The sequence below is a fragment of the Schistocerca cancellata genome, chromosome 5 (genome assembly GCF_023864275.1).
Source record: "Schistocerca cancellata isolate TAMUIC-IGC-003103 chromosome 5, iqSchCanc2.1, whole genome shotgun sequence".
Taxonomy (NCBI): domain Eukaryota; kingdom Metazoa; phylum Arthropoda; class Insecta; order Orthoptera; family Acrididae; genus Schistocerca; species Schistocerca cancellata.
Genome location: NC_064630.1, coordinates 491,987,166 through 492,259,480, shown reverse-complemented (window position 1 = coordinate 492,259,480; position 272,315 = coordinate 491,987,166). Strand labels below are relative to the sequence as shown.

At 40.8% G+C, this 272,315-nt stretch overlaps 2 protein-coding genes across 4 annotated transcripts in view; one reads left to right on the top strand and one right to left on the bottom strand.

The window, feature by feature from the left end:
* The window catches only part of LOC126188310 (glutamyl-tRNA(Gln) amidotransferase subunit A, mitochondrial), a 175,454-nt gene extending 160,887 nt beyond the window's left edge, over positions 1-14,567 (bottom strand). For both annotated transcript variants that reach the window (XR_007537850.1, XM_049929904.1), the window contains exons 1-2: positions 14,397-14,567; positions 14,145-14,304 (exon numbers count right to left, since the gene is read on the bottom strand). Coding sequence is in view for 1 of the 2 variants with exons in the window: in XM_049929904.1 (XP_049785861.1) it covers positions 14,145-14,304; positions 14,397-14,420 (184 nt within the window). In the remaining variant the exon portion in view is untranslated. The remainder of the gene's footprint in view (positions 1-14,144; positions 14,305-14,396) is intronic.
* A 63,321-nt stretch (positions 14,568-77,888) lies between these two features.
* On the top strand, positions 77,889-242,336 carry LOC126187765 (zeta-crystallin-like). Of its 2 annotated transcripts, none has more exons than XM_049929030.1 (8): positions 77,889-78,493; positions 78,569-78,913; positions 160,413-160,576; positions 179,729-179,817; positions 191,272-191,356; positions 194,230-194,359; positions 211,908-212,003; positions 240,796-242,336. In XM_049929030.1, exons 2-8 carry the CDS (start codon positions 78,674-78,676, stop codon positions 240,955-240,957), a joined length of 966 nt encoding a protein of 321 aa, XP_049784987.1. In that variant the 5' UTR covers positions 77,889-78,493; positions 78,569-78,673; the 3' UTR covers positions 240,958-242,336. The 2 variants fall into 2 exon arrangements, with proteins under 2 accessions (XP_049784987.1, XP_049784988.1); XM_049929031.1 differs by having other exon boundaries at positions 77,890-78,493; positions 78,656-78,913.
* Positions 242,337-272,315: the final 29,979 nt, after the last annotated feature.

Here is a 272,315-nt window from a genome sequence, read left to right as displayed (position 1 = left end):
TTTGCTAACATGGCACTCTTTATGCAGAAGATGGTGGTGTTCTTGTGTTGGATGCATCCCCATGGCCTCTCAGCATGTCTGCCATCGTCTCACTCCAGTGAACAATACAGGCACTTATTGTTTGAATGTGTGCAACTATCTGTTCACCCACAGCACCCAGCAGTGGAACAGTACCCTCAGCAAGATGTGCACTATCCCATCATACCCAAAACATGACTGAACAGCTAGGAGAAAATTGCACAGCCTTGAGAGTGGTAGCCGAGTCCACTGAATCATCCAACTGCGGTCCTACTGATGTCTTGTGGACTTACCTACAAAATATGTGGAGGAATATTCTCTGGAAATGTATTCAAGCCATCCTCAGTTCTATGCTACAGGTTTAGAAGTCTTGATTGCAGTGTGCAGCATTTTCACATCCTACTGAGTTGCTGAAGTCAAAGAACAAGTACACCTCTGGATTCATCATCATGTGCGCGCACATGATGATGAATCCAGAGGTGTACTTGTTCTTTGACTTCAGCAACTCAGTAGGATGTGAAAATGCTGCACACTGCAATCAAGACTTCTAAACCTGTAGCATAGAACTGAGGATGGCTTGAATACATTTCCAGAGAATATTCCTCCTGCACGCGCCGCACCGCCCCCCCCCCCCCCCCCCCCCCCGCCATCGCCATTTGGATTCTTCGCACCCAGCAACCGCTTTTCTAAATTGTGCAGCAGGGAACACTTCCTCTAACATATTCTTTGTTCCTTTAAGCCCCTCTGTTCATGTAACAACCTTCACTAGCCCCTGTGTTCTATCTGACTATCCCCTTGCATGCCCCCACTCCACCCTCATCCAGAGCTTCTATATCCTCATCACACATGCATAGCACTTTCTCCTTCTCTATTTACTGCTCTCCCCCCTCCCCCCCCCTTCACCACTTCCAAAATCCCACCACAGCACAGCCTGCCAATGTTGCACCTAGGTGCATACTAAATACATGCACACTCCCAAATGCAACACTACAGCTTCTACCTCTCCCATCCCACGAGTCTTCTGTATCCCCATTACCCACCCCAGCTAAGATCACTACTCATCCCACTGAGGCAATAATGCTCGGAGAGGACGTGTGTGTGTGTGTGTGTGTGTGTGTGTCACACATTACTTTATCTTATACAAGGGACTACCACCAATAGGAAAAAAAAAAAAAAAAAAAAAAAAAAAAAAAAACACCAACAGTGTGTGAAGTTACATCTCGAATGGCCACTATTCCCACTAACGAATGAAGCTCAACGAAGGTGATGCCATATTATGTGGACTTGGAAGCATCTGACTCAATCTTACTTGCAAGTGTGAATCAGGCACTAAACAAAGCAACAGAAAAATAATACTGACTACTGAAATCTGGAGGAAACAGCTTTATAGTGTTGAATATCAAGCTAAAATTAAAAGTTACAAAAATTTAACCAATGAAGTCCCTATGAGGTTGTGACGAGCAAGAGAGAGGAATGCAAGCAATAAGGAGCAACGGAGGAACAGACTGCTACGTTACCTAGTCTGTATGTCATATAAATTCAAAGATGTCCTCTGTGAGGTGTCTGGACGCTGTGTGTTGACTGCTCCAGGACACTGACAAAAGTGAGACTGATTGACCCTTTTGGGTCCTATTTAGAAACTTAGTCCCAGCAAGGAAATAACAGATTGTCTGTGTAGGCAATAATTTCTATTGCCATTCTAAACAGCCATTCCTACAAAACGAAATGTTTGTCTCACCCGATTTCTGAGGGAACTCTCCATATCTATTAGGACGTCATTATCTCACTGTTCCCAACAGCTGACTATGTCCCAACTCTGTGTGTTATAACCAGCAACTCCCACCCAAGAATGTATCCCTAAGCTCCTGGTGCCCTTCTTCAAACCAAGAAGCTTCTGTAACAGCCATCACCATCTTGGTGATCACCAATAATTACAGTTTTAAAGATCTTGCCTTAAAATTAACCTACTCCTATAGAGAGGGAATAATGTTAAGTAATTTCCCTCTTAGTCTTATGTCAGGTCCACACAGAAAATCAGGAGGCAGAGTTTTTTAAATTTTATATTATAGTTTAACTCCCTGATAAAATAAATGTAGTGCCACAAGTCTATTTTTAAATATGGCTAGCCAGGGCTCAGCGCCATCTTTATGTGGTGAGTAGCAGTCTATCCTGATTCATATAAAGATTTGACTATCTAATTTTAATCTCTATAACTGCTGCCGTTGCTATGACAAGAGATAGGAAGATCTGATAGAATTAATTGTGAGCTTTCAGGTATTCATTCAGTCAGATTGCAGATTCCACTTTTCTGCACAATGTTTTGATGACCGACCAACCTGTCTTCTTCATGTGCTGCAAGTTGTATTATTACACACAATTAATCAACTGTACCAAGAAAACCCAAGAGATCACATCTAGCATAACATTTCAATGTCACTGCTATGCAGACAGACCTCATTTCTGAGACTTCTTGTTCACTGATCACCAAAAGCATTACGAACACTGCCCACCGTGACATTGGATGCCACCTGGTGGCATTGCAGGCATGTGACACAGTAACAAAAGGATGTAAGTGGAGCAGACATGGATGGGGGATTACCCTAGCGAAGACGTGGGCTGCAAATGGGGACATCCATTGAGATAAGTGACTTTGACAAAGGGCAGATTATTACTATTATGCAGAGTCTGTGAACAAGTACCTTGTAAATGAAAAGGCTGGTTGAATGTTTACGTGCTACTGTTGTGAGCATCAATGGGCAGAGGTAGAAGAACAGTGAATCTACCACTAGGTCGTAAATGATTGGATGTCCACGACTCTTCACAGAATGTGGAGTTCAGAGGCTTGTTTGCTCAGTAAAGTAGGATAGATGGTGGTCTGTGGCATGCCTGCCAAAAGAACACAATCCTGGCGCATGCACAAATGTTTTGGAGTACACCATTCATCATACATTTTTGGACATGGAGCTCCGTAGCAGACCACCCCCTACATTTTCACATGTTGACCCTTAATGACATTGCCAATTGGGCTTGCAATGGGTATGGGACCATCGGGATTCAACTGTCGATCAATGGAAATGTGTTGGCTCTTTGGGTGAATCACACATGATTGTATCCACAAACACCGTCGTCGAGCTGAACAGCCACTCGAAACGTGCAACGCATCATAGACGCAGACTGGTGGGAACACTATTATGTTATGGGAGGCATTCTCCTCCACTTGCAAGGGACATGTGATAGTAATCAAAGACACGCTGACAGCTGCGAACCACCTGCATTCCTTCATGTGATGTCTTCCCTGACGATGATGCCGTCTTTCAGCAGTATAACTGTCCATGTCTCGGAGCCAGAACAATGCTACAGTCATTTGAGGAGCATTATAGTGAGCTCACGTTGATGTCTTGGTGAACAAATTCGCCTGATGTAAATCCCATCTGAGTCACTATCGGGTGCCATCACCACGTACACAAATCAGCAGCCCATTATTTAAGCGAATTATGTGATCTAGGCATAGATATCTAATGCCACATACCTCCAGAAACATACCAACAAACTGTGGGATCCTGATACAGAATTGATAACTGCTGATTTTCTGGTGACAATGTTCAGTATTTTACCAGTAACACCCCCCCCCCCCACCCCCACTCCCAATTCTTTAAAGAATTGAACTCCTACACATAAATGAAGTTGTATCTACTGAACTATGTGTAGTACAAAGATATAATTTTGTGAGGGCTGTTTAAAAAGTATATCACCTTATTTTTGATTCTTGAAACCAACAACGGAATCGGGGTGCATGCACTCTGTAGGTATACATGGTGAACATGCCAGATATTTTTCACAACTGTGGAAACAACCAATCACTGGCTAGCCATTGACAAGTGAACACATGTAAGTGGTCGTCATCAGATTTTGGGCTGTGGGCAAAATGATAGAAAAAAGTGGAATGTTATTGCATCAAATTTTGTTTCAACCTTGGCGATTCTCAAGTTGAAACAATCCGCAAGATTCAAAAAGTGTTTGGGGTTGAAGCAATGGGTACCACACAGATAAAGGAGTGCCACAACTGCTTCAAGGTTGGCTGCTCATCAGTGAAGAGAAATACATTCAGGTAGGCCCTCATCTTTCACATATGAAGTGGTTATTGATCACGGAAAAACCACAGTGATGTAGGATAGACAAATCACAATCACAGAACTTGCAGACTAGGATAAAACTAGTACTGGATCCATTGATTCCATTTTAACAGAACAACTGGACCTGATGAGGACCTCAGCAAAACTTGTGCCGAAATTGCCAACAACTGAGCAGATGCACACAGGACATACTGGGTACTATGAACAGTAAACCCCAACTTTCATAACATAGAGATCACTGCTGATGAGTTCTGGGTTTATGGATATGATCCAGGCTCAAAGTTCCAGTCATCACAGTTCCAGTCAGTCATCACAGTTCCAGTCAGTCATCACAGTTCCAGTCAGTCATCACAGTTCCAGTCAGTCATCACAGTTCCAGTCAGTCATCACAGTTCCAGTCAGTCATCACAGTTCCAGTCAGTCATCACAGTTCCAGTTAGTCATCACAGTTCCAGTCAGTCATCACAGTTCCAGTCAGTCATCACAGTTCCAGTCAGTCATCACAGTTCCAGTCAGTCATCACAGTTCCAGTCATCACAGTTCCAGTCATCACAATGGAAGCAGCCATCATACCCTAGACCCAAAGAAAAATGAGGCTGGTCCACAGCAATGTGAAAGCATGACTCCAATGGCATGGTCAATCATGCTTATGCCTCAGATGGTACTAATGTCTGTAAGGAGTACTACCAAAAGCTCCTGCGTTGCCTTCATGAAGCAGATCCATACAGTCGGGCTTGGGGCCAGTGGGCAGCTAGCACTTCCACCAAGACAACACACCTGTTCATTGTCCTCAATTAGTTCAGAGTTATTTGGCCAAATGACATGGCTGCTGTTTGTTAGCCTCCCCATTCCCCTGACCTAGCATTGAATGACTTCTGGCTTTTCCCTAAACTGAGAAAGATCAGATTTCAGAACAGGGAAGACATACAAAATTCTACGGTACTGATGTGCACCATATCAAACAATTTCATTTGAATGAAAACTGATTTCATAAACAAAAGTAGGATACTTTTTGAACAGCCCTCGTATTTGTGGACTCTGTCTGTAATGTGTTTTCAGCATGCGTATGTGGACAAAAATAAATTCCCAGATTTCTGGGTTAAAAATACACTTTTTCCTGGGTGGAAATACACTATACTCTAGGTAAAATGTTATTTCTTCTGTGTTAAGTGACAATATACTTTCCCTCAGAGTTGTGAAACTTATTAACCCTTTGAATGGTGAAAGCTGTATTCACTGATGTAGAACTTCTTGGCACTTTAGGAAATGAAATGCAGCAAAAAACAATGTTTTGGAAAGATGCGCAGCAACATGTACAACACATATTTATGAAAGTATATAAAAGAATTCCACCAAATACAGTATGGTAGCTTCCGAGGCACTAAAATTGAGATTCTGCTGTGCAATGTGCTTTTGTCAACAAATCATAGCACGTTAAGTAATCTCGCTGCCCAGTAACAGCAGATATTCAGAGCTTAGGACACATGATGTAGTCAGCCAATAGCAACATCACATCAAGTACCACTAACACACAAATAAAAAAGTTAATGTTTAAATAAATATTTGTACAGTATAGCTACAAGATACGCTAAGCTTTCACATACAATATTGGTGACAAAAATTTTTTGCTCTGGACGCCGCACAAAATCTTAAAACAAGGACACCGCTCGCACACACTGTTAAAATAGATTTTATTGACATACTGGGCACTCCTCCCGACATAACAGGAAGCCATGTGTCAATGGACAATGTCCCACTCTAAGCCGTGTAAGGGCTACTTCTTCAGAATGTTGTGGGTGGAAAGAGGTAAACCATGGGCACACTGAAGTTTTTATGGAACGTAGGTTATTATTCCTCACTTCCAGTCACTGACGCTCCCACCAACACATAGCCTTCCTGGTCAGAAATGAAGTAACAGCCTGCAGGGGGACTGAATATCAAGTAGGAGGAGGAAGGCAGCAAGCCTCCTTGGCACCCGCATCAGCAAGTTCATTTTCCTGAATCCCTATGTACCCTGGAACCCAGCAGAAATTGATTTCCTTGTCTTGCCTTGCAAGAGAAGAAGAGTGTCCTGCACTTGTTCCATCTGCTGGGTACACCTGTCCAATAGCGAGAAGAGCATTTGAGAATCTGAGCAGATGAGGAAATTCTTGTCATGACATCGTCTCATCTGCTCCACTGCCCTCAGGAAAACAAACATCTCCACATAATACACTGAAAACTGCTCTGGGAGCCCTATACAGAGGGTAATGTTGGGGAACATGACAGAACAACTGAGAAAGTATTTCTGCTTAGAAACATCTGTGTAAAAAGTATTAAAATCTGTGTGGCTATGTAAAATCTCATTAAATTCAATTTAAATAGTATTAAAATCTGTGTGGCTATATAAAATCTCGTTAAATTAAATTTTAAAAATATAGTATTGAGTACAATGCTTCCTGTAAGCAGTCAGTTCTAAAAGCAACATGGGCCTCAGTAGTAACCATGGGGATTCCCTACTCCACCCTTGCCTTTGGACATTAATGCTGCACCCCCCCCCCCCCCACCTGTAATAACTCAAAGCTCTCCCTTTCACAGATCCCAAATGACATAGTTGCTTGCGGCCAATGATTGAACAGCCATCTGAGTGGCAGATGTACAACATATCTGGATGCTGGCAATGTAGGAATCCACACTGTCATATACGCTTAGCATACCATGAGAAGAAGACATCAAATAGACATTGGAGGCTAACAAAAGGGTCGAGGTGAACCACATCCAGCATTTTGACGTATGAAAGCCTTGCTGATCCATATTCAAGCCATGGTTGCACAAAGGCCTTATGAAGTATGAGCTAATGTGCCCTGTCAGTTCCCCAAGACCTATGACTGACAAATGTTTAAGGCCTGGAGACATCTCGGTTTCAGTTCTTTAAGATGTGGCAGCCATGTTAACTTCCTTGAATATGAGAATGATGTCCCCCAGTATTAAAATGTGCAAGTTCAATTAACAGCAGGAACAATTAAAATCAACAAAAACTGTTTCCCTCAAAAAGAATTTAAAACTTGTGGTGTAAGGCTGCCCCCTCCAACCACCTGATGATCAACTGCAATTGCCGAGTAGCCATTGCAAGGCTGGAGGATGCACATAAGATGGAGAAGTTGTCCACAAACAAGGAACACAGTACAGAATGTCACACTGTGGACATAACACTGTTTATAGCAATGGCGAATGCTGTGATGCTTAAGACACTCCCTTGAGGGACACCTGCTTAAAATGGTCAGACAAGACATTCCCAACCTTGTGTCTAAAATATCTGTCAGAGAAAGAACCGTATGAACACAGGTAGACGTCCACAGAATCCCCACTGATAGAGCTGCGACAAAATATTATGCCTCTAAGTAGTAATGTAGGCCTTTTCTAAATCAAAGAAAACACCAATAAGGTGTTGCTTATGAAGGAAAGCTTGTGAATTGCTGCTTTTAGTAGGGTAAGGTTATCGAGAGTGGAGTGATACCTCCTGAACCCACACTGGGAGCAAGTGAGTAGGGACCTGGTTTCGAGAACCCAGACTAGGCACCAACTGACCACATGCTCCAGCATCTTTCCTATGCAGCTTGTCACGCTAATACTACGATAACTACTGTGTGTGTCCGATCCTTCCCTGGTTTTAAAACTGGAATTAAAATAGGTTCTTTCCACGAGTTGGGAAAATCTCCCAACATCCAAATTTCATTAAAGAGCTGAAGGAGGACCTCCTTGAACCGTTGGTCCAACTGGGAGTTTAGACATGCTGTAGGTTATCAGGTAATTTCCAGTGGTTATATCACAAGCTACTGACAATGCACAATCTAACTCCCACAGAGAGAAAGGCTTGTATTCCTCCAGGCTGGTGGAACGGAAATCAAAATCAGCTGCTCCTGTGTCTCCTGATATCAGTGGAGAATAGGCTCCTGGATAAACTTGGCCATAAGGTAATTATATGATTCAGCCATTGTCTGAGCTATGTCTCTCAGTGATGTTAAGAGAGACCGTTGTATTCGTACAGCTGCTATTGGTAGTCAAGAGCTGTATCTTGAGATCCTCCTGATAGCTTCCCATACTTTACTTGTGGATGTGGACCTACTGATGGAGTTCAGGAACTATTGACCTCTGCTTACTCTCCCGAGTTATTCACCTCAGCTTTGCAAGTGCCATTCGAAAGTTTGCAAGGTTTTCATCTGTAGGGCATGACTGAATCTGCACATAGCCACCCTTCTGTGCCTGATTGCAGAACAACAGTCATCATTCCACAAAGAGACAGGTCGCCTCCTAGGTGTTCCCATTGACTTTGGGACAGTTGCGTTAGTGGCATGGTGGATCACAGCTGTAATATGATCCACCCAGTTCTGTATGCAATCACACTGCCCAAAAAAAGCTAATTGCCTGTAAAGCATCCAGTAAGCCTTTTTGAACAACCATCTCCGTGAATTTCTTTTGGGATTTGCTCCATTAGGCAGATGGATCCAGATAGGGTAGTTGCTACAATGAAGGTCATCATCCACTCCCCACTCTGCAGTGTCTGCAACAGCAGGTGAACAGAAGGAGAGGTCTATGGGTGTAGACAAACCTGCAGTGGTGCCAAAATTGTTTAGCTTGACCCATGTCCTCAAGTATCAGACCTTTGGGACAAGTGGTGTCAGAACCCCCATAGTGCATTGTGTGCATTCAAGTACAGGTAGTTCACCAAGAAGATGATTGAGGATCCCACTGTCAAGATGCTCATGGGGTAGTAGGTACACAGAGCATACCCTGATGACAACATGGGCCAATATCCGAACAGCAACCATATGTAGTATTGTGGTTAAGAGAACAATTGAAGTGTGAGAAGTGTCTTTGATGAACACTGAAACCCCACCTTCCACCCTGTTACCTTAAGGTTGTCTTTTCTGTAGTGATAGCCTCCCAGTACAGGTGTAACCGTCTCTTTAAAATTCTCTTGAAGACAGAGGCAAAGGGGTCTGCCCTGCACAAGGAGTCTCAGTTCCTCCAGACGAGCCCTGTATCCATTCACATATTCACATTCCACTGCAATGTGGGAGCGCTTGTAAAGCGAGGTGGGGTTGAGGGACTGCCTGGGTCTGATGTCCTCACTTCAGTCAGACATACCAGGACAGCTTTCCATCCAAATGCTGACACTGAGATCCTTTCCCTGCTCTCTTTCCCAGCAAGGATAAAGGGGAAATGGGGGGGGGGGTGATAGCCATTTTTCTTTGGGGGGGGGGGGGGGCGTGACAGCCATTTCTCTTTGAAGAAAGTGGAAGTTGAGAGCACTATGCTTTCAGGATGCTCACTGCAAAACCATTACTGATCTCTTCCTTCATAGCCGTCTGGATCGCTATGTCTTTAACTTTGCTTTGGCACATACAGGTGCTGGTGGTGGATAATGGTATGTTAGACGTCTGTGTCAACCTTAGGAAGAGCTTTCTGCACCACAAAAGCATAAGTGGCAAAGAGAGGGTTTCATTGCCTTATATTCCTCTTGGGCTTCTGCTTGGTCACTTTTATTTCCTGAATTGTGCATTCCTCCAAAAACAGGGCAGTCTCAGCTCCAGACTGGGTGGCTCCCAGAGCACTTAATGCAGTGTAAGGCCAAAACGATGGCATTTGAAACAGCACATAGGGTTAGGTAAATAAGGGCTAACCCTAAGTTGTAGGAAATCTGCCATGTGTTCAGGTAGCAACGGCGAGCTGAAGGTCATAATGAGGGTGGTAGTCTTGTCAATTTATCTATTATTCTTAGATGTCCTTTGCTACACATTCGCTATCCCCTGCAATGCCAATTCTTGTTTGAGTTTGGCATCATTCATGTCTATAATAACACGGCAGGTTTGTTTTGTTTTGTTTTAGGGTGCAAACACGACTAGGGTCACATGCACCCACTTCAGAAATTTCGAGCAAAACGACAAAGAGAGGAAGTAAAACTGTCTACACGTTAATCCCAATCGATGGGAGAGAAGCCAACTAAAGACAGCGACTCGAGAAACGTCAATAAAATAGGCCATAGAGAAATGGAGGTTCTGAATTAAAGATTAGATATATGGCTATGACAGATAAAAAGTTCACTAAAACAGCCGATGACCCAGATGGCAAACACAAATGAGAACATAAGCGATTCAAAAGAGGGCATTCCATCACAGGAAATGGCGGACCGTCACAGGTTGAGGGTAATGAGTACAAGTGGTGGGGGAGCACCACTAAACAAATGTCGATGGCTAAAAAGACAATGCCTGATATGCAACCTAGCTAAAATCATCTCCTCACAGCAAGAGGGCCAAGAGGTGGTCATCCAAGCTGCAGGGAGAAGCTTAATAACCCAGAGCTTGTTCCCAATAAGGGAGGACCAGTGGTGATGTCAAAGTGACACCACATGCTGACAGATGGCAACACAGAGATCATCGGAGGGAATGTAAGAACTAGTGGGCTGGGGTATGAGGACTGCAGCCTTGGCAGCAGTGTCAGCAGCCTCATTTACTGTCAGACCCGCGCGACTCGGAACCCACAAAAACATCACAGTGGCCCCATCAAGAGTGAGTGACAGCTTTCCTGGACCCTTTGCACTAAGGGGTGGATGGTTACAGTGAACAGAATCTTTGAAGAGCACCGAGAAAGTCAGAGCAGATGACACAATTGAAAAATCTCTGTGGCCAGATGTACCATGTGGCGTGATACAGGGCTAAGAGCTCTGCTGTAAATACTGAACAATGTTCTGGAAGCAGATACCGAAAAATATCAGTGCCAATAACAAAGGCTCACCCAACACCATGGTCAGACCAAGAACCATCACTGTACATGAAAGTGCTATCACGAAGTTGCGTGCAAAAGTCGTGAAACTGAAGGCGATAGAGCGAGGCTGGAACAGCGTCCTTAGAAAGCGAATGAAGGACAAGGTGAACAAGGGCCGCCACACAAAGCCAAGGTGGTGCACGGTTCACTCTCATTGGGAAAATGACAGATAGTGTGAAGTTAAGCTGCTGAAGCACTAGCCGAAGGCGAACTCCAAAAGGTAACAGAAAAGAGGGATGTGCCCCATCAAAGGAATCGGCACAGGATAGGTGGCCAAGCTTGGCAGAGAAAGTCACGGCGGTATAACAGTGGTAGTCAGCAGCTTTGGCATACAGACTCAACTAGGCTAGTGTAAAAGGCGCCAGTGGCCAATCCAATGCTACGATGGTGGATAGTATTGAGACGGCAAAAGAAGAACATGCAGATGCATAAAAAAAACATCCATAGTCGTGTTTCGAATGGGCAAGGGACTGATACAAACGGAGGAGGGTGGGAGGGTGGTCCGATCTGCTCCCCAGGAAGTAATACTGAGGACATGTAGGACACTGAAGGATCGCATACAGCAGGCTGGCAGGAAAGACACGTGGGAGGACCACTGAGCATTAGCCCCAGGAATTTCGTAGTTTCAACGAATGGAAGAGCAACAGGCCCCAGATGTAAAGAGGTGGAAGAAACCAACTGTGCCATGAAAAATCCATACAAACGGTTTTACCAGTGGAAAAACGAGAGCCATTGTTGATGGTCCGTGAGTTAAGATGATCAAGGCATCGCTGAAGACACCGCTCAATGTCATCCATGGAAGCGATCTGACAGGCAACCTGCAACTAGGATTGGGTGACAACTTTAACTGTTTACATTATAGATGATACTATTTATAGCACAATTTAACGAGTTTAATTAAGTTGAAACAAGGCACCTAGAGCAGATAACATACCCTCAGAATTATTGAGCTTCTTAGGAAAACATTGCTCAAATATCAAACTTCAAGAACAAGGTAATGTTTACAGTTAAAAACAAAAGTGTGTTGGCAGGTATACATATTACTGGACCATCAGTTTTAGTAAGTAATGAATGTAAAATACATATATGAATTATTTACGTACATGAATTATTTATTTGAACTGCAAATACTGGTATATGCCAACCTTGGGGAAGATCAATCTGAGTTTTGGAGAAATGTAGATACTTGCGAAGCATTACTCACTCTATGATTTACCTTGGAAGGTAAACAAAATAAAGAAACTTAAAATCTATAGCTTTTGTAGATTCAAAGAAGGCTTTTAACAATGTTAACTAGTACATACTCTTTGAAATTCTTTAGATAGCAGGGATAAAATCATGGGAGATGAAGGCAATATTGTGAAAAGGATAGATCGCTACTCATTGCCTCAGCAGCCAGGCCTCTCTGGCCGAAAGCTTACTTGTTTGACTGTATTTCTGTAGTACCTATCTGCGACTCAACATCTTCACTACCAGGTGAATAATGATCTATCCTTTTCATAAAGTGTCATTATTCCATCCTGGATTTTCCTGTGAGCTAAAGGTGTGGTTTTTTTTTTTTTTTTTTTTTTTTTTTACAACATGTACAGAAACCTGGTTGCTGCTCCAAGAGTGAAAGGACATGAAAGGGAGGCAGTGGTTGATAAAGAAGTGAGACAGGGTTGTAATGTAGCCCTTCAGCAAACTGAAATGCACCAAGAAGAAATCTTGAAAGGAAGTTAAATGTTCAGGGTGAAGAAATAAAAATTTGGTGGTTTGCCAATGACATTGTAATTATGCCAGAGATAGCAAAGGACTTGGGAGATCAATAGAGAAATGAAAAAAGATTGTAAGATGGATAAGAACAGCTTTGTATTAATGTGAAATGTGGGTGGTAAATAGTTCGCACAAGAAGAGACTTTAAGCTTTTGAAATTGGATGCTACAGAAGAATGTTGAAGATCAGCTGGATCAGTAGAATAACTCGTGTGCAGGTAATGAATGGAACTGGGGAGAGAGAAAAAAAAAGTATGGTATGACTTGACTAAAATAAGGAATTGGTAGATAGGGCACATCCAGAGGCATCAAACTACGACAAACCTGAATCAAATTCAAGTAAATTTTAGTAGTTACGCAGTGATGAAGTTGCTTGCACAGGACAGACTAGCATCGAGAGATTCCCCAAACTTAGGACTACAATAACTGTTGAAGACAATCTAAAGTAGGAACTTCATATATATTCCTTTTTGAAAGAGCTGTCTGAATGCATGTTAGCAATGACATATTAAACAAATAAAGTCAAGGTAATGTTATAATACAGACTGTTGTGTATGTTCACTTTCCTCAAACAAATCACAAAACAGAATTGAACTCAACCACTGGGGTAACTGAAGTGGACTCTTGGTCATTTTCAATCTGCAGAATGCATAGAATGTGTGCTCCACCCCTCTTAGAAAACATAATTTAATTAATGAAAGGCCACTCTATACATTCTTTAAATCCATTACCAGTTCTGGCCTTAACAAGCATTCCATTTTCAAGTGGATTTGAATATGGCCTAGATGGGAAGGGTGAAAGCAGTATTAACTCAAAAAAAACATTTCAACAACTGGAGCAGCCCATCATTGAATATACATTTGTGAAACAACACCACACACTAAGCAAGGAAAAGCTAATAATGTTATCATTATTCTGGAGCTCTACTGACTTTCTCAAAGCAAGCTTCCACCAGCAAACTTACTGTATAAGAGTCTGCAGTTAATATTTCCAATTGAAAAAGTAGACATCTATAAGATATTGTCTCTGGTTGTGAACTAGAAACATTATTACTTTCTTGTGGATAATGAATAATTTTTAAATAAGTTCCCTAAACATACTATCCAACACGACACAAAGAACTGCAGTAACTAACCGATTTCTCCGTGTTTACAGTTGGATTTAGCGTTGTTGCAAAAGCAGCTGAACATGAACTATATTATTTATAATGCACCACTCACAAATAAAAGTTTTATGTAGGGGAAAAAAAGGGGAGAATGGGTACAGTAATTACAGCACATCTAAGTGCGTAATTTATAATACAACAAATATTATAAGAACATGGCAACAAATGTATTACCAAAATATTGCACAGAAGGTTGTACATCCTGCAGGATCCCTCACCAATTTTAACCGGTACTACATCTAATCTAACAATGCCACAGGACATGCTTACCATCTTTATATCGAATATTCGATTCTGATGCCTGTGCGCGTGCCAACTTTTCTTCAATGCGTATGAATGCGTTAAGCTCTTCAATGCGTCGAGATCTTGCCAAGCACTCCTCACACAAACTGCTCGGCAACAATAAACCATCACGTAAAAACTGAGAGACCTGTGGATAAATATTGGTTCAATCGCTATTTTGTAAAACAAATAAATAAGTATAAGGTTATGTTGTATTTGCCAACTGCATTCAAAACTTACCTGACGAATTGACAGAGAGAGCATTATTGGTAAATCTCAAGATACTAGAAGAACAAAATCAACTACGCCCCTGATACGACGGTAAGTCTCTTTAGCCAGTCATAACATTTCAAAATAACTGTTTACACTTTTTCATGAATCTCAAATGCCCGCCATTAGATACCGTGCGAGTTTATGATCTAAGAGTGTATCGATTCACCTTTAGAAGGCTATGACTGGACGTTGCTTGAGCGTAGTTTCTCCCGCCTAATTGAGGACTGCAAAATCTACGCAACTTCCCATTTTATTTACATACAAAGTGTATTTTCTAATTTTTTGGCTGGGAATAAAGGGATATTTTCCGGGAAATAAAATGAGTAGAAAATATTTCACTGCACAGTCTAACAACAGTCGCGACACACTGTCTCGTTTTTGTTACCCCCAGCGCTAGCAGCAACCCAAGCAGCCAGCAACTGACACTTGCGAATAGGATATAGAATGAGTGCGAATACTAACGTTTATACTGATTTGTATCATAGTTTTTACAATAAGGAGTGTATGTAGCACCATAAAAATCTACAGTAACTAAAAAATTACACGTCATTTCTTATTATTTAGTTTCCCAAGAACCCCGGGAGTTACGAAACGATGAACTATAGGACAGTTTATTTACTTTTCTCTTCTAACGAACAGACATTTACTGAATAATATAGTTTCCTTTAATAACTAAAGCCTGCTTATAAACACCCAGAAAACCTGACCTTTTACAGAGAGACGTTGTGTATCTATCCAACAAAGAGCTTTGTTCGCTACATTTTCAGCCAAATCAGTGAATGTGGAACGTAGGAAAACTATGTGGAATGTAATTCCTACACTATTTAACGTATCAAATAAGCCATCTGAAATGTAGCCTAAGGGAAAACCACGCAGACCTGATAATAAGTCGTTAAAAGCAATAAAATTGTTTCCCAACGCAGGAGAAACGAAATTCCCCAATTTCTGCTAAATGTGAGGCATAAACGGAAGAATCATCACATTCGCTTTTGAAGCAAAAGTAATCACATTTACAACATTATTCACCTATTAGAAAGTCGAGTGAGGTGTAAGAAGGGTCGAATCATTGGACTCCACAATTTTGTTTTAAATGTCAAAGAAGTGCATATGATAACAGAAAAAAACAGAAATATATGCTTCTCACGAGCGGAATGAGTTTATATTCTCTTGCTTTCAACGGAATAAGCTGGAAATATAGTAATATACGAAAGATTTTTTTCATGAAAGAGTTGTAGCTTAAGTCGTTCAGTCAGAGCGATTCGCGTGTTTTAACATGTATTTCACGACAATTTAGATCTCTTGGTGTCTTACCAACGCATGGCACGCAAAAATATAACAACTATTCCGTTAATCAAGTAGAAAATAATTAAACACGAACACTATCCTTGCGACAGCTATGACTGTCTGCTTTATCACCACTTGGAGCGCTAGTGTCACTCCAGCTTTCAAAAGGTAACTGTCGCACCAGAGACTGTATTTATTGGGTTGTGCATCACTAAGTCTTAAGCCCGGTCCACACGCAACGATCTGTCTGCGCAGACATTGGCGCAGATGTCTGTACATGCAAAAGATCGCTGCAAATGAAAGAAAAATCCGTGGCTAGCGACTACGCTCCCCGTAAACGTCAAAAATTTAATTCAGTTATTTTGAAATATGGAAATGGAGGAAGTTCTGTTGTGGTCTGTGTTCGCAGCTTGTCTTGCAAAAAACATTCAGACCAACCGCAGGAAACAGAGAAGGCGGTCAAAATGGTGTAGACAATGGTTGCTAAACCTAAAGCAGTTTTCTCACGTACATTTACTGCGAGAGTTGCAGGGCGAACCTGTTTTGTTTTACATTAACTCGTGTTCCATTTCCTGGCACATTGACACTTCAATTTCATCTTCAATTGTACTCCTGCTTGGTCTTGGCATTTCTTGATCACTAAGAAAGCCAAGCAGATCAAAATACCATAACGTTGGCTGGTATACTTGATCTACTCTTACACCAGATCTTCTAGATTTCTGAACTTTGGATAACTCTTTTCGGTAAACAGTTCGCTGACAGACTTAATTTACTTAGCTTGCCTTCATGAACTCATCCTTCAGGACAGCGTAAATAGCTTCACATGTGTTGGGTAATATTTTACTCAACGCTTGTTTCGATATTGTAGTTGAAAATTCCAAATCCTTGTAGCTCCTTCCTGTTGCTAGGAATCTTAATGTTACCGCCAGCCGTTCATGAGGAGACATTGCCCTTCTCATACAAATATTTTTTCTCATAATATGAGGGGTTACAAGCTTTAAGAGATAATTATAAGTTTCGACATCCATCCGCAAATAATTTCGCCAGTTCGCAACGAATTTTTTTTTAATTTTTATTACCGTTCCTCTGTTTGCCGAGGCGTCAACTGCCCGCAATTTTTCAATTAGAGCATTGTATGCTGCTGTCTTTTTGTCTCGGTCACTATATTCTTTACTTTTAATCTTCCACAAACATGGGTGGTTTCTATATATATCAATGAATTCACTTACAAACTCTCGAGAACACTGACGAGTATCAGCCATTTTAATGCCCTATGCGCACAAATGCAAACACTAGACTGAGCAAACAGCTGTTTCGTGCCAGGTTTGCGGCGAACTCCTGTCCACACGCTCCAACTTGTCTGCGCAGATGTGGTTTGAACCCACAGATTTGAGAGGTTTCGCTCAAACCTCCAACTCCAACTTCCAGGTTTGCACACACCTCAGGTTGGTGCAAATCTTCTGTTCACACGCAACGATCTGTCTGCGCAGATGTGTTGTGCGCAGACATTTGCGCAGACAGATCGTTGCGTGTGGACGGGCCTTTAAGCATGGAGGTCTTAAGTATTTCAATATATCTCTGCAAACCAATGCGAAGTACATATCACAGGATGCTTCTCATTGTATCAGTTATTAGGGCTTTTTCCCCTTGGTTCGTTTATGCAGTTGCCAGAGAGCGCCATAAAATAGGCTGTACTGTGCATGTGCAGCTACGATGACGTAGGCAGCCTGTGCTTGATGTTTGTTCTCCTCATACGCTTTTCGTCGCATTTCTGTTTGGAATTTCGTGCGCGGTGGGGCTTCATGTGGCCATGTACAGCCCTGCTACATGTTGTTGAGAGGACATAAGGAGTCGCACCTGGAGCAATTGTTTTATCATTTCCTACCCAGTTAAAGAATCCAAATAAGAAAGCAGTTCTTGGCGTAATACTCATTTCAAAAGTAGACTCTACAGCACAAAGTACCCTAACCTTTTGCTGTGTGGTGACTTTTAACAGATTTTTTTTTATTTGTATCTGCAATATTGTTACGTAGTATTTCCAATCAGGTTTACATCCACACACCACTCCAAAAAGCTAGTAGGAAGAAAATATAAATAAATAGTTCCCTATGTAGCTTACACCAGAATAAAGGACAATAAATTATTTTATGACTATTTCAAAATGTTTAAAAAATTAACAAGGTTGCCTGTGAGGTAAAGAAACTGAACAAGTGACAGTTTATATTGTACACTAGGAATAAATATAAAGCTATTTGGGGAGTTAAAACGATAAAACACGCTATGCTACCAGCCTACAATTTAGCGTGGAATGGCATTCCATAAATTTAAGATGTAAACAACAGAAATTAAGAAATAACGAAAGCCTAAAGGAAGTACTACACAAGTGTCTTGTGACAGAAACACATTGTGTTTCACGGAAAGCAGATCTGTAAATTTCTGCTAAAGCCGTCAATATATTTGAAACAAAGTATTTAATTCGAAACTACTGCCCAAATTTGCCTCCTTAGTCAGCTTCAAGTAAATATTTACGTATGTTCGTATTAATACAGCGTTAAGAGATCATACAGTGTCAAAAAAGAAACAGGGCATCAGAGACTACTCCAAGAGCATTGCAGATTCGTAAACCATACTGAAATGCTTAATATGGCTTAAAGTGCACACTGAAGTACCTGATATTCAGCTTTTCTATGTGGTTTACTGGATACCAATTTTCTTGGGGCACCAGTATTGTATCATCTCATGTTTGGTTCTTTATTATGGTTTAATACCATTAGTACCAGAAAAAGAAAATGTGCACCTGAAACTGAACGAAGTCGAAAGTAGCCAATTGTGTCGAACGAAACACTTCGTTTCAAATGAATTGACTGCCTCGGCGGAACAGATTAATAGAAGTAAAATTCTCCAGGAAACCGACAAAAATAACTTCATTAAGACAATTATTGGTGGAAAAATAAAGTGGAAACAATACAAATCAGAAAACTGAAACCACTACCTTATTTTAGTCTTCCATGATTATGAGAATGCATATTAGTCACTTGATGTCTCCCAGGCACAGAAATCTGTTTTGTTTTCATTTGACGTGGGAGCTGTAAACAGCAATATCACGAAACATATGCACGGGACACGTGGAAAATGATCTTCCACTACAACTCAGATCGCTCTGCATATGCGCGAATTTGGCGTCTTGGGCGCGCCAGAAAAATTTTTCCGGGTTGCATCTGGCTACTTGCTGCTACTGCTCGTACGGCAAACAGCCACACGTCAAGTAGCTAGAAGAGGGAGGCGGCACTGCTCATACGCGAAATCAGCTCTGCGCATGCGCATCAGACCACTGGCAACTGCTCAAACAAACCTCCTTTCATTCGAGCATGGAGAGGAAGACTAGCTTCTTAAATGCCTCTGTGGTGCGCACTGTAATTAGTCTACTATTGTCTTTGCGATCCCTAATAAGCCGTAGGCACAAGGACGGTGCTGTGGAACGTCGACATTGAGCGTGTTCAGTTCAATGAAGTTCAATGTGCTGATGAACGCTCAGAAATGATGCGACTTGTGCATACAGTACATAGGCTCCAAAGTGCTATATGCGATCACAACGCACTCTAGCGGCAGTTGCGGGATGTTTCTAGTTCGTAGATCACACTGTTTGCTAAACGGGTGCGCGAAAAATTCCCACGTTATCTCTATAAAAAGGCACATTTCCTACATCGTCCACGAAAAGGAAAGTACCATGTCCAATCAATAAGGACACAGGCTTATAAAAGTTCCATTACAAACAGTGCGGTAAAATTTGGAATACTTCTCCACATAAGATAAACATTATTTCATCATTCCCACATTTTAGTAAAACCCGAAGGTCAGTCTTACTTGATCATTGTTCCCACCCAGTAGAAGAATCTTTGCAACATGTGAATTGCGAAGTGTAAAAGAAAAAGGAGCAAAATATCTTTATACAAGTAGCGCAAGCTGTCCTGTAGATTAAGCCAATCGAACAAAGTCACCCCTCAAAAGAAGGTGAACTTATATTTACAAACATCAAATATTATAGTCTATACTTATATTAAACTAATAATAAAGTATCAGAAATAAAAACTCGAATGTTAGGGAAAAAAATTTGGAAGTGTTGAGACACAAACCACCGCCCTAACAAGTAACACAATACAGAACAGTGACGCTACTGTTAGGAAAAAAAATTGGAGTTGTCAAGACGTGAATCACCGCCCCAAAAAGCAACACGATACAGATCAGTGACACTACTCATTACGCTTTTTTTTTCTTTTTGTTCCGGTTCTAGGCGCTTCAGTACGGAACCGCGCTGCTGCAACAGTCGCAGGTTCGAATCCTGCCTCGGGTATGGATGTGTGTGATGTCCTTAGGTTAGTTAGGTTTAAGTAGTTCTAAGTTCTAGGGGACTGATGACCTCAGATGTTAAGTCCCATAGTGCTCTGAGCCATTTGAACCATTTTCTTTCTGTTCGCTTTCGTTCGTTGCATCCGCTCGGGGCGAACGTCGCAAGACACCCGTTTCAGTCCCTAGTGGAACCATTAACTCAGTTTTTTCATTGCAGTGAGCAGCTAACCCTCTGCCAAACACGCTGAGCTACCGTGCTGGCGATTACTAATTGAAATTTAATTATAACAAATTGTACCAAGAACAATGCGTTTCGGGTGGATCTTCAATGTGTCACTGCCTTCAAATAGCATACTCTGATAATACACAAGTTACAGTAATTCATTTGCCACGAATATGACGTTTCTCGTTATTTTATTGGAACGAATCACACAGTTAACAACGGGTTTTTCAGTGATCTCAACTTGCTGGTGCTCAAAAACGGCATATATATATTTTATTGGAACGAATCACACAGTTAACAACGGGTTTTTCAGTGATTCTCAATTTGCTGGTGCTCAGAAACGAAATGAGTGCCAATATGGCGCCTCCCAACTCTGTACTGAAGGGAGAAGGCGTGCGTGTGACGTAGGTGGCGTTGTGCCATCTCATTGGTCAACGCTCTGACGCACGATCAGAATCTCTGACATGCTAGATATTGCTCTGCACGTTTGGAAAGACTCCCAAAAGTGCTATTGCACACGATGATGTCATAAACTCGGCACGTTCAACGCTCAACGTTCGGATGCATGGTCCGTGTGTCGACAGCTTAAGGGTGCGATCCTCAGGGGGCTGTAATACACTGGTGCAAAGCTTAAGAACGAAAGTAACTTCCGCATGATGTGTCACTGCCATAGAACACTGCTCGATGAAACTTGCACCATAGATAGAAACAACTGCTACAGTGTAGTATAGAAGGTAACTGAAATAAATAAGCAATGAGACGAAAAGAAATGACACTTTCGTCCAAAGACAATGATTACACTCCACCCACCCATCCTCATCAACATACATACTCCGCAATCCACCACACGGTGCGTGGCGGAGGGTACCTCATACCACAACTAACAACATCTCTCCCCGGTCCACTCCCAAACAGAACGAGGGAAAAATGACTGCCTATATGTCTCTGTACGAGCCCTAATCTCTCTTATCTAATCTTTGTGGTCTTTCCACGAAATATAAGTTGGCGGCAGGAAAATTGTACTGCAGTCAGCCTCAAATGCTGGTTCTCTAAATTTCCTCAGTAGCGATTCACAAAAAGAACGCCTCCTTTCCTCTAGAGACTCCCACCCCCAAGTTCCTGAAGCATTTCCGTAACACCCGCGTGATGATCAACCAAACCAGTAACAAATCTAGCAGCCCACCTCTGAATTGCTTTTATGTCCTCCCTCAATCCGACCTGATAGGGATCCCAAACACCCGAGCAGTACTCAAGAATAGGTCGTATTAGTGTTTTATAAGCTGTCTCCTTTACAGATGAAACACATCTTCCCAAAACTCTACCAATGGACCAAAGACGACTATCCGCCTTCCCCACAACTGCCATTACATGCTTGTCCCACTTCATATCACTCTGCAATGTTATGCCCAAATATTTAATCGGCGTGACTGTGTCAAGCGCTACACTACTAATGGAGTATTCAAACATTACGGGATTCTGTTTCCTATTCACATGCATTAATTTACATTTATCTATATTTAGAGTTAGCTGCCATTCTTTACACCAATCGCAAATCCTGTCCAAGTCATCTTGTATCCTCCTACAGTTACTCAACGACGACACCTTCCCGTACACCACAGCATCATCAGCAAACAGCCGCACATTGCTATCCAACCTATCCAAAAGATCATTTATGTAGATAGAAAACAACAGCGGACCTACCACTCTTCCCTGGGGCACTCCAGATGATATCCTCACCTCTGATGAACACTCACCATTGAGGACAACGTACTGGGTTCTATTACTTAAGAAGTCTTCGAGCCACTCACACATTTGGGAACCAATCCCATATGCTCATACCTTAGTTAGGAGTCTGCAGTGGGGCATCGAGTCAAACGCTCTCCAGAAGTCAAGGAATATGGCATCCATCTGATACCCATCACCCATGGTTCGCAAGATATCATGTGAAAAAAGGGCGAGTTGCGTTTCGCAGGAGTGACGCTTTTTAAGCCGTACTGATGCATGGACAGCAACTTCTCTGTCTCAAGGAAATTCATTATATTCGAACTGAGAAAATGTTCAAGAATCCTGCAACAAACCGATGTTAAGGATATTGGTCTATAATTTTGAGGATCCGTCCTTCTACCCTTCTTATATACAGGCGTCACCTGCGCTTTTTTCCAGTCGCTCGGGACTTTAGGATGGGCGATAGCCAGCCGAAGTGGCTGTGCGGTTCTAGGCGCTGCAGTCTGGAACTGCGAGACTGCTACGGTCGCAGGTTCGAATCCTGCCTTGGGCATAGATGTGTGTGATGTCCTTAGGTTGATCATCAATAAACACTTCCGGGCTAAGTTGCTGTGGTCGATCTATAGAACTTCTTCTATAGATCGACCACGGCAACTTAGCCCGGAAGTGTTTATTGATGAAGACGCTGGCCGTGAAAGCCTACATGGAATGGTCCTTAGGTTGGTTGGGTTTAACTAGTTCTAAGTTCTAGAGGACTAATGACCTCAGAAGTTGAGTCCCATAGTGCTCAGAGCCATTAGATTCGCGATAAATGCAAGCTACGTAAGGAGCCAGTGCAGTAGAGTACTCTCTGTAAAACCGAATTGGAATCCCATCAGGACCTGGCAATTTATTTATTTTCAACCCATTCAGCAGCTTCACCACCCCAGGGATGTCAATCACTATGTCCTCCATAGGGGAATCTGTATGAGACTCAAACGGCGGTATGTTTGTATGATCCTCCTGCATGAAAGATTTCTCAAATGCTAAATTTAAAGTTGCAGCTTTCGTTTTGCTGTCTTTCGTTGCCAGGCCAGACTGATCAGTAAGTGACTGGATGGAAGCCTTCGACCCACTTACCGATTTTACGTAAGACCAGAATTTCCTTGGGTTTTCAGCAAGATCTGAAGTCTCCTCGATTTAGAGTTGTTTTCTGGACCATAAAAGGCGAGATGTGGTTCTTAATAGGGTGTGTGTTCACCACAGACGGCAATGGATGCATTGCAACAGCTGAATGGTCGTTGGTACTTGTCGATGTGCTGCAATATGTCACTGCAAAGAATCCCGCTCAGGTCCAATGGAATCTGAGTTGTGGGAATGGGCAGGCCAGTCCATATACCTCCTCTCATTTCAAGAATTCCTCCACCTGTGCTGTTAAATGCAGTCACACATTGTTATCCATAAAAGTTGAGCATCGAACATTGTCAAGGAGTCCCAGTGTGACAAAGCTGACAGGTGAGTGTAATGATAGATTAATAGAAGATAGTCGATGCATTCATGCGGTCACTTGGTGTCACGGATGGTCAGTTCTTTTAGTCACGCACTAGGTTCCCTAAATTTTAGTTATGACAGCTTCCCTTACAAACGTGGGCACACTAATACAATACACATGCTTTTTTCTTTCATTTAACGCCTTATAATGAGTGATTCTTGTACATGTTCACAGTATTCTCACTTCTTACAAGATCCAATATTTCTAATATGGTCCAAATAGCCATTCCCATTTAGTTATAATTATCCAAGTTGAATATGGTGATGCAAGGATGTTTTTGGTCATATTCATTCCAAGTCCGAGCTCTGGCTTAAAATTAGGAAATAAATCCTGAACTCTATAAGTAATGTTGAAGTGACATCGTACATCTCTTCATGCATATACAAATAACTTTGCATACCATTCTGGTAACACCTGATAGCTCTAATCACTTGACCTCTGTCAGTCAGTAGATAATAAGGGCGATGAAAGCTACGTTGTACGTCCTTTCACACATGTGTATTAAGCCCGTTACGTTATTTGACCTTTCACATCAACAGCTATTAGAATATAAAGGTAGTCTGTCTGTTCCATGCTATAAGCGTTCACAGACCTCACTTGATTAAGCTTAATGGTTCAGTAACTCAAGTACCTGAGTTTAAGAAACTTGTTTAGCTTTAGGTTGTTTTTATACTACACTCCTGGAAATTGAAATAAGAACACCGTGAATTCATTGTCGCAGGAAGGGGAAACTTTATTGACACATTCCTGGGGTCAGATACATCACATGATCACACTGACAGAACCACAGGCACATAGACACAGGCAACAGAGCATGCACAATGTCGGCACTAGTACAGTGTACATCCACCTTTCGCAGCAATGCAGGCTGCTATTCTCCCATGGAGACGATCGTAGAGATGCTGGGTGTAGTCCTGTGGAACGGCTTGCCATGCCATTTCCACCTGGCGCCTCAGTTGGACCAGCGTTCGTGCTGGACGTGCAGACCGCGTGAGACGACGCTTCATCCAGTCCCAAACATGCTCAATGGGGGACAGATCCGGAGATCTTGCTGGCCAGGGTAGTTGACTTACACCTTCTAGAGCACGTTGGGTGGCACGGGATACATGCGGACGTGCAATGTCCTGTTGGAACAGCAAGTTCCCTTGCCGGTCTAGGAATGGTAGAACGATGGGTTCGATGACGGTTTGGATGTACCGTGCACTATTCAGTGTCCCCTCGACGATCACCAGTGGTGTAAGGCCAGTGTAGGAGATCGCTCCCCACACCATGATGCCGGGTGTTGGCCCTGTGTGCCTCGGTCGTATGCAGTCCTGATTGTGGCGCTCACCTGCACGGCGCCAAACACGCATACGACCATTATTGGCACCAAGGCAGAAGCGACTCTCATCGCTGAAGACGACACATCTCCATTCGTCCCTCCATTCACGCCTGTCGCGACACCACTGGAGGCGGGCTGCACGATGTTGGGGCGTGAGCGGAAGACGGCCTAACGGTGTGCGGGACCGTAAGCCAGCTTCATGGAGACAGTTGCGAATGGTCCTCGCCGATACCCCAGGAGCAACAGTGTCCCTAATTTGCTGGGAAGTGGCGGTGCGGTCCCCTACGGCACTGCGTAGGATCCTACGGTCTTGGCGTGCATCCGTGCGTCGCTGCGGTCCGGTCCCAGGTCGACGGGCACGTGCACCTTCCGCCGACCACTGGTGACAACATCGATGTACTGTGGAGACCTCACGCCCCACGTGTTGAGCAATTCGGCGGTACGTCCACCCGGCCTCCCGCATGCCCACTATACGTCCTCGCTCAGAGTCCGTCAACTGCACATACGGTTCACGTCCACGCTGTCGCGGCATGCTACCAGTGTTAAAGACTGCGATGGAGCTCCGTATGCCACGGCAAACTGGCTGACACTGACGGCGGCGGTGCACAAATGATGCGCAGCTAGCGCCATTCGACGGCCAACACCGCGGTTCCTGGTGTGTCCACTGTGCCGTGCGTGTGATCATTGCTTGTACAGCCCTCTCGCAGTGTCCGGAGCAAGTATGGTGGGTCTGACACACCGGTGTCAATGTGTTCTTTTTTCCATTTCCAGGAGTGTATTTTGGTACATATCTGATAGCACTATTCAAAATGACCTCTGTCGGTCATTAGATATTAAGGGCGATGAAGGCGACGTTGTACGTCCTTTCACGCAATTACATTAAGCCTGTCATACTAATTTGACCCGTTTCTGGTCAATAGCGCTTAGAATTTAATATAGTAACTTTACACGCTTATCCAAGCATAGCCATGAAATACTATCACCGACCCCAAGTAATTGAAAAATGGGTTATTCATCCCCCATATTTTTAGCCTGCTTCTAGCCGATGGTATTTTGTCTGTCCTGTGTGCAAGCGTTTTGACCATCCATGGAATTTGCTATCCCACATATATAGTTTCAGCCTATCCACGTTCTATAGTTGTAAAAAATTGTCCTCGAGCTAGGACATTACACATAAACATGCATTAGCTTCCTGCGCCTCTGACCTGGTCATTGGATCACTTTCGTAACACATTTTATGCCAATCACATGGAAGAAGACGTTTTTTCAATTTACACATGCGCGTTCCCTTCTGACATCCTCACAGCCTAACTGCCGGCACCACCTCAGTTTACCTGAGAGCCCACGGCCCATCGAACGTTGGCTGGTGTGAGGAAGCATGCTTCTGATGTTTGAACTAAGGACAGCTATTGACATGGTACACATGTACCGTTTATTTTACACTTTATGCGAGTCTTTTGGCCCTTTGGGCGTTCTGTATTAATGTTACACCATGCCGCTTTCGGCAGTTTGTAGTTTCAGTGTGTTCTGAAGAAGGCGTGGTCATCCGCGCCGAAACCTAGGTCAATATCCGGTTTCTATTTGCAATCGAGGCAGATTCTGTGTAATCATTAAACAGGGAAATATTTGTGCCACTGAAGAAAGCATATGTCATTGCTGTTCATTTCACTCCTAGCAGTTCTAGCTGTTTCTTATATTTCTGGCTAACCACACCTTCGAAAATAGCGACATATTCGGAAAAAACGGTTTAAATTTCCAGCAAGGGGGAATACAAATGTCATTACCTGTTGCTTCACCCACAGCAATTTCGTCTTTCGTTTTTTAATCAGACTGAATTCACAAAATGGGAGTAACTCATTACTGAGGGAACACACTCTTATATGCAAATAACACTGAATATTGTAGAAAGTACTAAAGCACAACCCAGGACATGAACTCTCTTTCTACAGTGTCTCATAAGTGGCGAACAAAGGGCATCAGGTGATCCAAATGGCAGTCTGTGTTACTGACACTATTAAGCAGGCCCTAAAATCAAAAACTTTGGGCAGTATTGACAATATCCTTGACAGTCTCTCATGTGCTACTGTTACTTGAAAAATGAGTTCAAAACAAAATGAAAGATTTCATTGAAATGTATTAATGATTTCCTGCATTGTGGGATGTCAGGGCAGATGAGTACAAAAGCATAAGTGTTATGAATGATGAACTGTAAGATTTGTTACCTAGAAAATACGAGGATGACCACGAAGATAAATGTTCTTAAAAAGTGTAAATAATGCAAAGTAATGAATAACAGTATATACTGATATTTGTCTTTGAGTATACAGCACTTACATATAATCCTTTAGTAGATGTATTATTACATAATACATTTGCATAACTACATCTGAGATATTGTAAGGTGAAACTGCAATCACAAATTTCAAGTCTTTGGAAGCATTGTCAGTAGCAAAGAATTGTAGCCTAATAGGTAACAACTAACTTGATGGAACTGCATCTCTCATTGTATTATTTTGTTTTTTGATGATGGGGATCTGGGCAAGCCCAAAATTCATCCGGGGGGGGGGGAGGGGAGGGCAAGTGCTTGTGTATTGGAGTGCCCTTTCAGAGGAACCATTCCGGCATTTGCCTGGAGTGATTTAGGGAAATCACGGAAAACCTAAATCAGGATTGCCGGGCGCGGGATTGAACCGTCGTCCTCCCGAATGCTAGTCCAGTGTGAGTCCAGGAACAACTTTACTAATATTGCACAATATTATTGCTCATTTAGGGGGCAGAGTGGTTTGACTGTGCAGTCCATTCCCTTCCATACTGTCAAGTACAAATCAACCTTCAACTGATGAAAGTCGGAATTTTTTTTTTAAATGTTGGTAGTTACCCTTTACAAAGTTTATTGCTCGACTTATCTATGTAAATGTATTGTTGAACTTTGTATCATGACATTAGTGTCAGACTGAATTCATAAAATGGGAGACTCTCTCTCTTTCTCTGTCAGTATCCTTCATGCTGATTTTATGGTTATGTCGAACTGTATGTTATAAGACCGTTTTCGGAATGGACCCAAAGCATATCAATTTTACAATATTCAAATTGGAGTCCCACCTTTGATCTATGTAATTAAACTGGTCTTAGATCTATGAGTTACCGTTACTTGCAGTAATATGAAAATGGATTTGCATGCCATTGGGGAATTTGGAAGGAAACTGGACGACATAGCCAGTGGACTGAATGCCAGGACGCTGGGCGCCCCACTCCACTTCTTTGGGGAAGGGACCACGCTGTGTAGCAGTCACACAATGGCTAGGAGTCAGCCTGGTCTTCTGTGATGTCAAGCAGCGCCATCAGATGAGTTCCATAGCAGGGAACGATACTTATCACGAGCACCTGTGAAAAACAGTTTAAGAGATGGAGTGAGTAGAAACCTTAGCAGAAAGCGCTATTTTTTGCTGAACATAGAGACGACTTTTTGAACAGCCACTGGAAAGTAAACTGGACAGGTGAAAAGAAAGCTCTGAGCCTTTGAAAACCATGGGACACTGCTGAATGCACCGCTCTTACACAGAACTTTGCCTAAGGATGTACATTTGTTCATACAGAACTTTTTCCCAGAGTAACTGAGAGCACAGAAATGCCAGAAGGATGCTCCCTTATCAGTTGAACAAAGAGACACATAAAGAGATGGACGACTTTTTTCCTTGGAAACTTTTAGGAAGAATTTCACTGGTTAATCAAGATAAACATAATCCAGGGAAGGGGATCTGCACTCTTTGAGACGCCTTTTTAGTTGTTGGAGCTCGCAAGAAACAGAATCCAGCCAATCAGGACTATCTCATAATGGAAACCGTGTTTAAAGAGACACTTCCTTGATGGGTCCCATGGCACAATACATACAGACAAGTCATCTGACACTTCTCCCCTCCTGGTCACCTCACAGAGTGTCTCTGTATATCTTCAACTTATGATGCCAGTTTAGAAGGAAGGTCGCTGGATTTACAGCACAGTGAGGTCGCAGAATTTCTGACACCAACAACTACAATATAGTGAGACTGCCCTGCATCTGCGTGAGCTGTAGAGAGAGAGCCATATCCGATCACAACTTTAAAATTTTAGAGCTTCAATTTAACTATTTGTTTTGCAAGTCATTAAACGTTTGCTTCCAAATTCCACATGATGTGTGAGGTACTGTCTTCCTAATTCTACATGTTACCTTCAGCAATCCATCCTTCACTAACTTTTTTACGGCGAACATTCAGCACTTACACTATTTACTCTCAGTTTCCCCCTCCCTGTTACTGACAACTAAAAATAAACTAAATGATTATTAATACTATTTCATCCATTCAAAAACCACCTACATCTTGGTGACTCCTGCCTAGGAGTCCTACACTTAGTACTCCTGTTAATCAAATGTCACAAAGAGATAACCTAATGGATGATTATGCCCCACCACCCTAAAAATAATTTAACTCAAAATTAGAAATTAAATTTAAGAGCAGGTGCATAACCATGTACGTCATTTCTCTAGAAAGGAGCTGAAGAGGTTGGCTGGTACATGTTAGTCGTTGTGGAAAAGAAGACCCATCATAATTTTGGAGGGGAAATATTACTTTTTTGTATGTTAAAGTGCTGGCAGTATTTAGGGTTTTCAATTGCTGGGGTATGCCAAGAATTGTTAGGGCGAGGACATGAGGTTCAGCTCGAATAAGTGAAACTACGGATAATTCATATAAGTATAACGCAAATTTACAAACGGAAATACCATCAAAAAATATTCAGGGAGTAGAGAACAGCAAAATGACGGAAGAGATGATTCGGTATAAATGGAAATGTCGTGTGGCTAGGGCCTCCCGTCGGATAGACCGTTCGCCTGGTGCAGGTCTTTCGATTTGACGCCACTTCGGTGACCTGTGCGTCGATGGGTATGAAATTATGATGATTAGGACAACACAACACCCAGTCCCTGAACGGAGAAAATTTCCCACCCAGCCGGGAATCGAACCCGGGCCCCTAGGATTGACAGTCTGTCACGCTGACCACTCAGCTACCGGGGCGGACAGATGATTCAGTGAGAGCCTAATTTTTTTGAGGAATGCGATCAGGGAAAAAGAGACAATTCATTATCGGGAGTAGGAACAAGAGAAATGGAGAAGCGTGGATTTTCGTGTGATATAGGAAATTTAGAATTTACATAACACTAAAGAGCAGAACAGAAAGTTACCAGACTTGAACCAACTCAACTCCACCACAACTTGCCGCATTTGGTTGATGAACGTTCTTACTTGAACAGTTCAGTAAATGTTAAGAGAATAATGATGCATGTCTTAAACAGAATGAAGAGTTACTTAAACAGATCAAAAACCGAGCGAGGTGGCGCAGTGGGTAGCACACTGGAGGACGACAGTTCAAACCCATGTCCAGCCATACTGATTTAGGCTTTTTGTGATTTCCCTAGATCACTTCAGGCAAATGCTGTGATGGTTCCTTTGGAAAGGCACAGCCGACTTCCTTTCCTATCCTTTCCTAATCCAATGGGACCAATGGCTTCGCTATTTGGTCCCCTCCCCCAAATTAACCAACCAAACAACCAAGAACGAAGATTTTCTTAAGGGAAGTCAGGAAAAGAGTCGTGCACAATTTGAGTGTATTGAAGAAATGAATGAGAGGCAGTTCAAAAACTTAAGGGAAGAATGCAAAGCACAATTTTATCACTTAAACAAACAGATCGAGATCAGATGGGAATCGTAAGCGAGTGAATTAATGAACACACTACAGAATGCAAAGAGGCAAGTAAAGTTGCCAACAGTAAAATACAAGAAGTAAATTCGAAAGGGACGCTAATACCAAAGACGTGACAAAGACTAATTTCTGGAAAAAATAACATGATTCTGAAAGAAAGTTAGATATAGTGTCAAAGACGGTGGACAAGATAGTAGATCAAGTAGGAACATTGACCACCACTATGCAACAATTAGCAAATAATCACAAGGCCACATCTGACCAGACAGTGCCAACTGGCACTGGCGACCATGCAGAGATTCAAGACCTCATACAATTAGCAAACAGATAAGAAACCATCAGTCATAGGAACAGAGAAATGTTGGACATATCCTAGTATGACAAAAGGAGAAAAGCTGAAATTCTACAGATGATAACAGGTAAGTACAGAGAACAGGTTACAATGATAAAGAAGGGCAAGAACTTCTTGAACATACGAAAAGATTGTATCGGGTTCAAGGAGATACGCCACATTCAGGCCCTCCGGAAATTACCACTGTGCCAACAGATGACAAGCGATGCAGACGACAAAGACCTGCGAAGGCAGTTTATGATGATTCAGCAATTTCCATTGTTCTCAGATATAGAAAACCATTTACATCCCGAATCTTCTGCGAAACGATGCCAAAATCTTGACTACACATGATAAAAATCAGTTTTGTATACAACCATTTCCGTGGAGAAGCTGCCTCAAACATGAGAATGTGTAGAACGTCTGACGACTCTATGTGTGCCTTTCTGGAAGAATACTGGTCAAGGGGAAAACAAAAAGAAGTGAAAATAGGCATAATGGTGACCGAAAACTATACTGGATCGCGACAGCCAGACCTGTTACAATATTTCAAACACATGGCAGAGAGAAATAGCTTCTTGGATGTGCTGTATCTGCCATTCGAACTAATACAGATCTGCACAAGCAAGTTACCGAAATCCTTTTAAAAAAAGGGTTACAGACCGCTGGTATCGTTGACTTCCCGTGTCAAAGGCGAGCGTTTTCAAGATTCTTCAGCGTTTGACGTTCAACAGTAATGATAGAGGAGCTCGTTGGAGATGTATGTTTGAGTAAAGGTGTAAGAAATAAGTCTGGAATGCGGGTTGCGAATATTGAAGGAGCGAAAAAATGGAGTGTAGTCACACAACTGAAGTAAGAAGAATTTTAGAAATGAACCCAGAGAGTAATAATCAGATTTGTCTTAAAAAGAGTCACTATTTGAATAAAACGAACATAAATATACAGAATGAGTCACTAACTATTGCCACCTAGAATAGCTCTGGAAGTATGACAGTAGATGTGAGAAGGGAGGTATGATGCTTATGAGGATTAATGAGCACAAAGAATGCTGATATTTACATAGGGCAATTTGCTAATTTATGTGAGTAATTCATGTTTTAATGAAAATAAAATGTTATACTTTTATGTAACTCCAGGTGCTTTTACGATGTTGTGATCTGTATAAGTGATTATCCATGTGATAGAACTGGAAACAGGATGAATAATAAAAGGAAAAAACTTGGATTGATGCATTCTAAGAGAGACTAAAATAAAGGTGGAACACAGTGAGAGGGAAAAAGAGGAAGAGAAAGAGAGAACATAAACAGTAGTAAAGTTAAAAAAGTTTTGTAGATAGTAAAAGATAGTGATGCAGGATAAATTTTGCCAGTGTTGTGAACAAATCATGTGTGTGCTTTTCGTTACTGCATTACGTTTCTACTCTTGTCGGATCTGCAATGAACTAAGATCAGGGAGAACTCTGACTTTCCTAAATAAATAAAATGGACAATGGACAAAAAAAGAAAAAATGACTAAGAGGGGTAAGGACAAGTAGTATAGGTCCCACAATAGACTAGGGGTGATGGACGTGCTGCTGGCACATATAACAGAGTGAGAACCACCCAGAATCAGTGGATTTCTTAGGTCAATGTCAAATGAAAGAAAATTTAAGAATGTAAAGTAAAAGACGGAATGTGAGACCTGTACATACGAAATTTAAATGATTTAATGTAACTTCACGATTTTGAATTTATGAGATGGGTTTTTGGTTTTTCAAAAGGTGATTTTGAAACAAAATACGTAAATATAATCCATTAAATTTTATGAAACAAATCACTTTATTTCGTTAAACAGTTGCTGAAACGCAAAAAAATTTGAATTTCTTTGAGTAAATTTTACTGAACTGTGTACTTTCACTTTGTTAAATAGTAATCTTATCAGATAGAAACATAAAATACAATTGAATAATTATAAGTTCTATAATGAATTTGAAAGACAGGAGCTATTTTGCAAATTGTAATGAGGGTAATAATTTGTAATTGTTCTGTCTAAGCCATGTAACTAATTACTGTTGTAAATTTTCGAGGTGCGCCAGCTACAGGAGTGCTAGAAAAGACGAGAGAAATTGCAGATGAGATGTAATACAATTCACTGAAGGGACCTTGGAGAACACAGAACTAGAGGATGCACCACTTGGAACTTGGTCAGACAAGGTCAAATGGCACAGGTTCACTGTCTTTCGCCTGCTGTTGATGACATCAGCTCTAGGGAAGGCAACAGTAACTTACCGACTCAGTGGGGGGCACAAAAAGCCACTGTCACGCCACAGGTGTCCCCTAACCACTTTTGCAGCCACAGGAGGTCCGAGGATGCTGACACAAGTAGTGCAGGCTGTGTCACTCACTGTTGTGCTATTCACTTTGACAAGACACGCTGCATCAAGCTTGTTAATAACATCTAAAGACTATTTGCTATATCAGACCATATGTCTTGTTGGGAGATCGTTTTTCATTGTATTTCACTATCATGAAGTAAGAAACTTACCTCAGTAATAAGTGTTATGCATATAGCCAATCATGTTTTACTTCAACACTGGTCAGTAATTCGCCAGCTACATTGAACACTCAAGGACGTTAAACAGTCACTAATTAAACGCTGTTCTGTGATGTGTTGAGCACTTACGAATATACAGATTATACACCCAGTCATTACCTGTAAAGAGACATGAACTTGTAGAATAATTAAGGTCTCTTGTGTTTCCGCAAATATGAACTATAAACAATGAGAATATGTTTGATAAACTTTAAGGTGCATACACTATGAATGATATCACATCGAAATTAGGTTACCTTCATCCAAAAAAAATCCCATCCATGATGTTATGATGATCAGACTGTGAATGAACAGTGATAATTGATCTAGTGACACCATCACGTATTCAAACAGTTTTTATACTTCATATGATAAACTAATTGCCTCAAAACAAGATAAAATTTTATTTGCATTTTAGTCGCGGTATTTTCAGGGACAGCTCCTAATAATAATGTTTTAAATGAATTATGCTTATAATCAAGGACCGAATTTGTGAATGACCTCCACTGGACACCAAACAAAATGCAAAAGTAGTTAAGTTATTGATTTCAGGAAATGATACATAAAGAATAGCTTACTATAAAAACTTAATGAGTCGCATAACTAGTTGCACTGATAAATTTTCTATAATTATATATTTGGTATTAGTCATTCTGTTTTGTAACATATATATTTTGATGACCTGTAATTATATACTACGTTTGATTTCCTGGAAATATGTTGTGTTGATTGATAATGATTTAAATGATAGTGTTTGTAAGTGTTTTATAATGATGACTCAAACTGTGATAGTGTTTTGTATGTATTTGTGTAAAGTCACGTTTTGAGATTAATAATTTTGACTTCTACTAGTGTTTCATAATTGTTGTTGTGGTCTTCAGTCCTGAGACTGGTTTGATGCAGCTCTCCATGCTACTCTATCCTGTGCAAGCTTCTTCATCTCCCAGTACCTACTGCAACCTACATCCTTCAGAATCTGCTTAGTGTATTCATCTCTTGGTCTCCCCCTACGATTTTTACCCTCCATGCTGCCTTCCAATACTAAATTGGTGATCCCTCGATGCCTCAGAACATGTCCTACCAACCGATCCCTTCTTCTGGTCAAGTTGTGCCACAAACTTCTCTTCTCCCCAATCCTATTCAATACTTCTTCATTAGTTATGTGATCTACCCATCTAATCTTCAGCATTCTTCTGTAGCACCACATTTCGAAAGCTTCTATTCTCTTCTTGTCCAAACTATTTACCGTCCATGTTTCACTTCCATACATGGCTACACTCCATACAAATACTTTCAGAACTGACTTCCTGACACTTAAGGCTCTTCTTCAGAAACGCTTTCCTTGCCATTGCCAGTCTACATTTTATATCCTCTCTACTTCGACCATCAGTTATTTTGCCCTCCAAATAGCAAAACTCCTTTACTACTTTAAGTGTCTCATTTCCTAATCTAATTCCCTCAGCATCACCCGATTTAATTCGACTACATTCCATTATCCTCGTTTTGGTTTTGTTGATGTTCATCTTATACCCTCCTTTCAGGTCACTGTCCATTCCGTTCAACTGCTCTTCCAAGTCCTTTGCTGTCTCTGACAGAATTACAATGTCATCGGAAAACCTCAAAGTTTTTATTTCTTCTCCATGGATTTTAATACCTACTCTGAATTTTTCTTTTGTTTCCTTTACTGCTTGCTCAATATACAGATTGAATAACATCAGAGAGAGGCTACAACCCTGTCTTACTCCCTTCCCCACCGCTGCTTCCCTTTCATGTCCCTCGACTCTTATAACAGCCATCTGATTTCTGTACAAACTGTAAATAGCCTTTCGCTCCCTGTATTTTACCCCTGCCACCTTTAGAATTTGAAAGAGAGTATTCCAGTCAACGTTGTCAAAAGCTTTCTCTAAGTCTACAAATGCTAGAAACGTAGGTTTGCCTTTCCTTAATCTTTCTTCTAAGGTAAGTCGTAAGGTCAGTATTGCCTCACGTGTTCCAGTATTTGTACGGAACCCAAACTGATCTTCCCCGAGCTGTGGCTTATTAAACTGATTGTTCGGTAATTTTCACATCTGTCAACACCTGCTTTCTTTGGGATTGGAATTATTACATTCTTCTTGAAGTCTGAGGGTATTTCACCTGTCTCATACATCTTGCTCACCAGATGGTAGAGTTTTGTCAGGACTGGCTTTCCCAAGGCCGTCAGTAGTTCCAATGGAATGTTGTCTACTCCGGGGGCCTTGTTTCGACTCAGGTCTTTCAGTGCTCTGTCAAACTCTTCACGCAGTATCGTATCTCCCATTTCATCTTCATCTACATCCTCTTCCATTTCCATAATATTGTCCTCAAGTACATCGCCCTTGTATAGGCCCTCTATATACTCCTTCCACCTTTCTGCTTTCCCTTCTTTGCTTAGAACTGGGTTTCCATCTGAGCTCTTGATGTTCATACAAGTGGTTCTCTTATCTCCAAAGGTCTCTTTAATTTTCCTGTAGGCAGTATCTATCTTACCCCTAGTGAGATAAGCCTCTACATCCTTACATTTGTCCTCTAGCCATCCCTGCTTAGCCATTTTGCACTTCCTGTCGATCTCATTTTTGAGACGTTAGTATTCCTTTTTGCCTGCTTCATTTACTGCATTTTTATATTTTCTCCTTTCATCAATTAAATTCAATATTTCTTCTGTTACCCAAGGATTTCTACTAGCCCTCGTCTTTTTACCTACTTGATCCTCTGCTGCCTTCACTACTTCATCCCTCAAAGCTACCCATTCCTCTTCTATTGTATTTCTTTCCCCCATTCCTGTCAATTGTTCCCTTATGCTCTCCCTGAAACTCTGTACAACCTCTGGTTCTTTCAGTTTATCCAGGTCCCATCTCCTTAAATTCCCACCTTTTTGCAGTTTCTTCAGTTTTAATCTACAGGTCATAACCAATAGATTGTGGTCAGAGTCCACATCTGCCCCTGGAAATGTCTTACAATTTAAAACCTGGTTCCTAAATCTCTGTCTTACTATTATATAATCTATCTGATACCTTTTAGTATCTCCAGGGTTCTTCCATGTATACAACCTTCTATCATGATTCTTAAACCAAGTGTTAGCTATGATTAAGTTGTGCTCTGTGCAGAATTCTACCAGGTGGCTTCCTCTTTCATTTCTTAGCCCCAATGCATATTCACCTACTACGTTTCCTTCTCTCCCTTTTCCTACACTCGCATTCCAGTCACCCATGACTGATTAATCAAGATAGTTATGATAAAGATAGTCTTTGAGAGCTTAACATGACAGAGGCAAATCCTGTGTTAACTCCAATCGAGCAACATCTATAGACACATCTGTTGCCCAATAATAAATCAACTAAGGCAATTGGCTGTCTTATGTATGTAGCTGTTCTTGAAAGATCTGATATAAGATTTGTACTGAGCTATACGTCAAAATTTTTAGAGCATTCTAGAGAAAAATCACAGGTCTTTAGTAAAAACGATTCTAAAGCATATAAAGGGATCAGCGTCATTGGGTATAAAACATGCAAACTGAAAACTGAGATGTATACTGATGCTGATTATGCCAGTGATCCTGCAGCTCGATATTCAGTGAACTGATTGCAAGATTTTGTGGAGGAGCTGTTTCCTGGGCTAGTAAGTGACAAAAGTGTATATCATTGAACAAAGTCAGAATATGTGGTTGCCAGTGAAGAGGAAAGAGAAGAAATATGTTTATCCAAGTTCTACGAAGAAATTTCAGCATTGGAGAGTGTTCCTGCTCTTCTAATAGATGTTGCAAGTGCCATTAAACTGAGAAAAATCATGAGTTTCACAAGAGAACAAAGCCTACTGATATTCACATGCACTATACCTGCGAGAAAATTCAAGAAGGCTGTAAAGGGAGGCCCTACTTTAGCATTACTTTTCCTCAACGGAAGTAGTCGATACCAGAACTAATTTCCGAATTTTGGACATGTCAACCTTATCTCAACTGTTTATCTGAAAAATTTCATATAATGTTACCCACAATATTTTATATTTCAAGCTAAAAACTATGATATAGAATTACTTTATTTTCGTTATTACTATCGATATGTATTCGCTCTGTATGTACAATTGAATTTATTTTTTTAGAAACATTTGAAATAACGAAATATTTGGCACACTTAAAGTTTCAGTTATTAGTTACACAATCTGGTACTATTATGCTTATTTCTGGATTCGTTTCTAAATTAATAGAAATCAATTTGTCAAGAAAATTTGTTCACCCTTTGGAAAATTGTTATTACCACAGAGTGAGGAGGGCATGCCTCTGATGTGTTCAGATTTGTTTTTGTATTTTGGAAGAACAATGTAACTTCGGCTTTGTTGGTGTGAAAATTCAAAAGACAATGTGCTAATGTAAAATGTGAAGGAAAATAAACATAAAAACTAAAAATCTGCACAGACATTCATCAAATTTATTTACATGAATTAGAACATGAGAACCTAAAATGTGGAGAAAAGTTGAGCTTCAAGAATCAGACCTTTAGAATGAAGAATTGGAGCCAACTATGAGAAAAAAAAGATAAGTGAAAAGTTTATTGTGAATCTAACTACTCTCGTATTTTTTGAAAAGACTTGACCATCGACAATAGTAGTGACAACAACAAAGGAGAGAGGGGGCGATTACAAGGCCAGCTAGCCATCATACATGTACTGGGCAGTAAGCAACCTGTAGATATTGTCACGAAATCAATGCCAAGTCTATGGCCTGAATTTTTATAATCTTTAATTGGTATGTGTTAAATACTGCATTTTGCAGTATAAATATTTAGGGGTAGCGTTGAAGTGATATGTTTACATTAATCTCTATGCAATGCAAGTTCTAGAGAAAGAGAGTTGAGCAACAGACAACAACTGAAGAAACCAGAGCCTCTTACTGAAATTATGGTGGCTGGAATAAAAAACACTAAGAAATATACAGAGGTTATTAATTCTGTAGACCATTAAATCTGTCTTTTGTTGCTGTCCTACAACATATGTGACTTGTTGTAGTAACCACATTATGTGTGTTCCTCATATTGTGCCCTCTTCTTTCCTTGACGTTTATGCTATACTATGGCATCACTGTCAAATGGTGGAGGTTTCACATTAGACAGAATGTCAGCAGGACATCTATGCTTAGCCCGGTAACAAAAGGTGAATGTAGGTTTACAACATGCCAGCTGGTATTCGAACAGTTGTAGTGTACTTCCGGACTGAGGGACCAATAATGATAAAATTTATTGATGGCCATAGCAATCTTCATAATGGATATTCTTGATCAATTTTGTATGGTACCTTGCTAATAAGCAAAACAACATTTTATTTCATTGACATTTATTTACTAATGAAATAAATACATAAAAGCACAAGAAACAATATTTATAAGGGTAAACGTAGGGGCTGTCTGCATTATGAATATTTTTTTCTTTCATAGCAAATAACGTCATAAACAACTGCATCAATCAAGGAAAAATTTATTTAGAGAACTGCTCCTTCCATTTATGTTCTTGCTTATAGACATTGTAGTTGTCATCTCTATTCCGTTGTAGTAAAAACCTTGAAAGTCTTTTGCTTTCAGATTTCTGGCCTTACTTATGTAAGAATACTCAACAGAAAAAATATGCATATCATCATCGAACATTTGAAATATGTCACAAAACAATTTAAAATAATGAAATAAAGATTAGGAAGAAACAAAAGTGCAAAATCCGTTACTGAAACAAGAGTGAGCATGGCGAAAATAGGTTAACTCCTGAGGTTATTGTCTGTTATAGTCTGCAACATTTATGAAGGTGTCCAATTTTCAGTAGTTCTGTGCTTTGCTCTACATTAATTGCTGGCAGCCAATTACATTCATTCTCTTTACGGCGGCTAGGCGTGAATTGCTGCTATGTGTTTAGAATCTCTCTCCTGCAGGCTTGTACATTTGCCATATTTCTTAAGAATATATTTCTGAATTTATATCTGTGACTATGTTAGTGCGATTCCCTGATAATTATGTCAGGTGATGGCAATAAACGTTAAGTGCTTCACAAGCAGACAAAGAGAGTTGTTTACCACATTTATAACATTTTCAGAAGTGAATCTGAAAGCTGGACTCCTACTGTTGACATTTTGAAGATAGAACAACAGAATGCAGAAGCATGTCATATTGGAAAGAGAAATGTACAGCTAATTGTTAGGGAAAGTTTTAGAGCTACAGAAATGTCACGAAGAGCTGGTTTAGTGTCACTTTAAAGCATCGAAATAGCAAGAAATCTGTATCACAAATGGATGGTTTTCACAAGGATGTTTTAAGATGTCGATGTTTGAAATATATATAAATGGTGAATATCCAATATCCCAAAAACGTGTTGAATTATACATGTGAAAACTGGCTTCCTAAGTGCACAGAATTTTAAATTACGTTGGTTTCAAACACATTAAAAGTAATAATGGAAGAAAATTTTTAATGGAAAGCTGCAGCATGATTCAAAATGATGCACGAAATATGAGAAGACTGCAGTTCAACAGTGTAACCTTGATTAAACATGGGTGAATCAGAACCATCCCAGTAAAACCTGCTAGAAGATGAGTGATGGTAGTGACAGTTTGAATGTTCTCTTAGGAAAGATTCTCAGATAATTATTCTGCATGGTGGTTCTTTTTCTGGTTTTCTTTCAGAGAGCAAACTAGTATTTAGGTGCAATGAAAACAGCAGTTGCTACCATGAAGAAATGAAGACTGCCACTTTAGAAGTGCTTCACTGAACTATTCTTACCACATACTGATCTAGAGTCCATCATTGTAATGTACTATGGTAGTTATCACTCAGCTGTCACCGAAAAAGCTCGAAGTACAAACGCGAGGAAAGCGATAATTGTGAACTGGCTTAAAAATAAAAATATTCTGCATAATATAAATCAGACTCCTCCCAAAACCCTGCACTTCGTTAATTTATACAAGTCACGCAACAAAACATATTAACTACACTTACGGAACCTAAATGCGGTCATATAGTTTTGCATTTATCACCTTACCACTGTCAGTACAATCCAACTGAATTAAGCTGGTCCCAGGTTAAAGGCTATGTGGTAGTAAAGAACAAAACATTCAAGATTGTAAACACTGAACTGCTTGTGCATCAAGCAGTAGACAACATTTCCCATTTATCAAGGTCAGACTGTGTGTGACAAACTGAAAAGCTCCAGGAAAAATACCTTGTTAGCAATGTGAAAACGGATGTAAGCCTTGGACCTTTAATCATAAATTTACAGTCAGATGGTCTGGATACAGTCTCAGATAGAAGATACGATGGAATTACGATGTAGACTTTGGAACAAAGTAAGGTATTAATAGTTCTTGGTTTGAAAGAACTGTGGTTCAAAAAATGTTTTTGTTTGTCAAGATACCAACTGTATAAACAGTATATGAGAACTTCCTAGTCTTTATTGAATGCGAATTTGTATCCTAAGAAGTATGCAGCCATTCACTTATTATGAGTGATATAACTATGATTTTCAACACATTACCCAAGGAGAAGTAATTAAATAGTAGTGTAGTAGTGCAATTTAAGCTTTTCCGATCATACACTATGATCTAAAACCTCACAATATGGAGCCGGATAAATTCGTCAAAAGCTTCTATGTTTCGACAGGTAACCCCCTGTCATTTTCAAGGAACGAATTGGAAAATGTCTTAAGATGACAGTGAGGGTTTCCTGTCGAGATATCAGCGGTTTTCGACGCTACTGGGCAGCATTTCCTAATGGTACTCAAAGAAGATGGTTAGTTGTTTGCTTTTTGCATGTATTGTACAAGCCATTTGTCACTGTAATGTCAAACGAGTTAGTTTACAGCCGTAACGGTCTTTGACAGCGAACAATAAAAAAGCATGTACTAAGGAAATGTGGTTCTGCCTTGAAAAAAAGTCAGTTATTCTTGTTTTAGTTCCAAAACAGGATTCGGAGAAGTTTCTCCATCGTCAGGGGGTTCATTTATTCTCTTATGCAGTACTAAGGGAACCCCAATGCTGACAGAGCAAATGAACCCACTGCAGATGGAGAAACTTCTCTTAGTACTTGGTTACTAAAACAACGAAAACTGCGTTTGCTGAAGGCAGAACCACATTTCCTAATTACGTATTAGGAAGCAAGTGTGGACAAGAAAGTGCCCAAGCCAGAAGATGAATGTAAGGACATAGGCGTAGACAGGATTTGATTTTTCTTGGGGGGGGGGGGGGAGTTTCAATGTACGACACTGTAAAAAAATGGATATACAATTTAAGTTATTGTGGGTCATTTGGCTAATCTACTGTAACGTCCTCATCAAGTATGAAACAGTCAGTGAAACTATTTTGTTGATGGTATCTCCACCGAGATGTGTTCTTGTATTGCAGTAAACATTGTTTAGAGGTGTCAGTGAAACCTTGCACATACATGTTGGCAATCCACATCTTTCCAACAAGAGGTACAGTTTCAAACAATAAGGAGTTAGTGAGAGGAGGAAGCAGCACAATGGCCATCAGGGAGAGAGGAGAAGTACATGGGAAAGAGTTTCCATCTTGCTCATTGCTGACAACACAAGCATAATTCCCACTTTATAGGCCAATCGAATATTTTTTGTCATATGAGTAATGAAGTGAGTTTAGTGTTCCATGTCTCGACGACACTTAAGTCCATAAGAGACGGCTATTTTATTAGTGGAGGGGAAGGAAACAGCCTTGAGCTTTTCATGGAACCATCCTGAATGTCGTCTAGAGTGAACTGGGAAGCAATGGAAAACTCAACTCTGTATTGCTGGGTCTAGGTTTGAATCTGGATCTCCACATTGTGAGTCTACTGTGTTGGGCATTACACCAGTACTATGGTACAAATGACAGACGGAAAGCCGCGCCAAGTGGCCAGTGGTTTGAGGAGCCATGTCACGAATTGCGCGGCCCCTCCTGCCGGAGGTTCGAGTCCTCCCTCGGGCATGGGTGTGTGTGTTGCTTCTAGGATAAGTTAGTTTAAGTAGTGTGTAAGTCTAGGGACCGATGATCTCTGCAGTTTGGTCATTTAGGAATTCTCACACAGTTGAGCAGACAGAAAATGGCAGATTTGTAACGTTTATGTACAAATGTCCTACTTATTAACAATAATGAACATGAAATTAAATTATGCATGTTGTAATAGTGTTAGATGGTTGCCTTCTGCCAATAAAATTTCTGCAGTATTATATGTACTTTTCGAATAGTTTATGAACGATGTTTGGTTAATGAATGCTAAACTGTATAATCTTGCATAAGTATTAATAAGTGTGAATAAAATTTAGAGTTTCCTACATTACTACATTACACGAACTTAATATATCTCATTGGACTTTCTGCATTTAAGAAATGTAGTCTACATTCACTCATACAAAAAAAAAGAAAAAAATGCGAAAACTTTGATAGCAACAGAACTTTCATTAAGACTTATTGGGAGAATGGATATTTTTATAGTGGAACTCACATAAGACATATTGCACAATAACCGTCCCTGCTAGCAGCAGAGTTGACTGAGATGCCATATTAGAAGCAGCGCAGCAAAGTTGCAGACAAACTTTTAGGTTTTTTAGTCACAAATAACCATCTGCTTCATGCAATGCTGTAGCTACTAAATAATACACTGTATATTGTGTATGCCTACACCAGAACAGAAATAACAATATTACAGACACACACATACAGGGTGTACATAAAGTCCGGGAACGCTTTCAATTATTTATTGCGCAAGACCAAAACATTGTACAGATGTCGTACATATTGCATTTTGAAGGGAAAGTCTGAAAGTTTTTTTTACAAACATTCAATATGCAAACGATGAATGGCCGGGCAGACGTCAGTCGAATTCTTGCCGTACCTGTCCCAGCATAGCATCGTCGACTGTGGCAGTCGCTTCCCGTATTCTCTCCTGGAGCTGTGCTACATCACGTGGTAGAAGGGGTACATGCACCAGATCTTAAATGTGTCCGCACAGAAGAAAGTTACATGGAGTGAAATCTGTGAGATCTGGTGATCGGGGAGGCCATTTCATGAAACAGCTATCCCAACACCTGAGCTCGCCATGTTTGCAACTAGTGCTGACTATCAGAAAATTAGCAAACTAAGCTGTGGCGGTATACATGAAAAAAAAAAACTTTCAAGGTTTCTCTTCAAAATGACATATGTATGATGTCTGTACCACGTTTGGTTCTTGTGTAATAAATAATTGAAAGCGTTTCCAGACTTTATGTGCAACCTGTATACACGACTTCTGATTCATCAAGGTGTATGCTGTAGTGGATGTTCATTAGAGTCAAACTATTGAGCTTATTTTCGAAAATTCTGTTTCAAAGATAATTTTTTAATCTCCTTAAGCTGGAAAAAGCTCTTTCTAGAGCAGTTGTTGAAACACATATTGTGACCAAAATCAGAAAGAGTATGTAAATGTTTAGATAAAGCTTTGAATCACTCTGGCCCAAATACTCCAGAGCGGATTTCTGACTAACGTTCTTTGAAGCCATCTGTGCCTTCCTAATTTAAAATTCTATTTTTATCACTGATGCATTTTTTTTCCAGGAGAAGTGACAAGTACATTGATATTGCGTCAACAACGCCAGTGATTCTTTCGAAATTTTCAGGTGATAGACCATGTAGAGCACATATTAATTTTCAATGCTTTGCAAACGTTCGGTTAACAGTTGATTGCGTACGCAAGGAATTAAATAAATAAATTCACACTTTAGTGTGTAATTGCGTCCGCTGCAGTCGTGTTAGAGCGGTTCAGATACTTCCCAGTAAGATGAGGCACCATCAGCAAACCACCATTTTACTCCGACATGATCTTTGCTACTACGAAAAGCTTCGTAATTCATAGTCTGAATTAACTCTCAACAGCTGCAAGAGTTAAGAACAGTGTCAACATTATGAATGTTGCAATAAGATCTGTATCGATTCCTTGCAGCTGTTATGCTAGCGATAGTGTGGATAGCTCATCAAATTTTGAAGGACCACTAAACTCATCACAAAATTTGAGCAGTGAAGTGTGTTTTCTTTTTACGGATAGATTGCAGTTTTTCGAGGGCAGCGACAATTACTTTGTAAATTTTCTTCAAACGGATATGCTTCACGCTTGTGGAACTATTCACATAATGCATGTAAACTTTTATGATTTTCAGTTGGTAACAGTCCGCGAATTGCGTCTTTTAATACGGCAATGCGCTGAGCAGAATGACTGAAGTAACACCCAACAAGGAGCACAATCCCCAAACAATTTCTAATTTATGTTCATGAGCATGCATCAGCAATTACAAGGTTAAGGGAGTGTGCACTACAATGGACATAAAGAGAATAAGCGCATTCTTTACAGACATCTGGGCCGTAAAGTGAATGGTCAAACAGTTCTCATCCAAAAGTCTGAAGGAGACCTCTGGTACGATTAACTGTGTGTGTGAACAAATCTTTTGCACTAAGTTTTCCCCGACGCTTGGTTTGTATTGCCCGCCTTAGCTCTGTCAGCGTTTGACAAAACTTCTGTGAGTTAATTGTGGTGCCACGTTCAATCACCGTGAATCACTTAATTAGAGTCAAAGAACACAGTAGGCACGATCTTTCTTGATGACAGAGTTTACAAATACTTCCCTGGTTTCTTGGGGAAATTTATGTCTCCATTCCATCGACTGCCTTTTTGTTTCACAACTGATATGTTTCAACCATGTCTCGTTCCTAGTTACGATACGACCGATAACTTTGTAAGCATTTTTCTCGCAGTTCTCGAGGACGGTCAGTGCCGCGGCCAGTCTCTGTTTTTTGTGGTCTTGCTTTGGGATCTTGGGTACTCACCTAACACAAAATTTGTGGTAACCAAGGTTCTCCATCATAATTGAATGCACCAAATTCCGCGAAATTTGGGGGCAAAAGTTCCGTGATCGTGAAATGATAATTTTCACGAATTTTGTCGTTGATCTTCATCATCAGTTCATCAGTCACGAGGCTAGGCCTACCGCTGTGGTCCTCATCGTGAACATTGGTACGGCCACCTTAAAATCCATGCATCATTGCCTCACTCGGCTATAATTTATTATTCCTTTTCTGTACGCATCACAAAGGTCGTGATAAATTTCATTTGGTTTGTAGTTTTTTTGCCTACAAAAACCTAATCACAGAACACACCTCACAAATGGCGGAATTTTCTACAGTAGCACACATTTTAACATGTCACAGAAATAAAGGTAGCAGAGACGCAGCCACTCGCTGTCGTCGTTGGATGTGTTTGAGTGTAGGAACTTCATTCTACCATGGCGGCAGCTGTAGCCCAGCCCAACACCGCGATAGACCAAAACGTTAGATACTTCCTGGATAGTCCTCGTAGTTTTCGCACAAATGGTACCACGAAACAATGTTTAAGAAATTTTGGAAATTGCTAAAAGGAAAGAAAGCAAGGACCTATTGCTGTTGAAAATAGCAACAGAGCACTTCTTGGATTTTGTTTTTATTTTTTATTTTGTTATTCTCATTTTCTTTACAATCTCGTATCATGCAACGAAGAAAATGTTCATCATTATTATGTGGACAGTCAAATTCTTTTCATTAGTTGAACAAATTGTACTTACAAAATCCGGTAAGTGTAGTCCATGTAAGGTCGCCACTTACAGTGCTAAAGTTGCACTATTTACCAATCAGTTAAGTGTTTTGGACGTCCTTCGAGAAACTGAAAGAACAATGAAAAATTTCATACAAAGATTTTATACAACGCTTACATTTGTATGTGTTGTCCTCTCTGAGTAATTGTAGGTGCTGATTTTGCCGGATATAGTTAACCTCGTCGTTTTACCTCTTCATTGTACAGTCTTGCAGTATCTGTAAATTAATCGTTGTCCTTCAAAAACGAATCTTGCGTTGTTCCCATGCAGCTTGGATTCGGCAATCGGAATACTCTTTTGCCTCGCCGTTCTGCTACTTCCGTACATACTAGCAATACCTTCCTCGTATCGGATTGATAAACAAACAAGTTGAACAACTTTTGTGTTCAGAAACAGTCGTACGTATTCCTTTTCTATGGAGTTTTTATTAGAGAGCGTTAATATGGCTGATTTTCTCAATATGCTCCAAGAATGAAATGTACAGGAAGAAACTGCTAAAATAGTTGAATGTAGCCCAGTCATCGAATGGTTCAATGGCTCTGGACACTATGGGGCACTATGGGACTTAACATCTGAGGTCATCAGTCCCCTAGAACAGAACTACTTAAACCTAACTAACCTAAGGACATCACACACATCCATGCCTGAGGCAGGATTCGAACCTGCGACCGTAGCGGTTCCAGACTGAAGGGCCTAGAACCGCTCGGTCACAGCGGCTAGCCCCTGTCTTCAGCTTTCGTTATGACTTCCAAGATATTATGTTTCCTTAGGTCCTATTGCTACGTACAATTTACTGTAAGTGCTTACAAAATTGTTAGCTGCAACAATTATGCAACAAGCAGAAGATGTACTTTGTTGGTACTGCACATTTTCGCGATGTTCACTGAGACAGACGTGAGATGTATGGAAGTGACACATGGATGATAAATAGTTTGGTCAACTACAGCTTATCTCCTTCTGCTAAAGAGATACAACGTAGTAGTGAGGCAATAACATTTTATTTCCTAAAGCTCGAACACCAATTGTAAGATGGCAAGAACTATGACCCTTACATGAAGTCATTAAAGGTTACCGAACTCATGCTGAGCGAACAGTAGGGTTGAACAAAAATGACTGACAAGGCACAATGCATCTTGTAGAGGGTATAGTATGGACGTATTGGAATAATCAATGTTGGATGATGGTTATAAAGTAATTCACGCGACATGAAAACTTTGTGGAAATGCGTCGATTTACTGGAAGCTGGTTTATTCCAGGGAAGTATTCAGAGTTGACCGCAGACGGGGGCGCACGCGGCTGGGGAGCGGTGAAGGGAAGCGACAATAGGCTCCTTAGGGCGGCTCAAACTCTGAGAAAGTGGTAACGGGGCGCGGCCTCCGGCTGTCTTAAGATGAGTGACTGTGAGGGGGTGGTTGACCCCATGCGGGTGCACTGGGAAGCAGACGGAGAACTTGTACGTCTGTTGATAAATGTCCGTCATCCCGTTTTCAGTGAAACATGCGAGAAAACCGCACAAAGCTACAGTGGAGCGGTCAACAGAGGCCAAAATATGCATGTTCATGACTATAGCAAATTCACGCTGAATTCACGGTCTGCAGAGTCTGAAGTAAATCAGGTGAAGAGCAACAATGAAATACGCCGGCCTCCGATGGGAGTGTAGGACCAAGGAATTTGTAGTACTCCCCTGGGACTCAGAATTCCGGAAAAATTGGTGTTTTGTGCAGACGCTAACCTTGATGGGTGGCCTGGGAATAGCTAAATAGCAGAAGTTGAGAGGAAGGGAAATTTTGGGGGAATTTGTTCACTTCCCAGAGCAGGCATTGATCGGTGCTGGGAAGCGACGCATAATTAATGCGTCTTGCGCTGCAATTGGCGTAAGAGATTTTGCTGGAGGGGAAACCGAGGCGAAGAGTGGACTGGCAGAAGTCTCCATAGAGGTTCTCTCCGTTCCCAGCTTGCCTAGAGTGCGGACGTGGCGCTCTTTACTCAGCTTGCCTGAGAGAGAGTGAGCATCTCTGCAGTTTAGGACTTAGCAAACGGAACGATTGAGCTTGGAGATAGAAAGTTTTCGTTCAGCTATGTACTGAGCAAGATAGCTAGGAGTGAATAGACGAGTGCAGCCTTGCAGCACCACGAGGCCGGCCTACATCCGCACAACGACGACGCCCCGCCACACTGAATTTGGTGATATTGCACCCGCTCCAGCTTGAGTTAGGCCACTTACTAATTTGTTGGATCATGTCGGCAAAGTTTCCACGAGGGTTTCATGGGCTGTGTATTGTAGAATTCTTCTCGCACTTCGCATTATGCCTGGGTCAGTCGACAGGAATTAATTTTGATTTATCGTGCTTTACTCCATGTAAGCACAATTTATTCCCACTGCCTGTTAGGAGAGTCATGTAATGTGATGATTGAAGGTTGGGAGTTAAAATAAATTTGTGCTAATCGACTGCATCTGTTTTCAATCAAGTAGTTGAAATCCCAAGTCACTTTCTTAATTAATTTTATGTTCGACATTTGCATCTGGTGTTCAATAGCTGAATATAACATCAATGTGCACCCTTTTTTTAATTAAAATTGATCAGTTCTGAATCAATTAATGTCAACACTGTCACTGCAGTTCAATCGGGAATCACAGGGCCTTATTACTTTATTTGCGTTATCCGATATTGCGGCAATTTTGCACTCTCTGTTGGCCTGTTAGTAAATTAGCTAGGGTAAACACACGCCAAAACCAGATAAGTGACGGGTGGGGTGTTACACAATCAACTGAAAAATCTAAGTCAATAAAAAGAATACTAATACAAATCAAAGAGTAAAGCAGATTGTCCGTGCGCTCGTCGGTGCAGAATAATGCTGCGTTTCATTGTGCACTCACAGATGTTCTTCTGGCGATTCTCACACAGCTCCCCCCACGGTAGAGCGGACCTCCGGGAATGTAGCGGTGTTAAAACGGTGTGTTCAAAAACTCCGCAGTGCCTTATGATTGTTATCCGTGTATGATTGTTCGTCTGTCTAGGTTACTTCCCTTCAAGTGGACTCTCCCAACATTCCAGTGTTACGTTTATCTCAACCAGCGTCAGCAGTATCGTTGGTGTGTGTCGTTACTTGTTGACTTGAACGTATAAGTTTAGTTCCTTTGTTCGTTTGTTTCGTTTTTGTTAAAATGCTAACCATTGAAGAACGTGTGTTTTTAGTCGAACAAGTGTTCAAAGCTGGCGGTAAATACACAGTTTCAAAAATGGCTCTGAGCACTATGGGACTTAAGATCTGAGGTCATCAGTCCCCTAGAACTAAGAACTACTTAAACCTAACTAAACTAAGGACATCACACACATCCATGACCATGACAAGTTTTGAACCTGCGACCGTAGCGGTCGCGCGTTTCCAGACAAGCGCCTAGAACCGCTAGACCACAGCGGCCGGCCAGTTTCAGTACGTCAAACATTTAATTCATTTTTCCCGGAGGCAACTCTCGCACATCGCGATACTATGCGAGATTTGATTAACAAATTTCGAAGTACGGGTTCAGTGACAGATGCACCGAGAAGTGGTCGTCCTAGCGTTTTGTCTGAGGATAAACTACTTGATATTTTCGATTAAATGTCCACAAGTCCGAACGAGTCAGTAAGAAAACTCGCCCAGGAAATCGATGATAGCTGGCCGAGGTGGCCTAGCGGTTCTAGACGCTACAGTCTGGAACTGCGCGACCACTACAGTGGCAGGTTCGAATCCTGCCTCGGGCATGGATGTGTGTGATGTCCGTATGTTAGTTAGGTTTAAGTAGTTCTAAGTTCTAGGGGACTGATGACCTCAGAAGTTAAATCCCATAGTGCTCAGAGCCAAATCGATGTTAGTGTCGGAACGGTCAACACAGCTGTAAGGAAAAAAATCAGAATTTTTCCCATACTAAGTGAAAGTCGTGCAGGAACTGAAAAATACTGATCATGGCAAGAGACTGCATTATTGTCAATGGTTCAAAAATTTCGTTCAACATAATGAAGGGATATTCTTAATGAAACGTTTTTCACTGACGAGGCGTGGTTTCATTTATTCAGGTACATGAACTCGCAAAATTCTCGTATGTGGAACATTGCACATCCACTGTGTATTCACGAATTGAATTGTGTATTCAACAACTGGAGGGACACTTTCAACATTTAATGTGAAAATTTGTAAGTAAAAATGAATATTCCGTAAATTAATAGTTTATATTTCACTGAGTTTCATTTCGGTATACTCACTGCGGCATACGGCACGCGCGGCTAACAATCATACGGCACTGCGGAGAGACTTTTTGAACACACCGTATTTCACGCAATGTTCAGCTCTAGTGTGTATTGAAGGCATTGCTTGAGCTTCTTCAGCCTCTGGTACTGGCAGTGACGGTGCTACTTCCTCTTGTGGCGCCGAGACAGTGTCATCCGTGTCCAGTAGTGTGGAAGGTGACACGTCGTGTTCAGCGTGTACAGTCTCTTCGGTCGGTAACAAATGTGCAGCTCTGACGCGTTCCAACGATACCATTTGGGTCTTCACATTTTGATCTACAGGGCGTTACAAAAAGGTACGGCCAAACTTTCAGGAAACATTCCTCACACACAAATAAAGAAAAGATGTTATGTGGACATGTGTCCGGAAACGCTTAATTTCCATCTTAGAGCTCATTTTAGTTTTGTCAGTATGTACTATACTTCCTCGATTCACCGCCAGTTGGCCCAATTGAAAGAAGGTAATGTTGACTTCGGTGCTTGTGTTGACATGCGACTCATTGCTCTACAGTACTAGCATCAAGCACAACAGTACGTAGCATCAACAGGTTAGTGTTCATCACGAACGTGGTTTTGCAGTCAGTGCAATGTTTACAAATGCGGAGTTGGCAGATGCCCATTTGATGTATGGATTAGCACGGGGCAACAACCGTGGCGCGGTACGTTGTCTCGAGACAGATTTCCAGAACGAAGGTGTCCCGACAGGAAGACGTTCGAAGCAATTGATCGGCGTTTTAGGGAACGCGGAACATTCTAGCCTATGACTCGCGACTGGGGAAGACCTATAACGACGAGGACACATGCAGTGGACGAGGCAATTCTTCGTGCAGTTGATGATAACCCTAATGTCAGCGTCAGAGAAGTTGCTGCTGTACAAGGTAACGTTGACCACGTCACTGTATGGAGAGTGCTACGGGAGAACCAGTTGTTTCCGTACCATGTACAGCGTGTGCAGGCACTGTCAGCAGCTGATTAGCCTCCACAGGTACACTTCTGCGAATGGTTCATCCAACAATGTGTCAATCCTCATTTTAGTGCAAATGTTCTGTTTACGGATGAGGTTTCATTCCAACGTGATCAAATTGTAAATTTTCACAATCTACATGTGTGGGCTGACGAGAATCCGCACGCAATTGTGTAATCTCGTCATCAACACAGATTTTGTGTGAACGTTTGGGCAGGCATTGTTGGTGATGTCTTGATTGGGTCCCATGCTCTTCCACCTACACTCAAAGGAGCACGTTATCATGATTTCATACGGGATACTCTACCTGTGCTGCTAGAACATGTGCCTTTACACGTACGACACAACATGTGGTTCATGCACGATGGAGCTCCTGTACATTTCAGTCGAAGTGTTCATACGCTTCTCAACAACAGATTCGGTGATCGATGGATTGGTAGAGGCGGACCAGTTCCATGGCCTGCACGCTCTCCTGACCTCGACCCTCTTGACTTTCATTTATGGGGGCATTTGAGAGCTCTTGTCTACGCAACCCCGGTACCAAATGCAGAGACTCTTCGTGCTCGTATTGTGGACGGCTGTGATACAATACGCCATTCTCCAGGACTGCATCAGCGCATCAGGGATTCCATGCGACGCAGGGTGGATGCATGTATCCTCGCTAACGGAGGAAATTTTGAACATTTCCTGTAACAAAGTGTTTGAAGTCACGCTGGTACATTCTGTTGCTGTGTGTTTCCATTCCAAGATTAATGTGATTTGAAGAGAAGTAATAAAATGAGCTCTAACATGGAAAGTAAGCGTTTCCGGACACATGTCCACATAACATATTTTCTTTCTTTGTGTGTGAGGAATGTTTCTTGAAAGTTTGGCCGTACCTTTTTGTAACACCCTGTATATGCATGGTATGTTCATTCCAGGAGAGAGCTCTGTAGGGCCCAGAATATGGGTGCTGCAGCGGTGACTTGACAGCGTCTGTCCGTAGCATCACATGTGTACATGACCGTAGATCTTTGTGCACGAACGTAGCTACCGTCCCACGTCTCGAGACAGCGGATAGACGAAGTCTGGCCATATGCTGACGTACCGTTTGCAGTACATAAGGCAATTCGGTCTGTCGCATCCCAGTTTGATCGGTGAAGAATTCTGTGGACAGTCTTAAGGGCTCACCATAAATCAATTCTGCAGTGGATGCTCCTAAATATGCTTTTAAAGCTGTACGAAGGCCAAACAAAACAAGACTGCGCGTGGCACATTAAAGCAGCTTTTAACGTTCTATGCCAGCGTTCCACTATTCCATTCCTTGTTGGGTGGTAAGCCCTGGTATGATGATGATGGAAACCGCAGAGGTTGGCCAATTCTAAGAACAGCATCGATTCGAACTAACGCCCCTGCTCTGTGTTGAAATGTAACGGGCAGCCGAAACGTGCGATCCATGAGGAAAGAAATACCAATGCCACCGTTTCCGCAGAAATGTCCGATAATGTAACTGCCTCCGCCCATCTGGTGAAGCTGTCCACTGCAATGAGGAGGTAACGGTATCCCTCCGACGGCAATAGAGGCCCCACGTTGTCCAGGTGCACATGTGTGAAACGTTGCGTCGAAAGTGGGAAGTTTCCTAACGTTTTGTGCACATGTCGTCCGATCTTGGCCCTCTGACAATCTAAGCACGTTTTTGCCCAACTACGGCAGTCCTTCTTTATATTGGGCTGCACTGATCTGTCCGTCATCAGTTTGACGCTGGCGTTTATTCCCAGATGAGCCAGCCCATGGATGCTGTCAAGTAACTGCCGTCGCAATTTCTTAGGTACAAGGGTCTCGGTTTTCGCTGTGATACATCGCACTAAATTCGTAAAGGTTCACCAGCAGGTTGTATTTGCCGCAGACGTAACCCGTATGTACTGTCGCAACAGAATTCGACGAGTTGTTGGTCTATCTCTTGCGCAGCAGCTAGCTCCTTGTAGTCAATAGCCTGAGAGATTGAGTCCAACCGACACAGGAAATCCGCCACGACGTTCTCAGCTCCTTTTATATGCTGCAGGTCTGTCGTGAATTGGGCGATGAATTCAAGTTGTCTAAATTGTTGTGGTGAGGAGCCATCCTTGTTCCTACTGATCGCCTTGTGGTCTGTGAAACCGTGAATATGGCCGCCATATTAGGCAAATGCTGTCTGTAGAAACTGGCGTTGTTGTTGATAATCCACGGGGCGAGCCATCTCTTCGATAACGGCAAGTTTATCTTGCAGTGGGCTGATGCCGGCTGTTGTCACTGAGTATCCCAAGAATGGCACCTGATGTCGTCGAACCAAATACTTTGATTCATTGATCGAAATGCCATATGCATGAATGGGTTGGTAAACAGTCTTTAGATGCAGTTCGCGCAATTTCTAGGATGTCGAAAAGACCAGGGTATCATCGAGGTACGATAAACCTCACAGTACTTCGTCGACAAACCGTTGCCAAGTTTGTGCCGCATTTTTCAAACCAAACGGCATACGGATGTATTAGAACAAGCCGAATGGTGTCGTGACACCTGTCTTCGGTATGTCAGCCCGCGCTACCGGCATCTGGTGACATGCTTTCTGGCAATCAATGACACTAAAAACGGTCGCGAATGCTAGCGCGTGCGTAAAATCCTTAATATGTGGCATCGGATAGCGATCTGGAATAGTACGGGTATTGAGTGCTCGGTAGTCTCCACATGGTCTCCAGGCTTGTCTTTCTTCTCTACTAGATGAAGTGGCGATGACGACGGGCTGTCGGATCTTCGGACGACTCCCGAGCGCAAGAGTTCTTCGAATTCTGCCTTCGCTGTGGCGAAACGATCAGGAGTTAACCGGCGCGGGCGCTGAGATACAGGTTGACCTGGTGTAGTCCTGATGTGATGGACCGTGTTGTGCTTAATTGTCTGCACACAAGGCACAGGTTCGCAGTTTGCTACGTGTGGCGTCACTTACTGACTGTCTTCGAACGTAGGCAGAGAACCTCGTCCTAGGGTGCCTCTAATGCTCTGCTTAACCCGGCGGATGCTCGACGAGCCAATATCTACTTCAGCTGCATAATGAAACAAGAAATCGGCACCCATTATTGCCTCTGACACAACGGCAGTCACTAAAGTCCATGCTAATCGATCTTGGAAACCGAGGTCTGCATCTAACTGGCATTTTCCGTAAGTCACTATTGAAGACTGATTTGCTGCTGTGAGCTTTGATTGACATGGAGGAAGCTTCACACTGCAACTTCTAACAGGCAATGCACTGACGTCCGAGCCTAAGTCGATGAGGTAAACGCGGCCGGATTTAGCATCTGTGACAAAAAGTCGGTGGGACAGCGAGGGTAAAGAAGAGAGTTTACTCACAAGTAGTTTCCTATCAACGCTCTCACCTTGCAGCGGTAGGCCACCTATCGCTGGCCGCTGTCACCATTTGGGTGAGTGCAGGGTGAAGTGCGTCGCATCACCTTGTTTCCGAAACGAATGTGGTACCAGCAGATAAGTTCCTTAGACACTTCCTTGCTCTTCTTGTACGTGGCTGCTTTGCCTCCCAGCATCGTCGATATCTGTCGCCGCAAGTCGTCAGTGTGATTTCGTAGCTCGTCCAACTGTTGAGTAACGTTCGTTTGTTGGCGTCGTTGTATCGCTGCGGCTTCCTGAACGTCTGTACTGCTGCGCTCGAACGTCACAGACGACGTATGCCCTGCATCTAACGAGGCATAGACCTTGTCGGCTAGTGAGAGCAACAATGAAATGTCGCGTGCGTCGGATAGCACCACAGCCGTCCCAACTGCCTCTGGCAGCTGTACCCGCCATACATGTTGCAGTGTCGTATGTGGCAACTTGGTGTCGCCGACTAACTTTTGTAGGTGCCGCCAAAATTCCGAAGGCGACGTATCTCCTCCCTTTTCACCATGTAGTGCTTGTTGGATACGTTGTTCCACTGGCCGACGTAGTAGCTCAAGGACTAACTGTTTAAAATGCGAATACTTCCGCGTGGGAAGAGGGCGGAGTATTATATTTGCGCTGATCGATGCTGTTTACCGTCGAGCGCACTAACAGCGATAGCAAATTTAGTATCTTCGATTACAATGCCGGCCGGCCGAAGTGGCCGCGCGGTTCTGGGCGCTGCAGTCTGGAACCGCGAGACCGCTACGGTCGCAGGTTCGAATCCTGCCTCGGGCATGGATGTGTGTGATGTCCTTAGGTTAGTTAGGATTAACTAGTTCTAAGTTCTAGGGGACTAATGACCTCAGAAGTTGAGTCCCATAGTGCTCAGAGCCATTTGAACCATTTGATTACAATGCCGCGGTGCTGGAAAGTCAGAAGCCATAATTCTGATTTACCAGGAATGAACTTCAGTGGGCGTAGCTTCATCTTGCTAGAGTTATCCGCCAACGGCCGTTCCTTAATGCTATAGGAAATTTCAACGCAGCATTTTCTTGGTTTCAATGACGCGTCGTGAATCTTCGATGCCTTTCAACAAAGTGTCACGCTAATACGTAGCACTTTGTGTGTCGCGCCGACGCGCCGACTCTGCGGTAGATGCCCAATGGTGTTGCATTTGCTCTTCTAAAACGGTATTCAATTTACGGGGTCCCCACTTTGGTCAACTACAGCTTATCTCCGTCTGCTAAAGAGATACAAAGTAGTAGTCAGGCAACAACTTTTTATTTCCTAAAGCTCGAACACCAATCACCTGAAAAATCTAAGTCAATGCAAAGAATACTACTAAAAACCAGAGTAAAGCAGATTGTCCGTACGCTCGACGCCACAGGATAATGCTGCGTTTCGTTGTGCATTCACAGATGTTCTTCTGGCGACTTCCACAACAGGTTAGACAAGAAGAGAATAGAAGATTTAGAAATGTGGTGCTACGGAAGAATGCTGAGGATAAGATGGGTAGATCACGTAACTAATGGGGAAGTACTGAATAGAATTGATGACCAAATAAATTTGTGGCACAACTTGACTAAAATCGGTGTATTCGAAGAGGTCCCGAGAGTCGTGTAACTGTGATACCTGTACCAGAGGTACCTCTAGTACTATCATCTCCTGCGGATCCTGTCTTCTCTGCAGGAAGTAAGGGATGTATCAATACCCGTCAACTTGACAGCGAGTGACATTTCAGTGGTAGTCTAGGCGTCCTGTATAGGTTGGACGACGACCAAGGTGGACTAAGGGTGCTGTACCGATCTCCCTAACCAACAAGTCTGAGGTGATGTCTTCGACAGAAAATGAAACTGAGCCAGTGTGATTCGCTTCGTTTTGGGGAAACCTTTTTGTCAGGGGTCAGGAGAGGCAAGTGCAAAACGGTGGGAAGCTATTAATCGTCAGCACTTCAGACATATGCCCAATGAGGGTACCCCTTAGGAAAATGACAGCAAGAGACAGAAAAGGACAACAAATGCACTCAGTGTGTATGGATGGGGGCCTCATTCAACATGAAGCGATTATTCTGCGAGCCACTGGGTGAACAGGCTGCTACCAACTGCAGATGATGGTGGACATTGGAACATACCTGTTGTCTGGGCTCTGAGGTCTCTCTTGGGTCATTCCAGCATCTGGCAGAGAAGGTTGGGAAGGTCACACATGAATATGGAGTTTCAACGAAGCTCACAATTTGCAGCATTGTCCACAAAATAGTTGACCACGCACTGTATAGATATGCACCCAGTAAAACAGTTTTAATTGTGGGAGTGGTTCAAATGGCTCCGAGCACTATGGGACTCAACTGCTGCGGTCATAAGTCCCCTAGAACTTACAACTACTTAAACCTAACTAACCTAAGGACAGCACACAACACCCAGTCATCACGAGGCAGAGAAAATCCCTGACCCCGCCGGGAATCGAACCCGGGAACCCGGGCGTGGGAAGCGAGAACGCTACCGCACGACCACGAGATGCGGGCTACTTTAATTGTGGGGGAGACGCGCTAAATTTAGCACGGACTTCAATGCGAGATGCCTTTAATAGGTTCCACAACGAAACATTGTCTCGAAATTTGGTAGAAAACCCGAAGAAATTCTGGTCGTATGTAAATTACACAAGCGGCAAGACGCAGTCAATACCTTCGCTGTGCAGTGCCGATGGTACTGTTACCGACGACTGTGCCGCTAAAGCGGAGTTATTGAACGCAGTTTTCCGAAATTCCTTCACCAGGGAAGACGAATGGAATGTTCCAGAATTTGAAACACGAACAGCTGCTAACATGAGTTTCTTAGAAGTAGATGCCTTAGGGGTTGCGAAGCAACTCAAATCGCTTGATACGGGCAAGTCTTCAGGTCCAGATTGTATACCGATTAGGTTCCTTTCAGATTACGCTGATACAATAGCTCCCTACTTAGCAATCATATACAACCGCTCGCTCACCGATAGATCTGTACCTGCAGATTGGAAAATTGCGCAGGTCGCACCAGTGTTTAAGAAGGGTAGAAGGAGTAATCCATCGAACTACAGACCTATATCATTAAGGGTGCAAAAAAGGGCAGCTTGTTTTGTATTATCACGTAATAGGGGAGAGAGTGTGGCAGATATGATACGCGAATTGGGATGGAAGTCATTAAAGCAAAGACGTTTTTCGTCGCGGCGAGATCTGTTTACGAAATTTCAGTCACCAACTTTCACTTCCGAATGCGAAAATATTTTTTTGAGCCCAACCTTCATAGGTAGGAATGATCATCAAAATAAAATAAGCTCGAAAAGAAAGGTTTAGGTGTTCGTTTTTCCCGCGCGCTGTTCGGGAGTGGAATGGTAGGGAGATAGTATGATTGTGGTTCGATGAACCCTCTGCCAAGCACTTAAATGTGAATTGCAGAGTAATCATGTAGATGTAGATGTAGATGTAGATGTAGCAGAATGTCGTCAAATGATCTTTCACAAAATCGAAAGAAATTGTGATCACATGAAAATACTGTTAGTGACAGCAAAGTTAGTGTCCGTATCCTCACGAATGAGACAGAAACTGAAACTGAGGGTAGCAAAGCAGAAGATATAATGCTTAATTCCGTTTCCGAGTGTTCCTTTAGAAAGGAAAACCCAGGAAAAATTGCCCCAATATAATTCTCGTACCACTGAAAAGATGAGTGAAATAAGTGAGAAATAGCTGAAATCGTTAAAATCGAACAAAGTTACAGGGCCCGATGTAACTCCTATCAACTCGTACACTGAATTTGCTGCTGAGTTAGCCCCTGTTCTAACTATGACCCATTGTAGAACCCTAGAACAAAAAATGGAACCCAGTCCTTGGAAGGTCAGGTCAAAGCCATCTTTAAGAAGGGTAGTACAAGTGATCCACAAAATTAGCGTCCAATATCCTTGATATCGATTTTTTTATAGAACCATAGAACATATTCTGAGCTCAGACATAATGAGGTATCTCAGGCAGTATGACTTCCTCCATGTCAGCCACCATGGATTCCGAAAACACTGATCATGTGAAACCCAGCCCAAGGCATTTGACTCAGTACCACACCTACGCTTATTGACAAAAGTATGATCGTATGAGATATCGAGTGAAATTTGTGACTGGACAGAGGCCTTTTTGGCTCGGAGGACTCATTATACGAGGGCAGTTCAATAAGTAATGCAACACATTTTTTTTCTGAAACAGGGGTTGTTTTATTCAGCATTGAAATACACCAGGTTATTCCCCAATCTTTTAGCTACACAACACTATTTTTCAACGTAATCTCCATTCAATGCTACGGCCATACGCCACCTTGAAATGAGGGCCTGTATGCCTGCACGGTACCATTCCACTGGTCGATGTTGGAGCCAACGTCGTACTGCATCAATAACTTCTTCATCATCCGCGTAGTGCCTCCCACGGATTGCGTCCTTCATTGGGCCAAACATATGGAAATCCGACGGTGCGAGATCGGGGCTGTAGGGTGCATGAGGAAGAACAGTCCACTGAAGTTTTGTGAGCTCCTATCGGGTGCGAAGACTTGTGTGAGGTCTTGCGTTGTCATGAAGAAGGAGAAGTTCGTTCAGATTTTTGTGCCTACGAACACGCTGAAGTCGTTTCTTCAATTTCTGAAGAGTAGCACAATACACTTCAGAGTTGATCGTTTGACCATGGTGAAGGACATCGAACAGAATAACCCCTTCAGCGTCCCAGAAGACTGTAACCATGACTTAACCGGCTGAGGGTATGACTTTAAATTTTTTCTTGGTAGGGGAGTGGGTGTGGCGCCACTCTATTGATTGCCGTTTTGTTTCAGGTTCGAAGTGATGAACCCATGTTTCATCAACTGTAACATCTTTGACAAGAAATTGTCACCCTCAGCCACATGACGAGCAAGCAATTCCGCACAGATGGATCTCCTTTGCTCTTTATGGTGTTCGGTTAGACAACGAGGGACCCAGCGGGAACAAGCCTTTGAATATCCCAACTGGTGAACAATTGTGACAGCACTACCAACAGAGATGTCAAGTTGAGCACTGAGTTGTTTGATGGTGATCCGTCGATCATCTCGAACGAATGTGTTCGCACGCTCCGCCATTGCAGGAGTCACAGCTGTGCACGGCCGGCCCGCACGCGGGAGATCAGACAGTCTTGCTTGACCTTGTGGCGATGATGACACATGCTTTGCCCAACGACTCACCGTGCTTTTGTCCACTGCCAGATCACCGTAGACATTCTGCAAGCGCCTATGAATATCTGAGATGCCCTGGTTTTCCGCCAAAAGAAACTCGATCACTGCCCGTTGTTTGCAACGCACATCCATTACAGACGCCATTTTAACAGCTCCCTACAGCGCTGCCACCTGTCGGAAGTCAATGAAACTATACGAGACGAAGCGGAAATGTTTGAAAATATTCCACAAGAAATTTTCGGTTTTTCCAACCAAAATTGGCCGAGAAAAAAAAATGTGTTGCATTACTTATTGAACTGCCCTCGTATTACGTTGGATGGAGAGTAAACATCATATGTTGAAGTAATAGTACTGTTGGTTTCCATGGAGTATTCATTTCGATGTTTTTACCCACTGACTTTAAAAGTGCGTCCACACGATGCCTTTTTTCCGTTCAACTTCGTGCATGAGCTTAAATTTCCAACAGCGCAATTACGCTTGTATTTTGTGTGGTGTCACCGCCAGACACCACACTTGCTAGGTGGTAGCCTTTAAATCCAATGTTGTGAATTGGCAGGAGCCAATTCACGGAGTTTGGAGGAAGCCGAAAGGCACGCGTTTAAGCTCACGCAGGCTGGCGTGAGGTCTGGAAAATGACAAGGAATTATAGTAGCCAAAAATAGTACATAGCTTCTGGAATACTTAACTTTAATCCATAATTGGAGAACATCACTCTTGATGATACATAATTACAATCTCAATATAAACTGGTAATGGCGCCTTGCTAGGTCGTAGCAAATGACGTAGCTGAAGGCTATGCTAACTATCGTCTCGGCAAATGAGAGCGTATTTGTCAGTGAACCCTTCCTAGCAAAGTCGGCTGTACAACTGGGGCGAGTGCTAGGACGTCTCTCTAGACCTGCCGTGTGGCGGCGCTCGGTCTGCAATCACTGACAGTGGCGACACGCGGGTCCGACGTATACTAGCGGACCGCGGCCGATTTAAAGGCTACCACCTAGCAAGTGTGGTGTCTGGCAGTGACACCACATTTTGTTCGTGCGTAATTTCCTTAGTAGGCGACAGGCAGTTGGGGTCCTTGTGCGTTTCATTGTTTATGGCGTTGAGGTTATGCTGTGAAGCGAATTATGTGAAATAAGTATTTGAATAAAGATATCTGAAACCAACAATGTCGTTTATTCAAAACTTGCTACCAGTTTCGGCACCAAAAAAGTGTCGTCCTCAAGCCCCAACCATAATTAACTATGTGCAATAATGTCTGTTGACTCCAAAGAAAGCACACTTAAATTTATAGATGATTAAAGACAAAGAAAAATCGTATGGAATGCCGCTTCTGAGGATTATTTGAACAAAAATTGAAGCCCTGAGTATCATGTATTAGATAAAAAGTCTCTGATCATGTTACCTTAAAGAATAAGATATCGTAAGTTCCGCAGAAGGAAAACAGGGAAGAATAAGCCAGAAATTTATGAAGGTGTATATGAAAATTGTGGAAGAATATTCATGCTCTGGCGATTTAATAGTAGAACTGAGGAGCTTGGCATTTGAACATAAGAAACAATGGGATAGGTGTAGCACCTTAAGAGACTATCGGCACTGGAAATAGGAACTAAGAACATTGATCTTGTAAAAAATACAAAATTATAAAGCACAACTCCGTTCTAGTGGATTCTGACCTCTATGAAATTCCCAAATTTGTCGAGTCTGAAGACGTTAATCCTCTTATAATCTTCCATGACTAAAGTTTTGTAAATTACTTTTTCATAAAATAATGTACAAATGACGCATTGAAAGTTAATTAACCTTCACGTAACGACTAAGACCCTCCCTTAAGTTTTTGCAGATGTAGCAATAGTCACTGAAATGCTTTGTTTTGAAATGCGGAATAAATAGTTCGAACTGGTAAGTCGCTGGTTACTAGCCAACGAAATGTTATTTCCTTATCCCTGCAGTTGCGCATGCATAAAATCTAAAATCTCACAGCGACGCCTTGAAATCTGCAAACCAAACTTTGTCACTTCGTATTTCTCGTCCCTCTGTTATTTAGATACTTCTTTAACCACAGTAGATTTTGCGTTTTCTTCTTCTAACACTTTTCATCACAATAAACGGAGCACTATCTACCAAACAAAGAAGAGGATCTATAGCGGACTACTTGCGCAATGAGACAACGTACGGACACAAAAACGCGCAAGTGTACATGCATTCCTTATGTGCGTGCGCTTTTATTCCCGTGCATCTGTGATTGCGAACGAGAAAAGCGGCAGCGTGTGGACATACACTTACGTTTACAGTTTGTAGGTTCACAAAGAATAGTGCAATAAAGAGCGTGTGGATCAAGGGTTTGCGAAGAAATATAAAACATCAGCACAATAAGTTCAAAACGTTTTCACAGAGCCCAGACTGGCCGAACTTCAACGCCATGTGTCTTTCACAGAACCCACTCTGGCCGAATTTCAACGCCTCGTGTTCGCATCAGAGTCTTGCACTTTTTCCATCGTTTCTTTCATACAAGCAGAATGTAAGTTGCACCAGTTTTTTCGTACATGATTGTAATGTTTATATGGTACCTAAAGCAGCTGTCTGTGCATTGTATATTTTACTTAAATGCTTACACTTGAGATAATCCAAAAAGCGAAAGTTGTGACTAGGCAACAAATCATTCATTCAAAATTCATTTTAATCCTTTGTTGTGAATGTATGTATATATATGATTATTATGCTCTGTGCTAGCTCCTATGTTGGAAGATTTTTCATATTTTGAGAACTGCTCCTCCAGAAGGTAGTAATAATATACGTGCATGAATAGCATTGACATGTAATGTTACTTTTATGGATATGCTTGTTTTACAGTGTTGCCAAAAGACGTTCCCCTCAATCCAGATGCATCGCCTCATGACATTGTTGTTCACACCAAGAGAACGCTGTACACTGTGTGTGAAGTTAACATGCAAAACAGCTCCTTCAGCAGCCTAACTATTGCCCCAAGCAGCGAAATAGTGGTCTGAATCACATAATAAACGCCTTGCTGAAGAAGAACTACACAGATGAAGAATATTTCAGTGTTTGACAATGTATCCAGTGTAAACGAGGTCTTGGCACCTCACTTTGTCAAGGCAATATTTTCTGACATTCTTACAGAATGTGGCTCAGTTTTAAGATCTTTTGCACCAACGCCTGACTTTAATCTACAGCAGCATATGATTGTGTCAGAGTTGTAAATGGGATTTGCTTGCCACATCATAAAACAATAAGTGGTTGCAAATGGGGCCCCTTGTTTCAGAAGTGATGCAATATGTAGGGACCTATGTACCGAGAATTCCATTGATTTAATGGTTAGTGAAGTTATAAGTGTTGATGCAAGACTTTTCTTTGCATCACTGGTCACTTGATAATCATTAGGTGTTACAGTCTAGAATGCTTCATATAGTGATAATACTGAATTTCTTTTTCTCACAGAAACAAAAGTGAATGCACATACAGTGACCACATTATCTTTGAAGAATTGTGATCAGATTTGTGATAAAGCATGCTGGTTAATTAGCTGCAAGTTTATTTTGTTTGTGTAAGTGAAATAAAGATATAATTTCACAAAGCACTAGAGTATTGTTTTGTTACATATGAAGTGTCATTTAGATGTAAAACCCATTTGTCACTGAAATTCCTTTTTACAGACATAATAACTCAATATATGTGTGCATTTAGTGACTGTAATAGGAAGTTAAAAATCATGACTGAAATACATATTCCTGACAATTCAAAATTGTGAAACGAAACTGGTATGTGTAGAATGTCCTTAACATTCAGAGAAGGCGAAAAAATGCGTGTGAGTGAGAGATAAAGATAGGCTTTGCTTGGCATTAAATGTAAGGTTTTGATTTTAGTGCTAATGCTTAGTTGCACATACTCTCAGTCAATAATTTGCATACATATTGTCGTGTTCCTTGACTAAAAAGAGTCATTTCAAGGATTACATTGTGAATATCGTACATTTTGGTAGTGAAATGATAGGCAGGATCTTGTGCCAATTGTACTGTTAATTATTGAAGCTAATAGCTTGACTTAAATTAAAACAAACTGCTGTGTTGTCGCGTTGTAGTCAGTACTTACCGAATTAAACTTTCTATCAACAAATTAAGTTCTTAATTGTCTGATTATGAATATTTCTCCACGAAAGTTTGTGGTATCTAAATACATACCTATATGTGACCGCCATTTCAGTGGCTTTCGTAGATAAAGCAAGTTTCACACAGAGTATTAAGGGAGACACACTTGTTTTGGTCTAAAATAGCTGACGGACTGCCCTGCCCTCTGGTTTCAGCCAATGGCTGTTTTCAGCATATAAAACGCCATACCCTTTATTCTAACCTCCTTGGCAAAAACAGAACTGATCCAGGAAACTCTAGAAGGAGGAGGATATAGTCTCATCGACAAATATGCCCTGAAAACATCTATAGTGTCCAATGCAACCAGTGCAATATGAGTATCTCATATTATTCACAGGAGAAGGCATAAAGGCAGTTAGCCAGAAAGCTCTATAGACTAGCAGCCCACTAGTTAGAAAGCATATATACCAACCACAACAACTTTTGAATTCAGTCAGCCATTACCAACAACCAAACCAGTTTTACACAGAATATCAGGAAATTAGACACAGACAAGTTAAAAGAAAGCCCAGGAAAAATTGAGAAAGCAACATGTCTAAAGCAGCATCACCAGGCAATGGAAGCACGGGAACTATGCACAACGACTCTGCAGTCCTGTTACACATAAATAAAAGTGAGGAAATCACAGCCATGTTCCAACAAGTAGCGTATTGATATAGAGCAGAAGACGTTTTCTGCACTTCACTGTTTATTTTGTAGGAAAGATGGATCACAGGACTAATGGAAAACAAGGTGAAGAAACCGATAGTTTTTTTAAAGTTGTTCATGACGTTACAAAGACATTCCGAAAATCGATAATAGAAATGGTGATAAAACAGAATAATGACTTCGGAACTCAAGTAAAATTTTGAGGAGGGCACATTAGAGATGTTATTGGTTTTGCATAAACGAATTTTTAATGTCAAACATAAACAGTTCATGGCAAATTCTGTCACTTTGTTGTGTGATGAGGGAGTCAGAAACATTCGGTTCGTCGCTGAACACTTTTTTTCACTAGGGATAATAACACAATGATCAAGGGTCTAAAAATCTGTGTACAGAAGGGAAGCAAAGAACGCTAGTCAAACAGAATGTATTTCAAACTACAGAGTTAAAGGTCTTGTGGTCGATAGTCGCGACAGATCTGTCTCCCCCGTCCCCTCCCCTCTCCCCTCCCCCATGTAATGTAGATCACAGGGGGAGAATCAGAACAGGGATGACATGCACAATGTAATCTCGCATCCACCTACTGGGCTGGAGTAGGAATACCACATATGAGTGGGGTGGGGTTTGTCAATCAGAGCAGGATCCAAAAACTGGGATCAGCCAGGAATGGTCGCAGAGAGTGTTCCACTACCTGAGGCCTTGGTTACAATGAGGTCGAGGTAAGCATCTGCAAGGAGCTCAAAGGAACCCAACAGCTGCCTGTTGGTGTTTTTGAGGCATCTCTGTGTGTAGACGAAGAGACAGCGAAAATGAAGACTGTGTTTTCACAGACTTCGACAGAGAGGTCGTCCCAACTGAGGTCTCTGACATCGACACTGAACACTGGGTTTAGGAGTAGGCGACCTCGAGAAAGTGAAGTCACGTGGAGGGGCAAGATCATAGTATGCATGTGGCTTTGTGTTTCATAGAGATGTGGTGATGGAATTGTCAGAGGAGAAGGTGTCCTCACCCTTGGCAGATAACTCTGTAGGCACGATGGGGAAATAGGTGTCGACCCCATCCAGGGCCAGTTTCACTCTATTCAAAGAAACTGCTTGATGTTTTCCACTGAAAAAAAATGTCCAAGGTATTTTGCCCTCAACTGAGGACCTAGTGAGGGCCTGAGCATGGGGGTTGGAGAGGGGGACAGATGGAGTTGTCAAGCAACATGACAAAATCACAGTGTGTGATATCATTGTATATGAAGACTCGTGTCACAGAATGGGGTGGCCTTGGTGGAGGGGTCCAGATGTGCAAAATATAGTCCTGTACACGCTCAACTAGAACTGGGAGCTCGTCATCATTTGGGATGGGAGTGTGTTCAATGAACTCAGTTTGAAGGATTAGCGGCGCGCCATGGAATATGTTGGCAAATGAGGCTCTTCTCTATGGGCAGCATGTACTCCAAGGAGAACCGATGGAAGTGCCTCTGACCGTGAATCACAGTGGCACATGAGTACCTCTTTAAGGGTGCAGTGCCAATTCTCCACAAGGCCACTGTTCCGTGGGTGTTAGGCTGTGGTGCAGAATTGTCAACACCGTAAAATTTGGCAAACAGTGAGGAATAAAACTTACTGGCAGATTAAAACTGTGTGCCAGACCAAGACTCGAACTTGAGAACTTTAGCTTTCACAGGTAAGTGATCTACCAACTGAGCTACACAAGCACTACGCACGATCTGTCCTCACAGTTTTATTTCCGACAGTTACTTGTCTCCTAACTTCCAAACTTCGCAGGAGCTTTCCTGGAAACATTCCCCAGGCCGTGGTTAAGCCATGTCTCTGTATCATACTTTCTTCCAGGAGTGCTAGTTCCGCAAGTTTCGCAGGAGAGCTTCTGTGAAGTTTGGAAGGTAGCTGACAATGTACTGGTGGAAGTAAAGTTATAAGAATGGGTCATGAGTTATGCTTGGGTAGTTCAGTTGATAGAGCACCTTCCCATGAAAAGTAGAGATCCCGAGATTGAGTCTCGGTCCAGCACACAGCTTTAATATGCCAGGAAGTTTCATATCAGCAAACACTTCACTTCATACTGAAAATTTCATTCAATGAGGAATCAAATTGATGGCCCTGGTCTGAGGTAATAGATGATTCGACCCGTCTGGTAACTCTGTCGACTATGGAGTAGAAGCCATCAGACGGAGGAAGCCGGCTGGCAGTATTGAGTGGTGCAGGTGTCTTTTTGGGATGTCGCGTGTCCCTAGTGAAGGCTGTGAATGTCTGCCAACTTTACTTCGCTGGCATGGGATACAAGAACATATCCATTTGCAGCAGACACTCTTAACCCCCAGCCAGATGAATCGTTCGGTGACCAGTTTGGTAGTGGTTTTGATGCCACAGTGTGCTAGATTGTGTAGTGATGTGAACACTTTCCATCGAAGAGGTGGGGGTACTACTGAGCAAAGGGTACCTTTTCAAGGTGTCACACACCGTAGTGTGGGAGAGCCACGTAAAATACAAGGTTCGATAGTCAATGAGAAAATGCGTCTTCGAGCAAATCTGCTAAGTCAGTGTAATCGGTTTGTAGGTAAGCCAGGTTATCCATGTTAGTAGGGGATATGATAATGCTCACCTTGGACAAATAGTGGGCGATCACATTGTCAAAGCTACATATATAGCAAACATTTGTCGAATACTGACAGATTAGGGCCATGTGGCACAGACGTTGGGGGGAGATGGGGACGACGACGACTACACATCTTTGCCGGGATTACAATAGCATCTGCAAGTGGATGGTGATTGGTAAAGATGGTGAATTCATGCCCCTCCATATCATCATGGAAGTGTTTGACTGCCTCATAGGCCATGAGTAGTTCATGGGAACATTGACCATTTATGCTGGGCAGATTCTTTCGAAAAGAATCAGAGAGGTTTTGTGGTGTCATCAACACGCTATTGCAGCAATGCACCTATGGATGCATTACTCGAAACAGTGGCCATGTGGCTGTTGGATACTGGGAGAGCTAATGTGACAATATGAGCAAGGACGGAATTAAGGTTGTTGAAGGTTTGAAGTATCTTGTCTGTTCCTGGCACTTTCCTTGCATGCAAGGTGTTTTTCTTGTCTGTAGCCCCTGAATGCTGATAATGGAATTATTCATGGCCCATAACATCAGTCTGGTTGGGGTTGTGTGAGTGGGAACCAGTGCAGTAGTAATGCTGCTGGCCTCCGAGTGAGTATCAGTCAGATATTTAATGCCTGAGGTGCAGTCCTCCACATATAGAGGACCATGTCCCATGGATGTTGTATATGCTGATTGTCGCTTGGTGAGCCATGATGAGGAGGAGGCGGAACAGGCCAGTGCATCTAAACTGGACTGGGAACAAGCAGGGAGGTCAACAGAACAGTGCTGCATTGCCAGACATAGGCTACAACCAGCATAACAGATATAGAGGGTGAGGTTTATTCCATGCTGTCTATAAACCATCTGTTGGAATCTGAGTGGACTCTAATGTGTAGTCGAAAGAAACTTTGACAATGATTGGCAGGGGTAGGGTGCTCGGTGCAGGTAGTGTGGAGAACTTCTTGAAGTTCAGCACACATTCTTGCATTGTCTCTGTTGGCTGGCAGAAGTGGATGATGAGGGGGGGCGTCGGTGACGGGAGTAGTCACTGGTATGAATCCTATCGTCCTCTCTGGCGCCTATATTAGTGAGGAGATGGCGGTTCAGAAGAATGCTGTAAGGCTGGTCGACTAGATGCAGCTTAGACTCCAAAGGATCCGAAGTTAAAGATAGTATTTGCAGTTGTAGCTCTTACAGAGGTTTGACAAGCCATACGGGTCATAGCACAATATCCAGCATGAATTCTACCATCAACCGATGCATGTAACCATCACCAGAGATGGGATGGGGCCTGTGATCCCAAGTTGTCTCTATGTATGATGTGATGTAACACTTTGGATGGAGGGCGCAATAAACGCTCGTTGATGGTGGCTTTTGCAATAGAATACTTGTGGTGGGTGGACAAACATAGAACTAAATCATTGATCAAGTCCATATGTTCATATAAATGGCTGACGAGTGCGAGTCACAATCCATAATACCGTGAAGACTGAAGAGTTTGCCATCCAGGGCAAAGCAGATCCAAGGGTTTCCTTTCGACAGGGGAGGTAATTTTGGAAACCTGCCTGTAAGCACCTGTTGTGCCTGAGAAACATAGGCCTGAAGACCTGGAGGATGAGTACTTGAAGAACAGCAATGAGTGGCGATATCTTGATTGAGCACTGAGAGGTGTCCCATAATGCTGTTGCCTAAGGTCATCACAGGGGCGTCAGGTGGTGATCAGAACTGGAAAACGATGCAATAGATGCGGAAACGTGTTTGACTGGTGTGGCGGAGATGGCCAATGTCACTGGATGCAGCTGCAGTATGTGTATGAGCAAGTGAGCATACTGTGTGATGTGTCGCCCGAAGCCTCCACGGAGGAGGGTGGGATATCGCGACACAGGACTTACGGGGAGCGCGGTCAAATGTCGTAGATGGAACAACCGTGGCTGTGATTGTCGGTAATGGTAGTTGTGTAGAATACGTGATCAGAGGATGTACAGTCTCTTGTGTAGCATGTTGAGCAAAATAGTTCACTGTTCCAATGTCACTGAATGTCGACGGCGTTTGTCCCGCACTGAGTGGTGAAATCCAGTCCAAAACACATGTGAGCAGGAGATTGTGGAACTTGTGCAGTGACGACGTTTGTCTGATGTGGCGTAAGTATGGATGGAAGACAAAGCACTGGGTTCGCGCCATTGTGAGGTCGAAGAGCTTAGAGAGCTGAGTTGTGTCATACAAAGAGATGATCGTTCCTGTTCCATTTTAACAGTAGCTTGTAGACTTTAACACATTTGAGCTTCACAGTCCGAAGGAGAAATGTAGTGCAAGAACAGTGGATGCAATCAGTTGTATGGTGGTAGGCTCATTGTTCATAATACGCAGCGCTTCACAGTAAACAATCATCAAAGTAACTAATGGAGAGATGAAACGAGTCCAAAGTCACTGGTGTAAAAAATTCTGTCCCTTATCTGTGTGATGAGGGAGTCAGAGATATTAACACTCAGTTAATAATACAACACTTTTATTCACTAGAGACAATAACACCACGAACAAGTGTTGAAATCCATGAACAGAAAGGAAGCAAAGAATGTCATTCAAAGAGAATGTAGGTCAAACAACAGAGTTAATGTTCTTGTGATCAACAGCCGCCACAGGTTGAAGAAACAGTAAGAGTACTGAATATGAAGGAAGAAGTTCTGAATACAAATAAAATAACAATGATTAGGGAAATCAGGCGTAAAAGCACTCTTTCATTCTGCATACTGTCTGTGAATGGAGTCGCCAAGGAGCAGGTGATACTGACACTAAAGTACCCTGTCTCATGTATCTTTTTGTGGCTTTTAATGTACAAATACACAAATATGATGTAGGAAAATAAACGAAAAAAACAGAAATTGTCTTATACACGCTGTCTTCTCGGTTTGACGGCCTCTTTTTCTGCATTCCCAGTTATATTAGTCGTATAGATTAATACCATCTTTTGGGACTGTAATGAAGGTCTTACTTAGACAAAATGTGTCCACGCAAATAACAACAAAAAGGCATGTATTTAGTGTTAGTGAAAGTGCTGTGTGATAAATTCTACCACTTATATGTAGAAGAACGTGAAGAATCATGTAAGAAAAAAAGAAACTGGTCACTGAAAAGCTTTGAAATAAAGCAAAACATGTTTCCTCTTGATAAATCTTTTATTACAGTCACAAAAAAACGTCGTTAACCTACATATCTTGTGGAGATTATCATAGTGTACAACCTAGCCATTATTCTTTCCTACATAACAAACTTTAAAAAAAAATACCGACGCAGGTTCCAGGAAGCCCTACGCTAACGAAAATTGTAAGCTGCTGCCATGAGAAGGAATGTTTTCTTTCTGCTCCTGGCCACAGCAGCTGTGACGTTCAAAGCAGCCCTCATGCACAGACAACAATACCTGGACTTTCCAGGGCTCCAGCCAATACTATCACCACTGCTGGCTCTTCGCTGCCATATTCCCCTAGTGCACTAGGGCTTGTTGAAATAGCCATGGTTTGAAAACGCAGTAATTTTGAAATAAAGAGCCAGGCGCTGTGACCGTAACAGCCGCGTGGTTCCGGACTGAAGCGCCTAGAACCGCTCAACCGGAACCACGCGGCTGCTACGACACAGTTCGAATCCTGCCTTGGTAATGGATTTGTGTGATGTCCTTAAGTTAGTTAGGTTCAAGTAGTTCTAAGTCTAGGGGACTGATGACCTCAGATGTTAAGTCCCATAGTACTTAGGGCCATTTGAACCACTTTGAAATAAAGATTACATTACAATTGATTTTAAGATAACTTCTTTCCTTTTTCTGGCTTTGTCAGCGTTTTGTGGGAGGGGGAGAGGAAGTCTTTGAACCACCAGCACCCTCCCCCTTGGCTATCTAAATGATATATGATCAACTAAAACTAGGAGGGTAGAACACAGTATGTGTGTGTGTGTGTGTGTGTGTGTGTGTGTGTGCGAGGGGTGGTGGAGGGGGAGGAAGGACTGGGTCCATAATGCCATCGTTTACTGCAAGGTGCGATCTTTGTCTTGACTGCCGAATTTACGAAAGCATCTTTAATAATTTCATCACAACAAAATGTTTGTAACAAGCATTTGTTTCACTTGCAGCAATTTTATTTCTGCTATTAGGTTCCTGCCTAACCCCAGCCTCAGAAATCGCAACATATTCGGAAAAAACAGCAAATATTAGTGAGAAGCAATTTTATCTTCCTTTTTTAAAATCAGACTGAAGTTACAAATCGAAGAATCTCGTTCCTGAGAGAGCGCTCTCTTACTTGTAAATAACATTGGTTACTGCAGAACATGCTTTGTTACATGACTCACATGATGAAAACATATTTTCTTCGATTCCGTAACTGTGTGTCTCTAAACAAAAGACCAAGGTGAACACATGCTACTCTGAGCATTATTATAGTTTATCTTAGGATTTCCTCGAGGCTTTTATCGTCGATGTGTCATCAAATGACATTTAATAATAACAAATAGTACCAAGAGTAATGCGACTGTGATAAATCTTCAATGTACCATTGCCTTAAACGGCATAATATTCATGAACGGTATCTTGAGAGACAGTAATAATTATTGTGTCATCTGCATACTAGTTCATAGCATAAAGCTTTACGTAGGTCACAAAAAAAGGAGGCCTTATAATACATCTACACCTACACTCCACAAGGCAACCGGCAGTGTGTATCAGAAGGTACTTCTGATAGCACTGTCTCATGATTGTTGGAAACCTCTTTAGTAGCTGTAATTTTTCGAATTTTCTCAATGTGGTCTTATTGTGCATCATATGTGAAAGGAAGTAACAATTTTTCAGAAGTGGTGATTAACTGGCTTACAATGTCAAGGGCTGATGAAGTGGTATTTTTTCCTCGTTTTAACCAAACTGATTCTTTGAAAGGACATTCTGCTCCTCAAAATAATCAGTTAGTTGACTGTCAATAAATACTTTAAATGTTTTGGAAGTTCTTGGAACTGTTGAAATCGGTCAGTAATTTTGGAGGTGAGTTTTATCGCCATTGTTAAAAATTGGAATTTTGAAATTTTTAGTGATTCGTGGGAAATTCTATAATGAACATATTTTTGAAGTGAATGTAATACATTCATTGATCAAATTGAAAGTTTGCTTGATAATGTATAGACAGCTAACAATAATCTGTAGTTATAGAATTGGAGTGCTTTTTGACACCTTTAGTGTGGTCTCTGTATGTCAAGTATACAAAATGGTTGCAGGACCTCAGATGTTCAATATAAAATGTCAAATCAAAACACCTTCAGCTGTCTAAATCTACAGTTTTATTTTATTTGTGCAATCAATTTCAGTATTACATTATGCCATCTTCAGGAGCCCATTTCAGCAGCACAAGACATGGGATTCTTCCTACACATAGGTTAGTGGGCCAGCAGATGGTGTAAGGTAATGCTGACACTGGCTGTGCAAATACAATAAAACTAGAAATTTTGATGGCTGAAGGTGGGTGGTTTGACATTTTGTGTCTTCAGTTGATTTTACAGGATTCCATTGAAAAAGCTTTAGCTGGAAGCTATTTACCAACTAGTTCACTTTCAGAAGTACCATTTGCATTGATTTTGTTTCTAATTTCTTCCACTGAAGACATATAGAATTCATTCAACTTTTCTGGTTTATGTGACATCTTTTGTGCATAGGTAGGAGATTGTTTCTTGTGTGATAATTTTTCATGCTTTTTTGTGCTTATTTGGTGCAGCTTCTATACCCTGTCAATGACAACTTTTTAGAATAAAGAAGTTTAGCTTTGTAAAGAAAATTGTAATTCAGATCTGCCTTTTAATCTACATCAACCTGTTTGCTGCCACTTTTATAGATTTTATATCTGCTTCACAATAACAACATTTTATCCCTAGTGCTATCAAGGTCACTATAATACTAGGGCACCACACATCAGTTTATTTGCTAAAGATTCCGTCAAACATTGTGTGAGCATTAGTAGGTTCAAACTGAGTTTGAAATGTAAATTCTATTTCACATAATTTAGTCTATCAGCAGACAAGTTGCCATGCTGCTGCTGCTGATTTATCTTTGGGGTTTCATGCATAATATCTGGGTTATTGGTGGTTCTGCTGCTGAAAATTTTGCTGTGGATCTTTTTGACCTTAGGTTGCCTAATGCTGCTGTTGGCGGTGATAATACTGTGGGGATGGTGGATCTTGTATGCTGTTCTTAATTGATTGTTGTCTTCTTGTTTGGGAAGATACTGGAATTGGTGTTCTCTCTGCACACACTGTCTCAGTTGGAAAGTATGTTGTTTTTGACATTAGCTACCTGTTACATTTTGAAATAGTATTTTTTATTTTATTTCTTGTAGTTTGATCATAGAGCCACCAACTGATGACTTTTGCAAACACCATTGCCATTTTTACAAGTTTTGTAGAAATAAACAGTAAATACATTTTATATATCCATAAATTATTACGTGTATGTGGTACAAATATCAGTGTTCTTAATAAGGCCACAAAATTGAGTGTTACAACATAATTATCTTTAATATTCAGAATTTACAGAACGAAATGTTATAACAGACAAAACATCACTTGTGACCACAGTGATGGTTGTTAACTTTACTTCTGGAGTTGGCTGAGATGATACTACAACACATAAAATATTAGATCACTTTATTACAACTTTAATAAGACGGAATACCTAACTTTACAATAGCCCAAGTTCACAGGAAAGTCATGAATATTTATTACTGTCACCCAACATTAACATATTCGCTTGACACAGAACAAGATACTAGTCTTCTCATAAAGTACAGTGACCCTTCATCTGTCTTCACTTGAAAGATTCACCCAGGAAGGTAGCACCAAAGAGGACCCTGCGTGATGGTATCCTGTGCACAATGAGTTTGTACACAAGGCTGTCATGTGACATGAAGTCAAAGGTCTGGAGACGTCAAGGAACACTGCTCCAAGGTAATCCCTTGTTTCCGACACCTTCATAGTTCTGTCAGTTTCAACAGCTGGTGTGACGTGGAGTGGCCACTCTGAAACCAAAACTGTTTATCTAGTGTGACACTCTCTTGCATCATGTGTAACATCAGCCTGCTGACATATGAGAGTAGACTGATGGGCCGATAGCAGGATGTGTGGCAGGAGTCCTTATTGGTTTTCTTGATAGCCACCACTTCCATATGTCTCCATGCTGGTGGATGGACGCCCAACCAAGGCTAGTAGCTGATGGAACCATGATGTAAGGTTCTTCAACAGGTGACTGTTGGTACCATCACTGCTTCCTACTCTCCTGGCTTCAGATACCAGATTAGAACTGCAACTTCTTCCTCTGTTATTGGCTGCATGACTTCTTCATCTTCTACCCTGGCAGCCAGGAATGTGGGCAGTTGCTCTTCCACCTGGTGGGTGTCGTTCTCGTGGACGATGCCGGCGAATAATGTGAAGTTGTACACTAGTGCGTCAGCCAGCACGCTGGTCTTGGCATCTAGGCTCGCAAAAGAAGTTGCTGCCGACCTGCAGCGGCGGAATGCGCTGATGGCGGTCGGGTCAAGATATACCATGGTCGCGATGTGTGCTCAGTTCAAATCCTGTGCTCCTCTACAGCTACCTTAATCTCTTGCCTCTTGTGACTGACATGATGTTTCGTGTCTGGTCCACAGGTGAGCTGCCATTCTTGGAACAGCTGGTTCTTGGGGCAGCAGTCCTCTGTTGTCGGGAAGATGGTGGGATCCAAAGGATTCAGGGTGATGGCGCTGTTCCAGTGTGCAGTGTGGAACAGTCGATGCCAGCTAGTGCTGGTGAGGCAAAAATTCCATTCCATGCTCTTTGTGTTGAAATCGCCAGCAATGAAAAGTCGCCTCCAGCCCCCCGCAAAGACGGCAAGGCGTTGAAGTCTGCTTCTGGAGCAGTTCCTCTGACTGCCGATAGGCTACAACAAAGACAATCATCTTCACAAGTGCAGGCAGTATGACTTGGTGGTGCCATATACACAATTTGATGCTGATGGCTGTAACAGCTCCCACTGTCAACCTGTCGGTGTGGAAGCAACTACTTGGCTGTTCGCATATTGACCCTGGATTGATATCAGTTGGTGAAATTTGCCTTGCTGCAACTAAAGACATCTTGCATTAGAAGTGCAGATGGTTACACCATGTATGTGGCTGTTGTCCTTAGTGTGACTAGTTGTTTGCAGTGCTGGCATGAAGGGACACCACGACCACATCGATGACAGCTAGGAGTTGACACATGTGTTTTAATGCAAGGCGGTAGCAGCTGTAGTGGCGCGCTGCAACTGGGCGGCTGCTGCTGGCTGCTGAGCAACACGTGACCTCATGGTGTCGCCTGTGATATGCATCAAATGCAGTTGCAGTTGACATCTGTGGTTGCTGCTGCTCTGAAGTCTCCTGCTGCTGGAGGCGAGATGGTGCCTTCTCCCTGGCAATGTCAGTGGAGCTGGCACCTGGTTGGATCCTTCTTGCTCCTTTACACCTTTTGAATGCATTGCAGCCTCTCTAACTATTCATATGTGGCTCATTACAGTTGCAACATTGCGAGATATTTCTTCTTGGAGCACCATTTGTTCTGGTGTGCTCCAGCACATTTTGCGCACTGCACTGGCATGGAGCAGTCCATACTCTGGAAGAGTAGCACTGCACCCTCCTGTTTTGCACAGAGAGGTTCCACTATCACCCTGATGTTAGCTATCTTCTGTACATGGAAAACGTTTCGGTTTACAGTATTGTCCTCCAGGATGACCAGGAACATGGGCAAGTTCTGGGCGACTTCACGATACCCACAGATCAGGGAGTGAATTCCAGGGCAACAAGCTCCTACTCCAGATGTTGTGGATCCATCTCCAGTGGCAGGCAGCGGAAAACTACTTTCAGCTTAAATGCCAGTTGGCAGTCGTGAGCAATTTAGATTGCACCCATTCTAATACTTTGGCATAGGTTGTGTGCTTTTGCCTGGGGACAATAAAATCGTCATCCTGAGTCTTCTACTTCTGCTACAGCCTGTTTGTGCCAGTCTGGAGGGAGGTTTCCTCATAGGTAATGGCAAGCGCTTCTGAGAGGTTTGTGTGACCTCCATAGACTCATCTTATGGTGATGGCTTTGCTTTACCCCTGGCTGGTGTGTCCAGCATTGTTATGCATGGCATGCTAACCATGGTCTGAATCATGGCAGTGTTGTTCAGCGGGATGCAAACAGTCTGCCTCACAGTCGAGATGACGTCTTGTCACCTTCATGGTGGTAGATCTGCCCACTAGTTGCTAGGCGATGATAATCCCTTCGTCTAATGGTTTACTCCTCCTGTTGGAGTGCATACCATGACACCTGTACCGAACATTCATAGGCAAATCTATGTCCACTGTCCAGACCTGCAGTCTACTTGCTATTTCCGTCTCCAGGCGAACAGTGTTTAAATCTTCTGCTGAGATGTATTTCTTCCTCCTTCCTAAGGAGTCGAACCACTGTCAGTGAAACCACAACCTGAGAAGGGTGCATGTCTTATTGTCTGAATCTGAACTGCGTTATCATAGGTTGGGGCCAGGTAGGGCTGTAGGCAGAAAAACTCCCACCAGGTGGCAATCTGGTGCACCTTTTACCTTAGCACCATGAAAATTCCCAGTCAGCCACTCTGCCATGTCTTGAAGACACGATAGTTTGATTCGAAAAGTGAAGCCCTGCTAAACAGAGTTAGCTACTTACAGAATCCTAGCAAAGAACATTAGGTGTGAGCTGCACCACTGCTCAAGCTAGTTAGGGTGACAGGTAATGTGCTCAGGCGTTAAGCATGCTGATGCAATGTCATATGGAGACTCTTCTACGCATGTCTATGTCAACTCCACTCATTTGTTAGTGTGCCTGGCAGTGACTATGCTTACTTGCAGTTTTTTCGTGAAGTACCGACCTTGTCTCGATATCTTGCTCTTCGGACGGCATTTCACAAAATATATGTACAAAAATTTCAGTTTAGTTTAATATTAATATTCATTCAAAGAGTATAAGCACTTATCGATCAGGAATGATTTCGGCTTCACTTTGAATAAGGATCCTTTATTACACCCGGCAGTTTGTTTCACCATGTCTGGCCATCAATGCATTGACTGTGATCTGTTAATTTTAGTTTAGTTCTTTGTCTGTAGTATCAGTCTTTCTTTCCTGTATTGTAGTCATGCATGACAGAGTCCTTGGTTCCTTTGTTTTGATGTGTCACCAAAAACTGCAATAAATTCATAAGGTTACAATGAGTAAACTATTTGGTATTTAAGATATACAAACATTTCGTTGCAGGAGTCTCTGTACCCTAGTCCATGGATAATCGTGATTGCTCTTCTCTGCAGGGTTAATATTCTGTTCATATGTAGACATGTGTCAGCAGCAGAGCCCCATATTTCTATCCGATAATTAATCAGTACAGAAATTGCCACTTAGTAAATTATTTACATTATGTGATCGGAGATTACTGGTAGGTGCAGTACACAGCGAATTTATTTTCGTACCTGTTTTTGTCGCTCTTATTGGCTTTTTTTGTTAACCAGTTTGTAATCAGCATCTGTCAGGGCCTACTGAATATGCGTAGGAACTGTAAAATAGATCCACTCTTCTGAGTGTTCGTTCAACCACCGCCTTCTTGAGCTCCGATTCTTTCTAACATTGTTACTGACAACAAAAATCTTTGTTAACTGAAGACGCATAGCACTTTGTAGACGAAAAATGTGTGACTGCGGTTTGCTAAGTTCCTATGTCTAGCTGAGGCTGTAGCACTTCGAACTTACGAAGAGATACCATTTGTTAATTATACTTCAAGCAGCTCTACGTCACTTTGATTGAATTACTACAGCTTATATGCTACACAGAAGCCTAGCGCGATTTGTGAGTTTTTTAAGACAATATCTTCATGAAGGTTGTATAACAACGGAACGAGGATATCACCGTTTTCTTCGGACTTTGACAATGTGGATCGAAATATGACTGACGAAGGCTGTGGGTAGTTTGTTTTGGGTTTGGTTTGAAATGCGCGTGCGGCAAAGTGCGTGCTAGAGTATACGAAATAAAGAAGCGTAAAGCACAGTGACGCAGCTTTGCATCGTAAATGCGTTGTACGTGAATTCGGTCAACTTTTCTGACTGTAAGTATGAGAATCACCAAATGGTAGTTTTGAGTGCTTAAACATTGTAGTTAACAAAAATTTTAATGTATTCAGGATTTTCGTCGCAAGAAATAAATGTAGTGGTTTACTACGAATGGAAGTTAACAATTAGATGGTGTGACCAGCTTTACCAATTTTCAGACTCGATAGCGTTTGAATATGAAAGCTGTAAGAATTCATAAATTTGGAAGTAAAGATGCGCTTAAGCTGGAGACAGTGCCCATACCAGAAGTTGGCGAATCCGAAGTTCTCGTGCGTGTTAATGCTGCTGGTATTAACCCTGTCGACACTTACATCAGGGAAGGATCATTTGCTGTTCTGCCGACGCTTCCAGCTATACTGGGCAAAGAGGCAGCAGGCGTTGTTGAGAAAGTAGGAGATGGAGTCCAAGGTTTAAAGGTATGATAGTACAGTGTTAATTGATTAAAACAATAGACGAGATACACAATGAAAGTAAAGCTCTCCATCCCTGAAATTTTCATTGTTATCTTGCACTTCGTTTTTAAGGTACCGTATCTTAAATGAGTTGTCAGTATGTATAATTTCTTCACAATTTAACTTTTTCATGTGTCAATAAACATGCTTCAGGATGTTATATCTACCGACTGTTCCCTCGCCAGCCATATAGAGTAGTATAGAAGTAGCAAAAGAGGTTGTTAAAGAAGATATCCAAAACATGCGAGCTTGCTAGAGTCCATTCATATGCCACAAGGAATGGTTAAATTTCAGAATTCACTGAACATAATTATAGGCCAGTGTATGTGGTAGTGTCGCACTCCCCCCTCCCCCCTCTCGTCCCTACCATTCTGCCCTTCGATGACATTTTAGTCGTGGTGGCAAAGTGATCAGCAATGCAGTGTAATCTTTATTTTCATGCCATTTTTAATACACTTTTCATCACAAAACTAAAACTGCTAGGCAAATTCAGAAAACTTGTGTTAGATAATGGACAAGTCCCAGATGGGTATTTTAATGTGTAATATTGATATATTTTGGACATAAGCTACAAAAAATGCAAGGGAGCTCCGCTATATAGCTATTACCTGGTTACTGTATGTAACAGTTTAAATCGACTAACATAATTGGTTTTTAATTTACAGAGGTAGGCACTCTTCGGGTCCAGTTTCTGTATGTTAGCCTGTTGTTATTGGAAATCTACTCAAGTTGACATTCATTGGAGGTAGATTATTTTCTGTTAAATTTTTTTTTCCACTGCTTCAACATATACCTTGTTTTCTGCAGATATGGAACAAGGAACATCAGGCTATGGAAATTTTAATTTGTTCCATTTCAGATAATACTGTTGGAAAAGTAGCACCATATGATCAGTGCTTGATGTTTGGTATTTACCCTGTAGTTTGGAGAAGAAATGTTTGTGCTAGATGCATCTAAGCTGTGCTGTAGACATGTCACGAACTCTCATCAGTGCACTTATATGTTTTAGTGTAGCCATTAATAAAATGGTTAGGCCCCTACTCAATTTTGAACAGTACAAGAGCTGGAAGAAAACTGAGTTTGTAGTTGGGTAACGTCAGACAAGTACCAGTAGCACTATTAAAGCTTCAGTTTTTGGTGAATTGTGACTCTTTGTTGAATCTACCAGTTAATGAATTTTTTGTAGAGAGCATACAGCAAACATCAAGAAACAGTTATGTGTATCTGAGTGAAACATGGCAGCATTATGACTTAAGACCTGCTGACTTCCATACAATAAACAACACTCTAAACATCATAAGGATTAAGATTAGGTTCTTGACATAGTGTGCTGTTTTGCATGGGTCGTTTATGATTCGATTGAATCTACTGGTACTGGACTTCAGCTTTGATCTGCGAAGTAATAATCTTGTGCATGTTACATCATATGTGTGCAGACATTACAAGAACAGTACACTGAAAAAATTGTATTACATTATGAAATGTAGGTTATGGGGGCATACTGATCTGTAGCTTAGCCTAAGGGCTGCATTAAGTTGAAAGATGGCAATTTAGTTGTGAGTAGGTGTTGCCAGTGAATGGGAAAATAGAATCTTATTTGTGGTGACTTACTAATTTGCGGCATATCCTGAGGTTCATGTTAGGTTGATAGGTGACAGTTTTGTTTTGAGTATATCAAGTGGGGTCAGTAGGAATGTTGAATACAAGTTGTTGTCTTTGACCACTGTCATAATGGTAATTACTGGTGTCATAACACCTTTTCGTGCATCTATTCACAGTTCCATTGTCAGTTGATGAAGCCAATGAATATGGGGAGAAAAAAAGCTGGTTGTGGTGACAGATTGATCTGTAGCTTTGCTCAAGATCCAGGTTAGGTTGGGAGGTGACAGTTTGGTTGTGAATTGGTGAAGCCAACAAATGTGATATTAAAACAACCTGTTGTGGTGACAGATTGAACTGTAGCTTAGCCCATTTGGAAAAATCGCTAGTAACTTAATGATATAGTCACCATATTGTTTACAGCATTTGTCGCATGTTTCCTATGTCACTGGTCAAAGCCAGTGACTCATATCGAGTGTTTCTCTGTACCTGATGAAGTGGTGTCAGACTTGAGTTAATCCTTTTTTTCTATAGACAAGAACTCTTAATCACCACTTCACCAGTGAAGTTAGTGGGTCACAAGTTTGCTGTGAAAATAACACTTCTTTCATATGCCCACTTGTATAATTGATAGGTGTGTTTCAAGTGGGTCAGTTTCACGGACCACCATTCCAGAACTGAAGGTTCTTTTCAGAGTTCTGTATTTCTCGAATGACACATCCACATTTTTGTTGAATCATTGTAATAAGGTCATAAAATGATTTTGCAAGTTGTGATAGTGAAGCAGTGTGGTAGAGAAGAGTTGTGGCACTGGAGGCATGCTGACGCAGACCGTATGCTGTTGTGCATAGTATAAACCAGGATTACCGGTCTCTTGTGATTCATATGCCACTCCATTGAACCTGATTGTGTATTTTCTGTATGTGATGCAGGAGAAAAATAAAGACATTAATTAGGAATCGAAACATCAGTGCACTTGTTTTGTGCTTACAACTCTATTTTGTTATGTGGCCTATAAATAGAAATACTTTTAGTAGCCTATTTGGTGACTTAGAGAGTTATTTTCTGGTGTAATATAGCAAAAATCAATTGACATTTATCCTGCAAAACTAGGTAATAAAAATGATCTTTGATAAACTTGAAATTTGGTAAACTTGGAATTTTACACCCAACCTGCTGTTGTAGTGACTTTTTTATGAAACATTTGGCTTGCGGAGACATCTCTTCAATTAATGATGATGCAAGAGGCCATAAGAAAAAAGATAGAAGCTGTAAAGACTTAGGATTCTTGACTAAAATCCAGAACATATACAAATTCCTTTATGTGACAAGCAGGCTACCGGGAATCCCCAGAGATGAGAGAGAAAAAGTGTGAAACGCATCGTACTAGCTATTGCAACATATTATTTGAGTCGTGTGAATGTATTACTTGCAGAATTATATAAAGTTGTATTCTGTGGAAAATTTGTATCTCCTTTCTGATTAGCAGCACAGTCGTAAATAGGCTAGTGTTAATTTTTGCAGCATACAGTTTATTAAGTTGCCACGCCCCCGCCCCCCACTCCCCCCCCCCCCCCCCCAATAGGGAGCCAGTTTTGTAGTGAGCAATTTGTTTAGGGAAGCTGTTTCCACAATAATGGAATACAGATTAGTGTCATGCTGGAAAAGTTATATCTGTAAGTTAGTTATTGGTTGTAAAATAATTTATTTGAATATGGCATTTGCAAACAATAATAAGTAGAAGGATTACGAGGGACTATAAATACAATACATCATTTTCTCGCACAGAATGTTCTGTTTTGCCTTCAGCAAGTTATTTTTAAGTTACTGTGTAAGAAATCACTCTTATAAAACAATTCACAACTTTATATCATTGCAGTTAAAATAAGAAAACTATAGTACTCCTGGTGAAAATTTCAAAGTAATATCTCCTGAGGTCCAGTTATTACTCTGAGGTAATCAGAACATTGTCAGACAGAATTTTTGCTTGCACAACTTATTACTTGTCTTTACCAAGTAATGATAATTATTTTGTGTCAGTTGAAAGGCGATCTGGTCAGTTGTGGGAACATAGTGCCCTGTACATGTCTTGTAACTGTGGGCAGGTTTGGTTGTGGGTAGGTGCTTACCGGCTGTGACTTGCCGACAGTATTGTACTCAGAAAATAACAGTAATGAGCAACCTCTGAGCAGCAGTTGAAAAGCTTTCCATCAGGTGTATCATCGAAGTGTCGCTTCTGAAAAGTGGCACCTCCTCACTAGCAGCATCTCTGTTCAAGGTTCTGAAAATTTTTTGTGGGTGTGAGTATATGTCTGATTGGCAAGCTCGGTTATTCCATATTTAAAAAAAAAAAAAGAAAAAACACGCATACTCACCAAGAAAGTTCATCTCAGAAAGCATTCGTATGTTATCTTTAATTATGTTTAGTTTCTCCTATATATTTACGAGTTCTGCATCCTGTTGAGATTGCAATTCTGCAAAGTGTCTTTTGACAGTCTCAATTGCTCAAGGCAGAGCTTATTTCCTTCACATTACTCTTCTCTCAAAGGCATTCTAAGTGCATGGCAGTACATGCTTCCTTTACACCTCATCACCCAGTCTCTTAAATTGCTTTGGAAAAAGTGTTTGCATGTTGTAATTTTCAGTCTGTTGTCTTGGTTGTATAATTTAATATCTAACACACATTGGGTCGTAGAAGAAAAAAAGAGAACATTCTCTAGAGAAGATGTCAGAGCAAAAGGAGATCTCTGATAAAGTTCTTAGTTTCATATGAGTAAAAATTTTGATGCATATTCTCTCACCAGGGACCTCTTTCCCACCACCTCCTCTCCTTTTTGATAAATTTCTCACTGTGTTTTGTGCGCTACATCAGGCACAGAACTATCCATAATCGTACATTTCGTTTACCTTGTTAAACCAGGCAAACTTTTCAATGTGCAAATATGGACCTGGCATCAGTGTGTTCTGGAAGAGTTGAACTATGTTTTTATTTTAGTTTTATGTGCGGCAACAAATTATTAAGACGATAAGCAGGCAGTTTACAAAAATGAACTTCTGATGATGTTACTGAATTTTCAAGATGCAGAAATATTTTTTGTTATTGGATTTGAATGAACACAGTTTGCAAACAAAATCTTAAGAATATGTTGCATTTCCATGTACTCCAAACCTGAACTTTGTGAGAGTTTTCTAACATGAGATAATTTTGGTTAACTGTGAAGCACAGTGGTCCCCTTGCGCATCAAGTACTAAAAGGTCACCTGTGCAATTTCATTGCCAGAAACAGTTCACTAAGTTTCTAATCAACAGTCATTAATTTTTTGATCCACCGTATTTCTATCATAACATCAAATGATATTAATGCTGTGAGAAAACATGTCTTAAGAAGGCCAACTGGCACTGGGAGAAAGAACAAAAGCAATACAAAAAAGAGTACCTTGGTGTTTCAAAACTTAGAACAATATAATTTTGTTATGTAGCTACTTACCATTGTAAACTGCGCTATCAAACATGCAGCTAGATGCACATGTGCGTCATTTCTAAGGTGATAATAGAAAAACTCCACTGACATCAATCTTGTCAGTATGACAGGTGCTTGAAGTGTCACTGTTACTGTAGTTACTTAATGTAATAATCATCTCAGCCACTGAATTTTCTAAAACATCCTCATTCTGTCGTGCTGGAGTCTGTTGAAGGCCTTCTCATCAGTTGCTTGATATTCTGGAATGGTGTCATTAACCATGATGCAATGCTATACCCTTCCTCTCCTAAAATTAAAGCATTACACTGGTTCTTTCTTAGCATTTAGCATACATCAGAGTTTCTTGATATCCTAGCATTGTGTACATATACAGGAAATGAATGAAACATTGACACTAATAAACGTTTCACTGTTACCACATGTTGCCTGCACATTGATGCTAGGAAAGAGCTTCCATTTATTATTCATCTCCATGTACAGAAGGTTCCATGAGTGATATGTGCATGCAATCAAGCCCCCCACCATACGTGGAAACTGATACCTTGTTTGCCACTTAACTTTGGCCTACACTGTTTACAGTTCTTTCAAAGAAATCAGATCCACAAAGCTGCTTTTTGGGTAACAAGATGAACAATGTCTGAAGGCGAGCAAGATGGCACAGTTGTTAGCACACTGGACTCACATGTGGCAGGATGACTGTTCAAACCCACATCCAGCCCTCCTGAATTAGGTTTTTTGTGATTTTCCTAAATCGCATCAGGCAAATGCCGGGATGGTTCCTTTGAAAGGGCAAGGGCGACTTCCTTTCCCGTCCTTCCCTAATCAGATGGGACTGATGACCTCGCTGTTTGGTCCCCTTCCTCTGATCAACTAACCAACCAACATCTAAAAATGTCAGTGACGCAGTTGTCTGGGGTAAGCCTAAGTCTTCTACACCAAACTGAAAACTTAGGTCTGCTAAATAGCAAAAATATTTTCATTTTCACTTTGTTTGAAAGGATGCTTCCTCTTCTTTCATGATTTTTGGAAAGAAAGCGATTTACCAGCCAAATATGTTTTCATTGTTAAACCTGTATAAACTTCTACAGTTTGTCCTTTCAGTATTTCTCCAGGTTACATATATATTTTTTTACCTTCTGAAAAACATGAATTCTGTCAGTTCCACTAAAAGAATTTGCTAAAACTTAACCTCAACAGAACTTTTAGTTAGCTCGAAGTATGCTACAGACCTCATTTCAAAAAATGGAGAATGTTCTCCACTTTTGAGAAAATTCTGTAATTTTATTCATACGATATCTCAATTGGTTGGAAGCATGCTGCACCCATAACCCAGAGGTCCGTGGATCAAAACCACGCTCTGCTGCCAATTAAGATCCAGAACAAGGATCGGGATTAATTTAAGGAAAACACATGGAGGGATGGCCCAACTTGATGCATTATTTGTCATTTCCAAACAAACATTTTTGTTTAATAACAATTCAATCATGAGCCAACAAAGATTCTTGTGAAATCGTACAAATAGTTAAGATTTTAAAATTATATTCACAATGTATAAGGACATTTGCATTATACATAAAACTACAAATAGTACTCAGAAAATGTCAACTGTGCATCAAAATGGTGGTTGGACTACAAACAGCATGGCAAGTTGAAAAAGAGAGAGTTAGAGTGAGAAGTGATATTTATGAGTGTATGATAAATCTCTTTCCTCAAAAATATTTCTCTTCTTCATACCTCTGTGTTACCACAGATGACGTGTCACTGATCTCATTTGTACCAAGATTTGTACATGCGAGGTGCCGATTTGCTTCCACCACTCAGGGTGGAATTCAGAAGTTCTAATAAAAGTTCACCAACCTGCAGTCTTCTATAGTTGTTGTTCGGTGCACAGAAAGCAGTACGTAGATTGTGAATCCGTAATCTTGAGGTTGTAAGAAACTCTTAGCGAGAAACTGTTGTTTTAGAAATGATTAGATTTCCAATCAGTTTGTTTGTATGGTTGCCACTTGCTTCTTATTGGCAGAACACTAGAAACTGCACTTTAGAGTCACAAAGATTTCTATTTTTCAACAAATTAATGAACTGCATATTTTTATAAACATACATTGCTAATAAAGTTGTACCAGTCCTGATTTACACACAAGACATTGCTAACTAAGTCTTAACTGATATCGCGATGAACAACATGCTTGTCCTCTGAGACTGCTGAATGAGCTCTCATCTTACAGCTGAACCACTACGCCTGCCATCCAAGTTACGTGCGACCCAAAGATCACCGAAGTTTTCTATCTGCCTTTTCATTTTCCAGTTGTTTATTATTCTGTTGTTTATTAATACTTGTGAAACAATGGAATGAAAGTGCGCTATTGAGAGATGTTTTAATTTGAAATTCAAGTAAATGTGCAGTTTAGTTCATCTAATGTTAATAATAGAAGATAACCGTTTTGGTGCACAACTTCCAAATGTAGCAGCCAATCATAGAGGAGGACCACAATTTGGGTGGTCTTTCTCATGATACCCGTACCAAGCAAATCGTCTGTCATCGGTACCTCACACCAGATAACATCATCTCGCAACAGTTGCATTCTAAACTGCTCTAAAAAGAGCTTCTTGTAGCCGAATATGTTGGCTGCAAAGCCAAAAATATTACAACAGTTAATTAATTAAATAAACCTGTGGTGGCACTCAGGCCCAACAGATAGTTCACAAGTGTGGGCTAATCCCTCAACAGGACTCAAATATAAGTTCAGCAAACATTAAATAAAATACATTAAAATGCATACATCTCCACTGGTTATTCTACTATCATATAAACAGATATGGCAAAGCTGCCCAAAGGCCGCCCAGATGTAAAAGCAAATCAAACAGTAGTACTTCACTGATTGCCCACAAGCCTCTTCCACACAAACCACATTAAGTACTTAAATAAACAACCAGGCCCCCAAAACACAATTAAATTGATGATGACAATTAAACTCTTAATTTTTTAAAGAAATGAAGAAACTTAGTGCTCAGTTTGGCCAAGGACTTCCAACACACGCCCACAAGAGCCTTACATGGTTCAGTTACTTCTAATCTGGTGACACCCTCCACCATAGCACAATACCACAAGAATAACAACAAACTATTCAACTTGCGGCTGGAACAGGAAAGCTGCTGGATTGTGTGACTTGCCAGCACTTAGACCTTGTGCGATGATGGGAAGGCCGCAAAAACAAAAGGAAAACGTGTCGCTGCCCGGGACCAACAGAAAAGCAATGTGTCCGCTGCTGCCGATGCAGGGCTGTCAACATATACAAAAAACAGACAGCAAACAGGTTTGATAAAAATTAACATACACAGTAATACTTAAATGGGCAATTGAAAATTGAAATACTAAAACTATAGTGTGGGAGTGGCCCACTCATAACGCTGCAAGTTAACCTTCCTAGCAATGTACAAGGTCATTTAAAAGAATAATTACATACTAATTCCAACAAGATTTAAAAAATAGACGTATACATTTACGGGGGCCTCTTAGGGGCTAATAGACACTGTAATTGGGATATGCACCAAACAGCAGATAGCCGGTTAAATTTTACAACTATAATCTGAAGGCTTTGTCAGTATGGTGCACGAGTCATGCATACACACAGGACCACACATGCATGCCTTTAGACTGAGCGCATACAACTTTTGTTACAGGCCAAACTTGCCCCACGAAGGGCCATGTGGTCTACAATACAGAAATTACGATCAACAGTATCAAATACTCAATAATAACAATCCATGATTTCAAGTGCAAGATTAACATTGCAAAATACAAGCTTGTCACATAAGGAAACCTCCAGACTGAGACACACAGCCCCAAAAGGGTCACTGGAAGGCATTAAAAATAAATAAATAAATATGGATTCCTGGTCAGCTCACACTGGGCAGAATTGACAATCTTTAAGTACGGTACTTACTAAACAGACTTCATAGATAATTCAAAACAAATGCCAAAGTGCCAATAACTTCAGGACTCCAGGTAGGCACCGGATAATACTGCCCTGCTGCTTATAGTTGCTAACAATTTGTTCAATACATCTTGGCGTATTAAGCACACCACCGTTGATTGATTCATGTTGTCAGCAGGTTGCATGTGGAGAGAGTCGCTGCTTGCCCACTAAACTCGCCAGTAGCAATGGTCAGTGCTGCAGGAAAACATGAGCCCCATGGCCAAACAGTCAATGGAGTTAACTCGCTGCAATTGCCAGGATGCCAGGTACTCCAGCACACTCACCCAGCTCCGTGTCCGACAAACCACTCATCACAACACAGCCCCAGAGGGAGTACGTAACTGAACAAAGATCATATGACAAGGGCCAGAGTCGATGGAATGCATGCACAAGTGGCACCAGTAGGATGACGCATGGAAGCCACCTCAACTCAAACATATTGAGGTCCTTTGTGAGAAACAATCACTTCAGGCAAACCCCCAAGACAAAAGCTTGACGATAAGGCCTGGACTGTGGGACGAACCTTAGTAGAGTGCATAGGAACCATGAAAGAAAATTTGCTGAAAGCATCAAAACTATGATCCAATTTGTATTCCAGTAAGGACCCGCAAAGTCCAAGTGCAAATGTTGCTACAGTGCTTGAGATTTGGGCCATGCAAAGAAATACTGAGGTGGAACTGACATGTTCAGCACAGGCTTGGAACTGTGAAGTAAATTGTTCAGTTTGTGCATCCAGACGGTGCTGTTCAATGAGATCATGCCACTGCATCTGTGAACGATGTTCCATTGGCCTTGGTGGAGCAAATGAAGCATTTTAGGCTGGAGAACCTGGGTAGTCAAACACGTGACTGGTCATTATTGGTGTGAAGCAAAATGACACCTTGGCGAACTGCGAGGGTGTGCCGATGGCCAGAATATTGGCAAACTACCAAGCTACGAATCTGTCTGGCTGAATGTGGCCAAGCAATGCGGATGTAGTGCAACAGGATCTGCAAATCAGGAACTGCTGCTGTTGTCTGGTCAATTCTCTGGTGATTGAAAGGAAAGCATGTGTGTCTTGTGAATCAACATAGCAAAAAGAAGCAGAGGACTCAACAAATGTGGAATCTTGGCCAACAGGGAGATAAGAAAGAGCATTTGCGTTGGCATGCTTAGAAGTGAACCAATTCACAATCACAAATTGGTAATTTGATAAAGGAAGACCCTGCCATTGCAGCTTCTGGGCTGTGCTTGTTGGGACTGGCTGAGAAGGGCTAAACAGAGATTGTAGAGGTTTATGGTCAGTTAACAAGTAAAATTTTGTGCTAAAAAGCTACTGGTGAAACTTAATGACCCCATAGACAATGGCGATAGCCACCTTTTCAGTTTGTGAATAATTACATTGAGCTTTCTTTAACAACTTTGAAACAAAGGCAATCAGCCTATCAACAGCACTGAATTTAAGTGGTAAAACTGCACGGATTCCATCAGAGGAAGCCCCTACAGCCAAAACCACCACAAAATGAACAAGGCATCGATCACTATGCAAAATGTCTTTCATCTTCTGGAAAGTAGACTGACACTGTTGTGACCAAACAAAAGCAACATTCTTCCTGTGCAAATTATGTAAGGGACCCATGATCTGAGCAACGTTAGGAATAAATCAGACATAATATGTGAGCTTCCCTAACACAGAGTGGATGGTCATGGATAGCAAGATTGATGACAAGTCCTAAATACTCGAGTTCACTCTGAAAAATATACACATTTGTCTCTGTTACATTTGATACCAGCTGCAGACAACATTTGAAAAACAGTCTGAAGATTACTAATGTGTTCTTAAAGAGTGCTACCTGAGACTACAGTGTCATCTAAATACTTTGATCACAAAGGAACTTTTGTAGTTAGCTCCTCCAGAAAGCAATGAAAATAGTGGGTGCAGAAGTACTGCCAAACAGAAATCTCGGACATCTGGAGAGACCCAGATGAGTGTTAATGACAAAGACTTGTTGTGATGGCTCATGCAGAGAATTGCAAGTAAGCATCACGCAAATCAGTTTTAGAAAAGTAATGACTGGCACCATATTTCTCCATCACTTCTTCCAGGCATTGCAAGGGATAGCTGTCAGTCACTGTTGGAGGATTCACTGTTTTCTTAAAATTAGCATACAATCGGAGTGTACCGGATGTCTTCTCCAGAATAACAAGAGGGGACACCAATTGACTGGCAGTAATGGGTACTACAACCCCACACTCTTGCAAAGTGGTGGTTTTGTAAGCCACATGGTTTTGAAGAGCGTAAGGAACAGAATGAGCTCTAACAAAACATTGCCGTGCGTTGACCTTCACTGTGACATGGGCAAAAAAAATTTTTGCTTTGCCTAAACTGTCAGAAAAGAAATCCTAAAATTCTGCATGTAACTTAGCAACACTGCCCTAAGGACCAAAAGAAGAAAGAGTCTAGACCAAAAATATTAGCAGGTTTCAGAAATTTGCGGGAAGGCTACAAGTGTCTGAGACAGGAATGTCTTGGCTACTATGCCCCATCAGCATGTGGCGCAGTATGCACAACTTAGGTCTGTCAAGCAATTTGTAACTGCTATGGTTGGACAAAATCACTGACACTCCAGTGCCAGGTTGCAAATGGACTGCTTGTCCAGCAGTAGTTAGAGACACAAAAAGTTTGATGTCCTCATGTAACACTGCAGATGAGTTGGGGGCCTTTTCTGTATGGCTGTTACACTGTTGCTTTTCATTACGACTCTGTGGGGCTTTGAAAACATACCACACACTGTTTGTGACTTAGACGAGCATCAAGGAGTAGTAGAAGGGCCTGTGTTATGCTTCTTCAAGCACACAGACTTTATATATCCTCATTTGCTGCAAAAAAAAGCATCACTTCACAGGAGGGGCAAGATCGGTGTATGAGTGCCGTATTATAGTGAAGATGTGACTTCACACCCTGTGCTCGATGTGACGTGTTTACGCAAGCACTGTGGCTGGCCGGCCTGGCTGCTGTTTGTGAGTCTGCTGTGAGGCCTGTTTGTCATGGCTATTTGCAGAACAAACAGGTGCTACCTGAAAACTGTATGTTGCACTTTTGCAGGATTCTTGATAGTCTAGGATCTGCAGAACCTGTTTCAAGGAAGGGTCAAGGTATTTAGAAACCTGTTCCCAAATTCAAGTGTCAGCTTTATTGTGCCTGATGGCATCACAACTTGTGGTGTCACATGCTAGTCACATTTGAATCTATGCTGTCTATTAAGGCCATGCACTTCACTCGCCAACTGACGGTATGTCTGCCCAAGTTGCTTATGCAACATAAAGAATTTGTGACGGGAAGTCGCCATTTATAACCTGTCCTCATAATATTTTGAAAGCATCTGCAATAGGCTCTGATATGGTACTACTTCAGGGTGGGACATGGGAAACAATTTTGCACACAAGCGATAGTAACTCCTGTTATGGCCAAGAAATAAAAATATTGTCAATACCTTGTATGTGATGCGCACTTTGACCTGTGTGAGGTACTCTGTCCAGTTTTTCTTTGGCTTGTCCAACTCAGTAAATGGTAGCACATATGCAGGTGGTGCTGCTGCTATTAGGTCCAGCATCTTGTGTGAAGTCATTTGTGCCATCATCAAGCAATTCATCACTTCAAGCAGTTGCTCTGTTTGTTGACTCTGAAACTGAATAACCTTAGTTAGGTCAACCACTGGCAGTGCAGCAGGTGATTGTGGATTGGCAGCCATTGTAACCAAGCAACACCAAAGCAACAAGACAGTTAAAAAAAAGGGGGGGGGGGCACGAAAGCAGCAGCCTCAGAACTTGGAACAGAAAGGGCACAAGCAAGAGGAACACTGGGGTCAAAAAAGCTGGACAACCAAAAAAAAAAAAAGCAAAAACTGACCAAAAGACAACAGAATACAGAACAGGTGAAGATGGCCACATGTGGGAATGATTGCTCGTTGCCATGCATGTCGCCTGCTGAAATATTGAGCCATGCTGCCTCTGGTCCATAACTGTGAAAGGGTTGCCAGTGTGGTATTTTGTGCATCAATTGACTTTTTTTTATGTCCCACAAATGTTCCATGGGTTTCACGTTGTGCGGTATGGGTGGCTGAATCATTCACTCAAATTGTCCAGAATTGTCTGACATGGTGCACTGTCGTCCATAAAAATTCCATCGTTGTTTGGGAACATGAATGGCTGCAAATGGTCTTCAAGTAGCTGAACATAACCATTTCCAGTCAGTGATTGGTTCGGTTGGACCAGAGGACCCACTCCATTCCATGTAAAAACAGCTCCGTTATGAAGACACTAACATCTTGCACAGTACTTTGTTGACAACTTTGGTCCATGGCTTTATAGTGTCTGTCACAGTCAGACCCTGTCCTCAGCTCTTACCAACTGAAATCAGGACTCAGCTGACCAGGCCATGGTTTTCCAGTCATATATGGTTCAATTGATATGGTCACGAGCCCAGGAAGGATGCTGCAGGTGTTGTGCTGTTGGCAGAGGCACTCGTGTTATTCGTCTGCGGCCATAGCCCATTAACACCAAATTTCACCACATTCCTAATGGATATGTTCATCACATGTCCCAAATTGATTTATGCAGTGGTGCTTGTCTGTTGGCACTGATAAATCTATGCAAACTCCATTGCTATTAGTTGGTTAGTGAAGGTTGTCGGTCACTGTGTTGTATGTGATGAGAGGTAATGCCTGAAATGTGGTATACTTGGCACACTCTTGACACTATGTTTCTCAGAGTATTGAATTCCCTGACAATTTCCGAATGAAACGATCCATGTTTCTGGCTCCAACTACCATTCCACATTCAAAATCTGGCACTTCTCATCATACGGCCATAATCACATTGGAAATCTTTCACGTGGATCATGTGAGAATGAATGACAGCTCCGCCAATGCACTGCCCATTTATTCGTTGTGTACACAATACGACCACTATCTTTATATGTGCACACTGTTATCTCACGACTTGTCACCTCAGTGTGCTTGCATGCGCAGACATGGAAAGATGAACGCCTGATGCACTTAGCTCTTATTAGTCACTCAACAGTTTTGTAGTGCCGGTCAGTATCCAACAAAAAGAGAAGATGCAAACTTTCTTTAAATTTTGAATAGTCACCACCTTTTCTTAAAAAATGATGTGACTCCGAGAAATGTTAATTCTTTTTTTGAATGGAAAACAGGAATGAAATTCATTCAAGTAAAAAAAATTTTTTGGTTCCAACATTTTATTAATTAATAATTTAAATCAATTATTTGTGTCCTGTAGCATATATCTTGAGGGAGAACCTTCAGGGATGTTAGAGGAATAAAGGTATACACCAATATGACAGTAAAAAGTCCCGAATGGTATATATAAAATTCAAGGAGTTCCGTATATACATAAGTGATGCGACGGACAGGATGAGCAGCAATCTGCAGCTGTTTGCTGATGATGCTGTGCCATGTAGGATGGTGTCTTCGATAAGTGACTGAAGGAGGATTTAAGATGACTTAGACAGAATTACTAGTTGGTGTGATGAATGGCAGCTTTGTTTAAATGTTGAAAAATGTAAGTTAATGCAGATGAGTAGGAAAAATAGTTCTGTAATGTTTGTGTACACCAATAGTAGTGCGCTGCTTCGCATGCACCGAGCAAGGTGGCGTAGTGGTTAGCACACTGGACTCACATTCGGGAGGACAACGGTTCAATCCCGCATCTGGCCATCCTGATTTAGGTTTTCCATGATTTCCCTAAATCACATCAGGCAAATGCCGGGATGGTTCCTTTGAAAGAGCATGGCCAACTTCCTTCCCCAACCTTCCCTAGTCTGATGAGACTGATGACCTCGCAGTTTGGTCTCCTCCCCAAATCCACCCCAACGCTACTTCACACAATCATATTGATTAATTATGTAGGCATAACACTGCAAAGCAATATGAAATGGAATGAGCGCATAAGGATGATAGGAGGGAAGGCAGATGGTTGACTTCAGTTTATTAAGAGAATTCTAGGAAAGTGTGGCTCACCTATAAAGGAGACTGTGGGGTCCTGCTCACTTGTCTCTTGTAGGGTGCCTAAAAGATGCTGCTTTCTTGGATAGCTATACAACAGTTCAAGGAAATCACGTTAGTGGTTTTTATGGCAGAAAAGTAGATTGACAATACTTAACTTTGTATTTACAAGAACAAGTCACAAAAGATTGGCGACATGCAAACAGTCAGTGTCCTTCACTAAATACAATATTCATGTAAGCAATGGATATGGATGTTTAATAACTGCTCTGCTGGTGTCGGTGTACTACTATGCGGCAGAGGCTGGCAGGAGTAGTGCTTATATTCTCTTGTAGAGGCCGCTTCTGTCATGGTGTGGTCCTAGTCAGTGGGCTATTAGCTGATGTCGTCTCGCAGCCTTCTCTGCTCATGTGCTCATGATCTTCATGCCTGTGCATGTTGATACACTGGAACACATCTCCCCCCCCCCCCCCCCCCCCCCAAGCAACAGACCTTCATCGTGTAGGGGAGGCAGGAGGGTGGATGCCTCGCAGGACTGGAAGCTTGGCTGCAGGGGACGTAAAGCTTCCGGTTGTACGCCGCCAACTGGCCTGCACTCTGGTGGATATGGCCCCTGGAAAACGACCAGAGGGGTACGTGTCCATCTCCTGATGCCAGGAACCAGATAAAGAAGGCGGCGACTGCTGCGGTGTGGGCGGGTCCAGCTCCATCTGTAGGAAGAGAGGAGGCAAAGGCTCTGTCTCCATGGGGTCGTCTCACGGTGTCGTGAGGACACCCTCTGGCAGCTGCTGTGGCCGTGCTGTCCTGTGCACCAGTGAATCTTGGCTAAGAGACATTGCAAGATCATTGTGCACATGACAGAGGCGAAGCTGATTTTGATATTGGCACTGCAAGCGATTTGGGCCTGAGATAAGAGGTAAAGCTTCTAGGCAAAAAATAGATGACAACACCTGAACTGTGCTACGTGACGTTGTCGAGTTCATTGGCACAGCAAAAGGAAACTTTCTGTATGAGTCAACAACAATCAAACAGCGAGTGTTCCAAAAAGGTCCCGCAAAGCTTATGTGCACACATTGCCATGGTGATTGCGACTTAGGCCAAGCAGAGAATTTTTGTGGCGGAGTGGACTGATTTGTCACACTTGCGTAACACTGTGATGTCATGTGTTCTATTTGGGCGCCCATAACCTGCCAAGAACAATTTTGACGTGCTGACTGCCTCATACGAACAATCCTCCAGTGTCCTTGGTGAAGTAGTTGCAACACTTCTTTATGCAAAGCTTTAGGGATCAACACAAGTCATTTTGCACTGTCATTTTGAGCAAGAATCACACCTTTCTGTACAGCAAGGCTATGCAGACGGATTAAGTATCAGCACACTACAGGGTTCTGTATGCTATACAAAGAATGAGGCCAAGATGTGTAAATGTATGTCAGCAATATGTTCAGATCTGGATCAGCTTCCATGGCCAGTGCAATTTTCTTATAGTTCAGCAGGAAAGACTGAAGCAATTCAGAATCCTGAACTTGGTGTGACAACAAGATGCAGCAGAAGTGTCAAACTCTGTATCAGGGCCAATCGGAAGACTGAAAGCACATCCACATTCCATGTTGAGTTGTCGGACAGTACAGAATCTCGTACTGGTATTGAGACAACAAAGCCCATCTTTGCAATTTCTGGGCAGTTTGTATAGGAACCGGTTTCATTGGATTAAACAAGAACTGGAAAGGCTTGTGATCCATTACTAAGTAGAATTTTCTGCCATACAAATAGTGATGGAATTTAGTGACACCATACACAAAAGCCAGTGCCTCTTTCTTAATTTGTGAATAGTTATACTGAGCTTTGGACAAAACTTTTGATGCAAAAGCAATAGGACTGTCTTTATCACCAATTCTGTGCAAAAGCACTGCACCGATTCTGTAAGAGGAAGTGTCAACTTGCAATACAGCTGGTTTGTCAGGATCAAAGTGAACTAAGCATCGAACACTGACTAGTTTTTGAAAAACTACTTGGCACTCATCTGTCCAAACAAGGGGGACAGTCTCACGATGCAATGGAGCTGCGATTTGTGCAGCATTCGGTATAAAACAAATATAATAGTTCATTTTCCCTAAGACTGACTGCAATTCTGTGATATTGCAAGGAACTGGCAAGTCTTGTATAGCTAACAAATGCAACTGAAGAGGATGTACACCTTGAGTGTTTGTGATATGACCAAGATACTGCAACTCGGGTTTAAAAAATCGCACTTGTCCAGTCTACACTTTAGTTCTGCCTCAAATAACACACGAAACAAAGCACATAAATTTACAATATGTTCCTCAGATGTACAACCTGCTACGACAATATCATCCAAATAATTTGAATAGTTTGGTACTCGAGTAGTCAGCTGTTCCAAGTACTGTTGGAAAATGGAGGGTGCGGAAACACTGCCAAAAGGCAAATGTAAATTGTGAAGCGAGTCCAAGTGAGTATTTACTAGACACACTTTTTAAGATTCTTCATCAAGCGGTATTTGAAGATGTGCATCACGCAAATCAATTTTTGAAAAGTAGCGTCCAGTGCCTAAACTGTCCATGAGATCGTCTGGGCATGGCAATGGATAAGTATCAATGACAGTTTGTGGGTTGACTATAGACTTTTAAGTCAACACAGAGGCGATTGCAACCTGAAGGTTTTGGGAGCAAAGCCAGTGGACTTGCCCATTTACTAGCTGACACGGGCGCAATAACTCTGCTATCTTGCAATTATTTAAGTTCAGTGGCGCCTTTGACTCGTGATATAATGGAAACAGGTCTGGCCTGACAAAATTTCAGCTGAGCATTGTCTTTCAGCATAATATGTGCAACAAATTGTTAGCTTTGACTAAACCTTCAAAAAAGAGCTAGCTACACTGTCTTTTGCATGGAATGCAAACCCTGACAACACAGAACGGGAATGTCTTGTTCCTTATAAGCCATCAGTTGTGTGGTAGTTTTAGACAGGTGTGGGGAGCCTAACAGTTCAGATGTGTGACGATTTAGCAGTGTGATAGTGGCACCCGTGTCCAACTGAAATTTCCCACGTTTTCCACAAAGAAGTAAATGAACAAAAAGTTTGTTTGACTGGCATATCACTGAAGAAATTTCTTGCGTGCCAGTTTTGCAAATGCCTGTTGCAGACTTTGAATATACTGCATTTCTTATACGGGCCTTGTGACGAGATTTTTGTGAGCTGGCCGAATTCTTGTGTTTGTTCTGTTGCAAACATGTGGATTGTACATGTCCTTTCCTACCACAAGTGTAACACTGAGCTTGTCAGGAGGGCCAGTCTTGGCATTTGTGCCGTGATTAACACCCAGTGCAAGACTTAATTCTGTTCACCTGTGTAGTTACTTGTTAAGCAAACTGCTGACATGGTGTGGAAGGTTGTTTACTCGGCGTGGCAAGTTGCTGCCGCTGAATGGGCTAACTGGAAGCAAGGGACTCAACGTGACAAATAGCTGGCTGCTCAAATGTATGAGCCGACATTTCACTGGAATTGTACTGATCTAGTATTTGCAGTAGCTGCTGAAATGATGGATCGGGCTGTTTCAAAATTCGTTGCGAGTTTGACATCAGGTACATTGTACACAATCGCATCACACAACATAACATTTGAATATAAAGCACCGCAAGCCCATTTGAATTTGCATTTTCTTTTCGTACCCTGTAAATCTGTTACCCTCTCGTGATAAGTATCGTCTGACCGTTTTTTGCAATGAAAGAATTGATACCTGTTACCACATTCGCTTGTTGGTCATAATATTTTATTAGTGAGTCTACCAGTTGTTCGTAAGACAGTTCACTTGGAGTGGCGTTAGGATATAATTTGTTTATGAGGCGAAACACTGCATTTCCTACAATGGGTAAGAAATAATGACTTCCCACAGTACTTGGTTCGTTGTGAGCAACGAGGTGCGCTTCAAACTGGGACAACCACTCGAACCAGTCCTCTTCTTGTTCAAAAAAACTGTCGAAAAGATGGTATAGCAGCTGTAGCAGGTGGTGCTTGTTCCATCGGGTGCACAACATTGGCCAGTAGCTGCTGCACCTTGTTGAGTACCCTAGAGATTTGTTGTGGCTGGAACTGAAACATCTGCATTAGCTACGAGGGTAATCTCAAAAGTAAGGTCTCCTACTCTTTTTATAAGTACAGTGCTCTGTTTGTGTGGCAGTTGGTCACACTTTTATGAAGAGAGCTTCATGCGCTGTGTGTAAACATGCGCATGCCACGCTGAGGCACTCAGTCTTGAATTGGCAGCCATTGAGAATGGAGCTCCCGTTGGATGTTACCGCAAAGTGCGAATTGCGCACAGTTATTTGCTTTTTGAACGCAAAGGGCACTGCTGCGATTAAAATCCATCACCAATTGACGGAAGTGTATGGTGAGTCTTGCATGGATGTCAGAAATGTTTTTAAGTGGTGTAGAAAGTTTGCAGCTGGTCAGACCCCATGACAAACAAAGGAGTGGGAAACCATCAATTTCTGAGGAGACAGTGTTGATGGTTGAGCAAAGGATGCGTGAAGATCGGCGGATAACCCTGGATGATCTCTGCATGTTGGTTCCTTAGGTTTCCCGAAGCACCGCTCACAGAATTTTAATGGAAACATTGTGCGCAAGATGGGTGGCGCACATGCTCACTGAGGACCACATGCGGCAACGAGTTGATGCTTCCCACGCATTTCTTAATTGCCTTGCAGCCAAACGGGACAACTTTCTGGACTCAAAAGTCACGGGTGACGAAACTTGGGCATACCAGTTTACACCTGAGACCAAGCAGCAATCACGCCAGTGACGGCATCCTTCTTTGCCAAAGCCGCAGAAATTCAAACAAACACAGTATGCCGGTAAAGTCATGACAACCGTTTTTTGGGATCGGAAAGGGGTATTGTTGGTCAATTTTATGTCCACTGGAACCACAATTAACACTGACAGGTACTGTGAGACTCTGAAAAAACCTCAAACGGGAAATTCAGAACCACAGAAGAGGAATGTTGAGCAAGGGCATACACATTCTCCATGACAACGCTCGCTCACACATCGCTCGGCAAACCGTTGCTCTCCTGCAACAGTTTCAGTGGTCCTGACTTGGCGCCCAGTGACTATCACCTGTTTCCTAGGTTAAAAGAACATTTGGCTGGAAAGTGATTCAGCTCTGATGATGAGGTGAAAGAAGAGGTAAGTAACTTTATGAACAGCATGGTGGCAAGCTGGTATGACATGGGCATACAAAAACTGCCACATCGTCTACAAAAATGTTTCGACAGAAATAGTGATTATGTTGAAAAATAGCTAAATGTTCAAGCTGTAAACTGATGTAACCATTATAGAAAAAAACAGGTCTATGTACTTATAAAAAAAAAAGGAGACCTTACTTTTGGGATTATCCTTGTATGTGGCATCTAACACTTGCAGCTGTGGCGCCTGAGTAGGGGGCAGGGTGGGTATTTTAGAAGACAAGGCAAGCAAGCAAAGTACATACAAAAACAAAGAAATTTTCTGCAATGCCCACCTGAAAACACTGATTAGCAAAAACGACAAATAACTGTTAAAGCAACTAAGCATCCCTGCAAAGGAAATAAGAGAGAGAATCAAGGCATTAGCAAACAAAAAATTTCGTGGCCGTCAGGTGTAGGATTTGTTTGTAATTCCTCATCGCCAATGTGGGGTCCTCCCCACTCGTCTCTTACAGGGTGCCTAAAGGATGGTGCTTTCTTGATAGCTTCACAACAAATCAAGCAAATAACGTTAGTGTTTCTTCGCAAAAAACTAGATTAACAATACTTAACTTCATATTTACAAGAAGGTGTCGCAAACAGTTGGTGACATGCAAACAGTCGGTGTCCTTCTCTATGTACAGTGTTCATGTAAGCAGTGGATATGGAGCGCTAATAACTGCTCTGCTGGTGCCGGTCTACTACTGTGCGGCCAAGGCTGGCAGGAGTGGCACTTATATTCTCTTCTTGTAGAAGCCACTCCTGTCGTGGTGCAGTCATAGTCAGTGGGCTATTGGATGAAGTCATCTCACAGTCTTCTCTGCTCTTGTGTTCTTCATCTTCTTTCCAGCCCTTGTCGATATGCCAGAACAGAAGCCATGTATAGAACATGAGTGCAAACTATTCTTGATACTGCTCGAATGTTTGGGATCCCCACCAGGTCAGATTAAAGAAAAACATTGAAGCAGTTCAGAGTCATGCTGCTAGATTAGTCACTGTTAGGTGTGATGAATATGTGAGTATTAGGGAGATGCTTTATGAACTTAGATGGGAATCACTGGAGGCAAGACAATGTCCTTTTCATGAAATACTGTTGAGAAAATTTGGAGAACCAGCATTTGCAGCTTTCTGCAGAATGATTCTGCTGCTGCTGCTATATATTTAGCTTGAGGACCATGAAGCTAAGATAAAAGAAATTAGGGCTTGTACGAAAGCGTATAGGAGTCATTTTTCCCTTGCTTTATTTGCGAGTGGAACAGGAACGAAATGATCAGTAATGATAAAAAATACACTTCACCATGCACCATACTGTGGCTTGTGGAGTATATATGTGGATGTAGATTTAGATGTATGTTACATATGACTTTGCATGCAATGGTAAGGATAGAGAGAGGCTATAGAGTGGTGTGGCAAATGTCGTCCTAGGAAAGCTAGGCAAGAGTGGAAATGATGAGTATCAAGATAACACAGCAGACAGAAGATTTACTTAACTTTTGTTTCTCCAAATGTAGGAATGCACATTACAAATGGTGCAGCAAGAAATGGAGTGCAAGTATCACAATGTCAACCAGGAAGAGGCTCGCTGTATTAAGCATGAAAGGTGGTGTCATAGTGAAGAGGCTGCAAATGCAAGTGGGTTGAGTGGCTGCCACTGGCTGTCCTATATCGCAGTGGCAGGGGGGGGGGGGGGGGAGAGGGCATGTTACAGAGCCGCTGGAGGTGTGGTTCAGTCAGTGGGCGAGCTGGATCCCATGCGGTCGCTATTGGCGTCGGACAGAAACTTGTAATTCAGTCACCAACTTATGTGATACCACAGAGTGTATTCTCCAAACCGCTTTATCATGCAAACCCAAGAATGTTCTCCGAAATTCCGGGACTAAAATACATTCTCCATTTTATTCGTAAGACACATTTTTCCCCTTAATCATACACCACAGGTAACATTCATGACATTCTAATATGAAATTGCAATAAATAAAATATATTCACATTTTTTCTGCACAAGACACTTTTCATAATCTGAACACAGATTGTGGTAGTAGCTGTACAACTAGCTATCAGTTTATAGTCCAACCATGATAACACTTACCAGTAGATATTGAGGAACTCTGCATTACTTTCTTTTTATTATCCAAAAACTAGAGAGAATTGTTTTCTGTAAACAGTACTGCACAGCTTCGATGTATTTAAGGAATTGCATAATGAAAAAAGTATTGTGTAATGTGTATTAATTCACAGATAACCAGTTACTGTCAAGCAGCTGTCTTAGTCACGGTTTTATTATTACACCTGTTTAAAGGAAAATTCCTTGGCATCAAATACATAATTATTATCAGTTGCAGTATCTGTCACTTATACATGTGTGTATTATACATCCATCCACCAGTCACTAGGTTCAAAAATACACATGTCCATTGCAGTAATTGACAGATTGTCGTATATAAACTGCTGTGATATTTTCCCACAAAATTCATTGCAAATACACTGGCTACAATTCATTTAATATTAAATTTCAATCGCAATATCCCCCTTCCCTTCCCCTTTTTTGGCCTCCCTTCCACTCTCTCCTCCATCCGTTCCCCTCTCCTGCCTCAAACCCCTTCCCAACTCCCACCCACAGCCCCTCCCTATCTTTTGTATCCCACTTGGAAGGCGGCATTTGGGTAGGAGCAGGAGCAGGAAAAGGTAATACACGTCGGTACTGCAAGAAAGTAAAAGTGGTTTACTGGTGCAAGAAGAGTAATACATAACTTTGCACTGAGGTGCGAAGCCTTAGACCCGTTGTAAGTGAAGCGAAGGTGCTCTTCATCAAGTGGGGGAAAGTGGAGCAGAGCTCATAGAGCTCTCCTGCTCCGGCTAGAGTGCACTGTCGTCGGTGACTCATGGTGCCAACTTATGAACCTATGTTGTGGCATCGTTGCTATGATACCACACTATCATTTCCACACATCCCCTTCACCAACTGCCCTCGTTGCCCCCTTCTTCCCCACTTCCTCCTTTTCCCCCTACCCATCCTTCCCCTCACTCCTTTCCCTCTTCCTCCACCTCTTTTCCTTCCCTCTCATCCTCTTTCCCCTCCTCCTACTTGACCGTACTTTTCCCCTGCACTCTCTGTGGCCTCCCTATACCATGTGGACTCCCTCTGCCCCCACCCTCTGGCCTCCCTCTGCCTCCTGGCTGCTCTACTCTGCCTTTGACCTCATTCCTCCCTCTCTCTCCTCCTCTGACCCTCTGCCATTCCACCCTCCCCATGCCATCCCTATCCTCCTTCCTCCCCTCCCTCCCCCTTCCCTCACCTCCCTACCCTCCTTCCCTACCCTCCTTCCCTCCCCTCCCTACCCTCCTCCCCTCCCTCCCTACCCTCCTCCCCTCCCTCCCTACCCTCCTCCCCTCCCCTCCCTACACTCCTCCCCTCCCCTCCCTACACTCCTTCCCTCCCCTCCCTACCCTCCTTCCCTCCCCTCCCTACACTCCTTCCCTCCCCTCCCTACACTCCTTCCCTCCCCTCCCTACACTCCTTCCCTCCCCTCCCTACCCTCCTTCCCTCCCCTCCCTACCCTCCTTCCCTCCCCTCCCTACCCTCCTCACCTACCTTCCCCTCCTCACCTACCTTCCCCTCCTCACCTACCTTCCCCTCCTCACCTACCTTCCCCTCCTCACCTACCTTCCCCTCCTCACCTACCTTCCCCTCCTCACCTACCTTCCCCTCCTCACCTACCTTCCCCTCCTCACCTACCTTCCCCTCCTCACCTACCTTCCCCTCCTCACCTACCTTCCCCTCCTCACCTACCTTCCCCTCCTCACCTACCTTCCCCTCCTCACCTACCTTCCCCTCCCTCCCTCCCCTCCCCTCCGTCCCTCCCTCCCCTCCACTCCTCCCCTCCCTCACCACCTTCCCTCCCTCACCACCTTCCCTCCCTCACCACCTTCCCTCCCTTCCCTCCTCTCCTTCCCTCCCTTCCCTCCTTCCCTCCTCTCCTTCCCTCCCTTCCCTCCTTCCCTCCTCTCCTTCCCTCCCCTCCTCCCCTCCTATCTTCCCTCCCTCACCTCCTCTCTTCGCTCCCTCACCTCCTCTCTTCCGTCCCTCCCTCCCTCTCCTCTTCCCTCCCTCCCTCCCTCCCTATCCTCACTCCCATCCCTCCCTCCCTCCCTCCCTCCCTCCCTCCCTCCCTCCCTCCCTCCCTCCCTCCCTCCCTCCCTCTCCTCCTCTCTTCTCTGATCGCGCGCGCGCGCACACACACACACACACACACACACACACACACACACACACACACCACTCTCTCTCTCTCTCTCTCTCTCTCTCTCTCTCATTCACTCATTCTCTCTGTCCCTTTCTCTCTTTCTGCGATTTAAAAAAATGTAATAAATTATGCATCAGTCAGTTTGATTAATATTTGGATTGCTGTTATTAGGAAATAGGCATTGACAGTGCAGTACTTAGTTGGAATATAATTTTATAAAAGAATCTGATTTTGTAGTTAGGATGTGTTGTTAGGTATTGGCTCTTTCTAATCTTCTACAAGCTGACAGCAGACTAGCTTAACATTGGTATTTGTTTTTGTTGATAAAATGTCAGATGCTGTTTTAAAATGAAACATTTGTTTAAAACATCACAGAAGTACGAGAATCGTTGAAAAATACATCTAAAACATAAAAGTTCAACCAATACTAGACATAAGTGAAATCAACGAGTTTCTATAATGATAACTGATAATCTTCAAAGATTAGTAATGTTGATATGTAACAACATAGAACAAACATTGATATTTTCACTTTCTCCTACAATGTTTTATGTATATCATGAATTAGTCAGTATACCAACAAGTTCCTTCATCATTCATAACCAACTGTTGAATAAACATACTTATTGCATCAATGGAGATCATAGCCAGTCCATCATCAGTGTGAAACAGCAGTAGCAAGTTTTCTCCATAGAATGTACATGGATCTGAACAGCTCTCCCGTAAATTACATACAGTAAGAAATTTAACGAGACACTCATATGAGCACATACCATCATCAAAGCCCTCTGGTTGATACACACAAATTTCTTCCTTCAAAATACTATTGCGAAATCATCCAATTGTATTATACACAAAACATTTTGAACTGCAACACTCAAAAGGATTCTGATAATCTAAAATCTTGCTACAGGGCTAAATGTGTTAACATAAATGTGTTCCAAAATGTTAGCTATATATCTTTCTGATGCCAATCGAGCCTTATATCGAGCTGCATTGTTAACAGTTAATTTTGTAGGAAAAAACCACTGATTTTCGATCATTCTTTTGTTTCAGTTGTATAAACTAGTTCTCATTTTTTTATAATTTTTCTTCAGAGCATTTATTCCTTCCTATATCGCTTTCTTTCATTCTTCGGAATTTTATGACTGCAATGCTTCTTTATAATTCCTTGATGTCTTACAAAGAAGCATCATTCTTGATTGATGGCCTAAATCCTCACAGTTAACATGATGGTTTCTTCAAATTTCACCATTCACATAAATTGTGGCTTCCTTTATCTTTATTTTTTGTTTCCAGTTCACTCCCAGTTTGTCCTCCAGTGTCATGCAGATGGTTGCTAAACCTTATTTCACTTATAGCTACACGTTGGTTTGCACAATTCCATTAATCGTCCTCTTTAAAACTGACATTTTCAGTTCATTTTCTGTAACATCTTCTTTTCATCTACATCTGACGTATCAGCATCCCTTCTAATCTCTTGAGTATGTGGTTCCTGTAATTATTTGCATTTGAATTTTACATTGCTGTGTGCCCCTACACACATACCCAAAAATCTTTTTTGGGAAAATAAAGATGGTATCCACAATCATCATAACCAACTACGTATCACTTTGAAGATTTAGCATCAAACATCTTGCATTTTTGCTTAGCAATCCAAGCCCAGCATTTCATTCCAAATGTCAAAAAATTAACAGAACAACTTTCTTTCATCAAAAATATTTCAATTGGAATTTTACCTCTAATTTTCGTGGGACCATTTCAATTCAAAGTGTACGTTGCAGCCAAAATTGCCTCCCCCATAATGCCTTAAGTAGGTATTCAGCAGAGCAGAGCCAAGAACGTGCTCTGCAAAGCCTGTCTGCTAAGGAGTGTATTGTGCAGTAATTGAACATCTTAGTAGAAGTGAGTGAGCAAACTTTGTACATTCTGTTCTTTTACTGTGACATCAGCTTGAGTCTTTATCATTTTAATCACCAGTGGCAACTTTTCTTTAATATCACCCTTGTATTGCAGAAGGTATATTGCCTTGAAACTCGAAAAACCATTCTTAAGAACAGCAAAGTATCTACTCTCCAGGTTTAGTGGGTTTCTGTACCCTCACTAAATGCCAGCCAGTGATGTTTACCATCGATGCACATACCACAGAAGCTGCTATCTGATATCTCTACACTATGAGCCTTCAAAAACTGGTGCACATAGTTTTTGATGATCTGTCTTTTCATACCATCTCTATAAAGTATCATCAATTTTAGCAAGGACATAAACTTTTTTTTACAAACAACCCTTACAACTAAATGATAAAGCTCATTTTCCCCACTGGAAGTAGCAACAACAATTACAGTATTGTCTTTGAGAAATACCTTTGATTTGCCATCATTTTCAGTTTTCTGGTTTATTCCTTTGTGTGTGCCTTTCTTACTGGGAAATAAGTTACAGTATGCATAATCATCTTCAAAATATTGCTCTGTCCACTTCTATCCATTGAAGACATATGCTTCAATTTGTACACAATTTTTCTTATTAGCCATCTTCCTTGGAGTTTCAAATGGTTTATATGTAATGTACCAGTAATGCTGATTTGTTAAATGATGTGTTGCACTGCAGTCAATGTACCACTTGCCACAGTCCAGTATGTATCTACAAAAAATTGTTGTGTATCACCATTAAAACTTACTTTTCAATTTTTGAAGAATCTGTGTGGTTACAACTTCTTGAACTTTTCACTGATGTTACACTAGTTGACAACACAACATAGTCTTTTCTTTTGTCTACACTAGTACACTTTTGTCTACACTAGTACACTTATCTGATCAGTGGTCCTGTTTCTGACATTTAAAAAATACCAAATCTGTTTTACGCTGTTTTGATAAGTGACCAACTTCACCACTTGAAAGTATATTCCGTCTTCATTCCTTTTTAATGAGATGTTTTTGATAGATGGCCTTTTATACCACCAGATGCTCCCCACAAAATGTTATAAAATTTGTGTGCCAAATCACTTTGATGATCTTGCATTCTCCATCACAAAGTACAGGTGTGGTGTTAAGCAACAGAATTTTTTCCTGCTTTAGCATTAGCAGTGACCCATTTAGCAAGGTTGGTTTGGTAATTTTGCCCGCTTTCTTCTGGCTAATCAGCTCATCATTTATGATATCAAAGATCTTTATGGTATCAAAGATCTTATTACACTCTGAAATAGTTTTCATTATGATTCTCCAGGTTTCCTGCTTTCCTTTGCAGTGACTTTCTCAATTTGCTGTCTTTCATTGGCCTTTGTGCCATCTTCTGTATTTCTATAACATCAAGTTATTGTAGTAATCGGCTATAACTATCATAATTCATGAAAACTTTACCAACTGTGCTCTGCTATGTTATAGTTTTAGGCCTGGAATTGCAAAACTAAAATGTACTTCATATGATATTCCATAGAAATAAGTTAACACCCACAGAAGATAATAGACAGGAGTCAAAACATGTTTGGGTGAACAGAAAAAGAAATACATTGTGTTTCGCAAAAGGTGGAGTTTATAATTTGACTACAGTGTGGCTGCTGGTGGCCACAATAAAACCACACATCTCACTCCGTGTGACTGGCAGTGGCCACGGCACAACAACACACCTAATGCCAATTGCCTGGTCTGGTGTGGTGGTGAAACAACCATAACTTAATTTAATTTGCGAACATGGAAAAAATGTCAACAGGATCTTCCAACTCCAAAGATGATTATTTATTTCACTGTCACTGACTATTATCAGGTCTTCTCACCTCAAAATATTAATTTTATTGCAATATTGGATCAAGTAGGCCTTCATTTACTCTTCAAAGTTAAAATGGTTAAAAAAACAAATGGATTCTGTTGCTATAAAATTTTTCTAACAAATGCCAAATGATTTAAAATTTTGGCAAGATTGCAAAGTTATCTTTAAAAACAAACTGAATATGTTTTCTGAGTTTCTCCATTTTGAATAAAAGATAGGATGCTGAGACCTATAGTTGAGAAACCTGGAATGTAGAGAAATTTATCTATTCACTCTTTTGGTAGGGCATGGCGTTTCAAAATATTTCATTTGTAAGTGCAAGCCATTTATGTTTACCATAGTCAAGAGGTGTACTGGTTTCTGACAGAGGTGTCTCTGAAGCTTATTTTTGGTTCATCTACGTCGACATTCATACTCCACTGTGAAGTGCATGGCAGCTATTCTTGGTCGACATAGAAGACAATACGAGTAACCCTCTTAGATTGTTTGCAGATGATGCTGTCGTTTACCGTCTTGTAAAGTCATCAGATGACCAAAACGAATTGCAAAATTATTTAGATAAGATAGCTGTATGGTGCGAAAAGTGGCAATTGACCCGGAATAAATAAAAGTGTGAAATTATTCACATGAGTACTTAAAGAAATCTGCTAAATTTTGATTATGCGATAAGTCACACAAATCTGGAGGCTGTAAATTCAGCTAAACACTTAGGGATTACAATTACAAATAACCTAAACTGGAATGATCACATAGATAATGTTGTGGGTAAAGCGAACCAAAGACTGTGATTCATTGGCAGAACACTTAGAAGGTGCAAAAAGTCTATTAAAGAGACTGCTTACACCACGCTTGTCCGCCCTATTCTGGAGTATTGCTGTGCAGTGTGGGACTGACAGATGACTTCGAAAAAGTTCAAAGAAGGGCAGCTCATTTTGTATTATTGCAAAATAGGGAAGATAGTGCCACAGACGTGATACAGGAATTAGAGTGGTAATAATTAAAACAAAGGTGTTTTTTGTTGCAACAGGATCTTCTCATGAAATTTCAATCACCAGTTTCTTCTTGCAATTGCGAAAACATTCTGTTGGCATCCACATACATAGGGAGAAATGATCATCACTATAAAATAAGAGAAATCAGGGCTCGCACAGAAAAATTTAAGTGCTCATTTTTCTCGCCTGCCATTTGAGAGTGGAACAGTAGAGAGACAGCTTGAAGGTGATTCTTTGTGCCCTATGCCAGCAGCATAGGGTTGTTGTGAATAGCAGAGTAATCGTGTGGATGTGGATGCAGATGTAGATGCAGATGCGGATACATTACCTATGACCAAGACCATTCATATTCTAACAAAGTGTTCTGCCAAAGTATTTGTATGAGTTTTCCAATTCCCGTTGTAGCACATTGACTCTGTAGTCATAGGATATTATGTTTTTTAGTTTTGTGAAGTGCACAGTTTTACAATTCTGAACATTTAATGCAAATTGCCAGTCTTTGCATCACTTTGAAATCTTATCAAAATCAGACTTAATATTTACGCAGCTTTTTACAGACAGTGCTTCGTTATAAATTACTGGATCATCTGCAGAAAGTCTCAGGCTAATATTAACATTGTCTGCAAGGTCTTTAATATGCAATATGAACAACAGTGGCCCTGACACAATTCTGTGGGGTACATCCAAAGTTACTTCTACTTCTGTTGGTGAATTCCATCCAAGATAAATACTGTGTCATCCCTGCCAAGAAATATTCCATCCAATCACAAATTTTGCTAAATACCCCATGCAATTGTACTTTGATAATAAGTGTAGGTGCGGTACTGAGTTAAATGCTTTTCAGAAATTGAGAATTATTGTGACTACCTGGATTAGAGAATGTCAGATGAGGAAAGTGCGAGTAACGTTTCAAAAGATTGAAGTTTTTGGAAACCATGCTGATTGTCATGGAGGAGGTGATTCTGTTTGAGCTCAGATGTTCTAAAGATTCTGCAACAGATGGGTGTCAAGAATACAGAACAGTAGTCTTGTGGGTCACTTATGCTACCTTTCTTGTAGATGGGTGTGACCTGTGCTTTCTTCTAACTACTGGGCACAGTATTTTGTTTACTGTTCCTACGGTAAATTATACAAGGGTAAGTCACTTACTATCCACAATTTAGTTATATTTTTGTTTATTCTGATAGTACTGTTGTTTTACATTGATGACACATGCTTTTTATTTGTTGGTATATCTTTGAACTTTCAAGCTGCTAGGTTAGTTTTGTTATCGCCGATGTGCTCTTAATCGTATCTGCTCCACTGTCTATTTGCACCAGAGAAGAGCAATGTTCAATGATCTGTTTTTTTGTTGTCAGAACGCCTATTGGGCCGAAATTCATCGAAGACTTTCGGTACAGTACAGGAACAATGTTTTGCCACAATGGAGTGCCCATGAATGGATTGAAAAATTCCAAAATGGTCGCACAAGTGTTATGCATGATGAAGGAGCTGGACGACTGTTTACCGCCCCAAGTGAAGAAACTATTGAGCGTTCACGTGAAATGATTCTCTTGGACAGACGATTAACTATTGATGAAATGGCACATCGTCTGCAAATTAGTCATGGTTCTGCCTACGAAATCATACACAAGAGACTTGGGTTTCATAAAGTTTGTGCAAGATGGGTCCCAAAACAACTCACACAGTTGCATAAACAAATGCACTTGGACATCTGCAAAAAACATTTGGATTGCTATGGTAACGAAGGGGACAACTTCTTAGACAGGATCATTACTGGTGACGAAACATGGATCCATCATTACGAGCCGGAGAGTAAACAGCAGAGTATGGAATGGAAACATCCAAATTTGCCGTGCAATAAAAAGTGCAAGACCCAACCATATGCAGGAAAACTGATGCACAAGGTCCAGTAGTGGAACATTATGTGGAAAGGGGCACAACAATAATCAGTGTACGTTACAGTGAGATGGTTACTGCCAGGCTAAAGCCTGCAATTTGAAGCAAATGCTGAGGATTGCTGACAGATGGTGGTGTGTTGTTGCATGACAATGCCCTTCTGCATACTGCTGCCCACACTACTAAAACGCTCCAGAAACTCAAATTTGAAGTACTGGATCATCCATATATAGACCTGATTTTGCCTTTCTGACTATCACTTGTTTGGCCCACTCAAACAGGCATTAAGGGGCCGTAAATTCGGATCGAACGAAGCAGTGAAGGAAGCGGTGCATTCCTGGCTTGCAGCTCAACCGAGAACCTTTTTTCATGAGTTTATACAACAATGGACCAAATGCATTGAAACTCAAGGAGACTATGTCAAAAAATGATGTTCTTGTAAGTTTCCTATTTGATTACAATAAAATTTTATAACTGCTTTGCGGATAATGATTGACTTACCCATGTAGTTAAAAGAGGAACTAACTCGGCCACAAAATCAGTTTAGAATCCTATAGGAATTCCATTGGGCCCTGGAGTCTTGTTAAATATCAGAAATTTAAGCTATTTCTCAACCTCTCTCATCAAGAACTGTTCTACTGCATAGATACCTATCAAGTACATGGTCAACGATCCTTTTAAACCTGAGCCACATTTCTTCTACAACCTCTTCTCCAAAGCTAAATACTTAAAGTTTCTTATTGAGGTATGACACTGCAGCCTATTCATCTAACTTGCTGAAAATATAAATTATTCTTCTTGTTTCAGTTGCCCTTTGTGCTTCGGTAATCATTGTTGCTACAACTTCCTCATGAATACTGACTGATACCAGTGTGTATGTCAACATCCTCAAATAGATCAGGTGTATATGTTGCTAGGCGATCTAATATACACTCCTGGAAATTGAAATAAGAACACCGTGAATTCATTGTCCCAGGAAGGTGAAACTTTATTGACACATTCCTGGGGTCAGATACATCACATGATCACACTGACAAAACCACAGGCACATAGACACAGGCAACAGAGCATGCACAATGTCGGCACTAGTACAGTGTATATCCACCTTTCGCAGCAATGCAGGCTGCTATTCTCCCATGGAGACGATCGTAGAGATGCTGGATGTAGTCCTGTGGAACGGCTTGCCATGCCATTTCCACCTGGCGCCTCAGTTGGACCAGCGTTCGTGCTGGACGTGCAGACCGCGTGAGACGACGCTTCATCCAGTCCCACACATGCTCCATGGGGGACAGATCCGGAGATCTTGCTGGCCAGGGTAGTTGACTTACACCTTCTAGAGCACGTTGGGTGGCACGGGATACATGCGGACGTGCATTGTCCTGTTGGAACAGCAAGTTCCCTTGCCGGTCTAGGAATGGTAGAACGATGGGTTCGATGACGGTTTGGATGTACCGTGCACTATTCAGTGTCCCCTCGACGATCACCAGTGGTGTACGGCCAGTGTAGGAGATCGCTCCCCACACCATGATGCCGGGTGTTGGCCCTGTGTGCCTCGGTCGTATGCAGTCCTGATTGTGGCGCTCACCTGCACGGCGCCAAACACGCATACGACCATCATTGGCACCAAGGCAGAAGCGACTCTCATCGCTGAAGACGACACGTCTCCATTCGTCCCTCCATTCACGCCTGTCGCGACACCACTGGAGGCGGGCTGCACGATGTTGGGGCGTGAGCGGAAGACGGCCTAACGGTGTGCGGGACCGTAGCCCAGCTTCATGGAGATGGTTGCGAATGGTCCTCGCCGATACCCCAGGAGCAACAGTGTCCCTAATTTGCTGGGAAGTGGCGGTGCGATCCCCTACGGCACTGCGTAGGATCCTACGGTCTTTGCGTGCATCCGTGCGTCGCTGCGGTCCGGTCCCAGGTCGACGGGCACGTGCATCTTCCGCCGACCACTGGCGACAACATCGATGTACTGTGGAGACCTCACGCCCCACGTGTTGAGCAATTCGGCGGTACGTCCACCCGGCCTCCCGCATGCCCACTATACGCCCTCGCTCAAAGTCCGTCAACTGCACATACGGTTCACGTCCACGCTGTCGCGGCATGCTACCAGTGTTAAAGACTGCGCTGGAGCTCCGTATGCCACGGCAAACTGGCTGACACGGACGGCGGCGGTGCACAAATGCTACGCAGCTAGCGCCATTCGACGGCCAACACCGCGGTTCCTGGTGTGTCCGCTGTGCCGTGTGTGTGATCATTGCTTGTACAGCCCTCTCGCAGTGTCCAGAGCAAGTATGGTGGGTCTGACACACCGGTGTCAATGTGTTCTTTTTTCCATTTCCAGGAGTGTATTTCTATCATGAGCGGACTTCCAAACAATCTGTTCTAGGTAGTTCTCTGAGAACACATTTAATAATGTTTCACAGGACATCTTGTCACATCCACCACTTACAAAACTATAATTTTCCAAATTGATTCTACATGATTAAGTATCCTCCAGTGATTAGACTATGAGTGGGGAACTTATGTACTAGCGAAGTTAGGTTTTCACTAAAGTTTTTGGTTCCATGTTGTAAGTGAGCCAGTTGATTGACAGAAGGATCTATATAGGTAATATACTGTGTTTTGCAACTGTAATGAAAGTCTTATTAAGATCAAATGTGTTTTGCTTAATTTTAAAGCATCTTCAGTGATCACTGTAACAATAAACTTTTTTCTCTCATGGTTCTGTTTACTAGGATCACAAACAGTCCAAATGTGTTACTTACTACTATAAACAGCATTAATTGTTATCGTTAGTCATGAATTTTTTTTTACTTCACTCTTCCTGATCGTCCACATGTACATGTTAGAGTGTATCGTTAGTCATGAATTTTTTTTTTACTTCACTCTTCCTGATCGTCCACATGTACATGTTAGATTGTAGCACACAGCACTTTCACTGCACTAAATATGTTCACATATCTGTCGTGAAGAACCACTGTCATCTCTTCATTTCACCTATGCAACTTGTGTATCTGCAACTGTGGAAAAAAGAAGCCAAAAAACAAAGAAGACAACATGGCTAGGAGTGTTTGATATTTCCTTTTGGCTGTGCTAAACATACAATAGTTTGCAAAATGAAATTGTAGTATTTGAATCTGGTCGTGCTATGAGAACAGTAGAATAAAAAGTAGTTATTGGGTTATTCTGTATGTTGGATTGCCCTTCATCATTATTATTGTTATTATTATTATAACAACTATTGTTCCCCTTTAGGAGAGTGATTGAACTTGAATTCATAATTTCATCTCTGGACTTTTTTCTTCTTTGCTTCCCAAAAACTCTTCATCCTCTCAGAGTGCTACTTCTTCCGTTCTTCTGTCCATTTTGTACCAGACGGGCACGATGTTCTTTGAGCAAACTTCACACTTATGATTTTATTCCGGCGCTCAGCACGGTCTTCGAAATTTTTTATGTTGATCTGCTGTAGATCCCTCTGGACTTCTTTCAGCCATTCTGTGCTGCATTTACTCTTTCTTATAATATTGAAAATTTTCCTTGCTGTTCTGGAGCCTTCCATCCTGTAGATATGTGTATAAAATTTGGTTCTGCATTTTCTGATTCCATCTGTTACTGTGTTGGTTTTTATATAGAGCTCGTTTTGTGATCTCTTCATCCAAATGCCGTTTTTGTTGATTGCCCATAAATCTTCCTGAGAATTTTTGTTTCTTGCTTTTCCATTTCCCTAATTTTTGAATGACCATCAATCACCACTGTTTCAGCTGCATAGATTGCTTCTGGAAGAATCACTGTTCTATCGTGCCTTAATTTTGCATCTGTCGAAATGCACTTCTTGTTGTAATGCATCCATGTTAGCTTGTAGGCCTTCTGTAGCTTGGTGTTTCTTTGTTCATTGGTGATTCAGTTTAATCCTGAGGACTGTATGGTTTCTCTGAGGTATTTAAAATGGCAGATTTGTGCAATTTTACCATGTTTTGTGATTAAAGGGGATTTATTTTCTGGCTGTCTTTAATTGCAATATTGTCAGCGAAAGCAAGGCACTTGACTTTAATTTGGTTCTCTTTCTTGATACCAATTTGGATATCCTTTATATGAGATTCACGTTCCCTGATGATCTTTTCTAGAACAATATTGAAAAGCATTGGGGATAGTCCATCTCCCTGTCAGACTCCAGTTTTGATTTCGAAGGGTTCTGATATTTTGCCCATGAATTTCTACATCTACCTACATCTACATCTACATGACTACTCTGCAATTCACATTTAAGTGCTTGGCAGAGGGTTCATCGAACCACAATCACTTTGGATGTTGTTGTTGTAAGTGTCTGTTCTGTGATTTTTCGTGTCTTTCAGTCGATCCCAAATTCTTCCATGATTTTAAACAGGGTTTCACAGTTCACCAAATTGTAAGCTTTCCTGAAGTCAAGGAATGTAATTACTATGTTTCTGCATTTCCTCATTTGTAATATCTTTAAGCACCAGATCTGTTTCACACATGATCGTACTTTTCTGAATGTGGCCTGACATTCACCAATTAGTGGATCTGCTTGGGATTCTATCCTGTTTAAAAGTGCTTTGGAAAGGATTTTGTAAGTGACTGGGAGCAGGGAAATTCTTCTGTAATTGTTGATGTCTGTCTTGTCGCCCTTTACATGTAGCGGGTGAATTAGAGCGCATTTCCAGTCCTCTGGTATTTGCTCCATCATCCATATATCTCATATTATATGATGTTACCCTTCATTACATGCTTGTGAAAATATTTTTTGATAACTGTTTTTTTCACCTTCCATAGATACATTTTTGTTTAGAAACCATATACATTCGTAATATAAAAGAGTAACATACCAAACTTGCTACTATTGGAGTTCAATATTTTTCTCTAATGTTGAATTTTTAAATGGGTAGTGAAGGCCCATTCATAAAAATGGATTTCATTAATATCCTGTAATCGGAATCATTTCACATCATTACAATGTGCCAAGGAAATCATATCTTTTCCTCATTCAACTGTGATTGCAAATTGTTCAATTCAGGTCCACTGGTGTAAACCAGGACTTTTTGAACTGTTTAATTATCCACTTTTTCCATGGTGAACTAGATATATTCTTTTATGCAGACAAAATTTTATGAATTTTGATTAGATGATCTTTTAAAACTTTTTCTTCTGTATGTTGGATTACCCTTTACCTGAGCCCTACTGTTCTGTGCTAGATGTAGGGCCCTGAGTGATGTTCCGAATTAATTTCTTAGTCTGGTTGCTGTGAACACTTTCTTCTGGTTTTCATAGCTGGTGATTTTGTGACTGTGTATGTACTTACGTCTGCTGCAACAAAGTAAGCATTTACTTTTTTCTGAATTTAATTGTATTTTACACTCAGCTATACCCTCTTAGTTTTTGGAAAGAAATATTTATTCCATATTGTATGTAAATACAGACTTCGAATCAGGAACGTCTGCTGAGTGCCTAAAATTGTTCAGGATTTTACGGCCATTTGTTAACAGGTTGCTTGTTTGGTTCATTCTCGGATTTTCAGCCAACATTTGTTTAATGATTTTACTGTTGTTTCACTAGCATGAGTGGCTTTCCCAGCCACTTGTGCTGGTGAAACATCAGAAAAGTCATTAAATAAACATTGTCTGAAGAGCTCAAGATAGAAGCCTGCAGGCAATTTGTTTGCTGAATGCGTGTTAATTATCAGAAAGAGTTTACTAGTATCCTGCTAATATACGCATCCTTAAGACTGGTTATGTTAAGCCACTATTGTTTATCATTTTCATGTTTTCATCCTTGAGGAAGTAAGCAAGGAAACATACAGAATGGGTTTAGTTCATATGAACTATCTCTACAGTAGGCACAGAGTTCAAATGAACTGGACTTAGATTCAGGAGGAATAGTGTTCTAATGTACATCTGGACATCCTAATTTAACTTTTATGTGTGTGTCTAAGTAACTACAAGCAAATTCTGTGATAGATCCTTCCTCCAACCTTCTCCAATTGAGGTAGTGCTCCATCATAAACCACCTTAACTTGTCCAACATTCCTTTCTTCCTTCTTCCAGATGGAGCAGACCTCAATGAAGATATCACAAGGAACTCATACCTGGACCGTCCTTATCCAGCAAGATTGACTGGTTGTATTTGACTAAGAAAAAAGCTCATTGAGTGTGACGTACCACATGTGTGAAACTACCTGTTTTGCATCTGTAAGTTGTCTGAGGGAATGGCCTGTCGTGCATGTCATTCAGCCATTGGAAAACAGTTGGGATGCATTGCAGCCATTTGACTACAGCCAGGTGCAGATAATATTTGAGATTCTTGGGTTGCTAGATTTGACTGAAGTATTCATGGATTATTTGTCTGCAATTGTCCCTGCAGTCATCTGTAATCATGCCATTATCTTGAAGAGAGGTGATTGGAATTCAGGAACATGTGTGGATGGGTGCCCTGGATAGCCAGTTGCATACATTGGATCACAGTGCAGTGCACTTCAGCAGCTTGCAGCATCTTGTGTATGTATATCATGAAGTCTTATGAATATTTGTAACAACACGGATGGAATATTTAATTTGTGGAAATAAAAGAATTGAGTTTTTGCAGTCTTCTTCTTCTTCTTCTCCTTTTCTTCTTGATCTTCACTTACCACATTAGGTAACTAACTGTGTTTTGCAATCACCCTCATACTTTCATAGTAGTACAAGTAAATGATTGCTATTAGACACTATTAGTTTCTATGTCTTTTAGCTCTATAAGATGGGTTATGTAATTAAGTGCCACACTTCGACCATAAATATAATAGACTGGCCCTGACGTCATTTTCGTGGCTCCAACATCTCTGGGCTGAAGTCACGTGAATGTTGGCAAAACATGGTTGTTTCGTGTTGCGCTTATGGCTGTACTCAGCGTTTTGTCGGGGAAATGGCATTACATTTCACGTGTAAGTGTGTCTAAGATAGTGCAGATGCGTTTATTGAAATCTGCTGAAGTGACTTTTATATGTTTTTTACACTTGAAATAGAGTATCACGTAAATTAAAGTGTTGAAAGTGATGCCTGTAAAGTCAGACTCATATTACATTTTGGAAAGTATCTGTGATAATTCGGTTACAGAAGTAAGTATAATCGTTTCTCGTTCCTACTCATAGGTTCTGTAAGGATGAAAACCGAAGGCAGCTTTGGATACAGGCCTTGAAACGGAAAAACTTTAAGCCGTTTGCACATACGCGCCTTTGCTCGAAGCACTTCGAGGAGAAGTGTTTTGATAGGTTAGTTATTATTTACAATGTATATCTATAATTTGTATTTACAGTGTCTGTCATTTTTAAACCTAGGCTCCAAAATTATTTTCTGAAACTGCAAAGTCTCACCTTTCATCTAAAATATCATTTTTTTTTAAACTGATAGTTTAAACTTTTGTAAAAATAGTGGGAACTGAACCTTTGAAGTGCCCCTAAAATTGATACTCCAAAATGAACCTGCTCCTAAAGTAAACAATTTTGACACCTATAGTTGACATAATTCCCATAGCCCATTTTCTTTTATAAGTGACTAAAGCTCGAAACGTGGCGAATACAATGTTTAAAGTTTTGACACGAGTCCACTCTTACTGTTTAAAAGAATTTTAACGACATTTTACTGTAATTGATAGTTTATAGTAATTTCGTCCCGCTGCCCACCAGAGTGTCGTTCGATGTATTTGTTAGATTTTATAAATGGTACTTTGAAGAAATCCAGGTCAAATGTAGTTCTGGCATAATTTTTCACAAATAAGAAAGTAGTTTTTGTTGGAAGCGTTTGGCAGTCAATTGAGAAATGTGGGGAAAATCCGATACAAACATAGGATGGCAGACCGCTGATTTGAAATCGCGCCACGTTTTGCCAACAGTCACGTGGTTTATGTTGGAGCCACACTAGCCCCATAGCTTCTGCACAGCAAGGCCAGTCTACTAGTATCTATGGTCGAAGGTGCCACATCTCCCATGCAATGCTGGAAACTTAAGAAATGGTAACCGTATTTCATTTTTCATTTGGGGCAATTATCAGTTTAAAATTTATTTGCAGAGGCAACAAACGCTTCAGTATTTCCTGTAAATTGAAACTTTATGTACTCATACAGAATACTGTGTAGTGACAATATTAGAACTAAGGCTGTCACTACATCACAACACTGTTTGCTTGCAGCAAAGGTTGAAAATATTGAAAACCATGAACAGGTACACTATTTGTCTGAATATTTCAAATTCTTTCCAGTTCAGACCCAGGGAACTCCAAGCTAAAGTAAACTAGTAGTACACAGGAGAGGCTTTATTATGTCTCTGCAGTGCTACACATATATCTTGTCATTTGCTTCTTATGTTGGTTCCCCATTTGGGAGACGAGAGTAAATTCCTTGCACAGATGGTGCCTAAAATGTGTATGTTGCTTGATGTATATAAAATATTAAAAATTTTTGGGAAACTGCAGTGGATAATACTCTGTGGAAGACCCTAAGCAATTGAAATATTGGTCTTTGTGTGGATTGTTTCACAGTCTTCTTTATTTTCAGCTTCCAATGATTTTTGTAAAGAGACTTAATTTCATAATGTATAATTTGTGCTGTTAAAAATTGTGTTATTTGTGAAACAAATAGCTGATAGCTATAATCACCTGTAATTTTATAGTCAAAAATTTTAAGTAAGTGGGACTGTGAGGTTTGCTTTATTTGCAAACTCCAGCTCAGTGTCTTCAGAATTTACTCTCCCAATTTCTTAACAATCTTTTTAACTTAAATATATTTTGTCAAGATGTGCAGATCATGCGGGAAAGGTCACACAATGTGGTGTACATTCCACCATTTTTATTTTATATGTTCGCACCCTTCCTTTCTTGCAAGTGTACTATCACAAAACCCAACACAGTAGCCAACCCATTGAGGGATGAGCTCACCGAGTACCCGCTCCATGGTAACTCACTGACCACATAGCATTATTGGTGCCTGAGCTGAAAACTCCCTCCATAGGTCACGGGTTATGTATTCCTCACAGATGGGGCACAGGGACTCCGGGCAACAGTTAACAGGCAAGATTGTTGCTGTTGTGGCTTGGTGGCAACCATGGGGAGAGCCTGCATTCGGAGTGACTGCCACCGGGGCAGGTGACTTGCAAATGAAGTGGTGTAAACTTTCTTCTGCTGGTGGCCACAGGCCCCCAGTAGTCTTCTCGGAGGAAAGAATTACTACTGTGTGGGAAATATTACTCCACAATGTTTCCTTCCCTGGTTGTGGAGGAATGTAGGGCTAAGAGAGGAGTGAAATACTCCCCACAATACTTATCTTGCTATAGCATCAGGAGGAGGCCAAGAAAAAATATGATTGTTTGCTTGCTGTGCATATTACGGTGACTTTTGATACAGCTATGACTATTTCATCCTGTCTAGCAATAGTACCCTTGCCTTTTATGCCTTTTACATCACGCCCTCAGGGCTGCCCAACTACAACTGCTCCTGTTGGTTGGTGACCCTTATCCTACTGTTTCCCCCTCACACCCAGTTCGGGAGCATTGACTCCCAATCCACTGGGGATGTGGCTCCCCAACCTCAAGCTGGAGAAACACACTACTCCAGGATTCATCAACAGAAAAGGGTCCCTCAGGACACTTCCTTTTGAGGGTTCTGCTGATCTGCTTTCTGCATTGCCCTCCAGAAAACTTAGTTCACAGAATTGTGAATCCCTACACTCCCTGGCTATCAGGGCCTTTTAAACAATCAAACTGGCTGTGACAGAGTGACAGGCGAGTCTGCACGTACATTCTTGATGCTGCCTACAGTGAACATGTATGACTTTGGAGGTTGTGCCTGTTTGTGTGAAGATCTCTCTGGATTTTACTGTTTGTAGTGTTTATCTCCCTCCTCCTGATGGTGATTTCTCAGCTACCCCCCCCCCCCCCCAACACACACACACACACACACACACACACACACACACACACTCTCTCTCTCTCTCTCCCTCTCCGTCTCCCCCTCCCTCCCTCCCTCTTCCTCATTTTGGACTACTTCAGTGTCGCAACAGTTTGTCATGAGGAACTACGACCACTGGCCTGGGAAAACTATCAGAACTGTGCTCACAGCGCTCAGTATTCATCTCCCGATTACCGGTGCCCCCACAAACTTCAGTGTGGTGTGTGGATCTTACTCGGTCATTGATCTTTCCATTTGCAGCCCTGGTCTTTTCCCTTACATCCATTGGAGAGCCCATGATGACCTGTGTTACAGTGATCATTTTCTGTTCATTCTGTCCCTTCCTCATCATCACTCACCTGGGCGTCCATCCAGATGATCTCTCGACAATGTTGACTGGGTGCCTTTGACTCTGCTGTCACCGTAAGCACCCTGCCTTGTGGAGATATTGATGTGGTTGTCCAGAGCACAATCACAGTCGTTCTGTCAGCAACAGAAGTAGTGACCTACTATTCCTCGAAATCCCCCATCCAAAGAAAGCACCTTGGTGAACTTCTGAAATTGCTGTGCCCATTAGAGATCACAGACAGGCTCTCCTTCCATAAGCAGCATCCATCGATAGAGCACCTCATTGCCTTTAAACAGCTCCGTGCCTGGGCCTACCACCTAATAGAATAATAGGAACAAGAATGCTGGGAATGGTATGTTAAGCCATTGGACCATGTACCCTCCTTCACAGGTTTGGGCAAATGTTTGATGCCTCGATGGACACATTCTCAGGCACATAGGCTTGAGCATAATGCAGAGCGAAAAGTTTGGTGATAGCATCTTTGTCAGTGCAGACAACACCGTTCAGGGGAACACCAGGTACACCAGTGGGGGGCCACAGTTGTACTACCTGGTGTTCCCCATACCAAGATGCTATCACCAAACTTTTTGCTTGCATTATGCTCGAACCTATGTGCCTGAGAATGATCAGCCAGCATTTTGTGTCCTCAAACAGAGCATGGAGTGAATTCACTTACCTCTCAGTTGATGTCATGTGAAGCCATAAAATGATCTGTTTAGTGGATGGGAATTCCTGTGCCCTAGCCCTTTACCTTGACACAGCTCCAGGGCCATGCCACATCCACAGCCAAATGCTCAAACAACTATTGACAGATTGCCGATGCCATGTTCTTGCTATTTTCAACTTCAATAATGTTCTTTGCAAGTTGCTTAACATACGGTGAGCCAGCAGCTATGTTAGTAGCTTGAGTCTTGGAGTCTTCTGGCTTTGTCTCAGGGTCGTTTCACGAAGGCCATTCTACTGCTTACAATCTAGACTACCTGGAGTGTGTTATCTGGGCAGCTTTCGCCCATTCTCACCTCCTATTGCTGTCTTCCTTGACTTGCAAAAGGTTTATGACACCACATGGCGTCATCACATCCTCGTTACCCTACATGTTGGGGATCTCTGGGGCCAAGCACTTCTTGCTACCATGCTTTCCAGGTTCAAATTGGCACTTCTGAAAGAAACAACTCCCTCCCTCCCCTCCAGATACAAGAGGATGGGGCCTTGCAGTGCTCTGTATTCGGTTTACCCCTTTTTCTAGTGTTATCAGTGGCCTAGCTGTCACCCTTCATATATGCCAATGGTTTTTGCATGTGCCATTGATCCTGACTCCAGGCTGCCATATGAAAGGTGCAGTCCTGGCCTCTCACCCATGGTGTTCAGTTTTCAGCTATCAAAACATGTTATACACTTCTGTCATAGTCTTACTGTCCATACACAATAAGAACTTTACCTCAAAGACGAGTTGCTTAATGTGGTGGGGTCTTATTACCTTGTGGGATGGTCTTAAATGCCCAGTTGACCTGGCTTCTCCATCTTTGCCAGCTTAAGTGAACATGCTGGTCACATCTTAATACTCTTCACTGCCTTAGTAACACCATCTGGGGTGCAGAACTTTACACTTTTATGGCTTTACAAAGCTCTGATCCTGTCCTGTCCAGGCATACAGATTGACTTCACCCTGAGCATTGCAGATACTGGGCCAAATTCACCATTGTGGGGTCTGACTTGTAACAGGTGCCTGCCGGAGCAGCCCTGGAAACAACCTACTTGCGGAAACTGTGATTCCTCCACTACAGATCAAGTACCAACAACTGCTGGTCAGCTATGCGACACACATTCGCTGCTCGCTTGAGAACCTGAACTACTGTGTATTTTTTCCATAGTAGGGAGTAGGGCGATCCACCTCCCACAACAGTGGCCCAGGACTCAAGAATCATTATTGCAGTTCACATGCAGTGTCTCTAATCTGAACTCCAACTTCCCCTATTGTCACCTGTTGTCAGGTAGCAATCATGTACTCTCTCATGGTGCATACCCCCCTTTGGATTTGTCTCAGTCTATCCTTTTCACTGAAAGATTCTGTTGACACCATGGTTTTCTGCTGCTTGTTTCTTGCCATCCTTGCTGCATTTCCGGATTCAGAGTTGCTTGCATTGATGGCTTCACAGCTTATGCACAGGTAAGACATCCTTAATTGGCAGTGATTCGCCAAGTAGTCTTCAGGCTACTGATCAGAGCTACCCATGACACCTGTTGGTTGGGATTACCCGGGATCCATTTTCTGACTTCCAACAAACTGGATGGTCTGCCATTTTTGTCTGGACACAAGGTCACGTTGGGGTCATAGGGAATGAAAATACTGATTTCATGGCCGTGGAGGTGGGGGCAACAGAAATGGATCTTTGGTCAGCTGTGTGCTGTCGATTGTTGGAGACTTGGAACACGGTTTGGCGTGCCCTATTTTCTGTGAACAAACCATGAGCAATAAAGGAGATGAAAACCATGCGGCAGTCTTAACTTTGTGCTTCTCACAGGGAATCTACGGTTGTCCGTTGGCTTTGCATTGGCCAGACTTAGCTGACCCCTGACCACATCCTACGATGTGAGGATCCACTCCACTATTGGAGTGGTGCCCAGCTGACACCCTTCATCTTACTGGACTGCCTGAATTTGGCCACATTGTGGTAAAGCCTTAACCTTGGTGACATGTTGTCTGGTGCCAGCAAACGACATCCAAACGAATGACTTGGTTTTTCATTTTACCTGTGAAGATGATTTTTACTCGCCACTGTGAAGTAGGACACATTGGCCTTATCAGCTGCTTGAATAAGTGGAGGGATGCCCCTCGCTCCAACAAGGGGTCTATGGTGGCCCTTGCTTGGTGGTCTGGCCTGGCTCCTGCCCTTCCCACTTTTATGATTCTTATTATTCTTTTCTATCTGTTGTTTGTTTACTGTCTCGTCATCATCAGTTTTCTTTACTGAGATTTGTCAACTTATCCATGTTGCTAGTTTTCTTGTGGTAATGGAGGTTGAGGAAACACCAATCGGATACAGAAGGTGCACCTCCCATTGCAAAACTTTGTTGTTGGGGGTCTCCAGCTGCTTAATGGGCAGAGAAACTTGGCCACCTTCACTCTCTTAACCTCTCTCACTTCTTGTTTCTTAGAAATGGGAATGTGGAAACAGGTGCAGTCAGTCTTGACATCATGAGAGCATTTCAAACAGGAAACTCAGCAGTTCCTTGGGAAACAGGCAGGGCTCACAAAAGGATAAAATAACTAGCAGTGGCAAAATGTAAAGGCTTATCCTCAAAGCATCCCAGGGTTATTTGGAGTAACAGATGGGGACCAAATGAACTGTAAATGGCAGTGTGTTCCCTGAAATATTTGTAAGATGGCAGGGGAGAAGCACAGTTGCATTAGTGGAAATCAGAAGCAATGTTCCAGTGATGCCCCACCAGTAGATGAACCGGACACAAAGTGAAAGTAAAATAGACATTTTTCCCTGCTACAAAAACATGCATTTTGAATGCACCTGGGAAAAAGTGGGCGAGGTAAGTCATCAAGTCTGCTGTGTTTTAGAGATTGCAGGATGTATTCAGCAAAAACTCATAGAACTTTTGGCCCATGCCGAATTGCCAATTCCACTCCTATGAGGGGTGGATTGGCTAACACAAGATGGGGCTGCTCTTGAATTCAGGGAGGAGCTGCCAATAATTATAAAATTGTTCTCTGGGGCAGAGATGAGCAGAATGAAAGGATACTCAACAAAAGACAGGTTAACTATGCCCCCCCCCAAAATCCAACTGGAAAAGAAAAACAAAAAGGAAATGGACAGACCACAAGTAACCAATAACAAAATAGTAAGGCTATCTGATTGAGAAACAGATGGTTCAGCAGTAGGACAAAATCAACCAGAGCAATGAATGACATTGGAATGGTGCTTCCATTTTCAGTGTCGGTGATGAAAAGGGGACTACAGGTAGAAACCGAGAAAGTTCCAATCTTGTTACGAAAACTGGAAGGGAATGGGCAGTAAAAAAATTGGAGAGTAAGATGGCAACTAATAAAGGTAAAAGGGGATGAATTAAAAAGAATCATTCACACCAGTGTAATTTCACACAATCTGCTCGATAGCAATGTATGCACCGGAACTATGCAGGGTGGAGAACAAGTACGGCAGTGAAGTTAGTGACTTGTTTGGTCCGGTGATGTGAACTGAGGATGCCCAGACTCATTCTTTTCTGGGAGGATTCAAAGAGAAGCATGCTCATACATCTGATTTTTCACAATCCACTCTGGAGTGAGGCGTGAGCCTGAGCTCAGCAGGGCGGAGAATGAGTACCATAGCTGAGACAGCGACTAGTTCAGGACAGTGGTGTGAACGGAGGATACCCAGAATGGGTCAGTTTCCAGGAGAAATTAAAGAGAAGCATGCACACCAATTTGATTTCACGCAGTCTGCTATGAAGTGAGGCACGGGTTCCAGAGAAGAGGAAGTGACCATGTCAAGCTGACGATGCAAATGGATGATGCTCAGAATCGGTCGTTATCCAGAATAGAAACCAGCTGTGGAACTATTCCCCCCCCCTGCAATGCCCCCTGCAACCCTGGCATTAGAGAAGATTTCTTCATCTGCTGACCCCCACAACCCCACTGTGTGAATGGTCTCTACTTGGTTTGTGGTGATTATCAGTGAAAATGAGTGAAAATTATAAACAAAGGTTTCCCAGTGTTTTAGCTATTTATATATGAAATGCTTTGCAGAAATTGTAACCATCTCAAGGGTTTTCCTTTTTACCATGTGTACATTTCAAAGTAGTTTAATGATTTTCATTGTGAATAGTAATTCAGTTAACTTTAAATTTTGACCAAATTAGACATGGTGTTAATCGTCCAATAAATTTTATTTAATGATTTAATTGATTTTTCAAAGGCAGTTGGGTACATAGCAAGACCACTCAAATTATTATGTTCTACTACTTTATTATTTATTTCAGCATACATGACATTGCAGAAGGAATGGTCGATATTGAGGAATATGACAGGAATGATGATTTGAAGCAAAAAGTCTAGTAAACATGTATTCTAAAAAGGTATGAGCACTTCTTCATCTCCGTTACTGTGAAACAATTTCTTCTACTGCAAGCTCTTTGCTTTCTGCTTCTCGAGAGGTGCTTGTTTTTTGCAAAAGAAGGAAAAGACGTCCATTAAATATGGTCAGTAAAGTGCATATCTCATGAGCTGTGAACACTTGTTCACCTTTGCTACTGTGAAATTCATCTCTTCTACTACACAACTGCTCACAGAGCCCATTTTTACCAGAAAGTTTTTCTTGTTCGGTCCATACTACCTCCTCCCAAAATATTGAAAGTAAGGAGCTTGCAGCAGAAGAGAGTTTTTTTCACAGCATCGAAGATGAAAAGTGCTCATAGCACTTGAGGTATACATTTTGGAGCCCACATATACTAGAGTTTTTTGCTTCAAATGATCTTTCCTGTCACATTATGAATATTGACCATTCCTCCTGGGACACCCTGCTTGTTGTTGTTGTTGTTGTTGTTGTTGTGGTCTTCAGTCCTGAGACTGGTTTGATGGAGCTCAATCCTGTGCAACCTTTTTCATCTCCCAGTACTTACTGCAACCTACATACTTCTGATTCTGCTTAGTGTATTCATCTCTTGGACTTCCTCTATGATTTTTACCCTCCATGCTTCCCTCCAATGCTAAATTTGTGATCCCCTGATGCCTCGGAACATGTTCTACCAACCAGTCCCTTCTTCTTGTCAAGTTGTGCCACAAACTCCTCCCCAATTCTATCCAATACCTCCTCATTAGTTATGTGATCTACCCATCTAACCTTCAGCGTTCTTCTGTAGCACCACATTTAGAAAGCTTCTATTCTCTTCTTGTCCAAACTATTTATCGTTCATGTTTCACTTCCATACATGGCTACACTCCATACAAATACTTTCAGAAACGACTTCCTGACACTTGAATCTATAATCGATGTTAACAAATTTCTCTTCTTCAGAAACACTTTCCTTGCCATTGCCAGTCTACATTTTATATCCTCCCTACTTTGACCATCATCAGTTATTTTGCTCCCCAAATAGAAAAACTCCTTTATTACTTTAAGTGTCTCATTTTCTAATCTAATTCCCTCAGCATCATCCGACTTAATTTGACTACATTCCATTATCCTCGTTTTGTTTTCGTTAATGTTCATCTTATACCCTCCTCTCAAGACACTGTCCATTCCGTTCAACTGCTCTTCCATGTCTTTTGCTGTCTCTGACAGAATTACAATGTCATCGGTGAACCTCAAAGTTTTTATTTCTTCTCCATGGATTTTAATACCTACTCTGAATTTTTCTTTTGTTTCCTTTACTGCTTGCTCTATATACAGATTGAATAACATCGGGGAGAGGCTACAACCCTTCCTCACTTCCCAACCACTGCTTCCCTTTCGTGCCCCTTGACTCTTATAACTGCCATCTGGTTTCTGTACAAATTTTAAATAGCGTTTCGCTCCCTATATTTTACCTCTGCCACCTTTAGAATTTGAAAGAGAGTATTCCAGTCAACATTGTCAAAAGCTTTCTCTAAGTCTACAAATGCTAGAAACATAGGTTTGCCTTTCCTTAATCTTTCTTCTAAGATAAGTCGTAGGGTCAGTATTGCCTCACATGTACCAACATTTCTATAGAATCCAAACTGATCTTCCCCGAGGTCGTTTTCTACTAGTTTTTCCATTCGTCTGTTAAGAATTCGCATTTGTATTTTGCAGCTGTGACTTATTAAACTGATAGTTTGGTAATTTTCACATCTGTCAACACCTGCTTTCTTTGAGATTGGAATTATTATATTCTTCTTGAAGTCTGAAAGTATTTCACCTGTCTCATACATCTTGCTCACCAGATGGTAGAGTTTTGTCAGGACTGGCTCTCCCAAGGCCGTCAGTAGTTCTAATGTAATGTTTTCTACTCCCGGAGCTTTGTTTCAACTCAGGTCTTTCAGTGCTCTGTCAAACTCTTCACACCCTGCACAAGTCATACTATTATTTCTGTCTTTCAGTCAGCTTGTAAAATATTTTGGTTTGGGTTGTTGGCCTCAACACGGGTTTAGAGTCATAACGACGTATCCACAAAGTTGGCCGGTTTAACATATCTGCTTCACCACTAGCTTAATGTAAAAGCTGGGAATTGTTGAATGAATGTAAACACTCTCTAAGATCCATGAGAGATGGCAATTAATAGCAGTGTGAATTTGCTGGAAGCAGTGGTAGTATTTCTATTTGTTGCTAAATTTCTTTTGCCTTTATCTCAAAACATGATTTTGTAGATATTTTATTATGGCTGTAAAACCTCAAACATATCTGCATATTTTCCTATATTTTTGTCTTATGTTTAGAATCAGTGGCATTTCAGAACTTACAGAAGCAAAATGAATTTGCCTATTATTGAGTGTTTGCAGTCCTATACAGAAGTGCCACATGGTTTCCTTTTATTTTAGTTTTTTAGAATTTTCCCATTTTTATTTAGTAGTAATATTTTTTATCATTATCAGTAGAGATAGGTTATAGGACACTGACTTGCCATTGTAAACTGGCTAGTTAGTTAGTTAGTTAAGTGTTCCATTGATCAATAGCACGGAAAACCGTTAAGATGTGGAACGTGTCAAATGCACAGGAAACAAGTTTCTTTCTGTCTTTCTTTCTTTTTTTTCCATTGTAGTGTTATACCTAAATATTTCTATTATCTATCCCATTCCCTTAAATGACACAAAATGCATATATTATATCTCCAGATTTATTTACTCATATTCAAGAATTCATCTACGGTATAGAAGGAGTTGTCAAGGAGGTATGATTTCAATCTGTTTTTGAAACTATTACTGATGTCTGTCAGACATTTTATTTCATCTGGTAATTTATCAAAAAGTTTTATAGCAGCGTATTTTGCCCCTTTCTGTGCCAAAGATAGGTTAAGTAAAGGATAGTGTAGGTCTTTCTTTTTTCTGGCATTGTAATCATGAATGTCGCTGTTCATTTTAAACTGGTCCATGTTGTTGAGAAAAAATTTCATTACTGAGTAAAAGTACTGTGAAGCAGTTGTAAGAATTCCTAACCTTCTAAACAGATGCCTACAAGATGTGCGAATGTGAACCCCACACATTATTCTAACTACTTTCTTTTGAGCAGTGAATACCTTTTGCCTAAGTGTTGAATTGCCTCAGAATATTATTCTGTATGACATCAGAGAGTGAAGTATGCAAAGTATGTTAGCTTACTAATTTCTATATCCTCAAAATTGGCAATTACTCTGATTGCAGAAGTTGCTGAACCTAGTCGCTTTAGGAGGTCCAAAATATGACTTTTCCAATTAAGATTCTCATCTATATGTACACCCAAAAACTTAGTATGCTCTACCCTGGCTGCTGATTTCACTTGATGTATTATGTTTATTGAAGAAATTATACTTTTCGCAGCAGAAAATTGGATGTACTGTATTTTTTCAAAGTTCAGAGCAAGCCCATTTGCAGAAAACCAATTAATTACTTTTCCAAAGACCTTATTTGTATCTTTTCTATCGGACTTTCTTTTACTGGATTAATAATTATGCTTGTATCATCAGCAAACAGTGTCAGTTCAGCATCTTGTTTCACATAAGAAGGGAAGTCATCCACATGTATCAAGAACATGAGGGGACTCATGATCGAACCTTGTGGAACACCTAATGTAATTTCACCCCAGTTAGATGAAGTGGCAAACTCCTTTGAATCACTTGAAGCATATAAAGAGACTTTTTGCTTCCTGTTCTGTAGATATGACTTAAACCACTCATATGCTGTTCCATTTATACCATAGAATTGTAATTTCTCTAACATAATGTCATGGTTCACACAATCAAATGCTTTGGATAAGTCACAGAATATTCCTACTGGTGACATTTTACTATTTAAAGACTCTATCATGTGGGCAGTGAAATTGTATATTGCTGTCTCAGTGGAACAGCATTTCTGAAATCTGAACTGTGATTTACTAAGTATCCCATTACTGTTGAGATGGCTAACCACTCTTGAGTACATTACTTTCTCAAAGATTTTTGAAAATACTGTAAGCAAGAATACTGGCCAGTAATTATTGACATCTGCGGTTTCCCTCTTTTTGTAGAGAGGCCTGACAATGGCATATTTTAACTTGTCTGGAAGAATACCGTAAGTCAGTGATGCATTACATATGTGACTCAAAACATCAGCTGTAATTGCTCCACATTGTTTTAATAACTTGTTAGAGATGTCATCTACTCCAAAAGAACATTTATTTTTCTAAGATTTAATAATTTTCCTTATTTCACGAGAGGTTGTTAGATGAAACTTAATCTGACTAAAATTTTTCAAAACTGTCTCGTCCATGTACTGCCTGGTTAAGATGGTCTCATTCTCTTTAACAGTAATACTACCTACCCCAGTGGTTACTTTTCCTGTCTCCCTTCTAACAACATTCTATATTGATTTGACTTTATTGCTGGAGCTGTTAATTTCTTCTCTAGCATACATATTTCTTGATTTATTTACAACTTTTTTCAATAAGTTACAATAATTTTTATAGTGTAAAACTACTTCTGGATCTTTACTATTCCTTGCTGTCTCGTACAGTTTTCTTTTTCTTTCTGAAGACACTTAAATACCTGTCGTAATCCAAGGTTTCTTTGAAAAGTTTGTGGTGTTACATTTAGTAATTTTCTTGGGAAAACAATGTTCAAAAAGGGATATAAATTTATCAAGGAATATGCTGCATTTATCGTTAGAATTTGCCTCTTTATATACATCTTCCCAGTTTACATTTCCTAAAATTTTTCTGAAGTGATCTATAGATACTGGGTTGAGCACTTTTACTTAATGGTTTCTGAAGTGTGCACCCTGTTAGGTTTTGTAAGTTAATCAGTTGTGCATCATAGTCAGATAATCCATTTACCACAGGGAAAGCATGTGTTTGTTCTACATCCTCTTGCTGTACAAATACATTATCTATTAGAGTACTACTGTCCTGAGCTGTACGTGTAGGGAAATTGATCACTGAATCTAAGTTATATGTTGTTAACAACACCTCTAGTTCACTTTTCCTATCAGATTTGCTTAGAAAGTTAACATTGAAATCACTATAGAGTAATAACTTCTTCTTTTTGTCTGACAGACAGCATAATAGGGAGTCAAACTATTTTATGAATAGCTCCCAATCTCCTAGTGGAGACCTGTACACTGTTGCTAATATCAACACAACATTATCTAGCTGAAGTTCACATGCACTGACCTGAAAGTGCTGATCAACACAAAATTTGCTTACTTCAACAGTTCTATACCCCTGTTTTATGAAAATGGTAACTCCTCGTTTATCCATACTAGATCTACAAGTGTAAGATGCTAAATTATATCCATTTATACTGACATTTTACATCCCCACAGTTACATGGTGCTCAGACAGACAAAGTATATCAATCTCATTCTTGTTTTTGAGATCATCTAAACACATTATCAGCTCATCTACTTTATTTTTTATTCCCGTGATATTTTGGTGAAGTAAGTTGATACCACTCTTAGCGTTATCCCTATTTGATGTGCATGAAGTTTCTTTTCTTCTATTTTCCTTGGTTGTTGTCTGTCTGGAATTTGGCTTTAACCTAAAAAACCTGTCTGCCTGGTTCCAATAACCACAGGGATCACCCCTTGCGTGACTGTGCCCCCCCCCCCCCCCTTACAGTATCTGCTAATAGAGAAGCTAACTTATCATTCCCCTCCCTATTAAGGTGCAGGCCATATGTAGTGTAACCCCACCTACCAATCGCATCAACTGGAACAACACTCGTGTGAGACTTTGCCGGTGTCAGGAGCATCCCGTTCAGCTCAGTGTTAACACACCTTACAGCAGTGTTTACCCAGGGCTGATCATGGCACTGAAAGACCTCCACAAACCCCACATTCGTGTGGCCAGTTTCTGCTCCTATTTTATCCAGGTCACTCCTAATACAATATCTTGGATTCATAGCCAGGCTGTTTCCTGCTCCTCCAACTATAATTACCTGATCTTCCTTCTCAGAGTCCTTGCATAGCTGACCTAAGTTTTCTGTCACCTGGCTTAGGCTAGCACTTGGGTTTCACAAAACTTGTGACCTGACTGCTACCTATTAGCAGAATTTTTCTTTTCCTGTTCTGGTTTGATCCTGCCCTGTCTTTTTTCTTGTTCTGCTTCAACTTACATTCAAATGCCTTGATAATGTATTATTTGTGCTTTCTCTTAAATTATTTAATGCTTTTGTCATATCTGAATATATAATTATTTGATTTTGCTTTGACTGCCAGGTTTCCATCTTCGAGCTATGGTTTTAAACAGCTGTGTATGTAGCACCTGTGAACACCCACCAACTAGCCATTGCTCCAGCATGTTACTTGAAGTTTGTGGCTCTGGGATTTTCATTATCTGGTTAGAGAATACTTACACCAGTCACTGAAAAATAAGGGGTAGGAGTACTTCCATTCATGAAAGAATACTTAATGTCCTAATAGAAGGCAGCACCTTGCAGAATTGCAGTAAGCAAGAGCAGGAATGGCTAATGACAAGACCTTCATTCATCCTGACAGTGTCAGGATGCACTTTATTTCGCTGTTTTCTAAGAGGGTTGTTGTTCTGGGCAAGAGGTGTGTGCTTCAGCCCGGAGCTAATAGGGTGGGTTTTACACTAATACTTTTAAATGGGTGTGGTTGGAATCAGCTGCTCTGGCTTACATGGAGATAAATTTCCTTGTACTTCCATTCATGAAAGAATACTTAATGTCCTAATAGAAGGCAGCACCCTACAGAATTGCAGTAAGCAAGAACAGGAATGGCTAATGACAAGACCTTCATTCACATACTGATTATGGTTGGCTGAAAGGCCTAATGTTAAACAATTTTGTAAAGTGGTTGCTATGTTTTGTGACTGATAGTTGGCCAGCAGCCTTCATAGGATGGGGAAATTGTGTGCCATCTGGAGTAGAGAAAGTGTCTTCTTTGTGTGTATCAGAGGTTAGGAACAAATGATCCTTTGTGATCTACAAAGTGACTTACTGCAATATGGAAGACAGAAACTGAAGGGCATTCCTGGGATTGTGCATAGCACTTCCCTGTGTTTCTCAGCGAATGTGGCAGATTAATGAGAGTGAACTTCTTCAGTGAAGAGGGAGACTTCAGGACAGAGTTATGAGCTATTAGCTTGCTAGAGGTGGTTTTAGATCAAGGGGACTGGCGTGGCTAGGTTTGTTTGATACCAATCATTTCCATTTCTTTCTGTATCAATTTGAGAGTCATGTTTTATGTAGTTTGTTTACCTATTCACTTTTAACTTAATTCTTATTTTGTTGGTATGATTATTTGTGATGGTTGGTAATAACCAGTTGGTGGTGGTGAATTGAACTGTTAGTGGTGTTTTAACTTGGATGCACAACACAACCGAGAATGTTAGTACAACTTTATTAGACCGTGGCATGTACATCAATCACCATAACATACACTGAACACAATAAGATAAGGCAAATACATCTGTAAGCAGTAATAACATAACTGAGCGCGAGCATAGCAGGGCAGGGTTTAAATAGGCACTCGCCCGTGGCTGGCTCTGTTGGAATTTTCACAGTATTGCTCTTCGTGGCACCCTCTCTCAGATGATAACACACTGAGGATGCACGTGGTTTTCAAGCGTACGTGCATTACTTGTTTCCTCTTCCTTTGGGGAACAGCATGGGTTCGCAAGATATCCATGGCATCTTCTTCTGTGAGGCTCTGACTGAGATGTGATGATATTGGGGCAAATGATCGGACGTACTTGGGGCGTGGGCAGAGTCGCAGTCCGCCTTCTTGTGTCAATCCATATGGTAGAGTGGATGACATCGGTGTGAGCTCTATGTCCACATCAGGTCCAGGGCCTTGTGGTGATGGTGCGCCTGTAGTTGGCGGCTGAGGCGGAGGAGACAGCTCTGGTGTGGACAATAGCTGCATTGGTACTGGTAGCAGTATTGGAGAAGTTGTGTCCGGTCATCTGCATGCAGGTGGAACTGGTCGTAATGATGTGCACAGAGGCCTCCCCCATATGCATGTCACAGAGACAGTGGCTGCGGTGTCGGGAGATGACGGTAGGAATCCATTTTGGGCGACGACCAAGCCTGCATGCCTAGATAGCCACCCCAGGCAAGAAATGGGTGACGGCCGCAAAAATTGGTGTCCCTGGCTGGGCTGCAGTAGATGCAGCAGCATCTGGGGTTGACGCCCATGGAGCACTTTGGCAGGGCTGTTGTTGCCGAACAGCGTGAACCGATAGGAAGATGGAAATTGATCCAAGGCAACATCAGATGGGCACCAAGTCACATACTTTTTCATTTGCGTTTTGAATGTTCTAACTAACATTTGCCTCACCTTTGGACTGTGGGTGGAAGGGTGGGGCGAAAATGTGGTGAATCCTGTGGGTGTTGCAGGAGGAGGCAAACTCCTGTGAAGCAAACTGAGCTGAGGCCCGCTATCAGAGACCTACTTTGCCGGAAGTCCTTCGATGGAAAATTTTTTCGACAGGGCTGCCACATTAGAGGCTGATATCAATGGATAATGAAGAATGTATGGAAACTGGGAGAATGTATCAATTACTGTTAGCCAGTATGCATTAAGGAAAAGCCAGCAAAATTGATGTGGAGACAGTCCCAGGCCTGTGAAGTTTGTGGCCACACGGACAATGTTGCCCATGGGGCAGCTTGCTGTGATGCACATGAGAACATGCCATTACCAAACGAGTGATGTCGCCTTCCAAACCAGGCCAAAAAACATGATGATGGGCTAACACTTTGGTGTGTGACACATTTCCCCCCCTCCCCCCTCCCCCCCCCCCTTTCCCCAGTGACCAGTGTGCAGCAATTGCAGGATCTATGAACCACTTTGCGAGTAGCTGAATAGTCCGTATCAAGGAGTAGAACAACATCAGTGACATATTAACAATGCTGAAATACATAGTAGTTATGGAGGGTATCAGATGCCCGCGATGTAGGCACCTCAATGTACACAATGTATCACTTTCTGCAAAATCGGATTGTTAGCACTAGCCAGGGCAACCTGGGTGCTAGTGATTGAAAAACCATTGCCAATATGTTGAGCACATTCAGCAACATGGAAACAGCGTAACTCCCTGTGGTCAAAAACTAGGTCCGGACCAGCCAAATAACGGGGGAGAGCACTTCAGCATTCCCAAGTTCAGCTGTGGTGCCAAAGTGAGTCTTGTAGTTGTACCGTTGAAGGCGATGCATTGCTTTGTGTGGCTGTGATGCTTAGAGGTTAAACAGTTATACTAATAGCTTGTGATCCATGATGAGATGGAATTTTAAATCATACAGGAAAACATGAAACTTCTTTAAGGCATAAACAATGACAAGGGCTTCTTTCTCTATTTGTGAATATCTAGTGTGAGCCAAATTAAATGTCTTAAGACATGTATACAATAGGCTGCTTGGAGCCATCAGAATATGTATGGACTAACTGCCCCCCAGCCCGCACTGGGATGTATCTGTTGCTGACACTAAATGTTGACCCAGTTACGAGGCTAGGTGCAGATTGTAATATAGACTTCAGTTTGGAAAGTGCCGTTCCAAATGCCTGCGAAGAGTGGAAAGATGTCCCCTTTTCCAGCAAGGCATGTAACAGTTGTGCAACCAATGCCATGGGAAATGCTGATGATAATAGGCAATCTTACCTTAGAAAAAGAAAAAAAAAAAAAAAAGATCCTGAAGTTCCTTGACCAATGCGGGATGCGGAGGAGCCACAATGGCAGAGAAATTCTGGTGAAGGGGTTTGATTCCAGCACTAGAGATCTTGAGCCCAAGGTAAACAATAGAAAGCTGAAAGAAGTGACACTTTTTGAAAATGCATTTTAACCCGAAGGCCTGTAAAACTGAAAAGAGCATATGTAAGTTGTTGATATATTCAGCAGTGGAGGAGCCAAAGATCACAGTACACTGAGATAGTTGGCACAGACAGGCACAGACCTCTTGAGTTGTTTGAGAAACCATTGAAAAATCGCTGGGGGGCTGGTCACTCCAAATAATAACCACAAGCATTGCTACAATCCAAAAAGCATGTTAATGACCAAGAGCCACTGAGTCAGCATCAACAGGAAGCTGCAAATATGCATTGGAGGGGTTGATCTTGGAAAAATACTGACCACTGACGAACTTAACAAAAAGTTTGTCGAGCATGGTGAGGAATATATGTAAATGATAAGACTGAGCATTGACAAAAACTTTGAAATTGCTGCAATGGTGTAACTGTCCTGACAGCTTCTTGACAATGATTCCCTAGATGTGATTGTTTGTACAACCCCCGAGGCTGTGAGGTGGTTGAGCTCTGCCTTGACTTGGTGATGGAACGCTATCGGCATCAGGTGAGCCCAAAAGAAATTGGGTCTGCCCAAGGTTTCATGGTGATGTGGGCCTTGACATTATTGGTACAATCAAACCTGCAGTAAACAGGGTGGAAAATTCAGAGCATAAAGAGGGGAGTTGTGTATAAGGCACTTTATCAGAGACGAGATTAACTTCATCAGAAATAGTAAACCCGGAAAGGTTAAAGGCATCCAAAGGAAACAAATTTTCTATGCTTGCATTGTTCACCATCAGAAAAGTCAGTGGACAAACCACATTTTTATATATGACTGGGGCTGACACACTACTTAATATCAGAATGCTTTGTTTATGGTAGGTGACTAATGTACGCTACATGGGCACTAAAGGGGAAGAACCCAAATCCATGTATGTTTGCAAGTTGAGTAATGACACAGCAGCACCAGTGTCGACTTGCTTGTGCAAAACCCTCTGGTAAACCTTGACGTCAATAAAAACCTTATTGGTTGCAGCGGAGATTACCAATACACAGTCTGCATCCATGTCAGCATCTGTAATAGGCTGTTGGAATTTTGCATTACAAACAGGAGCAATGTGGCCCTTTTTTTGCACTGGCAGTAGACGGCCCTCCACTTAGGACAGTCTGGCCTATCATAAGCGACTAAACACAACAGACAAGAGGAAAGCGTGGAGTGCTTGCATTGTTGTTCATTACTGGGCATGCTGTGCTGCTGCTGCTGCTGCTGCTGCAGTCATGGCTGCCACAGTGAGCTGGGCCAGCTGCCATGATGTTTTGCTCGCACACAGACTGCTGCCACTATATTGTCCCCTTGTGAACCGTCCGACAAATGGTGGGGGGAGTAGGTTGAACTTCTGCAAACTCACACCATGATTCAGTTTGAGTACCCACAGCCCTCAAAACCTCAAAATGATTGTGCAATAGTCAGAATGATGGAGAGGGAGGGGTTTTCACATTGAAGGGCCCACTTACGAACCTTACGATTGGAGGCCAATTGAATGATTGCTTCACAAACCGTTTGGTCGGCATACGACTCCTTATGTACATCAGTGACAAAGTGACAACAACGGTTTAAACCATGAAGCTCAGTTGCCCAAGTCTTATAGGAATGTTCTGGTTGCTTGCAACATCGATAGAACTCAACTCGAGCGGCAATAACAAGCATCCATTGACAGTAGTATTTCTAAAGGATGTCACATATGTTATTAAGAGTGTGAAGATGAATCCTGTGGAGGGGGAGGGGGTGGGGACAGTAGGCAAGGGAGTCGATCCATGTGAGGCAATAACTGAATCAAAAAGAAAGCACGGCATAAAGTAACATCGGTCAATGCATGGAAATGCTGCTGCAGCCTTTTTTCCCAGGCTTCCCATTCCAAGAGTTTGCATTACCTGCGTTTGACTGTGTTGCACTGTGGCGAATGCCTCCTGCTATTGACTGAGATGCTGTAATGCTGCATAAGAACCTCCTGTTGATGAAGCAGCCGGCATAGAAACTCATCGGTAGGATCAACAGACATCGTAGATGCAATGGAGGACCAGCTGGAGACTAGAAACCGCACAGAGAACAGTCCCACACTCGTCATCACTTGTATTGTAACTCGGACACACAACACAACCAAGAATGTTCATACAACTGTATTAGACTGTGGCAACTATGCCAATCACCATAACATACACTGAACGCAATTAGATAAGGTAAATGTATGCAAGCAGTAATAACATGATGCACGTTTTAAAAGGCACTCTCTGGTGGTAGGCTCTATTGGTAGTTCACAGTATTGTGCTTTCATTGTGCACTCTCACGGATGACAACACACTGCTAATGTGCATGGCTTTCAAGTGTGCGCACATAATTTGAAGTGGTGAACATATTCCAGTTCACTGATTGGACCTTAGAATATTTATTGAATGTATTTAGATAGCTGCAGGTTCACTTAAGAAAAAATGTTGTTCTTCAGTATATGGTTGTTAATTCCATTCTCAAGTTGTACGATTATATTTTGTGATGTCTGTTCATATTTGATTCAGAATATGCCAATATTGATATATGATTCCACATGTGGACTGATAAATGGATTTCCATGTCACATCTCAATACTAGACACATTCATGTGAATCAAGTGCGATAAATATTGATTCTATACTTGACCTTTCTAGGAGTTGGTTAACTAGCAGCATTGTGTTCAACATGTGTCCTTCTGCCTCATTGTTACTGTATGTAAATGTTTTATGCCTTCGCTTCAGTACTCCATCAACAGGTGCTACTGTATGCCAGCTGTAAGGAGCCATGTGGAAGGCACATTGCTGAGTTCTGAAGCAGGATTTTCAATAATTTTCCTCAAAAACATGCATCATGCATTTGCGTAAGCTCCAGGCTGTACAACCCCATCCTGAGCTCTACTTACATAATCAGCTGTTAGAAATGATTGATCAATAATATTTCCTGGTGCACTTAACAGCAGCGTGTCCATTGACAACAGTGGACGTAGGTGTAGTGCCATGTCATCTTTTCAGACAAGTTCCAGTTCTACATATAGCATCATGTCAGACATGGTTACCATATTTATGTCAAGGCAACAGTAGGGTGAAATATAGTGCTCTCCAGTGCTTCAGTAGGAAAACTTCAGAAGCTCTTCACACCATTCTTTTACCTTTTTAAAAGTCTGTAATTCCATCTCGTGTATGCTACAGATGCTAAATTCATACACTTCTGGCCATTAAAATAGCAATGCCATAAAGACAGCACACAATATCTCAAGTTGGCATGAAGTGTACTTCATGCTTGGGTACACAAATGGTTAATAATTCAGTGCAACTATATAAGGTAGGTACTAGTAATGCTATCTACATTCTGAAGACAAGGAAAGACTCTATTGCAGGTTCTTCATGCAGCAGTTGCATTTGCCTGTTGGTTGGTCATGAGAAGATTATGTTGCATAGTGATACAGGTGATTATGGTTCATAGTGACACTATGTAAGTGCTTGATAACAACTTCACTGCTGAAATTAGCCAATACCAGGAAATAAACAACGAATTTACACCCTGATTCCTGAAATGACGTGGCCTGTTCAGAGTTCTGGCCTGAATCCAAAGGAACACCTTTGGGATAATTTAATAATGTCTAGTGTGCTCCAAAACTTTTGGCCGTTAAGGCCTTTGTCAGCAGTAGACGCACAGACACAGACACACACGCACACGCACACACCCTCACATAAATGCAACTTGCACACACGTCTGCAGCCTCAGAGAGCTGAGACCACACTGCAGTGGCAGTGGCGACTCAGCATCTCTGCTATTTGGTGAGTAGCAGCTTTCATTCTCTGGTATTGTTACATTCCATCCTGGATTTTCCATTGTTCGATCTTTACTTGAGATAGCTAGAGAATTCAGATAGTAGTTAGTGTAAGAGAAATTGACAGTGGAATACACTTCTTGACAGTTTTCTACGTATACATCTGCATAAAAACTCAGTATGGTACATGGCAAAGGATACCTTCTACCACTGCTAGTCATTTCCTTTCCTCTTACACATGCAATTAGACATCTGTATCTCAAAAACAACTGAAAGTAGAGCAAATGCTTGCATGAAAATTGTCTTCATAATCATCACTGCTACTGTCTCTTAAAGTATTTCAATTCCCCCAGAAACACACTACATACTTGATTAAAAGTAATGTGTGCATTTTTGTACTTCTGAAGAAATAATTTTTGTCCAAAAGCTGAAATCTTTTTAGCATTATTTTTCATTTTATATGTCCGCAACTCGAAGCCCCCTCCTTGTGATGAGTAGCAATGTATCCTTTCCACATTATTTGTGGAAATTAATGATATTCGTGTCACAGCTACCTTGCTGCAACAAATAGCTAGCATATTTCTTATCTGTCCCCTTTTTCACAAAGTTTCAGTTAGTCAGTAGTATAAATAAATTCTTTATTCAAGTATGCAATAAATATATTTGTTGATTTTAAGTCATAGAATTTTAAGTAATTTGATCCTGCACTTTATTGATGATACTAAAATTGCCACTTGCAGTGTCATCATCTTCAAAGAAGTGATTTGCCGTTACTGTTCGTCAACCTGTCGTGAAGTGTCAGATGTGTTTCTGTAGGTTTCATGTAGATGTGATCAGTGCTTGTGTAGCACATGGCCTACTGCCCACAAAGATCACCAAGGAAGCCACTGAGCTTAATACTCCCATCCAGCTCATGGGTCATCTCCAACAGTATCCAATGTTCTCATCCCATGAGACACCCCAGAGAGATTTTGATTTCAACTCTGAACAATGATGAAAATTGCTTCCATCACTGTTATTTGAACCAGATATGAAGTTTAATGCTTCCATACAGACATGCGCTTAGCAAAGTTGCCACAAACAAAAGTTATCATCTTATATCTTCCAAGGCTATAGCATTGTTGGAAGCTTTAGAAGTTACCATTGTTGATGTGCACCATTGTTGATGTGCACCATTGTTGATGTTGCACCACTAAAACCATCCTGTAAACAATTTAGGGCATCTATGGTCCATGTGAACTTCAGTTTTGTATTGCTTACATGCTGTCTTCAGCATTCAGAGCTTCATGTACAAATTAAAAACTTACATTACTCCAGAGAAATAGTGCACCCCCACACACTCTCTCTCTCTTTTTGTGTTGTTGGTAGGTTCTGGACACCAATGATGAAGACAATTGCAGTTTGTAAATTTGTTCTCTCAGAGCCTCCACACGCAGATATGTCTGACGTGATGCTATATGCAGAAAAGGAATTGTCTGAAAATATGCTGTGGTGCCAGTCTTACATCCACTGTTGTCATAAGGTGCACCACTCTCGGCACTCCTCCTCCTGTCACATCAAGAGAAGCAATAACAATGGTCACCATACTGACAGCCCATGGTGCTCTAGGAGAAACTTAACAAAGCAGGAATTTATAAAATTACATGCAATCTTGCAACAAATATTACATTGGCCAAATGGGAAGAAATTTTAAAACACACTTTAAAGAACACATTGACTATTACAGGCATGGCAAAGTGAATAAATCAGCTACAACAAAACACATAAATGGAACAGGACACAGTGTTACAATAGACAACGATCTCACAGTACTACATAATTTAGAAAAGAGCTGGAAAATGGACGTATTGGAAGAAATGGAAATATTCATCCATGGCCCATGGAGAATAACGAGATCCTGAATGAAATGACAGACTTTAAAAATTCATATTTTTTTTCCAATTTCACTACAGTACTCTTCGAATAAAAGACACATAACAGGACAGTCGTTTGACTCTAGCCCCAGCAATAGCTGAGAAATATGTAAAATAAATAGTTTATATCAAGATGTGTTCAATAATATTGTAACAGGTGCTCAATTTGTAATGTAATTCGTCACCCCACATCTGTAATACGATAACAAGACATGCAGAAGACGTATAAACATCTGACACCACATAGATCGACAAATCGATAGTCAAATTGAAACCAGCTGTATTTCGACCGCCATCTTGTCCAGTACACTATAGATTTGTTTGTGATCGTGTTTCCAAGTTACTGTTATGTTAGTGAAAATTTGTGAACAGTGACCAAGAGAGCCACGGAAATGGAAACACCTGAGTGCATCACAATGAGACTGCCACGCCAGAAGAACAAAGTGAGTGACCGTTACAAAATATTTTAGTGCAAACATTAGTCCAGTTTCCAAAGTGACATCACCTCTTACTAAGTTTTTTCTTCTTCCACAGGATGACCCCCAGCATTTATAAAAAGACTATGTAACATCACTATGACCTTATTGTAAAGTTGTTTTTGTAATGCCATTTAACCTGAAGATGAGGTATTCCCTCGAAACATGTCGCTAAATAAATACGTAATACAATAGTTCACAATGTTTGTGACTGGTAGCGGTAATTTAAAAAAAAACCTTTACATATCTTTGATCATATTTGGGGTCTGATCATCATTCAGTCTGTACATAAAGTCTGGGAACACTTTCAAATATTTATTGCACAAGAACCAAACACTGTACAGATATCATACATATGTCATTTTGGAGAGAAACTCTGAATATATATATTTTTTCCCATGTATACTGCCATAGCGTAGTTTGGTAATTTGCTGATAGTCAGTGCTAGTCGCAAACGTGGCACGTTAAGGTGTGGAGCGAGCTTTCTCTGTGTTGGAGTTCAACAAAAACAAGTGTCTCACTCTGTGGTTTTTTTTTTTTTTTTTTTTTTTTTTTTTTTTTTTTTTTTTTTTTTTTGGGTGATGCATTAAAGATCTGGTTTGTGTACAGCCTCTACCACGTGATGTAGCACAGCTCTGGGAGAGAATACGCAAAGTGACTGCCACAGTCAGTGATGCCATGCTGCGATGGGTGTGGCAAGAATTCGATTACCGCAATGACGTCTGCCGGGTCACTCATGGTTCGCATATTGAATGTATGTATGTAAAAAAAAAAAAAAAAAAACTTTCAGAGTCTCTCTTCAAAATGCAACATGTATGACATCTGTTCAATTAAACATTTTTGTGCAATAAATAATTGAAAGTGTTCCTGGACTTCATGTCCACCCTGTATTTATCTACAGTTCTTGGAATTGCATTTGGAGGTAATCTTGCAGTCTTAACTCCTTGACAACACAGGAACTGGTAGTGGTAATTAAAAAAAAATCCTTTACATATTTCTTGAGACAGTCACAGTCGAAAAATAGTCAAAATGGCTTCAAATTCAATGATCAGAGATGATTAATCTTAATGAATTTGGATGGTATTTTAGTCATATTGAATCCCTGCTCTCACTACAGCTGTTCTGTGAATTTCAGAGTTCATCTTCTAATCTGCATGAGTACAAATGAACCTAGAGCCCTCAGTCATGAATGGAATGCCCAGTCCAGTGCTGAATTAGCCACTTAGCAAGAGTTAGCCAATGCTATTTGCCCTGTGCATTAGGGGTCCACACACATGGGTGTAAAAAATCTATAAAGTTAGATATGAATGGTGTTCTACTTACTGTCCAATGGAAGGATGGTTGGGTCCATATCTGCAGTGAAGTAACAACTTTAGCTCTTTCCTGAAAGTTAGTGCAGACACACCAGACATTGTGTGTCATAAGTTTACAACACTGGAAAACGTACTGGGGAAATTCCTAATGTTGCCTAAGCTAGTCATAATAACCTGATTAATTAGAGTAGCATTCTATTGATTACCAATAATAAAGAAATTAATGAATACTGTATATATTTTCATAAGTCTATTTTTACAGTCGTTCATTCCTTCTACAGCTTATTTACTTTTCCTACATTATTTTTGATGCAAGCCATGTAGGGTGGAGGTTGCTATCTTGTTGCTGGACAGTTGTTGTACAGAGAATTGTAGTTTTGTGATTCCTGTGTTTCTTTTATGTAATTGTTGTGAAGAAAACTCTTCACAGTGGCAAGCAATGATTTCATTGTTAGTTCACAAATAAAGGATGTGCGTGTCAATTCTCAACTTGAGCCAAACTGAGACTGAACAGAAGTATTGGCGGACACTCTTAGAATGAAGTATTGCAGTTATGATTGCTTTAGTGGAATGAGGTCTTGCGTTTCGGGATAATGATGACATTGTTGGATTATTTCACAGTGGAAATTATTAGAATTAACAACAGCACCAATGTTGTTGTATGGGACAGAAATGTTAAGCACTACAAAAAGATGAAGAGAACATGCTGTTCTTTGAACAGAAAATCATGAGAAAGATCTGTGGACCAATCCACGAAGAAAACACATGTAGATGTAGAAATAACCAGGAACTGTATGGCCTATTAAAACAACTGAACACCATGCAGAAAATGAAAGAAGCAGCAGCTTGGCAAGGCACTTACTAGAAGGCCAGAAACGTGCCATGCCAAAGCGAAACTTATGGGAAAACTGATGGAACTAATACAACTGGATGACAAATGAAATGATCCGAGGATGAACTGCGCAAGGACTTCCAGCAGTTGAGTGTACATGAGAACTGGATCCAAAATACACATGATCGCCATCTATAGAGGAACACTGTAAAGTCAGCACATGTGTCTGTGATCGCTGATATGTGTATATGTATATCTAAGTATGTATGTAGAATTAATAGCAAAATTTGATATTCTTTGTGTCCAATATATACTTGTTCATGCAAATAAAGGAAAGAAAATAAATGATATTTGTTGGAAACAACATGTGAGGAATTTATACATCTAATTCCTTCAAGCATACGGGATCATATAATTCATGAAACTGAGAAGACACAAACACTGTGCTGTTTCATTGGATTCCACTCCAGTTATAATGCATGTAGGCCAGCTGACTAATAGTGTGCTCTGTTTTGCCATCTGGACTAGTGGAAAGATTTATAAGGTTCTTTGACGTGGAAGACCATACTGCTGAGCAGCTAACAAAAGTTACTAGATGTTTTTAAAATGTGACTGATATTGATATCAAAGATTGTTGTGGGCAAAGCTGTGGCAGTGCAGCATCATCACTGGAAAGTAATATTAGAGATTTAACATCACATTGACAACTAGGTCAATAGAGACAGAGCACAAGCTCGGATTAGGGAAGGATGGAGAAGGAAAGCAGCTGTGTGTTTTCAGAAACCATCGCAGCATTTGTTGGGCGCGTATGACCTCAGTTGTTTTTTGCACCCCAAAACAAATCGCAGCATTTGCTTTAAGCGGTTTAGGGAAATCGTGGGAAACCTGAATCAGGATGGCCGGACGCAGGTTTGAGCTGTCGTCCTCCTGAATGTGAGTCCAGTGTGCTTTTGAACCACGGCCCTCCCGAATGTGAATCCAATGTGCTAACCACTGTGTTACCCCACTCAGAAAGTGTGAATTAAGATGATAAATAAATAAACAGAATATATTCCCTGCTTTGCACATTCATTAAATTTAAATGTCGAGTGTACTGCAGAATGCTTACAGAAACATCCTTTTTCTTCAATTTCATTGAAAGCCTCTATAAATTTTTTTCCACTTCTGTTTAATTTGATAGGGGTCACCTTTTGAAACCATTGGAACTAGTTCAGAAATTCTTTTTGAAAAGGTTGTTAGACACCAGGTGGTTGGCCCAAGCAGATGCTACAAAGGCACTTGTATGTGGTTTTTCCGCTGTCAAGCAAGTTTTGGAAGACATATCTAATAATGTGGATCAAAAAGTAGTCTCTCATAATCAGCTTTATGGACTAGTATCAAAGATGGTTAAACTGGAAATGATGATGATGATGATGAGTAGTAGTATTTGGAATGAAGTCCTAGAATGCTTGCAAGCAAATAACTTTACGCTGCAGTCATCTGATTGAGATCTTAACATGGGATAAGCCCTTTATAAATTATTACATGGGTATGTCCAAGCAATACGGTCCACATCTTCGGATATTGAAGCAAAAGCCAAAGTGCTGATTGGATGTGAATGGAATATAAGCAATAGACTTGCAAAATATAAATTGTGACCGTTTCACTGACTATAATATACTTAATAAAGTTGGACAAAATCAAAGCTTGGGCAGCATTTTGAAATTCAGGTGTTTATTCTCATAAATAATAGTGTGTCAGCATTTCTAAATACAAGAAGCGTAACATCAAATGACTAGTGTATGTGGAATATTTTGGCAATTTGAACCTTTGCCAGCAGAAGACATCTTGAAACGAACTCCAGTTATTGTCAGTACTTACCCAGACAGTTTGGGATAAAGCCTAGATGACATACACTCACAGTTTGCTGAAAGGTGCTCAAAACAGATGTGGCTGGCACTGTTTACATCAAATACTATGAGCACTTGGAACTGCAGTTTTATAAACTTTTAATGGAAAATGTATTACAATTGTGTTTTACAAATGTAGAAATAGTCTTAAGCATGTACTTGTCTCTGATCATCACCAACTGTAGTGGAGAACATTCTTTATCAGAACATTAAGGTGCGTTAAAAATGAGTTAAGGAGAACCACGGGGCAAGAACATCTTAAATAACCTCACCCTAATGTACTTCAAATATGATTTGCTTAGAGAAATTGATTTGACCAGTGTTATCTCTAAATTTCTCCAAATTAATCAAGAGAAGTGTTTTTTGTGAAGTGATGTTTTGTTTTATATCTTAAACTGGCTTAATCTCACTTAATCTGGCGCTGGGTCAATCATGTGAACTGAAAGGATCTACATTTGAAGAACACGGAGAATTGTGCCCAGCCATATCAGATTCTGCAATTTATCTATCTATCTGTATCACTCAATATGGGCATTGGTGTTAAAAATGTAGATAAGGAACTATTGGTTGCTGTGCAGATGGATTGATACAAGTGTAGAGTGCTCTACTTGTGTTTCTTGTTACTCTGAAGTTTTTGAAAGACAGCAGGTGAATAGGTTTGATAGACAGACGTTTGTTTAGGCAAGATGGAGGCTCACCAATTGCTTAAGCAGGAGGAAATGGAGTAGGGCTGACAGACGTTGAAGCAAACAGATATTAATAACTTACTTATTCAGGACTTGAAAAACTTTTCAGCCCTGGGTAGGAAAGTGAAATAGGACCTATAACAATCTTTCCTCCTTTCTAAGGGTGTTTTTCAAAGTAGTGAAAGGATGAGATACAGTCTCTTATTTTATCTATTTGTTAACAGAATTGCGATAGCCTGTTCGCCTCTCAGCAATTTGTAAAGAGGTGTGCTAAATTGCATGTGTGCCTTTTATTTTGAGTTTAATTTTATACAGGAATTATAAACCTTTGTGGTTTTTAGGTTGTTTAAAGTTATTAGATGGGGAAACTATTTCCATTAATTCCAGTTCTTCTTCTTCTTCTTCTTCGTCTATCAAGCAGTAGACCTTAATTGGAGATTCAGTCTTGTGTATGTTAGAGCCATCTTCTATTTGTTTTCCTACATTTCTTCTTATTGTTGGATGGTAATGGGAGCATTATTTAGTAAATCTTTTAATTGATCACCTTCTGTGCAAGATTCCACCTATAGTTTCTTTAGTCTCCAGTCTTTCCTTTTAAACTCCTAGATGTGCAGCTGCTATTATGTGTGTGTCTGTCAGCATTAGTCGAAATTTGCTACTGTTTAACAAAGTATTAGTCCTACAACAGAAAGAAAGCAAAATGAAATCTTGATGATGGGCCCAACTGCTTCTTTGCATGATATTGGGAAAATTATAATAGTATAAGGTCTGTTGAAAAAATTCTGGAACTTTGCCCATAAAATTTTTCTACACTTACCTATTACTTATTGTGTATGGTCTCCTTCGAAATACTCTCCTCCACAATTAATACACCGCTCCCAACACCGTTTCCGCTTCCAGAAACAGTCTTCGTAAGCATCTTACTGGATCATGTTAAATGTCATCTGCAGTTTTTCTTTTATCTCGTCTATCATTGCAAATCTTTGTCTTTTTAACGGGGTTTTCAGCTTCAGAAATAAAATAAAAAAAGTCTGCAGGACCATGTCTGGAGAGTATGGAGGATGAGGCAGCGCAGTGATTGGGTTTTTGTGCAATAGTTGCACACCAACAGAGATGAATGTGTGGGTGTGTTATCATGATGCAAGAGCCACGAATTGTCTTGCAACATTTCAGGCCGTTCCCTTCTCACATTGTCTCACAGGTTTCACAACACATCCCAGTAGTACCATTGATTAACAGTTTGTCCCTGTGGCACAAATTCATGATGAACTAATCTTTCAAAGCCAAAGAAAAATATTACCAAGGCTTTGACATTTGACCTTAACTGACAAGCTTTTTGTGGTCTTGGAGAATCTTTCCCGATCCATTGTTAAGATTGAGCCTTGGTCTCAACATCATAACCATAGACCCACATCTCATTACCAGTTATGATTCTCTTAAGGAGCATCTCCTTCTCACTTGCACACTCCTAAACCTTTTCACAGATTGCAAGGTGAAGGTCTTTCTGGTCTTGACTCGTGATCGATGGGACGAACTTGGTGGCAGCGCTGTACATTCCAAGATGCTGTGTCAGGATTTCATCACCTGATCAAACTGAAACATTGCATTCTTCTGCAATCTCTCAGTCAGTCAGTCTTTGATTTGCATGCACAATTTCGTTGACAGTCCTGACGTGAGTGTAGTTGGTAGATGCCAAAGGGTGTTTGGAACAAGGGTCATCTTTAACTTCCGTCTGGCAATTTTTAAAGTGTGTGAACCATTCGTAACACCGAGTACAGCTTAAGCACTCGTAATCGTAGGCTCCTTGCATCGTTTGGTGTGTCTCTGTACAGGTTTTCTTGAGTTCCGTGGAAAATTTAATGTGGACACTTTGTTCCTCTAACCCTGCCATCTCAGAATTTGCAAACTGAGAGACACAGTTTTCTACTCAATACTGAACTGAACAATAACTAACAGACTTACAACCGTGAAATTTCCAGCAGTTACACATTAAACACAAGCATGTGCAGGGATGCCAACCACATTTTGCTCCAACTCACCATTGGTGCAAAATTACGATTGTTCCAGAATTTTTTGATCAGACCTCAAACACACAGATTCTGATGAAATTTGTGAGTAATGGAATAGCTAATGTAGTTGATGTCATTGGAATTAGTTCTACAAAGGAAAAGAAACCTCTCTAGTTATCATTTTCACATTTTAAGATCAACGAAATAATGTTTCTTGATTTCTCGTAACTTCACCAAGTTGACTTTACAGGAACCAGACTGCAATTGTAAGTAGTAAGGGACATGTCCGAAAGAATATACACCAGTCATGCACCAGACATTCATATACATGCAAGGAGACCGTGCTGGAGAGTAGAGTGAGACAGTATTGTACTCTCTCCCCAATGGTATCATTTTGTACAGTGAGCAAGCAATAAAGGCAACCAAGGAGAAATTTTGAAAGGGAATTAAATTTCAGAGAAAAGACAAACACTTAGAGGTTTGCTGATGACATTGCAATTCTATCAAGAGACAGCAAATGGCTTGGAAGAGCAGTTGAATGGAGTGGCTAGGTTCTTGAGAAGAGGTTGTAAGAACATCAGTAAGGGTAATAGAATGCAGTTAAATTAAATCAGCTGATGCCAAGGGAATTAGATTAGAAAATGAGATGTTAAAAGCAGTCAGTGAGGTTTGCAATTTAGGCAGTAAAATACTTGACATTGGCTGAAATCGATCACATATAAAATGCGGACTGGCAGTAGCCAACAATAACATTAAATTCCCCTTGGTGTTGGCACCCAGATTAGATTCGCGGTGATTTCTTGCCTGTCGTAAGAGGCGGAGTCTTTTTATTTGGTCATGTTTTTACCTCGGTATTTTGACTAATTTATGGACTCATGAAGGTTTTTGCTTTTCTTGGTACTGTTAATGATTTTTTCCCCACACCTTCCTTTGGCTTTTGAAATTCTGGTCCCCATTTTGGGTTTGACCACCACTTTCCCGCATTACTGTGGTGCATTAGCTCTCTTCTGTGCACTGTTATCTTTTGCACCTACCAATCAAGTGGATCTATCTTTGCATCCAAATTCCAGCACGGTAGCCAGTCTGTCGTGGTGGGGTTGTCATGTACCCTCTTGGAGTTAGCCCCCTTACAGTGCAGGGATCACACTGCTGGTGCCTGAGCTGTAACCTTCCCAGGTCAGCGAAGGAGTAGGTACCTATCCACTAGGGGTACCAAGACTCTGGGCAATGGCTACTGTGCCAGGTGGCCTTTGCTTTGGCAGGGTGGCATCCACGGGGAGAGCCTCTGTTTGGAGTTCGGAATTGGGGTAGATGATCCGCAGTGAAACAGATCAAACTTAATGGTAGCCATGCCAACACTGCCATCTCAGCAACAGTCAGGAATGCAGAAGTTTGGAATCCTGTGGCATTTCTGTCGTTGACAATGCTTCAAGATGAACGCCAGGTAAGAAGTGAAAATGGACAGTTTGCCGAGTTCTTGGTTTGTACCCGAACTGACAGCGAATCTTTCACTACTATGAAGCCACTGTTTTTTGTTGAAAATATTGAAGATTAGTTTAGGGAGGTTGCTGTAATAGAGAAGGTAAGAAATAGATCTTGCACGCATGAACGCCAACTAATCATGGACACTTCAGATCTGTGTCAAGATAGAAGATATACCAGTAATCATTTCTCTTCATTAACAAGCTTGATAGAATTCAAGATGTTATCTGCCATGGGGATCTAATGCTACAAACTGATGAAGAGATGCATACTAATCTGGAATGCTGTGGAGACCACTTTGTTCACCATATAAAAAGGGGCCAAGGATAATAGAGTGGACACTGGAGTTTTATCCTAGACTTCAAAGGCAACATTTTGCCTTAGAGGGTTAAGTCATGGTTTATAGGTGTGATGTCAGGCCTTATGTTCCTCCTTCAGTGAGATGTTTTAGGTGCCAAAGGTTCAGACACATGTCCTCTTACTGTTCTAATGAGGCTATCTGTAGTGCATGTGGACGTGCATTGTATGGGGGCAGCCCTTGGCCAACCCCCTCAGTGTGTCAGCTGTCTGGAACCGCACCGTCCTCGTTCACTGCAGTGCTCGGTGTTCAAGAGGGAGAAGAAAATTCAAGAGTATAAAATGCTTGACTGCCTGTATTATCAGGATGCAAAGAAACGGTTTGAAAGGCTTCACCTGACTGATATGGTCTCACATTTTGCAACTGTTGTCACACTCCATACCTCATGCGATGAAAAGGTCTCGCAAAACACCTCAGGGCCCTGGTCGTATTTCAGGGCCTGCCCTACAGATGAGGGGGGATTGTCGGTTCCCTTACCCCATTCACACCATTGGTGCAGCCAGAGATGTCTAGCCATCCTCTAGTGTTGTCAGGGATGAGGACAGGTGCCCCCCCCCCCCCCCCTTTCTCTCTCAAGACAAGGCTGCAGGCCGAAGACAAGTACCTTCCTCTTCGCTCCTGGAAGGTAAAATAGAGAAATCTTCACAAAAATTGAAGTCTCACAACAATAAGAAGGATAAGCAGAAAGATAAACTACTTTCTGAGGTTTCGAATGTTCCATTCCTCATCCCTGCAGAGGTCAAGCCCATGCACTCTGACAACAGCTCGCACAATCAGGTGAACTACAACCTGGTAACGAAGTAATCACACCCATATTTTCCATTCACCTATTCCTCAGACCTGACTCCAACACTCCTTCAATGGAACTGTAATGGCTACAACTCTGTCAGTAATGATTACTTGCTCTGAAACAGGCATAGCACATCAGGGAACACTGTTTACGGCAAAACACCTCTGAAACACTACAAACCCTACTGTACCAATTGCTTTAATTGCACTGATCCCGTGGTACTTGCCAAACATTTTGAGGCACACTTCGCTGAAGTGTCTGCTTGCAGTAATTACCATCCTCGTTTCCTGACCTGTAAATACATTATTGAGTGCCACCCACGATCCTTCCATGCAAACAGCTCTCTGTCATATAGTGTCACTTTTAGTGAATGGGAGCATTGCAGTGCTTTGGCAGAATATCGAAATACAGTCCGTGGATCCGACAAAATCCACAATCAAATGCTCAGACATCTTCATGCCAACAGCATGAAATGTATTCTCAGGCTTTTTAATAGTATTTGGCAGGAAGGAGAATTTCCCTCTCAGTGGGGAGAAGGGATTATTATTCTTCTCCTGAAATCCATATATTTTAACTAATTACTGGCCACTCTCTCTGACAAATAGGCTGAGTAAGCTATTCAAACAAGTGGTCATCTGCCATCTTGTTGATACCTCTAAGCCGAAGGGTATATATAATGTTTCCACATTGGCTTTTGGGCTTTCCAGTCCACCACAGATAATCTGGTTTGTCTGAAATATGCAGTAGACAATGCTTTCATGCATCGCCAACATCTGATAGCTGTGTTCTTTGATGTGCAGAAGGCATATGATGCTACCTGGTGACATCACATCATATCTACACAGCATGAACTGGGTTTCCAGGGCATTTTACCCATTTTTATCCAGAATTTCCTATCTCTCCAACTTTTTTGGGTCTGGATAGGTTTGACTCTCAGCAACCAATATAGACAAGAAGCTGGAGTGCCTCGGGGATTGGTTCTTAATGTAATACTTTTCGCCATCACCATCAGAGGTATCGTAAATGCAGTGGGCCTCACAGTCTCCGCCACTGTATGTGGATGATATTTGCATATACTATGCCTCTGGATCAGTGTGCACCACTGAGCACCAAGCGCCAATTTCGGGCAATCTTGGTGATCAGTTACTTGAAGTTGTTGAAACTTTTCAGATTTTAGGTATTTTACATGACAACAAACTCTTGGGCACCACATGTCAATCGGCTCAAGGCAGCTTGATGAAGTAGTTAAATGCTCCCCGTTTTCTTAGTAACTCGTTTTGGGGCCTGGACTGTGGAGCTCTTTTGAGATTTTACAAAATGCTGATTTTATCCCACTGGGACTATGGATGTGTTGCCTATCGGTCGGCAGCACAGTCCGTACTGAGCTTGCTGGATCTTGTTCACCATGCAGCTGTGTGGTTGACAACAGGGATGTTTCACACAAGTTCTATTGACAGACTCCCAGTGGAAGCCGGTATCCCAACACTGTGGGTTATACTGCAGAACCATCTGACAAATTACGCAGTCGCAGTCTGTCAGTTGCCTTCTCACCTGTGTCGTTCCACTCTGTTCCACAACCAACAGTTCAGACTGTTTGCTTATCATCCAAAACTGGGTAGACCAGCTGGGATCTGACTCGATATTCTACTGAAGGACCTACAACAGCGTGCTTTAGTCTGTGTTCCTAGGACTCCTTCTTGAGCGCGACCCCCCCTCCCCCCCCCACCCCCCCCCCCAGCCCCCCACCCCCGTGGTCTGTACCCATGTCCTGTGATACAGGTGGACATCTTTTGTGGCTCCAAGAAGAGTGCTGATCCTACCCTTCTCAGACATTTGTTTTGTTTGATCCTCCACGATTATTCTAATTCAGTATCCATCTACATGGATGGATCAAAAGTCAATGACAGGGTTCATTATGCTTTTGCCCATGCAAGGGACACGAGAAGCACTCTCTGCTGATTGCCTGCAGCGTGTACACTGTAGAGTTGGTTGCCAGATCTCAGGCTTTGTGGCACGTCAAATCACTGACCATGATGTAGTTCCTGATCTGTAGTGGTTCCATGAGTTGTTTAAAAGGCTTATCTCTGTGCTGTTTAAAAATATTTTGGCCACCAACATCCAGGACCTGGTCGACCTCTACAGCTCTGGAAAGACAGTGACCTACATCTGGATGCTGAGTCACATAGGCATTTTATGAAATGAAATCGCCGACTGTCTAACTAAAGATGCAACTACAGCAGATGAACTTGACATCACAATACCGGGCACTAACTTACGACCACATCTTCGACTCACTATTTTGAGGCTCTGGGATTGGAATGGCTGTCTAGTACGACCCAAACCAAGTTGAAAGTGATTGAAGGGTCACCTAAGGTATAGCTTTCATCTTTCCAGGCCTCTCGGAAAGATGCCATTGTGTTGTGTCGGTTACGCATCAGCCATTCAATACACACCCAAAAGTTCCTTCTGCGTTCAGAGAATCCTTCTCACTGTGGCTGTGGTAGTCTACTGATGATAGTGCATGTTGTTGTTGAGTGCACCCTGCTGGCTAGTTTGTGGCACGCTCTCAGCTACCTCACTACCTCAGATATTTGTGGATGATGAGACAGCCACTACCAAAGTGTTGCATTTTCTGAGGGGTAGCAGATTTTACACTAAACTATAATACTCTTCCACCTTCAGTATTAGGAATGGTTTTGGAGGGGGAAGAGCCTCTCCCTGCGGCAGGTACACCGCATGCAGCTGCATGTTACTTTCTTCCTCTTCACCTTCTTGGCCTTTAGATTCTCTTGTGCAAGATGCTGCAAGGGTTATCTCTGTGTTTTACCTATTGTTTTTGATGACACTTGCACCCTTTTTCAAACTCTTTGACTTGCTTATATAGTTGCAGCAGCCAAGTCTTCACTTTTTAGCTTTTTATGTATTTTTCTCATGAAAGGAAGGGATAATAGTTTTGTTTATTTATTTATTCCATGTGATCTGATGGTACACAGTGTGTTGCAGATGTCGGAATATGTCAGTTAACATTGTTAACATATATTAACATAGGCCTATAGTATCTTAATGTATTATATTGCTCAATGTTTTCAATTTAAGACAAATAGCAAGATGACTGTTCTAAGTATTCATTTACAGAGTAAAAACAGTTACACAACAAATATGACTTCATGGCTTCGCTAAATTTTATGTTGTCTTCGATAGACTTAATACTAGTGGGAAGATTGTTGAACAGTTGGAGGCCCATGTGGAAAGCTCCCTTTTTACACAGTTGAGTGTTTGTACATAAAAGATGCAGATTTGCATTTTTCCTGGTGTTGTGATCATGTATTTCATTAATTTTTACGATTCTGGTGTCAGTTGGCACTATATGGTTTCTGAAAAATTTAGAGTCTCGAGAATGTATAGGCAAGGCAGTGTATGGTTTCCAACTTTCTGAAGATAGGTTTGCAGGAGTCTCTGGGTTTACTCCTTGTAATAATCCTCATTGATCTCTTCTGGTTTCTGAATGTGCTCAGAACAGTTGGAGAATTTCCCCAGAATATCACCCCATATTTTAGGTGGGCTTGTATGTAAATGTAGTACATGCTGGTTAATGTTTTCAGGCTAGCACATGATTTCAGTACACTCAATGCATAACAGCCAGTACTAATTCTGGCATTTACCTTTCCTGTATGTGTATTCCATTTCAGGTTATCTTGAACCCACAGACCCAGGAACTTGAAAACAGTGTCGGTATCTATTGGCTGGTTATTTACAGTGACAAATGGCTGAGAGGGATTTGCATTTTGTGTTGTGTGAAAGTTCATGGAAGCTGTCTTTTTGGTGTTGATAGTTAATTGTTGATTATAGCCCACTTGCTGAGTTGTTCAGTGGCCAAGTTCACAGCTTTTTGCACAGCCTCTTTCTCCCCTTTGAGGAGTACAGTTGTGTCATCGGCAAATATTATTGTTTTGTGTGCATCAACATTCAGGCTCAAGTCATTAATATACAGGAGGAAAAGTAGGGGGTCCCAATACTGAGCCCTGTGGAACACCTTGCTTTACAGTTTTATTACTTGATAGTATTTCGGTTATTGAGTTGCTTTGTCTATAAGTGTATTTCTTGCTGACTCTCTGCATCCGATTGGTTAGGAATGTAGCAATCCAATTATTTGCAATTCCTCTGATACCATAGTGTTCTATTTTTTCCAGCAATATTCTGTGGTCAACAGTGTCAAAAGCCTTTGACAGATCCAGAAATATGCCTGTTATGGGTTGTTTTCTATCTAACAGTTCTAATAGTGTATTTATGCAATCATATACTGCAGTTTCAGTAGATTTGTTGCTTCTGAACCCATGTTGAGCTAAACTAGGTAAATCTTTTTTTTTTTTTTTTCAATGAAGTCCATCATTTTTTTGTACATTATTTTTTCAAAAACTTTAGAAAAGCAGGATGAGATTGAGATAGGCCTGTAGTTATTCATATCTTTATTATAACCTTTTTTGAAGACAGGAATTACTTTAGAAAGTTTGAGCTTCAGGGAAAGTACCTGCCTGGAAAGAACAGTCACAGAGGTGAGTTAATGGTTCAGCAATTGTGTGTTCACAAGTTTTTATTACAGCTGCTGTGATACCATCAATTCCAGCTGAATATGAATTTTTTAACTATCTGAGGGCTTTTGCAACATCATTTTCAGTGGCTTTGGTAATGAAAATTGACTCTGCACATGTGTGATATTTTTGGTTTGCTGGATGGTTATTTGTGTTAGGATTATTTTGGACCAATTTTTCAGCTATGCTCGTAAAGAAATTGTTGAAAGAGTTCACCACAACTTTGGGATTAGATGTAGATTCATTGTTGAGTTTGATTTCTGTGTTCGTGTGAGAAGCTTTCATTTCCCCACTTTCCCTTTTTATGATATTCCACATTGCTTTTACTTTATTGCTGGATTTGTCAATGTACTCATCATTTTGCATCCTTTTTGCTTGTCTTATGACTCTTCTTAGGATATATGTGTAGTTTTTATAGTATTCTGTTAGTTGGGGGAGTCACTACTTTTTTTACATAACATGTGGAGTATTCTTTTATGTTTGCAAGAGATTTTTATAGCTTGTGTAATCCAACTCTTGTTTCTCTTATTATTATTATTATTATTTATTCTTACTCGTTTTTGTGGAAAGGCGTCTTCAAAGTGGTGGATCATTTTGTCAAGAAATATGTTGAATTTCATGCTGACATCATTGTCTGTGTACATCTCTGTCCACTTTTCTTTACTAAGGAGGGCATTTAGCTTGTTCAAGTTATCTTGGGTGAAAAACCTTCATAAAGTTTTAGGTGGGACTGGGTTTAAGGTATCTTTACTAACATCAACCTTTAGAATGACAGCTTGGTGGTCACTGAATCCTGCATTGTATACTTCTATAGTTGGGTTAAGTTTATTTCTATTTACAAAAATTTGATCTAGAGCTGTCTTGGATGTGGGTGATATTCTAGTGGGCTCGTTCACAAGGCCATGCAGATTATAAGTTTTTGCAATGTTAATCAATGTCTCCCTGTTTCTGTTGTGAGTGAGAAAGTCTATATTAAAGTCACCACATATAGTCACATCCTGTTTCCACTGACTTATTTTGGATAGAAACAAGTCCATTTCTAACAGAAAATCATTAATAGTACTGGAGGGGGGAAGGTAAATTGTAGCTACAATTACATTTAGATCTGTGAGCTTTATGGCTGCACATTCGAAGATCTTGTCTGTTCCTATTTCCTTTAGGGTAGGAAGGGGGCTAAATTCAGTGTGTTGTTTGATGGAGATGGCAACCCCACCATGTCCATCATTTGATCTGGAGAAGTGTTCACACAATTTGAAGTTTGCTAGTGGGATTAACTTAACTACATCAGTGCAGAGCCAGTGCTCTGCTAGGTGTACTACTGAGATATCACTGAGTTCACTGGTCAGCAAAATGCTTAAGTCATCAGTTTTGTTGCTCAAGGATTGGACAGTGTGATAATAGATTTCCAGGTCTGAGTGGGGTTTACTCAGGGGGCTCGAAGTCATATTTACTGTGTCACTGACCTTTAGTTTAAATTGTGCTGTATTCCAAGTATGTTGACTTCCGAGCAGTAGTGCTGGTTCTGTTGGTCGACCTGGGCAGCAGACTCGTCTCCCAGGTGGGCCTGAAAAGTATCCACATGCACTTCACACTGCTGAGGCATCACATTGACGTTTTGGAGGGATGTCTCGATAATGTTCACCATCACATTATTGGTCCTTTCAGGTTCCTGACCTTTTTGAGGGGTCAGGGGAATGTGTTTCGACTTTGTGACTTCGTGACCCATTTGTCTAGTGTAGTTTGCACAGTACGGCCACTATTACTCTTTTTATTTCCCATCTTGTTTTTATCCAATTGCTTATTAGCATCTGTTTATTGTTTCTGACTTTTGTTTTCTTATTGTCCCCCATAGTTGTCAGGAAGGCCAGTCTATTGCAGATAATCTCCTTGCCACATTTGTTTAGGTGTAAACCATGTGTTGTGAAGTGGTTTCTGGCTAGTCTCTCTATTTCAAAGTTCACAGCAATTCTTTTTTTGTGTGCATGTTTTTTCTAAATTGGGAGTTTTGCAGTATTAATTTTACTATTTAAATTATGAACATCATATCTCCTGGGTACAGGATGGATAATGATAATCATTTTGTGACTTAGAATGAGTATTGGTTCCAATGGTTCTACCACATGTTTCAACATTTGATCGAGAGGTTTGTCTATGTTGTGTACTGAAGCTTCTTGTCAAATTTTCCGCTTTTTTTTACCACCTCTTTTAGTGGGGAGCCAGGTTTTACTATGCTTTTTACCTGGTATGAGGGCCCTAGTTTGTCTTGCAGCATTTGAACAGTCTCTTCCATGGCTGTCACTTAATATTAGTACTTTCATTTTTTCCGAGATTTTCTTGCTATGTAATGTTCTGGAATTTCTTTCGTTTTTGTCCTGCACATATATTGGTGCTTGAGAAATTATGTTCATTGGCGGATTACTCATACACTTTGTGGCGGATTGTTCACTTTGGGTAAATTTTTGCGTAAGATCTTGTGCAACGTTAGACTGTATATTGACCTTGCTAGCATCTTGCACCAGGTGGTTATCAGAAGTTACACTTTTAAAATCACTTTCTGGTTCCATTTCATTTCATGTAGGCCTACCCTCACATTAACTTTGTTTTCTGTTGCAGTTTGTTTACATGCTGATTGTACAGGGCTATGATCACATGTGGCGCTAGACAACACACGATTTCTGAGCATTGCATTCCGAGCACGATTTATGGCTTGACTATTTCTCGTAGTATGCTGACCTGCCAAACGCCAGTTTTTGTTACTGATATTTACGTTCGGGGTGTGGATAACGAGTTCATTGTTTGTGGTTTTATTGGTTACTGCCAGTTCAAGATCATTACACTTCACTAATAGTTCATAGTACTTTGCCAGTAGGCTTTCATGCTTTAGGTTGAGGTCCATTATTTCTTGTTTCAACGACGTAATTGTCTCATTAAACACGTAGTCATCATTCATCAATAATATTAAATATAAATTTAAGTGTTAGGAAGTACTTGATGAAGATATTTGAGTGGAGTGTGGCCTTGGATGTAAGGGAAATGTGGATGGTAAACAGTTCAGACAGGAAGAGAGTAGAAGCTTTTGAAATATGGTGCTTTAGAAGACTGCTGGATATTAGGTGGTTGGATTGAAGAACAAGGTACTGAATCATATTGGAAAGAAAAGAAATTTATTGCAGAAGTTGACTAAAACGTGGGATCAGTTAATAGGACACATCCTGAGGCATCAAAGAAAAGCTAGTTTGGTAATGGAAGGAAGTAAGAGGAGAAAAAATTGTAGGGAAGCCAAGGCATGACTGTAGGAAGCAGGTTCCAAATGGACATTAGTTGGAGTGATTAACACAGAGAGGCTCAGGACAAACTAGCATGGAGAGCTGCACCAAACCAATCTTTGGACTGAAGACCACAATGACATCAACATTTAGTTATTAGATTGTTTTATCTTCAGTATGTGCAGATTTTTATAAAAGAATTCAGTTTTGATGTTTGTGCCAGAAGTACTTAAGTGTATGGCAGGCAAATGGGACCTACACTAAAAAATATTGAAACTGCATCACATCACAACCATGGAAAACACTCAATGCTGCATAGAGCTTCATTGTATACAATTGTACTAAGCAAGTACAACACTGAACTTTCATTGCTACATCATGAAAAATAAAAGGAGTGATGGATGAATGTGTAGACCATAAGCTTAATACTTGTTACCACATGAGAATTTGAAAAGGCTTAACGGGTAGTCTTTAATAATGATAGAGTGGAATGGGTGTCACTTTTATATGTTAATATATTTAAACAATTTAAAAGTAAAGGTAACAGCTTGCTAAATAATAGAAGCGTTGAATTGTTGAGAGGCACACAAACACTTGATAGACTTACTTGTGGGACTTAGTCACAGTATAATGATTAAATTGTATATGGCTTATTTAATCATTGCTTATGTTATCAATAATGATGCCTCGTAATAATGTACACTTGTTTCTACTTCTTGTCTGTCTTCTTGTTACATAATGTGTTGTTGTGGCGACTCCCCTCGTTGCAGACTACACAACACGAAAGTGTCACCTGTAATTGAAAATGTTGCTAGCACACCATCCCAGTCCTCAGCAGTAGTGAACTGAATTTTCTCATGCTGTTGGCCAACACCGCACTGCCTTGTTCACGATCTTGAGTGAAGCAGGGCAGAGAAATTATAAATACTCAGTACTTTGTCTTTGGCTTCTGTCACATACCCCACACCAGCCTTCGGTATTGTGTGGGCAAACCAGCTTTGACTGTGTTCAGCCATATCACCCGCAGGCTGCTGGTCTGCAAGCTGCCTTTAAACCTGATGGTAGCGGGGCTCAAGCCAGTGCCACCAAGAGGGGCCTACCGTTGACTATGTCTGGTCTCTGGATGTCTCTGAGGGGTCCTGGGTTTGGCACTTTCACACCAGTTTGCTGTGCACTTGACTGATTACTAGGGCCAGCCAGCTAAGGACACACAAGCCACTGCTACTTTGCTGAGGCAACAGTCTGCCACTATGTGTACTCACAGTGCCGTAGGCCAAGCACACCGCTGTATGTTATGCTGAGATAGCAACTGCTGCCTGGGGTTACATATGCCATTGAATTGCCTCCATAAACATCTGTATGAATGTCTTACTGAGTAAAGAATGTTATCACTAATTGAGCTCTTCTGATTCCATAACTACTGGGTAGTTGGTAGTATGCAATTCATTATTGTGCACACACCGTTGTGAGACAACCATCCTGGAATTTAATAGTGCCCACACCCCCAACACTGTCACAAGTGTGTAAGCAAGATCTACTGTTGCTCGTATTCATTTTCTGCTGTTGGAAATTTTGGAGCCATTAACTTGTGGTTGAAAGTACTGTATTATTTGTGTTTTATGCAGACATGAATTATAATTTTGTGATTGTACTGTTGTTCCAGGAAGGGGATAGAGTATTTACATGCTTGCCAGATAATGGAGGCTATGCAGAATATGTTACGTGCAAGAAAAACTATGTCTTCCCGCTCTCAGAAAGGCTGTCATTTAGTCAAGGTGCAGGGCTATATGTGCCATACTTTACAGCATATAGAGCTTTGGTGACTAAGTAAGTGTTTACTGTTGTTGTGTAATCAAATGTATTGTTGAAATTTATGGCTAAATATTGTTTGGTGTGCTTGTTAATAAGTGCAAGTAGAGCCAACTTTCACAAAGTTAGTTTCTGCTGTACTTCTTACAAAAAGGAAAATGTGGCGTAAGGAGGTGTGTTGACATAAATGTAATGTGAATCAAAAGTAGCGTCATTCTTTGGTGTGGTGCTATCACTGCAATTTAGGCTAATTTCTATTTATGTGAGACTCCAGTTGAATAATATACTTGAGAAGGTAATATGACAAATAGGTGCATACTGTGCTACTCACTTGACTACCTAGGAGACTTCTCTGAAATGATTAAAATTGGGATACTTAACTACTAGCTGTACACAATCACATTTATAAAAATTGTTTAGCTTCCATTTTGTGTAATCTTTGAAATTCTTTTCAGTCTCTAATGCTCTGCACCCCTATTTCCTCTGTTCTTTGTATGTCTGTCTGAAATAATTAAATTGGAATACTTGACTACAAGCTGTACACAAACATGTTTATAAAAATTGTTTAGCTACCATTTTCCGTAATCTTTGAAATTCTTTTCAGTGTCTAATGCCATGCGCCCCCGTTTTCTCTTTTCTTTGTATGTCTTCTGTTAGTGAACACTCTATCACGTCGATTGGTCAGTCTCTTGCCTCTTCGAGCATGATATCTTCCACATCTGCTTGTTTCCCTCTTGTTTATTCCCTCTTTTTTCCCTTTTTCTCCATTTGCATCCATACTTTTCTCCCTGTTAGACACTTTCCATGGGGTTGGGGACTGTTCATGAGGGCACATAAACTGATTTACGATATTCTGGTAGATAAACATTATTTATTTGAGTCATAAGAATCTTATTGTTAGTTTGTGGCACAAGGATGACACTGTTCTTTTGAGCTATAAAATTGGGATTAGATTTCTAATTTGAACCATAAGGATTGGATTGATCTTTTAAGCTGTAACACAAATTTAGGTTAATGGTGAAATGGAAATTAGCAAACAGAGTATAGTCAAGCATTGAGTAATGGATGGTTAGCTGCATAAATGTGAACCTAATCATATTAGCGCAGCTTATGAACTGGTTATACTCTTGCTCACATACAATACAAATGGGGACAAGCAAGCCGCTGCCTCCCTCTGCTCCCCCCTCCCCCCTCTCTCCTGACCACCTGCCAGTTTTCCCACTTTTTGCCCTTTTTGTTATCTGATGTTTTGACTGTTCCTTTGACTGGTATGTAGTGATATATTTATTTATTTGTTTGTTTTGTGTTAGTTATGTTCAGGTAATGGGTGATTCCGAAGGATGTGAAATGTGCCAAATTGTGCTTAACTCAAATATAACTCGCGTAATGTTGGGAGTGGGAGGCGACTCCAACAGTGATGGGGGAAACAGCAGTACAGAGGTCAGGATGGAGCACAGCTTCTTTTGTTTGGATGTGGGTTGAGAGTGGTGGTGGTGGTGGTGACGAATTGAGTGGTAGACGTCTAGTAAGATATCCCTGAATAAATTACTTTTTTCATGTTAGGTACAAAGGTGTGGTCACTCCTGAAGTGGAGGCTGTTGGTCCTGAGATGACATAGTGAGCCATAGAAGTTCAGCGAGCCATCACCGTATTGGCAGTGGTGTGCATAGCTAGGATCACCTGTTTATCTCAGCTGGAAGAGGTAGCTGACAGGCACTGCACACCATGGCCTATACATGGCATCTATGTACGAGCTGTGTGCCTACCTCAGGCTGTGGAATACAGCACAGAGAAGGACTGTACTCATATCGTAGCCCCCAGCTTGTCATAGGGGTTGTGGCCCACCCTGAGCAGTGGTCAGCAACAAGGTGATCCACAAGGAATGGAGTGCAGTGGCAGCGTAGTCAGCAGCTAACAGTCTAGACTCAAACACACATCCCAGGAGGTGGACATCCTCAGGAGGTAGTCACCCAGTAAGTGACATGGCAGATGACATGTAGTCTGCATATAATATGCTCACGCTGGTTCCTGTAGCGTTCGGGGGGCCTATGTCCAAAGTATATGATTGGCTGTACCACTGTGTACTGCAAATGGTCTCCGTCTAGAAGTTGGAGGATGGTGCTGGAAGTGTAGCTCGACATCACGTAAACACCTGGATAATATCAGAGAATGAACATATTTGAGAGAGATAGGACCTGATATTCAAGTACTGTTTATGCGATCCTGGCTAGCTAGTGTTTTTCTCTTGCCAACACTTTAGCCCAGAAAGTAAAACAAGTTAGCATGCTCACTCATCAGTGTAAAGCACCTCGTTCCTTATGACACCGTTTTGGTGTATCAGTACCAGGCAGTTCCATGCTCCAGACTAGGTCATGGCACAAAAATAAATACGAGATACAAATTAAACAAGACATCAGCTACAGAACATGACTCCAAGTAATGGAAAATTATGTAACACTGTGGAAGGATAGGTAATATACGGAAGCAAAGTAACCTACATATTACAATAAATAAATAAATAAATCCATGAATACCAAAAACCACATTTTCACGTGCCTATTATTGAGCACAAAATAAAATTAATTAATTTAAACTAGTTCTGAAGCTGTTGTACAGATTGTGGTGGTATTCATTTCCTCTCAGAAGTTCACCGAGCATGTAAAAAGATTTCTCCATTAGGTACTCTCTGAGATTCGTTTGAATTTCAGCAATTGTTTATGAAGACATTTGATACGTAGTTGTAACACATTAAAGAGCTTAATGTTGGGGTAAGAAACTCCTTTTTGAAGCAGAGTAAGACTTTTCAATTCAGTGTGCAGACAGGTTTTGGTTTGTGTGTTGTAGCGATGATATCTGCTGTTGTCTTTGCTTTGTGAAAAGTTAGTACCGACAAAAGTCAACAAGGAAAATATCTACTGTGAAGAGGTGGTAAGGATCCTAATGGTGAAAGAAGTACACGATGTATTTTTCTGATGACTTGTTTGAGTGAGCCTTGAGCAGCCGCTGGTGAAGTATCAGTGCAGCAGCAGTGCAGTAGCAAGTCGCATGTTTAGCTTTTGTAGTTTGATTCTTAATTTCTTTTCGAGTGTTTGTGTGCTTGCACATTTAGTTACATAAAATCCTTGCGTATTCTTGTATTTGAGAGGAGTAATATTACTTATTGATAGCCGTAGAGTATAAATTCGTAGAGTCGTAAGATATTAGCATTAGGATGGATAGGGTGTGTGTGTGCTGTGTGCGAGCGCAGGAGGAACTTGCCATGGTTCGCGAGCAGCTGACTGTGCTGTTGGCCACGGTCAGCCGCCTTCAGGCTGATGCCTCGAGGTGCAGCAACGGCGGAGGGTCTGGCGCGTCGCGTGAGACACCCCAGGTGTCGCATGCTGCGTCCGCTGACTCAGCCGCCGAGCCACCTTCTAGTGTACCCGGCGCCTTGGGGCCGCCCTCACCTCAGGGTGAGTGGCGGACTGCAACGCGTTCGCGCCGCTCGAGGTAGAGGGCCAATGTGGAGGTTGGCCGGCTGGCCTCGCCCGTTCATCCTGTCAGTGGGCATGTGGCCACTCTTTCAGCAGGGCCCGAGCAGGCACACGGGGGCAAAGGCTTGCTGGTTATTGGGAGCTCCAACGTTAGGCGGGTGATGGAGCCCCTTAGGGAAATAGCGTACAGGGCTGGAAAGAAATCCAACGTGCACTCGGTTTGTCTGCTGGGGGGCCTCATCCAAGATGTGGAGGCGGCCTTGCCTGCGGCTATCGAGCATACGGGGTGTAGTCGTCTGCAAGTAGTTGCCCACGTTGGCACCAATGATGCCTGTCACTTGGTTTCTATGGCGATCCTCAGTTCATACAGGCGGCCGGCGGATTTGGTGAAGACACTGCCCTCGCACGCTGGGTGCAAGCAGAGCTCTCTATTTGCAGCTTCGTTCCCAGAGTGGATCGGGGTCCTTTGGTTTGGAGCCGAGTGGAGGGTCTCAACCAGAGGCTTCGTCGACTCTGTGACGGTCTTGGCTGCAGATTTCTAGACTTGCGCTATTGGGTGGCGAATTGTAGGACACTCCTAGATAGGTCAGGGGTGCACTACACAAAGGAAGCAGCTGCTCGGGTAGCAGAGTACTTGTGGCATGCACATGGGGGTTTTTTAGGCTAGGCAGTAGTGCGAGGTGTTCTGTGATGAACACTCACCAGTCAATGTGCAGGCAGGGAAGTCAGGACGCTCTCAGTATAAAGACACTTCAGCTATCAAGATATTAGCAGTAAATTTTCAGAGTGTTCGGAATAAAGTTCCTGAATTTACTGCCCTCCAAGAACCGTGTGGCACGCAAATTATTCTCGGGTTTGAGACCTGGCTGAGTCCTGAGATAGGAAGTTCTGAAATATTTAGTGAGGGTTGGAACGTGTATCGGAAAAACAGATTAGACACCGTAGGAGGTGCTGTCTTCATTGCAGTTGACAAAAATGTTGTGTCTACTGAGGTCGAAGTACAGTGTGATTGTGAAGTTATCTGGACACGTTTAACAGGGCTAGGAGAAATAAAATTAATTGTTGGGTGTTATTACCGGCCACCAGGTTCCACCATGACAGTTCTAGAATCATTCAAAGGGAGTCTACACTCTGTATCGCAGAAGTACCCGGATCATGCTATGTTAGTCTGAGGCGACTTCAACCTACCTAGTATAGACTGGGATGTCTATGGATTCATTACAGGTGGTTCAGACAAGCCGTTGTGTGAATTACTTTTGAACACATTATCCGAAAACTGTCTTGAGCAGCTAAATCGACAGGCAATGCGTAATGGAAATAGTTTAGATTTGGTAGCCACGAACAGACCAGACCTCATCGACGGTGTCAGTGTTGAGACAGGGATTAGTGATCATGATATTGTCATTACGACTATGGTTACGAAAGTTAAAAAGTCGGTCAAGAAGGCTAGGAGAGTATTCTTACTAGAAAGAGCAGATAAGCAGTTGTTAGCATCCCACTTAGTAAATGAATCGACTCCATTTACTTCCGGTACGATGGACGTGGAAGAATTATGGGCAAATTTTAAACACATTGTAAATCACACATTGGACAAGTATGTGCCGAAAAAGTGGGTTACGGATGGAAAAGACCCACCGTGGTTTAACAGCGCAATTCGGAGAATGCTCAGGAAGCAAAGACAGTTGCACTCGTGGTACAAGAAAGATCGGGAGAATGAGGACAGACAAAAGTTAGTAGAGATTCTTGCTGCTGTAAAAAGATCGATGCGTGAAGCATTCAACTACTACCACCATCATACCTTAGCAGAAGATCTTGCTGAAAACCCAAGGAAATTCTGGTCGTACGTAAAATCGGTAAGCGGGTCGAAGGCTTCCATCCAGTCACTCACTGAACAGTCTGGCCTGGCAATGGAAGACAGCAAAACAAAAGCTGAAATTTTAAATTTAGCATTTGAGATATCTTTCACGTAGGAGGACCGTACAAACATACCGCCGTTTGAGTCTTGTACAGATTCGCATATGGAGGACATAGTGATAGACATGCCTGGGGTTGTGAAGCAGATGAATGGGTTGAAAATAAATAAATTGCCAGGTCTTGATGGGATATCGCGAATCTCTTGCCCAACATAAAGTCCCAAGCAACTGGAATAAAGCGCAGGTGACGCCTGTATATAAGAAAGGTAGAAGGACGGATCCTCAAAATTACAGACCAATATCCTTAACATCGGTTTGTTGCAGGACTCTCGAACATATTCTCAGTTCAAATATAATGAATTTCCTTGAGACAGAGAAGTTGCTGTCCATGCATCAGCATGGCTTTAGAAAGCATCGCTCCTGCGAAACACAACTCGCCCTTTTTTCACATGATATCTTGTGAACCACGGATGAAGGGTATCAGACAGCTGCCATATTCCTTGACTTCCGGAAAGCGTTTGACTCGGTGCCCCACTGTAGACTCCTAAGGTACGAGCATATGGGATTGGTTCCCAAGTATGTGAGTGGCTCGAAGACTTCTTAAGTAATAGAACCCAGTACGTTGTCCTCGGTGGTGAGTGTTTATCGGAGGTGAGGGTATCATCTGGAGTGCCACAGGGAAGTGTGGTAGGTCGGCTGTTGTTTTCTATCTACATAAATGATCTTTTGGATAGGGTGGATAGCAATGTGCGCCTGTTTGCTGATGATGCTATGGTGTATGGGAAGTTATCGTCGTGGAGTGACTGTAGGAGGATACGAGATGACTTGCTCAGGATTTGTGATTGGTGTAAAGAATGGCAGCTAACTCTAAATATAGATAAATGTAAATTAATGCAGATGAATGGGAAAAAGAATCCTGTAATGTTTGAATACTCCATTAGTAGTGTAGTGCCTGACACAGTCACGTCAATTAAATATTTGGGCGTAACATTGCAGAGCGATATGAAGTGGGACAAGCATGTAATGGCAGTTGTGGGGAAGGCGGATAGCCATCTTCGGTTCATTGGTAGAATTTTGGGAAGATGTGGTTCATCTGTAAAGGAGACCACTTATAAAACCCTAATATGACCTATTCTTGAGTACTGCTCGAGCATTTGGGATACCTATCAGGTCGGATTGAGGGAGGACATAGAAGCAATTCAGAGGCGGGCTGCTAGATTTGTTACTGGTAGGTTTGAACATCACACAATTGTTACGGAAATGCTTCAGGAACTCAGGTGAGAGTCTCTGGAGGAAAGGAGGCGTTCTTTTCGTGAATCGCTACTGAGCAAATTTAGAGAACCAGCATTTGAGGCTGACTGCAGTACAATTTTACTGCCGCCAACTTATATTTCGTGGAAAGACCACAAAGATAAGATAAGTGAGATTAGGTCTCGTACAGAGGCATATAGGGAGTCAGTTTTCCCTCGTTCTGTTTGGGAGTGGAACAGGGAGAGAATATGCTAGTGGTACAAGGTACCCTCCGCCATGCACCGTTTGGTGGATTGCGGAGTATGTATGTAGATGTAGATGTAAATGCATTGAACTTTCTTGAATAGGTTGTTACTCAGAGAATATAATAGCATACAACATTAATGAATGAAAGTAGCCAAAGTAGGAATGGTTAAAGGTATCTGCTTCAGCTTCTGAAACAATAACCTGTACTGCAAATATGGCTGAGATAAGTCTTTTAAAAAGCTGAAGAATGTGGGCCAACTATTTAAATTTGCTGCTGACCAATTACATTTGCTGTCTATATAAGCTCCCAGGAATTTTGTATCCTCACCTTTTTGCTTTGATTGAATTTTGAACTTTGTTAATTTCTTCAAGATTTATTTGTGGTGTATTGAACCTCATACAATAGGTTTTATCTGCATTGAGTGAGAGACGATTTGAAGGAAACAAGTTTAACATAAATGAAAACTTCATTCAGTTTGTTCAAGATTATTATCTGAAAATTTGTCAATGATAATTGTAATCATCTGTGAAATGGGCAAATTACTCTTTTTATCAGAACAAAAAGAAATGTCATTAATGAAATTAAGAAAAAGTAATGGGTCTAAAACAGTGTGTCCCATTTAGATGAAAAAAAGTTTTTTGGATGAGCCATTCAGCATAACAGTCTGCTCTCACTTCTGTATGTATGACTGAAGCCACGAGCTGACAGCTCCACAGTACAAAGACGAGCATGAGAATCAAATTTATTATTGTTGAGGATATTGTGGAAGGTAATCGGAGAGGGAGACGAAGAGATGAATACACTAAACAGATTCAGAAAGATGTAGCTTGCAATAGGTACTGGGAGATGAAGAAGCTTGCACAGGATAGAGTAGCATGGAAAGCTGCATCAAACCAGTCTCTGGACTGAAGACCACAACAACAACAACAACATTGTGGAAGGTGAGATGACGTATGATCAGTCTGTGTATTGGTTTTTCAAGAATTTAGGAAAAGATGGTGAAAAGCAAGATTGGGTAATAGTTCATGAAATTAGGTTTATCACTTTTTTAAAATGGGGTATTACTACTGTCAGTTTTAGTGTTTTAGGGACAATTTCTGCTTGTAGAGAAGTATTGAGTATGTTGCATGAAACTGGATGTATGCATTTATAATAATGTTTCAGTAGAAATACTGCACAGATTAACAGGCTTTACATTTTTAATGGGTTTATTACTCTTTCAGTCTCATTTACTGTAACAGGAGGTAAGGATATCTATAGGATTCTGTTGCTAATAGCTTTCTGTAGGCGAGCCATTGCTTTGTCCACACATCCATTTACGTCCTGCCTTCTCTGGTGCTGGTAAAAATGTTTTTCAAGATTTCTGCAAAAAAAAAAAAAAAAAAAAAAAAAAAAAAAAAAAAAAAAAAAAAGTTTCCTCTTTATTGCATTTCAAATAGTTTTTATTTTGCTTTCTCACTTCTCAATTTCAAGTTTTATGCACATACTTATAATCTTATTCAATACCCGCTTTAGTGTACTACAGTAAAGTTCTGTAGTGATCCATGTCTTCTTGTCAGTGCCTACATGACTGTTTCTAATTATTTTTTGGAGAAAAGTAGCTTCAAAGAGAGTCATGAATTCATTTAAAAATTTATTATACTTTTTATTTACATTTGTGTCACTGAAAATTGGTCTCCAATATGTCTCTTGCAGTCTGTAATTGAAATTTTTAAGGGTCCTGTCATTTATTGTACAAGATTGCTCAAATCTGTTTTTAGTTTGATGTGTGAGCAATTGACTACCATGGTCAGAAAGTCATTAACAATTGGATATACACTGACTGTGTTGACTCTTGATGTATCTATAAATGTATTGTGAACTGAATTTTTTATCAGTAACCTTAATTGGAAAATCTACCTCTGTCTTCAGATTAAAAGATTCAACTAAATGTTTTAAATCTGCTTCATTCCTGGTCCCATTTAGAAATTTTAAATCAAAAGCATTTGCAGTTATTAAATTCTTGGGCTTGGAGGACACTTGGGATAAAAGAGGGTATAACTGCCTCACAAACACATTCATGTTCCCTGCAGAAACTCTGTAAACTGCTGTCACTACAACTGACAAGTTATTTGTAGTAATCTCTCTCCCACATATTTCAATATATTTCCCTATACAGTGGTTCTTTAAATCTAATGCTCTGTGTGGAAGTGCTGAAGATGACATAGAACCCACAAAGGAGCACCAGAACAACAAGCAGTGTGTCCTATAACAGCATGAAACAGCAAGGTAGAATTGGCAGGCATCAGTGGTTGATGGGAGACAGAAGCTCGACCAACGATTGCAGTGAGGCTGGGCCACCATGTCACCAATTTTTGCCTGTGGGTGGACAAGCTGTTAGGTGCCTCGAGGACAGTGGCACTCTCTGGGGCCGGCTGCTGGTGGGAGCATAGCTCTGCCAAATGCAGCTGCTGGTGCGATGATGATGCTTCCGGGATGTCGAGCATCACCAGCTGATAGGAGCCAGCTCTACCCAAGACAACTGCAAGTGGGATTACAGGCACGGTTCTGCAAGGCAGGCTGCAGCAGTTAGTGAGGTGAGATGTGTGGGACTGTCGTTGTCAGCCGCACTGTTAACCAGTGCAGTGCGGCATGACTGGAGCATCTCATCGCAGACTTTTGTGTCCTTGTACAGTAACAAGAGCATGGAAAATAAACAATGGCTCACAGTGACATCTGCAAGAGTTTCTGCACAAAGTTACAATAACATGACACATGATATTGTATCTTCTGGATATGGTCTGTACCTGGCATGGTGCTGTGCTAGGGTGCGCAGGTGCCCGGTGATGGTGGGCAGTGCGTGGCAGGCACCTGGTGATTGATGTTGTGGCAAGAGGGGTGTGACTGTACACAGCAAGACAGACAGCATCGGTAGCCCAGTGAGCTGGTGTTGGTAGGCATCAGCAGCTGCTGGGAGACAATGTTTGATTAGTTGTGATGACCTGGGATGTGGCAAGATCAATGAGCCGGTGAGGTTGAAGTTGCACTGGGTAATGAAGGCATTGACAGCAGTTAAAAGGCGGCAGTCAACCAGCAGGACTGCCCAGGATGTGATGACGCCAATGGAGTGCACTGGCATAGAGCTGATGAGCCGGTGACGATATTGGCTGCAGTTGGGGGATCAGTAGGGTTGACGGCTCAATCATTGGCAGGGCCCGATGGGTTGGCAAGATGGACAGTGATGGTCTGAGTGGTGGTCAGGTAATGGCTGACATTGGCCAGATTGGGAAAACCGTTGGCCTGCTTGTGGCCTTGGCTCAGCCTTTAAAGGCAGGTGGGCGGATAAGTGCAAAATCAAGTGACTGTGCTTGCAGTGCTGCTATGGATGGTGTGTCTGCAGATGTGTGTAGACACGTGATTATGGGTGTAAAATAGTTCCACAATCACTGTGCCACTATTGGTGGTGTGCACATAGCTAGCAGGAAACTGGCACCTCTGCGAGGAAATGCCTGTGGCCCAATCCCTAGACAACCCGCGAGACATGGTTGTAATAGCACGGTTAGGGGCTGGGTACAGTAGACCTACTTGACCAATAGTTGAACTGTGTCAAAGTTCAACTGGGTATGTAGGGCCTATATGATGTTGTCTGCCCTGTGTTGAACACATCCAACAACTTTCACAGTGTCCAGTACATAGCAAAAAGTCAACTGTTCTGAAATTAGTTCAGCTGAGATGACTTTTACTAGTATTCCTAAACTTGGTTAGACCGTAGCGATTAACAATGACTTGAAGAGCCAATATACCATCTGTACTCACAGCTTATGTGTAAACAAAAGGGACCAGTATTATCACTTTCAAACCTATACACGACATATATGTAACATCTTCAATTACATAATGTATTATCAAAACTACTGCTTTAATGGCATTTCTAATATTTGCAAAGACTCTCAAAAAACCTTTTAATTACTATAGCAAACCTATTGTCAGTAGAAAACCACTGTAATTAATGCAAAGTTGTACCTTCTCACTACGATAATGCAATGTAATTCAGTTTTAACTAACCAGGAAAATATTGAGAGATAGTTCGTTTATTCTCATACACCATTACTGATTGCATAATATATTGGCGCTCTTGTTAAAATAACTTTGATTAAATTGCTTTAATATTTTTTGTATGTAATTATTTCTTGAGTCTTGTTATTTATCTTTTTTTTTGTTGACTCAGTGATGTGGTAAACTTTCTCAATCGGATGCACTATTATGTAAATAACATCACTGATCTAGAATTCTTATTGCTAAAATATTAATGATAATTTCATTTAACTTTACTCTCTTACCTCCACTGTCAAGTTATTTTCTAGTAAATATAACCCCTTTAATAACTTTCAGGTTTTACCTTTTTAATTAACGTGAGTGTGTTTGGGAATATTGTCATTTTGTTATATATAATCAATAAAGAACTTTCCAAATATCATGACAAATATCCACTCTATTTGAAATTTGCTGCATCTCACAGCACACATTAATACTCGAAGTATGAAATTTGAAGACGAATTTTTTAAGTTTTACTTTCTTCAGCCAGTCTTGGCTCACTTCTTTTATTATTTATTGGTAAAATATAATTCTCAATCACAAACTTCTAATTCTCAATACACTTTCTGAATACATGCACGATCGATCGCAAACTTCACATAACACGCTGCCTGCAGCAGCAAAATAACACTCAATTACCAATCTATGAATCATTAGTGACAGCAGAAACCACAGTAATCATACAACCAACCACCACCAAATAAGCATGTACTCTTATCATCTCAGAGTCGGCCAGCAAGTTCACTAACCCATTTTCATGCAACTGTTGGACCCCAGAAGTCCAAATAAACTTAACTTGCACTGGAATTATTCAGCCTCACAATTACACAGCTTACTGCACCAACTCCTAAGTCAAACAGTCAATCTCCCTAATCCATATAACTGCATTTTCAGCTTAATTAATCAAATTTTAACATGCAGAACCATGCAGTTAGGAACACTCTAAATTTCTTAAACCATGCAAATTTTGGAACGAGCTAACCACGACCTCTCTCAGCAGTTAGACTTAACAATCCACGCAAACTGTTACCCATATTATCTCCCATCGGACGATCTGCTGAATTTTATGGCAAAACGGGGATGCAGCTAACTGTCTGACAATGTCAAAATCTCCAGGAACCACATCACGGGCAAAATGCAATGAATTTTTGGCTTCACAGTATTGTTTACATTGTATAAAAAAGCTCCCACGGCATTTTATAGTGGCCAGATACGTGTGATGGTGGACTCTCTCTGGACTCCACTGTCACTGCTGTCCAATCTCTGCTTTGCTGTATAGTTGATGGGTTTTGGAGCCGTCTATTGATTTGGATATCTAGAACTTATAAACAAAAATGCTTCATCAATAGTTATAACATGATTTCATTAAAACCCTTCATATTTCTTCTCACTCAGGTGACGTATACGTGGAGGTGAACGATGTCTTTTAATGTACATCAAATCTGACACAGTACATAGTTCAGTGATGTAGAATACACTGGATTATACATCACATATCTTGCTCATCATGCTTACAAACATATCCAAAAAAATTGTGGTTGTTTACATGCTAGTTATTATTAAAGTCGTCTTTTACGCACAGCTTTACTCGCATATGCATTCGACTGATATTGTGCTCACATCTCCTCCTCCCCCATCTCTTTGTCCATATCTTCATCAGCTCTCTCTGTCCTCCTCATCCTCCCACTGTTATCTGTCCATCCCCTCCTCCCCACTCTCTCTGACCATGGCTTCCTCTCCCTGTCCCTGTCCCTCTCCCTCTCCCCAGTTCTGTACTGCATCTTGATTGTTCTTGGTTTTTTAGCCCGGTAACATGGTCTGGATGACGCGATATTTCACCAAGGTGACTTGTTGCCATCACCCGGCAGTGCTGATGACTGTCTGTGTCTTTGTGTGGGTATGATGTTGTTCTCCTGCTATCGACCCTGGGCCCTTGGAGACTGCGTGTGGCTTAGTTGGTGAGGGGAGGGGAGAAGTGCACCCTTGGGGCATAAGTTGTTTTTCTCTGTTTCTGTACTGCCGCCAATGTATTCAGGACACTGTTAGAGTAGAGGAGGCACATCATTGTGATATTGTATTGTAAGATCTTCAAATTGAGTTTAGGCAGGCTCAGAGGTTGTTCCCACATTTTCTTAAGCTGGAAACCACAGTTTTTATTTATAAGCCTGCCATATTGTTGGACCTCCACCAGTTCCTTTGGGCCACAGTCCCAGAAATTACTGGCCTTTTTGTAACACTTTGGTCCCGTCACACTTCACACTGCTTCCTGTGGAGAGCCAGTACTCTGTGACATATAACTTTGTTGACTGTTGTTTTATCAGTGTGGCATCCACCCTGTGCTGCTCTCCTGAACCACCTGGATGCAACGGTATATGCAAGCTGTGTAAATACCACTATGTCGTGCCTCCTCCACTCTAGCAGTGCCCTGAACATGTCATCAGCACTGCCTGAGTGTGGCAGTAAATATGACAAAATATTGCACCATCTAGACCAGGCTGATCCAATGCTTCTGCTTGGGTCACGAGCACCTGTGAGAGCCCATCATATCTCCCATGGGCAGGCACACGTAGCGTAGATTACCTGCTAAGTATCCCACTGCACGTGTTTTGTGTGTGCACAAATCACTTGGTGATCCCTGCCCGGGATCACTCGGCAGGGCAGTATTGTTGTGTAAGATACAACACAGCTGACTGACTGCTTTTGCATCAGCTGTTTGCCCACCTGTGTTCCTGCACCCCACTGTCAACAGGCAGGCACTTGAGCTGGAACAGCCTGATCCAGGTGACGCTGCCAAGCTAAATACCTGAAAGCAGCCCAAAATGAGAATTTACAAGGTTACACGTATTGTACTTTAATTGTTGTTGTTGTGGTCTTCAGTCCAGAGACTGGTTTGATGCAGCTCTCCATGCTATTCTATCCTGTGCAAGCTTCTTCATCTCCCAGTACCTACTGCAAGCTACATCCTTCTGAATCTGGTTAGTGGATTCGTCTCTTGGTATCCCTCTACGATTTTTACCCTCCACGCTGCCCTCCGATACTAAATTGGTGATCCCTTGATGCCTCAGAACATGTCCTACCAACCGATCCCTTCTTCTAGTCAAGGTGTGCCACAAATTTCTCTTCTCCCTAATTCTATTCAATACCTCCTCATTAGTTATGTGATCTACCCATATAATCTTCAGCATTCTTCTGTAGTGCCACATTTCGAAAGTTTCTATTCTCTTCTTGTCCAAACTATTTATTGCCCACGTTTCACTTTCATACATGGCCACACTCCATACAAATACTTTCAGAAACGACTTAATCTATACTCGATGTTAACAAATTTCTCTTCTTCAGAAACACTTTCCTTGCCATTTTATATCCTCTACTTCGACCATCGTCAGTTCTTTTGTTCCCTAGATAGCAAAACTCATTTATTACTTTAAGCATCTCATTTCCTAATCTGATACTCTCAGCATCACCCGATTTAGTTCGACCACATTCCAGTACCCTCATTTTGCTTTTGTTGACATTAATCTTGTATCCTCCTTTCAAGACACTATCCATTTCGTTCAGCTGCTCTTCCAGGTTCTTTGCCGTCTCTGGCAGAATTACAGTGTCATCGGTGAGCCTCAAAGTTTTTATTTCTTCTCCATGGATTTTAATTCCTACTCTGAATTTTTCTTTCGCTTCCTTTACTGCTTGCTCAATATACAGATTGAATAACATCGGGGAGAGGCTACAACCCTGTCTCACTCCCTTCCCAACAACTGCTTCCCTTTCGTGCCCCTCGACTCTTATAACTGCCATCTGGTTTCTGTATAAATTGTAAATAGCCTTTCGCTCCCTGTATTTTACCCCTGCCACCTTCAGAATTTGAAAGAGAGTATTCCAGTCAACATTGTCAAAAGCTTTCTCTAAGTCTACAAATGCTTGAAATGTTGGTTTGCCTTTCCTTAATCTTTCTTCTAAGATAAGGTGTTAGGTCAGTATTGCCTCACGTGTTCCAACATTGCTACGGAATCCACCAGTTTTTCCATTTGTCTGTAAAGAATTCGTGTTAGTATTTTGCAGCCATGGCTTATTAAACTGATAGTTCGGTAATTTTCACACCTGTCAACACCTGCTTTCTTTGGGATTGGAATTATTACATTCTTCTTGAAGTCTGAGGGTATCTCGCCTGGCTCATACATCTTGCTCACCAGATGGTAGAGTTTTGTCAGGGCTGGCTCTCCCAGGCCTTGTTTTGGCTTAGGTCTTTCAGTGCTCTGTCAAACTCTTCACACAGTATCATATCTCCCATTTCATCTCCATCTACATCCTCTTCCATTTCCATAATATTGTCCTCAAGTACATCACCCTTGTACAGACCCTCTATTTACTCCTCCCATCTTCCTGCTTTCTCTTCTTTGCTTAAAACTGCGTATCCATCTGAGCTCTTGATATTCATACAAGTGGTTCTCTTTTCTCCAAAAGTCTTATTTAATTTTCCTGTAGGCAGTATCTATCTTACCCCTAGTGAGACATGCCTCTACATCCTTACACTTGCCTTCTAGCCATCCCTGCTTAGTCATTTTGCATCTTCTGTTGCTCTCATTTTTGAGACATTTGTGTTACTTTTTGCCTACTTCATTTTTGTATTTTCTCCTTTCATCAATTAAATTCAATATATCTTCTGTTACCCAAGGATTTCTATTAGCCCTTGTCTCTATTTGATCCTCTGCTGCCTTCACTATTTCGTCCCTCAAAGCTACCCATTCTTCTTCTACTGTATTTCTTTCCCCCATTCCTGTGAATTGTTCCGTTATGCTCTCCCTGAAACTCTGTACAACTTCTTGTTCTGTCAGTTTATCCAGATCCTTTAAACTCCCAACTTTTTTGCAGTTTCCTCAGTTTTAATCTACAGTTCGTAATTTAAAACCTGGTTCCTGAATCTCTGTCTTACCATTATATAATCTATCTGGGACCTTCGAGTATCTCGAGGCCCCTTTCATGTATACAACCTTCTTTTAAGATTCTTGAACCAAGTGTTAGCTATGATTAAGTTATGCTCTGTGCAAAATTCTACCAAGCGGCTACCCCCATTCCATATTCACCTACTACATTTCCTTCTCTTCATTTTCCGACTATTGAATTCCAGTCACCCATGACTATTAAATTTTTGTCTCCCTTCACTACCTGAATAATTTCTTTTATCTCATCATACATTTCATTAATCTCTTCGTCATCTGCAGAGCTAGTTGGCATATAAACTTGTACTACTGTGGTAGGTGTGGGCTTCGTGTCTGTCTTGGCCACAATAATGTGTTCACTATGCTGTTTGTACCCGCACTCCTATTTTTTTATTCATTATTATACCTACTCCTGCATTACCCCTATTTGATTTTGTATTTATAACCCTGTATTTACCTGACCAGAAGTCTTGTTCCTCCTGCCACCGAACTTCATTAATTCCCACTATATCAAACTTGGACCTATCCATTTCCCTTTTTAAATTTTCTAACCTACCTGCCTGATTAAGGGATCTGACATTCCATGCTCCGATCTGTAGAACACCATTTTCTTTCTCCTATCCTCCTGAGTAGTACCCGCCCAGAGATCCAAATGGGGGACTATTTTACCTCTGGAATATTTTACCCAAGAGGACGCCATCATCATTTAAGCATACAGTAAAGCTGCATGCCCTTGGGAAAAATTACATCTGTAGTTTCCCCTTGCTTTCAGCCGTTCTCAGTACCAGCACAGTAAGGCCGTTTTGGCTAGTGTTACAAGGCCAGATCAGTCAATCATCCAGACTGTTGCCTCTGCAACTACTAAAAAGGCTGCTGACCCTCTTCAGGAACTACACGTTTGTCTGGCCTCTCAACAGATAGCCCTCCGTTGTGGTTGCACTTACGGTACGGCTATCTGTATCGCTGAAGCACGCAAGCCTCCCCACCAATGCCAAGGTCCATGGTTCATGGGGGGGGGGGGGGGGGGGGTACTTTAATTACATATCTAAAAACAAATCACCAGACTGATAAATATTTTGTCCTCTCAGCATTCCATTTCATACACTATTTGCGTTATGAGAGGAATTTTTAAGATAAATGAACACAAGATGTGGTTGAGACAATTGGTAACTTCTGAAATAGCTCATATGTGAACTCCAGTTATCTTGTATCAATGAGATATTAACCTTCAGACTTCATTCAAACATATGGCACATGGTTGTTAGAGATATGCTTTTTGGATTGATCAGTGTTGCATTGGGTGATCAGATGCTCCATTATTTTTTTGGAACTTTCCACTTGCAAAGTGCTTGCATTTGCTGTAGCTATCAATTTATTTTTTACTGTATTCAACAGTTGTCTACCAGCCTCTAGTTGTGCCCATAACAACTCTAGTCTTGATACTTTTGTGTGGAAACCCTCAAGTATATGACATAGCAACTACCTGTAAGACCAAATCACCAGTTCTCCAACCCTTGTTCATTCACTCGTTTCTTCATGCCCTGTGGTCTGTAAATCCCATCCTAAAAGAGAGCCTTCAGGAATGTGTTATGTGATAAGATATCACAATGCCTCTGAGCAACCTGAATTAGGTACTTTCATGAATTTTCAGTAGGAAAACCTAACAGGGGCCGTGCAGACAAGTGCTTCTTCTAGTTTCATGAAGTAACGAATAGGGGAAAATTTCTAGTTAATGGAAATTAATGTTTATAATTTTACAATGACCATCCTTTATTTTATTGCGTAAGGAAAATATTTAAATAGTAAGCAGTGTGGTACTGACTTTGGCGAGTCAGTTGACATACCTTGATGACACGACCTGAGCCATAGTATCCTGTTGTGATGCTAATTCAGCTGGTATTATTGCTACTGTTAATGATGACTCCAAAAAAGGGGATAACTTTATTCATATTGTGAAGTATTAGAGTAAGGATTACATCATTACTTTTTGAATTTTTAGTTTCAAGTGGTGTCCTATGTGCTGATTAAATAAGTTTCATTATTTTGTCAGCAGATTGTATAGGGTGCTGGCTTGAATTTCTTTGTCTGTTGGACAGGAAAATTAAATTCAAATTTGGTACCAATGTAAATAAGAGAAATCAATCATTATGACATGAACCAAACTTCCTTGAAGAAATAATAGAACAGACAAAAATTGAAATAACTTATATTGTGGAATGCCTTCTAGTTCCTCCGTAATTTATTCTTGAGCAAAAGCCAGTGTAGCATTTCCTTTCTATAAGGTATATGGATGCTTATTAACAGTTCACTTACTGGTCATGTTACTATGCACTGTTTATATGCCTGATGGTTTATCACTAACATTGCGATAAAACGGTCATCACTTAGTGTATAGGAACAGTCTCTCTCTCTCTCTCTCTCTCTCTCTCTCTCACTTACACACACACACACACACACACACACACACTTACTTTTAAAAAAATGAATGACAAACTCCCTTCAGAGCTGATGTCAGCAATTTTTGTAATTATATGGTACAACATGTAAAAGGTATTTCATATGGTGCAGCAAGTCTGCTTACATGTATTGACATTCGTAAAATGACAGTGACTGAGAAAACAAATTATCATTTACATTAAGATTAAATATTTAGTGACAGGCTCACAAACAGAATTGTTTACAGGCATGACAAGCAACCAGTTTTTTTCTTTGATGAGTGGCTACAGCCAAACCTTAACTGAGACTGAAAGGAACCCACTCAGTTGGAGAGTGTATAACTCACTCAGCTAGATCCATGTGTTACAGAACATCAGTCCTCAGAACAAGCTGCTCTTGAACTGCAGTTTGGGAGCTGGTACACCCCGCAGTCACAGTATCTCTCTCTCTCTCTCTCTCTCTCTCTCTGCCTGCCTAAACCTTGATTCTGTCCTCTTGCTTTCCCCTTTCCTCTTCTCTCTGTTCTCTTGTTGTACATCTTTTGCTTAAACTCCTGTTCATAATGCAGTTTGCCTTCAAAGTGGTCTCAGATCTTTCTAATTTTCCCAGTCATTCTTAATTTTTTTTTTATTTTGCACTTCATCTTTCTCTTCCCACCATCTCTCCATTCTTTTTGTCTCTGTGTATTCATTTTTTCTGACGTGTTCCCTCTTTCCTGTATGCCAAATGCCCCTTCAGCCCACCCCACTACATGTGTAAGTTATGTCATGCTGTCAGAAGTGCATTTGTGTGACAGAGAAGTATTCTATGGTGAATTAACTAAATAGCTAATTTTTTTATAGGTGTCGCATTAAACCGGGAGAAGTCCTTCTAATTCATGGTGCAAGTGGTGCAGTTGGAATTGCAGCATTACAGTTGGCCAAAGCATGTGGTAAATTCTTCTTGTTTATTATGTAGTCAGAATTATTTACAGAAGGCAGAATGACACTACTTTTGTATCATAAGTTAGGCTTAATAGAAGTAAGAGGTTATCCAAAGGCCGTGGCCTTTAATATGCAAGTTCTAAACAGGTGTCCTTCTAAATTAGCAGTTTAGCAGGAGATAAGGCACAGACAGTGAAATTAAGTTCTACTCAGCCTTGCCATAGGAAGATACAGTGTTTTTGAAACAATGAGGTTTTTTTTTTGTCTGTGGTCCAAGAAAGTGATAATGCCAGCACATTTTACATCATTATGTTACTGAGTGTTAAAAACCTCTCCTCATCCTGTAAAAACAATGTGAAATAGATAGATAGTTACAAACAGCAGTCAGGCCTTAGTATCATGAGATGACAGTGGCCATGTGTATGCGAACTGGGCATGTATGCACGTGTGTGTAGTTTTTCTTTTTTTCTTTCTTTCTCTGTGTTTATTAGCTTACTCTGCTTTTAAATGTGTGTTTCTGCCGCTCAATGCCACCTCTATGTGGTGAGGAAAAGTCTATCATAGTTCATATTGTTGTTATTCCACCCAGGTTTTTGTCCATTATTCTCTCCTCATCCTGTTATATTCATGTAGGAAATAGGGAAGAATTGCTGGCTTCATGTGCTGTATGTGACATAATCTGGCTTACTGTACTCTCCTGATTACTCCACGAGGTATGCAGTGGGGATGGTCTGAAATCCTGGTTCTATGAATTTACCAGGTAGCAAGAAAAGCATTGATTTTCTTCCAGTGATCCCACTTACATTCTCTGTTGCACTTCAGCATAGCCTATAATGATCTTTTATGATTCTAGCAGTAATTCTCAGAATTTTTTCAACATTCTTCATAATGCCATCTAGATAAGAACACCAAATCAGTATCCTAAAATAGGTCATACAAGAATTTGGCATGCTGTTTCCTTAACAAATACATTGTATTTGTTCAGAATTCTCCCAGGCCATTTATGGTTGTGATAAAGAGAATATGGCTTTGATAGCTGTTAGAAGTTAATGATACAGACTGGAACAGCTCTTCCTCTGCGTGCAACAATGATGAATAATAGGAAGTGTACACAATGAATCGTGGGTCAGTTGTTGGCAGCCAGTGACAGTCACTGAATGTATTAGTTTCTTTTTGGCCAAACATGCAAATTGATTACATTTGTATGGGGAGTGTGAATAAACCTAGATGTTCTGACAGACTGACTGTAGCTAAGCCCAAGGCCCAGATTAGATTGGAATGTGACAATTTGGTTGACAAACTGAAAGAATCTCAAGACAAAATTATGATTGCCATAGTAGATTGGTGTTTAGCATAGTTGGAGATATACGTTCATCATTGCAATAACCTACTTGTATGTCTTATTTCCAGTTTTACTGAAAATTCTGAAAATGTGGTTAAATTCTAACCTAATATAATTAAATAGTAGCTATCACTATTTATGAACCATAGGAAATTACAAATGAACATTCTGATTCGCTACCAACAACCATTAATTGCAGTTGCCAAGTGCAACAAGCAGTTAGAGACCCAGAACTATCACTACTTTGTTGATTTATGGATAGTAGGCCATGGTCAAATTCATTTTCCTGTGCCTAACATTTCATCTTCCAGTGCTAAAGACATCATCAGAGGCTGCACTGGGATAAGGAATCACTTGGCTCATTTGTCCGTACTATGGTTTTATCAAGATCCAGTAGCTACTGCGCTAGGATGTACAGATAGACCATATAAATTCAAAATCACGAAAGTAAATTTAACAGAAAAGACACAAAAACAGTTTTAACAGAAAAGATGGAAGTGCGGAATTAGACAATTTGTGATCCTTAGTGCTAAATGAAGCAAACACCACTAACCCTTGTCCTCTACTAGTGCCATAACACGTCAGCGTGACTCTGCGATTTTAGGCAGTGGCTTGATGATGGCAGAACCTACAGTTGCTGTGATACATACAGACAGTTTGACTTGCTGATGTTATTTAAGTTTGTAACTGCTTTCTTAGCCATTATAACTTCTGATGATGTCTACAGCACTGGACAATGAAACATTAGGCACAGAAACATGCCCTGGACGTCAGCCTAATGCCTATAAGAGAAAAATCATGAAGGATGCAAGTACTTGCTGTGAAAGCCAATTGTGTGTGATTAATCTCTGATGCTTTCACCAATTATGGATTATGTCTGCAGTTTGTGTAACAAGACTAGTGCAGCCATGTTAATTTCATGTGAATTTGCTATTGTACAGAAATATAAAGAGCTATTTTCACAACTAGAGTGCCATATTCATTATATACTGCAGAGCAGTAACACACGTTAAACCCTAAACACTAATTTCCTCCAATAATTACCATGTTGTCTGTAATTTACTGTAACTGGGACTAAGATTGTTAAGTGTCACATAACGAGACAGTAATCACACATTTAAAGACTGACAATCTCTTCAGTACCTTTATAGAGAACATAAGGCAAAATGTTAACCACTGAAAACATATTTAGAACACTGACCCATGGTGCTGTATTTGGTACAACATTTTACACCTGTTACAGTGCAACACACTCTTTATTATACAGAAAATATGGATACATTGTAATCACTTCATAGTTCACAATTCCATTCATCACTGGGTTGCTGTAAATTGTAAACCACACCAAGAGAATAATGCAGATTGTTCAGAGTCAAGCAGGTCTGGTAGGGTGTTTGGCACGGTACAATCTGAAGTGTCTTGCATCTGCCCCAGTGATTGGATTTTATATCTGGCTTAAGTTTAGCTGCCAGGCCCGTGTGACAGCTTGATGCCCCCCCCCCCCCCCCCACCACTCTCTCTCTCTCTCTCTCTCTCTCTCTCTCTCTCTCTCTCTCTCTCTCTTTCTCTCTCTCTCTCTCTCTCTCTCTCTCTCTCTCTCTCCCCCCCCCCCTCTCTCTCCCTCTCCAGTAACACTTAGCAATCATACAAATAAATAAATAACAATACCAAAGAAGGAAAGTTGCTACTCACAATATAGCGGAGATGCTGAGTCGCGGTGGGCACAATAAAAAGATTCACACAATAAGTATGGTCTCAGCTCTCTGAGACTGCTGATGTGTGTGCAAGTTGCATTTATTTGAGTGTGTGTATGTGTGTGTGTGTGTCTACTGCTGACAGAGGCCTTAATGGCCGAAAGCTTTAATTGTGTGAATCTTTTTATTGTGTCTATCACGACTCAGCATCTCCGCTATATGGTGAGTAGCAACTTTCCTTCTCTGGTATTGTTACATTCCATCCTGGATTTTCCATTGTTTGAAATAAATAAATAAATAAATGGTACAATAATTTGAAAAATGTAGCCAGTTGCATGTATAAAATGTAGCTGCGCAACACAGTTCATAATGTCAAATATAGTCTGCCAGGGGCAACACAGTGTGATTGAATCTAATACACATTTCCATTCAGGTCTAGTAAATATGTTGGATGATCTTTTAAGTGATTATTCTAGATACGGTAAAAATAATGGCTCATGATACTAGTAATATTCAGGACAGAGAAACTGCTTGGTTGCAGTGACAAAGTACTTTACTCTGAACTACAAAGTTAATTTTGACTAAAATCACATTTTCTGAAATCAAAAGTGTCTGAAACTGCTGAGTGAACATGGTGTAAACAAGCTATAGTTATGCCGGTATAGGATCATGATAGCTAACATCATTGTTGCCAGCTTTCAGCTGTGTAGCACTAATGGTTGCAAATGAAAACGAGTCATCTGTATATGACATTGCCATAGAAATGTGCACTAAATTGCATTACAGATGTTAGCACTTGGAGCTGCGGCACCCAGTCCAATGCAGCTGTCAGGGATCTACTTACACCGATTCAACTACAGGCCTTAATTGAGATTCCAGTGCTTCGCCAACTGATTACCATAGCAGTTGCACTGTTGTATCTGCTGCTGGCACCTTCAGTTGCATGTACAAGTAAACCAATGCTATCATAATGATGGTGTTGGCATCTTTCTCCTATTTACAACACTCTTGGCTAAGCTTACTGTTGTAGCAAGAACAGGTATGATTTATGAAAAACAGTGCTTTATAGAGCCAATGTAAGATACAGTGTAGTACAGGTTGTGCATAGCATTGAACACATTGACTGGACAACAGTAATACAGGTTACAGAATAGACTGAGCACTAGTTTGCGATCACTTAAATAATACAGTTTCTGTGGTGGCTCACCAATGTGTGCCAGGAGGCCAACCCAGGTGGTCTCTTTAAACGGGCCTGTGAACTGTATGGACACACAATCTCTGTAATCGTGCACATCATGAGTGAAGGTACATTGCTCTCCCTTCCAGTGGTGGGAAAAGCATGTACATAACACTAGACACAGAAAAATGCGTGGTACAGAAAAAATGCATGGTACAGAAAAAAGCAGTGGTTCAAGAAAAAAGCACTGGTACAGAAAAAAATACTGGCACCAAAAAGCACTGGTACTGAAAATGCGCCAGTACTATGAAAGGAAAAAAGCATTGATCTCACAAGGCACTGAGATTATGAGTAACGAAGAACACCAGTGACTGCGCTGACATCCCTGTCAGTGCCCGACAACAGTTGTTGCCACAGCATGTGATGGTCGGGCACCAGCAAGTAGGGGTAGAAGTGATTAGGGGGCAGTTTGACATGCCTTCGCCCCCTTACATAATAGGCCTTAGGACAGGACTGGGGATGACGTCTCCATAGCGACATCCTCAACGAGGTCAGCAGTCAGCGGCAAAGGTGCCAGCGGGGATAACAGGAGACAGCAGCTACACAGGACCCAGTAACAGAGGAGGTGACAGCTGTGGCATCGTGTGCAATGAGGGTTGCTCCAGTGACAGCAGTCAATGAATGAAGGTGGAGGCAGGAGTGCCAGACAACGATCTGCCAGACGGAGACCCTTGCTGTGGAGCCGGACCATTGGTGGTACAGGAACAGACCGGTGGGGGCGGGGGTATGGGAGGCAGTGGCCCCTCTGGAAAAGAATCTACCATTCACGGCCACAGCTGGTTGAAGTGGCAGGATGTCTGTCCATCAGGAGTACAGATGATGCACATGTGCTGACCCGGCAACTCTCGATGATGTCAGGAACCCATGTTGGCCGATGGCTGAAACCACAAGACCAGACAGGTGCACCCGGCTGAAACTGCTGTGGAGCCAGCAGCGCTGGATGAAGTGATGTCTGATGCAGCAGGTGGAGGAGGATCCATGGTTGATATCCATGTAGAAGCTCTGCTGGGTTGCTGTCCCCCACCGGAGTGAAACGTTACAAACTCAGAAAACAGTGTGAAGTAGCTTCAGTGGACTGCTGGATACATACGTTCACATCTGAGTTTTAAACTTCTGAGCCATGTATTCAGCCTCACCGTTATGTTGAGGATGAAACAGGGGAGCTGCGAGATAGTGAACACCAGTAGCCTGACAAAAAGATGCAAATTATTGAGAAATGAACTGAGGGCTCTTATTGGTAACCTGGGTACACAGAAATCTCTCAGTTGCAAAAATCTTAGACAGGGCCGAAAAAGTGGCCGCCAAGGACGTGGGCAAATGATGCACCATGTAGGGAAACTGGGAATAGCCGTCAACTACAATGAGCCAATAGAGATTTAGGAGAAGCCTAGCAAAATTGATATGTAGATGCTCCCGTGGGTGCTGTGTATTGGCAAAGGGGAAAAGACTCCTGCAGGGCCACCTGTTGCTGAACGCAGTGAGTGAAATTGGTGATAAGCCACTTAATGTCCCCATCTGTGCCCAGCCAATACACATGCCGGCGGGCTAAAGCTTTGGTGCAAGCGGTTCCCCAATGACTGATGTGCAGAAGCTGCAGCACATTACGGTGTAAGGAAATGGGAATTACAACCGGAGAGCAGTGTCCTCCAAAGCTAACAAAAGAACCCCATCAAACACAGAAAGGCAGTGTTGGAGGGAGAAGTAATTATGCAAGGGATCCGAGACATGGCCTGGCGGTTTTTCTATCCAACTAAGCTGTACAAAAGTGAGGACCCTACTAAGTAAAAGATCCATGCCGAACCAAAACCATTGACTGCGTTCTGGTTCTCATTATCCAAACAGAAACAAAGGAACTCTTCCTGATTGAACGATGGGTCTGGCCCAATCGGAAGGCAAGATAAGGCATCAGCATTGGTGAGTTGCACCTGCTGGTCGGTAATGGATCTGATATTGATAACAGGAGAGCCAACCACTGCAAACGATGCGCTGCCTTGTCTGGCATCAAAGCTGAAAGGTTAAAAAGAGCAACCAACGGCTTACGATATGTGATTAAATGGAACTTAGAACCATACAAGAAGAGGTGAAATTTCTTGGGGGAAGACACAAATGCTAATGCATCTTTTTCAATCTGAGAATAACGCTGCTGGGTGGTACTTAAAGTCTTAGAACCGTAAGCAATGGGTCGTTCAGGTCCATCCAGGTATTTGTGCTCCAATACTCGGCGCAAAGACCATGCTGAGAGGCATCTGTAGCCAACATGAGATGCTGGCCTGGATGAAAAGTAGCCAGGCATGGGGCATATTGAGGCTTAGATTTAAACAAAGTGAATGCTTGATCACAAGCTGTGGACCAGAAAAACACACATTTTTATGCAAAAGTGTATCCAGGGGCTGAGCAACAGTGGATGCGTCCAGTAAAAACTTATAGTAGTGCACAGCTTCACTTAAAACACCTGCAACTCGTTAACGGAGGTTGGCCCCAGCAAAGCTGTCAACATGGTGACACAACAGATTGACCCCTATGTGAGAAACATCAAAACTTACGTACTCAACTGACAGCTGAAAAAATTAAGACCTGGCAAAATTGCATGTGAGATGCTCAGACTGCAAAACAGAAAACAGTAATCGGAGATTGTTAAGCTGGGCCTTGGGGGAGGAACCCGAAATAACGATATTATCAAGGTAATCTGTATATTGAGCAAGCAGTAAAGGAAACAAAAGAAAAATTCGGAGTAGGTATTAAAATCCATGGAGAAGGAATAAAAACTTGGAGGTTCGCTGATGACATTGTAATTCTGTCAGAGACAGCAAAGGACCTGGAAGGGCAGCTGAACGGAATGGACAGTGTCTTGAAAGGAGGATATAAGATGAACATCAACAAAAGCAAAATGAGGATAATGGAATGTAGTCGAATTAACTTGGGTGATGTGAGGGAATTAGATTAGGAAATGAGACACTTAAAGTAGTAAACGACTGTTGGTATTTGGGGAGCAAAATAACTGATGATGGTCGAAGTAGACAGGATATAAAATGTAGACTGGCAATGGCAAGGAAAGCATTTCTGAAGAAGAGAAATTTGTTAACATTGAGTACAGATTGAAGTGTCAGGAAGTCGTTTCTGAAAGTATTTATATGGAGTGTAGCCATGTATGGAAGTGAAACATAGACGATAAATGGTTTGGACAAGAAGAGAATAGAAGCTTTCAAAATGTGATTGTACAGAAGAATGCTGAAGATTAGATGGGTAGATCACATAACTAATGAGGAGGTATTGAAAATAGAATTGGGTAGAAGAGGAGTTTGTGGCACAACTTGACAAGAAGAAGGGATCGGTTGGTAGGACATGTTCTGAGGCATCAAGGGATCACAAATTTAGCATTGGAGGGAGCGTGGAGGGTAAAAATCGTAGACAGAGACCAAGAGATGAATACACTAAGCAGATTCAGAAGGATGTAGGTTGCAGTAAGTACTGGGAGATGAAGCAGCTTGCACAGGATAGAGTAGCATGGAGAGCTGCATCAAACCAGTCTCAGGACTGAAGACCACAACAACAACAATATATGCAGCTGGGTACATACACTGTCAGCTGTTCTAAAAAATGCTGAAAAATTGTGGGTGCACTAGCAATGCCAAAAGGCAAGTGTCAACATTGGTACATGCCGAAAGGTGTATTGACAATGAGAGGTCACCTAGTGGCCTCATCCAAAGGAGCTGGAGGATGCTTCTGACAAATCAATCTTAGAAGAATAGTGGCAGTCTGACAATTTCACGAGCAACTTGTCAGGGTAGGGCAAAGGGTACATATCTATCACGGACTGTGCGTTAGTCGTGACATAGAAGTTGCAGCAGAGGCAGAGCTTACCTGTCAGTTTCTTAACAGTGACCAGTGGTGTAGCCCGTTCACTGGAAGAAATTGGCCGAATGACACCAAGCAACATCAAAAAGGTCCAATTCAGCCTTGACAGGGTTGCGCAGACCTGTTGTGCCTGAAAAAAACGAGTGTGCAGACTCTTTTCATGGTAATGTGGGCTTGAAAACTGGTAGCACAGCTAAGCCCAGAGGAAAAATGGAGACACAAACCAAGTGCAGAGGGACTCCAGTTGCTGATGTTGTACGTGATCTGACTCTAAATTTTCCTCATCGGCAATGGAGAAACTGAAGGCGTTAAACGCTTGCAACCAGAACAGGTCTGGAGTGTGGGAATGACCACAACAAGGAAGGTGAGAAGATGAACAACAGATAAGAAAGAGACAGGAGCGGAGAACTAATTTAGGATCGGAAACTGCTGTTTATTATAGGTAACCAGCTTCATGAAACCTGTGTGGAGGAATGGAGCCCAAATCCACTTATGTTTGTGCGTTTACTAAAGTCACTGCAGCTCCTATGTGTACTGCATTTTTAGCAGTTTATTAAACACTTGCAAGTCAGTAAACAATTTGTTTGGGAGAACAGTCATTGTAGAGATACTGTTTGTGTCCATCAGTACTGCTGTGTCCTCCACGTTTGAAGTGGAGTTATACACTGATGCGATGTGGCCTTTCTCTGATAACTGTTGCAAACTGCCCAATGCTTAGGGTGCAGCACACTTGTGATGGACGAAGCAGTATGGGCAAGACAGAAGGGGTAACGAGGCCACTGCTTTGACGAGTTCTGTTGCTGCTGTGGATGTAACCGACACTGCCCCTGCAGCACTGAGTCAAAGGCTGTACTGCTGCAATGGCTTCCCCATCATTCTGAACCCTTGCTTTGTGCCTAACAGAGATTGACTAAGCAACTTCCGATACCTTCCCTACCCCTACATAGTAGTGTGATCGCCTGCAGCCCGTGACACTTCAAAGGACTGTAGTATGTTGATTAGACCTGTAAGCATTGGATTCTCACATTGAAGTGCTCTTTTGTGGGCTTCCCTGTCTGGGGATCACACACCATGTGATCAGTGTAGTATTCGTGATGGATACCAGTAACAAATTTACTATGACAGTTCAACCCGTGTAATTCTGCAGCCCAGATGTTTCAACCTGTGTAATTCTGCAGCCCAGATGTTGTAAGATTGGTTTGGGCATTTCTGACAAAGGTAAAATTGTAGACACGCCACAATGATACACATTCTGTCACTGTAATAGATTGAGAGAAACTTACACATTGCGTCAAATGATAAGTTGGACAGTTCTTGCAAAGGTGCAAGTTGGCACAGTTACTGATATAGGTTTGCATTGCACACGCGAAAAACCTGGAAATGTTGGCATAACTTTGTCTCGTAGGAGTTCTAATCTTCAGTGGATTCATCATATGTCAGAAAGAGTGACGGTTACAATGATGGTAGAGTAACATGCAGCCAACAAGCAGGTGCCACCTGATTGAGAGCAGTGGTGAGAGCCTGCTGTTGTTCCGTGAAAGGTTGCTGCTGGGCAATGATACATTGGAGTGTTTCTTCCATCGAGGTGTTTTGTTGGATGACTTGATACTGACACTGACACTAACACACAGAGAAAACATAAACCTCAGTCATTATTATAGAAAGAACAAAGGCAATTTATGGAACATAATACTTACAGAGCCAACATCAGGTACAGTGAAGTACAGGTTGTGCCTAACGCTGAATACGCTGACTGGACAACAGTAATACAGGTTACAGAATGGGCCAAGCATTCATTTGCGAGCACTTAAATAATACAGTTTCTTTGGTGGGTTACCAGAATGTGCCAAGGGTCCAATCCAGGAAGCCTCTATAAGTGGGTGTATTGAACTGTATGGACATGTGATCGCATGCGTCATGGGTGAAGCTACATCACTTACCACTCATTGCAAGCATCATTTCATGATGCACACAGTAGGTTCTGAGACCAACAAGGAACTCAAGGAAAACTAGTCTTTGGCTCACCTGCAAACAATCAGCTAGTGCAAACTATTGAAATGAATGCTTGATCACTCACCAAAATATTTATACTTCACAAAGTTTTTCATGTATAAATCACATGTTTTGTTCAACATTTTTGTGATACACAGATTGCATATTTGCTGTTATTAAATTGAATAAATTAACATTAAAACAGTACTGTATAAAGTAGAATAAATATCATTTACATTTGAAGACACAGCGTTTTATTTGGAGGTGTAAATTCAAAATGTTGTACAAGGAGCTACAATTAAGTTACAGATTGTGAAATAACTATGATGGTTGGAAACTATGAAGATGAGACAGAAACATATCTAGAAGCTGTAGTTAGCAGCTCTGTGAGAGGCTTTGCATACTGACAGCCTTTACAGTTTTCAGATTTAGTCAGCATGTTGCAATATATTGAGAGAGACATTTTTTTTATCTGTATAAATCGACATTTCTTGTGTCTTTGGGAAATAATGTTCCTTTGTCTAGTCAATGAATGTACACTTGTTGAAGGTGGATGAAAATTTTTTTCCTGTACACATTATACTTGACCTTGTATTTTTTGCTTTGCAAACTTTCCTTTCCAAACTCTACCCCTTTTTCCCAAAGCTAACCAGTCCCATTCCTTCACACCTCTTCCTTCTCCTTCAACTCTTCTGCCAGAAGAAGGAACCACTGGCTCCAAACGTTTGTGAACTTTGATACCTTTATATATGTCAGATCTTACCACAACTTGGTGAGAAGATTTTTTTTAAAATTGTAACATGTAAGTATTTTATAAAATTCACAAAGATTTGAATGGCTCTTCTTGAGAGATGGTATCTTACTTCAGTGGGCTTCCATGTTGGTAGTTATCCTATAATACATGATATTCATCTTGAGTGCACCCAAGAAAAGTCTTCCATTTATGATGTGCTAGATTCATTTGCATGTTTTCACTATTGTGTGTAAAATAAAAATTTAACATCCTGTTGTTCACCTTGAATACCCCTGTGTTTAACAATTAAACCACAGTGATACAGTGTCAGTTTGGAAAACTCATACATAAAAGTTCATTGAAAAAAGATAAGAAATATCTACTAACAAACCTCGAAAAATAAAAGTGACTATATTAACGTTCCATACCAGAATTTTTAGATTTTTTGCTGAAATAGGTGGGAAGAACTATATTGAGCAATTAGCACTACAGCAAGTGGCTTTTGCAGTATCTGTGTAATGTAGATTGATGTATGACATAGTATTTGTTAGCTCATTGTTTGTAACAGCATTATATTTAAATTTGAGAACAGAAGTAATTTTTTTCCAGGAGTTTCTGTCGTTGGCACGGCTGGAACATTGGAAGGCATGGAACTAGTAAAGAGTCTGGGAGCAGACTTCGTGTTTAATCATAAGTAAGTAATTTCAAGTTTGTACACTGTATAGAATGAAATCATTTGAAATTGCAGTAAATGAAACAGCCCATAATGGAAAAAAATAACACACAAAAAAGAATCATATTTTTTAATCCAATAAAAGATCTCCAAAGTAGACATTGAATCATGATTTTCATAGATTACATTCTTCACCTTGGTAGCTGAGGGAGGTGGGGGTAGATAAACATTGATGTGGGGATTACATGGTTCAAAATTTTTGTCATTATATCCATTAGTGAAGCATAATAAAAATAAGGATAACAGCTTATAACTGATGATTCAGTTATGTGAAGTTGCTGACTTACGGCTTGAGGTGAGTTCACTTACTTCTTGTCACTTACTTTATTTCTTACCTGTAATTGTTCTGTTGATGTAATGTGCCCTGTAATTTATTCTCAGTACAAACAATTTTTTGAACCAACTCATGAGAATTTTGATGTAACTCAGTGATGCGGTCTTTATTCCTTGGTTCTGTGAGCTTACATGTCCTAGCACTTTCAGAAAAAGTTTTTGCAACACACACATTCAGACTGATTACTCTTCAGTAAATTCAGATACTACAGGTCATAAAAAAAGGAACTAACTACCTTCAGTGGGTAACCAATGAAGAATACGTATGAATTTTTAAATCACAAAGATGTTTCGGAAAGGTAGAGGTGGATGTGGTGATTTCCAAGGCAGTTCTCTTTGAGTTGCTCACATTTGGTAACTGTGCCTGTCAGCATTGGAAAATGTAATTGAATTTATTCTGTGAATTTGCTATTAGAGTTGTCTGTTCTTTACTAAGAAACAGCGATTAATGACTCAAACTGACCACAACATTGTTCTGATTTAAGTCAAGTGAAAAGTTGCATGAAGAGTGCAGCACCCTTTTGTTTTCACCAGGCAGTGATATGTTTGATTATTTGAAACTGTGCATTGATGTTGTATTGGCACACAAATGGAATAGTATTAGCTACATATGACACTGGTAGACTCTGTTGTACCCAGCCTGTGCTTGCATGTTTGCATTCAGAGTAATGTTAAGGGAACATTAAATACGAAATTGTGGTAGGCCCTTAAATGTCACACTAAAAGTCATGTAAGTCCATTCACCTCCATTTCTGTTTAAAAATTAGCAGTCACAGTGCTCATACTGTGCACGTGATCTTGCAAAATTGTGAACACATCAACATGAGAAATGTTCAGAATATATCTTGAGAGCAGTGTGCAGAATTCTGTGCAGGAAGATATAGGATAAACTGATGATGTTGCAGTATTTTCTGTCTTTTAGTCCCACAGAGCAGGCTGCATCTACTCTCTATTAGTGGTTGTCAGTGCCGGGAGCTCTCCTCGTGGAAAGACTTAGATTTTGCTGCTACATTTTATTGAACACCGTTGCTGTTACTTGTTTGTGTACTCTTAGTGACAAACAATTTGAGAAGAAAATAGCCATTGAACATACATTTGATAGACCAATGCTGTTCACTAATGTGAAAAGGGTACACTCCATCATATTACTCCGAGTCTCCTCTCCTTTTTATATGTGCACACCATTCTGTTTTATCCTGTATAATTGGATCACCATCACTTACAATTATTGTGACTTTATTGATCATTGATCTCATTCACAGCTGTTGTTTAGTGGACCTGGAATGCCTTGCTAGGAACTTTAAAACGTGGCTTGCATCAAATTGTTCAAAACTCCAAAATGAAATATTTTGAGGAAGAATGTCATCTCACATCTGCAATAACATTCATACATTTCTGTGGGAGATTTCTGCTTATGGAAGTAAAGTTTCAAAATGCGAACCAGGTGTAAGTGGCTGTTTGTCCACCATGCTTTATTCTGATCCTTACGTCAGATGCAGAGGTGTGGAAAGGGGGGGGGGGGGGAGGAGGAGGGACAGGCTTTTGTATGAGTGTGTGTTGCATCTGGAGGGAGATCTTGTCTGAAAGTTTGACTGGTTAAGTGTCATTTTTGTTTGCTGCGCAACATTGCTTCTGTTCAGAAAATTCTATTCCACCTCATACAGCTATTTACTGTCATAAGAATGTTGTAGCTTATATGAATGTTAGAAAATATAAATGTATTTTGATGAATTGAAGAGTCCTTAATGATTTTTTGCAGCCCTCAACATTACCTTAAGGCTTTTTTACTTTAGCCTCATGAAAAAGAAATTTGCAGGTTGATAGGTTTGATGAGGTCCTAACTGTACAGTGTACCATTGTCAGTAAGTTGTTTGGATAAATAGGTATGTACATGCTTTTAGTAATGTTCTGTGTTGTCAATTGGTATGTCATGTTAAAAACAAAAATAAAGGGGTTGTCGGTGCAAAGATGGCTTTGAACAACAAAATGCTCTAACAGAGGTGGTCCTTTCAAATGAAATATGGTGTTATTGTCCTCTGATCCATGAACTGAATTATGCAGCCAGTTATTTGAGTCATACAGTATAATGTAGAATTCGAACCACTGTGCTACTTCCCATTTTTCTCTTTGTAAAGCCATATCATGAGTGCCCTATGCTAAGAAAAGATACTCCTAAAACACCAGGCATTGAAACCCATTCAGTTAGACATTTATCCAAGGAGTCTCCCTCCAAGATACATAATTTTTTTGTACTTTGGTCATTGTAGACCAATTCATTAAGAGCTGCTGATATTTAAATTTTTATGTATATAGGTATTTGAAACAACCTACTTTGTGAACGGCAGCAGCCTGATTTTCATGAACAAAAGATGACAGAATTACTAGTTTTTGGCATTGTATCGAATAATGTGTTGTTATGCCATGACAGCTTCCTCTGATATTAATTTTAAATGTTATTGACTGGAGTTACTTTAAGTAACTTGTTGCTGTTTTATTTTCAGAGAAAAGGGTTATCTCAACAATGCTGTAGCCGCAATAGGAGGGCAAGGTTTCAATGTTGTTTTGGAAAATCTTGCTAATATTAACCTTGGTGCTGACCTCACAGTTCTGAATCAACAAGCAAGAGTTGCTGTAAGAATTCCAATACATAATATTCATTGCATTGTTTTTGTTGAATATGTAATAATGTTAAATGATAACATAATGAAAAGGAGAGATTGCTACCCACCATATAATGGAGGTGCTGAGTCACAGACAGGCACAAGAAAAAGACTATTAAACATATAAGCTTGCAGCCATGAAGTCTTCTTCTGAAATAGACATCATAGACACACATTCATGTCACAGTCTGGTCAAGTCGGGGCGGAACGGGCAAGAGCAAAGGCAGTGTACAGTTTTCTGCAAACACCTGAAGCTGAGTCAATAGTCGTGTGTGTGAGCTGCATTTGCATGAATGTGTGTGTGTGTAAGTTGTCTATTTCAGGAGGCCTTTTGGCTGAAAGCTTAACATGTTTAGCAGCCTTTCTGTTGTACCTGTCTGCGACTCCCACTATATGGTGAGTAGCGATCTATCCTTTTCATAATATTAGCATTATACCATCCTGGCTTTTCTATTGTCTGATATAATAATGTTTGATTGATGTAAGCTAATACTTTGTTAATTTTTTTATTTTATTTAAATTTCACACAAATAAGATGTAAATCCTGTTACCTATTATTCTACAATAGGTTGTATTTTCTGTCTGCAGTCGTATTTCTTTATTTACTTCAGGTTAAATAATAATGATGATGTATATAGTCTAAATATTACTACTACTACTACTACTACTACTAGTGCTACTAGTGCTACTACTGTTACTACCACTGACATCATAGTTGCTGCTGATGATCATGATGCTACTACAACATCAATAGCAGCAACAACAACAACAACATGGACACTGCATGGGCAGTGTTCCCCAGAATGTGTCAGGTTGATGCATGAAGCAGAGTCAGTTGTTGCCTGGCACTGGCCACATCTGTCTACAGAGTGCATTATCATATAGTGTCCTCAGAAGTGACTACTTCTCCCTCTAATGTTGTGGCAGTATGTGGCATATGGACCACCGTAGTCAGAAAGTGGGCCAGTTCTCTTGAGGAGTCTTGTAATCCAAGCCTTTGTTTGATGTTTGGGAAGCAGCTCTCTTTGTTGTTGGTGATAATGCTTCAAGAGAAAGTAGTAAGGAAACCTTTTCTATTTCAAATCACAAATGATGTTATGTGATGGTTCCCAGCAGAGCTGACAAATATAATTTTGTGCTCAAAATTTCATTGACTGATCTAATTGTCATCTACAGGTACTCCTGCAATGTCCTTTGATGCTTGCTTATTGTCATGTCACAGGGCACCTGCTAATTATCCAGGGTGGAAGCCACCACCCATACTTCAGTGCTGGCCAGTGACAATAGAATGTAGTGTGTTTGTCTTGCTGAGCTGGTACATCATGTATTGGAATTAAATAAAGACATTCTTCCACTAGGCCGGCCTGCCTCCCTGTCACCACCTACTCATCCCCTGAGTGCAGCTGCTCTCTTCAGAATGGTGTCAGAGTGGTTGTCTGCTCCGGGTACCCTTAAGAATGGTGTCAGGAGAACTGATGGTGCCAAAAGCAGCAGCTGATTGTCTGTCACTTTGCTGTGTAACGTCCAACTCACAAGTCGCAATATCATTGGTTACAGTGAATCGGACCATTTTGTTCTTGTGTGGTGACTGTCATGGGAATGAAGTCTAGGGAGTGTAATTGATAATACAAGTAGCTGTGGAGTGTTCTGTCTGTGTTAGTGCGGTATTATTGTTTTTGTGTTATTTTTAATATATTATCGCACAGTTTTTTCATGAGCAATTGGTTATGGATTCCAGAAGGTATAATTTAGCAGTGGAGGACTTTGCCTATAGAATTATGAAGTTGAATTTAAACATTTATGAATTGTCATATAGTGAGGAGGTAGATAATTTGGTACTACAGGAGGCTGAGCAACTAACACTGGATGTTTCCTTTATACATATATATAGTTTATCACCAGAAATGTCAAGTAGGGTGCACACTGGGATATCTAAAAATCTGTGTGTGGGGATTGGTTAGCATTGGAGTATGAGAAAATCGATACTTTCGTGGGGGTAAAGGAGCGGAGAGGCATGTGTTTACATCAAATGTAAAATGTTTTAATTGTGGGGATACAGGGCATATGCAAAAGCAGTGCTACCAGCCACAAAGAAGTGTTGGGAATAGCATGGCCTAACACCAATTTAATGGGAATTTTAGTCGGGGGTAGTACAGGTCATCAACAGGGATATATGGGTAGTGTCAGTGACCTCGAGAGGCCATAGGAGGCATTTGGAACCCACCACGTTACAAGTTGCTTGAAACAGGAGGGAATAGGATGTTGCTAGAACTGCATTTCATGAAAAATTGAAGCATCTGGAAGGGGTAGAGAGGACACAGATGGAGGACCTGTTACTGGAATTCCAAGATCTATATTTTTTTTTTTCACAAGGGCTATTGGCTATTACACCAGTATCACAGCACAGTATTCCGACAAGGAATGAAGCACAGGTGTATCAGAGAGCTTACAGAAAACCATGATAACTACAACCATTTCTGGAGGAATTTATAAATCAACAATTGGCTGATGAGATAATAGAAGAGAGTAGTAGCCATGGGAGATGGGAATTATCATGCCCAAGAAGTCTGTGGGTGGCTTGAAGAAGTTATGTTTTTGTTCGATTACCACCATTTGAATTGTAAAGCTACGACAGATGCCTAACCAATTCCAAGCATTACAGAAATGATAGATAACATAGGGCAATGCCACTACTTCTTGACAATGAACTCGAAAGGTGGATACCATCATTTGGAAGTAGCTCTGGAGGATACATCAGAAACTGTGTTTTCATCATCTTTGGGGCAGTATCAGACTAGAAGAATGCCTTTTCGGTTAAAACAAAAATCACTGGCAACATTCCAGTAAGTACTGGTTGAGGTTCTGAAAGGATTAAAATCTTATCGGTGTCTGGTGTATCTTGACGAGACAATTGTCTTTTGAAAGAATATGTAGGAGCATAGGCAACGGTTGAGGGACTTGTTGGAAAGATGTGTGGAAAAATGTCACTTTGCACTGGAGAAGTCAACTATTTAGGCCATATTATTGGTTATGACAGTGTGAGGGCAGATCCTAGATTAATACAAGCAGTGCAAGACTTTCCAGTACCAGGAACAAACAAGGAGTTACAATCATTTGTGGGTCTCTGAGATTACTATAGGAAGTTTGTGAGGAGATTTGTTGATACAGCACGACTGCTTACAAAGTTGTTGAGAAAGGGTACTAAGTTTGTGGGTCAGAGGAATACCATGTAGCATTTGTCAAATTGAAAAAGGTGTTGATGTCGGTTTGGTGTTTGTTTTTCCAGACTTAACAGAAGGCATTTCTGTTATCATGTGGTGTATCAAATCATGCTCTTGGGTGCATTTTATGAGATGTGTGAGAAAAGACTTTTTATCTACCAAAGTTTTTACTTTTTTTCAAACAATATTGTCCCCTTCAAAGAGTTCCCTTCAGCACCTATACACTGACTGTCTTGGTAGCTATGCTGAAAGACTTCAGTTGATAGGGCCTGTAATTGTTGGTCACATTCTTATGAATGTCCTCCATGCCAATACTTCTTGACAAAGGACTTAAACAGTGGATACCATCAGTGGGAAGTAGCTCCGCAGGATACACCAAAAACTCTGTTTTCAGCACCTTTGGGACACTACCAACATAGAAGGATGCCTTGTGGGTTTTTTGGCAATATTCCAGCAGTTAATGGTCAAGATGCTGAAAGGATTAAAACTGTGTCAGTGTCTGGTGTATCTTGCGACACAATCGTCCTTTCAGCGATGTTTTTGTAAGACATTTTTCAATTTCAGGAAAAGAAAAAAAGTCACAAGGACTCAGATCAGGTGAATAGAGGGCTCTGGTACAACAGGCTTGCCTTTTGAGACCACAAATTCCATGATGGACGTGGCCATGTGATGTGGAGTGTTGTCATGATGCAGCTTCCACTTGTCTGCAGTGTCTGGTCATCTCACTTGAGTCACCTATTTCTTGAGCCTTTCAAGGATATCTTCGTAAAAAAGGCAGTTGGTGTTAAACATCATTCTGATCTCAGAAGAGCATACACACATATGACTTTTTGAAGTTTAAGGTCTCTGTGAGTGAAATTCACCTTCAATGTGTTCTTGGCCTTCCAAAAATGATTTGTGCCAGCAAAAGCTGGTGCTCTTCGTAAGTGATGTTCCCTGTAGGCCTGTATCAACTTTTCAGTGGACACACTCGTGGAGTCCTCAAGTTTAACACAAAACTAGGTGGCAACGTTGTTCTAACAATAATCTGTCATGCATGTCGAACTGGTTCTGCTTGCCATATCATTTACATTCCGCATCAGTTCTGATGAGGAATATAAATATTTTAGAAATCATGTAGAGTATGTGCAACCTGCAGATTTGAATTGAAAGTAGGCTGGTACTGTTGCAAAGGCTGCAAGAGGCAGTGGAATGTTTAGTTTCATTGGGGTGGATGTGGTAGGACCATTCATCTGAACAGCAGTGGGTAACCATTTTGTACTGACCATAATAGGCATTTTTTTTCATTACATAGGCCAACATGCAGTCAGTCGCACAGGTGTCAGTGAAAAGGTGGATACGGAAGTTTGTGGTGCTGGGAACAGTAATTACGGAACAGGGGACAAACTTTGTCAGACCTGATGAAAAAGTTCTTTTGGTTATTAAGAGAAAGAAAAGTTAAGATCAAGTCCAGAAAAGTTAAGAACAAGTCCACTTCATCCTGAGGTCGATGGAAGGATGGAATGAGTTCATTAGGCAGTTGGATAGATAGTTGGTTGTGATGTGAGTGCACACCATTCAGATTGGGGACACAAATTTATCCCTTGTAGTGAGTGCTTATAATTCCCAACTACACACTAGCAAAGTTTGTCACCATTTGAGGTGGCATACGGGAAAAAGATGCCCTCACCATTTGACACGATTGTAGAGAAAGGAGGCAGGAACAAGGAGTCAGTTGGAGAATTCGCAAGAAAAGTGAGGGAAGTTTTGAGAAAGGTCCAACGAGCGAATAGTAAGACTTTGGAGAAGCAAGAAGGTTCAGTGAACTGAGCGGTGTTATCGAGTCTATATACTCTGAAGGGGAAAATGAATACATTTGTAATACTGTTCTAGGGCCCTTACCATGTGATTGAGACCACTTCATGAGCAAATGTAAAGCTACAGTTATTACAGTTACCAGCAAGGTCAACAATTGTGCGTGTTGGACATCTATGGCCATTCAAGGATACGCAAGAAATGATTCCAAAGGAGATAGGATTGAAAGTGAAGAAGGAGCGAGAGGAGAAGGGATGAGGGGTGAACAACAGGAGGAGGAGGTCCAGATATCTCATGCTCAATATTTGTTAAGGCCACGGTAATAAACAATATGTAATGTATTTTTGTGATCTTAGGTATTTTTTTCATGTATGTAGTATAGGTTGTTAATGTCCTTTCAGATCAGGTTGTGTATTTTGTTAGAGAAGGATATATTGGTAGTCTATTTAGATTTGCCATCGGAGACGATGCGCTTCTGGGGAAGGTTAGGTGATCATGGCCCCTGTCCTCAGGTTGCAGATTCAGAAAGGGCCAGAGGAGAGGAATATTAGTTTTCGCAAAGGGTATTACCACCAGAATTACAGTTAGTAGCAGAGCCGGGTAGCCAGACCTTGCTGTTCTACCACCATAGTGTGACAGTGGATGTGGTCACAGATAATGCATAGTTATATGTATCAATGAGGATGCTGGTAGTAAGCAAGCATGCATTATTAGATGTTACATGATACACACCTATGTGGTGAAGTTAGTGGCAGTTGGAAAGCTTGTACAAGTGAGAGAAGAAGGCATAATACAGGGATAGACATGTGGTAATGATCAAGGGTGAACTTCAGCAGAGTGATCACCTTATGCCCAGCACATGAAGTGGCAGTGGGTGAGAGTACAAGTATTGAGCATTTGTTCAGAGGTGGCGCAGAGGGGTGTCAATGTCCACAAGAAGTAATCAAACCAAAACCATATTTTTGGAGAAAAGGTTTGTATTGGATATATTCAGTATATGATGATGTAGTAGTAGTGGTGGTTTGTTGCTGTGAGCAAGGGGAACTCAAGACAGCAAGGCATTTAGAATTCCGAGGTAGTGGGTTGTTGATCAAAGGAACTAAGTGTGATGTTATGGTACCTACATTTCATTTACTAGCCACTATGACAGTTTAATGACACCTGGGAACCCAGACTGGACCACTTATTGAGTCATATGATAGCCATACAGGAGTGGCGATTCGCAGTGGAACAGTTGTTGCAGCATGTAAGACAATATTGGCATGGAAGATGTCAGGTAACTATGACTATGAGTTCCTAGTGCCATATTGACTCTCATTTTGCTTGGCTTAACTTTTACATATATGAGATGATGAGTTATTCAGACACATGATCCAGAGACAGTTCAAGTTCTCATGGACAGGACTCCCCGAGTGAGGGGTAGAAAAGAGATTGTTAGGTTCAGGATTAATATGGTAATTGTGTAATAAGTAGGAATAACTAGTGTAGTGGTAACTATATTTGTTTATGGATCTGGTTGACCTAAGACCCAATGGGCTGGATGTTTCTAGCAAAAAGTAAAAAGACATAATGAGAGAGCTTGCATGAAGTACTGCATTAACAATCACAGTGTAAGTGCGAAGTAGGTAAGAAGGTAGGGACAGCAGAGTGGGGTGCTGAGCTGCGACATGTCATATATTGGAATTAAATAAAGGAATTCCTTATTGTGAACAGTGTTTCCACTCAGCCTACCGGCTTGTCACAATCACACACTTATGCTCCCCCCACCCCAGCCCTCTCCGCCCCCACACACAGTGAGTGCATCTGCACTCTTCACCTGGGTCAAATGTGTGACAAGTATGGAAGATGTTTTACCAAAGTCTTCATATATGAAAAACTTTTCTTTGTTGATTGTGTTCTACAGCTTTAATGCAGTCTAGAAGTGACATTTCTTGTATGTATTGTGATCAGACTGATATGGTGGTGATGCATTGGCCATGTATTATCTGTTGTATTGAATCTATAAATTAAACATTTTGAAACAAAGGTGATATAATCTGATAAACTCAGACCTTAGTGTTTCTGTCAGTAGGTGAACAATGTTTATTGTAAGCTCTCATGAAATGAAAACTTCGTGATTTCTTGGAACCGTTAAACTACATGTATCCTAATATATAATTCATGATGGACTTGAAAACAGGGACCAGCTACTTTTCCTTGATGTATTAATGAAGATAAGAGCAGACAGGTTAAGAGCAGACAAGTTCTTTGGACTTGGTATGTACAGCCGCCCACTGACCTTCGGAAGAAAGTGCAGTGCTTAGGACTCTGTTTCAACAAGCTGACATACTGCCATACTAGGAGAGTGGTCCACCAAGAACTAAGACAGCTGCAAATAGTATTCTACAGGAATAGGTAGTCAGATTGTTGTAACACTCATTTTATGCCCAACGATATTTACTGGGTACAAATTAACATCTGTAACAACAGCTTAAAATTATCTATTAGTCCATGAAAACAAACAAAATGGTTCTTGATGGAAATTAATGCAATGCGTAGTTCCAAATAGAAATTAATATGCCAGAGTTGCTAATTGAAATTGGTGTAAGTCCAGGCTCTACTGTTTGGCAAACCAAGTCTAAATCAGTTCAGGTAAACAGCCATGGCAGTCATAGTTCACTTGTGGCAGTAAAATTGGATAATAGCAACTGAATAAGAGACTACCGCTGTGTAGCCTTATATTTTCCCACTAAGGAAGTTCATCTTATTGACCTGCAGTAACTTCCATTTGTATGCCCAGCAGTATTACTAAACAGATGACAAGTGGAGAGGCTATTTGTACCACAACAAACAGTCAAAGAAGAGAGTGAGATGGAGAGCAGCAAAAAAGTCAAGGGTCACCTTCAAGCCATGCACTAGTCTAATCTTTGGAAAATTGGTAGAGTCCTAAAGAAACATTGCATCCAGTGTATATCACTCCCACTAATGAAGATGTAAGCATTGCTGCAACATTAAAGGTAATCCAGTCCTCAAAAAATGGGTTGTGTACGATGCAAACATGGCATTTGATACACGGACAGATGATCAGAACAATTGCAGAGTGATGCAAGGAACGTCAGTGATACACCTAAAGGAAGCTGCTGTTGTCCAGCACTGATTGGTCTAGAAAGATGTGGCAAGACAGGTATTCTGTTTCAGGCAATTAAGGTGTTTATTGAAACAAAGGTGTTAAGAAAGTTACGAACAGGAACAGAGGTTTTGCATTAGGTGAGGCATGGTATTTGGCGCTTGGTTTGTTAAGATATCACTGTTCATTTCAGAGCTTGAAAACATAGAGAAGATGTATGTTTTATGAAATAATGGAATGGGAGCAGAAAAATAAATGTGCATAAAAGGATGTAGCAAGCATATAGATTTGAATTTGGCTATACACACGACACCAACAGTTCCTCACACTTTGGCTGACGTCAAGACGGCGAGCACCTGCTCATGCAAGATGATAGCTTGGAGTACCTGAAGATGATTAGGTCTGTAGAAATAAATATTGTGTGCCAAATGTAACTGTCAAGTGAGCTAGGAACCCAAAGGCATTATCAACCTATCATATAGAGAGAACCTTAACAGTCACACCACTGTGGCTATCTCTGTGGACAATATCTTCAGTGGAAGAAGATAACTGTATCTGCTAAGTTGCCACTAACCCTTTGACTTTACAGATGTGTTCTCTGCATTCCGCGCTGAGTGCAGCTTTGTTGTTGTACTGCTTCCCAATGCTGCTACCTGTGCTGAGAGATAGTGTTCTGGGTGCTGTGAAACACTTATCATCTGATTTTAAGAAAACTATTCAGTGAAAATATTTGATTTTTGCATGTCTCAGTGTCTGTGATATCTTCTCTTGATAGAGGACTGAATTTCTTTTTGTTATTTGTCATGGTTACTGTGCTGCATCAACTCAAGTAAAGCATTGCATGAAATTATAAAACCCTACAGAGGTAAAAATGCTCATACATCGATGTTTATGAAATGTAGATAAAATATTGAAATTTTATGTAAAATTAAGAGCCGAACGAAATCTCACCTTGTTCTCTAGTTATTGGTTTTTATAGCTGGCGGACAGTTTCATCATTGCGCATTGGGAATAATGGCCATAACAGCCATCATATTTCATAATCGGTTCAATATATTGAAACATGGTTCTTTGGAAATGACAGCATGTAAAGAGGCACATATTTTGTATTATAAATACTTGAAACTTCTTTAATTCATCGAAATATGGAAGTAACTCATTCACAGCAGTGAGAGGGTTGGCAGAACAGGACACATTGACAGCACTTACAGAAAACCCAGATGCTCCAGTTACACGCATCCTCAGAACCTGGGAAGCAGTGGAGCATGACGAGTTAACTTGCCCACAGCATTCAAAGGGTTAATTAATGTTTACCAGGTCATTAATATAAAATAATGAGCATCAAGGGTGCTAACACAATCTGCTGGGGCATACCTGATGTTACTTCTATGGCTGTCAATGACTCTCCATCCAAACTAACATGCTACATCCTCCCTACCAGAAATCCTCAATTGCATTCTACACTTTGTTTTAATACACATTATTATTGTAGTATCATTAATAAGTGCTGGTGTAGTATGGACTCAAATGCTTTTAATAAGTCCAGAAATACTGCGTTATCTGATTGCCTTGATCCGTGGCTTTTTGGCTGTCACATGAGAAAAGCACGTGATGGGTTTCATGTGATGAATTCTGATTTGCTTAGGTATCATTTTATTTGAGATACCTCATTATGTTTGAGCTTGAAATATGTTCTATGATTCTGCAACTGATGGATGTTGATGGCGTTAGATGATAGTTTTGTGGTTAACTTCTGCTGCCCTTCTTATAGATGGGTGTGACCTGCACTTTCTTCCAACTACTAGGCACAGTTTTTGTTTGAGGGATCTACAGTATATTATCGTTGAAAGAGGGGCCAACTCAGCTGCAAATTCTGTTTAGAATCTGATTGGGATTCCATCAGGACCTGTCGAGGAGAAGTGATAAAAATAGTTCAGTAGTTAAGTTCAGAGATGATGCCAGTTCCACAGAATGGGGCAGAGCGAAGAGGGTCCAGGTAGGATTAATATGTAAGTATATTTTATACTGGTTATGGTTGCTGGTGTGTGGATCAAGTTCAGTAACCGGGCAATAAAGTTTGTTGCTGGTTGCAGTTTAGCAGTGGTCATTTTTGCACATGTTGTTGTTGTGGTCTTCAGTCCTGAGACTGGTTTGATGCAGCTCTCCATGCTACTCTATCCTGTGCACGCTTCTTAATCTCCCAGTACTTACTGCAACCTACATCCTTCTGAATCTGCTTAGTGTATTCATCTCTTGGTCTCCCTCTATGATTTTTACCCTACACACTGCCCTCCAATGCTAAATTTGTGATCCCTTGATGCCTCAGAACATGTCCTACCAACCGATCCCTTCTTCTTGTCAAGTTGTGCCACAAACTCCTCTTCTCCCCAATTCTATTTAATACCTCCTCATTAGTTATGTGATCTACCCGTCTAATCTTCAGCATTCTTCTGTAGCATCACATTTCGAAAACTTCTATTCTCTTCTTGTCCAAACTATTTATCGCTCAAGTTTCACTTCCATACATGGCTACACTCCATACAAATACTTTCAGAAACGACTTCCTGACACTTAAATCTATACTCAATGTTAACAAATTTTTCTTCTTCAGAAATGCGTTCCTTGCCATTGCCAGTCTACATTTTATATCCTCTCTACTTCGGCCATCATCAGTTATTTTGCTTCCCAAATAGCAAAACTCCTTTATTACTTTAAATGTGTCATTTTCTAGTCTAATTCCCTCAGCATCACCAGACTTAATTCGACTACATTCCATTATCCTCGCTTTGCTTTTGTTGATTTTCATCTTACATCCTCCTTTCAAGACACTGTCCATTCTGTTCAACTGCTCTTCCAAGTCCTTTGCTGTCTCTGACAGAATTACAATGTCATCGGTGAGCCTCAAAGTTTTTATTTCTTCTCCATGGATTTTAATACCTACACCAAATTTTTCTTTTGTTTCCTTTACTGCTTGCTTAATATACAGATAGAATAACATCGGGGAAAGGCTACAACCCTGTCTCACTCCCTTCCCACCCACTGCCTCCCTTTCATGCCCCTCGACTCATATAACTGCCATCTGGTTTCTGTACAAATTGTAAATAGCCTTTCGCTCCCTATATTTTACCTCTGCCACCTTTAGAATTTGAAAGAGAGTATTCCAGTCAACATTGTCAAAAGCTTTCTCTAAGTCTACAAATGCTAGAAATGTAGGTTTGCCTTTCCTTAGTCTTTCTTCTAAGATAAGTCGTAGGGTCAGTATTGCCACATGTGTTCCAACATTTCTACGGAATTGAAACTGATCTTCCCCGAGGTCGGCTTCTACCAGTTTTTCCATTCGTCTGTAAAGAATTCGCGTTAGTATTTTGCAGCTGTGACTTATTAAACTGATAGTTCGGTAATTTTTACATGTGTCAACAACTCCTTTTTTTGGGATTGGAATTATTATATTCTTCTTGAAGTCTGAAGGTATTTCGCCTGTCTCATATATCTTGCTCACCAGATGGTAGAATTTTGTCAGGACTGGCTCTCCCAAGGCTGTCAGTAGTTCTAATGGAATGTTGTCTACTCCCGGGCCCTTGTTTCGACTCAGGTCTTTCAGTGCTCTGTCAAACTCTTCATGCAGTATCGTATCTCCCATTTCATCTTCATCTACATCCTCTTCCATTTCTATAATATTGTCCTCAAGTACATCGCCCTTGTATAGGCCCTCTATATACTCCTTCCACCTTTCTGCTTTCCCTTCTTTGCTTAAAACTGGGTTTCCATCTGAGCTCTTGATATTCATACAAGTGGCTCTCTTTTCTCCAAAGGTCTCTGTAATTTCCCTGTAGGCATTATCTAGCTTTTTTTTTTTTACCCCTAGTGAGATAAGCCTCTACATCCTTACATTTGTCCTCTAGCCATCCCTGCTTAGCCACTTTGCACTTCCTGTCGATCTCATTTTTGAGACATGTGTATTCCTTTTTGCCTGTTTCATTTACTGCATTTTTATATTTTCTCCTTTCATCAATTAAATTCAATATTTCTTCTGTTACTCAACGATTTCTACTAGCCCTCATCTTTTTACCTACTTGATCCTCTGCTGCCTTCACTATTTTATCCCTCAAAGCTACCCATTCTTCTTCTACTGTATTTCTTTCGCCCATTCCTGTCAATTGTTCCCTTATGCTCTCCCTGAAACTCTGTACAACCTCTGTACAACCTCTTGTCAGTTTATCCAGATTCCTTAAACTCTCAACTTTTTTGCAGTTTCTTCAGTTTTAATCTACAGTTCATAACCAATAGATTGTGGTCAGAGTCCACATCTGCCCCTGGAAATGTCTTACAATTTAAAACCTGGTTCCTAAATCTCTGTCTTACCATTATACAATCTATCTGATACCTTTTAGTATCTCCAGGGTTCTTCCATGTATACAACCTTCTTTCATGATTCTTAAACCAAGTATTAGCTATGATTCAGTTATGCTCTGCACAAAATTCTACCAGGCGGCTTCTTCTTTCATTTCTTAGCCCCAACCATATTCACCTACTATGTCACCCATGACTATTAAATTTTCGTCTCCCTTCACTACTACATAGTCATGTAATTAGTTATGATTCCTACGTAAAATACTGCTTAGTGAAATGACATGTACCCAGTTGTGCTCCACTGGATCAAAACTTCAACAACTGCTTCAATACCCATAATATTTGGATCCTCCTCCTCCTCCTCCTCCTCCTCCTCATAATAATAATATTAATATTAATAATAATAATAATAATAATAATAATTCAAGACTTCACACTTTACTTCACACCACAAATGCCTTGAGGAATCTACATCTACATCCATACTTCGCAAGCCACCTGACAGTGTGCGGCGGAGGGTACCTTGAGTACCTCTATCGGTTCTCCCTTCTATTCCAGTCTCGTATTGTTCGTGGAAAGAAGGATTGTCAGTATGCCTCTGTGTGAGCTCTAATCTCTCTGATTTTATCCTCATGGTCTCTTCGCGAGATATACATAGGAGGGTGCAATATACTGCTTGACTCCTCGGTGAAGGTATGTTCTCGAAACTTCAACAAAAGCCCGTACCGAGCTACTGAGCGTCTCCCCTGCAGAGTTTTCCACTGTAGTTTATCTATCGTCTCCGTAACGCTTTCGCGATTACTAAATGATCCTGTAACTAAGCGCGCTGCTCTCTGTTGGATCTTCTCTATCTCTTCTATCAACCCTATCTGGTACGGATTCCACACTGCTGAGCAGTATTCAAGCAGTGGGCAAACAATCGTATTGTATCCTACTTCCTTTGTTTTCGGATTGCATTTCCTTAGGATTCTTCCAATGAATCTCAGTCTGGCATCTGCTATTCCGACAATCAACTTTATATGATCATTCCATTTTAAATCACTTCTAATGCCTACTCCCAGATAATTTATGGAATTAACTGCTTCCAGTTGCTGACCTGCTATATTGTAGCTAAATGATAAGGGATCTTTCTTTCTATGTATTCGCAGCACATTACATTTGTTACATTGAGATTCAATTGCCATTCCATGCACCATGCGTCAGTTCGCTGCAGATCCTCCTGCATTTCAATACAATTTTCCATTGTTACAACCTCTCGATATACCACAGCATCATCCGCAAAAAGCCTCAGTGAACTTCCGATGTCATCCACAAGGTCATTTATTTATATTGTGAATAGCAACGGTCCTACGACACTCCCCTGCGGCACACCTGAAATCACTCTTACTTCGGAAGACTTCTCTCCATTGAGATTGACATGCTGCGTTCTGTTATCTAGGAACTCTTCAATCCAATCACAAAATTGGTCTGATAGTCCATATGCTCTTACTTTGTTCATTAAATGACTGTGGGGAACTGTATTGAACGCCTTGCAGAAGTCAAGAAACACTGCATTTACCTGGGACCACGTGTCTGTATCCCTCTGAGTCTTGTGGACGAATAGCGTGAGCTGGGTTTCACACGACCGTCTTTTACGAAACCCATGCTGAGTCCTACTGAGTAGATTTCTAGTCTCCAGAAAAGTCATTATACTCGAACATAATATGTGTTCCAAAATTCTACAACTGATCGACGTTCTGCACATCTGTTCGACATCCCTTCTTGAAAACGGGGATGACCTGTGCCCTTTTCCAATCCTTTGGAACGCTACGCTCTTCTAGAGACCTACGGTACACCGCTGCAAGAAGGGGGGCAAGTTCCTTCGCGTACTCTGTGTTCGAACTGGTATCCCATCACGTCCAGCGGCCTTTCCTCTTTTGAGCGATTTTAATTGTTTCTCTATCTCTCTGTCGTCTATTTCGAAATCTACTATTTTGTCAACAGTGCGACAATCTAGAGAAGGAACTACAGTGCAGTCATCCTCTGTTTCAGTACCATTTTGGTCACAGAGTGTCTGGACATTTTGTTTTGATCCACCTACCGCTTTGACATAAGACAAAATTTCTTAGGATTTTCTGCCAAGTCAGTACATAGAACTTTGCTTTCGAATTCATTGAACGCCTCTCGCATAGCCCTCCTCACACTACATTTCGCTTCACATAATTTTTGTTTGTCTGCAAGGCTTTGGCTATGTTTATGTTTGCTGTGAAGTTCCCTTTGCTTCCGCAGCAGTTTTCTAACTTGGTTGTTGTACCACAGTTGCTCTTTTCCATCTCTTACGATCTTGCTTGGCACATACTCATCTAACGCATATTGTACGATGGTTTTGAACTTCGTCCACTGATCCTCAACACTATCTGTACTTGAGACAAAACTTTTGTGTTGAGCTGTCAGGTACTCTGAAATCCGCTTTTTGTCACTTTTGCTAAACAGAAAAATCTTCCTACCTTTTTTAATATTTCTATTCACGGCTGAAATCATCAATGCAATAACCGCTTTATGCTCGCTGATTCCCTGTTCTGCGTTAACTGTTTCAAATAGTTCGGGTCTGTTTGTCACCAGAAGGTCTAATATGTTATCGCCACGAGTTGGTTCTCTGTAAACTGCTCAAGGTAGTTTTCAGATAAACCACTTAAAAGAATTTCACTAGATTCTTTGTCCCTGCCACCCGTTATGAACGTTTGATCCTCCCAGTCCATATTCGGCAAATTAAAATCTCCACCCAGAACTATAACATGGTGGAGAAATCTACTCGAAATATTTTCCAAATTATCCTTCAGGTGCTCAGCCACAACAGCTGCTGAGCCAGGGGGCCTATAGAGACATCCAATTACCATGTCTGAGCCTGCTTTAACCGTGACGTTCACCCAAATTATTTCACATTTCGGATCTCCATCAATTCCCTTAGATACTATTGCACTTCTTATCACTGTAAACATGCCTCCCCCTTCACTGTCCAGCCTGTCTCTGCGGTATACATTCCAATCTGAGTTTAGAATTTCATTATTGTTTGCATCTGGTTTCAGCCAACTTTCTGTCCCTAGTACTACATGGGCATTGTGACCGTTTATTAATGAGAGTAGTTCTGGGACCTTTCTATAGACGCTCCTGCAGTTTACTATTAGCACATTAATATTGTTATTCCCTGTTTCATTTTGCCTACTCCTACCCTGCCGCGTCTCAGTAGGTGTCTTGTCGGGCCTAGGGAGGGAATTCTCTAACCTAAAAAACCCACATGTGCACTCCACACGTACTCCGCTACCCTTGTAGCCGCTTACTGCATGTAGTGCTTGCCTGACCTGTTCAGGGGGACCCTACATTTCTCAACTCGATAGCGGAGGTCGAGAAATTTGCACCTCAAATCTCCGCAGAATCGTCTGAGCCTCTGGTTTAAGCCTTCCACTTGGCTCCAAACCAGAGGACCGTGATCAGTTCTGGGAACGATACTGCAAAAAGTTAGCTCAGATTCCACCCCGCTAGCGAGGCTTTCCGCCTTCACCAACTCCGCCAACAGCCTGTATGAACTGAGGATGACCTCTGAACCCAGAAGGCAGGAGTCATTGGTGCCGACATGAGCAACAATTTGCAGTCGGGTGCACCCAGTGCTCTCTATCGCTGCCGGCAGGGCCTCCTCCACATCTCGGATGAGACACCCCAGCAAGCAGACAGAGTGAACATTGGCCTTCTTCCCCAAAATTTACGCTACTTCCCTAAGGGGCTCAATCACCCGCCTAACGTTGGAGCTCCCAATCACTAATGAACACCTCCCCCCGTGTGCCCTCTCGGACCTTGCTGAAGGAGCGGCCGCATATCCACTCACAGGCAGAGCGGACGATGCCACACGGCCAGCCTCCACATTGACCCTCCGCCTCGTGCGCCGCGAACGCCGCTGAACCTGCCACTCCCGTTGGGGAGAGGGTGGCCCAACCACACTCGGTACCCGCGAAGATGTCTCGACAGCAGGGACAGTGGGTGAAGCATGTAACACCTGGGGTGTACCATGCGACGCACCAGACTCCCCACTGCCGCTACAATCCGAGGCAGCAGCCTGAAGATGGCTGACCGTGGCCATCAACACGTTCAGCTGTTCGTGAACAGTGGCCAGCTCCTCTTGCGTCCATACACAGCAGTCACACATCCTATCCATCCTAAGAAATCAATTTACTGTAGAGAGTTAATCAACTTTTAACTAGACTGCTAATTCACTAAAGGCAGCTGATAGTTGACTAGACTGTGGTTACTAGACACTTCTTGTAAAAAACAATGAAAATAGCACTACCTGTCTCTGGACTGTATTCAGAACAAACACTAGCACTACTGGCACTATGGCTGACTAAAGGGACTCTCTCTGACTGTATTCAAAACAAACACGAAATCTATGGAACACTATTACTAGCACTCGATAATTAAAGCTTCCTAAAAGCAAAAACACATGGAAGAAGAAGTGACAAGTAAGAAAAATACAGTTAATACTTAAATTAACGTAGCTCGCTGCACAGCAGACGTGATGAAAAAGGGCAGCTACGATGACACTGCAGATCCATAACTGTCATTTTCAGTTTCATATCTAGAACATGATAGGATGACATGTACTTTCATAACAGTCTCCAGCCAGCAGTCTGAATGAATGAAGCATTTGTTTCAGGGAAGAAATTTATCAGCATGACATTTGGAGGGTATTTGCTTCTGTACCACAACAAATAAAGAGTGTATTCGTGGCCTTGAAGAGTCAGATTGAGGATGATGATGGGACCTCAGCTTTGAACAGAATGAAAGTTTAATATTTTAATCCCCATTATGTGATGAACATCACAAATGAAATAAATATCAATCTGGTGCTTCATGATGTAACACTTTCCATTTTAATCAGTGAATTTTGTTACAGTGGTGTAAATATACTAAGTTTCTTGTGGAATATTTCTTGATATTGTATTTGTTGTAGTTAATACATCTTTTTTTAAAATTACCAGCATTTTTGGAGCAACCCTTCTAATATGCAACTCTTACAGGTTGTAGGTTCTCGTGGATCAGTTGAAGTGAATCCTCGTTCACTCATGCTGACTGAAAGTACCATCATAGGTGTTAAGCTGATGGGGAATACAGAGGTATGTTGTAAACACAGTTTGGAAACTAAGACTTAATATATTAAAACTGAAGTAAAGAGTATTAATGTCCACAATAATATTTATTTTCTATTTCATTGTTAACTGTTTTTTGGCTTCCTTAAGACTAAACACAGTTCACACAACAGCAGAGAGGGCTTGAATCTGGATGAATATTTTTGTTTTCAAAGATACATGACTATTTTATGGCTATGTATCAACTGTGAGGGTTCAGTCAGTGTATAAATTATCTCATTGCTGGTCTTCACTTCTCAGAAGTTTCTGAACCCCCGACTCATTGATAATTCTTATGGCTATAGAAGAGCTCAACTTCCACTAAAACCAGGGCTCATCAACTCTGATTTATAGGAAGGCTTTTATTGTGCCTTTAATTACAAAATGGGGTTAAAGGTTAATCATCTAGCTACAACACATCTGAAGCAAACACCAAAACTTTCCTTTAAAAACAAGAGTATCAATACATCAGTATATACATTATTGTTACAATCTTCTGGCCACAGTTCACACATAAGATTCTTTGCCACGTCCGATTACTTTGCACATCATGATTCCAACTATAGCTTTAATACTCTTGTGATGGCATGGAGACCATGCGGAATACCTCAGATGAGTAATAGAACGTACAAAACAAGACTTGCTCCTTATTAAAGCCTTTGAAATAATAATTAAACTTAAGTTCTGGAAGATTTTTCATAATTAAAAAATGAAAAGATCTTTTGCTAATAAAGTTTGTTCATTTACATTCAAAATTAGTATTACATTTCACATTCAGTCAGTGAATTGATATATTTCCAAAAATTTTGGCTGCAAAACACCTGGAAAATTTCATACCCCAACACAACACAAAAAATACAAAATGCAGTATTTCAGTTTGATATGTGTACAAAACAAGAAATATTCTGCAATGATATGCAGAATGTTTAGACTCTAAAGATGGAGAGTGAATCCCTAAACCCACTGACTGAGTGACATACAACATATTGTGCTATCCACATTAATATAAATACTGGTTAATGTCTCTCACTTATACAGAAACTGATAAACTGTCATTAAGGATACTGACATAGACACAAAGAAGGTATGAAGAAATAAACATTATATTACATTCATAGATTAAAAGCAAAATGGGATGGTGGAGGGGGGGGGGGGGGGGCAGAAGGGAGTAAGGAATCAGTGCAATGTGGGGATTGGGAAACAGTTCAACTATTTACAAGGATGTTACCATATGGTGGGAAAAATGTTAACTGGCTTCTGCTACTTTCGTGAAGATGAATAGTGGAACTGTATTTGATCATTAATCCTTTGGTCAGGATTCTGAGATTCGTGCGTACTGATAGCCAGAAATTCTAGTAATGTTAAGTTTTCTTCCTTTATTTGGTCTGTGGAAAACATCACATTTACTATCATGACACTCATTCTCAACATGCTCAGCAAAGGAAGAATCTTTCTTTTTCGTTCTCCAACTCGTTTCATGTTCAGTCAGTCTAGTAGTTGTAGACCTATGTAATTAACTTGCATATAATTGGCAACACAAATTGCAGAAAATCCTGTAAATTCCACTCTGTTCTAAAGGTAGAATCTCATCTTTGCTGTTGAAAAAAATATGAGCAACATTATTCCGAATGTAGAGAGCAACAGTATTCTGAATGTAGAAAACTGTCGTATATTTCCTACCTGCATATAACATGGGGGCCAATTTGCTGCCAGTATCATTTACTGCCTTCTGAGGAGGATACAGATGTGATGTTATCCCCTACTAAGTATGATATCAATCAGGATAGGGCTAGAACCATTACTGCATGCAATTTCTTTAATTATTTTTAAGTAATTTCAAAATTTGATTTGGTTTGTGGGGTAGAAAGCAGGCAGTTGCGAGCTATGACTCCCTTTTGCGGACTACAATTCTTCCTAGTGAGGGAACATAAATGTACAATCGGATTTTATCATAATTTTGGTTCATCAGACTTTGTACATGGTCAGTTGTACACTGCTATGAAATAGTTCTCTTTAAAATGATCTCAAATTTATAATGTCCTAGCCGACCAGCTACCTGCATTCTAATCAAATCTGTGTAGCTGGAGTTGGATTTTACAAATGAAACTAGATGACACAATGAACTTTGTTTATTTAATAACAACTGTTTACCAATGATACTTCTCATCTGTCACTTCTGCTGTAGTCAGTTTACCAGGCAGACACAAAATCTTACTTAATAGTTTGGAAAAAAACTATTCTAATGTTCCTGAGCCCGGCCACACAACACGAGTTTTTTGGCTTAGATGTGACATTACTGGCCAAAGTAATCCAAAAGAGATAAACCCATTGGATGCTCAAAACTCTTTAAGTTCAACCACACAAAAATCTTCTAAAACACGGTATACTCTCGACAAAAAGCAAAATTTGGAGACTTACACATTTCAGAAAACACAGCTCCTCCTAAGACCGATATGCCTTTTCCTTCTTGAGCCCCAACCGAAGTCCCTTATCCATTTAAAGGAAATGTCTCATATCCATTTCTAGCTGAACTCTTCATATCCCCTCTACATTCTTCAGTGTCTTGCTATTGGCTGACTGCCTCCCTGAATGTTATTTCGTCATTGTGCTGTGAAACAGGATCCAATTACATATGATTGTGAACCAGTTGGCCAGCCTTAACAACTATAACCAAACAAAAGTTATTTCCTATGTTACACTTAAATGCTGATTTTAATAATATCAAACACTGTATATTTACAAAGTCATTACCATGTACTAATTTTGTCATTGAATTAAATACACAGATATTTTCCACATGTCACTGATAGACACTGCTATTCATATTTTGATGTAATAAGACAATTAATTAAAAGAAAAAGAAAAAAAGAAAAGGAACAGCCAATCTAATACTCTGTGTCCCTACGTTACTTACCCTGATGAGGGTAGTCAGCCTCAAGCAATGCTGAAAATACGTACAATACGATATTATAGTGCCTGCATTATTCTGACTTACGATTCAAAGTTCCTTTGGACACTGCAAAGGAACAGGCACTGCGGTTACTACAGCCATTGTGAAATGCATTAAATGTATTCGAAATGGCACTTATGGATGACCATCAGCTGTAAACTGGAATTACGACAATGAAAATTTGTGCTGGACTGGTACTCAAAACCGGATTTCCTGCTTATCGCAAGTGGTCGGCATACCATTTAGCTATCCGTACATGACTCACAGGCAGGCCCAAACTTTCATATGTCGTCAACCGTGTGTCTACAGCCTGTACTCATACATCCATTATGTATATTTCCATACAGCTGAGACATTTTACTTGAAAGTCGCTTGCCCAGTTTCGGTGGATAAATATGATTTTGCAGTGCCTCTGTTGTTCCAAATTACGATCCAAAGTTCCTTTGGACATGCATGTTCATTTAATGTAATACGTACAGTAGTTCTTTTGAAAGTGTTGCAAGACAGGATGCCACTTTGGTGCTTGTCTTTTATGCAGTGTTTAACAAATAGCATACAATATTTTGGGTGACTGACACACACTGACAGTTCCCCACAGGTGGCAAAATCATGCATTCATTTCGAGTATTTGAGAAGATGAAGTCCCTTTGAAGATCCTTTTGAAAAAAACTTGCTTTGGAGGCATCTAACAAATGTGCTGGTTTGAGTTCAAAGCAGCACGACGAGCCCCTGTTTGTGAAAGAGACAAAACCCTTTCATATCACATTTTAAAAGAAGCATCCCCTTATCCTAAACATGTCTGAAGTGAGTAATATGTCAAGCAGTTTAATGTGGGACACTTCTGAAGAGTGTGACCCTCTTGGTCTTATGTGCTTTAAACATGCATCTCACTTGTGCTGGTATCCTCAGCTCACTCACACTTGTGGGCACCCTATGCGCGGTGCATGTAAAAGACACGGCATTCTACCACTCTAACTAGCCCTGGAGATCTGACAGAGCTATTGCAACTTGGCACATTTAAGCACATAGAATGCTCAGCCTGGAGATCTCTTGGCCTACCTGTAGCTCTCACAGTGCACCATTAAGTGGGAGGCTGCATGTTTTTGTGTTACAGGATGCTGAAAAGTGGCAGGTATTACTTGTCTGTAGAAGTTACTTTTTGCTGTGTGCCTTAAATGTTTTAACTTGCTAGTGTCATGGTAAGGTCTATGAAGTTTATTGAGTGTCCATCCAACTCCACTGTAAACTTACTTTTCAAGGATGTGAATTTAAATATAGAAAAAAAGTGTTTCTTTGGAATTAAAGGAGGAAAATTGGCATTACAACATTACTTGAAATTCTAGCTCTCAGTATACACCAACCACAGAAGCTTCACTTAATACTAAAGGGCCATACGCACCAATTTATTGTCCACCCAACCAACCAACCAACAAATTTCTGCACAACCTACACACGTCCCAATCAATTACACTAAGTGATTGCAGTGGCACTCTGTTCCAGTCAGTGGCTGTAAATTATTTATAGTAAATTCATTGAGGTTTTGTTTGATGTGATGCCACCTTTTTTGACAACAGAAAAAAATTGAGATTTATCTTGGCTGTTTTAGAGGTAACTAAGCCGAGGAAAACAGAGAGAAAGTTGTGGGCAATGAAGTAACTGATGCAAAGAAAGAAATTCATCCATGCTCTTTACTTAAGGAACTGTGAGCTTGATTATTTTCATGATTACCTAAGAATGGATGAAAATGCTTTGTGGAGCTGCTGAATGTCATGAAAACATTTTTAATGAAAAAGAACAGTTACGAGAGAGAGACTGGAAGCTGCAAGGAGAGGCTGTTAGAAACATTGTGGTTTATAGCCTCTGGAAGAAGTTAAAGGATCTCGGATTCACTGCTGTTGTTTCTCCACAATTATTGTCCAGAATGATTTCTAAGACCTGCAACATGATTTATAGTTGCCTGAGGAAATATATCAAGATAAATTAAAACAAATACCAAAAAGAAATATATAATATTCAGGTAAACAATATTATTGTCGTTTGTAGCATAAATAATCATAATAAATAATAGTAATGAAGCAGAAGGTATCTCTATAAATTATCTCATAACGCCTTTATCTTCCTTACTATCTGCCACATTAGCCATTTTAAAAAGCATATCTGTTCATGCACACAAACTGCAGATGATCGTTTCAGGAAGTTGGTCGGACAGCGTTACGCATAGCACAATTTGTTGAGTGAAGTGGTGGTGGTCGGAGGGAGGTGTGTGTTGGGTATCAGACAATCAGACCCAACTGACCACCTGACAAGAAAAATTGGTTGGGAAGCCCCTGCACACATCCAATTTATTGGAAGGCTGATTATAAATTGGTACACGTGTAGGGCCCACGCTAAAATAGCAGCAGCCAGTTAACATACTTCTTCACTATTAGATAATGTTTGTGTTCCCCACTCCCCACATTCCATTGCCTCCTTCCTCCTCTCTGCCCTCTGATCCCCAATCCCCAGCCCCCCCATTTTGGCTGTTCCTTACTTTCACCTGTAATTTTGTCCATATAATGTAGTAGCCTGTGCCAATACTCACTTGGTGTACTATTTTGGCCTTTATATTATTATACTGTTAATCTTTGAAGTTAATATAAGGTTTATTTGTCCAGAGCTTCTTTGTGTCTACTTCAGTATGCTTAAGGACAGTGTATCAGTTTGTGTATAGTTGACAGACTTTACTCAACATCTGTATAACGTGAATAGTACAATATGTTTGTCGGTCACTCAGGGGGTTCAGGGATTTATACTCACGTCTTTAGTGCCCAATACATTCAGCAAATCATTACATAATATTTATTGTTTTGCACCAATATCAAATTGAGATATTGCAATGTGTGTTTTTCATGTAGGTATATAACCATAAAAGTGTCACATATCTTTGAAAATAACAATATTTGTCCAGATACAAGCTCTCTTTTGATGATTTATCGACTGTTTAGTCTTAAGTTGTCTGATGCTGACCTATAAAGCCAAAAATGTGTTAAATATAAAAGAAGTATTGATGTGAACATTAATTCTTTATATTTCAGTTTTAATATGTCTATGTTCCTCCATGTGCCCATGGATTATTACATAAATGTTTTTCTAGTATGTTTGGTCTACAAGTCTGAGATAAATTTGTTCAAAAATTCAGCAGCTTGCTGTCAGTGGAGTTAGTGTTAATACATATTTATAGCATCTTCTTTTTAAAAAAAAAAAAAAAAAAAGTTGTAAAAAATGCAGATAATATATACTTTGAGTCATGCAAATTTTGTGGTACTATAGTATGTTTTTTTGGATTTAATTATACCATTATGAAGCATTCTATGTAATAATCATCTGATTATTCATCAATTTAAAAATTTTCTTTTAGTAATGTTAATTAAGATATTCACTTGCAAAATACAGCACTTGCATTATGGAAAATTTCGTAATGTTTTCATAACATCAGCTGGGTTTTTGTGATTTCTGTGTGGAAAATATGCAAATAAAAGTAATCTATTATGTACAGATGATGGTAATTGCAGTGAAGTTTTCAGGTGTACAACTGCATTCACAAGTGTAAAACACTGCGTTACAGTAAGAATCTTACCTTAAATCAACCAAACCATTACTGTTGTCACATTCCTTGGGTCCACTCATCTGCCATCATACATGACAAAAATTACAAAACTGGAGATTCTAGTATGGAAACAACAAATATGAGAAAAGGCAACTACTCACTTGCAGGGCAGGGTACTGATAGTTTTCCTTCATTAGTAAAGACTGTAATCTAACAGTTTGACATCCTTTTTTTCCATTGCAGCATACTTTAAAACTACTGACAAATGCATGTGACATTCCATTTGTGAGTACTGTGATATGCTGTGTGTTCTCTGTGCTGACAGAAAACAAATCATGATATACGTTTCCCCAAATACCCAGATATTTAGCACCTTCACCGTTTTTTTAACTCTCATTGTGCTAATATTCTGCTTCACTGCTTTGCACACTTTGTGCTGCTTATCATTGACGTTGCAAACTGGAAGTAATGTAAAATACAACAAAATCAGTTCGATTTACTAAACTTTTGGAAGCTTTCGCCCACTGTGTTTTTTAAAGTTGTTTATGTGTTGAAGTCATTTATTAAATTTAGTCAGCTGATAGGTATTCCTGCTTAAAGGAAGTCCTTCTAACAAAGGAATCACATCCAGAGGAGGTAAATAGAGAAGGAATTAGCACATGTCATAAAAATGTAAGAGGTATCAGAGATAAAGTTAGTGAACTGCTTATAGATGCTGACTCTCCAATAATTGGTATATTGGAGCACCGCTTAAATAATTTGACAATTGAGAGTTGGAGCAAATGACCAAAGCACTAAAGGAGGCTGCCAGCAAATTTGGGCGAAACATAAACGAAACCAAGACAGAGTCCCTCGTTATGACGTGTGGTCATTGTCAGACTGCTGATAATGTACAATCATTGCAGGTTGGGGACCAGTCCTACAAGAGAGTACATGAATTCAAATACCTAGGGGCACTTTTCACTGAGAACTCGTCATGTGAAGCAGAGATCAATGCCAGAATACAAGCAGGAAACCAATCTAACCACATCCTAGCACACAGCTTCAGTCCAGATATCTCTCCATCAGTTCAAGATCCAACTGTACAAAACCCTGATCCAGCCTGTTTCTATATGGCTGTGAGACATGAAGTATCCGGAAACAGGACTTCCACAAGCTCCTTGTTTTTGAGAGAAAAGTGCCTCAGAAGATCTTCGGTCCGGTTCTGGATGCAGATACAGGGGAATGGAGGATCAGATACAACCAAGAGCTTGAGGAACTATACCAACAGCCGAACATAGCAGGAACTGTCAAAGCCAAATGAATGCAGTGGGCCGCCCATGTGGCCCGGATAGAGGATCACAGATGGCCTCGGAAGCACTTTAGTCCGGTCAAATTGCAGATATACCTTGCAAAAGGTGGGGTAGAAGATTTCATTTTTTTAACTTGTTCATATTGTTGGAAAGATTACAAAACCAAGTTTTGGCAACAAAATTTCTCTTGGGAAAACTTTCTGCAGTCAAAAAACTTCGAAAATTTCGGACTTTTTTCAGTTTTTCAAAATATCTCAGTTTCATTTGCTCCTATCGCTTTAACGTCTATTTTCTTTTTTAAAGAGCACAAAATTCTCTACAAATTTGATTCTTACCATTTTTTTCTACTCCCAGTATCTAAGGCGCTACAGCGCGTCAAAAAATACCAATTTTTCAAATTTTGAGCATAGTGGCAAGATACCTTATTTTTGAACACTATTTTTTCAGTTTCTGTTTGTGTAGTATAAATACATTATACATCATGCTATATGTTGGAATTTACCACCTCACTTTCAGGTATTCAATTTCTCTGTATGCAACATGAGGATTGCTGGGCAACCAACTATTGTGATTCTTACATCACTACCTGAAGTTCACTATGGGCCACCTCAGCCCTGTTATTTGTAAAACTATAAATATAAAAATGCATCATTAACACACACACACACACACACACACACACACACACACACACACACAAATAAATTGTCTCAGGAAACTGAACTATTATTAGTGCAATAGGCAACCTAATTAGGTAGGTAATTATTCTTGTGTATAAAGGCCACACAGTTGACATTAAAAATAAGTAGCTTTATTACAATTAAAATGCATTGTCAGTTACTAAAAAATGTTGACAGTTCTGGGTTTGTAATACTTGTAATATCGCACTTTAGTGCACTTGACACAGGCATGAGCATCACTTCTAACGTTTTGATGGGCCAGGTTCCTCAGTGTCACCAGAAATACTTTGAGTTACGGATTCAGGGTCTGTACATAGAGTTGATCCCAAATTGACCTCTTCTTTAAACAGCGAGTCAGCCTCAGCAAGTTCGTTGATTTCGTCAGCGGTTTCCTCAACATCCTCCATAACATCTTCTTCACTGTCTTCATATAAAAATTGTGGCACGTTTTCGCAGTGGACCCCAATACATTTCTTGCAAATTGAAGAACATTTCAAACCCGCTTTTCTGCAGGAGCACGCTTCGCCACAGTTCAGCTGGCATGAGCATGAAACAATGTGAAGAAGTGCTTCAGGTGCTGGATCTTGGCTCATTATAACGAATATTGGACCGTGGTCACTGTGATTCCAGACCCATTTCTCAGGAGGTTTCCAGTTTCCCATCCAACTTTGGACTTTTTGGTAAGTCCGCAACGAATGATGTTGTGCAGCATCTTGTGTAGGTGGCAACCGTCCAAGATTCAGTTTGCTTTTTGTGGCAGACTTGGCGAATAGCTCGTACCGCAAATGGTCTTGTGTGTGGGAACTGCTGACACCTCCACTATACAATGCGATAGTCACCTGTTCTCCTGCTGTTATTATTTCTTCACTGGTAGCATGTGGTTTATTGAATGTGGAAAGTTCTGAGGTTAGGTGTTCATTTTTCGCAACATTATTGCAGCACTTAATTTTTCCTTGACCAAAAAAAGCGGATGTTGCACCACATCCGCTAAAGGCGTGAGTGAACAGAATACATTCACTGTCAAACTTGTAAGATGCAGTGGAAAACCACTTGTCTTCTGCATTTCCTCTTCCTGGCTTAAGAAACATAAGTTTTCAATGCCTTGCCCCAAACCGGTCATGAGCAAAAGCAGATCAGCATCATATCCTACAATGACAACACTTCCAAAATCTTTGGTTCTTGAAATGGCAGATGTTACAATCATAACGTCAGCATCTTCTTGTGCCTGGCTTTGAAGCTGTTTCAGCTATCACCACATCGTCACCATATTTCTGGAAAAGGCGAGCCTTGACAGTTCGAATATCAGGACGAGATGATGTGGGTATTTGCTCTAACAGATCGTCCATAGAAAACACATTCTTCCGTATTGGTTTCCAGGTAGGCAAATATAGCCTTCATGCCTTCATCTACTTGTGTTGCAGGTTGGTAACCTCGATTCTGTCCAGTAGCTGAAACACGGAAGAACTTTCTGTAGCAAAATCTGTGGTATCGCCCATCTGCAGCAACCAAATCATTTACATTTTGAATCCGCTCTATCACTTGTTGACCAAATTCATCACCACGTCGTTTAGCCTGTTCTAATACTGTCGATTGCACTTCCAATTTCATTACTTTGTAAACAAAATTTCGTTTGGCATATGGCAATCTTAACTGCTTGGTTAAAAAGTCATCAGAATTCCCTTTTGCAAATAAGAAGCATTTCTCTTTGAAATTGAACTGACCTTTTTCCTGCGACCGACATAGCACGCCTGTTGGTTCCTGAGGATGTGCAGGTGGTCGCTCATGTCGGCACCAATGATGTGTGTCGCTATGGATCGGAGGAAATCCTCTCTGGTTTCCGGCGGCTATCTGATTTGGTGAAGACTGCCAGTCTCGCTAGCGGGATGAAAGCAGAGCTCACCATCTGCAGCATCGTCGACAGGACTGACTGCGGACCTTTGGTACAGAGCCGAGTGGAGGGTCTGAATCGGAGGCTGAGACGGTTCTGCGACCGTGTGGGCTGCAGATTCCTCGACTTGCGCCATAGGGTGGTTGGGTTTCGTGTTCCGCTGGATAGGTCAGGAGTCCACTACACGCAACAAGCGGTTACACGGGTAGCAGGGGTTGTGTGGCGTGGGCTGGGCGGTTTTTTAGGTTAAATGGCCTTGGCCAAGTACAGAAAGGGCAACAGCCTCAACGGGTGCGGGGCAAAGTCAGGACATGCGGGGACCAAGCAGCAATCGGTATTGTAATTGTAAACTGTCGAAGCTGCATTGGTAAAGTACCGGAACTTCAAGTGCTGATAGAATGCACCGAAGCTGAAATCGTTATAGGTACAGAAAGCTGGCTGAAGCCAGAGATAAATTCTGTCGAAATGTTTACAAAGTTACAGACGGTGTTTAGAAAGGATAGATTGCATGCAACCGGTGGTGGAGCATTCGTCGCTGTTAGTAGTAGTTTATCCTGTAGTGAAGTAGAAGTGGATAGTTCCTGTGAATTATTATGGGTGGAGGTTACACTCAGCAACCGAGCTAGGTTAATAATTGGCTCCTTTTACCGACCTCCCGACTCAGCAGCATTAGTGGCCGAACAACTGAGAGAAAATTTGGAATAAATTTCACATAAATTTTCTCAGCATGTTATAGTCTTAGGTGGAGATTTCAATTTACCAGATATAGACTGGGACACTCAGATGTTTAGGACGGGTGGTAGGGACAGAGCATCGAGTGACATTATACTGAGTGCACTATCCGAAAATTACCTCAAGCAATTAAACAGAGAACCGACTCGTGGAGATAACATCTTGGACCTACTGGTAACAAACAGACCCGAACTTTTCGACTCTGTAAGCGCAGAACAGGGAATCAGTGATCATAAGGCCATTGCAGCATCCCTGAATATGGAAGTAAATAGGAATATAAAAAAAGGGAGGAAGGTTTATCTGTTTAGCAAGAGTAATAGAAGGCAGATTTCAGACTACCTAACAGATCAAAGCGAAAATTTCTGTTCCGACACTGACAATGTTGAGTGTTTATGGAAGAAGTTCAAGGCAATCATAAAATGCGTTTTAGACAGGTACGTGCTGAGTAAAACTGTGAGGGACGGGAAAAACCCACCGTGATACAACAACAAAGTTAGGAAACTACTGCAAAAGCAAAGAGAGCTTCACTCAAAGTTTAAACGCAGCCAAAACCTCTCAGACAAACAGAAGCTAAACGATGTCAAAGTTAGCATAAGGAGGGCTATGCGTGAAGCTTTCAGTAAATTCGAAAGTAAAATTCTATGTACCGACTTGACAGAAAATCCTAGGAAGTTCTGGTCTTACGTTAAATCAGTAAGTGGATCGAAACAGCATATCCAGACACTCCGGGATGATGAAGGCATTGAAACAGAGGATGACACGCGTAAAGCTGAAATACTAAACACCTTTTTCCAAAGCTGTTTCACAAAGGAAGACCGCACTGCAGTTCCTTCTCTAAATCCTCGCACAAACAAAAAAATGGCTGACATCGAAATAAGTGTCCAAGGAATAGAAAAGCAACTGGAATCACTCAGCAGAGGGAAGTCCACTGGACCTGACGGGATACCAATTCGATTCTACACAGAGTACGCGAAAGAACTTGCCCCCCTTCTAACAGCCGTGTGCCGCAAGTCTCTAGAGGAACGGAAGGTTCCAAATGATTGGAAAAGAGCACAGGTAGTCCCAGTCTTCAAGAAGGGTCGTCTAGCAGACGTTCAAAACTATAGACCTATATCTCTGACGTCGATCTGTTCTAGAATTTTAGAACATGTTTTTTGCTCGAGTATCATGTCGTTTTTGGAAACCCAGAATCTACTATGTAGGAATCAACATGGATTCCAGAAACAGCGATCGTGTGAGACCCAACTCGCTTTATTTGTTCATGAGACCCAGAAAATATTAGATACAGGCTCCCAGGTAGATGCTATTTTCCTTGACTTCCGGAAGGCGTTCAATACAGTTCCGCACTGTCGCCTGATAAACAAAGTAAGAGCCTACGGAATATCAGACCAGCTGTGTGGCTGGATTGAAGAGTTTTTAGCAAACAGAACACAGCATGTTGTTTTCAATGGAGAGTCGTCTACAGACGTTAAAGTAACCTCTGGCGTGCCACAGGGGAGTGGTATGGGACCATTGCTTTTCACAATATATATAAATGACCTAGTAGATAGTGTCGGAAGTTCCATGCGGCTTTTCGCGGATGATGCTGTAGTATACAGAGAAGTTGCAGCATTACAAAACTGTAGCGAAATGCAGGAAGATCTGCAGCGGATAGGCACTTGGTGCAGGGAGTGGCAACTGACCCTTAACATAGACCAATGTAATGTATTGCAAATACATAGAAAGAAGGATCCTTTATTGTATGATTATATGATAGCAGAACAAACACTGGTAGCAGTTACTTCTGTAAAATATTTGGGAGTATGCGTGCGGAACGATTTGAAGTGGAATGATAATATAAAATTAATTGTTGGTAAGGCGGGTACCAGGTTGAGATTCATTGGGAGAGTCCTTAGAAAATGTAGTCCATCAACAAAGGAGGTGGCTTACAAAACACTCGTTCGACCTATACTTGAGTATTGCTCATCAGTGTGGGATCCGTACCAGATTGGGTTGACGGAGGAGATAGAGAAGATCCAAAGAAGAGCGGCGCGTTTCGTCACAGGGTTATTTGGTAACCGTGATAGCGTTACGGAGATGTTTAACAAACTCAAGTGGCAGACTCTGCAAGAGAGGCGCTCTGCATCGCGGTGTAGCTTGCTCGCCAGGTTTCTGGATGAGGTATCGAATATATTGCTTCCCCCTACTTATACCTCCCGAGGAGATCACGAATGTAAAATTAGAGTAGAGCGCGCACGGAGGCTTTCAGACAGTCGTTCTTCCCGCGAACCATACGCAACTGGAACAGGAAAGGGAGGTAATGACAGTGGCACGTAAAGTGCCCTCCGCCACACACCGTTGGGTGGCTTGCGGAGTATAAATGTAGATGTAGAAGTAGATGTAGAAGGCTAGCTGCTATCATTCCCTTATTAATGTACTTCTTGTAGCATGCTTCACGCAACATCACTTCACTGAGCGTTTTCAAAAACGGGTGTGGGCAGACTCACTGCGTTTAGCACTACAATCGATAAGATTGCTCAGTCCTTTCTTTTTCACAAATGGTTCAAATGGCTCTGAGCACTATGGGACTTAACATCTTAGGTCATCAGTCCCCTAGAACTTAGAACTACTTAAACCTAACTAACCTAAGGACATCACACACATCCATGCCCGAGGCATGATTCGAACCTGCGAGCGTAGCGGCTGCGCGGTTCCAGACTGAAGCGCCTAGAACCACACGGCCACACCGGCCGGCTTCTTTTTCACATTGCGTCCACCACTCACCACAGTTTTTTCACAAATGAAACACAAATTCATGTCAGACATACTCATTTTCGGCACCACAACATATACTGAATGGAAGCGACTCCAAACTGTAGGACCCTTATTGTTGTGTGCTAATAGCTGTCAGCGCACTGTGAACAATCACCAGAGATAATCGCCTTCCGCCCTCCAAAGAATAAATACGTTTTTGTCCGCTAAAGAACAATTCCTACATCCTTTTTCGTATAACTGATCATTAACGTCAATCAACTGTAGAAAATGTACGGCACCTGCATGCAATCGTATTACATATTGTAACATAAATAAACTTCACGCAATCCGACGTGAATGTGTTCGTAGTTACTGAATATGATGCTGTTTGTCCTGGCCCTGCAGCAGAGTGAGATGGTAAATTCCAATGAATAACATGATGAGTAATATGTTTATACTACACAAATAGAAACTGAAATAACAGTGTTCAAAAATTAGGTAATTTGCCACTTTGCTCGAAATTTGAAAAATTGGTATTTTTTGACACGCTGTAGCGCCTTAGATACTGGGAGTAGAAAAAAATGGTAAGAATCAAATTTGTAGAGAATTTTGTGCTCTTTAAAAAAGAAAATAGATGTCAAAGCGATAGGAGCAAATGAAACTGAGATATTTTGAAAAAACTGAAAAAAGTCTGAAATTTTCGAAGTTTTTTGACTGCAGAAAGTTTTCCCAAGAGAAATTTTGTTGGCAAAACTTGGTTTTGTAACCTTTCCAACAATATGAACGAGTTAAAAAAATAAAATCTTCTACCCCACCTTTTGCAAGGAACAGGCTTTCTTTCTGACAGTTTTACTGGACTACCTGGATTTCACACCTACAGGAAAGAGACCGCCAGGGAGACCCAAGAAGTGTTGGAGGGATGGACTCCATGAAGATTTAAGCCAAGTGTCAATAGATGTCGACGGATAGCAGCAATGGACAGAATACAGTGTAGGAGGAAACTTGTAGATGCGTGCGGTCCACTGGCCTAATCACGTCGTCGTAGTAGTAGTAGTAGTAGTAGTCGTAGAGGCTTTCCTTACCAGGATACAGATTAGCTGGCTGTTTTTCGAGCAGTTCTTTGTGGAGTAGGGGAGTGGCCATGTACATAAAAAACAGTATTCCGTAGATGTATCATGGTACTGCACTGAACAAGTATTTGAATGTTGTGCAGGGGCAGTTGAATTTAGAGAAACTAAACTTCTAATTGTTGTTGTTTATAGATCCCCAAACTCGTGACTTCAGAGCATTTTTGCTCAAGCTAGAGAGGGTTCTTGGTTCATTTTATAGTACGTACGTACCAAAAGTTAGTTATATGTGGTGACTTCAGTATTAATTTTGTATGTGATTGTGCTAGAAAAAGGATGCTGGGACATCTCCTAAATTCATATGATCTAATGCTGGCTGTGTTTTTTTCCAGCCAGGGTGCAGGGGAAAAGTAACACAGCCATAATAATATTTTCATTGATTCTTCATTACTAAATTGGCATTCTCTTAGTAAAAAAGGTGAATGGCCTTTCAGACCATGATGCACAAATTTTAGCACTGAAAGGTTGTGGTACTCAAAAATTACACGGTATGTCGAAAAACTAATCCAATGGCAATAGAGAGTTTTTTAAACCTCATTGAGGAACAAAAGTAGCAGGATGTTCATAGTGTCGATAACATAGTGCAGTGGCCCGGTGTAATGTTAAGCTCTCTCTATACAGCTTAAGCATTTTCGTGGACGTACTTGTTGAAGAATGCTGGTTCTGCTTTCTTGTAGCGCCAATGTCTTCGGCTAGCACCGGACACTTCTCCGAAGATTTCACTGCTAGGAAGGGGAAATTTTCAGTCTTTCACTCTCTTGCTCTCTCTCTTCTTATTTAAAAAATACGGAACTCTTGGAATATCATTCAATGCACCAGAACATATTTATTTCCACTTTGTACAAAAAAACAACTAAACTTTATGACTTAAGCCCACACATTACCGTGCACCCAGAATCAATTAATTACACATTTTTGAACACAATTAATACATAAGCTTTTATTGTGGTTGACTATCCACGTCCAGTCCACGTACTCTCAACAACAGTTCAACGTCTAATAAACAGTCACTATTTCGAGTCTCTCCATTTATTTTTTAACAGTACAATTCTACATTACTCTTTGCAGCCAGCCATGGAGCTTCCGGGCTGTATTTGCTTATTCTTGGCAGGTTGCGCTGAACACTTGCCAGCGCCGACGAATTATCTCCCTTCCAGTTTCGCCTGCACAAACAATAAATAGGTGCAGTATCCCATGCTCATCCTTATGCCCTGCTTTAAAATAACGAGTGTTCGAAACGGCTGGAACTCAAGTGTCTCCAGACTTTTGTAAAATTCTGGGGGCACTACAATAGGTGACAAATGTAATGCTTTCCTTAACACATTTCTCATGCTCTTTGAAAGCTGCTTTCCATTAGAACATTCTAAACAGGTTACTAACAGTAAAAGGCAGCCTGGGTGGGTGACTAGTGGGATAAGAATATCATGTAGAACAAAGTGGGATTTGTATCAAAATGTTAGAAGCTATCATTGCCCATTTCAAACGGTGTTGTAAGTTGCTTAAAAATGTTAATAGGAAGGGAAAGGGTAGAACAGCTAATTCACAGGATAAAATTAAAACCATATGCCCAGGAAGTGTCTGATCAGCAGCACAAGGTTGGTGATATAAAGTCAGTTTGTAGTAAAAATATTTCTGTTGCTGATAGATAGATATATGTCATCATCATCAGTTATCTGCAATATTAGCAGGTCCTTTGCCTCTCCATTTTCTGTGATCCATTGCTTCCTTCTTAAGGCTGCTGTATGTTGTACCATTGTACCGTCCATCATGTCATCCAGTATCTGGAATCTCTTCTTTCCTCACTTCCTTTTCCCTTCTACATAACCTTCTAAAACTGTTTTTATCAGTCCGTCATTCTTTCTTAATATGTGCCCAATCCAATTTCTTTTTCTTCTCTTTATTACATCTAGTAACTGTCTTTTCTCTTCCACTCTTCTCAGTACCTCTTCATTTTTTACTCTGTCCATCCAACTTATTCTTTCCATCTTCCGCCATGTCCAGATCTCAAAAGCCTCCAGCCTTTCTCTGTCTTTTTTCCTCTAGTCCATGTTTCAGTGCCATATAGAAGAACACTCCATACAAGACATTTTATGAGTCTCTTTCTGAGTTCTCTGTCCAGACCGCTGCAGAAGATTCTCCTTTTCTTATAAAGCGCCTCTTTTGCCATTGCTATCCTTGTTTCAATTTCTGTGGTGCACTTCCAGTCGGTGTCTATCCTGCTTCCAAGATACTTAAAATTTTGCACCTGTTCTAGTGTTTCTCCATTCAGCACAATTTTTATTTCCTTATTTCCTCCTATTGCCAATACTTTTGTTTTATTTGTGTTAATTTTCATTCCATATTTTTTTTCCGTTAGTTGCAATGGTGTCCACCAAATCCTGTAATTCTTTTTCCCCTGTGGCTAGAAGGAGCATGTCATCAGCAAATCTCAAGCACCCTACTCTTCTTCCTCCAATTTCTACTCCTTTGTCATCTAATGAGCATTGGTCAATCATATTTTCCAAGTACAGGGTGAAAAGAGTAGGTGATAAACAGCATCCTTGTCTTACTCCTTTCGCTAGTCTGATCCAGTTTGTACTTTCTCCTCTCACTTTAACTGAAACTTTTTGATTAAGGTATAATGAGTTTATAAGTCTTCTGGTTTTCCAGTCCACTCTCTTTTCCCTCATAATAGTCGCCAGCTTGTCCCAAACCACATTGGCAAATGCCTTTTCTAAATTGATGAAGCACATATATAGGTCTCTTCCTTTTTCAATAAGCCTGTCTCCAAAGATTCGTAGGAGCCCTATTGCATCTCTGGTGCCCGTATTCCGTCTAAAGCCAAACTGCTCCTCGCTGAGATTCTCCTCTATTACTTTTTCGAGTCTCTTATTAATTATTCTTAACATCACTTTGGCTGCATGTGAAATGAGGCTGATTGTCCTGTGCTCGCTGCATTTCTTGGTTCCTTGTTTTTTCGGTAATGGAATCATTACTGTTGTCAAAAAGTCCTCAGGCCATTCACCACTGTCATATATTTTATTACATAACCTCAATATTTCTCTTATTTCATTGTGGTTCAAGCATTTTAGTATTTCTCCCGGTATTGTATCTGTACCTACTGCTTTGCCATTTTTCATTGCAGCAATGGCAGACTTTACTTCTTCCATTATGATGGTCGGTCCTTTCTCTTCATCACTTACACTGTTGTGTGATTCAAGTTCCAGAGTTTCTGGTTTGCTATTTGTGTCATATAGCTCTTTTATATATTCTTCCCATCTCTGGAGGACATAGTCACGATCTTTGTACACTACTTCTTCGTTTTTACTCAAAATTTCCATAGTAGCACTTCCTGCTCTGTTTTGTTCCCATGTCATAGTCTTTACTCTGTTGTATAGTAAGTCGTATCTTCCCTTCCTGTCCAGTTCTTCAATTTCATCACATTCCTCTTTTAGCCATTTTTTCCTAGCCTGCTCTGTTTCTCTTCGCAGTTCGTTATTTAATCTTCGGTATATCTTTCTTGCATCTTCAGTGTTCTTGTTTTTCAATTTTCTTCTCTCCTCCATCTTGGAAATCATTTCTTGTGTGACCCATGGTTTTTTTGACCTTTTCCCTTTTACATATCCTATATTTTGCTGTCCTGCTTTAATGATTCCTTCTTTCAGCATATTCCAGTACTCGTTGGCATCATCAGGTGCTTCTTTGTCTCGTAATGTGTTTAGAAAGTCCCGAGACAGCATTTCTGTAATTTGTTCTTTGTTGGACCTTATCTTCTCTAGATCCCACTTCTTCACCATTGTCGCCTTTTACAGTTTTTTCATTCTTATTTCTATTTCTGCCATAAGTAAGTTGTTGTCACTATTAATATCTGCACCTGGTAATGTGTGCACCTTCTTGATTCCATTCCTTTATCTTTCTTCTGCCAGTATAAAATCGATTTGATTTCTGTATTTATCCCCTGGTGATTTCCAAGTGTAGAGCCTCCTCTTATGGTTCTTGAACCATGTGTTTGCCGCTATCAGCTGCCTTTCCCTGCAGAAGTCAATTAACCATTCACCTCTGACATTTCTCATTCCAAGACCATGACTGCCTACTATGTTTCCCTCTTTCCCTTCTCCCACAATGGTGTTCCAGTCTCCCATTACTATTTTGCAGCATTTTTTATTTTCGTCCATTATTCTCTCTATTACATTGTATGTTTCCTCTACAATTTGGTCATCATGTTCTGAAGTTGGCATATATGTACAATATTTAAAATCACTTTCTGAGCATTGCTGCTGCTGAATTAAATAAAATTGTAGTTTCTACAGGGAATCATATAAATCTCTTGGAAAATGCCTTTCTGAGATTGATGTCTGAAATACTCCTCTGTGATACTGGCAAGGGGGAGATTGGGTCAATAATTAAATCACTGAAGACTAAGGACTCTCATGGATATGATGGAGTGCCTAGCAGAATATTGAAGTACTGTGTTCCACATGTTAGTCCTATACTTAGCCAGATTTGTAATTTTTCCTTGAAGAATGGTCGGTTTCCTGAATGATTAAAGCACTCAGTAGTAAAGCTACTTCATAAAAATGGAGAAAGGAATAATGTAGACAATTTAGATCTATTTCTATGCTATTAGTATTTGCTAAAGTTATTGAAAAGGCTGTGTATGTAAGGATAAGTGATCATTTTATTTCTCATAAATTACTATAAAATGTACAGTTCGGTTTTAGAAGTGGTTTAGCAACTAAAAATGCTTTATTCTCTTTTCTCTGTGAGGTACTGGATGGATTAAACAAAAGGTTTTGAATGCTAGTCATCTTTTTTGATTTAACGAAGGCATTTGATTGTGTTGATCACAAAATATTGCTCCAAAAGTTGGACCATTATGGAATACGTGGAGTAGCTCACAATTGGTTCACCTCTTACTTTAGCAAGAGACAGCAAAATGTCATTATCCAGTGTTGAGATTGGCTACGATATGGGGTCTGAGAGGGGGGGGGGGTATGGTCAAATGGGGGGGGGGGGGTGGCCGAGATATCAGTGCTGGGGGGGGGGGGGGGCACTCCTGTTTCTTATTTATATAAATGATATGCCCTCTAGTATAACAGGTGATTCTAAAATATTTGTATGTGCTGATGACATGATGACATGAGCTTGGCAGTAAGGGGGGGGGGGGTATGGTCAAATGGGGGGGGGGGTGCCCGAGATATCAGTGCTGGGGTGGGGGCACTCCTGTTTCTTATTTATATAAATGATATGCCCTCTAGTATAACAGGTGATTCTAAAATATTTGTATGTGCTGATGACACGAGCTTGGCAGTAAAGGATGTTGTGTGTAACATTGGCACAGTTCATGACAGAAGTTCATAGCTTGTAGAAAATAAGCTAACTCTAAATCACAGTAATACTCAGTTTTTACAGTTTCTAACACACAATTCAGCAAAACTCGACATTTTAATTTCACAGAATGGGCATATGATAAGTGAAACTGAGCAGTTGAAATTTCTAGGTGTTCAGATAGATAGTAAACTGTCGTGGAAAACCCACATTCAGGATCTTGTTCAAAGACTTAATGCTACCATTTTTAGTATTCAAATGGTATCTGAAGTGTTAGTTCAACATGACAAATAGTCAGCTTTACTTATTTTCATTTGATTATGACATATGGTATTATATTCTGGGGTAATTCTTCCCAGTCTCAGAAGATATTTTTGGCACAGAAATGGGTGGTTTGGGCAGTAAGTGGCATAAGTTCACAAACCTCTTGTATATCACTGTTCATTAATTTGGGTGTTCTGACATTGGCATCTCAATATATATATTCTTTACTGTTGTCTCTTGTTAACAATATCAGCTTATTCCCAAGAATTAGAAACTTCCATTCAGTTAATACTAGGCACAAATTTAATCTGCATTTGGGTCGCGCTTCCTTGACACTTGTGCAGAAGGGTGTGCAGTATACTGCTGCATCCATTTTTGATAAGTTACCACAAGAATTGAAAAATCTTAGCAGTAATCCACACGCTCTCAAATCAAAACTGAAGAGTTTCCGCATGGGTCACTCGTTCTATTCTGTCAAGGTGTTCCTTGAAGAATCGAGCTGATTCCTGCATTATATTGTTGATTGTGTTTAGATAAACTTGTGGCTTGGTTTTTTTTTCTTCATAAACATTTTATTTTGTCTGTTATTACTTTTATGTTGTAATTTCATGTACTGACACATTCCATGACCTTGGAAATTTGCTACTCAATTTGATCCTATGGAACTAGACGCGTAAAATAAAAATAACTAAAATACATACTTGAATAAGAAAATTAACAACAGTTGTACTTCGTTAGTGTATCACACTGGTAAAGTATGATTTGCCAAGGTTTTTACAGAGACATGTAGGCTGGACAGTAATTACATGCAGAAGGAACAATACTCATTAATTAATTAAAGGCAAGCAGTGGTTGGGAAGGGAGTGAGACAAGGTTATAGCCTATCCGCGATGTTATTCAATCTGTATATTGAGCAAGCAGTAAAGGAAACAAAAGAAAAATCCAGAGTAGGTATTAAAATCCGTGGAGAAGAAATAAAAACTTTGAGGTTTGCTGATGACATCGTAATTCTGTCAGAGGGAGCAAAGGACTTGGAAGAGCAGTTGAACGGAATGGACAGTGTCTTGAAAGGAGGATATAAGATGAACATCAACAAAAGCAAAATGAGGATAATGGAATGTAGTCAAATTAAGTTGGGTGACGCTGTGGGAATTAGATTAGGAAATGAGGCACTTAACACTTTCAATACTGCCCACTTTACACCTGGCACTTGGCTGTGAACTGGCATATATAATGGATGTTTGAAATTAGATTGCAAAGAACAGAAAAATGTTAGGAATATGGTTCTTACATAATTTAAAAGGAAAATAGTAAGAGCTTTACATGAATGTGAGTTTATTTTACAATATAAAATACAAATGGGTGTTATAATTAAATAAAGAAAACAAAAAAAATGTCATGGACAAAAAAGTTTTACATGATCTCTCTCTTGAGTAATGCCATTCTACTGTATCTAAATTTTAAAAAAATATCACTGGAATGTCTAACTGCAGGTATCTGTAAACTAGAGTATTTTAATAGTTCAGATGTAATAGCCTTTGTGTGAAAATCCTGGAAACACTGTGGGACACAAAGGCCAATGCCACAGTCCTTGCACCACCATCTACTTTCCTTCCTGATGCGCTTACCGTCTCTTTCTCCCCCCTGTCTGAACATACTTTGCAATACCTAATAGTATTCACCTTGTTTGCAGTGGGTGGGACCTTCTCTGGATAGTGCCTTGCAAATTTGTGAGGATGAAGCAGCTTGTTGCTGAAAAATACTTCTGCACTTCTCAGCCAATTTCTTCCGCACTTTGTGAATTAAGTCTACTAGGGATACATTCTTCCTAGTATTCTCTTTTTATAAAATAAAACTGTTGACAGTTTACATGTTAAACAAGTGGAAAAACAGCTTTTTCCACCACTTCAAATTTTTCGGGCAAACGGATAATAGCTGGAGAACTGATCTGCTCTGTCAACCCCAGCTTTATTCTTATTGTAATCAATAATAGCGTCTGGCTTTACAATTTTAACCTTTGGCCCTCACTTGAATACTAGTGCTGGTAGACTTAATGCTTTGTGGAAAGACAAAAAACATCTCGTTTTGACTTCCACTTCTTTTGAAAACTATCTTATCTTTTTTTAGTTGTAGTGTTTTGAATATTCGTGGCAAACCTTTCTTGTTTTTCATTACAGTTCCCACTCCAAGAGTTTTATTTTCCCACAACAAGTCCAAAAGAGATGGACTGGTGTAGTACCCATCCATATAAATGCAATGTCCTTTGCCAAAGTACTGTGAACACAACCTTTTTACAAGACCCTGTATACTATTGTCAACATTCCCTGCAGAACCTGTATATACATCACAGTTTAGCATATAACCAGTTGATGAATCGCAGAGAGCATACAATTTTATTCCATATTTATTGGATTTGTTTTTCATGTATACTCTGAAGCCTATTCTACCACGAAAGGGACACATTGCCTCATCTGTTGTCAGATTCATGCCTGGGTGAAAACTACTTTTGCTTTTATTCACAAAGAAATAAAAAAAAAAGCCTCACTTTGTGAAGTGGATTGTGCTTTTCTTCGCCTCTGCGAATGAACGTAGCATTGTCATTCAAGTGTAATATTGACAATATAGCGCAAAATTGGTCGCGACTCAACGATTTACTTGCAAATCCTGTCTGCAAAAACGGGACTGTTGACCAATAATCACTGATTTTCGGCAATTTGATGATGCACATATGCAAAATATTCCTGAAAAACCAGTAAATCTCTTGCAATTTTACTGCAGACCACTTACGCCAAACAGAGTTTATTTTCAGGCAATCTTTGCGTTTCATTGTTGTAATAATGTTACCAGCGTACCAATTTGTTTCACTTTTGATGAGCTGAATAATGTCGTCATCAAAGAAATAACTAAAATATTGAAGCTCCTCAGTGGCATCTGAAAAATGTGATGTTACGCCGACTACTTCCTGGAAATCCGGCAGTACTGGCTGATCGTCTAGTTCCGACCAATCTTGCTCTTCGTGCTCAGTGAGGCACACATGACCAGGTACCACAGATGGTAACTGATGGTCTGTACCACTGTCTGCATAGAAAAAAAATGCTAAGATTGATACTAAGAAGTACTAAATGCAAGTGAAGTAATGAACACTACTCACAATACAAAATGCTGTAATGAAACTCTTCACTTTATAAACAATTGAGACACATACATACCTGAATCATCACTTGTACTTTCGTCTGGAGAGTACGAATCCTCTTTGTCAGAATCGTCAATTTCAGATCCTGCGTCTCCATAAAGAATATCTAAGATCTCGGCCTCCGTCAACTGGCTGCGCGCCATTTTCATGATTGTAAACACCTGTGAATGAACTGCAGATAACTTCGTCTTTGCAGTGCTCACAACCGCTCCCAGAATGAGATAGCCGATAAGTGCTGGCCACTTGCAGAAGAAGAATGAACTACCTCCACATTAGTTGATGAAACTTTTTTGGAGACCCGTTAAACGCGCTTACAGAGCCAAATAAAGGCTTGTCTGCAAGGACTATGGGCGCCGCCGCCAATGTCAGGGCGGCCGCGCCCGTATGGCGTATGGGCACCGTGCTGTAAGTGTTAAAGTAGTAAATGAGTTTTGCTATTAGGGGAGCAAAATCACTGATGATGGTCGAAGTAGAGAGGATATAAAATGTAGACTAGCAATGGCAAGGAAAGCGTTTCTGAAGAAGGGAAATTTGTTAACATCAAGTGTAGATTTAAGTGTCAGGAAGTCATTTCTGAAAGTATTTGAATGGAGTGTAGCCATGTATGGAAGTGAAACATGGATGATAAATAGTCTAGACAAGAAGGGAATAGAAGCTTTCGAAATGTGGTGCTTCAGAAGAATGCTGAAGATTAGATGGCTAGATCACATAACTAATGAGGAGGTATTGAATAGAATTGGGGAGAAGAGAAATTTGTGGCACAACTTGACTAGAAGAAGGGATCGGTTGGTATGACATGTTCTGAGGCGTGAAGGGATCACCAATTTAGTATTGGAGGGCAGCATGGAGGGTAAAAATTGTAGATTGAGACCAATAAATGAATACACTAAGCAGATTCAGAAAGATGTAGGTTGCAGTAGGTACTGGGAGGTGAAGAAGCTTGCACAGGATAGAGTAGCATGGACAGCTGCATCAAAACAGTTTCTGGACTGAAGACAACAACAACAAACAACAAAATGCCATCAAGAACAAAAATCTTCAGCAATGTGGAATCAGTAAAGTTGTACACTAACGTGAGACTAAGACATCATAAGAACCTAATCTGTATACTGTGTTAACAATAAACTAATTCTGTGCTGCACACATGATAAGAGTCTTTCCTTCTCTTCCATCCAGTAAGTCTCTGGTGACTTGAGGTTGTGGGTGACTTTTATGAGATCTACTCCTTTCCCTTTACCTATCCAGTCTTTTCTTTCACCCTCTTCCTTCCCCTTCAACCCTTCTGCCAGGAGGAGGAGTCGCTGGCTCTGAAAGCTTGCGTACATCAAACATTTTTGTGTGTTTTCTCCTGTTGCCACTCGGGAGTGGGTTTTTAATATATTCACTTACTTTATATTACCAAAAATAGATTATTTTCATTGTTTAAAAGACTTCTGGAAGATGTAGGATTATCCTCTTTACATAATATTCGTACTGCTCACATCTGCTGAAGAAATACTTCGTTTACTTTAGGTATACTCCCTCAAAGACAAGACAACAGAGAGAGAAAATGTGCAAAATAAACCAACAATCTTCTCGTTAGATCAACACAGCGAGCGATGCTTCCAAGGCTTCATACATTCAGTACATTAAGCTTAACTGAGCTTCTTGATTAGTTTATTCACGTGTTGCCTCCTTTTGAACTTGTTATCCAGCTGGAGCCCAAGGGATTTTAAACACTGGACTTCATTATAAAATAAGATTCTGCAAGGATAAAATTGAAATTGTTATCTATGGGCCACTTATAGGCCTGCTCAGCTGTCACCTGGTCTGTGTCTGTTATGGTTGAATTTGTACCCTTCATTAGTATGCTTGTGTTGTCAACAGCCATTAAAATTTTTGAACATCTATATAGTTTAGAAACAAGATTTGGCCCAGTACTGATATCTGTGGCACTCACATGTTATGTTCCACCACTCTACAGTTATTTTCATGCCAGAGATACTCTGTTAATAAGACAAACTGCTTCCTGTTAAGGTGGTGAGATTCCATCCATGTAAGATGGGTACCATTAATGCCATAACACTTTACTTGACTGAGTACGATTTTGTGATCCACACTCTCAAAGTCTGTCAGGAAATGTGCTCTGATTCATTGATTGATTACAAAGATAGACTGAAGGTAATCTTGTCAGTCAGCACAAGATTTTTATGTTCTGCTAGAAACACCATCATTGCCAGCAGAATTTCTACTTTGTAGTGACCTTATGAATTATGTAATCTCCTTAGGGATTGTATTTTTTAAACTAATGTCCGTGGATGATGCATGCACTGTTCGCACAAGTAAATCTAACAAATCTTTATTCCATTCTTTATTACTGGCTGTAGTGTTTGCAGCCACCACTGATGGTAACGGAGTTTCACATCGTGACTACTGATTGTTGTCTGAATTACATAGTGATCTCTCTTCCTAACACAAGATACTTCAATCCCAGGAGTTATCCATCCTTTACCCTTGCTTCTGTTCAATTTTGTACTTACTTGTTTTAGGAAAAACAGTACTTGGAAGTGTTGTATTATTTTCTGTTAACAATGCCTGCTGCATGAATTTTTCCCCGGCATTCTTCTCGTAATTTCTCTCTGAACATAGTGATGGAGTCATTGTTTATGATTCTGTGTTACAATACTTTCCTTGTATGAGCTTTACCAAACTGGTCAGGAAATTATATTGTTAACATTTAGTGATCATGGGCAGATAAACCATAAGATATTGGTTTTACAGCTAAATCACTGCAGGTTGTTGGGTTTAAAAACAAATGCTGTAGCTGTTGCAGTATGTCTTTCAATCCTCATAGGGAATTTTGCTGAGGACAATAATTCAGACTTGGACATCAGCAACTCTCAGTACTAACTGAGGGCACAATCTGACAGAAAATCAATGATAAAGTCTCCACAAACAATGATTTTCCTTTTACATCTGCATAACCTTATTAAAGCTATTTCCAGCTGTTTTAAGAAGCTTAAGATACTTCCTACTAGTAGGGTCATTGTCATTAATAGAATTGTATGTAACTAAATGGAAAGCACTTGGAGCTTTTGAAACTACAGGTTCCTTCCCGAAGGTAAAAGAGAAGGGGAAAGATGAGCAAGCTACCGTGGTGTGTTTGGTGGAATTCTTATTTGTACTTCTGTAATATGAAAATTTGCAGTATACATGTTGCCACACATCAGAGATCTTTTCAAAATGCTTTGTTTTTTGCTGGGTTTTGTTTTGTAAAGTGCTGGGAAGTTGTAAGCCAGTGTATAAGACCTTTACCATTCAAAGGATTGATAAGTTTTAAAGCTTTGAGGAATAGTCTATTGTCACTTGACACAGAAATAATGTACTTTATCTCAAGTATAGTGCATTTTCACCGTAGAAAAACTGTATTTTTAACTGGGAAATTCAGGATTTTTTTCCTTGTCTGTGTATATGGAGGAGGGGTAGCTGGCAGATAGAGGGAGACAGCCAGTGTGTGGGATGAGAGTACAGAAAGAGGAGGCAGCAGATGTGAGGTCTAAGAATGCAATACACAGAGCCAGTGACTTATGTTGCACACACTGACTATGACATAAAGTTGTGGTGTGGGAAGGGTTGACAATACAGAGGAGGGGGAGAGACTGTTGGGTAGATGGTGTGGGTGCAGTGGCCTGGCTGTCCATGGATGCTGAAGGTCTTCTAAAGGCCTTTACAGACAGGCACTCTCACCCATCCTCCCTGGTAGTCCACAAACATATTACAGATTTCCTGTAACATATCCTCACAACCCCACTAATCATCTCACCACTCCCAGGAACTAGCCACAAAGGATTGTCCTGGACTGCAGCAACTGAACTATGTCATTTGTCAAAGCTTTGATTATTTGTCATCCTGCCTGGAAATGAAGGACCTCCCACCCCACCGCCAGTTGTCTACCGGACTCAGTGGGCACTGCCAAACTGTGGCCAACAACCAAGTTGACCACTCAGTGACGGAACATGCTGCTGAGCACAACCCATGCCATCTGAATTATTGAATTACCCCCCTCCCCACCCCTCCCTCCTCAACACCAGCTTTTCTGAACTACATATCTGGGGAGTTATCCTTGAAATACATCATTCACTACTGTAATCCTCTGTCCTCATTCTGTTAACCTACTGCACTCACACCTTCTACCCAGCAGTCTCTCCCTCCTCAGTTCTGCCTCCCACTCTCAATCCATATCTTCATGTCATTGTCATGGTGCAGCATACGACTTGCTGACTCCAGTGCTCATTTGTCGCATTCTTATCCTGTACAACTGCTGCCTTCCCCTTCTGCATTCCTATCTTGCACACTGGCTGCCTTCCTTCGAGCCACCAGCTAACCCTCCCCGACCCCTGCCCTCCTGCTCTCTGCCTTTTCCTTCCCCTACCAGAGCTCATTAAATAATTGGTCCAAAAGATAACAAGTTTACATTTCTTTTTGTGTTCCTGTTGATGACTCAAGCTTATATTTTCAGTGAGTGGTCTCCTTTATTCCTAAATTAATTACATTCTACCAGAACTTTCATTACTGTGATTTATGTTGTTACTTTTTGTATTTTCTTCTAGATCCTTATTTTTTACTCTGTCAGCTGTCTGTCAGCTCCCAATGGATGATGGGACAATTAAACTGATCTTTCTTTGACCTTACAGTCCCTTAAATAAATTTCCATTCATCTTTGCCTGCCTTTCTCCTCATACCTCATGGGGTTTCTCTTAACATGGGATCAAAGTGACCTGCCAATGCCCCCTTTCGGCCTTTTGATCTTTTCTCACCCTGAAGGTGGAATCAGTGGTCCCATATATTGGAGGTAATTTTAATTTGTGTCCTTTTCTGTCGTGTGTGCCAAGTGTTGTATCTACGGAAGTGGAGTAGACATTAACACTAGCTTTTAATTCCTCATCATTTATAACTCTTAGTGTTATAAGAGATTAAGATTGTAGATACTGTTAATATTTACTGATGATGTAAATTGTGATCAGTGTTTGACATATTCATAAATTCCAGGAAGAACATTTGGAGGCTGCTGGTGTGATTCTGAAAGGAATTGAAGATGGATGGGTTAAACCTATAATTGCCAGAGAGTATGCACTTGAGGAAGCTTCCCAAGCTCATCATGACATTATTCATAATAAGGGTGCTAGAGGAAAACTTGTTTTCAAGGTGTGAATTTTGTAAAATGGAAATTTACTTTATGGTACCCTAAAGATATTAAATGCACACAGTCTGCTCAGCATTAATCATACCAATTTGATCTGTTATGTTCCTGCATATGGCTTTTATAGAGAATGAGTTCAGTTTGTGGCAGTATTGAATACATTATGTAATACATTTTAGTTTCTAAAGCAACATGTTATTTTGGATTACAACATTGGAGATGCTTACAGATATTAATTTACAATGCATTTGACGTAAATTAGTATTTGTAATGTCTCTATTGAAACCAGTCTATACTATTACTGTTGGAGAAGTTCTGAACATTGCTTCAGTGGCAAAATTAGGGACTGGATCATTGTTGAAATAATTGTATGGTCCTTAAGTATTGGAGGAAGACTTTAAGATTACAGAATTAGTTTTTCATTCTTAAAATAAAAATGCATCAGTCAACTCTTTTTTTTGGGGGGGGGGGGGGTACTGTAAAGTAAATGTGTATCATAGTAACTTATTGTTTGATTTATATGACTTCTGTGCCTCTTGTATGTTTTTTCTTATAGATATGCTTTGTAAAAGATCAACTTATTATTATACATTTGGACAAAGCATTTTATGTTATTCTGGCAAAAGTCAGTTGTCAGTTTGGAACATATTTTTTTATTGTGATATATTAATTGAAGATAAAGAAAGAAAATATTAAACATTTACAGTTACACAGTGATAAACAAGCTACTGCATGCACTGCATATCATGAATTACATGAATGCTGTAATACATCACTGCACATATGATCCTGCACAATTAATCATGGAACATTTTTAATTATTTGTGTGTTCAGAATGAAGGACAAGTGTGGTTACTTCATATTAATAATCTTTATCCAGGCCTATATGTTGAGGAGTGTAAAATGGAAACATTTGTGATGTAATACGGAGTTCCCAATGCAACCCAGTTTTCATTCAGATTTTCATGATCTCGTATACATTAGTGATAAAATTCTTTGTCATAAGTGAGCAGACATTTGAGAAAATTCATGGAAAAACTGGTATATTTAACTAGTATGTTTGCACTAAAGCACCATCATGTGATGGAATGCCTGTGGACTCATTTTATTAAATAGGCTGGGAAGTGTCTATTTGTTTGATGCACATTAAACAGAAATAAATATTAAAGTATTTTTTACACCACAGTATTGCTTAACCTTTATTGTGATCTGTGAGCTTTAAAAATGTCAGAATTGTGACTGATAGAATGGAAATTGTTTGCAGTGCTCAGAAGTTCTTGTTTAAACATATTTTGTTAGTTGCCTGTGCATTTATGCTTGGCATTTGGTCAAGACAGCTGCTATGTATTGTAATGTTTTATTACTGTTAATAAATACATTCCTTAAATAACATACGTGTATGTGAAATTATTTAAATAGAATATGTAAGAAGTATGAGTTAACCAAGACTACTGTCATGTTAAGTATAGTGTACACACTATTCTAGAGATCTGTATACATGCAAAACTGAGTTTGCAGCAGTCCCAGTACATGTACTGCCATAGTACATTGTTACAAAATTTAAACCTAATTCACATAACGAAACATAACACAGTTCACATCACACTTATTCAGCAGTTGGCTGACAAGCATTTTTATAATCCTGTATAAGAAAGTAGTCTTTTTAAATATTTCTTTGAACTCATAGAATCTGAGTTCTTTACAGTTTCTATTGTTAACTTACCTGGAGGCTTCTTCCTTAGTAGTTCCTCCAAATGATTGATTTTTGATTATGGCAGTTGTTTTCACTGTTGTGTGTGTTACATCTTCCATTGCATGCTGTGTGGTTCTTTGGTGGATATAGGAGGAGGAACAGATAATGTTCATGAACAGAGAATTAAGATATTAATTTATTCTACATCTAATATCAAATAGTAAAAATAATACATAACTTTGTTGCTGTAGTGGCAGCATCAGTCGCTAAGGTAGATTTGAATGTAGAAATATATACAGGTACAAAAGATTTATAAATCTGTCACTCTGCATTACAATGTCTACTCGGAAGTTGTTGAGCACTGGCCTATGAAATGTTATTCAACTGGCAAATACAGAAAATGTGGCTCAGTGCTTGAATGTTCGAACTTAAGTACATCCGTTGCTGGAGTTCTGGAGAGGGGATGCTTGCATCTCATGGCAGTGGCATAATCATTCATGGCAGCACCCTTGGGCTGTGGTAGTGGCTGTAGGAAATGCAGCGGCGTAACTGGTGGCATACGTATTTCAAAGTGCAGCTGAATAGATAGTGGCTGATACCGCAGTATTCATTAAATACTAGCTGTTCCCCTCCATGCATTGCTGTGGCTCAGTCTGGTTAAATGGAAAAGGAAGCAAAGAGAGAGCCCACATTTCTAATACATACGAGAATTGTAATCTCCTCCTCCTCCTCTGTCCATGTCCTCCTCCCCGGTCTTTGTCCATCTCCTCCTCTTTCCCCTCTGTCTCCTGCTCCTCTCTCTGTCCACCTCATCCTTTCTGCTTTCAATGTCCACTTCCTCCCACCCGTTTGTCAACTTTGTCCATCTCCTATTCCTCCCTCTCTCCCACCTTGAGCCTTGTTTATTGTTTTCGAAAATTCAAATTTTGTAGTAGTATTACAGGTGGGTAGTGGGCGTGTGCGGTGTGCATGTGACCATACATTTATCACAGTAATACATAAAAATTTGAAGTAAATTGGTCAACATATTTTGAAATGTTTGCTAACACTGTTTCCCCTTTATATATTACATATATACTTAAATACTGTATATATTAAAAATACATACCCTATGTCTGATGGAACTTTCATCAGAGTAGGTCTGGAACTCGTCAAGATTTTTGGTAATAGTGTTTCTTCGTTATGCATTACATGTTTATTTATGTATTATATATTTAAAAAATGGTATATATAAAAACCTGCATATTCACATGCAACATAGTGTCAAAATTTTGAAGCACTTCTGTGGATTTAGGGTTTTCAACAAAAGAACATTTACATTTTTTTATAGATTTCCCCTGTACACCGTATTGCACTCCAGTGGGTACAGTCAGTTCCACAAGAAAGTGTATGCCATATTGTTAAATTTAATGTCCACAGTAATGTCTCTGATAGTGGTCTCAAATCTATACTCAATGCGCTTTTGCACCGTGTTTGGGTAAATAGTATGAGAGTTGAAGGTTTTGTTTTGTCAATTGCAGTTTTGGCTATTTGCACTTATTTACAGCCAATTTAAATGCTGAATAATGTGCAGTATTGCCTTCTGAGGACTGTCAAGAAGCTATTTGGCTCGAACAAGGCAAACTGGGTGCTTCAAGAGGATAATGATCCAAAACATCGCAGCCATCTCTCTACAGTGTGGAAACAAGACAGTGGGGTGTCAAGATGGATTGGCCTGCAATGTCTCTGGATGCAAATCCGATTGAAAATGTTTGGTTGTATATTAAGATGAAGCTTGAAGGAAAGCCAATATATACTTTGAAGCAGCTGTCGTATAAAATCAGGATGACAAGGATACACTTTCTTGTGAAACTGACTGTAGATAAAGACATGTGTATTCAAATATAATGTTGTGTCAGAATTTGAAAGCAATCGGTGAACAAGTTTCCAGTGTTTAAGATTTTGAACAAAGAACATTTACCTTATTGTTTATATAGATGTAAATGTTCATTTGTTCTAAATCTGAAATCTACAAAAGTTCTTCAGTGATCCCTTGGTCATTTTGACACAACATTGCATTTGAATATGTGCATTGTTATATACCTATGGGAGCATCCTATTGTGTCTCTGAGACAATGTTGCATTCAAATATGCGCATGTTTTTATATACTTACTACATGGTGCTCCAGTAAGTATATAAAGATGTGCATATTTCAATGCAACATTGTGTCAAAATTTCAAGGGAATCTGTGAAGAATTATCAGGGATTTTAAGATTTTTAACAAACAAACATAAGGGTTTTGCTAACAACATATCCCCTTATCACACACACAGAGCGTATGGCATTCCAGTAGATGTAAAGCCATACTCGTATTCAAATGCAACTATTTCTAAAAATTTTAAAGCAGTTGGGTTGGTGAAGAACTTTCAGAGATACATGATTTTGAAGAAACAAACATTTATATTTTTGTTTGTATAGATGTTAATCACTCTTGCTGTCTGTGGATCTCATCTCATGAAGAATCTGCTGTGCGTATCAACTGGCTCTTCTTCTTTTCTTTCAGTTTCAACTTTGCTATAACATTTTTCTACTACACAAGTTTTAATTAGTGCTGCTGCTGTTGGCATTTCTTCCATTACTGTATTTACTTCACCCTTTATTTGCTATGTCTCTATTTTCCTCTTCATCTTCTTGAAAAGCATTTTCCCCCCCCCTCAAACAAGGCCCGCCTCTCTCTATACTCTTCTGCAAAAGCTTTATTACTACTAAATCCTTCTTCCAATTACTTTCTTTCTTTTCATGTCTAATGGTGACTCTAATGTTTCTCAGAATGCTTTACTTTTTGTCTACAACTTACAACTACAGCTATATTCTCGTTCTTTCGTGAAACTGTGTCTTGGCACAGTCTTCATTTTCAACACTAATAGCTTAACCAATTACATCTTTATTTTGTACTGCACAATATATCAGAGGTTCCATGGTGGGGCTCATCTGGAATGAAATTTAGTTTTCCTGTGTGCACTTCTTTTTGATGCTCGAATCATTGGTTGATCGTTGTTCACCTCTCATCAAAACTTCTATAATTGTGTTGGCAGTATCATTCTTGTTCATCTCTGAATCTGTCTGGTATCTGGCCTCATGTGCATCTGTTTGGCCAGTTATTTTGTGACACCAGATGTCTGCACAAAGGTGATGTAATTTCCATAAATTACCAGCTGGTGGTTTGTGAGCATTGGCCTCATGTGCAGTACCATCCCAGATCAAGCAAATTTGGTGCCAAAGACATCAATGTGAGTGCACCATCATGATCCTCAAACCACTGGAATGTGATTACAGTCTCGAGACATGGGCAGTTATCCTGCTGAAGTGGTTATTGCCTTTGGTGAAGACATGAAGCATGAAGGGATGAAGGTGCTCTGCAATAATGTTCATGTAGTCCACAGCTATTTTGGTGCCTTTGATTACTACCGCAGTTCTCATAGAAGCTGAGGTGAATCCATAGGATAGTATTGTCCCTACTGGCCTGTGTCATCCAATTAAGTAATTAGATTTTGTGTAGAGTTTGCACATTGATGTCGGTAACCTTAGATTTTGTGTTCTTGTAGAAAATTTAATAGGGATGCTTGTCATCCAAAACTGTTTGATAGTAAATTTTATTTTGCCAGTGACACAGAATACTACATACTACTAGGTCTACTACTTCGCTTCTGCCATTTTTTCTCAAAATTCAGAACTTTATTGTGAGAAACTCTCAAAAAAATTATGATTCATAGTATTGCCCATCGCTGGCCACTACTTTCTCCGGTCTTTCGGATAGCATATGAATCCTGTAACGGAAGAACTGGGCATCTTTTGTGGGGATCAATTAATCGATTCAATTTTGCACTTGTTCATATGATCGGAAGTGCTGGTCAGCCAGACTGTGTGCCGCTGATAAAAAAAGGTGGTAGTCACAGATAGCAACATATGGAGAATACAGCAGGAAGGATAGGACTTCTCATTTCAGAGTTTCCATGTATATTTTGACGGGTTTTGCGACATGGGTTTGAGTACTGGCATGCTGCAAAATTACCTTTACGTGTCTATTGTTGTATTGTGGCCGTTTGTGTTTCAGTGCTGGGCTTGAGCACATCAATTGCTTTCCATAATGATGTCCTGTGACTGTCTTCGTCTGTTTCAGTAGCTACGAAAATGTTCTGTCTTCCATCACCATGCTGGTCTTCGACATCAAAATCACCTTTCTTAAGGCATTGAAAACATTCTCTGCATTTTCTTCCACTAATAGTTCCCTCACCATTGGTCTTACCCAGCATTTTAAGAGCCATAGCTGCAGATTTCTTCATGTTAAAGCAGAAAATTAAAACTCCCTGCAAATGGCGAGAAATGGGTACGTAAGTTGATGTACCGAGAATAACCTTATGATGCAATCACAAATCGACTAATATTTGTATGGCATTATGTTTACAGATGCCTAAGCTTATTGTATTACACCTATGACCAATCACTCAATCCTCGCTTGCCGCAACTGCTGTCTATTGCAAAACGGCGCAAGCAAAGTTGTAGACCTAATATATTATGACAATTTGTTGTTGCTCCATGCCATCATGATAAATTATATCAAGATTGTGTCCCAGGAGTACTAAATAGGATTTAAGTAAGATGACACAGGAGCCAAACAAATACAGTTATAACTTCGGAGTAAACAGAAGTGACGGGGTGGTGCACTGTCTTGCTGCAGGAACAGGTTGTCTTGTGGGGTACTGTAGGCAAATAAACAGATGTGCTTGATTAGGCAGTAGGTTCCTGGGTCTTTGCCAGTAAGAGATGATGACAGATGACAAACTATTCTTAAAAGCGTTAGACCCAGTATCACACAAATGCTTGTCAACAAAAGTATAATTGTATGGGGTATCACACCAAATTTATGACTGGATTGAGTATTTCTTGAAAGGGGGTATGCAGCATGTTATTTTGGATGGAGAGTTGCTGAAGATGTAGAAGTAACTTCAAGCATTCCTTGGGGAAGTGTGCTGGGATCCTTACTGTTCATATTGTACATTAATGGTTCAAATGGTTCTGAGCACTATGGGACTCAACATCTTAGGTCATAAGTCCCCTAGAACTTAGAACTACTTAAACCTAACTAACCTAAGGACATCACACACACCCATGCCCAAGGCAGGATTCGAACCTGCGACCGTAGCAGTCCCGCGGTTCCGGACTGCAGCGCCAAAACCGCTAGACCACCGCGGCCGGCGTACATTAATGACTGGATAGAATATATTAATGATAACCTCAGACTTTTTGCAGATAACACAACTATCTATAATGAGATACTGTCTGGCAAGAGAAGTTGCACAAATATCCAGTCGTATCTTGGTAAGGATCCAACACAGTACAAAGACTGGCATCTTGCTTTAAATGTTCATTAATGTAAAACTGTCCATTTTACAAATGCAAAAAATATAGGACTTTGTGGTTGAAAATCAATGTATTAGAACTGGAACCATTTAACTCACATGAGAGCAGTCGAATGAAAGCAAGACAGATGGGAACAAAGTAAGTAAACTGTTTATTGTTTCAAATGTAATCACCATAACTGTTAATACATTTCTCCCCACAGTGAGACAAGATGGTCAATGCCTTCACGATGTTTGCATTTGCCTGTGGAATCACTATTTTACCCAAGCATGCCCCTCTTTATCCAAAGCAAACTGATGGCCACAAAAGTCTTTCTTCAGGGCTTCAAATATATGGAAATAGCATGGGGAGAGATTGGGACTGCACAGAGGATTTGTAAAGACTTTGCAGTGAAACTTCTGCAGCATAGTTGAGACAACCTTGGCAACATGTGGGTGGGCCCATAGAGTGGGTCCTCAGTTTCCTTGAAGGAGAAGATGCCCATTGTTGCTCTGTGCCTCAGGACTGCAGTAGACTTTATATGGGGGAGAGGGGACAGGAGGGCATGTATGAAGTACTTGCTCTTTTGTTGTGGTCATGAAAGGTCATAATCATAGACTTCATATCCGACAAGTGACTAAGAATGTAATACTGCCCAAAGTGACACCTTGATAACTATTCTGATAGTTTCACTTTCTGCGCAGTCGAAAAATTCATACCAAGTGTCCCAGGCTGTATCTCACTGGCCAGTGCTTGGTGTTACAGTGCTCTCAGTCTTCCTTCTGAGTGTGTGAGCTCTGTATGCAAACAACCCGTCTTCCTTCTTCAGTCCTGGTGGTGACTGGTTTCACATAGTCATCTTGAGTACTATCCACTTGAAACAGGCAGAATGTACCCATTATCATTTTGGGCCTTGAAACTGTGGAGCAGAAAGAATGGTATGAAAGCCTTTAGAGTCTTCAGAATGAAAATTTTACTCAGCAGTGGAATGTGCACTGTTGTGAAACTTCCTGGAAGATTAAAACTGTATGCCGGACTGAGACTCAAACTTGGGACCTTTGCCTTACGTGGGCAAGTGTTCTATCGACTGAGCTACCCAGGCATGACTCACGATCTGTCCTCACAGCTTTACTTCTGCCAGTAACTTGTCTCCTACCTTCCAAACTACACAGAAGCTCGAATGCAAATCTTGCAAGACTAGCACTTTTGGAACGAAGGATATTGCAGAGACGTTGCTTAGCTACAGTCTGGGGATTATTTCCAGAATGAAATTTTCACTTTGCAGGAGAGCTTCTGTGAAGTTTGGAACGTAGGAGATGAGGTACTGGTGGAAGTAAAGCTGTGAGGATGGGTCGTAAGTTGTGCTTGGGTAGCTCAGTCAGTAGAGTACGTATCCGCGAAAGGCAAAGGTCCCGAGTTCGACGTTTGGGTCTAGGTCCGGCCCAGTTTTAATCTGCCTGTGGAGTCTTGCTTTGCTGTATTATATGCAGATATCATGATGGACAGTATCGTATTCCAGTTTCTCTGTTTATCAGTGTGCATCAAGAGCATATCTACTGATGTCTTATTAAAGCATTTTGTGAGACCATTCATCTGTGAGTGGTATACAGTTGTCATATTGTGGGTGGTTTCACAAAGTGAAATTACATCTGATATTTGTCTCAACTGGAAAAGTTTACCACAATCAGAGATCAGCACAATGTAGCAGGTAAGGTAGCCAGTGCATCATTGCATCAATTGCTGTTTGTTGACTGTGAGAACATCCACAAAAGGTTGATTCCAATTTAATGGAATGGCGCTACTGTAGGCAGAATTGATACCAGATGCCCCAGAGGTAACTGCAAAATGTGCTTTGGTTGCTGGCATTCCTCACATAATGTCTGCTGGATCAATAGAGGTCTGGCAAGTAATACCTGCATCTGATTCTGTCTTGAATCCTAAGTAACCAGATGAGGAAGCATCGTGGATATTAGAGATGGGCAAAACTGTTCTTTTCAGAGATTGGATCAGAACTGTTCACTCCCTGAAATGAATTAGCTCTTTTTCATGACTCACCACTCATTTACAGTAGAAAATAAATGGAAGGCACATTGCCCTTTAAACTTGGTTTATTCCAGTACTATACCTGTATTTTGATCTTGAACACAGATAATGAGTAAGAATTTTGTATTGTTTATTGAAATTTCCACGATATGACAAAGTTTTTGATTATTGATTTATTTTGCACTATCGTGGTTTTTTGGGTGATCGGAAAATTTCGTAACTTGAGATTTACATTAACAATATATTTGGCTATAATGTATTAAAATTTCATTAACCTCATACAAATACATCGCAAGCCATATATTTTTAAAGTGAACGTTTCCTTCCGAAGACGCCTAAAATTGCAAGATATAAATTTGACTGTAAAACGAAAGTGCTGCATATAGCCTTACGCAGAATAAAACAAGGAAAATATTGGTGTATCACATTTTGCGATACATTTATCGGTTCGCTCGTAATTAAAGCGTAAATTCGAGTGTCCATAATAAAAATCCTATAGTAAGAGGAGTCATCAGGAACCTAATCTAATCAGTTTAAACAAATAAAAATAAAATAAAAACAATTGATGTATACATAACATAATAATGTAATATACATAGCGGTATTACTACGAAGAACAATATCCAGTAGGGACGAACTCCGATGCAGAGGCGCTGAGTCGAGTAGGTCGAGCCGCGAGCTGTATTACTGCGTGAGCTGAGACCGCAGCGACCAGAGTGACACCTGAGTCGCTTTGCTCAACGCTCTGGCTAGAGTCGAGACAGTGGGGTGAGCGTTGAACGGGCGAGTTCCGAGGGTGGGGGGGAGTGGTGAACTCACCCGCTCCGAGACAAATCGTCCGTTCCCTTGCGAGCAGGTTGTTGCAAGTAGTTCCTATGTTATCCGCTAGGTGGCTCTCTGTCCTGTTGCTCGCATCAGCTGCCCAGAGGGCAGGACGTGCGACTGAAACGATCGCCGACAGAGTGCGACACTGCACGCGGCAGACGACGCACAGAGACGGCACGGCATATGTGAAACACAAAATCCAATGGAGCACTGCACAATGCAGGCAGCCAAGGTAGAAGCAGGGCAGAGGCCGGCGCTGGCTGTGTTGTGTGGCGTGCACTGTGCTCTGACCAGCAGAGGCGCTGCTGATATGCTCCGTCTCTCTCTCTCTCTCTCTCTCTCTCTCTCTCTCTCTGCCGTGGGAAACGTTTGGAGCTACCGTTGTTTTTTTCTGAATCACTGATTGTTCACTCCTTTGAAAGATTCAACTCTATGAATTAGTTCAAGAGCGGATCCCCCATCTCTAGTGGATATACTTCAGGTTAACTGGCCACAAATGATCTGTGATGATGAGTAACCATTTCTGTCCCATTGGATTATTGTTCCTCATACATAATGTTCCCTTTATGAATTGGAATCTCCTTTGGCCAGTTCTTCATTCTCAAAGGCACTTATGGTTTCCAGCAATGCCAGATCTTCCCTCTTCTCGCCAACAGTACCATTTAATACAACGATGATTAAGATTTCATCCACACTGTTGGGTTCTGCCATAGGATTCCTTGAACGGCAGTTGGTGTTTTTCTGTTTGCATTTTTATATTACTGTGAAGTCATATTCCTGAAGCCACAGTGCCCATCTCACCATTTGACCTGATGGATCCTTCAGGTTAGTCAGCCAGCATAGAAAATATTGGTCCGTCATAGTGGTGAATGGTTTGTCAAAGAAATACAGCCAGAACTTGTGGATGGCTCAAACAACTGCAAAGCACATTTTCTCAGTTGTAGAGTAGTCCTCCTTGAACTTGGAGAACACTATGGAAACATTAGTTATCACCTTTTCAACACCTACCTGGATTTGCACCAGGACAGCACCTAGCCCATAACCATTAGCATTGGCGTGAAGTTCGATCTTGTTATTCTCATAATTGATTTCTAGGGTGGAAGAAGGTGTTAGCACCTCTTTAAAAACAAAGAAAGATCTTCCTTGCACCCTAGTCAAGGAAAATTTGGCATTTCCCTGCAGTAGGCCTTGCAAGAGATGTGCCTTCATTCAAATGTTATTTATGACTCGTTGATAGTATGACCACATTCTGAGAAAACATCTCAATGTCAGGAGGAGAATCGGAAAATCTGTGACTGCTCTTACTTTCTTTGGATTGGGGCGGACTTCATTGCCATTCACTTGGTGCCCCAAAAATTTTATTTACCAGGTGGCAAAGAGATTTTTCAGGTGCAAGCAGAAGCCAGCTGTATGAACACACATCGACATGGTTGTCAGGTGTCTTAGATGTTCTTTGAATGTCTTAAAAAAAAGTAAAGACATGTCCATTAAAGATGTTGAAGCTGGTTGTCATTCATATGCTCAAAGGCAACTGGAGCATTACATAGTCCAAACAGCGTTAACTTTGGAACCACAGAAGCCATGATGAGTTAATGAAGGCTGTCATTCTCCCAATCAGTCTCATCAACCTCAGTTGGGCAGTTGTCTGTCCACATGTCCATAGTTGGGAAATACTTTGCTCCTCTCAGTGAGGCAATGCGTAGACATTTTTTTTTTTTTTTTTGTGATTTTTTTTTAAGCTGTTGGTAGTCAATACAGAAATGCCAGATGTCATCCTCCTCCTTCACAAGGACCACAGGATAGAACCAAGAACACTCTGAAGTTCAGTGTCATTTTGGAGCACCTTTTCCATTTGCACTCCAATTATCCATTGTTCAGGTTACCATGAGTTGCTTTGTCTGTTTTTTGCCACCCCAGATTTGAAAGCATACAAAAAATTGGTGCAAATGGCTAACACATACTGACTGGCTAACACATACCAACATTATTCCTCAGACAGGCTGGATCCTGTTGGTAGTCCAGTAGCTTCCCCCATGTATTGTCTGTAGTTGTAGCAGCGGCAGTGGCAAAGTATGATTCTTTGTCAATGGGTGCCCTTCCTGGACTGGTTTGGGTGTCGCTACACACATACCATTTGGGATGAGTTGTGGCTGCTTGTCATAATTAGTGATCCGAAGTTCTCCTTGACCATCTACAGTGCTTATTGTGAACCTGAGTAGATTTTTTCATTCAACAAAAGCTTCACAGTTTAACTGAACATCTAGATTGACAACTAGAACTTGTGTCTTTGATTGTGGCGGGATAACAGTGTCTTCAATTAGAAGCAACTGCCCAAAGCAATCTTTGTTACATGTGTGTTCCAAAATAGCTTCACAAGTTTGGAACTCCGATCTTCTGTAGTCTTTGACTGGTTATGATGCCTGCAGCAAGTTCCTTTTGAGAATAACATCATGACTACATGACAAATTCAAAGGGCTGTGTTCTGTCATTGATAGTTATTGTTGCAATACATGTTCCTGTCATCTGGACATATTTCCCATTTCTGACTTTCAGCACAGTTGCTTTCTCATCATATAACATAGTCTTCTTTAGCACCTGACAAATAGTGCCCAAGCAGGCTGGCCATTGATGTTGACACCAATGCGATTTCCTGATGTCTTGATGACTGTTGTCTAGGAAGGATTTTCATCTGTGATGGCCTCACCACCATAGGCAGTTGCCTCACTGGCTAGATGAATGGCAAGTACATCCATATGGTGGCAGGGGCACAGCTGCCATGTGTTAGAGAGTGACCTTGTCCAGGGAACATACAGTAGTTGTCAAAAATTGCCCTCGTTCTCTGTACTAGCATACTTGTCCATAGTGATACACCTCTCCAACATTCTTTATTACCTCCTAATATGTAGGGTTGACTTTCATGGCTGCTGTGTCTTGCTTATTCGGGTCTCACAGTTCTGGTGCCATAAAATATTGTATCTCTTCTCTTACAAGAAGTCTTTTCTCTTAATCTTCTCTGTTTCCTGTTATATTTCCTTGATGTGCTGGCACCATTTGTTGAATTCCTCTGACACTGTGACAGCTTTTGCCAGAAGAGATTTTATACAAGTCTTCTATGACTCCTTTCATCAACCATGAGATTTTGTCAGCTTGTGTCGTATTCAGATTCACAATGTGGCGTAAAACCAGAACATTCTGTGTGTTAGAACTGTGTTGTTTTCCCATGACACTGAGCCCTGTTCTTCAATGTTTCTTCAGCTAAGTGGACATACTGCTGATTGACACCAAACATTTTTTTCAGTTTGTACTGGAATTTATCGAAGCTATTGATCTTCTCACATTCCTGCTGGGCTGTGCCATCCAAGAAAGGTACACATTTGCCAAACACATCATGTCATCTCACCTGTTGTTTGAATGACTTGCTCAAATCCTGCCAGCAATTTTGTTGGATGCCTGACGTGTAGTGGCCTTGTTGCTATTTTGGAATCTGTTGGTCTTCTGAACACACGCACCGTGGGAAAAACGCACTGCTAATTGGCATAATAGTGATGGATGTTTTCAAGTACCCAGTGCCTCCAGCAAAAAATGTCACATTGTAACCACAATCAAGTCCAGATCCGAAGGCAAGATAATCAGTGAAATGTGACATTTAGCACTGAAAGCATATTTATTACGTATACCAACTTAACCAACATACAGCCAGAACAGAGCTGATCAGCTGGACAGTGTGTGCAGTTATTTATACGAGCATCATATATTCTATAACATACATAACAAATTTTGAGAACTAGCAACATGCTAGCCAGTGATACCAACCACTACACAACACTGCACTTGGCATAGCTTGTGGCAATATAAAATAAGTCTGATCACAGTAATAACGGATTTTACATTGTCATTTGCTTACACTGACGAGTGCAGTTACCATGGCAGTTATTGGTATTGCAATACAACAACAGGTACATCATAATGATGTCACAGGGATATTGACAAATTTTTGGACTTTTCCAGTTTGTGGTATGACATAAAGAATCACTAAGCTGTATCCAAGGTTCTCGAGTGTCCACCCGGATCCGATTGTCGAAGTTCTATGATATTTCGGTGAATAACTGTTCCGCCATCATCAAGTGGTACTGATGCACCACCTGATGATGGCAGAACAGTTATTCGCCAAAATATCGTGGAACTTCGACAATGGGATCCGGCTGGACACCCGAGAACCTTGGATACAGCACATTCGCCGGGAAAGCCTCAGATCACATACAATCACTAAGCTATGTTTCCCGCAGTATGAGCAGGTGTAAAAATTTGAGTGGGATGCAGGCTTTCTTATCCTATAATGAAAAGGTGACTCTGGTTGGTATGGCAGAACAAAGTAGTTGTTCTGCAGTACTGAATAGTTGTGTGGAGTTTTCAGCTATGTGGTTCATCTGTCCACTGCTACAATCAGCAAGAGTCAACAATGATTTGTCATCAACATACCCACACCTACATTGGTTGATTTTGGTGACACTGGCTTTCCCCATATCAAGGTATAATTGATACCTTTTATAGTGCATTGCTTTTAATGATGTATCAGTTATGACACCACAATCTAATGGTGGCGTCTACCTTTATGTAAACGCTATTACATTGTAAACGTTTATTGCAACTTATAAAATGAAATAACTTCAGTTCTAAAACCAGGGAATTATAAAATCTATGTTAACACACTACAGGGAACTTCAGGTGATGAACATGCTACAAAAAATCAAAGAAGATAAAGAAACAGTTTTCAACATTATTAATGGCATTTTAATGGTAATGTAAGTGTGGGAAAATATTGCTCAAAAGATAAGAGGATAGTTCCAAAAGTAACGCCAAGTGTCGTTGGTGTAGTTCTAGCGCTTGAACCTTCCTCTTTCATTTGCAGATGGTTCCATTGTTTTGCAGTAGTTGGTGCCAGCAGAGGAGTGTTCCAGAATGGAGTCCGATATGGACGCGCGTCGTGTAAAAAAATGATGTGTTATTGAATTCCTCACTGCTGAAGAAATTGCACCAACTGAAATCCAGATGTATGGAGACAATATGATAGACATAGCAATGCGTGGCGATGGGTACGGCATTTTCAAAGTGGTGAAAAGGGTGTGCACGACAAGCCACGGCACAGTTGACCCTGCACAGCTGTCATCCGTCGCATGCAATGAAGAGAATCTTGATCAACTCATCCCTGTTGATCGGCGGATAATGACCCACAATAGCTGAATGTCAGCTATAATGTCTTGGAAACAATGCTGGAACATCTTGGTTATTGCAAAGTCTGTGCGAGATGGGTCCTGCAGATGCTTACAGAAGAACAAAAAAAACTCATCGAATGAAAATGTCGGGACCTGCTGGATCAATATGAAGCTAAAGATGACAATTTTCTGAATAGCATCATCACTGGAGATGAGATGCGGTGTCACCATTATGAGCCGGAATTCAAGAGGCACTCCATGAAATGGTGACATGTGAATTCCCCGTCAGAGAAGAAATTCAAGACACAGCCACGTGCAGGCAAAGTGATGTGGACAGTCTTCTGGGAAAGCCAGAATGTGGTTCTTTTGGATGTTCTGGAACCTGGAGAAACTGTCACTTCAGCACTCTGCAAGATGACACTAAGTTGAAAGCCTGAATTTCCAGGGTAATGCCACAGAACAAGATAAAATTTCACCTGCAACATGATAACACTAGGCCCCACACCAGTTTTGCAACCATACAACTCACTGCAAAATTTGCCTGGACTATCTTACCACATCCACCGTACAGCCCTGATTTAATGCTTGAGACTTGCATCTCTTCAGAACTCTTAAAGATGGACTACATGCTGAACATTTTCAAGATTTGGATACTGTTCTCAAAGCTGTAAGGAACTGGTTAGCCTCAGCTGGTTCTGATTTTTACAAGTGTGGCATGCAGGCTCTGATTCATCACTGGCGAAAGTGCATAACGAATAGTGGTGACTGTGGAAAAATGACAGTCTGTAGCTGAAATATTGAATATTGTTCTATTTAGCTGTGCTGTTGTGTATATCCTGTAGTTTCCACGAATAAAAATAGGAAGCATTACTTTCAGAACAACCCTCATAATTGTCAGTTGTTTTAAACATGCAGGACCCATAAGTCTTTCATCATCATCCCTCTGTGAGGGCAACACATTTTCAGCAACAACTGATGAGAGTGACATTCCTCGGGTGAAATGAGGACATTACCCAAGTAGACAACAGTCTTACCATGCATGCCTCAATGACTGAGGAAGAAATAGTTGCTGTTTAGATTAGATTAGATTAGATTTACTTTCATTCCAATTGATCGTACTGAGGAGGTCCTCCAGAATGTAGAACATGTCAGAAAAACAACAATGCATGACGAATATTTACAACTAAAACAAATAAGCTAATGTACCATTCCACAGGTCCCAAGTGGAATGATAGTCATTTTTTAGTGAACACTATATGAAAGAGTCATTTTACAAATACTAATGCACTGAATTTAAAATATAAGTTTTTTATTTATTTATAAGGTAATAAACGTGTAATACAGCTACTATAATACTTATTTACAATGAACGCATACTGCACTGAAATGGTGCAGAAGTTAGATTGTACACACACACACACACACACACACACACACACACACACACACACACATATTTACAATGAACACATTACTACACTGAAATTGAGCAGACGTTACATATAAATCAGTAGGTTTTACTGAGAAATTCATCAATGGAGTAGAAGGAGTTGGCCACCAATAAATCCTTTAGGCTTCTCTTAAACCGAATTTCATTGGTTGTTAAGCTTTTTATGGCTGCTGGCAAGTTATTGAAAATGTGTGTTCATGAATAATGCACACCTTTTTGTACAAGACTAAGTGACTTTAAATCCTTGTGGAGATTATTCTTATTTCTAGTATTGATTCCATGAATTGAGCTGTTGGTTTGAAAAAGTGATGTATTTTTAATGACAAATTTCATTAAGGAATAAATATATTGGGAAGCAGTAGTTAGTATCCCTAGTCCCCTAAACAGGCTTCCGCAGGACGTTCTTGAGTTCACACCACATATAACTCTTACTGCTCGATTTTGTGCCCGGAAAACTTTATCTTGGCTTGATGAATTACCCCAAAAAATAATCCCATATGACATTATGGAATGAAAGTAAGCATAGTATACCACCTTTTTCATTTTTATATCCCCTATGTCTGACCCATGAACCATGGACCTTGCCATTGATGGGGAGGCTTGTGTGCCTCAAAGATACAGATAGCCGTACCGTAGGTGCAACCACAACGGAGGGGCATCTGTTGAGAGGCCAGACAAACGTGTGGTTCCTGAAGAGGGGCAGCAGCCTTTTCAGTAGTTGCAGGGGCAACAGTCTGGATGACTGACTGATCTGGCCTTGTAACACTAACCAAAATGGTCTTGCTGTTCTGGTACTGCGAACGGCTGAAAGCAAGGGGAAACTACAGCCGTAATTTTTCCCTAGGGCATGCAGCTTTACTGTATGATTAAATGATGATGGCGTCCTATTGGGTAAAATATTCCGGAGGTAAAATAGTCCCCCATTTGGATCTCTAGGCGAGGACCACTCAAGAGGACATAGTTATCAGGAGAAAGAAAACTAGCGTTCTACGGATCGGAGCGTGGAATGTCAGATCCCTTAATCGAGCACGTAGGTTAGAAAATTTAAAAAGGGAAATGGATAGGTTAAAGTTAGATATAGTGGGAATTAGTGAAGTTTGGTGGCAGGAGGAACAAGACTTTTGGTTAGGTGAATACAGGGTTATAAATACAAAATCAAATAGGGGTAATGCAGGAGTCGGTTTAATAATGAATAAAAAAATAGGAGTGTGGGTAAGCTACTACAAACAGCATAGGGAACACATTATTGTGGCCAAGATAGACACGAAGCCCATGCCTACTACAGTAGTACAAGTTTATATGCCAACTAGCTCTGCAGATGACGAAGAAATTGATGAAATGTATGATGAAATAAAAGAAATAATTCAGATAGTGAAGGGAGACGAAAATTTAATAGCCGTGGGTGACTGGAATTCAAGAGTAGGAAAAGGGAGAGAAGGAAACATAGTACATGAAATGAATTGGGGCTAAGAAATGAAAGAGGAAGCCGCCTGGTAGAGTATTACGCAGAGCATAACTTAATCATAGCTAACACTTGGTTCAAGAATCATGAAAGAAGGTTGTATACATGGAAGAACCCTGGAGATACTAGAAGATATCAGATAGATTATATAATGGCAAGACAGAGATCTAGGAACCAGGTTTTGAATTGTAAGACGTTTCCAGGGGCAGATGTGGACTCTGACCACAATCTATTGGTTATGAACTGTAGATGAAAGCTGAAGAAACTGCAAAAAAAAGGTGGGAATTTAAGGAGATGGGACCTGGATAAACTGAAAGAACCAGAGGTTGAACAGAGTTTCAGGGAGAGCATAAGGGAACAATTGACAGGAATGGGGGGAAAATACAGTAGAAGAAGAATGAGTAGCTTTGAGGGATGAAATAGTGAAGGCAGCAGAGGATCAAATAGGTAAAAAGACAAGGGCTAGTAGAAACCCTTGGGTAACAGAAGAAATATTGAATTGAATTGATGAAAAGAGAAAATATAGAAATGCAGTAAATGAAGCAGGCAAAAAGGAATACAAACGTCTCAAAAATGAGATCGACAGGAAGTGCAAAATGGCTAAACAGGGATGGCTAGAAGGCAAGTGTAAGGATGTAGAGGCGTGTCTCACTAGGGTAATACACATACTGCCTACAGGAAAATTAAATAGACCTTTGGAGAAAAGAGAACCACTTGTATGAATATCAAGAGCTCAGATGGAAACCCAATTCTAAGCAAAGAAGGGAAGCAGAAAGGTGGAAGGAGTATATAGAGGGTCTATACAAGGGCGATGTACTTGAAGACAATATTATGGAAATGGAAGAGGACGTAGATGAAGATGAAATGGGAGATATGATACTGTGTGAAGAGTTTGACAGAGCACTGAAAGACCTGAGTCGAAACAAGGCCCCAGAGTAGACAACATTCCATTAGAACTAATGACAGCCTTGGGAGAACCAGTCCTGACAAAACTCTACCATCTGATGAGCAAGATGTATGAGACAGGTGAAATACCCTCAGACTTCAAGAAGAATATAATAATTCCAATCCCAAAGAAAGGAGGTGTTGACACATGTAAAAATTACCAAACTATCAGTTTAATAAGTCACAGCTGCAAAATACTAACGCGAATTCTTTACAGACGAATGGAAAAACTGGTAGAAGCCGACCTCGGGGAAGATCAGTTTCAATTCCGTAGAAATGTTGGAACACGTGTGGCAATACTGACCCTACAACTTATCTTAGAAGAAAGACTAAGGAAAGGCAAACCTATGTTCCTAGCATTTGTAGACTTAGAGAAAGCTTTTGACAATGTTGATTGGAATACTCTCTTTCAAATTCTGAAGGTGACAGGGGTAAAATACAGGGAGCGAAAGGCTATTTACAATTTGTACAGAAACCAGACGGCAGTTATAAGAGTCGAGGGGAATGAAAGGGAAGCAGTGGTTGGGAAGGGAGTGAGACAGGGTTGTAGCCTATCCCCGATGTTATTCAATCTGTATAGTGAGCAAGCAGTAAAGGAAACAAAAGAAATGTTCAAAAGTTCGGAGTAGGTATTAAAATCCATGGAGAAGAAATAAAAACTTTGAGGTTCACCGATGACATTGTAATTCTGTCAGAGACAGCAAAGGACTTGGAAGAGCAGTTGAACGGAATGGACAGTGTCTTGAAAGGAGGGTATAAGATGAACATCAACAAAAGCAAAACGAGGATAATGGAATGTAGTCGAATTAAGTCGGGTGATGCTGAGGGAATTAGATTAGGAAATGAGACACTTAAAGTAGGAAAGGAGTTTTGCTATTTGGGGAGCAAAATAACTGATGATGGTCGAAGTAGGGAGGATATAAAATGTAGACTGGCAATGGCAAGGAAAGCATTTCTGAAGAAGAAAAATTTGTTAACATCGAGTATAGATTTATATGTCAGGAAGTCATTTCTGAAAGTATTTGCAGGGAGTGTAGCCATGTATGGAAGTGAAACATGGATGATAAATAGTTTAGACAAGAAGTGAATAGAAGCTTTCAAAATGTGGTGCTAGAGAAGAATGCTGAAGATTAGATGGGTAGATCACGTAACTAATGAGGAGGTATTGAATAGAATTGGGGAGAAGAGGAGCTTGTGGCACAACTTGACTAGAAGAAGGGATTGGTTGGTAGGACATGTTCTGAGACATCAAGGGATCACCAATTTAGTATTGGAGGGCAGTGTGGAAGGTAGAAACCGAAGAGGGAGACCAAGAGATGAATACACTAAGCAGATTCAGAAGGATGTAGGCTGCAGTAGGTACTGGGAGATGAAGTAGCTTGTACGGGATGGAGTAGCATGGAGAGCTGCATCAAACCAGTCTCAGGACTGAAGACCACAACAACAACAACAACAACAACAAAATGTCTGACACAATTTGCATTGCAAATAGAGATTTGCTAAGATGCTTCAGCAGTTCTGTGGTGTGCTCCTCCCACTGAATTTATTATCAACCTAGAATCCCAAGAATTTAACACTGTCCACTTCTTCTATCTGCTTGTCATCATATGTTAGGAATATACTCGTGGGACACCCCTTACAAGTTCTGAACTGCATGTAGTGTGTTTTTTCAAAGTTTAGTGACAAAGAATTGGCTAGGAACCAGTGATTACTGTCCACAAATATTTTATTAGCTGATCTTTCTACGAATACAGTTGATTTGCTATTTATTGCAATGTTTGCATCATCGGCAAACAAAATGAACTTGGCATCTGGTAATGTTACTGATGAAAGGTCATTGATATACACAAGAAAAAGCAAGGGCCCCAAAATGGAACCTTGTGGGAACACACACACACACACACACACACACACACACACACACACACACACACACACAAAATTAGTTCCCAGTTGGATAATGCCTGATCCAAGTGTCTTTCCTAATAACACCCTTTGTTTCCTGCCAGAGATATAAGATTTGAACCATTTTGCAGCATTTCCTGTCACACTATAATATTCTAATTTATTTAAAAGGATATTGTGATTTGCACAGTCAAATGCCTTTGACAGATCACAGACTATACCTGTTGCCTGCAATTTTTTGACTAATGAATTAAGCACATTTTCACTGTAAGTGTAGATAGCCTTCTCAATATCAGAACCCTTTAGAAATCCAAACTGTGACTTTGACAGTATGTTATTTGAGGTAAGATGGTTATAAAGCCAATTGTATATTACTTTTTCTAAAATTTTTGAGAATGCTGGCAACAGTGAAATTCTTGCAAGTCATTGAAACCATCATGTGGTAAATGCAAACAAGAACAACAGTTTGTTGTACCATCACTTAATGAGGCTCTCAATGCAGTGTAAGCTTTACAAAAATTTCTTATTTTCAGAGAAGAGTTCAATCCCAAATTACAATATTGGCATTAAAATGAATGCATCATAAAATGCAAAAAGGAAAGATGACTGATTACCTTAAGACAATATATTGTAGTATGCATTACTGTATAACGTTTTAAAGATAATGCAGTTGGTTAAAAAACTAAACAGTTGTTTTGCTGTGATTGCAGGAAAATAGAAAATTCCTATAAATGTTATTATTTCAAAGTATAGAAGTGGAATAATAGTGTATTTATTATTGATGTTTTGTGGTTATGTATGTTGCATGTTTTCAATGTTTTAGGTAAAGTTCATCATATTTGTACAGCATTTTAAAAAAGAAACATAGGAAAATGTACAGGGCTTCATGAAATTATGTTCAGAATACTGTCTTTCCATTTATTAATGTTTGTAATACAGTAACTGGAACAAAGATGTGTCATTCATGACAGTTATACTGTACAGAACTTACAGGTAGTTTTGAACATGCTCAACATTTCATCTCATTTATTGTCCAAAACCATGTTTGACATTACTGAACAATTTACATTGTTGCTGCTTCTTTATTCACTTACTAAAAGTTTTTACATTTTGCTGGCATGGTAGTGCTGTATGTACTGCATAAACATATGAAAAACTCCTCTTCAGTCTCGATCCACAAATATTGTGTTGCAATTACTGTAGCTATACTGTATTTCTGCTAATTTTTGATGTTTTAACTCTATGGCAGCCTAAAAGGTCTTCACACTTTATGACCGGTTTCAGCTTATCACCATCTTCAAATCGTTAAAATAGTCTGATATAAATCATCATCAAGTTAAACATGTGCGATTTAATGATCTGAAGATGGCGATAAGCCGAAACCAGTCATAAAGTGTAAAGAAATCTATATGATCAAGACGGACTTGTGAAAATAAAAGTGCTAAAAATAAAATGATAACAGACTCATATACAGACTTCATGTCTTCAATTGAAAATTGAGGTTAACAGTCTGTCGAAATGATGAAGTGGACATGGAGCTCAAGCTCAAAATATGCAAAGATGGGAAAAGAAAATTGGCATGTATACTTTTCAAAGTAACAATCCCTGCATTTAACTTAAACATTTTGGTGTAGCCATGGAAAACCTAAATCTGGATGGCCAGATGGGAATTTGAACCTTACTCCTCATGTGGTGAGTTCACTTATTTAAGTACTATACCTCCTTGCTAAGGGAATAATGGTAAGCTGCCTTGCGGAATTACACATTATGGTACGGCACATGGATCTGCTTATGTATTCTGGTAAACACTGGTTTATAACAACAAACAGTGCATTTTTATGATCTCCACATGTTTCACAGTGGTCAAAAACATAAAAAATTACAACCCACCCACAAAAATGTAGTAGATATTAAGTTAGGTTAGGCTGTAGACTGAAGAATTTCTTGTTTTTTGTCTGCTCTGTGACTGTGGAGCTTATAATTCTTGTAATTGTCAGGCTTTCAAGAAGATGAAATGCTGTCAAACATAATTTTCCATACCATTGACAGATTTTTTTTAGAAAACAACAGTGAACAGTGAAGTCCTGCCGTGGAACCAGGCACCCCCCTCTTTTAAAATTTTTTACCATCATTGTCATTCGTCAACAAGAAGTCAGTATAAAGAACTTTGAATTTCTGTCATTTATAATTTCGAAGAGCTAATTTCCCTGCATCATGTGCTGGAAGGAGCTTGACACTGTACTTCATTGTTGACTACTACTGAAGATACAATCATAGATATTATCTTTCCAGATATGTGATTGGCTTGATTTTTTATTACTGGAACCCTGCACTTTTTCCTGGATGGTGTAAAGTTGCTATCTTATTCTTCTCCAGTATCTTCATAGTCACAGTTGATAAACATCTTTCATTTAGTCAATATAATTCTGGTCAGAAAGGAACCTGGTTGTTATGTTAGAGGATGGGTACCAATCACAATCAGGTACAGATTTTATTGATTGCAAGAAATGTGTTAAGTCACAAATATGCTGATTTATTAACATGAAACTGACAATAAGCCACACTTTTCACATTCTAGCATTTGATAAAATACGTAATTAATACTGTGGCCTCCACCATCTGATAAATCTAACGAGTGTACAGGTACACGTACATCTTACATGAAGGCAAGCTTGCTAGTCACTACTGTATTGCTTAAACAATACAACTCATAGTCGGTACTGCCCTGCGTGTTATTATGTCAGCCTAAAACAACTTTACAGTGGCGAATATTCGGCACAAACAAAAATTAGCGCACTGTCAAAAAGTAGTTATTTCCAGGATACACTGCACTAATGATGTCTAATGCTGCCTCCTGCCTGGATAGTTGCCTCAGTTTGGCACAGAAGAGAGTTCACAAATTTCTTCAGGTATGTTATATCCAACTGAAACCACAACTGATAATTAGATCCTGTAGAGTGGGGATGTTGACTGGAACATTCACCTGCTGTTCCAGACAGTCCTCAATATTTTTCATGGGATTGAGATAGAGTGATTTAGTTTGCCAGTTGAGGTGCATTAGGGTGCCTGAGTAACATATGCATGCAGCCCTGTGAACACAGCTGTTTTCATCTTGAAAAATGGGAGCATCAACAGAATAGTCATCATGAAGGTGTAGAAGAAAAGGCAACATTTGGTCACCAGAAATTTTAAAATAAATACTCCGGTTCATGTTAAGGGTAACACCTGAGTGAATGGGCACAACTCACAGTAGAAAAAACACCCAGAAAACATCATATAACCAATCCCGACTTAAACAATATGCTCCATACAGGTTAAATGCCTCAGTTGGCCACTGGCACACTCAGTGCCTTACATCATTTGAAAAGAGGTAAAAATCACGAATCTTTGTGTTGTACTACTTGCCTTCAGTGGACTACTCTCCATTTTTAATGCTGTTTGCCCCAATGAAGACATGGAGCTTTGTGTGCTGCTGTAAGTAACAATCTTTTGTTCAGTATCCTACCCCAAATGTCCATTGCAATCATTTCCCTTTTGAATGCTTTATCAGAAACTTGTTGAAATGGACCTGCATTAGCTGACAGCAGCAGCTGCTGCCAGGTTTGAAACCAATTGTCACTGACAAGGCATGGCACTTGTCTTCAGTCCCTGTCTGTTAGGACCTTTTACAGTTATTGTTCTTACACTGATTATATATAGCTGTAAGTTGTATACCATTCCTTGTTGACACCTGGAACAGTACACATTGATACACCAAGAAATCAAGCAACTTCTTAGCAGTGTGGGCAAGGGCACATCCAAAATGATACCGGTAGCTTCTTTCTGCTGTTCTATCAAATGTTCACGTAGAAACATATTAGTGTGCTCATCCCATATAATTAACTAGGACATGCACACCACTTCACTGCCTTGACCTAATGTCAGTGACTGCCTGTACCAGTTCTACATTTACAGTAGTCTAAAGTGATCAGTTGGCTCTTCTAAGGGGGTGGGGCATGACTAACAGGCTCATCAGTTTTATCGCTTATGCACATCCATGTTCTGTACACTTGTTAGAATAGGTGCTCTTATTATGCATCCTTCTCCCAACTACCCTTTGCAAAAAAGTTGAACAGCCTGTTCATTTCTGGGTGTCACATGGTCTTTTCATTGCTTGACAAAACTACAGTAAACTTCTATTACAAGGATGATGTTAACATGTCAAATACACTGTATTCTATTAAAGACTTTAGCTGTTTTCCCTATTTTGTAATCAATTATGAGCAACAAATTTTATTTGGGATTCCAGGAAACAGTCTGAATATATGAGGATGCTCCTCACATTGCTATGAAGATTGTGTCCCTTTTTGAACAAGTGTTGGATGAAGCTTTTTGTCAAATCTGTTAATGCAGAACTTGGAGCATTACTTAGGAGAAAGAGAATTGTTCACATGGGGTTGTCAGTGATGCACAACCTGTCTCTTGGTCATGCCAAAGTAACATGATCTGCATGGGAATGGTTCTGAATGGGTAAATTCTTCCTCAAGACAGAGCTTCCGAGTATAATAGGTCACAGCTGAAACAGTTACTAGCGAAGAAAAAATTACGTGTTGAATGAAACCTCTTGCATAAATTGGATAAAAACTTTAATATCAATACAGGAAAATAAAAAGGGCAAGTGGAAAATCAGCCATCATGTTATGTTTGTCATCACAGCAATCAAATGCATACATGTAGATGTACACAAGCTAATTAGCCCATGTAGTCACAAATTTTTGTGAAGTCATAGGAATGAGTGTCATGAACAATGTACCAAAAATCCTGAATGGTTGAGTGTGAATGGGGTGGGGGATGGCGTGCAGTTTAATGGTCATTTTGTTTTTCTTGAGTAACTCCAAAACTGCAGCATCTAGTGAAAATGTTTCACAGTATGAAATTAATCTATATTAAATTTCTTACAAGAAAAAAGTGTTCTTCATTTTTTCTCTAAGACTAATAGTTTGTGCACTGCAGGAGATGGAAAAATTGCTGATTATTAAAAGTAGTGTTTTAATGGCATAAAATTGAGGGTCACTGTTAAATTGAGTTAAGTAGAAATATTTTAAAGGCATAAATTGTGTTTTTGAGTGTGTGACAGGTGGGTGAAGGATAGGTGTCTGAGGGAAAGCAGATCACTTGATTGGGGGCGTGCACTTCCCTTCTTCATAGGTCTGCAAACTGAAGAGCGAATAGGCGAGCCCTACTCTCTCTACCCCACTATGTCACAAGAAGCAACTACAGGGTGTTCCAAAAGTTATATCAATCCTCCTCTGCATTTCTTATGAATCAATGGTTAACACTACATGGAATACAGATAGGTGTTACTAATAATGATAAAAATGAATATGGACAAAACCTAAGTAAATCTGCACCCTGTTTTACACTGATAGAGGAAAAATTAATTCTGAGTCATTCTGTGCAGCAGTTGTAGTGTTCTTCCGGGAGAGGTGTGTTCTCCCACTACAAGTGCTACTTCCTTTTCAGTTTACAGACCCACTATACCTCCCCAGCATTTCCTATCCAGTTGTGTTTCATGAATAGACAGTTCGTGTCGTATACAGGGTGATTCATGAAGATATGCAAATATTTTAATATGTTATTTTACAAGTAAAACTAATGAAAAAAGTTCAGAGGTCCACAAATGTTTAGTTACAGCTAACAACAGATTTTGGCTGAAATTTACTAACTTTGCTTATATGAAGCTATCACAAAACTGTACGAGGTTAAAATAAAGCATGATTTCCATTTATTTTGTTGTTATTGATCTGGTGAATCTAATAAAACATGTCCCAGATGTGTATCTGCAGTAGTTTTCCAGAATATTCAGAGAAGCAAAGATGTAATTTTGTAAAATTTTAAATTTATTAATTACTTGGCCCAATTTCTATTTTAAATTCCAGACAATTGCACAAAGTTTTCAACAGAAGTTGTAGAGAATTTAATTTTTGGAAAAATGATGGTAATAATGTTAACTGAAACTGTATGAATGTGTCAGATAACTGCTTTTATTAATACCATAGCACATGTGAATTCATGTTAAACCGGAGAAAATAAAACTCAGTGTTTTAAGGAAGTTGTACAGTGCACATACGATTTAACAATAAATGTTTGAAAAGGTCTCTACTATGTGTTTGCATGTGTGTGAACAGATTTTGTTGCTCATTTCAGTTTCACAGGGTTATTCTTAATTTCGTCAATTTGCATTCATAATGCAAGCAAGTAATGCCTCACGTGTATTGACTTTGTCCCCATAAACTATGTCTTTCATCTATCCCCATACACAAAAATACATTGATGTCAAATTGGGTGATCTGGGTGGTCACAGACGTGTAGCACTATGACAAATACATTTCTGGTGAAAATGTTCATTTAAATGTGTAGTGACGGTGTTGGTATAGACGCCCTGGGAAAATGACTGGCCCAATAAAGTGTGTGTGGATTATACCACACCACACATTTATGTTAAATCGCTGCTGGAAATTGCATTGCACTGTTGCATGTGGGTTTCCTTCAGACAATACGTGCTCGTTATGTAAATTGTTTATACCATCTTGAGTAAACTGTGCCTCATCAGTAAATAAAATGTATTTGTGTAACTGCCAATTAGTATTTAACCAGTTGCATAACTCCAAGCAAAGGGCAGGATCTCCCAAATGTAAATGACACAGTTTTCGTTTATGGTAAGGATAAAGATTATTGTACTTCAGTGTACGCTATACCTTAGATTGTGAAATGCCTAATCATTGAGTGGTATGTCATGTACTGGTACCCGGGCTATGTTGAACAGCATCCACAATATCATCATCATCATCATCATCATCATCATCATCATCACATATCAAGCTCTTACTGATTATGAATGCTAGGTAGAGAATGTGTAACATTGGTTTGGTATTTGGAATCCTCCGAGTTGGATAACGTACACGATATTCGTTAACTGCAGCCATCGAATTACCACCAAATTTGCCATGAAGAAACACCATATCGACATACTCCTGTGTCGTAAATTTGAAAGGCATCCCTATTTCATAAATAATATACAAACTACAACAGTTACTATGTAGTTTCACTTAAATACACTTGTTGTTTTGAACTTTAATTGAACAATACAGAAAAATAACTTCTTTCAAGGTTAGGAAACAACTCATTAATGGTTACCAACAATGACGTAAACATTTCTACATTGTTAATGGAAAGTAAACAAATTTACTTGTATAATAATCTCTGCTTCTCCAGGTGTTCTGGAAAACTACTGCAGATACATGTCTGGGACATGTTTCATTAGATTCACCAGACCAACAACAACAACAAAAAATGGAAAACAAACTTTGCTTTAACCTCGTACAGTTTTGTGATGGCTTCATATTGGTGAAGTTGCTAAATTTCAGGAAAAATCTTTTATTAGCTGTGACTCCGTAACTAAACTTTGTGGACCTTTGCTTATATGAATGTTTTTCTTTAGTTTTACTTGTAGAATAACATGTTAAAATATTTGCATATCTTCATGAAACTTCCTATATAGTGGAGTTATTTTCAGTTTATTAAGTGTGCACTTATTTGCAGTTGTTAAGTGAACTATTATGTAAAACAGCTCAACAGCGAGAGCTCTCATCTGTGCACCACCCTGAGGAACCCTACCTCACATGTAACATGTGTCAATATGTATTTGAGAATATTGATTTCATTGTCTCCACCATCAGTGGCTGGAATACTTTTCGCGGCATGAGCAGCACCAAATTCATCTCTCCTCCCTCAGCCCTCTGAACATCTGAAAAGACCCAGAGGCTTAAATTGGCTCCCTCTGCAGCAGATGTGGGTCACTAGGTGACCTAGGTGTTATGCAGCTACAAACACTATGTGATCAAAAGTATCTGGACTCCCTCCAAAAAAAATATGTTTTTCATACTAGGTGCATTGTGCTGCCACCTACTGCCAGGCACCCCATATCAGCGATCTCAGTAGTCATTAGACATCATGAGAAAGCAGAATGGGGTGCTCTGAAGAGCTCATGGACTTCAAACGTGGTCAGGTGATATGGGTGTCACTTGTCATACGCCTGTATATGATATTTCCACACTCCTAAACATCCCTAGGTCCACCGTTTCCAAAGTGATAGTGAAGTGGAAATGTGAAGGGACATGTACAGTACAAAAGCATGCAGGCTGACCTTGTCTGTTGACTGACAGAGACTGCCGACGGGGGTTGTAATGTGTAATAGGCAGACATCTATCTAGATCATCATACAGTAATTCCAAACTGTGTCAGGGATCCACTGCAAGTACTATGACAGTTAGGTGAAAGGTGAGAAAACTTGGATTTCATGGTCAAGCGGCTGCTCATAAGCCACACATCATGCTAGTAAATGCTAAACGACACCTCACTTGGTGTAAGGAGTGTAAACATTGGTCAACTGAACAGTGGAAAAACGTTGTCTGAAGTGACGAATCATGGTACACAATGTGGAGATCCCACGGCAGGATGTGGGTATGGCGAATGCCCGGTGAATGTCATCTGCCAGCGTGTGTAGTGCCAACAGTAAAATTCAGAGGTGGTGGTGTTTTTCATGGAGGGGGCTTGCACCCCCTTGTTTTGTGTGGCACTATCACAGCACAGGCCTACATTGATGTTTTAAGCACTTTCTTGCTTCCCACTGTTGAAGAACAATTCGGGGATGGGGACTGCATCTTTCAACATGATCGAGCATCTTTCATAATGCATGGCCTGAATCAGAGTGCTTACACGACAATAACATCCCTGTAATGGACTGGCCTGTATGGAGTACTGACCTGAATCCCATAGAACACCTTTGGGATGTTTTGGAATGCCGACTTTGTGCCAGGCCTCACCGACCGACAACGATAACTCTCCTCAGTGCAGCACTCCATGAAGAATGGGCTGCCATTCTCCAAGAAACCCACCTGACTGAATGTATGCCTACGAGAGTGTAAGCTGTCATCAAGGCGAAGGGTGGGCCAACACCATATTAAATTCCAGTATTACCAATGGAGGGGGCCACAGACTTTTAAGTCATTTTCAGGCAGGTGTCTGGATACTTTTGATCACACAGTGTATATTTTAACATAAGTTGCAAGACTTACTGTGAGCATGTGTTAAGTTGCTCCTCTCAGTGCAGCCCACTCTACGATTCTGAGCAGTACCTGAATCTACCAGTAACATAAACAGTGAAGAAAGAATTGCAGTAACTTTTTGGTAAGAAAAAAGGACTCTGAGCACTACGGGACTTAACTTCTGAGGTCATCAGTCCATTAGAACTTAGAACTACTTAAATCTAACTAAACTAAGGACATAATAGAGGGAAACATTCCACGTAGGAAAAATATATCTAAAAACAAAGATGATGAGACTTACCAAACAAAAGCGCTGGCAGGTCGATAGACACACAAACAAACACAAACATACACGTCTTTCCCTGTCCTTCCCTCTTTCCTGACGAAGCAGCCGTTGGTTGCGAAAGCTAGAATTTTGTGTGTATGTTTGTGTTTGTTTGTGTGTCTATCGACCTGCCAGTGCTTTTGTTTGGTAAGTCTCATCATCTTTGTTTTTAGATATATTTAAACTAAGGACATCATACACATCCACGCCTGAGGCAGGATTCAAACCTGCGACCATAGCGATCGCGCAGTTCCAGACTGTAGTGCCTAGAACCACTCGGCCACACCGGCTGGCCTTTTTGGTCATTCACTATTCACCACCGGCTGACTAAAACACATTTACCTTGATGTACGATATTCTGCCAGTGACATAGTGGCAATGTGCTACATTTATCGTTCCCATCCTTTTCACCAACACTACAAAGTTCACTGACAACATTGCACTGCCAAATTAATAACCTCGGCCACTGTTTTTAGGAGTGTGTTTTACATACAGCTCACTTAACAACTGCTAATAATTACTCACTTAATGAACTGCAAATAGCTCCACCATATGAACACTGGTTAAGTCAAGTCATTTTGTCTATTCGCATGAGAGGACTGGACTGGAACTGGTGGCGAGGCATCGTGGGTCTATAAACTGAAAAGGGAGCAGCACTCCCAGTGGGGGAAGTTGCCTTTTCCACAAGAATGTTACAACTGCTGTACAGAAAAACTAAGAATTAATTTCTGCTCCAGCAGTGTAGAACAGTGTGCAGAGATTTATATAGATTCTGTCCATATATTTCTTGTGTTAATATACTCTGAAACTCACATCTGTATTCCGTGAGTGTTAATGCATTTTGTGGAAAAACACCCTCAGGGCATATCTGCACAATGCGTCACCACTGAATCATAAGGCACACTGCGGAGGGTCAGTGTAATGTTGTGAAACACCCTGTAGTTGCTTCTTGTGATGTAGTGGAGCAGAGAAAGTGAGGACTTGACTGCTGACATCAGCTTGCAGACCTATGGAGTAGGGAAGTGCATGAGCACAATCCGGC

Excerpts from the sequence above, each read along its gene's own strand:
- LOC126187765 (XM_049929030.1), top strand. The coding sequence starts at position 78,674 with ATGAAAGCTGTAAGAATTCATAAATTTGGAAGTAAAGATGCGCTTAAG. Across the intron at positions 160,577-179,728 it reads TATAGAGCTTTGGTGACTAA|GTGTCGCATTAAACCGGGAG; the intron begins GTAAGTGTTTAC and ends ATTTTTTTATAG. Across the intron at positions 191,357-194,229 it reads GACTTCGTGTTTAATCATAA|AGAAAAGGGTTATCTCAACA; the intron begins GTAAGTAATTTC and ends TTTTATTTTCAG.